Here is a 233,655-nt window from a genome sequence, read left to right as displayed (position 1 = left end):
GTTAACATCATTTTTTTACTAGAGGTTTTTTTAGTAATATGCTGAGTATCCTATTTTAATTCACAGTATTTTATTGCAATATTCATCATATATGTATTTGTATAAAATGACTAGTAAAATATGCAATCTACAAACATATGGTTTACTCTATACAAGCTCATACAAAAACACTCAAAGGTGATATATTATTGGCCGGTACTGTAGGTATCGCCATGAGAGTTGAGGATGATTACACACACAGCTACACACTCTTCCATATTAGTGCGACAGAGAGACAGGTAGCGAGCCCTAGTAGGGCTCTGCAAAGCCTTTGTAGGGGCTCCGCGAGAACAAACAAAAAAAAAACCAGCTCTTTATGGATGGTCCACAGTTCAATGGTGACGAACGATTTTTTTTTATTTGGGGCTCCGTAAGATATTTCTCCTTTCAAAAGGGTTCCGTCTCTAAAAAAGTTTGAGAACCGCTGGATTAGACACTGAATGTTGAATTGACCGTGAGCAAATAAACCATTATACTGGACTTATATTGACCGGGATATAGACCGTGATTACCTTTTCAATTGTTTAAAGAAGGAAAGGAAAAGAAGGGAAGAAAAGGTAATCACGGTCTATATCCCGGTCAATATAAGTCTAGTGAAACTAACCGTGAATTATTCAAAACTCTCATTATACTGGACTTACATTATTTTGTCCGTCACCTATGAATTGACCATTTTGGATGTGTTTGTGTTCTGTTTTTTTTTTTTGTACATATACATTATTTTTTTATCAATTGAGCATGACTATTTTATATTTTCACAGTATATGTAACTTTTTATTTATAAGATAAATATTTCTATTGACCTTATTTTTATATTTGTTGGTGCGATGCGGTGTGATAGGTATGGGACCAGACGTTAGTCATACCAATTGTTTTGCATCTGTTGTTTAGATATAATTTTATTATAGGCGTTTTCTGAGGTTATTAAGTTTGTATGTGCAATTTTTAAAAAGATGTGCAAAGTTGAGAAAAAGTGGAAAAATGTCATTTTTACAAAATCCCTGTCCCCATTAAAATCAATTTTGTAAATTATTTGTGTAGTGTACAACAGGCTAAAATAATATGTATTTCCAGTCACGTTACCCAAAGAAAAAACTTAATAAACTAGTGCGGTGCGCTTTGGCTAGTAGCAACCGCGTGCGAACCAATTTATTTTCAATTTAGTATTGCGTCAGGTTACAATGACAACAAAAACTTAGTAATGACTACCACGTTTAATTTCGCCGCTAGGGGCGCTAGTGTAGAAGGTCTTTCAAAATGTCAAATGCATAGAAGTTTTGGGGGTTTAAAGATTTTTTATAGGGAATTTTCACTCCTTATTCATAATTGTGGTAAATCTTTGTCCATCTTTGATTAATTATGGTAAACAATAGAAGCTCAATAAATGTTAGTGGTTTAAAAAAATGCCAACTAAGGTTTAAAAAACTAAAATATATGCAAAATTAAACAGGTTGAAAAAATGGCACATTTAGACGTTAAAATACTTTTGTGTATATTAGAACGTATTGATTTTATAAAAAAAAGCATAGAAGAATTTTGAGATATGTTTTTCTGGACCTACATCAAGTTTCTCATTGCATAAAAATAATTAAACAAAAATCGACCTTGTTTTGCTAGTAGTACGGTTCACTACGGCTCTAAATTTCTGGTAGTAATTATTGAGTTTTGGTTGTCACATGACGATATGCGAAAAAAGACCCACTAATTGTATTCTTTAACAAAAAATGGGTGCCATGTCAAATGACATTTTTCCCTTTTAAGTAAGTACTCGTCGGTCACTCGAAAGCGTATTTCAACAGTCTGAAAATATAGACTCATTTGGCCATATTAGTAAAATTATCATTACATTATTTTTAGGTTTTAGTAAAGAAACAAAAGAGATGCAGAATCTTTGCAAAAAATAACCAAGTGACTGCGGCTTAGTATTTCTAGTTCAATATTTTAGACTGTTATGGAAATATAAAATATGTTTTAGATTAAAAAATTGTATCCAAGAAAGGCCTCGAAAATCTAGTATATGTTACGTTGTGATCTTCCGATCTAATCAGTTACTAATGTAGCGCACTATATAGGTATGTAAATATACACTACATCAACATGGTGTAACAAATGCTTGTGCTTAAAAAAATAAAAAGATATATTCCAATTTATTTCGTGGTTTTATTACATTTGCAAATTAAAGGCTTATCAATTTTCGACTATTCAATAGGATGAAGGTTCCGTTCGCTTCAACACATCCACTGCCCTTTGAGCTACGCGCTACGAGTGTAGCCGATAACGTGGGAAAAATCCTTATGTAGCGAAAAGGGCATACGAACATTGAACCCGCCTAGCGAGTTTACTCTATCTCAGTATATAAGAAGTTACTCTATATGCTCGTAGCTCGCACGCGAATGTAAACTGGTATAAAATTCAATAATAAGAGGCCTCACACGCGAGCGTTTTTTCAACGCGCGTTACGGTGCTCTTACACGGGCGATAAAAGTTGCCGGAAATTCGGGGTAATTTTGACGTCACGGCCATTTCAAGCAATTCGAATATTGGCGCCATTCTCGGGAAACTAGGCAATATCTACGTTCATACACGAGAAATTCAGTAGAGCAACAACTCTGACTGCGATCGCGCCTTTCCCCCCCTTGCGCCCAGACCACACCGCATATAAAGAAAGACCTTTATACAATAAGAATAGAGATGAAATCGGTATGTTTTTACAAGCTTTTTTTTTTAAACTTGCAATGTACCTATGTAAGTATGTAAAATGTTTGTAAGGGTCAAATCTTGCAAGTTAAATTTGACCCACTTCCCGGTTTCCGAAGAAGCTGAAAATTTGCGTACATATGTAAGTCGTGTGACAATGCAATATTATGGTACCATCGAGCTGATCTGATGATGGAGACAGGAGGTGGCCATAGGAACTCTGTAATAAAACAACGCAACCTAATTGTGTTTGGGGTTTTTAGAATTGTCTCGATGAGTATTAGTTGCGTGTGGAAAAAAAGTACAGTCAGCGAGAAAAGCTTGTACCAAAAATGAAATTTTTGCCAAAAACTTATTTAAGATCAATATATTGATACTGATACGTAATTTTATTAGTTACCTACCTACATCGTTTTGTCTTATAATTTATAAACGATATCGATGAATCATCTCTCTAACGTCAGTTTTCTGCGAACTAGCGGCCTCGGTGATATAAGGCAGTAAGTAAGTAAGTGCTCAGAGAGAACCTTGCTGTTGGTAAAACCCTCCAAAATGTTTACGTTTTTGTTGAGTCAATATATTCGTTTTGATTTTTTTGGTATGTTAAGAGAGCCAGACCAACCAAGAGACGAGTAAAAAATAAAGAATATCATTGATATAGGTATAGGTATATAGATGATCTTCTTTCTAAATATTACTAATATGGAGAATGTTTCTACTTATTTAAGCTGCGTCTGCGTTCACGAGGCCGGCGGTAAACTAATTGTCTATTAATTTCAATGGTTTTTAAGTTGGCAATTACGCGCAAAACCCCTTCCAAAGCACATGTAAGGAACTGTGGAAACCAATGTGGTCTCATCTATATAGTCTGCATCTTCTCAAATGTTTTTTTCGCCAAAGACCCTAATCTGTTAAACAAAAGCCTTTGTTCCTTTTGTGAGTGCGCGTGACCATTGTGTATCAGCGAGTGGCATGCGCTCACCAACAATGGGAACAAAGGCTTTTGTTTAACAGATTAGGGTCTTTGGCGAAAAAATCATTTGAGAAGATGCAAACTATACCTACCCCTCTCTCTACCGCTATACGCGACAACATTTCCATCTCCACCAATGAGATGGTTGTAGTCCTCAACTGTGCGTTTCTCCAGAAACTTCCTGCCTCGCACATATATACTGTGGAATGAACTGTCGCCCGCGGTATTTACCTAATATAAAAAAAATATACACGCTCTTTTAATTTACACGCTCTCTGGTGTTGCAGGTGTCCCTGGGCGGCGGTAATCGCTTACCATCAAGCGATTAGTCTGCTCGTTTTCCTCCTATATCATCAAAAAAAATATACCTGGGATATGTTGCCATTATAATTAGAATAAGCCGTAAAAATACTAACAATTAACTCATTCATAAGTACTTATATGAATAAACCAATTTTATTGTAATGTGTCACATTATCACTATCAGGATGAACTTGACCTAACGGTTCTCCTAATTTTACGATAACTGCTAAGTAAATATGGGTATATCTTAACAATTAGGCAATTAAGTATTTTACAAAAACGTGTATAATATCTTGAAAACATTTTAGGTAATCTCCAAACAACCAAAAGTGCAGCAATCAGTATGAATTAAGTTAATTATTTATTTCAATTTAAATAACTTGTTTATAGTTCAATATGTATTGCGCGACCTCGACCCATATTCGGAAGAATTACGAAATAAACAAGATAAATAAACATTAGTAGGTAGGTATACTTCTATGGGTACCTATTTCATGTGCTTATTATGGTTTTATTTATGTCGATATATCGTAAGTTTGACTTGGCTGCAGGTGGAGACTGCCATTTTTAATTTCCTGTTTTCTGCAGTAAGTATTACATAAAAACCATTTCTATTTATCCATCATACGTTATCTGTGCTTGCAAAATATCATGTTTACGTTAAATGTCTACACTGTTCATACAAAATATTAACTACTCCTCACAGAAGGGCTAAAGCGCCATGATTTTGTGAAGAACATAAATCTTATTAAATAAGCAGGTCAGTGCTGTTTCCCATATCTTGTGAAGCAATATCGCCTCGAACTAACCAGAATAGCCCTTGATATCTGTAATATTGTATGGTTGACACATGACGATTTTTTTTACATTTTTAACGGATACCTACCAACTTACCTACGTATAGGCAACTATACGTAATATATCATACAAAAATTATGACTACTCCAAGATACAAATTGTGACTAGGTCATGTGGGGTAAGAGAAGCATAGTTTATTTTGCCCGGGACAAGAGAAACGTATGAGGATTCCCTACAAGTGTGTCTTGCCCCAAAGTTTCTCTTACCCCATCTAAACTTATAAAATACTGGTCCTACTTCGGAGTTCACACTTATATTGGTTTGTGCTCAGAAACCATGGCAATAAAAGTCCAGTACGGTTCGCAACGCAAGGCATGCGCGGATCTTATCACTACACCTCAACTATGACCCGAGCCATTCTACGAAAGACACTGCCAAAGACGCGCGTTAACATACCCATGTGTGTAAAATAACTTGCAGATTTGGAGAAAATATGTGTTACAAGTAATTAAGTTTGGAAACTGTGATATTGTGTTGTATTGTAAATATGAAGTTGATGATAGTGCTATTTGTGTATTGCGTGAGTTGTCTCGTGAGCGCGCAGGATGGTAAGTTTTGGCGGCTTTTTGCCAATTGTTTAAATATTAGATTTTAGTCATACCTATATACTGTGTGTTAGTATTTACCTAGTATGAAAACTAAAAGATCTTATAACCACTTATATAAAAGGTCAACGTTTGGTAATATTGTATGGTAAGATTTGTTAACTGTCCCGCGATACTCTGAAGTATTAAAAATATATTTATATTGGCTCACTTACATAATTTCGAGCGAAATTCGACCAAAATAATTTGAGTGACAATCTTTATGATAATTTGATAATGAAAGTAAGTAAGTAAAGTAGGTAAAGTATAGTTTAAGAGTTTTTTTAACTTAAATTCAAATAAATTAAGGAAGTAGAGCTCATGATACACGTGAAACGTAAAATATTGAACTCTACCATTCCAAGCCCCGATATGACCAACTTAGAATATAATTAGAACATATTTACCTACGACTCTCGAATTACCAAACACTATATTTAGTTAGTCGGTAACCCTAACTATTAATTTATTCGTAAGGAAGAGAAACTAACACCTGTGACTTTAACCATAATCACCAAGACTTTACTCTTAGGACGATGGTCACCAATAATAAGTTTGTACTTAATAAAATACATTAAGTATATATAAACATTATCATGATTGGCGGTTTTATCTCTGCCAGGTCATCGGGTCGTTGGTTCAGATCCGTAAGCTGATCGATTAGGGGCGCTAAGTTTGAGGCCTAACCTGAGCTAGACTTACTGACCTAATTTTGTTTGCTTGCTTTTTGCCAAAATACGTTTCTGATATATAACCTGTTCGAATTGCTTCGTGTTAAAATAATAACAGGCTGAAATTAGTAAATAAGTAATAAAACGGTGAGTGACTTAACTTTTAAATAAAGAAATTAATTAATATTAGAAAAGTAAAGTACTTTTTTTAAACGATAGTTAAACCTTCATGGAACAAAACAGCTGGAGAACTTGGACCTATATCGAACTCGATTCCCACCAGCTTGCTTTTTTATCAAGATAAATTAGAAACTTGTAGGTGGTGGCCACAGAAACATCTTTGACGTTGGCAAATATACCTTCTTATCCGATAAAAATATAAAAATATACTTCGGCATAACGGTATGCCTTCTGAATTTGTGCCGTCGGAAAATTGAGAATATTCATCGTGAAAAAATTTCAGAAACTTCTCAAACTCCGCAACTTGCACACCTGCTGATAGTATATAGAGGTCCCGCCACATTACATAAGCTGCTTACGTAGATCAGGGGCTCTTAGGATTTTGAGCAATAAGTAATACATACATAGTTAGCTTAATCAGGTTCTAAGAGAGGAAAATGTTATTACATGAGATAACTCAGTCACATAGGTTCCTGCTTAATATACAAAACAAAAATACAATGATTCATCTGAAGGACATATTACATAATGTGTTTATTTAAAGATCCACTCCTTCAATGCTAGTCACGATCCGGTCAACAAAAAACATATGTGTCCTTTATCACCTACCGGGCTCGGCCAAGGCTCGGCAGACGGCTCAAACTATGCTCAAAGACTTAATAAACTCCCTATTAAGGGGCCTAGACAAGATGTCAAGCGTACATCTATACACCTGACACACTGTTAAAAGACTACAAACGTGAAAAGAAAAGAAAACATGTACCGGGATGACACTAGATGCTACGAAAAGTCACGTGACTATTTCCATAAGTATATTATTTAAGTTTCGATAGGCCCCTAGATATACCTGTAGAACAGGGGTTCCCAAACTTTTTTTAGGCACGCCCCCCTGCTGCCTAAAATAAAATTCCCACGCCCCCCTTCCTACCTAAATGTTCTAGATTTCAAAATCAAACAGTGAACGGGCGCGAAAACCCCTGCTGTAGAAGATCATCTTCGTTCACTCTGGTTTGTCGAATCAGGAGCGGTATTCGACATGCGTTAAGTGACGTTACGTGTTGAATGGAAGAAATCGTGTGTTGTCGAATAGGTAAATTTGACATTAGCAATCCACAGTTAGGTGACAACGAAACCAAACCGAACCACGACGAGTTCAGAGCCATTTTAAACCGTATAGTAGTAAGAAAACAAAGTTGATTTTTGTTGAATAATTTTTTCAATGAATGAGTTTTGGTTGTACCAAATGATACTTTCCACGGTTGATGAACAAATGATTCATTCCACTATTGAACTGATGTTGAAGACGAAACTGACAGTTGTGCATCTCGAATAGGGCCCCAGGCCCCAAGACAAGAGAGACGTTTAAGTAGACGAGTGGACAATAACATTGTTTGGTACAGAGACGTTTACATGAGTGCATGGACATTGGTACTGTCCTTAAATACTATATGTAGACATGTTAAAGTGGCCGATTGACCCGCACCCATAGTAACTTAAGACGATCGGATCAGCGTCTAAGCTCCTGAGAACGCCAACGTTCAGCTAAGCTGCACTAGGCTAAATAATCGTAAGTGAAGAAATTAATCTAGTACTATGTGCTCTTTTTAGTAAACAAGGTAAATGGGGGCACTTTTTTTTTTTTTTACACTGATTAAATGATGTCATTATGTAATGTTTCATATAAATTCCATATTAGCAAATCGTTTTTACAGTTCTAAAAACCGGACAAGTGCGAGTCGGACTCGCCCACCGAGGGTCCCGTACTTTGTAGTATTTGATGTTATAGCGGCAACAGAAATACATCATCTGTGAAAATGTCAACTGTCCAGCTATCACGGTTCATGAGATACAGCCTGGTGACAGACGGACAGAGGAGTCTTAATAATAGGGTCCCTTTGGGTGCGGAACCCTAAAAGAAACTCATTTGACTAGTAGGAGAATAAACTATTAGCGTAAATGCTCTACCTACTTTTGTATGTGCATCTTCCTATAGTAATAAAGAAATGGCAAAGCTTCAAACTCCAAAATATCCTGCCAAGAGTTAACATAAGGGCAAATGCTGACGAAGAAATAACACAGTTGGGTGTAATTCAGAGCATCGGGCCATTAAAAATCATAAAGCATCATAATGTGTATGTACATGCAATTTATTTACTTCGTGTTAATACTAAAACTACGTAGGTAGCTTCCGAGTAATAAATAGCCAACACAAAGTGGTTTTTAATGTTTTTATTACTGATGCTTCAATTGTAAGAACATATTAAACTCTTTTTATTGTTGAACTTGGACCACACGGATCTGTGCCGGGAGGCCGGGACGCCCATATACCTACTGCGTGTACTTGTTTATAATATCTTAAACAGCAAATTTAAACGAGACGTACGTCGTACGTGCACAATGAAACGATCTTTCTCTAAACACATATTAGGTTACATGGCGGGATTAAGTTGGAACTGTTGGAAGGAAACAGTATAGAGTCTTTACATATGTTCAATATATGTAACGACTCTACACTTGCTCTACACATTTTAAATATTTCCTTAATCATTATCTACCTACTTGCTTCCAAGAATTAACAACTTTTTGCTCCATTAAGTATATATGAGTACGAAGAATCTCTCTTAAGTCATCGCTTAAGTTTTTTGCCCTTGTCCCAATATAAGAGGAAAATAAATACTATGCTTAACGTATAAGGAAAGAGGGTATAATAAGATAGAGCGGTACTGTCATAGTAAATTTTGTAACCACTGTAAATTCATTGCCATCTATCGACATACTTTAAAACTAAAAATGAAGATTTATAAAAATACGTTAAAATGTATTTAAATATGGATAAATGATTTTTTTATTTTCATTAATTTTTTTTATATGATTTTGACCCATGTTCTTTCACTGATATGCGTTAAAATTATAAATAACAAACGAAACCGTCAACGTCCTCTATACGAGAGTAGGCCAAAACTAGTGGCGCCATCTGATCGAGAATCAAATTTTAGTGATTTTCGAGGCACGTTTTTTCCTGAGACTGTATCCATCTATTACGGAGTTATATCTATCTTTGGTATAGGTATACCTTTTAACTATAGGTACCTTGTAAGGTCTATAAGTACATACCTATAGATATAGTTACTGCTTCACTTTATGTTCTTTGAATGTACTCAGGTAAAAACCCAGTTTTGTTCGTAACAGTCGTTTTGGAACAGCGTTTGGGCCCATCAGAAAGTTTTATGTTACATGCATGCATTTTACGAATGTAGGGAAACACAATGTATTCATAAAGTTCATGTTTTGAATAGCCAAAATGTTACATTAGCATACCTATATAATTATATGTACACCGGTTGTTATGATACTTTGTATACTGGTTCTAAATACCCTAATGCTAACGTTTCGTCTTTGTCCAATGGCTAAGGACACCCTGTATACGAAAGGCGGAGGTACTTAATCATACAAATAAACAATAATCTGAGGACGCAAAAATATATTTAAAAAAGAAAATTAAACGACAAAATAAACAAAATAAAAGTTCAACTCGCTTAGTCGCGTTCAAGCAATAACCCTCGGAAAAACTGTCTGTGTATATAGTTACCAACGGAATAGGTATGCGTTTGTTTATCTACCTACACCAAATGTCAGGCGTTATATTTTTTGCAACCCTTCTCGGTACTCGACTCTAAATGTCAGTCATATGTCAGTATACCAGTAGCAGCTTAAAGATGGATGAAATACATGATTAACATCAACCATAAACCTACAAATAACATTTTAACAGACAGCGTCGTTTCTATAGTTGATGATAAGTTCAATCATTGTTGTAACATGTTAAGTCTGCATACAGACATTACAGACTGATACCTACACGGTGTCGCTTTCAGTATACTTAGATCAAATGAAAGTTAAAGATGTCCTTTAGGGCTACCAAATTGACCCCCTTTGATTTTAGCGAAAATAAAGTTTCAAAGAAATTATTCACAAACTCCATATATTATCGTAAACCTCAGAACAGTTCCTATATGGGTCAAAACCGGAAGCTTTTATCATCAATATCATCATATATGACTGGCCTACGTTTGATCTATCTACGTTTTAGATTATCATTGTTGACATTTTATAATTATTAATTTAGCATGCCAAATTACTGACGATCATAATATATATAAAGTCATATTAGATTAGTGTAAGAATAATTGAAACTGTAATTTATCATTATGAAATAAACTAAACTAATCAATACTAAACGCAAACAAACCGTGTAATTATGTAGCCCTCATATAACGGGAATATTTTGTTGCGTGGTCTGTACTGGTAGGTGGGTCAAACACATTTTAGAAAAAGGTCACTTCAGTGAACAATACAATAAAAGTTAACGACTGGTTCACAGATATCCCGTTTTTGTTATTCGAGTTTCAAGTACTGAAAAAAATGTATCCCGCCTGTACAGGCGCCGCTTAAAAAATAGCTTTAGATTCCCTTAAATTTGCGATGCCTACAGGAAAGGCGCGAACGAGTTTGCTATAAAATGTGTATGACCCAGGTACCATACCATAAGACCATAACTGTTAGAATACCTGTGACCCGGACCTAAATGAATCGTTGACACAAATCATTAATTAAGTAAAATGTTTATAAATGATCTAAGACAAGGTCTACAAGTGTCATTACATGCGGTTATTTCACTGTTCATTGCTTACTATTTGCATCACAAGTGGACATCATATTATTCAAATCACACACGTGACAGTGATGGAAATAGGAATGACTTGGCTCCTATTAGTCATATTCTAATAAATAAAAACAGTTAGCTACGTAGAAATAGCGTATTTAGGTACGAGTAGTCTAAAAAATGTTAGACTACTCGTAAATACACTCACTATTTCTCGGATACGGCGGATAAATCATAATAAGGTAGTACAGAGGGAAGGGAGAGCGTGGTACTCCGAAATATACCTAAGACCCTAAAAATAGTGAAGGTAGTCTAAAACATGTTACCTACACGTAGTATGTGAGTAGGCACTTAGACGAAGAAAAATTTTGAATATATAAAAGTCATTCATTTTGATCATCATTGAAAAGGATTTCAAAGTCTAGGCATTCTTCCAATTGGAACTTCGAGTTATAAACGCACACGTCCATCGAGTTTAGTGGTTTGTTTACGCGAACGCCAGGAGTTGAGTTTTCTACCTTTTTATGCAATTTTAAAGATAAGGCTTTATATAGCTTCGATGAGCCATTACGCAAACGTGAAGAAGAATTCGTTACATAGCTACGTAAACATAAATAACAATACTCATAGAGCTTATTTTTAGCTGTCTGTAAACGAAAGCGCGAAAATTCCGTTATAAGCTTTGTTATCTTGCTACACAAACATGAAAAAAAGTCCTCCATTAACTTTTCGTAGGTGGTAAGGGTCGCATGAAGCATTGGTATCTCATTACGCAAGGACTTGTCGAACTTGTCACCAATCTCTTTATAAAAACGTAAACAGTCGGCAAAGAGCTTACTCATTTTTTTACGCAAGTCTAACGAAGAGATTGCTGCATCGTGGCGTATATGCAAAGAGTAGTATACGTAAACCTCATCCGTGTCTTTATGCAAGTTCATGTGGAGCTGGGTGTATGTTTCTTTCTGTGCACTTGAGGAAGAGTATATATATGCTTTCGCTGTATCTTTGCCATTACGTTTTGGGTACCCGGATGAAGCTGATTTCATATTGTACATAATTGTGGAAGGGTACATGCAGCCATTATTTGCCATCACTTTACCCGTGCAGGCAGAGATTGCATAGGAAGTAGATATATTTCGGCATATAATACCTACGGAAGGGTGTGGAGCTTTAGTTATCTCTTTACTCCTACGTGGAACCAAGGATTCGAGGGAAGACCATGTATTTTTTCGAAGATGTGTCGAAGATCCTGTACAAAGTATTGGTGTCTCTTTTCCCATGCGTAGAGCAGAGGATACGTAGGAAGTAGATGTATTTTTGAGTATACCTGTAGATGGGTTCACGTGAGGCTTAGCTGTCTCCTTGTCTGTGTTCGGGGTAGGCGCATAAGGATTTAATGCGTCTCCGCGCATATATGTCGAACATTCGGTATGAGCTTTACCCGTGTGAACAGCCGAGGATCCGCTGGAATAAGTATTTTTGGGTATATGGAAGGATTTAAATGAGTCTTAGCTGTTTCCTTGCGCGTGCTTGGAGTGGAGTTCGTATACGTAGGTGTGACGTTACGCATAGTTTTGGAAGAATGCTTTTTAGAAGTTTTGGCTTTTGCTGCCTCGGTGAGTCTTCTTTCTTCTTCCTCCTCGTCCATCATAAGAGCCACAAGCGCTAGCAATTTGACTTTATACAGAAAGTCTGAGTATGCCATCTTGCAAATAGTATTTATCACATATCTGAGTTGCTCTTGCGTCTTATTTGAAAATACGACACATCATTATTGCTATACCCAATTTAAATTACACTACAGAAATACGTATATTCGTGATGTATTGTTTACGTCTTAGAGGATATAACCAAACGGAGACGCCTTGTCTGTAATTTTTTGTACAAAACAGTCTGCCGATTTTTGCGGGGGAGGGGAACGTCAAATTTATACATATATAGAGAGAGAAAATTTATTTAACATCACAAAACATTATTAAACATAAAATATGTACTTAGTAGTTTACATACTAATGTACCTAACTAGGTACATTACTTCTTAACTAAATTAATTGACATTGGCATTAAAGACAGCGTGACAGTCTCGACAGCATAATGTTGCAGTAACTGCAACGATGGTTTTCAGTCGCATCCTATAAAAAAAAAAAAAAACTAAGTACCTATTACATAATAAAAAGGAATAAAGAAAAAAGTATTAAGTGATAAAAGAAAAAAAGAAACATTAAGTATTAAGAACATTAAATGAGAAAAAGAAAGATAAAGAATAGGTATATGGAAGGTGTATGAAATGAGTGTGCATTGTGTTGTTGAGTGTCAGACTTTCTACACGAGCACTGCAGCCTGTGGGTTAGGTACACCCAGCGTTCCGTAGCCATGTCAGATAAACGTCAGTCCATTGTGTATGACCATTGGCCGCCTATTTTCGACAGAGGGGAATTGGAGGGGAACGCCTGTTAATGGCTACTCCGTTGGGTTATCCTCTAAGGTTTACGTTCAATTGATGCCAATGTCAGTCAACATAGTGATTTTCATTTGTCATTTACTATTTTACTTTGAGGTCTTACTCTCTAGGGAATATTACGCGAAACTCTGCGTAGGAAGCGCCACTACCACAATCTGAGGGTCTATCACGAAACAAGAAAATCGAAATTTCGTTATCTAACATCTCTGTCACTTGCATATTCGAGCGATAAAGAGGCAGATAGCGAAATTTTGGATTCGCGTTTCCTGGTAGGTCCTGTGTAAACAAACCGCCTTGATGCATCAATGTCATATTTTATTATCTCTGAAAACTTGTCAAAAACCTGTTAAAGGTACAGTATGTATAAGTTACTCTATGGTTTACTAAAAAGGCTAGTGCTGCACTCTGGTGGCAGAACATTGCAGTAATATCCCCTATTATTATAATCTGATCTGATTAGGTAGGTATATTGTTTGCTGTTAAATCTTCAAATGCTCAACACAATTTTAATAAAAGAGACGTTCGTTTTCATAGGGCGTTTTCACCAGAATGTAACTGTATCTTCTTCTTTTTCCTCGCGTTATTTCGGCATTTTGCCACGGATCATGGGAGCCTGGGGTCCGCTTGACAACTAATCCCAAGTATTGACGTAGGCACTAGTTTTTACGAAAGCGACTGTTATCTGACCTTCCAACCCGGAGGGGAAACTAGGCCTTATCAGGCCTCCTTCACTCGCTCAAAGCCACGCGCTATATGCCTACCGCTCGGCGTATCGTCGACGATATAATCGACAGAGGGCCGCCGAACGCCCGCCTGAGCGCTCGCACCACACGTTTCCCGCGCTTACGCTTCGAAATGCCGAAACCACGTAATTATTGTGCAGTAGATGGGTGTAAAAGTCAAAAAACAAAAGAAAATTTGTCGTTTTTTTAGGGTTCCTTACCCAAAGGGTAAAAACGGCACCCTATTACCAAAGATAGATATAACTCCGTAATAGATGGATACAGTCTAAGGAAAAAACGTGCCTCGAAAATCAAGAAAATTTGATTCTCGTTCAGAGGGCGCTACTAGTTTTGGCCTACAGTCGTATAGATGGCGTTGACGGTTTCGTTTGTTGTTATTTAACAATTTTAACGCATATCAGTGAAAGAACATGGGTCAAAATAATAAAAATAATTAATGCAAATAAAAAAGATCATTTATCTATATTTAAATACATTCTATCGTATTTTTATAAATCTTCATTTTTAGTTTTAAAGTGTGTCGACAGATGGCAGTGAATTTACTGGGGTTACAAAATTTACTATGACAATACCGCTCTAGTATAAGTTACTCTATGCTATTACTAAGACTCCGCTGCCGCTGTCCGTCTGTCACCAGGCTGTATCTCATGAACCGTGATAGCTAGACAGTTGAAATTTTCACAGATGATGTATTTCTGTTGCCGCTATAACAACAAATACTAAAAAGTACGGAACCCTCGGTGGGCGAGTCCGACTCGCACTTGGCCGGTTTTTTCATTTCCGAGAGACGAAGAAAGGTGAGTAGTATTTTAAATCTATCTTTATGAATTTTGTCACTATTTATTTCTTTGAACATAAGTAGATAAATCGTAAATTAAGGAGTTTTTTGAGTCAGGTATTATGAGTGTTGTTTTTAAATATTTGATTGACTAATATAAAATATGGTTGATTCGCAACATTCGTTTTATTACAATAATAACATAAGTAACAGTACAACCCTAGCGCATTCTTACGATGACGCGTTGGCACGTGGCTCGCACGGCGAGCAAGGCAGTCTCGACTCTTTGTGCGCATACTTATGGTACATTTCTTCTCGTCCTGAGCAGCAGGTATTATTATTAAGATTTTGTAGGCTATTATAGAGTAGGTATTTTCGCTTTTGTATGGGAATGATGTATCTGTTACGTAGTAACTATTTATTAATCTGTGGCCTTATTGCGATAGGCCGGTTTCCTCACGATGTTTTCCACGGTAAATATCAAATGATATTTCGTACATAAGTTCCCAAAAACTCATTGGTACGAGCGGGGTTTGAACCCGCGACCTCTAGATTGAAAGCCGCACGCTCTTACCATACTCTTACCGCTTAACCGCTAGGCCGACAGCTCTTTTTTCAGAATGTAGCTGTATGAAAGTAGGTATTTTTAAAGAGAATTAAGAAGACAGAGTGGTCACTCCATAAATCTAGTGTCGAGTAGCAGTACTGATAGTTCCACTACTTGACGCTAGATGTAGACTAAGAAAATAATAGTCTTTTTGGTAACAAAACCGATGTATGGAGTGAGCACTCTATGACTTCTTAATTCTCTTTGATATTGTATAACTATGTAGTTCAGTCGAGTTCATAAATATGTATAAATTTTTTCACCTTAATACATTGCAGAAGAAAAAAATACATATTTATGAACTCGACTGTATAGTTGGTATAGCAAAACCAAAGAGAATATAAAACTACGTAGAGTCAGATATAGAGACTTGGTAGAATAAAGTAGGTACGTATCAAAACTGTTGTCAAATCGTGTTGTGGCTGACTGCATGGCTGTCATCTTAGTGAAAACAGCAATAATTTTATGGTACCCATGTAGATAAGTACACTAAACATATACAGGCAGGTTTCCAAATTGCAAATTAGTCGCATTACTTATAATACTTATTTTTTGCCTGGTTCGTTCGTTATTCGAAGGCAGCCATTTGTTTGGTGGCAGCTGGATTGTGCAACGGTAATGTAAGCACACCCTCCGAAGACCAGAGGACAACACGGCCAGGATCGCATTCACGTGGAGGCCGCACGGGAGCAGGCGACGGGGCCGGCCGGCACACACGTGGCAGCTCACCGTCAACGCCGAGCTGCGGGCAGCCGGACCACGCCGGACTGAGTTGAGGGACGCGAAGCGCGAGGCACAGGACAGGAGCAGATGGCGAAGTCTCACAAAGGCCCTCTGTACCAATGGGGTACCATACGACAACAATGCTTAGCAACCTAGTGAGGCAGCCGTAAAACGCCAACTACTTCAGCTCTTCAATTCGCGGCTGAAATATTTTACCGCAACTTTATGCGTCTTTTGGTCTTAGTGTTGATAAGTCTATGCTTATCAATCATCATTACATCATTTGCCGAGAGCACTTGTTGACAGGATTCGCAATAAGTACTAAGCTAGAAATAGAGTCGTAGGTGTGTAGATTATCTAATCTAAGTGCAATATGGACTTTGTCGTATGACGGTACTACGTCATAGGCATAAATCTTGCCCCTTGTTTTGTTTGCACGTTTCATAAATAGGAAAATGGCGGTTAGAGTCCTTTTAAGCTAACTTTGCACCGCCTTGAATATAAAACAAAGTGAGGTAATATCATTATTAACGTCATAAAATTTTACATTAATAATGCCATTGTCACACTTTGCCATTGCAAATGCCATGCAAAGTTAGCTTGGTCCGACTGTAGCAATTCTTGCCGTCTCGCGAACATACAGACGCGGATCCAAGAATTTGCATTCATTTTCCAAATTTCCAAAAAAAGTTAGGTCCTGAACCTAGTTGCTGTATGACGTGTATGACACATGGGGAGCAAATGGAGCAATTGTTATTGCCCCTATTGATTATACTTCAGTTTTTATTTATAATACATGTTACAGCAAGTACTAGGTATCCATATCCACATTATGTGTAAACATTTGGTTGACATTTATTTTATGGTTCACAGAATACGCAGACGGCGACGATGTGACAGAAGCATGCTGTACACACGGGTCGGACTCGGCGCTGTCTCTGTCATCAGCCCGAGAGTGTGGAGGCCTAGGGCTCCCAGACTACATAGTGCCGGAGCAGGAAGCCACGTGCAGTGCTAGCGTGGCGAGCTGCTGCCAAGATCATTTTAAGTAGGACTTTAATTTTACCTACGGTAGCCTAAAGGGGCATTCCACAAGAATGTCGCTTACGTAACGCCTTTGCCTTGTATGGCTGCTACCTCAATCATCCATTCACAGCTAATAAAGTGTCTATACGCCGTTCTTTTGCGGTTAGAAAGAACTACGCATAACTTGGAATTGACATGGAGATGATGGAGAGATTTCACCTCATTCCCATCAATATTATTTTTATCTAGTCGCTCTAGGTTTTATTAGACTACCTACATGATTAAGATACAACATAACTTTTTTTCTACTTTCAGACAAAAGGATGATTGTACTGCAGGCGTAAAGTATGCCGCTAGTAAACGATGTAGTGTACCAAGCACAGACATCGGAAAGGTAATTATGTTTTCGTGACTTTGGGATTCGTCCATTAAAAGTTGGCCCGTATGTTCACATATTCCCACATACACAAAATTTGCTTAACACAGCCTGTAATTATACGTCTTATTGTAATCTTTCAGACATGCTGCGAGGAGTGCAAATTCGGTGCGCTAACAGGAGAGTCCCAGGGGGTGGAGGCATGTGGGAGCCCTCCTACCGCAGCCGTCTCCCCTGCCTCATACTTGAGGAAGACCTCTTATTATACGTGCTGTGTTGTAAGTTTCATTCCCATTTACTGAATAATAAAAACGTCCATGTAACTCAAGGTGAGACATTTAGGAAACCGTCAGCAGCAGACGTCCTTTCTGCGTCTAACCTGAGATTCCTGAGAGAAACCACTTTCTTTACGTGCTGTAGAACCAGGGTTCTGGATAATGGAAATGTCTAAATTTTGTCTAGTATACAGTGTACAGTAGTACACCTGCATAAAAATTAGTGCAGTTGCTGGTTGCTGAGCAAACTTTGGGGTAGGTACAGGCGATTAAATACGAAAGTAGAATTAACTAAGAATTTAAAATATTTCAGGAAGCGGCAACAAAGCCGACGACAACCGAAGCTCCGCCAACGACTACCACAGAGGCAGTCAGGCGTTGCGGGCCTGGGTCCTGCAAACCAGACCAGGACTGCGACGATAGCGAGGGCGTTATCCGATGCCTGTGCCGCAGCGGCTTTAGGAAACATAAGGATGGCTCTTGCAAAGGTTGTTTGTTGTAGTTATTATCATCATCAATCTTACTTAACATTGGCTTTTCCTGTAGGACCCGTTCGGCTTTCCTTCTTCAGACACTTGATTATTCTTAGCTGATCGTTGCTGCTTTTTGAGCTTTCTTAACCGGGTACGCTTGATGATTCAAGGCTAACAACCCAAGTAAAAGCAATTACTTAGAGTAACTTTTGTACCTATGCCTATCCTAGCTGTGAAGCTTGTACTTGTTTGATGTGGAAGTTTGCTGAGTCAAGGAAGCTAGCTATCTGGTTCATGGTGTCTGGTCAATGGTTCAGCCTATTCACTCTCCAGCTAAGAAGATGATAGATTCTATTTGCGCCTAAATCGCTCTATAGCATTTCCAAGCATTAGCAAATCCTAAATTGCTGTCCTTCCAGGGTCTATATTACATATAAATCATATAATATAATAGCAATAAAGATGTTATTAGTTATGAGTTGTGAGAAGAGAGAGAAATCACGTGACAGAATTAGATCTCCAACTTGCTCAACTTTTCTACACCAACATCTCACATTTGTCTTTGTAGATATCAACGAGTGCGCCGAATCAGCAGACAACCTCTGCACCCAAGAGGACCACGTGTGCCACAACACCCCGGGCTCCTACAAATGCGTGCCACTCAAGAAGCGAGAGGTGCCTGGCTGCCCGCCGGGGTTCAAGAAGAATGTCATCAACCAGGTGTGCGATGGTAAGTGCATAAAACTGCTACGCAATAGTGTTCTAAAACTGTGTGGCATCCGATCGTCACACAGAACCTTAATAATAAATGTAAATGTTGGCTGCAGTGATCCGGTCTTCAAGCAAAGATCGGATCACTGATTGGTCGAGCTAGCGCGAGTGAGGCATTCCGTTCAATCCGCTCGGAGTGAACGATGGCAGTAAATTGTAGTACGCTAGCATATCAATATACTACTTATACTCAAGAACATGCATAGGTATTCGTATATCCTAATAGGATCCCATACGACCATAACTGCACTAAACTTTTTTAGTAGAGTTCAGCATACTCGTAGGTAAACATACCAATTGAAAATGTAACTGATTTTAACCATAAAAGAAAAGTCATCCTTAGGGTTTCGCAATGTTGTCACAGCTAGGCCTTACCAGATTTTGCCTGTGAGATTAAAACATATTGTAGCTGAGGCCTAAGGCTGAAATCTTTTAATATGAATGCAGTTCTATACTCGACTTTTTAAGTCTCATACAGGCGTCAGATATTTTGGTGTTTATTTTACCTTGCCTGCATCTTCCTTTCCAGACATAAACGAATGCCAGCTTCCCCGCCCGCCCTGCCCGAAGTACCTCTGCGAGAACACCATTGGGGGCTTCAAGTGTAACGGCATACCTGGGACCCCGGCCGTCGAAGGTGCTACCGAGGCTGCCCCCGTAGAGCCCCCTGCAGGCCGGAACGACATATGCCCTAAGGGGTTCAGAGCTGGTGCTAATGATGAGTGTGTTGGTGAGTTTCAATTGTTTCAGTCAACCGTCAACCAGTCAAAACAATAGACAACGGAATAGGTACATACATGTAAGTAGAAGTACTATGATCCGTAAAGTGAAGGTAAATTCCTTATTAGTGATCCATTATACATCTTCTTCAGCGTAACGCGTTCCCCGTTTCATCCTAAGAGTAAGTTTTACGAAATCTTTTAATAATAATAATAATAAGCCCGCAGGGCAGCTTGTGGCGAGCTGTTGGGGAGTGACGACCCCACGGACCCGAGTGCTCCAGAGAGTCGGTCAGGGTCTCCGTCTCCGGCTTGTCTTCGTCGGTCGGAGTGGACCCCAAGGGGACCCGCAGGACTCTCAGCTCTGGCTTGCCTTCATTGGCCGTCCAGAGGGGAGTCGTAAGAGCTGTATGCTCCAGGGGTGGAAGTGAAAGATGCATAAGACGCGAGTTGGCACATTGGCTGTTAACATCAGTCACTGTTCTACCCAGTGACTGATGCAGGGCTCGGAACCGGTATTTTTTAAAAACCCTGAAATAGCCCAATATTTTGAATTTTTTAATGCTCATTACGTAGGACTGAATCATGTATTTAGGAAACAATTTTGCATTATTAAAACGTCCCATTAAAAATGAAATTATAAACAAAAGAACGAAAAAGAACGTAATAATACCGGTATTTTTGTATGGAGCAAATACCGGTTTCCGACCCCTGGACTGATGTTAACAGTCGACACCCCTGAGCCGCTCACACCGGTGTTGCTCCTGGTCGTCTTCACGACGGCAGTTTCAGAGGCCCATTTAGTCAGCGGCGAGTCACCACCTGCCTCGATAACGTGTGTTAGCATTGTTATGGCAGGTGTCCGGACTTCTTTACAATAGCCCAGTCTCATTCTCCACCCAAACTTCAATCCATAGACCGGTATACTGTTCACTTTTTCTACAATAGTCCCAATGCCTGCTGCGACCGGTTCATGGGTGTTGCACCTGTGAACGGGTTCCAGCAGGCGTTCTACATGACATTAAAGCTCTCTAAGGGGACTCTACGTGTTGGATCTATATCCCCACGCAAGCCTATCAAAAGACCGGGATTTATAGGCCCGTGAAATCCGAGAAGATACAAATAATAATAATTCATTTATTGCAAGTAAATTACACTCATAATGTGGTTAGTAAAACTTAATTCTAAATTATTCTAAATTATGTATTAGTATTTCTTAAACCTAGGGATACATCTATATCTATAAACTATTTTTGTTGTCAGCTGAGTACGGCATATGCACGCATGTACGGCATTTTAACATCTGCCCATCCAACTAAGAGGAGATACTAGACATTTATCGGGCTATCTCACGATGGATCCCTTCACAAAAAAGGGACTGGAAAATATCAAATGATTAAAATTATTTAATGTGACGTTCTCAATCAAAAGGTACCACTTTGTCGCTTACCATAAAGGCGAAATTTGCTTGTATATTTATACGAAAAACCTGTCAGAGCGTCCTTATGGCAAGCGACAATGTAGTACCTTTTGATTGAGAACGTCAGAAATACCTACACAATGTTTTAAGAAAGTTATTAGTAGGTACGAGTTCAAAATCGCGACCTTCACTTTGAAAGTCGCAAACCTGACTGCTGGGCTTTTAACGGTTGGTCAAATAGTCCATATTACTAAGCTTAGAAACATACGAGTATTAAGTCGAAAAATTCACTGTCCTACCCAAGACAGTGTTTTTTTTACTTTTAATTTGTTTCTGAGCTTAATAGCGTTTCTGCTTGATAGATACAAAATTAGTACATATTATATTTTTTTCAGACATTGACGAATGCGAAGAGCACCTCGACGACTGCCAGCGGCTGTCACAGCACTGCATCAACACCCACGGTGCTTTCTTCTGCCAAGACCACGTTTCCAAGCGATGCTCTCCTGGCTTCAAGGTCAACAGTGCTACTGGTATCTGCGAAGGTAATTCTAGAGGTTTTTGTTGTATTAACAGGACTTTTTTGTTGTATTAGAAACTTATGGTCACTGGTTCGGTGGGAGGAAAGAGAAGGGGCCGCAGTCCAACGCGATGATGATTCGACCAGGTTAGGTTAGTCGTAAATCGCTATCCATCAAAGTCCATGATGCCTTAGAAGTCGCAAGGGATCGAAAAGCCTGGAAATCTGCCATGCGGAATCATGTGGTCCATGTAGGAGGTCACGATCCTCAGCACTGAGGAGAACGAAGCAAGGAGGAGGAACAGGATTTTTAGTAAGGTTTGAATTCTGCTGTGGCAACGACAACAGAAAAGGGTGTGTTGCATAACGCCTACTTTCATCAGCATTATGTAGGTATATGCTAAAAGCATCAGCATCGATCATCAGTTCAATCATGGTAAAAGTCGTACCTACAGCATCAAATTGGATGAGAAGACAGCAACATTTATTTTAATACGTTGAGGCTATGGCTATCTCTACGCAGTATAAGGTATTAACCGGAACCTGTTTTGCCGTGATGCGACTAGCTAAAGCAGGCTAAAGAAAGCTAACAGTTTCGTAGTTTTAACGTCATAGAGAAATAAAGACGCACATTTCTTTTGTTTCTAGATATTAACGAGTGCGAAGAAGGTTCAGAGCTGTGCAAGAGGAACCAAGTTTGCGTCAACCTCCCGGGGGCTTACGACTGCAAATCCAAAATTAGCACGTTACCTAAGTAAGTTCACAATACCTACAAATACACATTGTGCCAGTTGCAGAAAGTAGCAACCGTTCTCGGATTTTTCTAGAAAGAAATACTGGAATTAAGATAATTTTCCATTTCCCTAAAGGAACTTCCAGGATTATTTTATTGTGGACTGTTTAGAAATTTCGGAATATTTCCTTTAGTTGAACACAAAGGTGATTCGTAAACCGGACTGCTAGTTTTAGCATAAAATAATGACAGCCTTTTAAAATTTCAGGTTGGCATCGAAAACTTGCCAAGAGGGAACCAGGATGCGCGTTGGTAGCAACAAATGCGATGGTAATGCTATAAAACTGTTCTGTCTCATTCGTTTTTTTTTTTCACGTTGTGGACGCGGCATCTTTTAGAGACTTTCTAACATATACCTACTTAATAAAAACCTACCTTTCAGACATAGATGAATGCCGAGAGGGCACTCATCTCTGCGACCAGTTCCAGAACTGCATCAACACATTCGGCGGGCACGAGTGCCGCTGTAAGAACGGGTTTGAGCTGGACTCTACGTCAGGATCCTGCGAAGGTAATACACTGTTTAAGCCAAGTATTGAAGTATTGATTTTACATTACGTGTTGTCATGTACTGCGCAACACAGGAACTTGTGATAGTTTAGTTTAGTTTAGCTTATTTATCACATTTATACAATTTTCACACAGGTAAAATATACGTACATTTCAGCTTGTACTACTTGTCGTATAATGATCGTTTTTTTTAAATAATAATAACAAGAATTAGAATTGAACATAAGTATAAATGAAGTTACAATTAGTATTAACAAAACAATGCAAATAGAAATAAATTAAAAACGCTAAAATGTCACAATAGTAAAAAATAAAAATATAGAACAATGTCAATACAAGAACACGAGAAAACAATGTAAATGATGTCAATATTTAAAAAATAAATACTAAGTCTAAAATATAATGAAATAATAAAAAGGATTATTAAATAAGTCTAGTACTGTATAGTACGCATCAATGTCAAATAACTTTATAACCAATTAATTAATCAAATTTCAATAAAAAAAAAATGTTCAATATTTATTTAATTATTTGTATATATTCTTTTACGGAGTAAAGTTCCTTTTCCGACAAAAGGTTCTTCAGTCTGCGTCTAAACGTTTCTTCGTTAGTCTCATTTTTCAAGTCGGCAGGTAGGTGTATTCATAGTATGTCGGCCCTATGACTCGTGCGTTTTTTGCTTGCAGTACTGTGCGACGCGGCACTGTCCGGAGTTTACCCGTACTACGTAGGCACTTGCCTATTACTTCCACTCGCCTATACTGTCCTAGGTTTCTTCGTGTATACATAATTACCCCGAAAAGATACTGAGAGTAGTGGGTCATTATTTGGTGTTCGGAAAACAAGGTTTTGCAGGACTGTCTCTGTTTAAGACCGAGCATGGTCCGCAACGCCTGTTTTTGCATACGTAACACTCTCTCAGCATCAGTTGAGTTGCCCCACAGAATCACACCATAAGTCATAAGCGAGTGGAAATGGGAGAAGTAAGCCTGCCTCAGAGCATCACGGGAAATCAACGGCTTTAGTTTACGTAGTGCGAACACTGCACTACCAAGCCTGTCGCACAACGAGTCCACATGGTGTTTCCAATTTAAAGTAGGGTCGAGCGTGAAACCTAGGAACCTACACTTGTCGCTCATCGGTATTGGGCACTGAATACTCACGCCCGAGACGCACCTGCCAGAGAACAGCATTACGTTTGATTTGTTCATGTCGAGTATCAAACCGTTTGCCGTAAACCACGTCTGCAGCTGGCCGCATATTATATTGATTTTTTGGTTTAATTCATCATACGTGCGTGTCTTAACTACAACTGTCGTATCGTCAGCAAACAGAGTGATTTCTCCTTCTTTTATGGTGGATGGTAGGTCGTTTATAAACGCAAGGAAAAGAGTGTTTCCCAATGCTGATCCCTGCGGAATCCCAACGGTTACACTGCCTCTCTCCGACCGCATTCTTCTTCCACCGGTCATTACCTCTACTGTCTGAGTTCGGTTTCCTAAGAAAGATTTTAACAACTCATATCCCCTTCCCTGCAGTCCATAGCATGCTACCTTTTTCATTAAAAGATCGTGGTTGATCACGTCAAAGTCAAATAATTTCAATTTTGAATGTTCTCCCTGTTAAAAAAGGCCATGCGGGTTGGTAAGCCCTCCAACGCGCATGGCCCGTTTTAGTAAACTTCAGGTGACTGTAATAGCGCAGTCCTTTATTCCATTTCGCCATATGCTCTTTCCAGATGTGGACGAATGTGCCATGAAGCTGGACAACTGCGGTCCCGGCCTCCATTGTCTCAACGTGCTGGGGTCGTTCACCTGCACGCGTCGAGCCCCTACTTCTTCTACCACAACCACTCCCGCACCCACTTCTAATGACTACGAGTACTATTACACTGAGTAAGTTATTTTTAATTTACTCCTTCTGATTTAGTTAAGTAGTCCGTTATCCTACCCAAGTGTAACTTGACTCAGTCAGGTATTGTTTCGAGCTCAACTGCAAACTGCAAGAAGAACTTTGTTTTCTTAGCTACTTCTAGACTAATACTTTCGCGAACATAGAAAATTTGAGTTTACTTGTCTCTATCTGATCTGTCTCTATCGCATGAATTATGTCTGATACATAATTAGATAGACCTTCAAATTTCGTGATTCGTTGTAGCTCTCCTCAAATTTCGTAATCCGCTGTAGCTGTTATTTAACTTAAAAGGTTTAACCAGTGTTTCTTCTCAGAATTAGAAGTAAAAAATTAGTGTACAATAACTTACATGAAACTTTTGAGTTTGAGTTTTGAGTTTTGTGTTTTGAAACTCACACATAGTTTACGTTTATAATCAGCAGTGATGAAGAACCAACCAACGACACGCGAAATCAAGGGCCAGGAGGTGCCAACAAACCAGCTCCTAAACCTAATCCTCCTTCGCCTCCTCCTAAACCTACTACCACTTCTACCACTACTACTACAACTCCTAAGCCTACTACTACAACTCCTAAGCCTACTACTACTCCTAAACCTACTACTACACCAAGGCCACCTCCACCCAGACCATACCGACCACCCCCTACCCAATACGATCCTTTCGGCAGACCGAATACTAGACCATACACCAACAGACCACCCAGACCAAACCCAACAAACCCTACTCCACCAGAAACCACACCTAACCGGGAAAGCCCTAGAAGACCTGAAAACAGACTTCCTACTACGAACATTCCTCCTCCAACGACTCCAGAGATAGTTGAAAAAGAGAAGAATCCAGACGGAGGAGTTGAGTTGGACACATCAGAGCTTCCTACAAACAAATGGACAAACGTCATTGGGAAGGATAAAGATAATGAACCGGATGATTTTGATCCGAATGAGCTGCATTGTTTGAACGGGTATGAGAAGAATGCAGCGGGTGATTGCGTTGGTGAGTGAATTCGTTTTGGTTAGATAGTTAATATTAAATGTAAAAAGTCGATTGAGTTAAGTAACTCAAAATCTTAATTTTTAAATTTGTTTGAGGTTTGTATGAATATTTTCTTACAAATATTTGAGAGTTTTGCGATGTGGGTGGTTGCGCTGCCATAAAATTAAAAAGATAATTTGAAACCTTGTTTAAGTGTACAACAAAACCAGTCTGATTCTCCGTCTTGAATTAGCTACAAACTAATTTGTCACCCGTCGGCATACCTATTACCTATCTTTTTAATGCTAGCTAGCTATAAGAATACTTGCAAAATATCCTTTTTAGGGTGCCATGTGTTTCCATAATTTAATTTTGCGCAATGAACAATTTCTGCTTACTGAAGGCAACGAAAGTTTGTCTTTGTTTCATGATGGATGTTGAACTAACACTTTTTTGTGTTTTGTAGATATCGACGAATGCGCCGGCCGCCACATTTGCAGTGCACTAGAAACCTGCAAGAACGAGCCTGGACGGTACCGCTGCGAGTGTATAACGGGCTTTAGGAGAGACCCATCGGGGTACTGTGCGGTGGCACCCACCATTCCCACCACGTCCTCGACTACTACTACAACTACCACAGGTAAGCAAGGCCGGATTTAGGGGGCGGAGGGAGGCTCAGGCTCCACTAAGTGTAAGTCCCTTCATGAAACATTTTAGGGTCCGTACATTGGATTCAAGTTTCTTCTAAATCAACTCTGGTACCACTAAGCCACTGCGGGTAAGGAAAAGTAAGAGCTACGTCCGCACTGAACACAAGCACAAGTCAGGATTGTGTAAGTGTATTTACACTCCTGAGAAACTGAACGGTACCGCTATGAGTGTATAAAAGGCTTTAGAAGGGATCCGTCGGGCTGCGATGCTGTGGCACCCACCATCCCTAATACGTCTTCCACTACTTTTAGGTACATCTACTGCAACTTCCACAGGCAAAGTGGAAAAGACTGTAAGGTTTGTACTCCGTTATAGTTTTAGATTACCAAACAACTCTTTAGACATCGGTCAGCCCAGTCTCTCTTTAATTTGACCGCAGTCCTTAATTAATTTTTACTCTTTCTTTGATGTTCCAGACGCCCCTCGGCCGTACATCCCACCACAATCCCGGCCGCAGCCCCGACCTCAATCACCACAACCCCGACCGCAGCCATCACCTCAACCACGGCCACAATCACCACAACCCCGACCGCAACCATCACCTCAACCACGGCCGCAATCAATTCCGCAGCCGCAACCGCAGCGCCCGCCGCAGACACCGCACTTCTGCGAGATGGGATACATCTACGACTCCAGGCAGGGACAGTGTGTTGGTAAGGATTTTTAGTGTCTGGTATCGTTTAACCAGCCTTAGGGCTTCTTCTTTGATCCGAGAGGGGAGAAACCTAGGTCATCGCAGACGCAGAGATATCTGAATACACGGGACAGATTTCAGATACGATGTCTGTGGTCAAGGATTGCCGCAAAAGTCAATTTATTTAGCAATCGGGTTCAGATGACAAAATGTGGCTTTCCGTCAGAGAAGGGTCCTTGTCCTTGTGCTTCATCTGCAATAAGGACGTTTTTATAAGAATATCAGATGGTAACGTCCTTAAATATTGCACTTGAAGCATAAGGAAGGACCCTTTGATAGAAAGCACAGGAATATTATTTTGTGTCAAGCTTTTATAAAAATATAATTTATTATTAGCCTTAGGTATATAATTAATTTTATTATAACAAATAGAAATTACATTAATGATTGTAAATTAAACTTATGCTAACACAAAATAGAACTTAAAACTAAAAACTAAATATAAAAGACTTCCCCCAAATCACCCCCTTCCGGCATGGTCGCTATTTATAAATATGACTTTCTAGATATCGACGAGTGCGCTACGAATCGGCACACTTGCGTGGCGAACGAGCGCTGCGTGAATGTGGACGGCGGCTTCGAGTGTGAAAAGGCACCGATATATGGTAATAATTTTGGTTTTGGTCCTTTATTTATCCCAATTCAAAAACAGGCGGTCTGCATTTAATACAGAAAAATACAACATTGTATAAGTATGAAGGCTAGTACAAATACTCACTTGCTGAAAACTTGTCATTTCATTTGTATTTGAGATGGATTTTATTGGGATCTTGAACTTTTTGAATTTGTTGATCTATCTTTGATGAGTTGAAGTTGCGTCTGTAAAGTATAATTTTTACAACTTGTGAACACACTAATTGTAAGTACCTATACCAATCTTCATTTCAATTAGTTATTTATTTTTTCAGTTCCACCAGCACAAACCCCACCCAGGCCCCGTCCCAACTCCCGGGACCCTCACGTGATCACAGTAGGCGCCCAGTATGGCACTCGCGGACCTCGCTACCGTCGTCCAACATATTCACGTGTGCGCGAAGTCGACGCAGTGATGACGTCGTGTCAGAAGGGCTACCGGCTGACCTCGGACAAGATGTGCTTGGGTGAGTATCTCACGTGGTTTAGGGCAACTCACCCAGCGTCCCAATCTCTGGGAGTCTCTCGTCATAACAGTGGGCGGCAATTAGTACGCCACCAACAGATAGAATGGTAACAAGAATATTTCCCAAATGTTAAAAGCCAAACTGCTGTAATTCATCTTTAAGAGTAAAGACACTCAAAACAGCCAATCGCGCAGCATGCAAATCATTTTGATGCCTTCAAAAATGTGATACAAGTAAAAAATAATGCATGTGTAACTTGAATACTTAGCTGCTTAATATTATGTCTTTTGCTGAGATCGTTCTCAACACATTTTTTTTTTCTTAACATGATTTAATCTGCTGTCAGATATCGACGAATGCGCCGTGAACCAGTCAGAGTGCGGTCCTGAGCAGCGCTGTGAGAACTTCTTTGGCGGACATTCTTGCCAGTGCCCAGCTGGCCACCAGCTGGTCGGTGCTAAAGATTGCGAGGACATCGACGAGTGTCAATACGGAAACGTAAGTATACACTATAAGCCAGGCAGGTCACGGGCTTGGATTAGCTAGAGTACGGTTGTCTGCAGCGCTGCGTATACACTTTACATGCTACCTTTAATGCTAGTGTACCCCTGGAGACTATCTGCGCTAAAGATTTCCAGGGCACAGATTTCGACGAATACATTGGTCTCGCAAATTACAGAGAGTCAAATGAATTAAATGATGGTACCTATTTTGGATTTGACCTAATGCTTACCTTTCAGTTTCATAATACACGAAGTGTTTTAATGTGCATGGTTTACAAATAATAGGATATTGCTAACAATATTTCACATTTTCTTACAGCCCTGTTCATACTCGTCGAAATGCGTCAACACCGTTGGTTCGTTCCGCTGCGAGTGCAATGAAGGCTTCCGAAATGCACGCTCTAATGACAAAGTAAGTATATTTTGAAAAAACAGCGCTCAAGTTACATATTGCGATATCAACTGCAAAAATAACTATATAATACTTCTTTTATTGCTCTTGCCTCCAGTAAGTAACTCTTCCCAAATGAGCTATTCGGAAAGTAGATGTCGTACCGATTTCACACTGCCAACGTGCTCAAAAATACTCATTCACTAAAATAAACCGTTCAACTATCCGCGACTATTTTATGTGGTTAATTCGCCACGCATATAGGTATAATGTTTGTAAACATTTTATCAGGTATGCATGGATGTAGACGAGTGCACGGAGACTCCAGGAATCTGCCAGCAGGGCTGCGCTAACGCGTGGGGCTCCTACCGCTGCTACTGCCACCAGGGATACAGGATGCAGGAGGATGGCAAGTAAGTATAAGGTAGGGTTAACATGGGGGTGGAGAAGTAATGGGGTAGTTGACATTTTTTTAATGGTATCAGTCGATCAGGTTTGTTTTGAGGATCAAATGTCTGTATGGGACCCATTGTCTTAATCACAAATGATGGTCAAAGTCTGGCACCCACACTTTACTGACGAAACGCAAATGGCAACACATCGTGACGTCACTGTGTCACTTTGCTTAGAAGCCGCTTTGCTTAGAAGCCGTTTCGATGCATGTAAGTACAGGACGGAATGGAATCTTCTTTTGACAGGAGTCAGTCTAATTAAAAATGCCATAAAAATAAAGACAAGGATGGGTAGCCGGATGGCGGACTTAAGGGCAAGCTTTACCTTTTAACGTGCGCTGGGCATTTTGTTATCCTTCTATATATTTCCAGGACGTGCGTGGACGTGGACGAGTGTGCAGAATTCGCCGCGTCCGCCTCAAGTCGTAACCGCGCGCGTCTGTGCGGCGGCGAGTGCGTCAATGAACCTGGCAGCTATCGTTGTTCATGTCCCAATGGTTATCGGCTATCAGAAGATCAGCATAGTTGTATCGGTAAGTTCCAGGGCTTGCATAGTTAGCGATAAGTGCGTGGAATTCGCGCCCGCCTTCATCATCATCAATGAATCTCTGGCTCATACTCATGCATTGCTATTTTTTTCTGAATCGTAAGATTAGAGAGTTATATGTAACTTTAGATTAAAAAGTTAAGGATACTGGAACCTGATGGTACGTCCAAAAGGGAAACTAATATCGATGACAATGCTCTGATTATTCTTCTTTTACAATTAATTCCGTGTGGTAGGTGAGAGAGAATATACTTCAGGTTCTATAGAATGCGTAAGTCGTAAGTCTGATATTATTGCAGATATTGACGAGTGCGAGACTGGCGAAGCTTCGTGTGCTCGGTCTTCGGATCCTAGTCAGGTGTGCCAAAACACGCGGGGAAGCTACCATTGTCACACCATCAGCTGCCCTGCAGGATACCAGCTGGAGGCTAAGCAGTAAGTATTTTCTTTCATACATGTTTAGGGCGACTAACAAGGAAAGGTTCGGCTGTCCGGCTCATATCTGATTTATTTTTATATATGTTATAGAGTAGTCTCTAATATAACAGACACGTATTTTTTTATAAAACGATGAGAAGTATGAAACTTTAGTGTTTTTTTTTGTAAAATACTTATGAGTTTGAGCTGAAATAACAAAACACGTGTCCATTATTTTTTCTCCAACATATAATCAAACCAGTAATTAACTAGCAATTTGCTTGACTAAAATTCTTTACAGAATTTCTGGTTTTATCACTTTTCAGTAGGTACTTTAGAGGACAATTTCTAGGTTGAGTTTGGGCAGTTAAAAAAATACGTATTTTTAGACTACTCTATAGCATATATAAAATTAAATCAGATCGGAGCCGGACAGTTGGGTACCTTTCCTTGTAAGATTCTCAGGTAGTTTAGACAAGTGAATCACGCTTCGATTGGGCGAACGAACTCGCAAATTTATATAACGCGTTCCCTACAAATGAAAGCCATATACAAGGTGTAACAAAAATAGTGGTGATCCGTTTAAGCGAGGGCGAATTTCGGTATCGTGTTCTAATTAGGAAAACATAGAAGAACCACTAGTTTTGTTACGCATCGTCATCATTATTTATTTATAAGCCTGTGTCAGTCCGTCAGTCCACTGCTGGACATACAATCTCTCCCATGGCATATACCACTAAGCTTGGTGCATATCATCGTCTATGGTACCAGTCACATACTGTACTAGTAATGCGTTAAATTCAATCTAGCAGTTGCCTAACGCGCGTTACCCTCAATCACGTGAAAAGCTTTAAGGATGGCTCACGCTAGAACGATCCGGGTCCGGGCCGAGCCGGGCGCTTCGGTTTTCTATAGAAACATCACGTGATCACCGATCACTTGTCATAGAAAACGAAGTGTCGGAAGCCTCGGCCCGGGCCCGGACTGTTCTAGCGCGAGTCATCCTTTAATAGGGGATATTACTGCAATGTTCTACCACCAGAGTGCAGCACAACTTTTTAGTAAACCATAGAGTAACTTATACATACTGTACCATACTGTACCTTTAACAGGTTTTTGACAAGTTTTCATAGATAATAAAATTTGAAATTGATGTATCAAGGCGGTTTGTTTACATAGGACCTACCGGAAAACGCGAATCCGAAATTTCGCTATTTATCGCTCGAATTTGCAAATGTGACAGAGATGTTAGATAACAAAATTTCGATTTTCTTGTTTCCCGATAGACCCTCAGATTGTGGTAGCGGCGCCCCCTACGCAGTTTCGCGTAATTCCCTACTGCAAACCACAACTCAACATTTAACTTCAATCAATCAATGTCAATACTTCAATCAATCAATGTCAATGTTTTAGTCGGTGCACGCGCATCCAGCGGACTTGCGCGATGTCAGACTGGGACTGCGTGCACCAGCCGAGCAGTTACAGCTACAACTTCATCACCTTCGTAGCGAATATCTACCTTCCACTTGGTCGGGTAAGTTCCTAACTACCTACTACACTGGCTCGGTTACCCAATTTGGACTGCGCCACAAGAAGCCCCACCATATCTGGCGACCAGAGCACCACCACCAGTTTGGCACCACCTAGTATTTCTACATGTTTTTCGTATTCTGATGAAAGGTCTGATTACAAGAATATATATAATATATTTTTTTATATTACTAATAATTATAATATGACATTAAATATGGCTATAATATCTACTTAAAAATTAAATTAATATGAAATAAAACTATATTAAAACTAAATTAAAGCTAAATATAAAAATAAAAAAACAGGCCAAGTGCGAGTCGGACTCGCGCACCGAGGGTTCCGTACTTTTTAGTATTTAGAATAGAATAGAATAGAAATAATTTATTCGTTGTTGTTGTTGTTGTTTATTTATTTGTTGTTATAGCGGCAACAGAAATACATCATCTGTGAAAAATTCAACTGTCTAGCTATCACTGTTCATGGGATACAGCCTGGTGACAGACAGACGGACAGCGGAGTCTTAGTAATAGGGTCCCGTTTTTACCCTTTGGCTACGGAACCCTAAATACTATAGAAAAAGAAAAATGTATACCGAAGTTATAAAAAGAACACCCCGTCCAAAACCTCCGCCTGCGGGTTCGACCCCATAACGCTGGCTGCGTTACCTCTGTATTTGCAGCGATATATATATATATATACTTTGTAAATACTTATTTTGTAAATAGTAGGTAGCGATTATCGTTTTAATTTTTCGAGTATTAATCCTGCGCCTAACAACCATCTCTTTTTAGCCCAGTGGTTGACTGGTAGAGAATGCCTTATGGCATTAAGTCCGCCATTTGTACTTATAATTTTATGTGCAATAAAGTTTAAATAATAAAAAATATATATATATATATATACATACATTTATTATGTATGTTTACTATGTGTAATGTAAAACAGTATATACTTTATATAAAGTGATTCTTTTCGCTTTCATCACTACATAGTATAAAACAAAGTCGCTTTCCGCTGTCTGTCCGTCCGTTTGTCCCTATGTATGCTTAGATCTTTAAAACTACGCAAGGGATTTTGATGCGGTTTTTTTAAATAGAGAGAGTAATTTAAGAGGAAGGTTTATATGTATAATTTGTAAAGGTTTTGTGTAAATTAGTTGAAGTACCCGTGCGAAGCCGCGGCGGGTCGCTAGTAAAGTATATATTGATTATTTTATTTTATTTTCTTTATTGGAGAAACAACAGAAGTAAGTACTTACAATAATAGCAAATGATAATAAGATACAGTTCAAAACATATGCACCTACCTCCTAAAACGCTCTCACTAAGAACTATACATAATATAGGTAAGGTACTTAATGCTACAGTAAACTTAACTCTACACCATAAACTAAACACCATCCTTATGTCGGTGTATCGCAACATTAGTTGTCATATGTTTAGGCACTGGCTTTCCGTGCACCAAAACGGGAACAAAAAATAGTGTAATACTATTTTAATTGTTTAACTTTTATTTTAAGTGTTTTGTTTTTAGTTAAGTATTCCTTTTGGCATTGTAACTTTTAAATTGTAGGTTGATATGGGTGTACAACTGTACGTGTTGCCTGAAATAAAACTTTATTTATTTATTTATTTTTATTTTAACTAAGCTTAACGCACACTAGAGAAACAAGCTACACAAGGAAGTTAAGTTGTCTCAGCTAGGATTTCAAGGACTTGCTTTTGGAAACGTACTTTGTTTGTGTTGAAAATGTCTACGGCCGTGAATAGTTTATTATATGTATTGCAAAGGCGGCGCAGAGGTGCGCGGATCCCAGCGTTAGTTGAGCAATTCGGGACGGCGAACAAGGCGTTAGAGCGGGCGGTACTGCGTGAGGGGACCCTAAAGCGGATTTTGTCAAGCAGCTCCGAGCAGTCGTACCTGTCACGGCAGATGTTGTGAAGAACCATCATATCAGAGAACACATGCGTCTTGAGTCAAGAGAGGATAGCTTATAATATTTCAATAAATTGCAGTAGGACATACGTTTGCCGGTTAGGCGTCTATGTGTAGCCCGCAAAAACTTTTTTTGGACTATTTCAATTGCATTCGAGTACTTGGAATAAAATGGGTTCCACACAATTGATGCATATGATTGATGCATTATGGTGTATTTTCAGGTGGACCTGTTTACAATGCACGGGCCAGCGTGGGCGGATTCCTTCATGAGTTTCGAGATGCGGCTGGTGGACGTGCAGGCGGCGCCGGGAGTCACACCGGCTAGTCTGGCCTGTTTCGAGTGAGTATGAGTATCTCCGGGGGCCAAGCGAAAGGACGGAGGGACGGATCGATGGCTTCCACGCGATCCTCAGAGCTCGAATACCATCCTCTGCACGTTGGCCGACCGGTGGGATTCACCGTGGCTGAAGCACTGGGTGCAGCTACATGCCCCATTATGTAAAATTCTGTTATAATATTATGTTTGTACTAACCCTAGATTTAAGTTAGTATGTATGTACAGATTTGTACTCTAGGGTCTCGAAAAGGAGCAAGAATTAAACACAGAGTTCTTAAAGAAACTGACGTATGTTTATTCTAGCCAAATATCTCCACACAATCTTCAACTTAAAAAAACAAATAGATTTACACTACTAAAATCTACGTCAGACAAACGTTCGCTAGTTTCACGATAGGAACAGCGCCATCTGCCATGACATTGGGTAAACAACTATGTTTAGCGTTTTATACAATGTATGTTACCAAAGATAGATGTAACTACGTAATAGATGTTTACAGTCTAAGGAAAAAACGTGCCTCGAAAATCAAGAAAATTTGATTCTCGTTCAGAGGGCGCCACTAGTTTTGGCCCACTGTCGTATAGATGGCGTTGACTGTTTCGTTTGTTATTTAACAATTTTAACGCATATCAGTAAAAGAACATGGGTCAAAATCATAAAAATAATTAATGCATTTAAAAAAAATCATTTATCCATATTTAAATACATTTTATCGTATTTTTATAAATCTTAATTTTTAGTTTTAAAGTGTCTCGGCACAGATGGCAGTGAATTTACTGGGGTTACGAAATTTACTATGACAGTACCGCTCTAGTATGTTACTCTATGATGTTACTAACACATTATGGACTTTTGTTCGAAATAAATTATTATTGATTGATTGATTGAAAGTCATCATCATTTTTCTAGCGTTGCCGCGGCTCATGGGAGCCTGGGATTCGCTTAGAAACTAATCCTAAGAATTGGCGTAACGTGTTTTTAGGGTTCCGTACCCAAAGGGTAAAAACGGGACCCTATTACCCCGCTGTCTGCCTATCTGTCCGTCTGTCTGTCACCAGGCTGCAGGGCGGGTCGCTAGTATAGATAATATAGTTTTCAGTTAGGACTTGCGAAGTCATGGTATTGAAACCCACTGCGTTTTACCACAGAACAAGTAATAGTATTAATATACAGAACGGCCACGCACCGCCCCGCCTCGATGCGAATTACCCACGAATTACCTCGCCCCGCGACTGCATGCAGATTGACGACCGTTTGCCGACCGCTCAGAAGTAACTTACTTACACAATGACTCATGACGCGTGTACAGACGTGCCGTTCACACATAGACACGTAAATGATTTTTGATATATGGCGTATCCGCCCTGTGGTTTTACTTTTTCGTTTGCTTGTGTAAGGCTTAGAACGCACTGCGATTAATTTCTTGCGGTTTCAATCTTTTAAGTGCGTGCGCTTATGCCGTACGTTACACTTTTTACGGTCCTGAAACCGCAAAAAAATAATCGCAATGCGTTCTCAGCCTAAGTTGTGTATCGTGTCTTCATTAATTTTCCGGCCAACTTAAATATATACCTCCTATATGTTACAGCACGCGGCCCACCGGCAACATGTGCGTGGTGTCCCTCCTGTGCGCGCTGGAAGGGCCGCAGGTGGCCGAGCTGGAGCTGACGATGTCGCTGTACCAGCGCCGGCAGTTCGCGGGCAGCGCCGTGGCGAGGCTCGTCGTCATCGTGTCGCAGTACGAGTACTAACATGCTGCTAAATTTAGCAACTTTTAAAACCCCAAATATGCCAAATAGCATCTTTTGTAGCAATTTGTGGAGTCCCAAAATTGCTTAATGGCAACTTTTTAGCAAAATTTTTAAAACCACTTTTGTTAGTGTACCACGGCACAAAAGATCCCTATGGGTCGAAGTGTATCCGTAAGGGCCCCCGAAACTATAAGATAAGATAGTGTACCACGGACGGTCTCGGTGCGAAAGTAACAATGTACCTAATTGTAGGGTAATTCCAGGATAGATGCCCCAGTAGGATTGTAGGATAGATGCCTCGATTTTAATTTCTATTAGTAGCAGGACTGTGGAACTAAAACTCCACTAAGTACATAATGGCAAGGGCTCCCCCTACAAGCCTCAGGGCTGCTGTTAACATGAGCGCGAGCGCACGCGTTTCGTCAGTGAGTGCCAAAACACTCCGCGGCTAGGCTTCGAATCGCGTCAATAGTTATGTGTGCAACAAGAGAGGAAAGTTGGTTTTTCTTGCGAGTTTTTATTTGGAGTCCCGAGAAAGCGAAAGATTCTATAATTGAATCACGAGCGAAGCGAGTGATTCTAAGCTATAATCTTGAGCGTAGCGAGGGACTCAAAAACACGAGATGTAAAATAACTGCTCTCGTGTTGCACACATAATTTTTCACCTCAGTAGTGAGAACATATTAAAGGTTAAAATGTATTTCGAATTACACAGAATAATTCAGAGAAACAAAAAAAATGTAATCAAAGTATGAAGTGGCAGTTCATGGCCTTCACTAAATTCAAAAGCTACTTTGTTTCACTCCCTGGAGTGAGGAAAGGTGCTGAGGTGAAAAATAATAGGTATTCATAAGTATTTGTTTTCGAATAACTTTTGACTCGCTTATCAGTGATTTTGGGTGCACTGAAGCTTAACCCTTTACTAGACTAAGGGATATATATTTTCCACATACGACACTTATTCATACATGTGTTCTATTTTCGATGAGTAACACTGACATTCGATTGTCATTTTTGAAATGTCAGCCTGGTAAAGGGTTAAGCTGCATGGATAGATATACATATTTTATTCTGATTTTATTATTACTATATTTCTTATTGAAAAAGGCACCTCGGTATCCTCTGCAAAAAGTATAGTTACCCCGATTTTTAGGGGGTTTTGATCGGTATAGATGCCCCCAGAAGCATCCCTAGGGGCATCTATCCCGAACTGTAAATATAAGAAACAGGGGTGTTGTCCCGCGTAGCATCGCCTAGTCTAAGAAAACATACAAGCAGCCTTTGAGAAAATGAAAAAGGAAGAAAAATAAGTCAATGACATAACCAGAACATTTGGAATACCGTCTAGAACACGACGACGACGTTTTCAAAATAATGAATGTAAAAAACTGATAACTTTTAATTTAGCTTGTTTGATGAAGAGTCATCTATCCATCACGGTAGGCATCTATCCCATTTTTAAGAGGTCAACAAAAATACGATTTATATAAAATCTGTGCGACTTATACAAAAACATGTACCTACAGTAAAATAATAGGTTAAGGACCATAGTTATCATAGGTATAGGACACATTGCTATAAAATGGTGAATTATTTCAAAAAGTGGGGCATCTATCCTGGAATAACCCTATAATGCTACAATATGCCTTATTCAACCACCTTGCAATTGATGAAATTATACTCGAAACATATTAGTATTGTTTACCTATCTGCCTTCATTGCGCCCATCAGGGTTTCATGTTATTTGTTTAAATTTTCTAAATGGCTAGATTTTAGTAAATTCTGGAGCCTCATTTTCACTAAATGGCAACTTTTTTCCATACATACACCCAAAAAGCATCAAGAGGGCTGAACAAACAAACATAGGTAGGTAGCTCTAAAGAACCTAAATTACCTACTCTTTTAGCAATTAAGAAATGTATGTTTTATTCTATTTATTTTTACAATTGACTAAAAAATTTTTGTAAATAAAATAAAATTATCTATATACAACGTATGTTATTTCCCATAATGACCTAAATTAGTTATGCCTTCACACATTTGTATTCACTCGTTTGTCATTATAAGTATGCCTATTTTTACCGACATAATCGGAGTCGGAATTACCGCAGTCGGAATGAAACCCCGAGCACTCCGAGCAGCACGACGGTGCACATGGTGTCCCGCCGGTAAGCACTTTTGGAACCTCAAATTTGCCTAATAGGTAGCAACTTTTGGAGCCTCAAATTTGCTAAACGGCAACTTTTGGAGCAACTTTCCTTCATACTTATTTACACCCAAAGAGCATTCTAGCAATTAAGTAGGTAGAGTGCTTTTTTTGTAGGGTTTTTCATGAGGGGTAAGACAAAAAATGTCCGTATGCCGAAGCATTACGGGCGACTTTTCATCTTACCCCGCATGAAAATCCCGTTCAATCGCCTAAACGCATTTCACATGCGTTGTCTCCGAATCATATTAGGAGTAACTTGGAGGGATCGAGTAACAAACGAAGCTGTTCTTTCTAAAACCAATTGCTACAGCATAACGGCTATGCTGAAACAGAGACGACTCCGTTGGCTGGGACACGTTCATAGAATGGACCCTGACAGACTGCCACGTGAAGTCATGCTCGGACAGATTGCCGAAGCTAAGAGACCGGTTGGTCGCCCCGTTCTCCGCTTCAAGGATTCATGTAAGCGCGACATGAATGGCTTCAGCATTCCAACTAACCGTTGGGAGGAACGCGCGGAGATGAGACCCGAGTGGCGTCGTAACCTGCGGGAAGGCATGGCAAAGCACGACGAGATCTGGTTGGATCACCTTAACCAGAAACGAATTCGCAGAGCTGCTGGACCACCCCAGGAGTCAAGACACATCTGTGATCGGTGCGGCAAGAAATGCCGATCAGCCATTGGTCTTTACAGTCACCGCAGTCGATGTAGACTGTAGACATCTCCTCAAATACCTCTAGTCGCTGCAACTATCATCTGTAAAGATGCTGTGGCCAATGATGATGATGAAGACAAAAAATGTCCGTATGCCGAAGCATTACGGGCGACTTTTCATCTTACCCCGCATGAAAATCCCGTTCAATCTTATCCCAACGCGCCCTATACAACATGTGTTGATGAACGACATGAAGTGCCTGCCAATGAAATAAAACAAATAAGAATCACGGTTTTATTTAATTAAATAAATAAAAAAACAGATAAACAACTTAAATTACAATGTTTTTTTTATATCTAAGAAGAGCAGCTGAATCACCTGATGGTAAGCGATTACCGTCGCCCATGGACACCCCAAACACCAGAGGGGTTACAACGGCGTTGCCGGCCTTTAAGATGTGGGAGTACGTTCTTTTCACGGTACTGTTACTCTGTTATATAAGTAGCTAAAGTTTTTATAGTTTATCATTCACGTAGATTCACGAGTGCACAATCGATTCACTTACTCGCGCTCCTGTTGACCTGGCCGTATATCTGAGGGAGAGCGTGCTTAAAGTACGGCAGCGACTCGCGAACCTTGTCGTACAACGTGTGGAAAAAGCTACTGAGGTTTTACTAATTTGAACTTTTAGAGCATTGTAATAGAGTAGATTCTTGGGTCTACTGCTTCACTTCCTCACACTCCTGTTGACCTTGCCGTATATCTGGGGGAAGGCCTGCTTACAGTACGGCAGCGACTCGCGAACCTTGTCGTACAACGTGTGATCGAACATGCGGCGGAACTCCTCCTCAGTCGTGTACGTGTCGGCGTATAGCATCTGGAAACCCTTCTCTTGGGTCACGAAGCTTTCTACGCTCCGGGTTGCTGAAACCTGCAAGCAAAAACAGTATGATTAAAAACGTAAATCTTCAAAGCTTTTGCACAGAAATGGGCACTCGTAAGGTTAATGTAGGGGGTAAGAGAAACATAGTTTATTTTTCTCGGGGCAAAAGAAACGATTCACTACAAGTATTTCTCTTGCCCCAATGTTTCTCTCACCCCGTCTAACCTTATGTACCTAGTACCTAGTGTGCGGAAGCGGAATTATACAAATCTCCTCTAAGCAAACGCTCTTTATTATTGATTCGCAAGTTTCCGGGTGAGAGATTCTCAAGGGATTCTACCTCTACAAAGGCAAAGTAAATACTGTCAATACGGCCAACTTTGCTATGATAGAGGGTAAATATTGTCACATATCAAAAGCAAAACGAGACTAGTAAACCGGAACTATAAGTAAGTATAATAAGCCAAACATGTTAAATATCTTAGAACTGTGATGTGACTATCGTGCTTAGACTGATTTGCCATGGACATGATTTGGATAGGTACAGTCAAGGACGTAAAAATACAAAAATGGTACTGTATCGTTCGATATACACCTACTACTCTAGGTATTAATTTCATTTACTAATAAAATAAATAATAAAACTAAAACTAACTACAATTGTAATAACTAAAGCTAAAAATTAAAAATACCTATCAAAATTTTGTGCCCTTGGTAGGGTGCCCATCACGCAGGCAGCGTTCCCGCGCTGGATTGCTATGGCCAATCTTTGCGCGAGAAAGCCGCCTGCGCGAGGGTCACCTGTGGCCTCCCTTAGGCGTTTGCTGAGCGCCTTGTGGAGCCCCCGTGCCCCTCTACCCCACGGGCCTAGTGTCTCGAGTCTCGACGCCAAATGCTACAAACTCGTAGTGTGCGCCGAGACAAAACTACTTTATGTATTTACTACTCTATGTCGTTTAAATCACGTTAAAAATTTGAATAAAGGCAAAAAAATATTGATTTTGGAGTGCAGTTTTATTTAGTGGTACCTAATTGTAAAATATTTTATCTGGACTACAGCTACAGTCCTCTAGCGTATCCATCTGTCAACTTTACTTCCAGTTCCGCCTCCAGGGGAGAGGGAGATAAATTAGGGGTGAATTAGCCGCTTACTGGCACAGACCGAATTCCACGAAGGCGAAGCCGCGGGCACAGCTAGTAAAGAATATTTACTTACTTAAGCGATTAATTGTTAGTTAATTATTTTAGTTTTTAGTTTAGTTGGTAGTTTTTAGCATTAAGTACTTATGTTGCTACACCCTTCCAGGGTACATGTTCACATAAAATGGTGTAAATACTTAATATGTTGTCCATGTGTGAAATGAAATGATTTTTCAACGAGTAAATTTATCCTTCACGCCAAACATGGATTTTTAAGGTAAATATCACTTGTAAATATTACGGCTTACAGTTTCGAATCCAGGAGCAGTAGGCACGCCGTAGACTCCAATGTCGACGAACATCTGCCAGTCGCCCGTCACCTTCAGCTGCCCAGGGTTGTTGGGAACTATGAAGGGACACAGCCACATAGGGTATACCTGCGAAAGTGAATATAGGCTTTGCGACTGGGCCGTTACGTCCAATCCATCCGTCAGGGAACTCTTGCTCCAAATGATTTCGCACACTTAGAGCAAACTGTGCTGGTGCACCATCTTGCCGGAAATGGGGATTCTCAAAATTTTGCTCCGGCACTTCTTGTAGCAAAATCGTCAACACGTTTCTCAAGAATTATTTTATTTAATATTTTATTGTAAAATCGAAATCTTGCATAAAATCTCATTTTCTTTGACAAGTGACAAGTACTAATCAAAACACGTTTACATCATAAACGGTGGCAGGTGATTGATAACCAAAGAGGAAAATGTTCATTTGAAATAATTTAACCTTTTCTTTGTTTATCATTATGTTAGGATAACCATGTGAAGCCTAAAAAAACGGGATAAATTAAAAAAAATAAACAAATTACTTTTGATTATTTTTAAAGTATGAGACTTAATTGAGGGGCTTAGTTTAGGGAAGATGTATGTAAACCATTGATTTTGTATTACCAATTTAAAGTCATCCTGTATATATATAACTCCGTATAAGATAAATAAAGTCTAAGGAAAAATCGTGCCTCGGAAATAAATAAAAAATTGATTCTCGCACAGATGGCGCTACCACCAATACCAACCTTTGGCCTATTCTCGTTTAGATGGCGTTGACGGTTTCGTTTGTCATTTAACAATTTTAACACATATCAGTGAAAGAACATGGGTCAAAATCATATAAAAATAATAAATGCAATTAAAAAAATAATTTATCCAAATATGAATATTGTTGATATTTTTATTTTTTAGTTTTAATCTTGTGTCGGCAGTAAATTTACTGTGACTACAAAATTTACTATGACAGTACTCCTCTATTCTATATATTCTCTTTGATAGAACGGAATGTACCCTGAGCTCTGGGATAATGCAGGTCAGGCAGAGCCATCATTTTAGTAATATTAATAGATACACGTTAATGCTTTATTTTCGACTTATCACGTTCTCAAACATACCTTAGAATATTTCCAGTGCTAAGTTTCAATTTCAATAGTTTTATCAAATAAACAGAAAATGTATAATGCAATCCAGAGTCACTAAGCATGTTTTGATAAATAAATAAATATTATATAGAGACATTCTTACACAAATTGACTGAGTCCCACGGTAAGCTCAAGAAGGCTTATGTTGTGGGTAATCAGACAACGATATATGTGTGACGTTTTCAACCAAAAGGTACCACATTGTCGCTTGTTGATAAGGTTGATTTCTAATTGAAGCTATATGGAAATAGCGCCTTACTGACAAGCCACAATAAGTACCCTTTTGGTTGAAAATGGCACATGTAATTTACAAATACTTAAATACATAGAAAAACATCCATGACTCAGGACCAAATATCTGTGTTCATAAACTGAAATAAATGTCATATACGAAGGAAAAAGTGACCGGATAGCCGAGCGGTTCAGGCACCTGTCCGGTAAACGGGGTACGCTGGTTCGACTCCAGCTCTGGACACTGGAGGCTTTGGTCATTTTTTCCTTCGTATATGACATTTATTTCAGTTTATAGTTTAAATAGTAGTGTGTCTACTTGAAAAACCACAAATTAAAATATTTTCATAGAAAATAATACACAAATTAAAATATTTTCATAGAAAATAATTTAATTTGTTCTTATAGAGTATCTGTGTTCATCACTGAAATAAATGCCCTTACCGGGATTTGAACCCAGGACCATCGGCTTCACAGGCAGGGTCACTACACTACCCACTAGTCTAGACCGGTTGTCAAATTGATAAATGTATAAATTGACACTTCTGTACGATTCCCACCGACGGCTGGAGTCGGGCCGCGCTGGAGCCCATTATGCCTATTCCGGAGCCGTCCGCGTCCGCGAGGAGCCAACCGGCTTGCCACCGTACAAATGTGAAATGCGCTCCGATTCCGCCCGCGCGTGGGAGTAGTACTTTCAGGTGGCATTAGCCAGCCGAACAGCAGGGGGTGGTTACTGATGGAGATGATGCAAGGTGGACTCACCCTAAACTTGTCATGGAACAGCAGTACAGCCTTCTCCAAAGTCTCTATGGGCACCAGCATGTCCTGGATGACATGAGCCTTGTCATAAAGCCTGCCAACTGCCTCGGGCTGCGTCAGCTTAAGTAGAGACACCTCAGGAGGCATTAGCCAGCCGAACAGCAGGCGAAAGAGAGGGTGATTGCCAAAGGAGATGATGTCCTGGGAACAAACAGGGTTTTAGCTTATAAGCACGTTTTCTAATCTTACAGTCGGCTTGATCAATATGGGAAGATGGCATGGGTTTGTACCCAGGCCCCAATTTCACCACCGTGACAGGTGCGACAATTGTCGAAATCACTATTACTGACGTCACATGCCTCCATAGGCAACGGTAACCGCTTACCATCGAACGGGCTGTGTGCTTGTTTGCCACCAACATTTTAATAAAATAAAAAAACATTATATCGCCAATAAATAAGTACTTATTTTGCGATGCTAATTACAATTGTCACAAGAAACACGACAATTGTCGCAAAATTCCGACACAACTTATTTCCTGTCAAGAATTACCGAAAATTCTTATAAATCTTGTGACAATTGTCATCATCATCGTCATAAACGTACCTGTTTTTTGCCGATATAATAAAGTTTTTTTAAATATTACAATGTTGGTGGCAAACAGGAATACAGCCCGCCCGATGGTAAGCGGTAACCGTAGCCCATGGATGCCTTTGACGTCAGCAACATTGATGTTTTACAATTGTCGCACCTGTCACCGTGGTGAAATTGGGGCCAGATATTTACCAGTAAATATTTTAGTACCTTCGTTTCTTTTCGCTGCCGTATCGGTCACGAATAGTTAAACGATAATTAACTGCCCTTATTGAGCTATCACTACCTTAGAGGTATTTATTTATTTATTATTTATTTAAACTTTATTGCACAGTAAAAGTTGTACAAAAGGCGAACTTAATGCCTGAAGGCATTCTCTACCAGTTAACCTTTGGGCCAAACAGAGATCAAATATAGATAGGTGCGGGAAATGTTTACACTAGGTATAAGAGAAATTGAATACTAAATACAAATATTTATGCCAAATAACATAGTACTAATTCTAAACATAGGTACATATACATATATACAATATACACATGCAATACATATATACATATATAATATATATATAAACCTGCTTTCAGATTATTATGAGTATTAGTCACGAGACTTTTCTAGAAGGTGCCTACGTAACTTGCTCTTAAACGCAGCTTTGGTCTGTGCTAGGTATCTATGTCAATACTTTAACACAGTATATTAGTGATTGATTGTGGTGATTACTCTATCCCCGCAATGATCATAAACACCCAAATTTACATCAGTAATTAGTTAGAACTAGTGTTGCCATACCTACGCCAGGATTTCCCCTGACATATCAGGGTTTTTGGTCCTGTTGCACGAATTTGGGGGACTTGGCGAGGGTCCCCCGGAATCCTCAGCAGGGTTTTTTAGAAACCTCAACTACCACTAGAAGCTAAATGTTTAAATAGATAGATAGATAACAACTTTATTGCAAAACAATATCATGACAAAAAATAATAATGATAATAAGGAACCTATATAAATAATAGAAATACAATTTAGATCTAACACACTTAACTAATTATGATACTGGAATGAAACTATCAGGATTTATTTTGTCACTACACAATCGAAGCGAAATTTTTTATTTTTTCATATGGCAACCCTAATTAGAACACACCTGTAACTTACTTTTAATTCCCAGAAGAGACTCCTAGTGTGTCTATGGTAGTAGTGCCTGAGCGGGATGTATTCGACGACTGGCTGCTTTCTCCCTCTCTCGTAGTTCTCTAAGTGATTCTCCACCTGCTTGTAGAACCACTCCGAATACCATCTGCCAATGGGATTGTACTGGAAGAACCAACAAAAAAGGAAGTAAGTTAAACGTCCTACCCCCTTAGAGTTTTCAGATTGTTCGATCCGATGTCGGATGACCTTTGGAAACACAACAGGGGCATTCCACGAGAATGTCCCTTACGAAATGCTTTTGCCTCGTATGGCAGCTAATTCAATAAAATCCGTAAAACTCGAGAATATACTGCCCATTTGTTAGCAGTCATGAAGTGATGTTGGGTCTGGTAATAACCAGACCCAATATCATTTTCTCAGCCTTTTCAGAACTATTAGAAGAACGGCGTTTTGTAAGGGACATTCTCGCGGAATGCATCAACAACAGCTGCTAGAAAATGAATATGTCAAAACGATCTTATTCTTCAAACTTAACAAGCCTCAATAAGTAAATTTATGTTTAATTGGCATTAATTCTTGATTATAAATTTAATAATATAAGTACACAGCCAATTGAGGCTTAGTGCATTAATGAATAACGCCACTTGTGTACAAGTGAACTTGGAACAGAGTCCGTCTAAGTTTATTATTTAATTATGATCTAGAGGACTCTTTACCTTGCCATCACCTCCTATTTCGTCCACCATGTCTCCTGTCATCAGAACTCCTTTGTCTTTGCTGTATAACAGGGCTTCTACGAACTGGTGTGGCTGTTTCTTGAGGGACTCCTCTTGGAAACGCTTTGAGAGCTCTGGCAGACTGGTGTACGGCTGATATTCTAACCGGATATATCTGAAACAATTGAAGATCCGTTACAGAAGAAAAAAATAAGTACCTAAATAAAAAGTGTGTCGTAAGGTGCGTCCAGATCTGGCAAATATGTTTGTCCGAATTCAGTAAACGAATGCACCGCTATTAGCGTGCCATTTGCGAACTATTGTAAACAGTTATGCTTCTGTGGGTAATAGGACAGGTAGTACGCAAGCGGTTTGCAAATTAACTGATAGCGTGTATTGTGGTGCTTTAAAATTCGGTAGATCTAGACGGAATATAGCTTACTTCTTAGCAGGGTAGACTTTGATGACAGCTGAGGCCAGGAATCCAAGAGTGCCGTATGACCAGGGAACTGCGTAGAACAGGTCTGCATTCTCGTCCTGAAAAAATATTAGGTACTTATTCATTCATACTTATCTCAAAAATACTGTCAACATAACTTCATTGTATCCTATCTCGCCATTGTATACCTCTTAGATTTAGATTTAGATACGAGGAACAAATCCTGTCTCTTTTTACTTTTTATCTTAAATAGTAACCACATAAGTATTTAAAAATCTTTAATAGCGGTAAGTCTAATTGACAAAGCTTCGAAGCACGTAGCGGAGGATGCACGCGATCAAACACAAAGATGATAAAAAATCATTTGTTATGCTAACAGAGTTTTTCTCACCCTTACCTAACTTACCCTACTACAAGAGATCACCGACCCATCAGCCAACACCAGTTCACACTGCAGGCATATGTGCTGGAATAGCCTATGCACTTGTGAGGAGGTTTCCACGCCTGCTCTTGTGATCAGACCTCCGACAGTCAGCTGGTGCACTTATACCCTTACCTTACTACAAGTGACCACCGACCCATCAGCCAACACCAGTTCATACTGCAGGCATATGTGCTGGAATAGCCCATGTACGTGTGAAGAGGTTTCCACCCCCGTGCCCATGACAAGGCCTCCGACGGTCAGCTGGTCGAGTTCGGGAACCACGGGCAGGGACAGGCCCAGGGCGTCGAGGGTACTGGACAGTTGACCCATGGTTACCATGGGCTCGCAGCGGACTGTCTGTAATGCGATTTCATTTGTTGGTTATGATCATTAAACGTTTTAGAATCCTTGGATTTGGACATTGATGTTTGTGAAGGTCTTCTTCTAGAGACTGACTAAAGGACATGGTTTGCCAGGTGGGTCGCGCTGATGTACACAGACGGGTGCTGTGTAAGTGCGGACTCCGGCCAGCCACGCTTTAATTTAAACGGGTTCTTAACATGTTCTTCATCCATGAGGTTCACATTGATGTTTGCGACTCACGGATGAGTCATCCTTTAATTTCAGAGTGTTTCTTACCATGTTCTTCTGATCCACTTCGAGCACATCCACGAGGTTCACATTGATGTTTGTGAAGGTCTTCTTGTAGAGGCTCTGACGGAATGACATGGTCTGCCAGGTGGGTCGCGCAGTGCATAGACGGGTGCTGCGGTCTCCGGCCAACCACGCTTTTATCTAACACCAGAAAACATTTCGGTAGGTAACATTGGACGATTCATTCAGGACGATAGGCCATGGAACTCATATGGTATGATGGTTAACACCCAAGGGCTCGCATGCTGAGATACCTTAGCTTTGGTTCTATAAAACTACAGTCAGCGGTATCACAAGTTCGCGGCTGACTTTTAATTAGATAAGTGAGGATAATTCCAGGATTTACTTATTCTTTCATAAGTGGGAAAATCAAAAGTTGCCTAAGTATTAAAACATTTCACATTTTCACCTCAATGCTGTAGTAATTTTGCAATCAGCATTAGTATAATAATCTAAAAAAGAAGTTCTGGCAATATCTACGGTACTTACTATTTATGCAAGTTTTTCGTTTTGGTTTATACCTAATATTATTTCATTCTTATGTTACTCATTGCTCATTGTACATAGTTGCCACTACAATTTATTACTCGTATGTTGTATGCTTATTGTATGTAACAATGCTTTCATCTAGAACTTATACCTGTCTCTGAATGTCCTTAACCTTCCTCTCGTGCATCTTCGGCGCGCTGTTCATCTTGAACACCACATGGTTCCTCACGCTGGACCAGACCTTCCACGCGAAGGACATGGGCATGAGCACGAAGAACGCCAGTAGCCATCTGTATTCCACCAGGATGTACTCGAGGAGGGTCTCAGTCTCTATTGCTGTCATGGTAGCTCTGTAATGTAATAGGAAAATACTCATCAATTTCAGTTAATTTACCTAGTAATAGAGGAGCCAAAGGAATAATTAAGTCTTTCAAAGAAATGAGAATAATTAAACACTTTACATTTTACCAGAAGGAGTTTTAGCGTATTGCCGGTTGTGATAACACCAAAAGGGGCCTAGCCAACATGAAAATCGTTGACAGAATACGCCAATCGAAACTTGAGTCCCCGGCAAGCTCGGCCGAATTTCACCTTCTGATACAAACGGAGTTTCGTTCTCATTTTAAAACTACGTGTTGGATTGTAACGAAACTTTGCATATAACAATGACATGATGAGGTATATCTAGGTCTGTAATTAGTTTATATAGCTCTAGTTTATAAAACACGCGCGCTAGCGACCCGCCTCGGCTTCGCACGGGTGCAATGCTGATGTAAATACATATAAACCTTCCTCTTGAATCACTATTATCTATTAAAAAAAACCGCATCAAAATCCGTTGCGTAAGTAGTTTTAAAGATCTAAGCAGACATAGGGACAGACATACATCCTGCCCCAAGCAGAAATCAAGTAACTCGGTTTTGACAAATTTTTAACGAGAGCAAAAAAACGTAATTCCTTAGTTTTGATAGAAAATCTGTCTAAAATGTAAAATATTTTTATAAGGCCGGCAACGCACTTACAACCCCTCTGGTGTTGCGGGTGTCCATCCATGTCCATGTGTAATCGCTTACCATCAGGTGATCCGTCTGCTCGTTTGCTTCCTATTTCATAAAAAAAAAACCATTAAACTAAGGGTGATCAAATACAGTTTATTTTTTTACAATTTTGTACATAAAACTTTGTACAGGCAAAAATTGTTTTCTGCGTAGTTTACTGGACCCAAATAAGTAACATTCTACGCAAATTCAAGTATCTCGAGTTTAGCTTTGAAATAGAGCAAGCACTTTAGCTTCTTAAATACTTCACATATTTGGGTCTCCGCTCAATAACTTTTCCAATTTTCATGCCACCCTGAAGAAAATGGTATCAAATGAAAGCTAATAATATAACCTACCGAAAATCGTATATTTTTTCTCTCTTGTCTGTTAGTTATAAAAATCCCCGTTAGACAATAATCACTTAAAAAAATTATAGTAGCTTTTGTATTAAAAATTCCTTTTCTTTAAAAATACTGCCATCTCTTCCTTCCACCTTCTGACACATGTTCATTGCTACCAATTTCATCGATTATATTTAAGCAGACATAGGGACAGACATACATCCAGACAGCAGGAAGCGACTTTGTTTTATACTATGTAGTGAAACGAAATAGAGAAAAGCAATTTTTGTATGAAAAACTTAAATTCGCTGTATTTTTTTAGGTACTATGGTATCTGAAGTTACATAAACTAATTACAGACCTAGATACACCTTATCTTATTGTAAGTAAAGTTTCAGAGTTCGATCCACGGGAAAAGGTAGCTTCACTTTTGGTGACGGACCCCTTTTGGAAAGCAAAATATTTGACTGTCCCAAATTAAAAAAATTCGTTCGTCACTGTGAACCAGGTTTTTTTTCTTAGTGTAAGGCCTGAGTGGACGATCGAGTTGGGCGTGCAGCGGGGCGGGGCGTGCAGCGTACATGTTAAACAAATGCAAACGTATAGGAGCGGCCTTAGTGCACGCTGCTCAAATCACTTGTGAGCCCGACGCCACGCTGCACGCCCCGCCGAACGCTCCGCTTCGAGCGTCCACTCAGGCCTTACCGTTATTATTACAAGTATTCTCGCGGAGCCCCCACAGAGGCTGCGATCGCTGCGGAGCTTACTTTGAGAAAGGCTGCACTCAGCACTACACCATATATATACCTAAAACTACTGTTGCCTCGCTTGAAGAAGTAAACAATACTTACTGCAAAACCGGCTATAAAATTACAACAAATAAAATAACTACTACATTTTGAAAACCTTACACTATTTTATATGGCATGGCATTACACAGAAACGAAATAATAAAATAAAATAAAATAAAAATAAATAAAGTTTTATTTCAGGCAACACGTACAGTTGTACACCCATATCAACATACAATTTAAAGTTACAATGCCAAAAGGAATACTTAACTAAAAACAAAACACTTAAAATAAAAGTTAAACAATTAAAATAGTATTACACTATTTTTTGTTCCCGTTTTGGTGCACGGAAAGCCAGTGCCTAAACATATGACCACTAATGTTGCGATACACCGACATAAGGATGGTGTTTTGCGAGCGGCGCATCCCCTCCCAAAAAGAAGCAATACGCGCGCGTACCACTGCGAAGAAGTCAGGGATTCTGGCTTCCGCGAACATGGTGGAGGCACTGCAGGAACGCGAAAGCCCCATCAGTGTCCGGAATATATTATTATACTGCACACGGATGGCGCTGTACGTTTTCCTGCTGTACCTAACCCACAGTTGACAAGTGTAGAAAGAGAGACAATATGCATTAAATAATGTACATTTGACCCCCCTGCTACACCCGGCAAACCTACGGGCTATCATGTTGCCACGGACAGCCAGAGCTCTTCTCTCTCGTTCCATGTCACTGTCGTCTCTCATGTCATCCGTCAGTATATGGCCAAGATATTTGAACCGCTGCACAATACGCAGCTTCTCTCCATTCAGTTTCACTTCCGGTATGTTATCCGGACCTCTTCCTGCCTTAAAAATCATCAGTTCTGTCTTGGCTACATTGTAAATCAGCCCGTGAGAATTTACATAATTTTCACAAACTGAAACCAGCTTTCTCAGACCCTTAATGGAGGGGCTGAGCAGCACCATGTCGTCAGCGTAGCTGAGACTGTTAATACAGACGTCACCCACGTGACAACCGACTCCAGTGCTCCTCAGCCTCCCCATCAACTCATTGACGTAAAGGTTAAAGAGGTCCGGAGAAGTGAGTCCACCCTGGCGTACCCCGCATTCTAATATATAACTATTAGATGTCGTGTCGCCCCATTTCACACAGTTGGAGTTGGTTTCCGTACCAGTACTCGAAGACGCGTACCAGGTCCTCAGGTACTCCCGAGCCACGCATTTTACCCCACAGAATTTCATAATTCACAAGGTCAAATGCACGGCTAAGGTCGAGAAAGCATGCGTATAATAATATTACATACATACATAGAATAGACATAAAATGTATTTTAAGTAAACTTACCTATTCCTTCTTCTTACAGTTTCTACTTACAGTCACAACTCAGGGGCCGGCGTGGGCGTGCCTATCAGTCCATAGCTACCGGCACACTGATAGACAAATCAATGATTATCATAATCACGCATACAATCATACGTTAGAAGCCAGTATTATGGACCCTACTTCTATCACATTATAGTATATTTTCATACTTGATCATGTTAATTTGTCTTATTAAGAGGACGTAGTCGATTTTGCAGCAAAAATTTAAAATTGATAGATTTAGTCGTTGAAATTATACACGTTTTGTTACGTAATATCTAAATAACAAGTATTAGTTTCTATTAGCACGTCTTCTCATCTTGCCTTTTAATAATGAGGTTGCGAGCGTACGTCACCGGTAATATATGAAAAGAAGGGACAGTTTTTAAAAAATCATCAGAAATTTATGGTGGTAAATTATACAAATTGATGTATAAGAATAGTTTCAGCAAATGTTGTAGATTGTTTAAGTATCAAAATTACGTTGAAATTAAGTCGATTTTCAGAGAAATTGTCACTTGTTTTGAAGTAATTTCTGGAGAAAATTGATTTCGGCTAACTTTCATTTACACTACTTCAGTCATAATAATAAAAATGTAGTCTGATAAACGTCAAGTACAGGATATGTGTAATACAAAATTACCATGTTTAGCAGTCCAAACATTACGCAATTTACAAATAAGAGCGACAAAATCAGTGCTTTACGCGCGTTTACCTAAACGTCCATCAGAAAAGCAAACATTACTAATTTAGTGAGTCTCTTTTCATAAAATTAATCTGATAAAAGGTAAAATAAGAAGACGTGCTAATAGAAACCAGTACTTGTTATTTCAATTAGGTAACAAAAGGTGTACAATTTCACCGACTAAATCTATCAATTTTACATTTTTGCGACTAAAATCGACACCGGCCTCTTATTTTAGAGGCTATTTTGAACTTTAAACTAAATATGAGTAGCGTTCGTATAATCTTGTTATCCTTATCATAATCATGATTTATTTATCTTAATCCTAACGTCATGTTGATGATTTTTTGTATTTTTTTAAATAATGAATAAATCTATGAATAATGGAACAAGAACGCATGAAAAATATACTAATGGTCTGGCTCTGTGAGCCGTAGGTAGACCTCGCGTTAAGCTTAGAAAATGTAAAAGTGAAAAATACTTGGTTGAGTCGTTATTACAGTGAACTCACAATGGTCTTAAGCGCCATAGTGTAGGTATATAGGTACCTATTTAAAGGCACAACTGAAATCTTGTAATATATTACTTAATCTCTCACATCTCTGTAAAAAACCGGCCAAGTGCGAGTCGGACTCGCGCACGAAGGGTTCCGTACCATTACGCAAAAAACTGTGAAAATGTCAACTGTCTAGCTATCACGGTTCATGAGATACAGCCTGGTGACAGACGGTCAGACGGACAGACAGACAGCGGAGTCTTAGTAATAGCATAGAGTAACTTATACTAGAGCGGTACTGTCATAGTAAATTTTGTAACCCTAGTAAATTCACTGCCATCTGTCGACACACTTTAAAACTAAAAATGAAGATTTATAAAAATACGATAGAATGTATTTAAATATAGATAAATGATTTTTTTTATTTGAATTAATTATTTTTATGATTTTGACCCATGTTCTTTCACTGATATGCGTTAAAATTGTTAAATAACAAACGAAACCGTCAACGCCATCTATACGACTGTAGGCCAGAACTAGTAGCGCCCTCTGAACGAGAATCAAATTTTCTTGATTTTCGAGGCACGTTTTTTCCTTAGACTGTATCCATCTATTACGGAGTTATATCTATCTTTGGTAATAGGGTCCCATTTTTACCCTTTGGGTACGGAACCCTAAAAATCAACTTTACGTGATGATTTCAAAGAATAACGAGAACCGAGCTGGTGAAATTGATAAAAAGTTATAATTGCGATCTGCGACTTTGGGGCCCAATTTGACTCGCGAAGTGATGAAAGGTAACGTGGCTACTAAGGTAGTCACGTCAGTCTGGCTAGGGCCAGAAGTAGTTATCAATGTAAGGTCCTAGATGGCGTTGTTAACTATATATGGTATTGTATGACGCTTACCATTATAGTGACATCTCGAATGATTTATTCGAAACTAACATTAGTAAACAATAGCTTCTCCGCTTCTGACAGTAGTAACCTTACTACAGTTATTTACACAATTTAACATTTTGTTTACCTCAACATAATTATAATTAAATCTTATAAATTAAGTATTAAACGAATAGTAATTTATACAGGGTGACTAAAAAATAAGTGAATTTCCGTTTTGTCAGGGAGGTTTTGGGATTATACTGAGCAACTTTTACTATGGGACCAAGCCCGAAATCGCGAAAAAATATTTGGCTGTTTCATACATTTTGGCTGATCCATTTTATATGGGAGGGTAAATTTTTTTTTCGCGATTTCGTAGTCTGTCCAATAGTAAAAGTTGCTCAGTATTATCCCAAAATTTCCCGGGCAACGGGAATGCACTTATTTTTTAGCCATCCTGTATAATATTAACAAACTGAAGATATATATCATCACAGTTTGATTTTTATTATTAGTTCACATAACTTCTTGTAGCGATAGTGGACATAGTGGTACAATTTAGTGTAAATTGAGTGTAAAGATAAAAAAGTTAGGTTATGTTCGTGGTTCTACAAAAAAATTCACGATAACTTTTTTTAGTGACTTGGTGCAATGTCAAATAACAAAGTAGCCGTTGTGACCGGTGCTAATAAAGGCCTCGGCTTTGCTTTAGTGAAAGAATTATGTGAACAATCCCACGGTACAGTGTATTTGACGTCCAGAGACTTAACCAAAGGGCTAGAGGCGTGCAAAGTATTAGAAAATATCGACCTAAAACCTGCCTACCACCAATTGGACGTAACCGATAATAATAGTGTTAAGCAGTTCATTAAATACATTCAAAGGAATCATGGGAAAATAGACCTTCTTATAAACAACGCAGGAATACTTTTTCAAAATGACTGTATAGAACCAAAGAGTTATCAAGCAGAGCAGACTTTGTTCGTGAATTTCTTTTCTTTGGTTAATTTTACTGAAGATATTCTACCGCTAATTAGCAATGGTGGAGTTATAGTGAATGTTTCTAGTTCATCAGGACATTTGAGCAGGATTGCTTCTGAGGAATTGAGAAGGAAAATTAAAAGGGAGGACTTAAGTCTGGACGAATTGAGAAAGTTGATGAATGAATATGTGGACGCAGTCAAAGAAGGAAGGGAAGAGGCTGATGGGTGGGGTAACTCCCCGTATGTCGTATCTAAAGTTGGTGTAAACGCTTACACGTTTATTTTGCATCGCAGATTAGTTGACAGAGGTAAGCAGAAATTACGAGTAATCAACAATTCTTACTTTAAAAAAAACACTTTGTATGTGTGTGGGTTTATGGGTTACTGAAATCTTGGCTTCAAAACTAGGTCGAGCTCATTTTCATTCCCTCCTCAACATACAAAAGGACTTCCGGTTCGAGCGCCATCTTGATAGTTAGCATCGTGATTAATTACTTTGTTTTTTGCTTATTAATATTGTTTAAAGTGTAATATCGATAGCTTATTATACAGTAAACTAATGTGGTAGTGTGCAGTGAATGGAGAATTAATTTTGAAGCGCGTTTAACCACCATCTTGGAGTCAACGGCCGGTAGTCCACGTGCTTCTTGTAAAGTCTAGCTATCGATTTACAAGAGCTAACAAATCACCGTACACTGTCTTGTACAACCGTACAATTTTTGTCGTTTGTAAACCTCTCAATACCTTGATACTGGCGAAATAGTCCCACTGGGCTGAAGCCATAATTTTAAAAGAAGAAGAAGAAGAAGAACATACAAAAAAAAAAAATTTTTTTTCAAAGATAAATTTTCGTTATTTTTATACAGTCAGGGATTTGAATTCATAAGCCATTTCGGGTCCAAGCTGTGGGTAAATTAATTGTTCAAGAATTTCACTATTAAAAGTCCAACGTAGACCCAAAATTAAGTCCGTGACCGTATACACGGCAGCCTAGCATCTACGCCACCTACCTATTTTATTTAAATTAAGTACATTCTATTCTATATCATCGAATGCGGCTCCACTGGCTGGAAACATCTTTCATATTTCGTAAAATGATGCGATTTTTCTTGCATGCGCGGATGCATACAAGCACATGGTCGCCTAATGGTATTTGTTTACCGTTGCGCATGGACACCTACAACTGAGCTTCCATACGCATTGCTGACCCTGTCACATACCCTGATATTTTGAACTACACTATTCCAGGGATATCAGTGAACTGCGTGCACCCAGGCTACGTGCAATCCGACATGACGCACGGCGCCGGCAACATTGCTCCCGCGGACGCCGCTAAAGTCCCCGCGGGCCTGGCGCTGCGGCCTCCTGGCAGCGGTCTGTACGTGTGGCATAATGGCAGCGCCGTGGCGTGGGATGGCAGGGATCCTAGGGAGGTTATAGATGGGAAAATACCCTAATTTTGCTGTAATATCGAATTTTACAAAATGCACCAACATATTTCTCTACACATCTTTTGTTATAACGTAACCATGAAGATCTTGAAAAATACATTTCTAGTAAATACGCGATTTTTAATTTGCTTCAATGACTGTGTAAACAGTGTAGGTACCAGGTTAGCAGGCAGGTAGGTAGTAGGCAGGCTAGGTTCCAGGGAGTTCTAGGTTGGTCTAGCTTGTCATTGGATACCTATATTACATTTCATTCTCTACCTTATCGTAATGACGATAATGATAGATACTCGTAGATACAACGTAGCATAATGGTAGTCTGTCTAAGCAAACTTTGCACCGACTTGGAACAGGACAAAATGAGAGAGCGTCATTATAAACGTCGTATTTTCATATAATTTGGCATTAACGATGACATTGCCACACTTTGTCGTTGCAAATGCCATACAAGCTTGGTCCGACTGGTGCCGTGGATGGCCTATACACCAGGCAGTTATAAAAAATATTTTTCATAGTTTCGCAAAACAGACAACCAGGGTCGTGTTGCATATTGCATAATAAACTACAACTAATATTACAAGCGGAACTCCTTTTCTAATTCAGCTTATTAGAAAAGGTGTTCCGCTTGTATAGTTGGTTTATTATGAAACCCGGTCCAGGGATCGGATATCGTTACCTAAAAACACAACTGAGCCCTACATTTCAAGTACAAAATAATTCGGAATATTATATGGTTATTTCGATGTTTTTGCAATAAACAAGTTCCGATCCCTGCAGACAACATACCATATACTTACTATACTCTGCAACATACCCCTCGGTGGCTCAACTCCACTTACAGGATTCAGGTAGTGCCGCCGTTCCGGCAGCTTCTGATAGTCGTCGCGTCAAAGTCCTATTAATAACGCCTTCGAGTTGATGAGAAATTGTCTTTGAAAATTATAATAATTATGATGTGTATTATGGATGACTATTTTTATGTTCTCTTACGAGCAATGAAAATACATTTTTCTAGGTATTTAAGGTTTGATTTGCTTATTTTTTAGTCACATACGAGTAGTTTCCATTTTACGGGTAGAGTTGGACCAAGATAACTCTGCAGCGATTTCAATAGTCCAGACTGTGCAAGTGTTATTTAAAACTACCAAGTAGTTTGACGTTAAGAAAACCTCTGGCACAGGCTGGGCTATCACAATCGTTGCAGAGTTATCTTTATCTTACTCTACCGCTTTACATTACAAAAGAATTTCATTGCTTGTAAGTTTCGGGAAATGTAAAATGTGTATTCTAATGAAAGGTGTATTCATTGAAAGAATTAATGAATCCTCGTTCGTTTTAATGTTATTCTCATGGAGTGTGGCCCAATAAGGTACAAATGGAACAGCGAGTAATCTGCATTTCATTTTAATATAGAAAATATAATCTGTCATAACAGGGATACGATTTCAGTAAATATATAGCATATAACGAATATCGGGCGCGAAAAAGAAATATGATAAAATAAAACGGGGGCCCGCGAAAGAAAAATCGTCATCAAATAAAACAAATATGTTAATTTATTTTACAAATTCCTTCGTTATCATATTTCTCTCGTTAAAATATCCTCTCTTAATACAAAGATTTATCGTTCACATCACCAACGGAAAAGGAATAATATAGAAAATCGCGGAGATTGCACGTTACTTGGCGTCGATGCACTCGGCGGGGTGCTGGGAGGGCTTGGCGGGGGAGAAGCCCGGCGGGAGGGGGATGTTGCCGAGGGGCGGCGCCGCGAAGCCGCCCCAGCCGAGCTTGCCCCAGCCGGGGGGCAGCTTGGTCTGCGGGGCGACGGCGAGCGAGTTGAAGCGCGCCCACAGCTCCTGCTGATGGCTGCTGGCCGGCGGCGGCGGCGGCGGCGGCGGCTTGCCGAAGTTCACCGACGTCGACATGATGGCCGGGTCCATCTGGGTCCAGTCGGAATATGACGCGCTGGTGTTGTTGAAACCTGGAACGACGACAAACCGGTTTACAATATTTCCTTCGGCCCTCGGGCTCGCTGAAAACACTTGGAGGGAGGTTTTTAACCGCGGTTGCTCGCCTAGAGAGAGTAGAGAGCGAACCTCTCGAACTCTTCGGGCTACCCTACCCTACCCTACCCTAGGCGGAGCTTGGCCTTCGGCCTTCGCAGGCCTTGACGCTTTGCGATCGCACCTTACCCTATGGCTCGCTTTGGTAGAACGCTTGAAACTCGCACTAAATTATCGAGACACGGGAATTCCTTCATATAGTTTTTAAAATGTTTTATATTCAGTATTTTAATAAATAAAAAAGTATAAACGATAATTGAGGAGTGTCTTTTCAAAAGGGCTTATTTTTGTAAGCTTTCATAAAGAATGAAATAAGCATAAACCTTTTCAAGAAGTAACTCCTCAATTTCTTCTGTTGAGTTACGGTAATAGAAGTTTCCCGAGAGTAGTATCAGGTGAATCATCATACCATTCATACCTGTATGCATGGGATGCTGGGGCTGCGCGTGCTGATGCTGGTGCTGGTGCTGATGCTGGTGCTGATGCTGGTGAGCCGGCAGCGCGAAGCCGGGCGGTGGCAGGCGCGAGCGCCGCACCAGCTCCATGTTGTCGCTGCAACAACCACATTATTAGACCAATCAGAGGTCGCGAAGCGTCAGTCAGTAACAAGTTTTTGACAAAATCTTAGTTTCTGATTAAAGCTTTTATCGGTGACTGTACTTTTCCTTCAACAGGCATCTTTCGTCGTAGATTGTTATGGCACTCACCCGCTTGTGTTCTGCATCATTTCCGTCTCCATCATCTCGGCCAGAGCCTTCTGCGTCTCCTTGAAGGGATCGAAGTCGAGGTCGTCGTCGCCGTCGCCGGCCGCGCGCGGGGCCTCGCCTCCCATCCTCATATTGTTCATTCTGATAACGAAAAATATACGAAGTTAAATAAATATTGTTTTTGCCCAGAGAACAAAGTTCTTTGACTGAGAAGCGAGTCGGCTCCTGGGGCAGAAAGGTTACAGTCAAATAAAACCCTCATCAAGGGCCCCCAAAGAAACCCTTCAGCGATCAATAGTTGTTGAGATTCTTGGGTAAGTATTTATACAGCAATCGACATGTTTTAGATGTATGATGAAGTCTTTAAATCATCCTGGGAGTAGTTTTCAGAACTTTAGACAGGGAATTTCTAACAAATGTATCTATTTGTAAATGTTATGTTCTACATAGGGATTATAAGATGGCACAGCCCAGTGGTGACAAAGTTCAAAATGACTGCCATTATTTATTTTTTCAATTTCTACAAGTTACTAGATATTTGTACGATGAGTAGTTACCTCTGCTTGTGCTCGTGCTCGAGCGCCATCTGTCGGGGATGGTCGGGAGCGCGGGCCAGCAGCAGCCGCATCTGCTGCGCCTTGTGGAAGTCCGTGAAGAACTTGTCCATGTTCTCCGCCAGGTAGCGCCCTTCGCTCTGCTGACACAAACAAAGGTTTTAGAGTCCTGAAGCCGGATAGCTGTCTTAATGATTTAATAATATGCAACTTTGACCACAGAACAACACCGTGTCCTAAAAAATAAAAATAAACCTATAAAAAATAGCTTTGATGATTTTTTATAATGTGTACCTATAAGTTATTACGGTTGTTGTAAGAGCGGGACGTCTCAACACAGACCCTGTAAGTCTAAAGAGAGGCCCCAGCAAAGGTACATTATAATGTTTGTATATAGATAATCGTTTTTTTTTTGTACTACGGTCAACTGCCCCGCAAAAGATGGGCGGTTTGTGCCAATAAAAAACTTATCTAAAATCTTAAATATTCTCCCAATAATAAAATGACATAGAAACAACACTCACCGAAGACGGCGGAGCTTCGAAACCGTTGGGCACGGGGCCCGCATGTGGATTGTGCATTACATAGTGCATGTTATTCTGCAAGCTGTTCTGCAAGCTATTCTGCATACTGTTCTGTAGACTATTCTGGAGGCTATTCTGCATGTTCTGAAGGCTATTCTGCATGGTGTTCTGAAGGCTATTCTGCATAGTGTTCTGAAGGCTATTCTGCATGGTGTTCTGAAGGCTATTCTGCATGTTTTGAAGGCTATTCTGCATGGTGTTTTGCATACTGTTCTGGAGGCTATTATGCATGTTGTTTTGCATGGAATTTTGCATGGTATTTTGCATATTGTTTTGCATGTTGTTCTGCATGTTATTTTGTAGTGGCGATGCGTGTTCAACGCGCATGCCGAATGGAAGCATATTGGGATTTGGATGATAATTAGCACCTGAAATAAAACAACTGATTAAAAACCAGACTAATTTCAAATGTAGGAAACATACTGCCATACAAAATGATATGTGCTCTTTAATAGCACAATCTTTTTTTTTGCTATCTATTTTATAGTCATGATTAGCACATAAGGTTAGATGGGGTAAGAGAAACACAGGGACAAGATAAACACTTGTAGGGAATCCTCATACAGTTTTCTTGCCCTAAGCAAAATAAACTATGTTTCTCTTAGCCCACCTGACCTTATATTGTTTTTATTGGATGTAAATAATAAGGTTTTATTTTCTTACTTTTACTACCACAGCAGAATTCTCAATAGATTGGCAAAAATCTCATAAATTTCACAGGACTAATTTGATAATTTATAAATATTATTTTAAAAGTGAGAAAATCTTTAGAGAAGACCTGAAATTTTATTGCAATATTGTATAAAATTTCTAACGTAAATTTCTAATTTTATCAGTGTGTTGCAGAACCCGATTGTAAATGTGGTTTAATATGTGTTCATAATATGTTTAAATGTGTTTGTTGCAGATTTATTAAAATAACAAACTTGTTAAAATGAAGTACTAATAAGTAAGAGAAAAAAAACCAATCTTATTGCAAGGCATGAAAACTAAACTTACAGTATCAATATCTTCTGTCTCTGCATAAGTAAGTGAATGTAGAAATTTAAATTAGAGTATCTTAGATTCTACAATGGTGGTGGTTTTAAAGGTTACAGTATTTAAGCAAAGCATTGTAAGTAGTCACTCGGATTCTTTCCCCAAAATGTCTCCCAAAGGCGGAACGGACTTAAAGAGCTATATAGCAAAGCAACAATCTTGAGAATTTGTGTGTGTGTGTAAAGAGATTCTCATTAAAAATAATTATACCCGTTTTTTTTATTGCAATTATGATGTCTAACTTAAACTAACATTTAAAACATCTTACTTACCTAATAATTCACTATTGGAGTCGAGCCCTATATTCCCTTGCATATAATGTTTGGGCTCCATATGTTGTCTCGCTAGCATCTCATTCTGTCGCATCAGCATCTCACTCCGGCTACGTTCCCTGAGCAACAGCTCCTTTTCCATCAGACCTTGGCTAATTTGACTATGCCTATCATTACCTATATAACTCATAGTATCTCTATCTATAAGCCCATATCCGTTTAGATGATTCTTCATTGGGTTTATCATATGGTTATCAACTAAGCCCGCGAGCATTTCTCTGTGTTTATGCAGCATTATTTCGTTATTGACATCGTTTAGTAAGTTGTGTGTGTCGTCTTCTAATAAGCTGTGATCGCTGTTGTGGAGTAGATCGTGGTTTTCTAAAAGGCTGTGTCTGTCTGATTCTAGCTCGTCTAAGTCATTATTGATATAGTTTTGTGTGTCGTTTTCGAAAACAGAGCTCTGTGTGATGCTTGGTTTAGGTTCCTCTTCTGGTTCGCTTTCTTGAACTTGAATGCTATGTTTTTTGTTTTTCGCTTCGGATTTGCTCTTCTTGGGTTGGCTGTTTGTGCTGTCTTTGTGGGTCCGGTTCGTTTTGGAGTCGCTGTGGTCTTTGCTTTTCGTTTGAGCGGGTTGCATTTGTGTGGGACTGGAAGATTCTGATGTGCCGTTTTCTTGTGACTTTACTGAAATTTTAAGTTTATTATTAGCTAGTGCCGTCATGGCGATTTTTTTTTGCCTTAACCCTAAAGTTGGCAAATAAAAAAGAAATCGGTCATTGTAGCTTCGAGAACAATTGTTTTTCACAAAAATTGCTGTACATCCTATAATCCATATTTAATTACGATTAGAATTTTTCTAACCTCAAAAGTAGTGGTAATTGACTTTTCTTCCGAAATGCTAGGGTTCCTATGAAATGAAATGAAAGCATTTATTTCAGATACAAATAATCCATATTATGTTAGTAACATAACCTAATATTGCGGCACAATAATATGTAAACGACAATATAATTCAGGGCATAGTTACTCAGATTTAATTTTGGAGGAAAAAAGTTAGCACTACTTTTGGGGTTATAAAATTTCTAATCTGAAAAAAAAAAAAACGGGGTATATGCCAAGTTTAGGGTTCAGCAACTTCAATAGTTTTACATATTAATAATTTAATTACTTCGGGTAATTCCCGTTTTCTCAATAGAATTTACAGTTTTTCTTCGTATTTGTATTTTAATTGTATTTCTTACAGCTTTACCTGCAACAAATTACCCCTTTGACTATAAGTATAAAAGAAAAAATCCTAAGCACGAAACAAAAAGGAAATATTTTCCATTAAAATATAAACATTTTTTTCTATCTATTTATATACCAAAGTATGGCATTGACATCATTGGCACCTAGGGAACAAGCCCAACGGCTGCTAAAAATTCTGCTGGGCGTTGTAAGTTTTTTAAATACAACTTTGGTGGCAAAAAAGCTATTTTGTATAATTTCCTATTTTGTCTTTGTGCTCACGAATAAATTATTATTATATTCTATACGGCCCGCCAGATGGAAAGCGGTCACCGCAGGACCCCACAGCCTCAGAGAGGTCCTCAGAAGTGAAGAGGTTTGGTTAGGTGAAGGGTGAGGTGTGAGGGGGAGGAGTGAGGACTGGGAGTGGTTTAGTGAAGGATACCAATAATAAGGCTAGTTGGACATTGGTCGGTTGTCACCTTTAACCCTTAAATGCATGATTAAATTAATTAATGTAATATAATTAATTAATTAAGCGTATTATAATTAATTATGCATCATTATTGCTTTGTATACATTTGGCAACAATATGCATTTAAGGGTTAATCAACGCATTTAGATCGCGTACTCAGTCTAGAGATGAAACCCTACCCTATTAAGACTATCGTCAAATATATTGGCGCAACTGCGCAGCGACGCCATTATTCATAGCGCTGACTGGACGCTGATGCTCAAAAGATGCTAACTAGTGTGGGGTGATCCTAATAACCCCTGGTTCCAATAACCCCTACTTACCCTGAGCTTGTGGTCTGGGACTGGACCGTTTGCCGACGGGACTGTCTGAAGGCGGAGATGAACCGAGACTGGGCCACGCCTCCTTGCCGTTTCCATTCACTCCATTACTATTGCTTGCTTCTATACCATTGCTACCGTTTACTGATTCTTTCTTTGATCTGAAAGTAAATAACATGTATTAAATTTGACTCTGAAAAGTAATCATTAATCTATCAACAACACTTCTGTTAACCCCTCAAATCGTACCGTCACGATATCGCGTGGGCAGTAAAGCTCTGGTTTCCTAGGAAAGCGGTGCCGTCATATAGCGGTCGTAATATTAAGGACGCAAAAAGACGGCCGTCTTTACGGTGACGACACGTGGAAAGTTCCACGGCTGTATAACACGCCGTCGGCCACAATCTTTTATTCAAAACATGGTACAGAAGGTGCATTTGAAATTTCGTCGTCCTCGCTGCTCCAGTTGGAGTTGGAACTCATTTTGCACGTCGGTCGGGTCAAAAAAAAAACCCAATACTTACCTATAGGTAATATAATTATAGAAATGGCTTCACCGCTATCAAATAAAACGTTCACGAACCTATCGACACCGTCAAGACGGCCGTCATGCAAATGGCGGCACCGCTTTTTGACATAACGGTGTCAATCACCGCCCTCTAAGAAACCGCGTGATTGGGTTTACATAGACGTTCTAGTGACGTCATTCACCGCTGTATTACGGCCGCTACATGACGGCACCGCTTTCCTAGGAAACCAAAGCTTTAGGAAACCAGAGCTTTAAGTTACCTCTGCCTACTAATGTCGCAATTTTATACAATATGTATGGAAAATTAGAACAAAATGCCTGGAAGCTTTGACATTTCAAAGTTGAGGGGTTAAACAAGCTTTAAGTATTATAAGTAATAAGTTTCGTAGAAAGAAGTAGCGTATAATAAAAGTAAATTGCAACAGTACTCACTTAGACGAACTGACTACGTTTATATTCGACGATGTGACCACTGTTGTCGGTATAAAGTTCGACGGATTACCTGCGGATAACATTTTATTTATTAAAACACTTTATTTTTTAATAAATTTGTAATAAATCTAGTAAGCAAAATGTGCGTAAAATAGACTAGTCAGTTTTGTTTGTATTTAAGTAATAACTGAAATTAGAGACAATGTAACGATATGAAATGAGACTTATTCGGTTCTTACCTTCTTTTGAACTACTCTTTTCTGCATTCGTACTAGAGTTACCTATGGCAAAAAAAGGGCAGTATTATAGTACAATTGGCTATAGCATACATTTTCTTTTTACTGAGCTTTGAATAATACCAGCATCCATCCTATCCCAATCAAATGAAAACCATTGGAAAACCCCATTCAATAGGGAATATTACGCGAAACTCTCTCTCTTCTCTTACCACAATCTGAGGGTCTATCGCGAAACAAGAAAAACGAAATTTCGTTATCTAACATCTCTATCACTCCTGCATATTCGAGCGATAAAGAGGCAGATAGCGAAATTTCGGATTCGCGTTTCCCGGTTGGTCCTCTGTAAACAAACCGACTTGATGCATCAATGTCATATTTTATTATCTCTGAAAACTTGTCAAAAAACTGTTAAAGGCACAGTATGTGTAAATCGAACCCGCGTCTTCAGCTAACGCGGCTAACGTCCTGTCCGCGCAGCATGGTTCCCCTATCACTAAGTCCGTCACTTTCGCACTCACATACTTGTTAGAACGTGACAGGCATGGTGATAAGCGTACCGTGCTACGACGCCTGACCATCAAACCCGGCCACGGCGGTACCCGTTACAAATTATCTGGTGTATGCTATCTTTGAAAGGCGAGGCGCCTTTGACCAACTCTAAGAGCGAACAGTGTGTGCTTGCATTTCCTATACGAATCCTTTACTGGATTACGGTATAGCGAGAGAGATGGTGCTGCCATTTATCCAACTAGGGAACAAATCAAATTATTTTGTTTTTTTTTGTAAAAAAAAATTGTTAAGATTATCCTAGTCGAACCTGCGCTATGCTTCTCGTCGGGCTTGTTTCCTTGTTGGAGCAGTTGGTTGTGCAGTTTACGCTCATACACCTGATGCAAGCCGGCGTGCATCTCCTCCTTGGTGAACGACGCCTTAGGATCACCTGGAAATTATAAGAATATTTAATTGTAATTATTACTAACATGCTTGGTTATCTCGAACCACGGAGTAGGATGGAGATGGCAAGTGGGCGTTCCCGTCTATCCGACAGTTAGTAGCGACCGACTCACTTTATGCACAGACTATGCTCAGTTGTTGTGTAAACTTCATGCTCGAATGACATTCACGTCGTACGTACGCTCGTCTAACAAAAATTGATAATTAAATTTAAAATGCCGTATTGTGCAGTATTAAGCTGCAGAAATCACAGCGGTTTAAAAAATCTTTCACGTGGAGGTATTTCCTATCACCGGTGGTTATTTATTTAAATATAATCCGATAAATACGAAAAATCTGTTTCTATTGCATTATTTACGAATGTTCGTTAAGTAAATCTATATTTTATCAGTTAGAACTTAGAGTTCACAATCCTTTGTCACTATTCTTTACGTTTATCTGGAATATTCGCTATCCTAAATGTCAAATAACTTCGCTACTCAGATGCTGCGCAATGTCGATATTTATATCGATAAAGTTAAAGTTACGATATTTCAAGTTTGATGTTTGGTAGTTCGGTAATAAATTATTATTTTAGACACGTTTCTAATTATTATTTGGGATAATCAATGTCTTAGTAAATATGGCAGCTCTGGTCATCAAGCACTAAGTTAAGTCGGGGTCATTTCATGGCAACCTTTCAAACCTTCGTATTCCTTTACATACGTTTTTGTTTTTTACACCCATCATATTTTCATCGTTAATATAATTAGACTAGGTACTTAATGCACTTATGCGTACAATGCATGCAATGTGCCATGAATAAACGTTTTATATTTTCTATTTCTTTATTATTAATTATTGTAGGTTACCACAAGATGCCGATATTAAAAATAAATGGGTCAATGCTACTGGGCAAGAAAATTAGTTTCCGCAAAAATATAGCACCATTTGCTAGGAGCATTTCTTAGAGAAAGATTTCTGGGGATAAAATTGCCATTGCCATCTAGCGTCCACACGCCTAAAACTTAGTTACTAATTTAGTAATTATTAGTGACATTCGGGCTCACTTAATTAATAAAAAGTGTTCCGTACCACGCAAACTAGCGTGAAATATTGGAATTTTGCCGCCCCCCTTCCTGATTTGATAGGTCACAATCTTACAATCAAATCAAGTGGGATCGATGAGCCAGTTTCATGTATGCTTTCACACCATACAATTAATTTGACAATTTAATCAGGTTGTCCCGTCTAGATTGGCCTTAAATGCTGCTACAAGTAAATATTGTTAAAGACGAATACTTACCTATGTAAGTAATTGCAGATTTGTGATCACAAAATAACAGCAATACCGAGTTAATAGACCTTTAAAGAACTATGATTTTATCTGTTTGACTTTAAGATATATTTAATGTTCACATTAACAACCTAGTTGGTCAATTAATAAGAAACAAATTTCTAGTTAGATATTTGTTGTACTGTACTACATATTATTTTTCATACAATCACGATTATCACTACCTATATTATAATCATAAATAAAGTATCATCTAAATGTGTTAAAACATACGGTAATGAAATATCAATACCTAACTGAACACACAAATATCGATAAAACACTCCGATTACACTGTCCCCTCCCTATATCGTCGAATGGAAAGAAGTTCCAACGGTTAGCTACTCGCAGGCGTGTAGAGGTCTCGAAAACACCAGTGTAACGTGACCGTGAGATCCGTAACAAACCATGCGTAATTAGACCTTACTTATACTGGTTTTTTAGCCCTTTTCTCGCCTGTTAAGTAAGTGATTTTAAAATTATATAAAATAACGCCATCTGGTGTTGAGTAGTTGTATTAGGTGAACGTTGAGCGAGCTTTTGTGAGATGAATGAGATAATGAAAGAGTCGTATGTCATATAGCTTTGACATTAAAATTTAAACCGTCACTCATGTAGCCTACAGTTGATATTCGTTCGAAAAATGTCCACCGGTAATAACTTTTTGGTATGGAAAGTTGCTACGAATCAGAGCAATTTTGTAAGTGTGTGACGTATTTTAACGAGGCTATGAATGTGTGAGTTTAGCGACACTGGTTTTCATACTAAATAGGAGTCATTTCACATCCACTAGTTTATTAATTCGTGTCTCGAACTAACACCAGCACAGCAGCTTATCAGTAGCATTATCAGAACTAGATATAGCTGTACGTACTATCCGGAGCGTTGACGGACTTGACGGTGAACCACTTGCGAAAAAATTTTGCCTAGCTACTTGCAACGGGCTAACTCCGCCCCTCTCATACAGATAACCAATTGATGCATAATTATAAGATTCCTTATCTTAGTTTGCAGGTGTCGGACACTAAAAAGCCGGAAGAACGATTTTTTCTAAGACTATATACACCTCTTCTACATATTTCATCTAAGGAATCTGCATCGTTTAAAAGGTCGGTAACGCTCATGAGGCTTTAAGAGAGGTAAGGGCACTGTGGCTACGGGCAACACCGCCCTCAAGTCCATTAAGAAGAAAAAAAAAAACGGTACTATGAACGTCATCTCGCTTTGTGTGGTAGGGCACAGCACAGCGGATGTTATTCCAGATCTAGAGCAGAGCCCAACTGGGGACTGGTCCTCCACCTTACAGAAAACCGCAGCCAAATAACACTAGACCCTACTCATAGTGTTGTGTTCCTGCCGGTGAGTAAGGTTGCCAGAGCTCAACGAGGGAGAGGAGTGTTAGGGTCGGCAACGCGCACGTAACTCCTCTGGAGATGCTGGCGTACATAGGCTACGGAGACTGCTTAACATCAGGCGGACCGTATGCTTGTTTGCCACCAACGTAGTATAAAAAAATAAGACATCCATTTGATTGCAAGCGGTATCACTACGATAACCGCTTAAAATCATGCAGACAATACACTTTTTAGTAACCGACCTCGTTTTAATAAATAGTTTCATAGATTGGAATATAATGTTATGAGTTATGATACACACTGCAAAAGTCGGTTTTGAGGTGAATTCAACTGCGAATAATTACGCAGGCTCCGTGTATAATTACGTAAAACAGGTTCGGCTTTCTCTCGGGCCCTAGTTTTGCCTAGACACCTCTCTCAGTCACTGGACTAGTTATGCCCAACGTTAGGTCAAGAGACGTAAATTATATGGTGACTTGACATTATAACGACTTCATTGGAACAAAAGCGACTGATTCACAGGGATCTGGACGGTGATTAGCTTTTGTATTGTTTACGACCTCCCGATATAAATATCGGGATAATACCGGGAGCTTGAAAATAATACAAAAGGTCCATATCCCGGACGATAAAATTCTAGCAAAAGCGACTGCACTAAATGCGAGGTTTATTGTGCGATTGCGCGCGTTGACACACATAAAATAAACACACTGTTACACACTGTGACGGTTCAGCGCTTACCTAACAGGTATCTCTAAAAAGGACAAGTTTGCCTTTGTATTTTTTATTTGTTGCTACTGCTGTTACTGCTAAAACTATTAACGTAATTAAAATAATTCAGGGAGGCCACACCGGAACATGACGCCGCGAATAATACGCAGTAACGTGTCTAATACGTTGCGTTTTCGTCATACACTGCTAGGTACACGGTGCGTTATCATTTTCGAGCAGCGGTGCGGCCAATCTTTACTTGTTTGTCTGGCTCAAAATACGGAACAAGCTTTTTCATTTCTCATTCTCTGAAAGAAGGCCATTGTTGTTGTAAAAGGTGTGCAGAAAATAATACGTGTCTGCACTAGAGCGTTTTACGTTCGAAGTACGACTTTTTTAATTTTTTTAGGATAAGCAATTGAAATTTTAGTTTAAATGGATTTGTTATACAATTTCCATTCTGATATTTGACTCTTCATTCCATAAATAACGATACTTTTGCCTAAATTGTTAATTGAAAGTACCCTCAAGAAATACTATAAAAATGTATACTTAGTCATGTTTTAAAAAAAACACATTCATTTTACTTTCCTCGTATTCGAAATGAAAAGTAGAGTGTTTAACTCGGGTGAAAGGCATCATTTCAGCCTCGGATTATTGGCGCTCTCACGCAGAAATGAGTGCCTAAAAGGCCTACCTTGGTTAACAATACTCGGTGCGATAATAACAATGTACCTAATTGTGTAATGAAACGATTAATATTGTTTAGCTATCTACCTACATTGCTGCACCCATCAGGGTTTCATGTGTCATTTGTGTACCTACCTATACTCTCAAGTACTCGTAAAACCTGTAATGTACATGTGAAATGCAATAAATAAATACAATACAATACAATACAATCTACTATTTCAAACTCTCGGGCTCCCGATACTACGATCCATAAGAATGAATCGACGCTGAGCTACGTACCTAGCTCGTGCAGGTACATGCAGTCGGGCTTGGGGCAGGGCTGGTTCTTCATGAAGTTGGCGCAGTACTTGGTGGTGCCGAGCGAGCCCTTGAGGACCCGTCCGTCGAGGGCGACGTTGTTGACGCCCTGGATGGCGCGCAGGGCGTCCGCCGACGACACGTACGTCACGTACGCGGACGCGGACGGACCCTACCGACCAAACAGTATAAACTTAGGACAGATCCAATATAATCAAATATAGACAACCTGAAACCTTAAAAATTATTAATTTCTTCATTCTAAAAAAACTTTTTAATTAGATATAAAATTAAATGAGAATAAATCAGAGTTGCTTCAAACGTCCTAATTGGAAATCGTCGGCAAATTAGAACAATCGAACTGACATTTTACTATTAGAGATACAAACATGGTTTGAATTGTCAGGAAACAAATCATATAATAATTTTTGATCCTGAGTTATGGATGTTATATATGTATTTATCTATATGAATATGTTACATAGTACAAACTTTGCTCAGTTCGGGACTAGGTCAATCTGTGTAAGATTGTAATACCATTCGGAAGTCTACGAATTTACAATTTTATAGACCTCAACTGACAAATTTACTATTATTAGGTATATCCATACAGTGCCCGCACCAAGACAATGCTCAATAACCTACTCTAAGAACGAAAATAAATAAGGAATAAAACACTTATTGGGTTGCTTACCTGTGAACCTGCATACGTTGTACTTTGGTTTATAACTACTTTGTGTATTTTGCCATATTTGCCAAAGTACTCCTGTCTTTTTAGGATCTGAAATCAAACAAAAAACATATTTAACCTTTTAGCTGATTTGTAGTATCTGTTCTCTTTATTTCTCAAACCCTAAGTGTGTAATATAAAAGCTGAAATTATTCAGGTACTACATATCACTAACTGTATTACCAATATTTAATCTTAGTTTGTTCGACATGACATAATCTGATGGATACAACATTTTGGCCAAAATACTACTCAAAAGACTTGTTCACATTCCTTTAAAGACAGTATGAAATAGACCAAGGTTCTCCAAACTACGGCACCCAGCCCTCGATCCTGCCAATTCGGTATGCGAAAATCCAAATTGCATACAAAACCCGAAGAATTCGACTCGAAAAAAGGGAAGCCCTCATCGCGGATATAGAGGGTTCAGAATGTCGTTTTGGGAACTCATACCTCGGGATCCGCGAGCCGCACGGGCAGCCCCACGACGAACACGAGGTTGTTCTGCACGACGCGAACATTCGCGAGCGCTCGCCGCGACTCCAGGGTCTTGTTCCGCCGCTTCTGCTCCCGCGCCTTCTTCTCCGTCTTTATTGCTGCTACCTACAAGTAAAAACAAACTAATTTAGTGACGAAATACAAAGAATATAATGGTAAGGTCAAAGAATGGCTTTCATTAAATACATTATAAGTAAGAGTGACACTTGCGCCATGAATCCTTAACGGCCGGAACTTTATTTTTAAGAGTAAGTAAGTGCAGTTTTAAGGTACTTTACGTACAGCTACCTGCAAAAGTACACTTTGTCAAGCTTGTATTTCCGTCTTCTATGAAATAAATAAAAAAAGTAGAGTATCCCATCCAATGTAGTAATTAAAAGCCGGTTTGTTTCTGACTGACATTTTATTGACATATTATCTTATATGTGCCAGTACAGTAATAACATCAAACCTCTTTACAATCGTAGCACTATCGCATGTCTTTCTAGCTGTAGATTATATTGGACATGAGAAAAATTAAAAACTAAATTTCACCCTATACAAAAAGCTACACTCCGTCACACCGTTGGGGACAAAAAACAAGACAACGAAAAGAATTTTGACCCACATACGTGGACGTCTCAAATTGTTCTACATCACAGACTCCTTTAACAAATTTAATCGATCGATCAAACACATTAAGTAACGAATTTTGAATGCGAGTTTGCGCACGCAGCAACACGTGAAGCAGTACGATCTGTGACACAATGCCTCGCCCGAAGCATCGTGGCTGCGCTTGCGTTTGCGTCGGGCGAGGCACGTCTTCGCAGCGCGTCAATTTCCTCGCGAGGCATTTCATCCTGTGTGATACCCGGATAATAAGTGATAGTGATAACATTACCTGTTCTTGACTGAGCGGGGTGAAATCTGCCGGGTTCTCCGGATAGGCCTTCCGACAGGCCGGACAGAGGCCATTCTCGCCTTCTCGAATTCGATTCCAGCAAAACCGGCATATCTGTAACAATACTCTTTGATAAACCCTAATTAGGACTAAGTACTTATGACTAGGTACGAAGCAACGTCGTATTTTTAAATGGTTAAATTGGCAGCTTAGGTACAAATAAAAATATGCATTTTTAATATTTTTATGTTTGTTTAACCTTGTAACAAAAACCATTTTAACTGACGGAAAGCCCTAAGGTACAGGGAATCATATAATATCAGCAGGAAACTTTTAAGGAAGCATCCCTAGGCCATAAAAGTCAAGACTTGTGAATGTGTAATTTTTACAAACTACATTGTAAAGTTTACACAAACCAGATAATGAAACGTCAAAGTCAAAGTTGTGTATCTAAAAAAATAAAGCACCGCAAAAACAAAAATGTTCACTTGACATCCTTCTTCAAAACAGATTAAAGCTTAATAAAGTGTTTATTAACAGCAGAAAAACCCTGTTAAAATAGGTTTCGCCTACACATCAAATCAAGTGTCTCGATATGACGCATCGGGGTCAGTCCTTTTATGTCCATACAAATATTACAAGTATGCGAGAGAGTCACACGCGAACTGTTAGAAGTGATAAGAAACGTTTTATTTTTTTCTTTTGTTGCGGTGCAAATATTATCGCTGTGAGCTGCGGAGTGGACAGACATACTAAGATTACTAAGAATACCTAGAGAGGTACAGTTCATCATCATCTTCCTCGCGTTATCCCGGCATTTTGCCACGGGTCATGTGAGCCTGGGGTCCGCTTGGCAACTAATCCCAAAAATTGGCGTAAGCACTAATAGTTTTTACGAAAGCGACTGCCATCTGACCTTTCAAAGAGGGTAAACTAGGCCTTATTGGGATTAGTCCGGTTTCCTCACGATGTTTTCCTTCACCGAAAAGCGACTGGTAAATGGGGCATTTCACGTCAAGCGGGCAGCAAAAAAATTGTCAGGTTCTGGATTTTGTTCATAGTTGGATTAATTGGACCTATATGTGAATTAAAAAATTTGGCATCATTACTTTTTTAATACATTGCTTCGTTAAAAATTTATACGCATTTGAAAAAACTACAAAATTTGAGGAACAGATTTTTTAAAAATTATTATTGCAATTCTTTCAGTGGATTTAATTATAACTAAATAGTGATTATTTGAGAGTTTTAATTAGTATTAGGCTCGCTTAGCTACGTCTACTGCTGTCTGTTCGTTAATAAACGACCAGTTCGTAACGTTAATTTACCTAGTGCAATAACTTTTACGATGTGTGTATAATGTTGTACGCATGAAAGCAACTATAAAGTAAGAAATACAACTCTCGGTTCAGTAGCTTACTAGTGTTAGCGGTTTTTAGGGTTCCGTACCCAAAGGGACCCGGACGGGACCCTATTACTAAGACTCCGCTGTCCGTCTGTCTGTCACCAGGCTGTATCTCATGAACCGTGATAGCTAGACAGCTGAAAATTTCCCAGATGATGTATTTCTGTTGCCGCTACAACAACAAATACTAAAAAGTACGGAACCCTCGGTGGGCGAGTCCGACTTGCACATGGCCGGTATTATTTGACGTTCGCCCCTCCGTATTACGAGGAGTGGTGGCAACACTAGCGCGCCGCGCTTGGGCTTGGCAGATTAATTATATGATGCGCTGTGACTCTCTGACCGATTTTTGCTAAAACTACTAGTATGAAGTTTTAAAAACTAAAGAGTATAGGGGAAACAAAATTATCTACCGGTAATTACTTAATCAAATATATCACTCGCATTAGTTTCATTTAATGTCCCGTCACCAGTTATGGTAGTTAATATAGAAAAGAGTAGGACAGAACTTACTTGGTATCCACATGTGCACGGGTAGAAGTGGAGATCGTCCACCTCCAATGGCTCCATGCATAGTGGACATTCCACCTGTAAATAACACATGTATATTAATAAACCTGTAAAGAACAAATGTCTATGCCACCTCTGCCTGTGGTCGCGTGCTAATGGTCCTAGAAAGAGGATGTATTGGCTATGGAATAATATTAACATCAATAGATTGCTCTGATAATTAGCTTAAGACACAGAATAAATAATAGTACTAGGTACAGAAGATTCACTCTCTAACAAAACGCATCTATTACGACAGATATGACCGCTAGGTGGCGCATGCGCGAACAGGCGTCCGTTCCGTAGCGGTGCGCGGCAACTACTATGGTTAGACACCAAAATGGTGTGGGCCGCATATACTTGTAGCGACAACCGCGCCAGCTAGCGGACGCCCTTATCCTTGTTCCTCAAAAATTTTAGTTCGAATTTAAAACCTACTAAACTCTAAATTCTCTAAAAGCTCAATTTCCCTTCTAGCCGAAGGTCACCTCACCAGTCCCAAGGTTTCATTACCTGTTCTTCTCCGCTCTGATTCAACACTGACATCCTAGACCCGCTAGCCGAAAGTTCCGTGTCTCCTGCCGAAGAAAGGAACGTTCGCTCACTGGATAAACTGGATAAACGCAGCCTGCAATCAGAAAAAAAAACATAAATGTGTGTATAGAAAGTAGCGTTATTTTGTATCGGAAGCCAGAGGATTTTGGTTTAAGACACAAGGAAACGGGTTGGGTCACTGAACCAATGAAAACTGTAGTACTTAATATATTGAAGTTGTAATTTAATTGGTCTTGGAGCCTACCGTATACTTCGAAAATTGAAATTAATACATCTAGTCAATTCATATAAGCAAAGATGAAGGAGCTTTTTATTATTGACAATTATGGCTTGTTTTTCGAAATATCGAAATTTAACTAATTGAGACATTTACAGTTTTTGTACTGTGATTAGAAATTTTTTTAGGGTTTAGGAACAAAAATGTTACCTTTGTTGTCTGGTTCAGTTATTGTTATTGTATATGATATGAACATTTTTTTTAGTGTTTAGAAGCCAATAATTTTTACATATTGAATTTAAAAGTAATCAAATTTAAAAAAAAAGCAAGATTTAAAATCACCATTATGCGTAATAAAAATTTAATGTTTTGAGCAAAAAAATAACCCAACTTTAGATAAAAACCTAGATACAATATTATTCAATTCAAATTTTCATTTCCAACTAGAATCCGAATAATTACGTAACACTATTTCTAACTAGCATAATTATCAGGTAAAGTTTCGTAACTGTATCTATTACTATTGATCAGATACGCCGGCTACGTCATTACACGTCACATTTGAAGAGCCACTCACTTTACTCACTAGTGTAGAAAGTAAAACATTGATAATGCTGTGTATTATACACTATACAGTGCGAGATACGTTATGTAAGTATTAGAAAGGCGATAGATATGTGTTACAAAGGTCAGTAATGTTGTATTTACATAAAGAGTTACATATACAACTGCCAAAATTTTGTATGTTGTAATATTTACATTATACTGACAGTGGAATAAATATAAAAACTATTAAAAAAATGGATTGTTTTCTTTCATTTTCATTACAATGATATATTTTATATGTATAGACTAGGTATAGACAGAAAACCACAAAATTAAGAACTCTACACCAGTTTGGCACTGACATATTCACTAATATGCGAGTACGAGCGAGATGCAAAGAAAGTAAGTTACGCAGGCGTTAGCGAATATGTCAGTTTGACACTGCTAAGGCAGTCATAATAACTCATGGTAACGCTACTGGACTAGTTACATTAATCTGTGGTATTTAACTTTGTTTGTTTCTCGGTTTAAGTGATTTATAATCTTAGAGAAATAAATATATTTGAACTGAACTGATATTTTCTATAAAAAGGGACCTTAATTGTCGATGGCGCTTACGCCATTATTAACTATGCTCCGATATAAATACAATGCCGCGCGACGCTGTGCGGCGTAAGCGCCATCGACAATAAGGTCCCTTTTCTTAGAAAATGCCCCATATACAATCCGTAAATCCTAAATCACGTTTAATAATTTTCATATCTGCTAAAATGAGATAAGCTGTTTAGACCGCAGATGACCTAAATATAAACATAAGTACATAGATTCAAAAAACATTTGCATCCTTATCACCACATGGTTACAAAGTAAATAAATATATCTAATCATTCAAGCCATGATTGAACCACCTAATATGCACACCATGGTTCTCACCACATTTAATATGGACAAGACAGTTACTTTGTGCTACTTTTTCCCGTACATTAGCTATGGGAAACCTCGCTCCGCATCGCTATCTGCCGACTTTAGGTATTTACTGAGATATAAATTGATAAGGAACACAACATTGAATTAAGTGATAATGTTACTTTGGTAATAAATCATTGTTTTCACCAGTTCAATAGCACGTTGTTCTTATATATTATTAATACTTATATAGAACTTTGATTCAATGAAATAAGAACTAATTTGAAATAGCAATTTGGAGTGTTCTTTTGAACTAGGTATGCAGAAGTTCAAACAGTAAAAAGATAATTGCAATCACTGTAATGTTTATTTTTCATGTAAGGAAATGCTGTGTTTTGCCAGTGAATTTATATGATTAAGTATTGTAAAGTGGTTGTAGTCATTAGTCTGTTCTGTTTGTGGATAGTTCTTCTATTTCCTTAAGTGTGTTTACTTAGACAGACAGACGGACGGACAGACGGACAGCGGAGTCTTAGTAATAGGGTCCCGTTTTTACCCTTTGGGTACGGAACCCTAAAAAACTAAATAAACAGTTAGGTATGTTATCACATTAAAATTGTGTCTAGGATGTAGATGTTTCGCGGTAATCACTAGGTAATTTCGTCATTAGCCAATAGGAATCTCGTTTCGTTTTTGTGATTCGTCTATCGAGCACTTTAGCCTATGACGGACAGCGACAAGAAGTGAAAAGTTTGTTTTATTTGGACTTTAGTATAGTAATGCGGGCACCTATATTCTTGTTCAAATACTAAGTTTCGTTTTTTTTTAAATAAAAATTACTAAAGTATAATTGTTGATGTTTTTTATGGGCCTACTCTCGATATTCGCATCCGCGTCCGCGGATGTCAAAAAATCGGCATCCGCAACATCCCTGATGTGGACACGCCGTTCCGGTGAGTGAGTGAGATAGTACTATGTATATAGCACTGTCCCGCTGGCACACCGGAGCGTCGTACGGATCCGCAAACAATGTGAATACCCCCTTTTTGAGTACTAACTGTAAGATGAGTTAGTTATGCTGTTATCGAACTATTATTTCTTCTAGTTTTATTCCTTTAATTAGATATGGCTTAACTATGTCAAATTCAATTTTACTCAAATTATGTACACTATAAAAACCAAACATATGAGTTAGTATATAAAAAAAAAAATTATATAAAAATACACTCGCAAACAATGAAAAGGGTCAATGCTTGTGTGTAGTTTACATTTGTATTGAATTGTTTTTTATGTAGCGCTCTATACATACTTTAATAGAGTATAAATATAATCCTATACAGAAAACCACAATATTTATGAAATGTCAAACTGGTTGTGGTAAAATTTATAAACATGACATTTACCTTTGAATATTATAAAAACAGATGTTATATCAATTAACTGAAACATCTGTGTATGGTTTATATACTTTTGTAAAGATATGGACATAACAAGCAATCCAATCCAAGAAATGAGGAAATTTGTATATTACTTACTAAAATTTAACAGAAATCTATGACAGTCATAAAATATTGTGACATGTTTTGAAATGTTATGATTAGGTGACACATAAATTTAAAGTCCAATGTTTACACAAATTGTGAAATAAACTTGAAAATTACAACTATATTTCTAATAATTTTATTTTGACCTATGGAAAAAACTTTCGATTTAATATTGCGATGAACATACATGACAAGCAATATGAAATGATGTTAATTTTGATGTATATTGTATAATTTAGATGTCTAATGGTACTTCATCATGTTTTTTCTTCCTACATTTAACCTTTTGGACGCCAATGACCGATATATACGCACCGTAGGTTCAACGCCACAGACCAATTAATCGGTCATAGACCACAGAGCAACATAGACCTACATGCATATGCATAAAGTTCAATTTAAGTTTTGACGCTTTGGTGACATGGCGTCTGGATGACAGCTTTTGTCTTTGACACGGCGTCGAAAAGTTTAACAAATTCACTGCCCAGAACCCGATAGGTATTGGAAATGGCACTGAGTGTTAAACTCTAACATAGATTTTCTGAAATAGCAATTGAAGCATTAATATATATAACAGAACAGACTTCTGTAATCAATTATTTGAATAATGTCAACAGGAGCTTCTGGGCAGGGGCAACTTCACACATAATCCTAACTATACATGTGACCTTTTTTTAGGGTTACGTACCCAAAGGGTAAAAACGGGACCCTATTACTAAATTTAATTCAATTCAAGTAATTTATTTCAGAATAAAAATAAAATAAAAAATTTACTAAAAAAAGACTCCACTGTCCATCTGTCTGTCTGCCTGTCACCAGGCTGTGTCTCATGAACCGTGATAGCTAGACAGTTAAAATTTTGATGACGATGTATTTCTGTTGCAGCTATAACAACAAATGCTAAAAATAGACTCAAATAAATATTTGCCCTCATACACCAAATGTGATTTTTTCGTCGTTTTTTGCGTAACGGTACGGAACCCTTCGTGCGCGAGTCCGACTCGCACTTGGCCGGTTTTTAACTCTTCCTCTATACTAAGAGAATACAGACCTCTGTCTTGTATAATGGAATAAAGAAATGCAAGAGTACGAGCAAGATACCTCATGTAAAATAGGCGCTAGTTATTGAGTTGCAGAAACCAGGAAACCTGCCCGTAGTACAATACAACAATACAATATGAGAAAGATATCCAATAAACAGTTTTACTGTTACAGAGTTTTACATTTAAATTTCAGTGGCTTTCAAGTTAAACTATGTTTAAAGTCTGTGTATCTTATAAGAAACATAATAGAAATTTTGAGCTTGATTGTTTGCCATAAATCTAAGGTAAAAAGGGAGATTATAAAAAAAAGCAGAGCAAGGTCAATGATGTTATAAAACGCGTAGCCAATTTGAAGTGGGAATGGGCTGGTCATATAGCACGAAAGACCGATTTGTGGAGCAAACGACTACTCGAGTGGCGACCATGGGGGGAAGAACGTCCTCAAAGTAGACCCCAGATGCGTTGGGACGACGACATCAAGAAGACTGCGGGGAAACAGTGGCTCCAAGTCGCACAGAACCGCGACGAATGGCGCAAAATTAAGGAGGCCTACACCCAAAGGGTAGAAAAAGGCTAAAGAGAGAGAGAGAGAGTGAGTGATTGATATGGTCAATTGGTGACAGAACGACTTTTCTTATGGGACCAATATGAAAATGACAAATGAGGTACTCTTTTACATGGGGGTATACACATGTTAATGGCATAGCCAATTTTATTTTGTGATTTTGTAGTGAAATGAGACCATGGAAATAATTATTCAGTATTCATCATTTTATTTTTATTGGGAATCACATTAGTATTAGAGTTTTGAATGATTCACGGTTAGTTTCACTAGACTTATATTGACCGGGATATAGACCGTGATTACCTTTTGTATTATTTGTGAGCTCCCGATATTTCGACGCAGTTACATGCATCATGTTCACGGGTGACTGAAGATAGCGGGTGGGTGTCAAAGTTGTGTAGACAGCGCTCTGTCTACCCTCATTCTTGCGCGTCGGCTGCGTTCACTTTCAACGTTACCAACGGTCGCATTCACACTTGTTGGTCCGGTCGCGTTCACACTCGTTGGTCTGTCCAAACACACTACACTCACGGTGTCACTACGCGAATATACTCCGAATCAAACACGCGTAGTGACACCGTGAGTGTAGTGTGTTTGGACAGACCAACGAGTGTGAACGCGACCGGACCAACAAGTGTGAATGCGACCGTTGGTAATGTTGAAAGTGAACGCAGCCGACGCGCAAGAATGAGGGTAGACAGAGCGCTGTCTACACAACTTTGACACCCACCCGCTATCTTCAGTCACCCGTGAACATGATGCTTGTAACTGCGTCGAAATATCGGGAGCTCACAAATAATACAAAAGGTAATCACGGTCTATATCCCGGTCAATATAAGTCACATTAGTATTATCAAAGAGGAAATAATATGTTACTATCCACATGGTAAAACAGGTTTCAATCCAATTTTTCGAAATTATGTTTTGTTTATATTTGTTCTTCATATAAAGGTGAGGTGAGTAATACATCAATAAACACTTGTTTAATAACTCACTTAAGGAAATCTTGACTATGAATGTAAATACCTACAAGGAAATGAGTGTACCTGACTTGAATGAAGATGTTACTGTGCAGATCATTCAAGCAAATCTAAACATTTAAAATACACTATGGATTTTCTATAAAAAATTTAGGTATGTTATGAAAAACAAAAGACTGATGATACATTATTCAGTGAATATTATATCTTCTTTGGCCAATAGTACAAATTGTTTATGTGGGTTTTAATCTGAAACTTTGGAAAGAGAAGTATGTTAATTAACTGTAAAATGTTTCTAAGCAGGTTTTGTAGTCTAAATCATGCTCAAGAACTAAAAGACAGGAAATAAGGCAAAATATTACCATTCACAAGTAAACTATTGTCTTCTCCTTACTACAAACAACAGGATATTGGAACAATGAACTATTCTGCCACATAACAAAATAAAAACAACACATATTCACTCAAAATAAGTGAAAGTGGTTTTATAAAGTCAATAATTTTGTGTGTTATCATATGGTAGTCACATGGAATTGGGGACATGTAAACAGACCTGAGAATCCTAAGATTATGTGGAAGTCTAGTGAGAATTGCAACAATGACTCAACCCAGCTTTGACAACTACACTATTTGACATTTTACTAAGGAAAAAACAATTCAAGCTACTCCTTTTGTAAGCGTCTGTTAACCCTCTTTGCCTGTTAGAACACCATAAAATATTCAAGATGTAACTGTAAAACCACGGGAAAACAGTTAACTAGTCGCAAAATCTACCCTCGTAACTAGATGATACGTCCGTCAGCTGCCATTCAAAAGAATATGTGGCAAAAGTCAAACTTTCATTTCGTACAAGGATGCACTAAAAATACATTATAAACACTTTAAAAGCACCCCGTTACACGTTAGACGCCCTAGGACTTTATTTTTGACACTCGTTCTCTATATTAGAGAAAAAATCAAAATCGATGTTTACCTTACGTCTTCTCTCAATGCAAATCTGATTCTATTCTTTAGCAGAATTGAGACTGCTAACCCTTCCGCAACAGTTGAAGATGAATCCTTTCCAATGGACCTACAAAGCGGTTCACGATTCAATTTAACATAAAATGCAAAGCTGAAATAAATACAACTGTCCTAAAGATGTTTTCTGCGAGTTACTATACATTTGTTTTATGAAATGGCCTAATCTTTTACAAGATTCCGTTCTGTGTTTCCATAAACAACTTCATAATACTTTTTAATTTAGAAGTATGAGTATTTTTCCCTTTCTTCAAGGATACACTATATTTACTTTCTCTAATGTAATAATCAAATGCAAATATAAAGCGTTACAAATACAGCAGCATAATACATTGCAGTTTGTTACAAGAAAACATTATAAAAAACGTTTAATAGTGTGAATTTGTAATTATTTTCTTGTTTTTAAACAGTGTGTTACTGCCCTAATACGCTTGATGTTGCCAACATGAAGATCATTGTCTATGGCTAAAACCGAGTCTACACGCGTCATAGGTATGACGCAATGAGTTTTTGCTTCGTGTAGCGGTAGCTTTATTTCGGGTCAACTCAACGCTATAGAATACTTAAGTTGGCATTACTATTTTCCGTACAATTTTTGCATAGTTTGTCAAAGGACTGTCTCATTTCAAACAGACAGAGAAAATCATACTATCTTTGTCTTACACTAGTACTAGCCCAACCCAAAAGTAAAGAATGAGTATAGTTGTTTTTGTTCTCAGTTACTGACAATTTGGTTTGACGAACTATATTATCTTAATTAGTGATTGTATTGTGTTATTCCACCCCACCAGCCAGACATTCCTTGTTCTGAGCTGAGCACCAGACCACCAGCCCTGCACCACTGGATTTGGTGGTTAGTGGACTTCTTCCGTGAAGTGTGATGTTGCTGTGTCTTCTAATAATTTTGTTAAAATGTATATATGATTTGTACTGCATTTTGGGTACTTTACGAATTTTACAGTAGGGTAAATTTACCTTTTATCGGCACTCGGCAAGTTTCATACTTTGAGTTTTGACGTATAGAATACATTACATTTTGAATCATCTTTGGATAATGTAGAGGTAAACTACCGTGTCGGGACTCCAATAGTAGGCACCTTCAACCTATTTTTAGGTAGCAGTTAGAGACCTTCCTAGAAATAGTTGCCAATGACTTGACGAGTCAATCGCTGGGTAGTTTACCCTGTTTATCGATAATGCCTCTAAATGCTATCATTGTTATTTTATTAAGAATATTAGGAATAAAACATGTGTATACAAGCATATCATATATTTTTTTATAATAATTAAGAATAAATTCTTACATCATGAGTTATAAAATAAATACATTTATTGCCTTAAATTAAGTCCAAAAGTACTCTGTACAATTATTGTTAGCGATGTACAAACGAGAATGATACGTAAAAATATCTCAAAAAACAAAATTAAATAAAAAGTCCTATCATGAAGTCAGTAAGGTTCCATAATTCTGCGACAAATCTACGAACAACTTAACAAATTGTGTCTGAATCACAACCAATAGTTTGCATCTTAATTTCATCTCTTATTACTATTACACAAACTATGTTATATCATTGCTCTTCGCTTAACCTAAAACAAGAACCATTGTACCTTATATTTATAATTACAATTAAATTAACACTATCTAGTTACTAGCGGGTGTTTATTACTGGACTGTTGTGCAGTTTTTCATAAAATTGCCACGCCTCATTAACGTGTGGATACCGTCCCCCTAGCAAGCATACGCAACTTCATAGTTTATGTAGGCAAGATAATAATTTAAAAAGAGATCCCACATTAGCGTCTCCTAAGCTTTGGCGTCTAGTCAACTCTATGGCTGCGCACTGACACCATTTTACATAGCGCTGACTAGACGACGACGCTCAAAAGACGCTAGTGTGGGGGATCTCAAAGCGTCATCTCCTGATTTATCAATTATTTGTCTATTTATCTCTATAACATTTGTCTCTTTTTATTAACAGTCTGAAATTGTATTCGAGATGTGATCAAGCAGGTAATCATCAATGTGCGAGTGTTAATACAATAGCACCTATACGGAAATAGTAGTATTCTGCAAATAAAACTGTGGAGTTATTGCACAGACGGCAAAATACCGTCGCCCGGCATTATTATGAGAATAAACTTTTTCATTTGTAAAATACAAGGTCTTGATTTATGCCGTAGTTATAAAGTAATATGTGTTTAATATACTCTGCCCTTTTCAAATATTTACATTTTTAGTATGCTATTTTGACAATCACTTAAAAATAATCAAACCAATATCTGACCACCAAGAATCTCGTTTCATAAAAGCTTACTGTAACACAAATCAAAGAGTTTCTTAACTCTTATTGAAAAGAGAAAGACAACTGCTTTTATGAAATGGGTCACAGAAGTATTTTCACTGTCAAAATAGCAAACTAAAGGTAATATCGGAAGTAGACATCTGCACGAATCATATCCTCAAGAGTACCTACACAAGTTTAGTAGGATAATGATATGGTCTTGAAATTAGGTTAAAGGCGTTCACCATTGAAACGATGCCGTCAATAGGTATGTTTACCCTACTAACTGACTATTAGCACAGACAAATAAACTTACAGACATGCTAAGTTGAAGATTCAATAGAAGTCTCACTATATGAAACCCTAACAGCGCCATCTAGTGAAACTTATTTTCTACACAAGTATTTCTAAGGCTGTAAACGTTTATTTGTTCAGTTGTGTATGTTTACTGTAATTTAATAAAAAACGCGCGTAATAACAAACAAAGCTCATATCTTCGTATGGATTAACTACTGAGGTATAAGATTAGTGACAGATTGGCTAGCAAATTTACTTTTTCAAGAAAATACCCTTATTTGAGATCCGCACGCAGCTCCGGTGAGTAATATTATTAGTTTTGCTGACTGTACATAGTACTGTCTCGCTGACACACCGGAATTGATCCGGATCAAATTTATATTCAAAATTCATAATTCTAAATGCAAATAATTGACACACTATTAGTCACGTAAGATTGAGAGTGCCAAGTAATGATGCAGGAATAGGGAATATTACGCGAAACTCTTGAGTAGGGGGCGCCACTACCACAATCTGAGGGTCTAATCGCGAAACAAGAAAATGGAAATTTCGATATCTAACATCTCTGTCACTCTCGCATATTCGAGCGATAAAGAGGCAGATAGTGAAGTTTCGGATTCGCGTTTCCCGGTAGGTCCTTTGTAAACAAACCGCCTTGATGCATCAAATTCATATTTTATTATCTCTGAAAACTTGTAAAAAAACTGTTAAAGACACAGTATGCATAAGTTACTCTATGGTTTACTAAGAGGCCAGTGCTGCACTCTGGTAGCAGAACATTGCAGTAATACCCCCTATTCTGGTACCTTACAACAATTTGGTAGACACGGTCACGGTATTATGCGTATGCGTGCTAAAGAGACACGTACGGCGCGCTCGCCTGGGGAACAGATTGCTCATCATCAAGGCAATACGATCGAAGGCCACTGTGACAACACAATGTGCAACTATTCTAGCATACCAATATGCCCTAACACTAAGCTGTACCTCGAAAAAATACTCGCACGGATTTAGAAATAAATTAAGGAAAAAATATCACGAAAATTAAATTCATGTGGCAAATAATATGGCATCAGATTTTAAGTACTTTATTAAAAGTAAAGTAAGACAACGCTTGCGTTGCGTTGCAAGCTTAGATTTAAATGGAGTGTAAACGTACTCCTTATTGCGTTTGTACGATTCTATATAGGTATTGGAAGACAGAAAAAACATCGCTCAGATCAAATGAAATGAAAGCTCATTTCGTTGGGAAAGCCAGCGTTTGCTATTTGCGTCCTCTTTTGTGTTACTAGGAAAAAGCACGACAGCATGTATGAGCTCGCACGGAATCAGCTGCAAAAGTTGCTGAGCGAGTGAAGTGTTCAAAATGATCTAAACACGTTTACTTGGAATTTTCTAAGGTGATTTTTTCTCAAAATCCCTGTTTAAACAAAAGGTATTGTTTCCTTTATCTAGTGGTTACCTCCGCTACTACTAATAACCCCGTCATAAGTGAGCGGGAACAAGCCCGTTAAAAAGCAATTTTACCATCCTATTTATATGGTTCAAATTCATGAAACAGCCCACTCAGAGATAACGTTTTGTTATCTCCAAAAAATGTTATCTTATCTGTATGCCGGCGACTAATTGTTCACCGAATGAGCTGTTACATAAATTGAACCTTAATACAAGATATCACGATGGTTAATTTTTAAACGACATTGTTGCCCGAGGCTCTGCATAAAAGAAACCAAGGCAAAGATTAGGGCCAGAGCCGAAAAAATCATCTCAGAAAATTTGTACTATAAACAATGTCACGTACATCTTTGAACACTTCACCCCAAGGAGGATATAACCAACGGAGACGCCACGTCTGTAATTTGCTGTACAAAAAAGTCTGCCAATTTTTGCGGGGGAGGGGAACGTCAAATGTATACGTAACGTCAAAATAGCCATGTCAGATAAATGTCAGTCCATACATTGTGTATGACCATTGGCCGACTATTTTCGACAGAGGGGAACGCCTGTTAATGGCTACTCCATTTGATTATATCCTCCTAGCTTCACCCGCCCGTAGAGATATTTCTGCAGCCTACTGGACCATCTTTCCCGACGGCAATGATAATACGCATTGTAAAGTACGGTCATACTTTAACGACTAAGAAGCAATGCGACTCCTACTAATATTGTAACTTGTCTACTCGTTACGAACAAAAATACATTGAGCTGCTTGTTCACAAAAGGCGTGAAACATTTTCGAGTCAAAGAAAATAGAACCTTATAATTTAGACATTTGAGTTGAGGATCAGTGAAAAAATTTAACGTCAATCTCCCATTAATTATTTAAAGTTACTGGCCGATATAGCCAAAATAAAATAATAAAAATCTAATTACACTAATCTAGAACTAAAATGGACAAAACATACCGTTACTAAGAGTGTACTTCTGTATTTATTAAAAGTAACCAAAATGTGAAATCGATCCGTAGCCCGATTGACGAGGGAGCAGGACCCAACAATAATTCCATCCGCGAATTTACGCAGAATGATCGAGTATAGCAGGCACGCAGATAGGGGCAATTCGACTAACCCCAGAATTGAATTTATTCTGAAATTAATCTTATTGAGCCAGAAATATCAAATAATCCTATCGTATTTAAGGATTATCCGCCATTTCTTCTACGAGTGTATACTTTACGTTATCATGCTGTAAACTATCATGGACGGATGATTCTGTCGGGCTCTCCGTACAGTCCAGTTCATAAATATGTATACAATTATGCACTTTATTCCAATAAGTAAAAAAAAAATGTATACACATTTATGAATGACTGTACAAAAATCTCGTCGACAAGTAAAGTTACATTTCAACACGGGGTCGGCCCGGGCTCCATTTAATTTCAAAATTGACTAGATATCTGTGTGCATAGGAATCGTATATAAAATAGCTAAGTAAAGGAACCAATGCGCTGTCAACCCGGCATGTGTGCTAAACAATCTACCACTAAGTTATTGCCATCAGCAAAACGATTCTAAAAACTGTACTTTTAAATTATTTAGATAAAGAGTACACATTAACACGCCTAGTTTTGTACAATTTGTACAAACATACGACACCGTAAACACGCTCAGTCAAGAAACCTAAACGACGTCTAAGTGAAATACTATATTAATAAAACAAAATCGTCGGTCTCATAACGAATCTCACAATCATACGAACGAAAATCACTAACAAAATATTTTGATCTTTCTTCACTGGTGTATAATGTAACGTTAAGTACTTGACGGTCGGGCCCCGGGCCCCGGGGGTATCACACGAGGTATAGGGCCGGTCATCACTTGTTCGGCGCGTACGGGTAGCCCGCGTGCGGCTGAGCCGCTCGGGAGCCCGTCGCGTACAGCTGCTGCTGGAAGTTGTGGAACTGCGCCGCGTAGTTGGGGTCCGCCGTCGACGGGACCGCGAACGACTGCCCCTTGAAGCCCGGCCCGGGGCCGCCCATGGAGGGGGGGAGGGGTTGCGCGCTGCCCATCCTCACGTTGCCGGGCATGCCGCCCTTGACGCCTCGGAAGTTGGGGCCGCACATGGGGTTGGGGCCGCCGGGGTTGCCGAAGGGGTCCTGGGGCATCTTGGGCGGGGAGTTGAACCCGGCGGGGTAGTGCGGCATGCGCAACATGCCCCCCGGCCCGGGCGCGCGCATGACGCCACGCATGCCGCCGTCCATGTCCACGCCGCGCGGGAAGTACGCCACGCCTTTACTGCTGTCCATCTGCATGGGGTTGGTGACTCGCTGCAGGAACTCCAGGCTCGGGGGGCCTCGCGGGCCCGAGTTGCACGCCATCTGAGGCCTGGTGGGTAAATACTGTATCGTGTTGGGCGCGCTCGCCTTCACCTGTACGTTCGCGCCGTTGAACGGGGGCATTTTGCCGCCCCCCATCCGGGGCCCCATCATGGAGGCGTCGGGACCCATGGGCCCCATGGGCCCGCCCATGGGGCCGCCGCCCATCTTGGGGCTGAGGTTCATGTCGGGCGGGAAGTCGCCGCCCATCATGCCCTCCATGGGGCCGACCATGCCGGGGCCGCCCATGTTGTCCATGTGGCAACCTAGAAAAACAGTCGTCAATATTAAATAAAGCGAGAGCGAAGTGTACCACAGCTTTTAAGAAGATGGCACGTCGTCAAATGTTATGTTAAAAAAAGCTAATACGGCAGAAATCACTCGAAATATAAACTCTTTACAGATATTTTCAAACAAAATTTTGTATTTTGTAATTTACGATAACATCAATTTTTACTCTGCTACTTTTAACAATCCAAAATCCTCACCTAAATCATTCATCATCATATGCGGATGTCCGTGCGGATGCATAGAATGGTGATGCTGCATATGATGAGGGCCGGATCCGAAAGGCCCCATCCCGCTCCCGTTGGGCCCCATGGGGCCGCCGGGGCCTGGGCCTCCTCCGCCCACGGTGTTGGTGAGTTGTTGTGACATCTGCGCGAGCGAGGAGATGGGGTCGAAGGAGGAGGTGGAGGTCATGGGGCCGTTGGGGCCCTGGTTGGGGTTGATGGGGATGTTGTCCGGCCTGTTCATGCTGCAGGGGCCAGGGAAGGGGCCCGGGAGGCTCGTGCTGGGGCCGCCCGGTAACGACGACTGTTCAACAAAATTAATCATTATCACCACAATCAAATATCCTCAAGACATAAGCAGGCACATTACCTATTATTATTTACTAATATCTGGGAGACCAAACTTTGCTCGGAAAACATATAAAAATTCAGAAATGCGCGTTTTCCCAGAGATAAGACCTGGTTAGATCTATTTTTCGCCCCTGAAAATATAGCAAATTTCATCGAAATCGTTAGGGCCGTTTCAGATTTCCCCGAAATACAAGAATAGCTCGTTTAAAGGTATAAGATGGCAGATATAAGTAACAGTAGGCTTCGTAGCTTGGAAAAATCTCTTCGTAGCATTCTCTTTTAATAACTTGTCAGATGGAAGTAGTCGTAAAGTACACCAAAGGATCTTGATCCTTACGATACGACTTACGACATGCCCTTAGCCAAGCCGGTGTCAAGTAGCGGTACTGATAATTCCACTACTTGACGTTAGATGTCGACTACGAAATAACTAGCGTTTTGGTAAGAAAACTGATGTATGGAGTTACCACTCTTTACTTATATTTCTCTATCAAACATCAAACATTTATTCAGCAAATAGGCCACAGGGGCACTTTTACATGTCAATTTTTACAAACAATAAAATTAATCCAAAATTACAAAAAACAATTACATAAATATAAATGTTAAATTACACAAGAAAAAAAAAAATAATAAAAACTAAACAAATAACACAAGTACTAAAATTGTTTAGAGATGTAAAAGTCTCTAGGTGTCAGAGATAAAATGTATATAACAATAAAAAAGATCATCAAATTATCCAGAGATGTAAAGGGTCTCCAAGACTTGAATTGTTATATAATTAATAAAAAGAAGATATTAAATCAGACAAACAGACAAGAACCGAATGAAGTGCCTCACGTTAATGCCACTCAAAAGTAGTTACATAGGTAAAATGAAGCCCGTGTAAACTTAAACAGACCGGTCTCCACAAACAGCACCCGTTCACGAGTATGACGCGTATCTCAGCCATCGTATGCTACATAGCAGCTGCTTTTAGAAAAGGAGGCCTATGAATAGCCCCTAACTGAGGCCGCATCAATAGACGATTACAACTTACGTCATTATTTCCTGTCATAGAGTCATCAACGCCCCCCGGCGCGCTGTTGACCACGCTGCAGCTGCTCTTCGCGCAGGAGCCGGAAGAGGGCGGCGCGTACGGGCCCTGGCTGAGCCCGTCGCGCTGAGGGGTCTTGGAGGGGTCCTGCGACCGGTTTGAGGACGGGCTTGGTCTGGATTTCTCATCTGATGAAGAGAATTCATTATGTTAAAAGAATTTTAGATTTTAAGGACCACAATTTATCACGACATATACATAATACGTGTATTTTCCTCTTTCGCGTGACAGAAATATAAGGGTAATAGAAACATTGGGGCAAGAGAAGCACTTGTAGCTAATCCTCATACTGTTTCTCTTGCCCCAAATAGAATGAAAAGCCCCATAGTTACTCTTACCCCACAGGACTTCATTTTATTTCTATAGTGCGATAAATGCGAGCAAAACAGAGGTAAAAAAGGGTTCATATAGAAATAAATGCATAAAAGTTGTTAATATTTTTTCCTTTTTTCTTCAAGTTACGTGTAAGTCTTCTTTTTTATACGTCATTAAATTTTTATCAGAGTAAATACATTACCTTGTCCACATTTGTTTCCTTGCGACGTCGGTGTCTGAGGGTTGTTGAACCCTGGACTCTGTTCTAACGAAAACCTTCCCGCCCGCTGTTCCGAGAGTGACGAGTGAGGTTCTGGCGTGCCGGGCATCATCCTTAAAAAAAAACAATAATAGTAAAAAAAAAACAAAAGTAACAATAAGAATACTCCTTAACACATTCGCAGACACGAATGCGCATTCGCGTAGTTTTAAGGGTTCCGTAGCCAAAGGGTAAAAACGGGACCCTATTACTAAGACTCCGCTGTCTGTCTGTCCGTCTGTCACCAGGCTGTATCTCATGAACCGTGATAGCTAGACAGTTGCAATTTTCACAGATGATGTATTTCTGTTGCCGCTATAACAACAAATACTAAACACAGAATAAAATTAATATTTAAGTGGGGCTCCCATACAACAATTAAACGTGATATTTTGCCGTTTTTTGCGTAATGGCACGGAACCCTTCGTGCGCGAGTCTGACTCGCACTTGGCCGGTTTTTTTGTTTCCTTTGGCTTATGACACATGACATCACTAACCGTCCGCGAACGTGTTAAGTTGTCCAATACCTCTGTGTCCATCTCAAATGAAGATTTGAAAAAGTGGGTTAACGAAAAATAGTATGAGCGTTGCTAACTGGCGCGCATGCGTGCGACCGATTTTACCTACAATGGCACCCGCCCAAGTTTCATGGACGCTATTCGCTCCGTGTATGACTGTGGCGCCGCCAGTTGGTGTGGGATATATTGCATATTTGACGGGAAGCTACCAATTAGTATGACGATGTCCTCCCACGAAAGTTCACATTTCTACCACGTCGTTGCGTGCGTTGGCGACGTTTGTATTTCCCTCACCACCAACTTTGCACGTGGGTATCGCACCGCACACGCCGTTTTATACAAAATGTATGATAATTGATGTCTAATACCCCTGTGACTTAGAGATTTAGACAATTATAAAAGCTGGGACTCGAGGGATTGAGAAACTTACCCAGCGGGTGATTTCTGATTCGAATTAGACTGCGGCGTCTGCCCGCCGCTATTCGAAGGCGGCCCGTTGTCTTTTAATGAAGTATTAGGCTGCTTCTGTATCGTCAGCTCTTGACCTGTAATAATAACAATTATACTCCCTTTTCCATGCAAGCAACACATATAAGGCTACATGTCCATTGGAGCGGAGCGGGGAGCGAGATAAAAATCCACTAATAGAATTTCAAAAATATGTGATATTCTTTGCACTATTCGTAAATTTTTACCTAACACCGCCCCGCAGCCTCGCTCCGCTTCAGTGAACAGGCAGCCTGACAGGGTGATAGACGAATTAGCCATAGAGTAATGAAAGTAACACATGTTAGCACATTTTCACCAACCACCACCATATGAAAACAAGGTGATTTAACGAAACAACACACAAAACACATAGAAACGACTTAATAGTTTTGGCTATAAAATGGCTATGATAAACCAAGTTAAAGCGTTGGAGAAAAAAGAAAACATTTAAAGCGTAACGGAAATGAAAGGCCGCCATCAGAAATAATGAGATTAAAATAAGGCCCAACTTAAAAATGAGTATTTACATTATTGTACGTTTTAAGAATGAAACGCAAAAAGCCGCTAAATCCAATTTAGAAGCAACTTATTAAAATTGCGTATATATTCCTCACAGTATTTATTTAGAACTACTCTACAAGATTAAGTCTTAGGGTATTACCAACTGTCGAATTTCTGTCTAATGTGTATTTGCGTCTCACATTTTGCTTAGTGAGAGAGTGAGACGCAATGCAAATAGGACAGATGGAATAACAACCTGAGATACTTTGTAAGAGTTCAAGATTAGATAATTTTATGCAAGGAATTATGAGACTAAACTTTTTTGGTGTAATATTTGAAGATAATTCTGTGTCCCCGGCAAGCTCGGTTATCTATACAAACGTAGTTACGCTCTCATTTTAAAACGACTACAATGGGATAAGGTATATCTAGGTCTGTAATTAGTTTATGTAGCTTCAGGTACAGTAGTAAAAAAAATACAGCGAATTTAAGTTTTTCATACAAAAGTTTTTTTTGCTCTATTTCGTTTGTTTTATATACTAGAGCTATATAAACTAATTACAGACCTAGATATGCGTCATGTCATTGTATGTGCAAAGTTTCATTTCAATCGAACGCGTAGTTTTAAAATGAAAACGAAAGTCCGTTTGTATGGGAAGGTGAAATTCGGCCGAGCTTGCCGTGGACTCTTTAAATTGGCAAGTTTTGACATGTAAGCAATTATTTCTGTGTGCGGCAAAGCTAAAATGTTACCTTCGAACTGGTTGAGATAAGATATTTGCTGCGGCGACGGAACGGGCATCAGACTAGGCTCCTTGCCGTGCGAGCCCACACCCGCCTGTTGGTTCTTCTGCTGCTGAGCGGCCAAGCATTGCAGCGTTCGCACAAACACGCCATCGTCCAACTTTTCTAGTATCTCTTTTGACGTTTGGCCGGGTTAATGTCACACGTTGGGATTTCAAGCGTCAAGCGTTTGCGGGGGGGGAGGGGGGAAAACAAAAAAATACGCATTACAACTACGGAAAACAACTAAAAAACTTTGCAAATAAAAATTCGTCGTGGTTGGGAAAATGTCTAACAGATAAAAAGCATGCGTCGTCTATGGCTCGTCCAAACATGCGTCTGCTAGACTTACCTACAGTATAGCAGCGTATAAAAGAGAATGAATTCAAAGTGCATATAAAAGGCGAGTTTACTCTTACTTTGATGTTTATTTCACTCGATTATTTAGTACAATGAAAGAGCCTTAAAGGTATACAGTGAAACAGACACCACGTATCAAGATATTGCTGTAAGAAGTTAAAAAATAAAAGAAACTGAACTCACAAAATGATCAACTGTTTTATTACCGATCACCATTATTGTAATTTATGTTTCACGAAACGACCAAAGGATCTGCATATGTACATCTATTATTTGATCCGAGGTGTCTGTTATCTTACTTTATACTCGGTCGACATTGAGCGTGTAGGAAGAGACAAAATTAAAATAAAGTAATATGATGTCGCCGGCGATTCCACATCGACTCCACAACCTGTTGCGGCAAAGCTGCATAGATGCAGCCTAGGCTAACTTTGCACCGATTTGAACAGGGCAAAGTGAGAGAGTGGCATTATGAACGTCATATATTAATAGAAATTTGACGTTAACGATGATTTGTCACACTTTGTCATTGCAAATGCTATGCAGAGTTAACTTGATTCGACTATCTATAATTGGCATGATGACAAATTTTGAAATCTCTTTTAATATTGTAGGTGTGTACCTACATGTTGTATTGGTTCCGAAAAACACAATATTTCAGCTATGCTCATAAGTTTTAACATAAATAATTGCATTTTTTATAGCTAGTTTAAACCTCGCGCGAAAACGTACATGAGTACTTCACACACGAATATATTACTTTACATGCTTACAGTTACGAATTTTCCCTTAAACCTTTCACACGGTTGCAATTTAAGATGAATTATTTAGATACATGTAAATTTTGAGTGAAAAAAAAAATCGGGCGCCGGTTTTACTTTTTAATTTTTAGGGTTCCGTACCCAAAGGGTAAAAACGGGACCCTATTACTAAGACTCCACTGTCCGTCTGTCTGTCACCAGGCTGTATCTCATGAACCGTAATGATGTATTTCTGTTGCCGCTATAACAACAAATACTAAAAAGTACGGAACCCTCGGTGGGAGAGTCCGACTCGCACTTGGTCGGTTTTATTTAAAATCATATTAACATATATGTTTCTTTGAAGCCATTATTTTCAATGATTCTTTGTCGCTGTCATCATGCCAATTTCAGGTCCTCAATGTGTAGTTTTTAAATTAGTAATTCTCGCGGGAAATTGCGGTGTTGGTATCGCCTTTTCGCTTCAAATATAATGACGGTCCGTAAACCTTACTGCAACAGAATAAGGTCTACTAACGACCGATAACCGTCTCTCCCTACACGCCAACGTAAGCCGGTTGTAACATAAGCCTTATAGCTAGGTGCGCAGGGTTGAGATTGAACTGACCTGGCGCGTCCTGCTTGGCTTGGGGCTTGCAGTGCGCGGGGCTGTTGAGCCCGGAGCCGGCGCGGGACGCCTCCGCCGACATCGGCATCTGCACTGAACCGTGCCCGGGGGACTGGGTGGCTGTGGGGGGGACAGGTACACCGATGTACAACTATAGCTTGCAGTGGGGGGATGTCCCTAGTCTCTATGGCCATTAGAATAGGGTATTTGACTACTAGTCAAATCAGTTTCTTTTTTCGAACTGTCAAAACGAATTCGCTACTATGAAATTTATATGAAATACTAGCATGTGACGTCACAAAAAAATTGTGTCTAAAAATAACATACATACATAAAAACATTGCCAGTTTTAAGAAAAACTGTGACATACATAACATTAATACTAGAAATAAGCATAAGCTTGAAGTACCCTTCACTCGGCTCCATAAAATTAAAAAATCATTCATAGGTAACTGTGTAAGATTTTATAATAAACTTCCAAATATCATCACTGAATTATCTGTTAATATATTGAAAAAATATGTAAAACGTAAACTTATCTCCAAAGCCTATTATAGCACACAAGACTATATGAATGATGAAACACCGTGGGATTGTGATTGAAAATAATTAATTATTTATTATTGTGTTAATAATGATGAAATTGATAATTCAATGAATACCTATATTAGGTAATCCGTATTTTTGACATTTAGATTTTTATTCTAGAAAGTTGCTAGACTAGTATTTTTTATACAATTTTGGTGTTTGACGATCCTTTTGTGAATTCTTATTATTAAGTTTGACATACCTATATATAATAATTCAATGTTTTTAAGAATAATAATAACTGCATCAATAAATTGCTCTGATATTTAGATTAAGGTAATATTTAAAACTTGACAATTTAAAAATGCTTGTTGCTAGGCCTATTTGAATAAAGATTATATTGACTTTGACTTTAACTGCTGTCTACGTTTCTCTATTAACCTTCTGGTGCTTTATTTCATGCATGGTGTAAAATCATTTATTTCTCAACTGACTCCACAAGACAGGCCTAGCCTAGTGTGGAGATCATAGGTTAATAAATCAATGTATAATTTTTTGGTAAATAAACAATTTTTTTTTTTTTTTTTTACCACTCGCTTGCCTAATTAGACATTAGGGCAGACCTCGATAAAAAAGCGAGCTGAATGAGTTCCGGCCTATCTGATACTGACTGTGTCCCTGCAGACATGCCGGTGGAGATATCTACATATAATAATGTAAAACATATGTAACATACGCTTCGGGTAAAAGGGAGTGAAGAAAGGTACGTCGTAACCGGCTAAATCACTTGATTGATGAGCTTGATAAATAAAAAGAGGGATTTAAAAAAAAACAATTTGGTCGACAGATATAGATAAGATATCAGGTATAGACCAGTGGCGATCAGCGAGTAGGTAATCTGCTTTGACTGTTTTTCGACGATAAAATTTGGGCAGCATTTACAAGATATCTCTACGATGAATACATCGTTTACGCTGTATAGTCTGCATCTTCTCAAATTATTTTTTCGCCAAAGACCCTAATCTGTTAAACAAAAGCCTTTGTTCCTTTTATGCGTGCGCGTGCCCATTGTTTGTAAGCGCGTGACCATTGTGTATGAGCGAGTGGAATGCGCTCACCAACAATGGGCACGCGCACGCACAAAAAGAACAAAGGCTTTTGTTTAACAGATTAGGGTCTTTGGCGAAAAAATCATTTGAGAAGATGCAGACTATACCTTAGTGAGCAAGGTCGCGGACAGAGATATCTTGTAAACGCCTCTTAAAGTTTAACAATATTGTAGAGTTACCTATAGGCACTGAGGCGGAGCGGTGTAGCGGGGAGGCGCCGTAGGGCGGCGGCGGCAAGCAGCCGCCTCGCTCCGAGCACGGCGACTTCACTTGCGTGCCTGCAATATCACATATTATATTTAAAAAAACCGACCATGTGCGAGTCGGCGGCACGAAGGGTTCCGTACCAGTACGAAAAAAAAACAGCAAAAAAATCACGTTTGTTGTATGGAAGCCCCACTTAAATATTTATTTTATTCTGTTTCTAGTATTTGTTGTTATAGCGGCAACAAAAATACATTATCTGTGAAAATTTCAACAGTCTAGCTATCATGGTTCATGAGATACAGCCTGGTGACAGACAGACAGTGGAGTCTTAGTAATATACTACTACGACTTAAAGGACTTTTTTAATGATAATGTTACAGACACCTAAGTAATTTATTAAAACAATGACATACTTATTTAAATTACTATGACATACATACTTACCTAAATTTATAACAAAACAATTTTATAATATGAATATTGTACAATAATTTATTAATTAATGATCTCATGTGTAATTAGAATAATTGTTTTATGATCTGATATTTTTTTAGATAAATTAATAATTAAACGCGTGGGGGCTAAAGGTCAAACCCTCTTGCAGTGGGCTGCCTGTGACCAGTGGGACAAAGGTGGTTATGACAAATACGTAATAAGTTTATTAATACTTACTCAAGTCAGTGTCCATGGATTTGGGGTCGTCGAAGAACTGGTGGTGTATCTTCTGCCAGTCGATGTCGCCGGTGGTGGCGGGGCTCTTGGGGCTGCGCAGCCCGGCCTTGTGCAGCCCCCCGGGCCCGCCGGGACCTCCGGGCCCGCCGGGGTCGCCTGGACCCATCTGCAGAAAACCATATATCATTAGCAAATCCCTATAACTCTGTTTGTTACCTCTTCACGCTTAAACCGCTGAACGGATTTAGACGAAAATTGGCACAGAGATAGTCCTGAGACTCCTGAGAAAAGACATACGATACATTTGTGACATTCAATCAAAAGGGTACTTATTGTCGGTTGTCAATAAGGCGCTATTTCCATATAGCTTCAATTGAAAATCAACCCTATTGACAAGCGACAATGTGGTTCCTTTTGGTTGAAAATGTCACATTTTTTTATTTATTTATTGAGAAACAAACAGTCTTAAAATAAAGATAAGCAACTTAGCTAATAGCTACAAATTGATTTTTTATAGACCTATAGTTTCCTAATTCACATATCGAAGTACAATTAAAAAGTAATGATAAATAGTGCAAACTTACTTAGTTTATTTTATTACGGACGTCATCTCTTACGGGGTTGAAAAGGGGAGTGGAATTTACTAAGGAACAGGGATATTCATATAACTAATTCTACGCCAATAAAATCGGCGGCAGAAGCTAGCGATATTGTTGAAAATATAACTGCAGAAGCGATCTTTTATCTGATAGGGTCAAAAGTTCGGTGCGAGTGAAGCGAGTGATGAATGCTATGTATGCTTACAAAAGCATTCTATTACTGTTTCATTCTAATCTAGCATACAGCTGGTAATCATTTGGTTTGTAAATTATATAAATAATTATGTCGAAATGCCATGGCATTATTCAGCAAAAAGAGTGCAGTGACACTCAGCTACAAAAATGTGAATGATTTAGGGACACTTTATACTGGCACTGTAGATTAAATTATTAGTATACTCACGTTTCTCCTGCCGTATTCTTCGCACTGTGGTCCATTTGGCATCCCGTGGTGCTCAGGGCCGCAGTCTCCGTGTCCCATCATCATTCCGTCCATCATTATACCACCTAAAATAATATTATCATTAATAAATCTCGTCAGAAATTCTGGTATAATTCACGGAACAGAACAGAAGGAAAATTTTTCTTTCTAGACTCAATTTTATAACTGTTCGGATCGGTAGGCGAAAGGAGTCCAAAAAATTGAGTGAAATAGCTCACTCGTCTTTGCATTATGTAATAGTTAGTGCTTACCGTTCATGGCGTTCATGTTAGGACCCGGCATCATTCTGGGCCCCATGTGAGGTCCGCCCATCATACACGGCTTAGGGCCGCCCATTCCGCCCATGGGATTAGGCATGCGCTACAAACAAGAGATGAGTATCTTTATGTGTAGAAAATAGTGAACCCATAGGATAAAAGGGTTAAAGCCGTTAAAGGGTTGATTAATACTTTAACCATGCAATTAAAACTGCACGAGGCCATGCGCTTGGCGAGGAACAGAACCCTATGGAGGAACCTGGTCTTCAGCAGAAGGACATGATGTCACGATCCTCAGTATTGAGGGACCGACTGAAGAAGAAGAATACTTTAACATAACTGAAATGGAAGTCATATACTTTGAAAATATATTAAGCCCTTGGCTACTGGACCAAGGCCAGATTCTAACCGGCGCCATCAGTATAGACTGCCATCAAAATCAAAAAAAATCAAAATTGTTTTATTTCATTCAAAAACTTTACAAATATTATAGTGGCTGGTGTCTCCTTTTAAGTTATTTACAAAATAACCTGTGCTAGGAGGCACCGCTCTTCCATATCCAAATTACAATTATTTAGTATTATACTATTCTTAAAGCTATGTTTCTTTATTAATTGTGTGTGTGTGTGTGTGTGTGTGTGTGTGTGTGTGTGTGTGTGTGTGTGTGTGTGTGTGTGTGTGTGTGTGTGTGTGTGTGTGTGTGTGTGTGTGTGTGCGTGTGTGTGTGTGTGTGGCTAGGCTAGGCTAGGCTACATATCCTAGTAAGTCTTCCACCTGATCGTAGTTTTTATCTTCCAACCAATTTGTTATTTTATTTTTTACATCATATTGTAGCTTTGGGTATATATCTAGTGATTTATTTAAAGTATTATATAGGTGCGATGAACGCTTATTATACTGTCTACTAGCAAAAGTGGTGTTGGTTTTAGGTAGGTGCATAGCAATATCTTTCCTCCGTCTTGTCAAAATGTTGCAATCAAAAGTAGTTGTTTTGTGCTTTCTTAGAACAGAGGTTAGTATATATAATTTTCTGACAGTAAGCAACTTACACAATTGATATAACTTGTCAGTTGAGAACCACATCTTCTTAAAGTACATAATTTTGAGAAGACTACGCTGAGCTCTCTCTACGTCTATAAAGCGAGTCTTGGCAGCACCACCCCAAACAGGCAAACAATAGGTTAACACGGGCTGAACCAACGATGTGTAGATCTCTTTTAAAATGTCTCTACTGTGGCCATGGGAATCCGGGACAGCTCTTGGCACCGCATGTCTTAAATTTTTAAAAATCCAATTAAGCTTTCGTAGTCGTAATATAACATATTCGAGATGTTGGTACCAAGAGAGTCCCCGATCCACAAAGACACCCAGATATTTGGTGCTATCAACTTTTAGTATGGTGGGACAGGTTCGCTGGGAGCAGTTTAGTACATTGTTGCAGCAGCTATGTATTTTAATGTCGAAACTATTAACAGGTTGTGTATTACTGTATATACTGTGACATATATAATTTGTTTTGGTGGTATTTAACGTAAGAATATTGTTCTTAAGCCATTCATTAATAGTTACAAGTCCAGTCTCCGCGAATTTCTGAACATCTTCCCATGAAGCACCAGTGAAGACGATGGCGGTGTCGTCAGCATACGAAAATATATCTGCGTGGGGGATCTTTAAGTCGCACAAGTCGTTAATATAAATTAGGAATAGCGTTGGGCCAAGCACAGAGCCTTGAGGTACTCCGTACGTCACGTCCTCATATTCACTGGTACAACTGCTGTCACCCAGTTTCACCCTCTGTTTCCTATCTGTTAAGTAGTCCCGGAGAAGGCCATAATACGTTACAATACAAGACTGCCAAAATAAAATAAAAAGTGTGTGCGTGTAATCTTTACGCGCGATTGAAGTAAAACTTCTTTGACGTTTATCGCTATGTTGGCACTTTGACGTGTGTCCTATGGTGCGTGTGTCATTACTGACCGTTACTTCCGTCAGAAAAAAATCTGAGTTACCCTCTAGCCGCGCCTAAAGAAGTTTTACTTCAAAAACCTTCCGTTCGACTTTTTCGGAGTTGGGTAATAGATTTTATAACATTTTAAACTAACAGATTTTCAAAAAAAAACAGCGTTACTACTATTATCAAACAAGAGAATCAAAGATAGGTAATAAATAACCATAATAGCTGACCTACTATTATCAAACAAGAGAATCAAAGATAGGTAATAAATAACCATAATAGCTGACCTCGAGTTATGTTACATCGTCACGGTCTAGTTAAGGTGTAACACGCGTTTGTCCGCTATTCGTCACATTACAATATCGCCGCTATACTTACTCAACCTCGTATCTGCAACACTTATTTGATGACAAAAACACCCGTATTCCGAATGAAAGAAAAGCGACATTTCCATCAAATGATTGTTGCAGATATGAGGTTGAGTAAGTATAGCGACGATATGTAACCAAATAGTTTTCATGATGAACATGTGAATTAAAACCTTATTTGAAACCAGAGAGAATTGATTGTAATAAAGAGGTAGTCTAAGAAAAAAAACAAGACAAGTGCGAGTCGGACTCGCCCACCGAGGATTCCGTTATTTAATTTTTAGTATTTGTTGTTATGGCGGCAACCGAAATACATCTGTGAAAATTTCTGTCTAGCTATCACGGTTCATGAGATACACAGCCTGGTGACAGACAGACAGACGGACAGTGTCTTTGCTTTAAAGCAGATTAGTCAATTTTGTCATTTTGCTAAGCACCAGGCATGATGGTTGCTAGATTTAGAAACAAGTTGAAGTAATTTTAATTTGACTTACCCCCATAGGGCCGCCGCAACCTCTGCCCATGTGCATATCACTGCACATGCCGCCCTTCATATCTGGCCCTCCGCACGGCCCCCTGATCCCTTTCATCCCACACATCGGCCCCATCGGCCCGTTCGGCCCCATCCCCGGCATCATAGGCCCGTTCGGCCCCATCATGCCATTCGGCCCCATGTTGCCGTGGGACATCATGCCCGGCCCCATGCCCATCATGGGGCCGTTGGGGCCCATGGGACCCATGCCCATAGGGCCAGACATGGTGCAGGAGGGGCCGGAGTTGGACATGTTGGACATGGTAGACATGGGTCCGTTGGGTCCGGAGCCCATGGGGCCGTTGGGGCCCATGGACATGGGTGGGAAGGGTATGTTCATGTTGGCACTGGAGTTGGGCGGGTTGATGTCCGGGGAGGACTGGGAGGGGTCCCCGGGCTGGTTGGAGTTAGGGGGGTTCTCGGGGAAGAGGATCTGGTGCATCTTCCGGATGGTGGCCAGCTGTTCCTCGCGGTGCGCGCGCTGCTGCGGTGTTAGGTTCTCGTCTGGAATTTTAACACCTGTAATAGACAGATAGCATTGTAGATTTTGCATGATATTCATACAAGAATTAAGAAGAGGAGTCTGCGCTTTTATTGTCTGTCATAGTGGCCTTTACTCTCTAACAAATACGTAAGCGAGAGATGCGAGAGTGCAAGTGCAAAAAAAAATGCAACCATTATGGTCGTACAAGTTACAGAAGGGTTAAAAATTTAAAATGTGAAAAAGTGGTTGTAACCAATTAAGAATTATCTAGTATCTGTCTGAACTGGTAGTTGTCAACAATTTTTGTTTAATTGTTACGTAAATAAATACGTACCCTTAGGCCCGCCCTGGCAATCAGCCTGCGAGGAGGGAGTGTCGGCCTGGCTGGACGGGGGCTCAGCCGGCTCGGCGCACGCGCCTGGTCCGTTTGACATGCCGTTCGACATTACGGAGGGGTTTTTCTGAAATAACGAACATTATTTGTAGCTTTCTAACTATACATTGCATCATTCTAGTCCGAGAGAGCAGCATTAAATCTAAATAAAATATAAATGGACAAGTGAATGCTTTAAAACCTTGTAGTATTCATGAAAAGGTATCAGTCACTTCGCATCGTCTGTTAAGTCTTCCAAGATTTAAACTTGTGTGTATTTTGTTTCCTGAATCGAGCACTGAGGGAGTCAAAAAACTAAAGTTAAATACATTTTAATTCCCCGGCAAAAAAGCGCGACGAAATACATATGTAGTACTTATTGACAATCGATAAATTCTTCATACTAAATGGGTAATGAAAGTGTAATTTAAAACTGAAGAATTTAAAACGTGGAATCAAACGATCGTCCACAAACGGCGTTTATTTAATGCTAACAAGAGGGCAGTAAGAGAAGGGACCGTTTAATACATTTACATTTAGTTTATTTACACCTGCAGCCCCATTTCATGGCGACCTTGCCAGTTATGCACAATATCCGCCCTTTCCTATAAAATAAAATAAGTTGTGTGATACTCACGGTGTCCCAGGGAATTTCACCATCAGCACCGAGGCCGTCCATGACACCGCAGGACGGGGTGCCCCCTGGAAACCCATCCATTGGTCCCATCTGCCCCATCTGACCCATTTGGCCCTGAAAAGAAACATCGTTTTAATCCCACTTACGTAAATATTGTTGTTACGGAGCCCTGGAAGTAATAATTGATTATACTCCCAAGAGAAAAGTATCTTTTTAAATCGTGTTAAAAAAAATGCGTACAGTGGAGGTTTTTTTAAATGAAAATACTTACACACTTTTATTAACTCTTAAAAGTAAATCTTGACTATTTCTACATGTGTTAACGTTCTCACACTATTTTCAATTGTGGCCGTATGCTAAATAAACTCGCGGTAGAAATTAACAAATTCGTGTAACATTCATTTTAATTTTGTAGGTGTCATATTTACATTCCTTGCGCTTACCTTCATCATCATCATCTGATTCCCAGGCCCGCCCATCCTCGCCGGGCCGCCCATCATGTTGGGCCCCATGTGCCCCATGCCCATCGGCCCCATAGGCCCGCCGGGGCCCATCATGTGCCCCATCTGGTTGGGGCCGCCCGGGCCCATCATGTTGGGGCCGCCGCGCATGCCACCGCGGGTCTTGGCCATGGCGAGGTTGTTCAGCCATTGCGCCGGGCTCTGCTTGTTGAACTGGCCCATTTTCAGTGGGTGTTTCTGTAAATATACAAATTATTTAAGAATACGTGTTAATAATATATACAGGCTATACAGCAGTAATAATATAAATATATTGATAAACAAATAAATAACCTCATTGATGACCCGTGGGCGGAGATCGAAGAAGTCAGGAGTCGGAGAGAAAAACCAGCGTATATATCATCTATTGGTAAAGTGGACGAGTACATCTTTCTTATAACTATCCTAAACCTATTGATTAAACCCTATTGGCCTTCTCTTGAACTAGGTACCCTGGTGGGTGCGTAAAGTAGATAAGACAGCGAGGGTTCGATACAGAATAGAGGGTGTCCCATAGATGGCACTGTTAACACTATTAATTTTTTTTTATAAATTACTATCTACATAGTTTTCACACTAATACTTTCACATTTTTAGGATATTGAAAACCCACAGTGACTGGATTTTCAATATCCTAAAAATGTTTGTGTCCAAATTGAAACTATGAGTATTCGAAAATACGATGAATGCTAAAGAATCATTCTTCGTACAATACAATACAAATACGTTTTATTGCACACCTCAATACAGAAACAATACAAAGAATACAAAAAAAAAACAGAGGTAAACAACAGGCGGTCTTATCGCTAAAAAGCGATCTGTTCATGACAACTTTTAAGCAGCGGAAATTAATAAACTGATATTTATTTATTAAGCTGTAAAGTTGTCACAATTACTTTAAAGCAATAGTTGTTGTATGTGAGCAAAACCTAATCATTAATAAACATAATGCGTGTAAATTATCTATACATAATAATTAACATTTTCCATATGAAAAGCCCAATGTGGAACAAAAACGTTTTGCATACAAAACCTGTATTGTCATCATATAATGTGCAGAGTATTTACAAATCGTACGACCTTGACAGATTCAAGGGCATATTACAAATCATCATTAATTTTACCAGCGTTTAAGATTCAAGGTCATATTAAATCCGGAATTCAGAGGTAATTTTTTAGGGTTCCGTACCCAAAGGGTAAAAACGGGACCCTATTACTAAGACTCCGCTGTCCGTCTGTCTGTCTGTCATCAGGCTGTATCTCATGAACCATGATAGCTAGACAGTTGAAATTTTCACAGATGATGTATTTCTGTTGTAGCTATAACAACAAATACTAAAAAGTACGAAACCCTCGGTGGGCGAGTCCGACTCGCACTTGGCCGGTTTTTTTATACACTTATTGCTGTATTCAACCTATCTCTTTAAAGAAGAAAAGATCTCATGTATAAATAAATATTTGAGGACATTCTTACACAATTGACTAAGCTCCATAGCCCAAGAAGGCTTTTGTTGTGGGTACTCAGACAAAAATATCTGTTCTCATCACACAAAAATAAATGGCCTTTCTGACCCAGGACCGTCGGATTCATACCTACAGTACCTATAGTGTAGCTGCAGATAATATCCAAAGACGGTACCTGTGTATATACAGGGCGGCTAAAAAATAAGTGCACTCCCGTTGCCAGGGATGTTTTGAGATTATACGGAGCAACTTTTACTATGGGACCAACCACGAAATCGCCAAAAAATAATTTACCCTCCCATAGAAAATGGACTAGCCAAAATGTATGAAATAGCCAATTTTTTTCGCTGTTTCATACTATTTGGCTGGTCCATTTTCTATGGGAGGGTAAATTAGGACTTGGTCCAACAGTAAAAGTTGCTCAGTATAATCCCAAAACCTCCCTGGCAACGGGTATGCACTTATTTTTAGCAACCGTGTATATTACATAAGTGCATCTTCTGTTGCACACTTGAGTAAACGTCTAAAGCGTTGCAAATGCATTATCTGCGCCACGACCAAGGCTGTGTCGCTAACCCACTTCTCAGTTATCACAGATTACTGAGATTACTGTTCTACATGGCGGTAAAACTGTAAAACGGTTATCGACAGATTTAATAGGGAGTATTACTGCAATGTTCTGCCGCCAGAGTGCAGCACTAGTGCATATACTAAACCGTAGAGTAACTTATACATATATACGAATAGTGACGCCCTCTACGCAGAGTTTTGCGTAATATTCCCTATTCACGAAGGTTTATTTGCTACCCAAGAAACGACCTTGAAGTTTTCAATTTACAATTGAACTTTGATTGCCCTTGTTGATCTGATGCCGAGTCGGTGTAAGTTATGTACTTCTAACATTTCTGAACATTAGCTAGTTTACTAAGATTAAATATATACACGGTGGCTAAAAAATAAGTGGATTCCCGTTGCCAGGGAGGTTTTGGGATTATACTGAGCAACTTTTACTATATCACCAACTCCGAATTCGCGAAAAAAAATTTCGCTGGTCCATTTTCTATGGGAGGGTTATTTTTTTTCGCGATTTCGTGGTTGGTCCCATAGTAAAAGTTGCTCAGTATAATCCCAAAACCTCCCTAGCAACGGGAATGCACTTCTTTTTTAGCCACCTGTATAATATGGTATGCAGAATGGTGGGTTAATTTTGGAAGCATACATTTTGCATTCAGATTTTGCATTTTGGAGTTGAAACTCTAGGTCCATGGGGTCCCAGCGCGCATAAGTTGTTTGCAGAAATCGCGAAGCGTCTGGTTGACGTAACTGGTAACCGAAGAGCTGGCGGCTTTCTCGCACAACGTATCAGCATTGCGATACAGCGGGGAAATGCCGCCAGCATCCTTGGTACAATGCCTCAAGGGCCTATTTTAGATTTAAGCTAGTTATTAATTTCGTTTACGTAGTACTAATTCAGATTGAAACTGCATTGCGAATCATGTTTAGTTTTCTTATCTATTTTTAAATAATAAATTTAAATTTGTCGTCACACAAGACGTCCTTACGAAATTGGACGCATATTCTGCAGTCATATAATAGTAGACGATGAAGTTTCCTTGACGATAATTTCATCACCCTTATTAAGTTATTACCATTTGATAAGGTTTTATTAAACGACAATCGTACTTACTCACTTCAAGATATTTTAAGGTTACATGCAGTTATGCCAGCGATAATAGACTCTATTGTAATAAGATAACGTTGCTAATCCCACTAACCTCAAGATATTTCTTAGTGCCCGGCTGAGCGCAGTGGTAGGAGATGATGGAGTGATGCTGCCCGGAGATCACAGACTCGGCTCCCTTGTTGGCCATTATCGTCGAGAACACGAAGATTTGGCTCTGCTGCTGGCGTTAATAAGTTGCGTTAGTAAGGTAGTTATCATTTGAAGGTTAATTATTCACACAGGAGTTTTCGAGGACATAAATATACATACTTTTAGGACGCATCACTCTTATTAAGAAACCTTTTAAACTCTTACAAGGGACAAAAATGAACGTTTCAAATGATGGTGTCACTATCTAACGCAGCAGTTCTCAGTTCAATCCATTTTGTTCGGCGCTTAGATATATGGTCAAAATAAGTCAAATTTCGTTCGATAGGTTACGAATACCAGCTGTGGAACACCTGCCTCCAGGGGAAAGGAAAAGTGGGCAGCATGGAAAGCTCTTAACAGACTTAGGACGGGAGTTGGTCGGTCAAAAGATAATCTTCTGATACACATAAGACAGTGTTCTCTGTGGTCAACGATGTGCACTGAGGAAGATCTCCTGGGGGCCACACCCCGAGGGCTAGAAGTGGCAAAGCATTGACAGACAAAAATTTTGTTTTAAGAAGTTTGATCCCTTTACACGAACAAGAAGAAGTTCGATAGCTGGCGCTACTATTTTTAATTGTCCATGCTAATAACTGAAGATAGGTGAACCTTATAATTATGTATCTTCGCAATAAGGGTTAAAATTGTAAATGAACATGGTACTCTACCTCCATACTCCCGGCCTGCTTGCTGATGACATTCGACGGCAGCGTCTGCGCTTCACTGGACATGCCCATGGACACCCCGGGGCCCATGGGCCCGCCGCCGCCCATGCGGCACGAGCCCATGTCCGGCCCGTTCGGGTTGCGGCAGTTTTGGTTGCCGTCCTGTTCAAGTAAAGTAGATTTACGAGGTTCTTGGTATTTGAAAGTAAGTAAGTATTGAAAGTAATTAATTTAAAAACATCATTTTTTTGAAAAATAATGGGACCTTCTCTTAACACAAAGCGTATATTTGAAAACGTGGGGAAAAACAGCATGTAGCGAAAAGCGTCTACGAACAGAGATTCCGCCTAGCGAATCGCTGGCAATGAGCTGGCCGGGTAGTGAAAGTGTGGAACAGTTTGCCCGAATTCGTAATCAATTCGTAATCAGACTCGACAAACATTTTACGAATGGACAAACCACAAGTGCAGGACATTATTTTAAGCTGCCTGTGCATTCGTATATAATATAATATAATAATGAATGTGTTAAAATATTGCCAAGCCTGACTTACAATACGTGTCTTACAAAAGTTCTCTCACTGTGATTTTGCTTAGACTGGCCATATAAACACGAAGAGACAATACTAAGTTACCACAGATCCCCAAAAAAATAGGATGAAAGAGAATTGCATTGTAAGAAAAAATTTGGTGACATACCTGCATGTTGCCAGACGATCCTCGCAACCCGGTCTGCGGGTCTAAAATATCGTTGGAGTCTGATGACAGCCGCTCGGACTTGAGAGACCCCGGCCCGGGCATGTCGCACGACGGAGACTTTGTTGGATCACCTATGGAAATTGACATGTGTTAGTTTTTTCATGAAGTAAACAAAAAAATGCACAGAAAAGTAAGCCTTATTCTTTTGTACAGGGGTGGGGACTCAAACCTGCCTTCCACGCTTTCGACTCTTCCGTTTCTTTGTTGGGGGCCGGCTTTTATCTAGCTTCCAGGCGGATTCTGTGCGCGGGGCATAGTTTGAAAACCCCTGCCAGTAGTACACAATTTCTGTACCGTTGCTAAGTATTGATAACATCAACCTCAAGGTTTCCAGAGTGGAGAACCTTGTTTAATCTTCTCTAGCTGCGTTCATCCTTTCTATTGCTTACTTTATCTTTTTAAATGCAACATATTAGGTGCTAGGGATTCTTACCAGGACCCCACCAGAGTCCTCTTGTGAGTGGGGTTCCATTTTGACCCTGTGTGACCTTCTCTAAAGGTACTGATTACTATTTAAACACTCACCATCGTTGTCCATGAGACCGTCGATCTCAGTCTTGATCCCATCGACCCCTAAGTCCCCACCAGAGTCCTCCTGTGAGTGGGGCTCCATTTTGACCCTGTGTGCCGGCTCGTCGGGCTCCTTCTTCAGCGCCGCCGGGGTCGGCAGCGACGCTGATGGCGGGCGGGAGCCGTGGCCTGTTGAAAAAGACAATTTTAGTGGGGAGTTCACAGTTCAGTGCCATTTAAGAACGTTAATTGATTCTTCTTTCTTTAAGGGTTATTGTGGTCGAAAGTAAATTCCAGAACTCTTGAGCGACGGCCCACTATGGCCCATACATCAGGCGGTTGGCGGTCCATTTGTCAAAGAAACACAAGAAATATACAAATCGCTCTTAAACTATCGTGAGACATATTTCAAAATATTTATCAGTACGGTTTTCGTGCCTGAGGATGGATTCCCAAAGAATCCGAAACATGTCGCCAAAAGCGACTAAAAATAATAGTGAGTAAAAACCGTACTGATAAATATTTTGAAATATACAAATCTCTATTCTGTGTGCATGTATGCTTTATAAAATAACCACTTTTCTTTCAAAAACAATGGCTTGGTCCATGGTAAATGGACTCCTATCGTAATGTTAAAACAGATCATTCCTCCTCCTCACCTTAGCGTTTTACCGGTCGCATCCTAAAGAAGCAAGGAGTTCGCTTTGACAACCAATAAGGGTTAGCGCAGGCTCTAATTTTTACGTAAGCGACTGCCATTCGACATTCCGACCTGCTTTATTGAAATTAATCCGTTTCCCGGCGATGTTTAACAAGTGGTAAATATAAAAATGTTATTTCGGACGAACTCATTCGTACGAGCGGTCGCCGGTGATTGAATTAAGTCAATTAAGATAAGTCATTGCTCATCTCTAAGAACTAACCCCCCCCCCCCCCCCCCCCCCCCCAAGCGTGTTAAAGTGTCAGTAATATGTTGGAATTATACCGTGTTTGTATTCTTAGGACAAAATGTAATAAATAGATATAAACAGCGTTCTTATGCATAATAAAATAAAAATCAAGTCAGCAAAGGCCATTTACGAAAATTTTCTTCTGAAAAGGTCTTTGAAAAGTCTTAAACATGTCGTCCTAAGTGGTCGATGTCAAGATATGAAGTTCGTTTTGTTAGCGTTCTTTCTTCTTTACGTGTCTTTTTATTGAAAAATATTGAAAAACGCTTTGAAAAATTAATTTATATTAAATATTAAAGCAAAATAATGTAAAAGATCGTATATGATTTATAATTGTAACATATTTGCTGTGACTTATTTTTCAAATGATTTTCAATAAAAAGATACGTCAAGATCGCTTACCTTCTTTCTAATCCTAAAAACGAACTACTTATAGGTAAAGCTGCCTGCCTGAACCATTTGCTAGGAAACACTGTTAAAATTGCAAAACTTGTTTCATTGAATTCCTGTTGATGTTAATAATGAAATCGAACTCATCATTATTTATAACGCTTTCTCGGTAAAAAAAACATACAATACTGGTATATTTAGTCAGTAATATTGCTATAAATGGTTAAATACTGTAACACCTGAGGTGTTCAAGTGGAAAAATATGTTTCGACATTATTATGATGATTTAAAATTTTGTAATCTTTACTTCAATCAAAACTGGAAAGGTAATTATGACTGATATGTGATGAAGAGCATCACAAAAAAAAACGTGTTTTAACAACACTTTTTTAATTTTAATTTAGAACTATCAGCAGATTTTTTTTTACGCTGGGCTTATTAGCAATAAAGATATTGAGTATTAAATTTCTCAAACAACGCCTTCGGATGTTGTATATGACCTCTTTCACACAAGTTCGAATATTAAAAAAATACAAACCTGCCGAATCGGCCCTTACAACCCTGCGTTAGTTTTAAAATAAATACACGCACTGATTCCACTCCAATAAACCATATTTAACTAAATAAAATATTTATATTAGATTCAGTCTCGTATTCTGTACACAATCCAGAATTGATTACACGCATGGACGATAACTTATGCTTTCACCATCGCATTTCTATTGTTCTTTTTATTCAATACGATCGTACAAATGTATGTTATCTTGTGAAGTATTTGTTTTAAGATGCATTAGAAGGCCTGAGGTAAAGAAAGGTCATACGAATTAATTAGTAGTTTCTTGGATGAAAACATGATTTTTTTCCCCTCTCAGCACGCAACTGAAGAGTACAGTCGTGAGATATATCAGAGCGGCCAAGGTATTCAAAAATATCAGAACAAAGCCTCTATAGCAAGACGTTAAATTTGTTCACTGTTCAGATCAGACATAGAAGTTTTTGTGGCAAAAACGAGTGTTTGAGAAAATGAAACATCGATAAATCTGTTATCGATAAGTAATAGATTAATATTTAAAAGATGTATAACTTCTACTTGCTGTAGGTAAGTTACCGAGAAATTTCAAGAATGCAAATCAATTACAAAGCGGTATAATTTCTTTATTACATATATTTAGTACTTAAAAATTGAAACGCAAACATGTAGTATACCGTGCCAAAAGAATAGAAAACTACCAGTATATCAAAAGAGAAGAAGATATCGAACGTGTTGTGTATCGCGATAACTAGCTTCTTATAACATGTAATAAATATATATAACGTTAAGGTAACATCGATAACGGACAGTATGTCGATATTTCATTTTGTCAATCACTTTATTTTGCCACAAAAACTTCTATGTCTGGTTCAGATACTTCAGATGTTTTTGAACAACTTGGCCGATTCGATATATCTGATGGCGATTGTACGTACTATTGTATTGTAAGTTTGACATACAAACATATTTTTTTATATACCACGACGGTGGCAAACAAGCATACGGCCCGCCTGATGGTAAGCAGTCACCGTAGCCTATGGACGCCTGCAACACAAGAGATATTACATGCGCGTTGCCGACCCTTGAGATACGGTTCATGAGATGTCAGCCTGGTGACATATTATTGTAGAATAGTAATTTTATCAAGTTCCTGGACAGAAACGCATGTTCAGAGAATATTCAAGCCATTTTATCCACTGACCTACAGAGGTCTCGAGACCTGTCATCTTTTATTTTTTTAGTGAGGTTTGTAGTAGCGACATCTAACGCCAAGCCGCAAAATTTCAAACGGAATTTTAAACGGGGTCTCGATAGCTACCGGGATAAGAGTTGGGCCAAGGTAACTCTAAAAAAACCGGCCAAGTGCGAGTCGGACTCGCGCACGAAGGGTTCCATTACGGAAAGAAAACAGCAAAAAAATCACGTTTGTTGTATGGGAGCCCCATTTAAATATTTATATTATTCTGTTTTTAGTATTTGTTGTTATAGCGGCAACAGTAATACATCATCTGTGAAAATTTCAACTGTCTAGCTATGACGGTTCATGAGATACAGCCTGGTGACAGACAGACGGACACACGGACAGACAGACGGACAGCGGAGTCTTAGTAACAGGGTCCCGTTTTTACCCTTTGGGTACGGAACCCTAAAAACGGACATTGTATAACTGGCTATTAGACAATATTTTTACAATATTAGAGAATATTTTGACTTCCACACTGGCTAATGACATTTTATTTATTATTATTATTCTCTTTATTTATTCTTTTTCTTATGTTAGGTTTTTTATAATATGCATATAAAAGTAAAATATAAAAACAATTACAAAACAATACAAAATACATATAAACAAATTATAAAAAACCTAACCTAGGGTGCCGCCAGCAGCGGGGCAGGGCCCAAGCTGCCGGTGGTCAGGGCCGCAGAGAAAGGAACCGGCGGACTATCCGCGCCGTGTCCAAGATCACCGCCTTCTGCATCTGACCCTTGATCCAACCACCTAGCGAGAGTCTCTCAAGGTGTTGGTCGAGACTCTTCGCTATGAGACCATTCGCTGAAACGACTATCGGGACAATGATCGTCGAATCAACATCCCACATGGCGGTTATCCGCGGTTATTATTATTATTATTATTATCATTTTATTTTTACTGTTGTTGACTGATTATCAGATTGCACGAAATGTAAATAGATTTTGTAAGATTTAAGATGTACATATTTTGCATGCTATAAATACGGCTAAATGTGTGATACTTGTAATTATAATAAGAACTTTTGTTAACCACATTTAATGCAAATAAATAATTTACTTTACATGGCTTTTTTTTATCTGGTTTTTATTGAGGCTTTGGACACTCTAGGTGAACATGTCAGCCTCATGGGTGCTTTCAATGTTCCCTACTCAAGGGAGAGGTCAATAAAGTGGTAAACACTGATTGCTTTGTCCGATATAGGCTCTGCAAGCAACGACACATCATTGAGGCGCATTGCTGGCGCAAGGGATGATCGATGAAGGGATGATTTCTACGATGAACATTTAAGCGCTCTGTATTTGTATATGTATGTTTTAAAAGGAGATCAAAACTGAAGTGTTTTTGCCAATAGATAAATGAAGCGTTTTTACAGGACGAAAATGTAATATCAGTACTCACCAGGCTCAGCAGAATCGCTGGGCTCGTCCTTGAGGCGGGCTCCGCCGCCCTTCTCCTTCTCCTTAATCATACCCCTGCGTGCCTTCGCCAACTTGACTGTACAGAAAAACGGACAAAATTAATTTTAGGTTGCGACACCGAAGGTGGGTTGTAATGTATGAATCTACATAAGGGACGTCACATTGTCACATTGCTCTGCACGCAAATGTCACGCACGCGGTGTGCAGGTCCTTATGAGAATGTATACATTACAACGCGTACCTAAGCGTCTAGTGTAGATTTGAAAGACTAATGTTCAATTAAAATTAGTGAATACATTAAATAGGTACTAGGAAAATAATAAAAAAATAAGGTGGCGGGAAGAGTTGACAAACCAAACAACTAGGGGTCACAAAACCGTGTGTATTTTAGAAAACCGGTTTTTCGGTTTTTGTGAATAAATTATTTATGATTATGTGAAATAGCTAAACCGGGTTTCCGGTTTTTTCGGTGATTTCGAGTTTATGTATATCTCATTTGTAAAATAATCAAGTATTTTTGTTTGGATCCATTCTACCTGCCTTCCACAACATTCTATTTACTTTATTTATCTTTACCAAGACCATCAACCATCAATTACCATTAATAAAGTTTTTAACTAATACGGAATACATAAGCAAAATATTACATGACAACGTTGTTGACATAGTCCTCCTTCTGGAAACGCACACTGCTGATGATACAAGAGGTAAAATATCGGGATTGATTTGGTAGCGGCCATATACCAGCATAAACGATATGGAACTACGACATACGCCCAGTCTTCTCTTACTACCCTGGTCAACATGATTTCAAATAACATCAATTCCAACATTTCCAACAACATCGCCACCACGACTATTAAAATCGGCGAAACGAGTATAATCAACATATATGTATAAGCGTCCACGTAATAGCTGCTGGCCACACTCCACCCCTTCCCTACCTGGAGCACTCATCCTTTTACATTGGAGACTTCAATAGCCACCATACCAGCTGGGGATAAAGGAAATCTGATGCCAACGGGGAGACGATCATGGACTGGGCTGGGGAGATAGGAACAACACTTTATTAGCCGTTTCTAACAAAGGCAAAGGAACATTCAAATCAGCTCGATGGAGAAGTGACCACAACCCCGGCCTAGTCTTCACAACAAGGGCAATGGACGGTACCCCAGTGGCCGCCGAGCGGTACATGCTAGAGGATTTCCCACACTCTCAACACTGCCAAGTGTTAGTTGTCATAGGTCTGAAAATATCGATGGTTGAGTCGTATCCTGCCTAACACCACCTCCAGGAAATTTGCTTATACGCTGATGACCTGGCCCTTGTGACACAAGAAAACAGCTTGGAAGTGGGACAAAATACCCTTTTTCTGCCGGTGGCGTTTGTGCCCCAGCAATTCCAAAACCGAGGAGTCCTGCTTTCAACTGTGCAACAAACTGACTAACAAATAGCTAAGTGTAAAAAAAAAAAAAACTGTCACTGCCACAATCATCTGTCAAGATGCTGTGGCCAATGATGATGTCTTGACAGACATACCTACTTGTAATTTTAGCTTGTAACACAAGCATTATGATCAAACAGTTTATGCCATGAGGATCTTCATAATTATGATATGAGGTTCGGGTTATATTCTGACTTTTAAATAATGGTATTTAACATGAATTCAATCTTTGACATTGTAATTTCATCAGATAATTTGCTTGTAAATTTCATCATTCACATTATGAAGTTGAATGGACCCCATACCACAGTGAACATGTTAAAGGATTTAACTCCAGGTTCAGTCATACTGGCAATCAAAGTATTTTTTATATTAATTAGTGATAAGCAAGTTACTTGCGTTTAGTAGCACATGTATAAACTCGCACTTAACATGTGTAAATTGAGCCTTAAGTAAAATCAAGTCATGTGTTGTTTATTTACCTTTTGATGCAACACTAAGATGTATTATATCAATGACTATTGATATTATGTCAAAAGTAATTACATGTAAAGTGAAATGCAGTTGATGCTCATGCTCATATTGTGATAAGGCCGATATCTACTGCTGATTACGTGTTGTTTACCGTTCTCAAGTTGTCTTGAACACAACATAGAAATGTATAAATCAGTTTTTACTTTGCCCCTTACAAAAAATTGGATACATTTTAATTATAGGTGAGGGTTAATTATAGGGTTAGTGTACGATAGTAAAAAATTTAGCTATAATTTTATGTCAATGAAGACTTTCATAAAAAAGTATTTTACTATAAATATAAAACTTGCGGTAGCAATATGCTCAGTAAAACAGATTTTAGGGGTTATGTTGTCTATATTCTGTCAATGAATAGGTTCTCATAGTTTCCCGATCATGTTTCAAAGCATATCATTTACAAACAGCATATTCTTATATTTTATGATGTGCTATGATGTTGGATTGTCACAAAAGGAAGGAGGAAAGTTATGTTGAAAATAATCAGCATCTTTCATGTAGGTACATGTTCAGGATAGATTTGTCCTTCTACGAGTTGAATGTGGGTTTGTTTGGCTCTGAGAGCACTCCCAAGGAGATGTCAAGGTAGAATCTGATGGTTGTGAATGAGTAAACAGCGTCAAAACGCGTTTGTATACATACGTTACGAAGACGCCTTTCGTCACGGTGCCGTTATTGGCACATGGCCCGCCAATCCACGGAACGGCACTTCATTACGAGAATTTCATTATGCACCAAACGATCCAGAGATTATTATAAATAGAGATATGTAAAAACCTTGACGGATGGAACGACGCTGACCGCCGTGCTACGACCCGCGCCGTATCAACACAACCACCTCTGATTTTATCCAGATATTCAATTAAAACGGGAATACACCGCAATATCCCATAAAAATTCCTCGTTTAAACTCCATACATAAACAATGAGATCGGGTGTAGACTGTCGCAAGCACACCAAACGCACGTTTATTATGGCCGATTTATTGCCTGAGGTACGCCGTCTCGACGAATCGACACCTCCGGAGAAAGCGTTTAACATTATTTTATATCATTCGTGTGATCTAATTAAGGTATAACGACGGGTATGCAGCAAGAAACAAAAAATCAGGATCGCTGACATTTTTGTTTATGGTACATCGAGTCGACGAGATCCAGAATCCACAAATAGCGAATAAACGTACACGATTACCGCCTCCCGACGGATTCACTAGCACTTGATAACACCAAACACTGCGTTTCTTCTCATTTATGAAAGTTTCATTGTTAAAATATACCTGATTTTTAATTTCTTTCTATCAGCATTTAACACAAATCACCACGCACACACAACATAACACATATATATGCACACATGGATACTTGAGACAATTTTCCTTCACAAAACAACAAAAAATGTTCAAGATTGCTAGCGATTCACAAATGTTTGGCGCTAGTGTCGTGTAGACCAAGAAAAAGATTGTAAAGCTAGATACTCACTTGACTTGAATAACGGAATGTAAGCTTTTGTAATATTTTTTTTGTAGTATCTGTCAGAATGCGCTTTTGTTAATAAAAGGGTGTTCAGAAATCAAATTAATATTATTATTTAACTAACTGTACGATTTTTTTGTAAATATGGTGGTAAAATATTTTATAATACGTGAATAAAGTAAAATACTATTATACATATATTACGAGTGTGTTATATATATAATATCATTTAAAAAGTTTTACCACGCAATTGAATTTTAAACAGATTCTAATAAAGAAACAAACAAATGAAACAAAAAATAACGATTCTTGTGTAAATTCTCAACTTTTAATATTTAAATATTTTTTATGTAATAACCAGAAAAATTATACTCATCCGTTTCTATTGAGTGCTAGTACTAGCGTAAGACAAAGACAGTATGATTCTCTCAGTATATGTTTGAAATGAGACAGTCTTGGGCCAAAGTTTACTATCAAACGCCAAACGGTATGGAGATGTTGAATATTGTCGCCTCGCACCAATATCTAAAAAAATTAATAGGTACCTACGCTATAATATTGACTGTGACTCACCAATCTTGTGATAATAAATAAGGCTATATACACATTATCTTTAGAAATACATTTTAAATGTTTGACATCATTAATTTAAATTTGATTATGGGAACACTATGTGCTGTCATTAATATTGTATCCTTTTTTAACAAGAGATTGTCTTGGGAGCCTAGCTGAGACAACAATAGTAAGCCGCATGGCCTGTTTTAACTGCGCATATTTAAATTTATGTGACATATCACCGTGAATATTGTAATATTTTAAATTATTCGATATCCATCCAAGGATTATCCAAGGCAAAGCACTTATTGCGTTTTTTTACATAACGCCAGTATCTCCGATATTGCCATATAAGAATTAATCATGTTCCTTCTACTTCTACGTTATCTATGATCGACGTAGCATATTGTCTATGATGTACGGTGAAGGGAGGAGGGACGGACAGATATCGTTTCGTTGACGCCTAAAATAATTATTTCATGGTGTTTTGTGATAAAATCCATATATGCGGAATACATTTAGTGAATTTATTAAATACTTCGATTGTGTTCGTGTGTAAAGGTGTAATTGGGTGGCTTATTCGTTAATCTCCACTGATTACATTCCGACCGCTCCCTCGCGCAAAGTACGTCAGACGTTAAGTATTTTTCGTACTGTTTGTACTACTTGCGATAGTAGGCCGTAATAGTAAAAGCTGTTGGAAAGTGCATTTGTACGGGAAATTGTCGGTGTAAAAAACTATCTCACGTTCCATTTATCTGAAAGCGCTATGAGTTGATCGTTTAAGTTTGTGAGATATTGTCGTTTGTGGCCATTTTTCGGTGAGTATTCCTGCATTTGTATTTACATTTTGAAACCCTGTAGTAGCGTACGAAGCGCTAGAACACGTTGGGCTGGCTGTTTTGCGCTTAGAGTAACATTTTCAACGCTAAGCCGTACTACAATACGTATCAATGAACCGCTATAGTATAGGACTACCTACTACGTGATACTCAAGTCACGTTTTCTGAATAAGTGGATAGATTTTCTATAGCATCAGGTTTTCGCGCATTTTTCCTCAGTATGCTCGTGTAACACGGCAATTTGATGAAGTATTCATTCAGAAATTAGTGTAAATTGTTAAGTATGTGGTGTGTCAGTAGTTTTAAATAGTGTAGTAGTGTCTACTTTTAATTTTGCGTCCTATTGATTCTTTAGAAGACTGTGTTGCTAAAACTAACTGTAATACCGGTATATGACTATGTATGCAGCCTATGCAATAGTTGCCTTCAATCATTGATCATTTATAAAAAAACTAACTTAAATGCCAAGATCTTGAGATTGAGATAATCATTCAATCTTAAGTCATGTGTATCATGTGTATGACAAAGTATTATTATTTTATACTTGTTTCTATCTACTATATTTGATGCTATCAAGTTAGTATTTGAGTAATTTATTTAATGGCCAACTCTAATTAGAATTCATATGAAAGAATATTAATTTGTTTAATGGAAACCACTTATACTTTTGCCCTTGTTTGTCTGTAAAATAAGAATGTTTAATTTAAGCAAAAAATATATACTTAGTAAAATATTTCGATAAAAATGCTAACCTGATAATCTAGTTTTTACTCCATTCCACACTTAAAATAAATTATGGATTTAAATAAATGGTTTATCATAAAATATAATAACTTAATGGAAAATTTGTAGAAAGCCTTGTTGATCTAATTAATTGTCAGTTCAGTTCAGTTCAGTTCATTTATTTTGTCCGTCCATGATTGCGGTTTAGTGTCATCTGAAAATAACAAAACATCATTAACTTAAATGTACTTAACTGCTTAAAAACTTTTCAAAAATTCGTTAAATACACCACTTATTTGGTTGATAATGCTTTGTGTGATAACTTCCCGCAGTGGGACACGGAAATTTAATAACTGACAGAAATAATTCCAACAAGACTAAAATTATTTAAGATACATGAAGGGACAATGGGTTGCTGGCAAGATAAGAGATACAGCTAGAAACCTGCCCTATTAGCCGGGTCCACACATAGCGAGCTTACGCGCGAGGCAATTTCCTCGCGCACAAAACGGCCAGTGTACACGTGCCTCGGCTGAGGAGGCGCGAGCGAGGCACGTCTAAAATTTTTGATACAACACGCGCGCCTCGGCCGAGTCACGTCTACACTGGCCGTTTTGTGCGCGAGGAAATTGCCTCGCGCGTATGCTCGCTATGTGTGGACCCGGCTATTGAGGCGAGGTGAGGTGAGGTGTGAAACAACAATGAACATCACAGTTATTCAGGGATAGGCTCAGTACTTCTGATTATGCTAGGAATCTTAACATGTCTCAAACCTACACAAAACCCTATGAATTTGTATACACAATGTGTTATTGATTTGCATGCAACCTCAAGAGCCCCTATTCATAAATGCCAACACAATTGTTCATTTACCTTGTATAGAATAAACAACAATGTAGATGCCTCGGTATTTTGGTGCTGCAAGTACCTGTTTGCAATTGTGTGGAGACTATTTGACAAAGCTAATGGGCATATCTCATTGACTGACATTTGGCATTGAATTTTCACAGAAAAGGAAAGGCAAGTACAGGCTTACAAATAAGATATATTTCAATAAATAAATAAGATCTATCTATATTTCATGTAATCATAAACAAAAAACCGGATAAGTGCGAGTCGGACTCGCGCACTGAGGGTTCCGTACATTTTAGTATTTGTTGTTATTGTGGTAACAGAAATACATCATCAGTGAAAATTTCAACTGTCTAGCTATCACAGTTCATGAGATACAGCCTGGTGGCAGACAGGCGGACAGAGAGGAGTAGTAATAGGGTCTTGTTTTTACCCTTTGGGTACGGAACCCTAAAAAGAACTAACCATGGTGACAATGGGACCAACACTGATGAGTCAAATATGTCATTACAAGCCAAATTGGTTTGTTCAATGAGAAATCTGGGTACACACTTTAAAACATCCTAAAATTTCCAAAGTATAAAGAACCCCCCACTGCTTCTTGAAGTCAGGTCACAGGATGACAATTGACAGAGAGCTCTTACACGCAAAATAATCGTGGAAAAAGTAATGTTGTATCTGAAAATTGTAGACAGAATTAAAAGATATCCCTTTTCCAACAATTATGCAGCATCCATATTTCTCCAGGCGATGTGTTTCACTGTTTACTTACCAAGCTTTGATTCCAACATTTACACATCCAGTGTAACTCAAGAACTATATCCGTATGCATAATCAGAGACAGTGGCGTAACTACACCAAGGTGCATGGCAAATTTTTCAAAAGTTGGGCAAAAGGGGTCTGTGCTCACGGCATCTCGGTCGAATTGGGGTCCCTCGGGCCAGGGGCCCCTGGCATTTTACCCTCTTTGCCACCCTATCGTTACGCCACTGATCGGAGATCGCATTATACTGGTTGGTCTCAGTGTTGGACTCTTTTACAACATTGGAGTGACATCCCAGCTAATTGCCTTTGCAATTAACCTGGTTATAGTGATTATCATATTCATAGTCGCTGTGAACGCAACGATCATTGTTTTTAAGACAAACAATAGGTATTTTGACATTTCTTTTAATGTAAGAGCTACAATTTCTTGAGACGTTACTCGCTTTTACTTTTTTACAGGCTTGTAAAATTCTGTTTATCAGATTAGCCGGCTTGCATGGTCACGTTTATGTCCGGGTTATCAAATTTCGTTATTCGTTTCCTCGTATCTAACTGTATCTGTAAATCTTTACGTAAGTGCTGGCGGGCGTTTGACTCTAGAAAACCAAATACAAGGCATTTTCAGTTACTCTGTAGGACAGTAGGGAGGGCAATAGAGAGTTCTCTCTCCAGGCGGGTGTTAGGCCTGGGGGCCGAAGCACAGAATAAGTAATAGATCATACAGAACGGCCACGCACCGCCCCGCCCTAACTCGAATTACCTCGCCCCGCGACAGCAGATTGACGGCCGTTTGCCGGCCGCTCAGTACTATTTTTAAGAAACTTACTCACACTATACCTAACGCATTACGCGTGTACATATGTGCAGTTCACACATAGAAATGCAAGTGATTTTTGCTGTATAGCGTGTCCGCCCTCTGACCGAAGTCCAATAAGAGTTGGTTAGGAGTTGTATTTATAGTAACTGATATTGGGAACTCTGTAAGCGCGATGTTGGAAACGCTAACGCCATCTGTTAGAATATTGTGATACGACATTGACAGAGATTCTACAAGTCAATTTTACGGAAATAAGGCACTTGCTTGACTGGCAGTGAAAAGCGAGTAGGGAAGAGCGATTTTTTTCGCAGGCGTGTATTATCACTCGGAAAGCAGCAGGCAGCAATAAACTGTAATAGTTAGAAGAAGACAAGTAGTCTATATCGTCGATATAATAATAAGACGATAGGTAGTCGATAAATAATCGCGGTAGGTCAGACAGGGATATCTTCGCCGTACTATCACCTGCTATAGCCTAATTATCCTTGGGTTGCAGGTCTATTGATGAGGTACCGCTTTGCATCAGACGGGCCGTATGTTTGTTTGCCACCTACTTGGTATAAACTAAATAGCAAGTTCGAATCGTACTCCAACAATTTATTTAATTTCATTACCATTGTCATGTCTTGTTTCAGGTACATTTGTGGGTCAATCTTCAAACAGTGATGGCGTTAAGTCGACAGAGACACTAGGGATATGATAGCAGCGCAATGGACGGCGTAAAGAAAATACACTCGGGGACGTTGTACCGGTGAGTACTTGATGTATTCAATTAACAGCAATTACTTTACCATTGTTATACCTTATATCACTGTAATAAGGTTTACGAATAGAAAAACAATGATATTTATTAACTATGAGTATAATAGACGAGGAACTTGTTCCGATTAATCCCTGCCGCTTCTTTCCGCCATCGCTCTAAGATGCGATAACATTTCCATCTTCACCACTTACCGGACCTTTCGCAATACCGGTATTAATACCGGTATTGGCGACTTCAATACCGGGATCCCGGGATTTTATGAAAAAAATATTAACTAAGGCGTTCACACTCGTTGGTCTGTTCAAGTATACTACACTCACAGTGTCACTACGCGGTCTATTTCCCCGGTCAATATAAGTCTTATATTTTCTAGAGGTTTGTAAGAGGTAGCTAAGTTTTATGAATGAATTTATACATTTTAATATTAAATTTATGTTTTATGTTAAACTTGGACCTACAAAAAAGGTCAATTGTTTATGACGATTTGCATCACGCGTGCTACAACTTTTTAAAATTCGCGGCATGCCCATGACAAACGTACCAAGCAAAGACTTAGAGGCTTTTCGATGTAACATGTCAAGTACTTGGTACGACAAGGTCCCATCTGACTGCGAACGTCTTAGCGAGATGGGACTTTAAGAGAGGCTATGATAAATCTTTGCGCGGTTTACAGCGGCTTATCTTAAGAGCGTCTCAGTCAAGATGTCTATATGAAAGTTACACGTGGCGGAGCTAGGGTTGGCCGGTCGAAATATTTTACAGATGGCCCCAGCATAGGTTTTACCTGACAGGTGTTTTAGATGGATTTACTTTAAGGCCAAAGCTAAGACTCCAGATTAAGTTTCTCACCAAGTCGTTATTTGTAGTGATAATGATAGATGGAAAATTCTCAGTTGTATACTTCGAGTACCCCCTCCCACCCCTATGTAAGAAAATATAAGAAAAGGCTGACCCCCTCCACCCTATATTACGTAAGAATCTACAGGAAAAATGAATACACGTTTGGTTTGTTTTAAAAAAATAAGATAATGTTCGACCCCATCTCTCCCCCCCTAAATCGTCTTACGTAATAAATTAATGGCGGCCCTATGCCTCCCGTTGACGACAAACGCTGTAAAGGGTTGTAAACGTCGGGTTGTATTATAAATTCATTATACAGAATATAATCCGTTTACTTACAGTTTTATTTTACAACCCTAGCATAGCGTACATTACAGGTGTATAGAGTGTGACCCTGAATGGCTGTCAATCAAACGTATGGCACAACATACAAAACGAAGATGGATCACTTTTGATCTTACACTCGCTGATGGGTAAGCCATGTCGAATTTTTAGGCCGTATTCGACAAGTTTTAATGACGTGACGTGACATCCCATTCTTCACCAATTCGAATGGTAAAATTCGAGAGACGATCGGCGATATCGCTACTAAAAGGGTCAAAACACATTTTGGAAAAGGTCAGTTCTGTGGACAAAATAAAAGAGTTAACAACCCGGGCACATAAAAAGTGCGGCGTAAAAAATAACTTTTTGATAATTTTAACTTTGCGAACAGATTACCACACACACAGATTACTACAGATTATTTTGCGAAGTCTATAACTACAGGAACGACACGAACGAGTACAGCGTACAATAAAATGTGTATGACTCAAAAAAGCCAGCGATGTCACGATCATACTAAACAAATCACGAATCGCAGCACTTATGTCGTGTATTGTTATTTGTTATTGTTAGCAAACATTGTAAGTATGTCGTGGTGTATGCCGCTACAATTTTCTTGACTATATTTTTATCCAAGATAAATCACATTTTTTTATTTTCTGAAGAGTACTTTCAGTGTCTTCCTTTTCTATTCAAACTAATAAAAAAAAAAAGATAAAAGACATTTATTCGTGACGATCACAACACAAGTACGAACATGTACAGACAACAACAGCAAAATGTGAGAAACAATAGAGCAATTCTTGTTAGGAAACAGTTCAAACATATAATTTCAAGTATAAACACTGTTAATAAAAATTATAAACTGAAATAGACTGAAATTGACCGCGCGGCCGAGTGGACTAGGCATCTGACGCGAATGCAGAGGACGCTGGTTCGATTGCAGTTGCAGCCCCATGCACTGGAGTCCTTCGTCACTTTTCCTTTCGTATATGACATCAATTTCAGTTTAGAACAATTATTCTTACTATCAATTCAGTTCTGTCCATCAATATATGGCCTATTAACTCGTATTAAATGACTATTTGGATTATTTCAATGGACAATTATCGTGATTCGTCCAATAATTCCATTTCAATCACGATCAAAGTCCACGAGGTACAAACGAAATTATTTCGACTGTACACATCAATCTATCTGTATGATGGTCGTAGTTGTCTACGTGACAGCATGATAATGACAATGCCTGTCTCTTTCAATCGTGCGGTTTCAAAAAGTGACACTCATTTTATCACGCCAACTATCATATTTATTTATTTATTAAAAAAAAATAGGTGTACAGCATATAACAGTATGAAATATACAAAGTCACTGCATATGCCTGTTGGTGAAGCCACGCGTATCAAGCGTTTAAAAATGATATAAGCTTTGCTTTTATGTCCCAATCTGTTTGCTTTTGTAGTAAAATGACAGTTGTATTAGGTAGATTGGCTGTAATTTTTAGTATCTGGCATATATAAAACCAGTTTACACTTGGTGAAAAGAGAATAATGTTTTTAGTAAATCAATTTGTAGCTATCCAGCATGGTAACGCGGCAAGTGTGATGGGCACCTTTGCATCCGGTACAGCTCGCGGAGGTCTTTTAGAATAAGATGTTTTATGGAGCATATGTACTCGTAGTTTATTTAGATAAATTTAAGTTGTTGTTGCGTGTGTAAATTTTCCTAAGGGGTCATCATTAATTTAATCACACGTTTAGGGGGGGAGGGGAGGGGAGGGGGTCAACAAAATGTGACATGTTGTGACAAGGGGGAGGGGGAAGTCACAAACTTTGTGACGTCACTAACTTATTTAAATGATTTTATTCGCTGTACTGGCAGTACATGCAGTTAAATAACAAATTTTTAAAACGATAATAGTTTTTTATTCGTTTAATTTACTTTCCTAATCAGTTTTGGGTTAAAAAATTACTAATATTTCGATTTGCCAATTTCGTTGAAAAAATGTGACGTCACACCAGGGGGGAGGGGTTTGCCAAATGTGACCAAATGTGACAAGGAGAGGGGAGGGGTCAAAAACCTAGAAATTCGTGTGACGTGATTAATAGATGCCCCCCCTCCCCCTTGTCACACACATGTCACATTTTTTCATTACGCAATGTGAAATGTGAAGCTACATCTTCATAAATAAACGTTAGTCTTTTAACGCCAAATCCTAGCACCGTACCTCATTTAAAGGTAGAGCCAGACTCGCAATACTCGCATTGATGCCTATATTCTCTAGACTTATATTGACCGGGACTTATATTCTCATTGCCAATATACAGAATGTATAGTGAAAACCCTTGAATATGCCAGTAAGTTACGTTACGACTTTATGAAACTACAGCATCTATGTTCTCAAGCAAGAAGGTCCTGAAAGTCATGAACAATATAATCAATATACTTACGCTATTACGACAATAGACTATTCTATCGATTCCAAGACCAGAACGTACTAAGTGCCATGAGCAACGCAACTGTGAGATACCTTTACGAAAATAAGTCCCGGCATTTCCTTTTACATACATGTACAGAAGGTCCTAAAGGCCACGAACATTGTACTGAGATACGTCATAACGTTATTAAGTCGGCATTTCAATAGACGCCAAAACATTCAGAGCTCTCGTCAAAAGTTGCTCGTAGCGAACTATCTCGGCGCTGTAGTGTATAGTTAGTTAGTTAGTTAGAGCTATAATGGTGGTTTAGTTATCCGACGTAGTTAGTTTTATTTAAACAACTAGTTCTATAGCGGGTTTTGATTTGACGAAGTCGGAGAGAATAATGGGGAATAAGGTAGCTTAATATTTTACGCATTGATGCAGTGGTTCCTATTTTCCTTTTTATGTAACCCTAACCCAAATAACCCTGTATATGTAGTACAATCGGGGACATGGGCGGTGAACCACCTTAAGGGCAAAAATCATTTAAACGTCTTGCAGGCGGTCAGGCGATAGCATAAAAGTGATGACCAATAGCATGGCACTTAAAAATGTAGGTGATGAAGAAAAAAGTTTAGCGCAGGTAAAGGTTATTGCCGTCCATTGTCTTTGTGTCGGAACTAAGATAATGAATCCAAAACGCATCCTCATTGGTTATCTTTATAGGGAGGCGAAGCTTAGCCTAAACAACAACTAACAAACTGTCCTTACTACCTATTGTTTGTCTCATTATCAGCTTTTACCCTTTTAATTATATTAAGATAAACCGCCAATTGGAATTTTACCACGCGTCAATGCTCGTATTCAATTGATATTTAAGAGGAATAAACGGTCAAGATGAAGACATCAATCATTCTGTTAAAACACCATTATTTAAATTTCTACGCGAAATGACTCGTTTTTGCGCATTGTATTAAGCGTATTTTAACTGGATCGAGCACGCACTGACAAATGTTTTTTACGGTAGATAAGGTACCTTTTGTGCATGAGAGTTTAGTCCTCATACTCATCATGATCACTCCAGAGTCGGTTGAGTTATACGATTTCCTTACGTTGCTTACCGTCACTAAAAAGCCATTCATTAATATTTTTAACAATGTTGGTGGCTGCAATAGTGCCCTGGCTTCTCCATTGTCGGACGAGGCCAGAGCACTGTTTAAGCTAGTAAATATAGGCCTTAGTAATCGTAAGTGAGTGTGATTGTATGATGACTATATGGAGCGACATAATCGCTAAGCGATAAAGCTCTTTAATAAAGATAAAAAAAAAAAAAGCCATTCATTAAATGAAATGGTTATTTCAAACAAAAGTTCCGAAAAACTCATTAGTACGAGTTAGGATTCGAACCCATCGTGTATTGAAATTCAGACTCAGCACGATAATGCGAGTTAAAGGATAAGAGATAGGTTGTGAATTTCACCTTTAAGTAGCCGATGCGTAACCTCATGCCAGTTACACGCTTGATGTTAATAGGAGCTACTCAGATTGCTAATCTTTTGTATATCTTTATAACCCAGCTACTATATGTTGACAAATACAATAACGGCTCATATAGCCAGTGTCCTATTTCCATGCTGTGTTCTAACACTGGCCGCTCTGCGCCAATCAACAGAGTAATCGACCCGGCCTGTAGTAGGTATTATTTGTGGACCGTATGTCTGGAATAAGGTTTAAGAAAGGTCAACTTTGTTGTCGATGTCAACTTTCATGTTTGCATTCTGTTGTGACCAGGGGTCGGAAACCGGTATTTGCTCCATACAAAAATACCGGTATTATTACGTTCTTTTTCGTTCTTTTGTTTATAATTTCATTTTTAATGGGACGTTTTAATAATGCAAAATTGTTTCCTAAATACATGATTCAGTCCTACGTAATGAGCATAAAATAATTCAAAATATTGGGCTATTTCGGGGTTTTTAAAAAATACCGGTTCCGAGCCCTGGTTGTGACAAAATAGGCTAATACACAACACAAGAGCCACAAGAGGTCAAAATAAAGTGACGCGGATTTTATGATTTTTAGAAAGATTGAAACAGACAAAATTTTTAGAATAAAATAAATAAATAAATAAAATCACTTTAATTCTGACAAAAGTCCATAGAACAATAAAGTTTTAGTTGGTACTTGCTCCATGCCATGGATTCCCATTTTGTTTTAGCCAAGGGCAACGGTCAGGTCTTTGGGTCTCTTGCTTTCTTTTGAGCGGGTCAAAGCCAAGAGCTCTTTCTTACCTTTGACCCGGCCAAATTAATAATAAATTCGTTATGGATGATAAATGTTAAGTGCTAAGTGGTAAATGATGATAAATGTTAAGTCTGCCCAAAGGATGGTTGTTGATTGCGTCGATTCCCATCCGGTTTTCTTGTTAAGCTTAGTACAGAACCAATACGGAGTTTGCAATTGTCTCTAAAAACATAACGTCTCAAACATCTTTGTTTGGCTTCACCCAAACATCGTATCAAAACAACATTATAAATAATAAATTAAATCTACATCCGACCACAATAAGAAATAACGAAACGTCTCGCACTCGCACAAAAGGAATAAGATAGACGTAATTAAATACTCAGGTATCGCCAATAACATCGACGATTTGTCTTCGTAAGTGCCACTCTCGGCCGTAGCTCGGCGTGACACACGGACAGATCGGTAAGGCTGCTGACGAGTATCGAGTACCGCAAACATTGAAGATGTTTACTCCTATTTCATTTCTATCGCTCTCGCAATGCTCTCGCATTATTCGATAGAGATATTTAAAAAAAATCTTTTTTCGGTTAAACTCTCTTGTTATACATACCTATATGTAGGATTGGTTCTGGTTGAGATTATATTACTGCTTGCTATATGATGACTTGAAAAAGAAGGTACTAAAGAAAGATTAAATGCGGTTTAAATTACTTTAATTCTTTTTTTAATGAAAAGCAAATTGACGCGTGAAAGATAAGCAAATGTTTTCAAACTAAGTTCCAGTTTTCATAAAAGATTATCCATTCCATTAGCCGTAAAAGATCCCAAGGGATTGAGAACCTCTTTTTTTGAAGTAAAATACAAAGCCACATCAAAAAAAAAGAAGAGTGTTACAAAATTACTGTGACTACTGACTAACGCATACCGAAACAACCACATAATTAGACCAAATTATCCACTAATTAATAGGGAATTAAAATGACGAAGCCGCGTGTTACTAATACCGTGGCGAAGCTGACATTTTTTCTCAAAATAGTTTGTGAGGTCGAAGCACTAAACAAACTACACACAAGTTTGGGAACAAATCAAATTATTATTATTATTATTTTTTGATTTGTGTTTTTTAAGTAGTCACACTACTATATATAAATTAAAAACTGTAATAGATGTCATATATTAAACCACATTGGCCTTCACCACTGGAGGGCTTCGTCACTTTTTCTTTAATATATGACATCTATTACAGTTTTTAAACTACACACAGTTTAGATGTAAATTAAAACATTGGCTAATACAGAGAGCATTTTACAACATTAAGGAATATTTTGAATATATGATGGCGATAATAATGTTTATTTATGTCGCGGAATTAGTTATTTTAGATAATAACTTAACGAACTATTAGTTCTAGGTAAGGTAGTACCTAACTAATTAGTTTAAGACATTTTTTGCATGTTGCTAGCATAGTTAGTAGAGAGGAGATGTAAGTAAACATTGCACGCCCATGTCGGGTAACTGTTGGGACAATGTTCTTGTATAAATGTCATCTTCTGTACACAGTTTGTCAATAAAGTGTTTCTATTCTATTCTATTCTACAAACTGCAATTTTCTAAAGAATTTGATGAGTCTGTAAACAAGCAATCCCATTGCATTCGAGTTCTATTAGCAGTTAATACTTGGAGCTCCAAATATTTTTAAAGTTGCCACAATTAAATGGCAATGTGTATCGCTCAAGTTTCGCGCTGTCCCGAAACCCAAGGGTTTCATTTTTATTCAAAGGTCATTCTCGCGAGATTTCATTGGGTAAACAGCAATATTCCTTGTTTCCAAGCTCATTCAGAGTCTGTAACTTTAAAAAAGTTCCTTAATCACTTTTGCGACATTTTAAGGGCATAATTTACGGGTTTCTTTGGAGATTCTTTACAATTGTTTATTGTTTCTTATTATGCTGGTTAGGTGTTTGTTAAAATGTATTTCGTTTATACGATATATCAGTTAGTGTAGGGTAGAACATATATAAATCCATACAAATATTATAAATGCAAAAGTCTGTCTGTCTGTCTGTCTGTGTGTTACCTCTTCATGCTTAAACCGCTGAACCGATTCAGTTGAAATTTGACATAGAGATAGATTGAGTCCCGGGGAAGAACATAGAATAGTTTTTATTCCCGGAAATCATCCCTTAAAGAGGGTGAAAATTATCTCACTTCCACCCAGAAAGTGAGATAATTGATGCATCGCCTGACAATGATATAACTATTATAACACGGTGGGTGTGTTTACCGTAAACAATAAACTTATTCTTATTCTTCTTATGCTCAAATTGAATTGCCTTTACATTTTATCAAGGCGTTAGAAGTTAGAATTGTCTCTCAAATAGGTATATAAGGAAGTTGGTACAGGGAATCATTCACACACGAAGTCGCGGGCAAAAGCTAGTACGTTATATGTACGGTCGAGGTCACAAACATCTTTACAAGCCGACATTCCAATAGTCATATGTTTTGCAAGGGGCCAAAGTTTTTGTTTAACCTGTCGTGCTAATATTCAAGCACGAAATATATATAAATATATATTGATATTCAGGTTTCAAGGCACAAGGGTTAAGCAAATTTTGCCACCGAATGAACACACAAAATTTTTTACCACACTAACACAAGGAAAATACTAGCTGTAAAATATCAAACAAAATCGATAGATAGATAGATCCATAATAGGCCTGCTCTGGTAAGCGGAAAGTGGCCCATAGCTGTTGGACGGCGCCATAGTCGTCGTACCTACCCAATTCTTGGCTAAGAAATTCTTGTAGTGATTACTACACAGTTAAAAGTTTATCGCTTGTAAAAGTAATAATATAGCGCCAATACCAATACCAGCAGAACTGCAGATAAGCCGAATATGTATGTTTAATATTTTATATCAAACACTCGAACGTACATGATATGTAAACAAATAATATATGTAACAGATAAGGTAAACGACCCAATTAATGTCACTTAAGTACTGTACTTTAGGAACTGTTCGGGGTACTTCATTGGCTCCCGTTTTTGGAGAAAGTACCTGAGTTTTTGGAGTTGTACCTTTAAATATTAAGGTTGAAGGGGTCAATCATAAGAGGGAGCCGACATGTATATACTTTACTTAATATTAGTCCTCTACATACTATGCCTGACTAACAATTTTATTTCTGCAATGGCTCGCAAATGATGATGATGACCAACCAGAGAGAAATATGTGTAAAAATGCTAATAGCTGTCCATTGTCAAATATCGTGTGTCCCATAGGCGCCATGGCGGGCCCACTCCTATACACACAGCTAATACGTGGCTCCCCATGGCTCCGCCAATTTGAAAGTTTCCTATAACTGAATTAACAAAGAAATCCATTTAATCATCGAACCTGCTCACAAAATTTTACAACAATCAGTAGAGAAATGCGACCTGCAGAGGAAAAAAGCCGGACAGATATTGAAAGCATTTCCGTCCAAGCTGACATATGTAGAGGCTTCGAGCTTGCTAAGTTAAATAAGTAATTGCCATATTGCACCGTTGCATCGATTCACGTAACAATTAAGTGAATCAAGGGCATGCCATGCAAATTGATGTGTAAGCGTTCCAAGAATCCGATTAGTTACAGTTGTGTGTACAGCTTTACTATACCTGTGTATTAGACCACAAGGTGAGCTAGAAAATTCAGGCCAGGCGGTTATGATAAAAACTTGGTGCATAAGTTGACAGGCAGGTTGAGGACATTAGCATTAGAATGACATTACATACTTTTAAGTAATGGCATTACTATTGACAAGTCTCCGTTCGTTCGTGTTTTCTCGTTGTGTGTGTGTGTTCTTTGTTCGTTGTTTCATTTTCATTTTTCTTTCTATAATGTAGAGTTCTCTCATCTTTTAAAGTTCGTGTATTTGCATCTCTATCGTTCGAATGAAATATGCAAGAGCGATAGAGATTATCGCGGTAGGCCCTCTGGAAGTCTGGACCGCAATGGAGTTTGTAAGGCGACTGATTTGGCCAACAAACTAAAACCTAGTCTGACTAGAGCATATAAAAAAATTATCCCATGGAAATTGTGCCGCCAGCGAATCAACTGTACAGCGCGCATGTTGACAACATGACAACATCAAATATTGTATTGCCGCGGAGGAGGTTTGACATAAGCTAGAGATATTCGTACCTACAGATGTGCCCGTCAGATCTGCCAGGCAGACAAATTTGCTAAGGCATTCCGGGAATTACGCACAGACGTGTCTGCCGAGGATCTGTCCGCAGAAACATTTGTACTTAATACCAAATATTCGCAGATTTATCCTCCACATATCTGTCTGGACTGGACTAAATATGAGCCTTACTCACTTCTACGTTAGTAAATGAACACATTTTTGTGCATATAAAATGCACAGAAATGAGGAACTTCCGCTAATAACGCTACAACTAAAAAACATTCACATCGGTTATTGACTTTCCCGATCAATGAGAAAATTTAGGACTCATTCGTGTTAATTTACAATCGAGGTCGCTCCATTCATAGCCGGCCGATACTACTACAATGGCAACATGTTTTAGTTGTGTTTAAGTATGCTGTTCGATAGTTTGAGCGGTGTAGAGAATGTTACAGCGTGATTTCGAATGTCTGCTTCAAGTTAGTGGTTGCACTACAACAGTTGCAGTGAGCAAGGAAAGCAGTTGGAAAACTTTATATATTTTAGCTCTTAAAATGATGATAGAATTATTACCTACCAGCTTCTGCCCGCGACTTCGTCTGCGTGGGATGATTTCATTATTAAGGTTATCTTAAATATCCCCTTAATCAGGCCTCATACTATCTCAGCTGTTCAGCCGTTTAAGCATGAAGATGTAACAGTCAGACAGAGTTACTTTCGAATTTATACTATTATTAGTAGGGATATCTCAGTTCAGGGAATTTACAATTCCCTGATATTTTTTAATTCCTATTGTTATAACATGTAAACTGTTGTAATCTATTTTTATCCTGTAATGCTAAATATTAAAGTAAGGCAACCGATCGCGCCGTCCATCCTAACTGATTTTGATTTGGGTAGAGAACTTTAGGCGTTTATAATACTTATGGGTATTCAATTCAAGAAAGCCTTATCCTTAATTCCCTCAGGTATTCCTAATTTCCTTCGAGTATAATGTATACTTCTACAGGGAAATACGTTTTAGCAAGGTATGTACCTATGTATTTTATTGTTGGCTAACCCGTTATAGATCTGATTTTAGTCTTAAATTAAAATAAGAAATCATTGATTTAGTTTTAAGTTACTGGACTAACCGGAATTTGGCATGGGTATCGTATCGGCACACAGAGGCATATAGAATATTTACTAATATCAAAAAACGTAGTAAAGGAATAAGCAATTCTTTCTATCAATAATCTATTAATTGCTCGATATTTAATTTAAGCTAAATACCTCGAAAAAGATTTGTCAATCTAGCCTATACTAGTTGCCTTTGCTGTTGAACTGGCTAGTGGTGAGAAAAAAAAAACCGGACAAGTGTGAGACGGACTCGCCCACTTAGGGTTCCGTACTTTTTAGTATTTCTTGTAACACAAATACATCATCTGTGAACATTTCAACTGTCTAGCTATCACGGTTCATGAGATACAGCCTGGTGATACAGACAGACGGAGAGCGGAGTCTTAGTAATAGGGTCCTGTTTTTACCCTTTGGGTACGGAACCCTACATATATGATAATGTTGTTGTGTGCATGACCTAACTCTGGTGCTGATACCTATGAATAGAATAGAATGAGATTTTATTCGTAAGCACAAACAAACAAGACATTACATAATACAAAAGAAAACATAAAATAAGATTAAAGTGCCACGAAATGGCCTCATCTCAGCATGTTGCTATGCAATTGGATATTGGACAATTGGCCCATTTTACATAAATTTTGTCTTACCAATTTGTCCAATAACTATTACAACCATTCTTACCTACATTACAAGTTTCATTGTACCACTAATTCAGATATAATTGACTCATCCTATTGTTACGCTACAATGCGATGTGTTCGTCTAAAGGTCACCTAAGGCCTTATGTGCTTTATCTAACGTTTGCTTTGTCACCGGATGTGCAGGTTACAACGTTGCGATTCAATATGTCACATTAGCATAGTGGATGTAGTAAATATTCAAACCTTCGCCTGGGACTCCAGTAAGTAGTGAAAAATTTGCATGTTTAGGATTTCATTAGAAGACTGACAATCTAAATATTATTCTTACATTTTATTTAGGTACCTATTTGTATATGAAAACTGTTAACTGTGTCACCTTACTTATTGGCATTAACAAAGATATATGTAACTCCGTATAAGAAAAGTCTAAGGAAAAATCGTGCCTCGGAAACTCGGAATATCAAGAAAAAGTTATACTCGAATGGATGGCGCTACACCTTTGGCCTATACTCGGGAAGATCGCGTTGGCGACACCGTTTGATATTTAAAATTTTTAACACATATCAGTGAAAGAACATTGACCCAATGTCATATGGCGTCCTAAAAAAAATCATTAAAAAAATCATTTATCCTTATTTTTTTTATATTTTTATACATTTTCATTTTTAGTTTTAACCCTGTGTCGATAGATGGCATGGCAGTAGATTTACTGTGACTACAAAATTTACTATGACAATAACCCTCTATAACTCTATACTGTCTATTCTCTTTGGTATTAATAACTTCGAAACATAAAATTGCTCTTGCCTTATCGCTCTCATCTCATAGTTAGGCACGGACATACTGTATAAGCATTAATGCATTTTAGACATATTTTTATTTATAACTGACTGACAACGATTGCAAATTTTAGCGTGAAAATATGCGGGTTTTATTAGTTCTAGGAGTATGTTTTTAAACAATGTACAATTGTATCATATTACAGTGAAAACAGTTCTTTTGTTAACCATAGGATACAAAAAAACTACAGGTTTTAATAACAGCTCTTGCAAACTTAACAAAGGCTGATATCTATGTCAAAAGTTCCAATTTAATGATAATCTAGAATAATCCAGATAAGTGCGGAGGAACGACCTAAAGTCTGACTGTTGATAGACGTGTCTGGGGGACTTACTCCATTGCTAAGGCAAAACGTTATTGGAAGTATAACGGCGTAAGTCATCTTTATGGGCTGTGTGATAAGTTTATTTTGAAACGCGCCGCGCCCACACTTCTTGCTAGCCAAACATTTGAAATGTCATTATGATACCTATGAGTATTTAATGAACCTTATTTAGCTGGGGTTTATCTGGTTTTTGCGTGGGAGCTTTTCCACTGGGGACTGTAGTGGTCATGACATTCACCTCAAGTTTGACCTTATTCGCCTAATACATATGGGCAAAGTTGTGCGAAAATATAGCCAAAGTTATGTAAAAGAAGCTTGTAGTGTTACTCGTAGTTGTGATCATAATCATAACTTAAGAAACTTAAGAAGAGTAGAGGCTCTTGTTGATGTCGGTGGAGTAATCGCCAATCCTTTCTTTCATATGCTAGTCTTTTGAATTACCTCATACGACGCATTCTTTTTCACTTGGCTGGGATATGTAATTCTAGGCTTTCGTCTGCTTCTCGACTTTTCAATCCTGCCTTCCACAAGATTTCAGAAAAAGCTGTCGTGCGCTATCAGGTGTCCTAACATTTTGTCTTCCATTCTCCCAGTATTGTTTCCAAACAAGAACAGGGCCTGGAGAGACTAGTTGTGAAACTTGACCGTAACTCGTAACAAACAGACGAAGTTACCTCCCAAGAAGATAGCAAGCAAGACCTCATATGCTTTATTTATGGTAGAGATAAAAGTTTATTTACACTGCGGATATCAAAGCGTTACTCCGTTAGGAGTATAATGGCAGTACGTTTACGTTATTCTATACTTTCAATCACGTCATTGTTAATGTTTTGACTTTTATCGCAGCGGCAATTTTTATGTGTACCTTTATTAATGCTCTATTTACACCTTATTACTTACTAGTTTCTGCCCGTCTTCGTAAAATGATGATTTTGGCGATAAAAAACTATCCCAGCCCCTTCACAGGGACGCAAGCTATCTTCATACTAAATTTCATATGAATTGGTTCAGCTGTTTAAGCGGATAGGGGTAACATACAAACATATAGAATTACCTTAAATGTTACTTTGGTTGCTTTGGTTTAAAAACGAAAAAAAAAAAAACATTGTGTTCGCTCCTGTCGACTCCTGTGTATGTCGGTATAAGAAGGTAGGTATACCTATTTGAACTTGCTAGAATAGGAACAATTGCTTTGATCATGATCTGAAATACCGTCGAGCATAAAAGCGATTGTGCCAGCTAGTCTAGCTGGCTGGATCATACCATTTGTGTTCAACGTTCTACTCTCAAATCGCAATGCATTTTAGATAACGAGTATGAATTCTAGATGAGAAACACTCAGATTATAAGCGAAACTGCTACGATTTTAAACGGCCATCAATTCATTATGCTCGGTCTTTAATAGTTTGAGACAGAATCGATAACTATACAGTTCAAACATTTATCGACCAACTAAAACGATTTTATTATCAGCATCAATTGAGTTTGTCAATCGCAATGAAACCGGGTCTAGCCTGCAAATTAAGACAGACGTATCTAAATCGGTGAATCATTTATGTGAATAAAAGGGATGGCACCGTGTAGTGGCATTGCGTTTACTTTGTTGGAAACATTGTTGGTACGTATTTTTTAATCCTATAGGATTACAAAAGCCGCTCAGCTGGCTTTGTTGGATGTTTCAATGAGGTTATGTATCCACGATGAGGTATCGATGGCTCGATACAGAACCAAATAGTGTTAAAACTCACAATCACAAATCACAAGGAACCCAACAAAAGTTTTTAGAATAGTATATCTTCCACTTGATTAGCAAATATAAATTCTGTATCTGGATCTCAAAAACACGGAACTGAAATTAGAGAGTGCGATCGAAGTTATTCATTTTAAAGCTCTCATTTTGGCGGCGTGTTCTTTATCCTCATGATGTATTTTGGTACCTTATCACTTTTATAAAGTTACCGACATGGCTTTCGGATGGACGGCTTTTGTTACGCTACTGGCTTACTGCGGTATCGAGTTACTTTCGTGGCTATTATTTACTTCCCTAACTTACGTCAAGGTCTTCAGCTCTTACAAACACTTTTCCTCCCTGTATTGTTCGATTTTGCGGGTGACCGACCCCAGGACGGCTATTACTAAAAGCGTAATTCGAAGAAAATATATCCAGCCAGCCCTATCGCTCTTGATATACGAGTGACAGGGACGGAAATTGACAATTTTCTAATTCCTCCCAGGTGGTACTGCCCTGGTGTCGGTGCACTATTGGATCGAAAACCTTAAAAATTCCGTTCGTATTCGCGTCGTAGAGTAAGTATTTCTTTAAGCGGGCTTACTAAATATCACACTAGATGCCGCTATACCGAGCGCGGCGATTTCTACATTGCATTGCACTATCAATCGATATTTTTATTGGGATTTATTTGTGACTGGTGGTTTCTTTTCATAATCCTATTAAATGATTTATCGAAGTGCCCAGCATCAGATTTACCTTCCGGTAAAAATTGATCCTTAAGTCCCGTAAGTCCAGGTCGATGTCAGAGTCTGAGGATAACAAAACGCAACAAATTAAAAACCTCCTTCCGTATTCGGAAGTTTATTGTAATTCTGAAAAATCTTTTTTTTTTTTTTTTAAAAGGCTGATAAACCTATTTCCCCAACATTTACCCTCACAAAGATAATTATATCTAAACGATGTGCATTTACGTGAAATATGGAGGCGAAGTCTTTTCAAAAGATCCTGGTGTCTATTTCCAATCGGTTGGCGAGTATATCGCTCACGAAGACCAATATAAAAGCATTCTCCGATTACGTACTTGTAATGCGAGCTGTACACACTGCGAGAGCCTTACGACGAGTGTGTACAGCCGGCATATAGGTGCATCTGTGCAACAGTAAGTAACTAGGAATAGGAAAGTTACTACCGATACCGTATTGCACAGTGTTGCTCCACAAAAGTGTACATGCGGTGTGGATGCACCTTAAATGCAAATGACCATACATTCATCACGTCGCTCTCGAAAGAAACTTTCGAAGTACTTACTGACGATATTCCACGAAAGGATATTGCTTAGTATATACAATATTCCTTAAGGATCTCAAGGCATCATTTCACTGGTTTGTCTATGAACTACAGGTCAACGCTCGCTCAGCCGATCAGAATATAGAGGATCTGCTTTTCACGCTGCCGAACAAAAATACACGGCCCAACTTTTCTTTTGCTTAAATACACTGTTCGCGTTTGTATGAATTGAAAAGGCTATATAAATTAGACTGTGCCACCGCCATTTAAAATTTAAAGTGTAAAGTTTTCTGGAATTTCGGCTTGAATTTAAATTCGCGGTTTGAAACATCTTTGAAATTGTGCTTTTAGATTTATTAAACAAAGTATAATGCATATTTATATTCAATTTCTTCGTTAATAAATTGAAATTTTAAGAATGAATTTTATAATGTGTTTTTCGTTTAGCATTATTGCTATAATTTACAAAATTTTATTTCCTCAAGAATATATATTAATATTTCATCTTTTTAATTGTAAAAGAAAATAGCGTCAAATGGCAGAAAACCTTAATACACACTGCATAGAGTGGCGGAAGTATCTGTCTATGGTTTCATTTCGATATAACCCGATCGCGGGAGAAAGAGGAGGTTGAGTAACTGTAATAGTGTGCATGACATCCATAACGGATAAAAATAATAAATAATTGACAGAAAATATGTCTGCAACTTTGCAGAGTAATTGCCACCACTTCATAGAAAATGAGATGATATGTTGGTACTTAGTCTAATTAGTAAGGCTCGGAAACCGCCCTCGTTTTGAAAACATAACCATAATTTAGGACCCATGAGTCGAATCGAAAATGTTCCTATACAGTCTACGGACGTCATTGGGGGCCCCAATTAAATACGCTCCAATTTGGGGCATATTTAATCGTTGATATTGGTATAAGGAACTGTCTGTTGTACGGAACAAGGTTATGTTTTCAAAATGGCGGGCGTTTTTTCGAGCCTTGGTAATTAGAAACAACCGTCTAGAGATTTTCTTACAGTCGCCGCTATCTGCCTCATAAGTTTACCTGTCTCTTCTTCTTTTCTTGTTACCCCCTGCTGGGGTGTAGGGCTCGAATCTTGTTTTTCCATTGACTCCCAGATACCGAAACCTTGATAGAGTTTACCTGTACTCCCAGATAATACAGAACCGGTTAAATCAAAGATAAAACACGTCTGTTGTATCTCTATCTATACCATGTTTTATTTAACATATAAATGATTCATTGATTCCACAGTAGCGGCCCAAATTAGGAATAGACAAAAAGGACACATTGCCAAGATTTTAGCCTGATAAGTTTTAGATACTATTTATAGATTATCGATTTAGGTATACAGCCACTAATCGTCCATGATTAATGAAGCCTCGCTTGAAGAACAATAGGGAAAAAACGGACTATATGGTACTTACAATAAGCTTACTATATTTAGTTTGGCTTCTACAAAAGGGGTCCCTAATTGGACTGTTTTTTTTTTGTAATGTGTAGTCCGACTTCGTTACTGCAGTAAAATATATTTGGCAACATTACCATAAACGTTAATCTTCCAAATATGGTGCTATTTGGTGTTGCCAAATATATGGTAAGCTGATTTTTGTAGGGTTTATTAACACGTTCCGTCTCCGGGTGCCCCCAATGTGGGGTCATGTCATGAAGCTGTTTTTCAGGAGTCCGTGCCTCCACTATGAGTTCACAACTCACAACTTCAGTAAAAGCACACTTAGACGTGTGACTTTGTCATATAATTTAATAGTGAACATGTATTTTAAATATTACTTTAATCAACCCGTAGTTGTCCAGTTCAACGTACCTAAGATCGAATATCTGAAAATTGCTTTTTTAGCGTTTCGAAGTCTCTACTCCCTTTTGTATATATAAATGCTTACTAATAGCCCCAGTTCAAGGCAGGTTATTGTGACTACATTTTAAATTAGACATGGCATCAAAGAAAACATAAACACGTTCGTTTCCTCACCGAGGGGTGGCAGTGACAAATTTTCATGACCGCTTGCTGCGACCCTGACATACATCTTTCGCTTCAAACACTTTCATACTAACGTTTAACGCAAATTCGTACATACAGGGTAGATCATTTTGACATGATTTTTCAATTAATTTCAAGTTTTTCAGTGAAGCTTTCAAGTTTAAGCCTGGTTAGGTTAATTATTATATTATTGTTTCATACACTAGCAGCTGAAAGCTGATGCGTTTATATGACTGCACTTGTTTTAAACTCTTAGTGTTCATTTTGTTAGTTGTTTCAAGTGTTTGTCAAGTCTGTTTTTAAAAGTGTTCACTGAAGGAGCACATATCACTGCTTCGGGTAATTTATTCCACTCGCGTACTACGCGGTTTGATAGAGAGTGCTTCCTAGGATTGCTTGTGCTGGGAACTAGTTAGATATCCTGGGAATTTTCAAAGAAATCAACAGTCAGTTGAGCATTCTCCACAAATCGACAATCATTGTGCCTATTTTGCGTTTAATACAGGGTAGCGCTACCCTAACCTCCTTAGTGCTCCTAAATTGTAAGAATTTAGGAGGGAATTAAATCATCTCGGGTCAGAGGTGTAGGGTTAGAGCCGGCGTAGCTTTGTCGCGTATTTACTTGAAAATAGTTGTATTGTATAACTAGCCTTATGAACCGATTTTGCATGTACAACCGGCCTTAAAGTTTATTGTTTATTATGGTTCATTATTTTTGTATGTGGGTATTTTTGCACATTGTAGTTTTTCTTCAGTCACCCGTTGACCACGAACGCTGTAAAGGGTTCGAAACGTCGGGATGTAGTATAAATTCAATATACGCGATATAATTCGTTTTCATAGTTTCATTTCATGAGTAACTAGTAACTATCGCGGTAACCGAAGACAATAATTATTATATTAGTCATAAAAATCAAAATGGCACACCTAACTCTAATAACCTAAATTTTAATACCTGTCTAAAGCCCCTCTCAGCATTATCTAGCTACTAAAGCTAGCCTAGTTTCCAAAGCACTGAAGCCTCCTCCAGACAGAAAATTATTTGCACTTACTCCGGCAAAACGAATTCCCGTCCATATTACCTTTTCCCATATTAGTTTAGGTGGTATTCAGCTTTTAATCGAGTTTGATCAGTTTGCGTTTCGTAGACTGGGAGTGGAAAGTTAACGATTTTTAACCGTATTGATTTAATTTTTAAAGAGTTGAGAGATCATGAGAAATGTACATGTATTAACTACTAATCCATTGGAAAAGTCACAGCAAAGCATTGCAACCTGATGTTGGCCTTCCAACGCGTCGAAGACTTTTTGCACAGCCCCGCGCGCTAAGTGCTACCTGGCAAAAAGAGACCACATGGACAAATATAAAAACGGCATATTCACTCATTCCATTCTTCATCATTTATCACAAAGCATCACCACTACGGCTAGCCTCAACGTGCTCCAACCAAAGCATATTGGGGTAATACGCATTTGTACAGTGTAATTTCCGACCCATTTCGTAACTTGTCACAGTGACAATAGTATGAGGTGTCTACTGTCTCTAGCGACTTTCATATTGATTGTCACTGTGACAAGGTACGAAATGGGTAGGAAATTATTTGACTACTTCTTCGTAGATAATTTCTTCATTAAACATGATTACACAGGTCTCCACCACAAAAAATGTTTCTTTTATCAATATGGTAAGGAATTAATTCTGTCTGGTACAATAAAAAAAGGAAGACGAACGTAACCAACGTTTTTTGCGAATACATTTAGACCTAACCCATCTAATGTGTAGGATAAAAATAAACGTTTAAATATATTTGAAATAGCCTGGATCGGATATTATGGTATGCCGGTGGGCTCTGGATGAATCAGAGTGGAATGTCCGGATTTAGAGTTCAGAACGGTAGGACAACGGGGACAGGGTATTAAAACACTTATTTTGCTATATTTATCCCTGCTAATATTCTAAATGCGAAAGTATCTCTGCCTGTCTGGTTACCTCTTCACGCTTAAACCGATTTGGATGAAATTTGGTATGGAAATAGTTAAAGGCCCGGGATATAGGTTAGTTTTTATCAATCATCATCATCATCATTTCACTAAATCGCGGTCAGGTCAGAAGCTAGTAGGTGTATTAGTTTAATATGGTATCTGTCTGTCTGTGGCATCGTAGTTATGAACCGATTTGATTGCGGTTTTTTTAATCGAAAATTTTGTCTGTTAAGAATTTTTCTTGGATAGAAAGCACAGATAAAATATTTATTGTCGTGTTAAATTTAGATTTTTGTAAATAGCAATTACCGAAAAAGCTGTATAAAACGACAGTGTTGTGAATTAATAGATGAATGAATGATTATTATTAGCTCTTACCACTTACAAATGATTTGATGACTAAATGTCGTGATTAGAATATTTAGAATTAAAATTTGATGTCAAATGTAAATTGAATTGGTTTCCAGGTTGTTACCGGTTCGAATAAAATTCGTTAAGACAAAGATCAAATCTGCCGCAACTCACGTAGGATTAAAATCTAAACATGACTTCATTACGGTATCAAACCGCAATGCAAATAACCAACGATAATCTCGAGACATTGACAACTTTCAACAGAATCACGTAGTCGATAAAAATTGCGAGAACCTCACTTATTCAAAGATTTCACAAGGAAATGCACTGATAAGATAACGGTCCATCGATATTAAATCGATTTGTCATCCGATACTGCCATTGTCCTTTATTTTGAATTATTACGCGAGCGTTGACGAGTAGAATTACTAGTTGAGCCACTGCAAAGTGATCTCTAGATGCATAACAACTATGCGTTATCTTAGAGCGCTTTTACGTTGGTTATTTTAACATACCAGAGGCCCCCGTTTCTCAAAAGCTTGTAACTAGTAATACAAGTGGAAGTCCCTTTCTAACAAAAGCTGTCAAAAAGTGACATCCGCTTGTATTACAAGTACCAAGCTTTTGAGAAACGGGCCCCAGGGCTGTACCCGGTAAGCAAATATAATGCTTGGACATTTACATTCTATCTGCATTTAAATTTTCATTGAATTCTGTACCTTGTTCTTATACAAAAAGTCACATAATTGAACGAGTTTTCGCCTTTCAGTTAACACTGCTATTATGACGCCAGATAACACTCCGTATAAAATCTTTGTTGGAGTTTTGTATCCTTTTCAATATTTGTAAAGAGCGCTGGACTTCTTATTAGGCCGGTTGCACACTACTTTTGCGGTAATACAAAATCAATACGAATTTTTAAAGCGATAAACGGTGGACTTTGGGCGACTATAGATGTTAAATGACTTCAAAAAGTTGCATTCAAACAAGCGAGAAATAGCAAGAGAGGAAGTTCCTATCAAGAATAGTACATTACTGCAGAGGCCGAGAAAGAAGGGCTTGCCGGTCGAATAGGTATAGACTATAATAACGAACATAACAATATTTCTAGTACCATCATATTACCCTCAACCAATATTATCTTCATCTCCAGTAAATAAATGATATTGCCATGAAGCCAGGGAGTTAAAGTACAGTCAGTAGTAGATGCCTTCACAGACTAAGTGGTCAAAAAGGCTCGCGTCATGCTTCTATTGTTAAGATCTTGTGGGCTTTCTGTGCTCTTTGTTCGCGTAGATTAATTCCGCTGACTGTACATAATACTGTAATCAAAATTTCTGTACTTATTTAGAAAATAATCATAGGGCTTCTAAATATGAAGAGTATTTAAGCCCTAAGAACAAATTAAATTACTTTCTAATGAAAATATTTTAATTTGTGTTTTTTACAAGTATAGTCACACTACTATTTAAACGATAAACCAGCCGAGCGGTTGAGGCATCTGTCGCGTAAACGGAGGACACTGGTTCGTTTCCAGCCCCGGGCACTGGACGCCTTGGTCGTTTTTTCCTTTGCATATGATATTTATTTCGTTTATAGTATTAAGAGACCTTTAGTGGTACTTTGTGTTATATACAGTGTGGAAATAATGAATGGGCCCTGGAGGGAAAGTACCTTAAAACCTTATGTTAGCTCATTTTGCTTATTAGCATATTGCCTGTGTTATTTTTACTCACCGGCCGATTCTAAATTAAAAATTATCAGACCCTCATATCCCAATTAAAAAACATGTCTGGCCACAGAAACGCGATGACTTGAAGTGAGACAGACAGTAGAGACTGGGCTGCACTTTAAATCCAACTGCAGGCGAAATGTGGGTCACTTTGAGTACAAGTTTACCATTACTCTAACCGCAGACATCAGACATCATATTTCTCTTGGATAGATCCAAGAGAAATATGATGTCTGATGTCTGCGGCCTGGAGTGAGGACTGAAATTGTTTTAAAAATTATTTATGGAACAAGGGATAAATTAAATTTCTTATGTTCCTTAAAGTTAAAGATACTGGGACCTAATTTCTGGTTACTTCTGGTTCTTGTGGTTGGTTAATTTCTGGTACTTAAATGGAGCTGGGCGGGACATGTTGCCAGGCAGAGTGATGGCAGGTGTGCTAAAATATTAACGGAATGGTGACCGCTTTCAGATGAAAAGAGTGCCTGGCGTCCGTTGGCTGACGACGGTTGGTGGACGACATTCGGAAGATTGCGGGTCACTTCTGGCTGAGATTGGCTCAGGACCGGGATAAGTGGCGTACTCGAAGAGAGGCGTACTCGATACTCAGCAGTTGGCTATACGAGGCTGAAATGATGATGATGATGATGATGAATTTCTGGTTGTGAGATATAGCGGCCAAAACTGGTACCGATAGTAGGTAGTTTTGGCATGTAAATAAAAATTGTGTCCATTTGCTTCATTATCAACCATGTTCTTAACTTTCAGGAATAGAAAATACTTTGTCAGATATAAACTGAAATAGATGTCATATAAGTATTAAATATAAAAAACCTGCCAAGTGCGAGTCGGACTCGCGCACGAAGGGTTCCGTACCATTACGCATAAAACGGCAAAAAAATCATGTTTGTTGTATGGGAGCCCCACTTAAATATTTATTTTATTCTGTTTTTAGTATTTGTTGTTATAGCGGCAACAGAAATACACCATCTGTGAAATTTTCAACTGTCTAGCTATCACGGTTCATGAGATACAGCCTGGTGACAGACAGACGGACAGCGGAGTCTTAGGGTCCCGTTTTTACCCTTTGGGTACGGAACCCTAAAAACGTGACCAAACCCTCCTGTGGCCGAGGCCGGAATCGAACCGGCGTCTTTCCCAGACCACTACTGTGACCGCGTGATCTCGGAGCGCATCGTATTTTCTTAGCAATTAGTACTTAGATATGTAATGTTTGATGTTAAAACAAAATCTTAAATAAATCTTAGGCACTGACCTGCTAGTCTTCAAACAATTTGAGCAATTTCTTCCTTACGCTCAAAAATAATGTCACAATTACATGTTAAGTGCATATGTAAAATTGCAAACGGCAATTATCTAACACCATACTTACAGTAGGATGTATCTCTAAGAACAAATTAAATTATTTTCTATGAAAATATTTTTAATTTGTGGTTTATTTCAGTTTATAGGATGTATCTCCAAAGAAAACATTCGTCACTTAGAACCTTTGTATACTAAAGTTGTTCTGCTCCAAATGTCTTTATTAAGAGCAATTTACGAACAGTCATTAACATCACTAAATATAGCGTTTTATAATTGTGCTAATGGATTTAAGAGAGCAGATGAGAATTTCACCGATGGTCTTGATGATTTTTGCAAGCTTTATTAAACTTGTAATGTTATGATACTCTGAGCTCAAGTCTTGGCAAGATATGGCTTGGTCCTATTGCACGATTAAGTTAGAATTTGGCATACTGACGTAATGGCAATACCGCATGTAATGTTATGATACTTATGCCTGATGATGAAGACCGTAAGTTACCAAAGGAAGGCTATATGAACTTTGTACTATAAATCAACGTAAAACAAAGAATCGTCTTGACGAGAGTAGTCAAAGCGATGCCACTAGACGTGGCAAAATTGTCCTTTTTCAATCAATTTAAAGTGCTGCCAGTCACAGTCCCGCAGACCAACCGCAATCATCGAAAATATAAAAATTCGTTGTAGCCTCTCTGTCACTTCTCTTGATAACGAATTTTCGATTTTCGAGTGCCATTAGAATGCCACACCAAGTTAGACCCAGGTAACAGTTAAGTAACAAGTCGCCAACTTAAATGGCATAACGGCAGCTTCAATCGTTCCCATGCTTAAGTTTTCCAACCACTGCACGCTTGATTATAAAGCTAGTTGGTGTTCTTTGATTAATTAACTTTCAATATACTTAATTTTGTTTCGTGACAATATTTTGCCAAGATAGTTTCCATTAGATATGACTTGATTGTTTGACACGAATCCACAGCGCAGTTAACATTTATCGAGCAACTGTGGAGCAACAGTAAGTAACTAGCTAAGTTACCTAATGTTACCGTGTTACAGAAAAGTTAACTGCGGTGTGGATAAGGCTTAAGGATTGGCGATTGTCGTCTTGACTAGGTACGCAATCCGCCTGTAAAAGTTTCTATAGTACATGATGATCCGAAGTGAATAAAGATTGTGACTTACAGCTTACCCCGTAATAAACGAATTCTTTTGATATTCACAATGCATAACTTGTTTCCATTTTCCCGATCCGAAACTTTGTTAAACGTCCGCTTAATCGGTTTAGTGCCGTTCGTGTAAAAATGGCACAGTAAAAACAAACTTTTCCCCTCTGTATTATATTTTAGGATAAGCTCTGCGAGTTAGGTACGCTGAAGGTCGAAAACGTGTTCAAAATTATGATCTAGAATCTACAAAAGATCTTCATTCGTGATCTTGAAATTTTTCACAAATAGTTGCTATGTATTTCTACATAATGCTCATAATCGAAGTCTTGAATTCGAACCCTGGGCTTGTAAATTGTACCAGAGTTTCTTGTACAGTCTTCACTGAAGGGAAACATTGTAGGAAACCGGACTAATCCCAACAAGGTTTAGTTTATCCTTTAGGTGGAAGGTCATTTTGGCCAGCCTTAACAAGTTTTTGTTGGAAATTTGTAAAGCAAATAAAGTTAAACAAACTTGTTGCGATATTAATCATATGATGCTATAACAGAGTCTAAACAAATAAAAATCTAGTTAGATGCTTTCTTGAAATATCTTAATATAACTTAATTAGATTTTATCTGTCATAAAAACGTCACAGGTCCACCTCGCTTCTTCGTCTTCTTCGGCTAATATACGAGATGCCAGTATGTCAATGATCTTAAACAAATGAAACCCAATTCGCAACGGATTTCAACTGAAAGTCCCAAGTTTTTTTTTTTTTTTTTTATGTGATGTTCAGCAAACGAGCAGACGAGCCGCCTGATGGGAAGCAGTCATCGTCGCCCATGGACGTAAGCAACATCACAGGAGCCACTTAAGCATTGCCGACCCTTGTGAACCCTAAATACCCGCTTCTTGAAGAATCCCATGTCGTAGCACAAAGGAAATACCTCAGGAGGCAACTCATTCCACATTCTGCACGTTCTGGGAAGAAACGAGCGGGATGCCCGCTTATTCATGGTGTGCCATGTGTCTAAGAAGTGAGGATGAGCTTTGCTCCTTTGGCGGGAGGTGCGGTGATAGAAACGAGACGATGGCACCAGATCAAAAAGTTCTTCGGAACAAGTTCTCCAAAGTCCCAAGTTATATCGGAATTGTATAAAACATTGAGTGGGCCTCTACCTGCTTTTGTTTTTGCCGATAAATTATAAACGGAATTCAATTACGGAATCCCCGTCGGTCCCCGCAAACCGTAAATACCTATATAACTTTTGCTGCTTTTAATTGTTGCATTGCCTATACCATATACCTACTGAAAATAACAAAAAAACCTTTGACATTTATTGTCGCTTCTTTTCAAAATACAGACCTGAAATAAAAAATAAATATCTGACATTACTTTATTTGCAGAATCACGAAATTTTACGTGCTTTGTTATGTCTATGTTATTATATTAACTGCTAGCCACTCTACACTATACAGTTCGCAGCAGTGTTAGCTGTGTTATTAGACTTGAATATAACTATACAAGTCCTTTCGCCTTTAGCGGGAGTATGCACTCTTCGCTTTTTTTATAATTCAAAATGTACAAGAGCAATTCCTCCATGTAAAAACGAAAACATTGCATTATTTTGATTATGGAACTCATCACATCACTCCTTGCGTAAAGTTCGCGTGTGAAGTGTGAACTAACTGACAAGCGCTGAAGATGCAATCGTGGCAAGTTTCGTGAATGGAAATGCGGAGAATCTAAGTGGAATTTGAAATACTTGCAACGAGATTCTCGGTAAAATGAGCGTTAGATTATACTCTTCAAGTATTTACATTCACATCCCTGTATTACACTGCATAATACTGATCATTAGTTTACAATATATAGCGTGTTGAGATAGAAATGAAATGAACTTCCAAGGAAATGAATTTCCGTATGAGACGTTCCAAGCTTTTGTCAGCGACTTCGTCTTTTATACAAAGTTCTGCTGCATGATTCTGGCAAAAAAGGTTTATGTCTTCCTATGTCCTTTTATGTGATTTAAATGAACCTGAGACGATCAATTGTCCCACGTGATTGCTAATCACGACTTAGTGACCGTTTACAAACACGATAAAAGTGATTGACGATAGTGTTGTTGACACATGTTGAATTTTATAACTAAATGTAGTTACTCGTAAATATAAAATTAAAAAATTTCGCGTTTTGAACACATATTAAATCACATTTACAATCGGGGGGTGTCGGGTCGGGGGGTAACTTTAAATACTTTTCGTCGGGTTGTAACACAAATCTCTGTTTTAACATTTTGCTGGGACGTCAGTAATATGTACTCGTAAATAGATAGAAAATGAGCAATTTATCAAAATAAATGGGAAACTTTAAAAATATATGTTAATAATAATAAAAAATACAAGACCTCAGTTTCCAAATTTAATTATAATTTTTTAACTTCCAAAAAGGAGGATAAAATAATAGATATTGTATGGCAACATTATACATAAACGCAATATTTCACCGACAAAATCGAAATTTTCTTTTTTTCCATACATCGAAACGGCTTCTAAGCAATAGCGACGTTACATGGTAACGTCACGATACTCACGATGTATTGCCATTTTGTTAGAAGCGTTTCGTCAGTAAGGTGCGGAATTGCGGATGCCAGACTTTGGCCATCATTTATTTTGTGACTTTTGTATTCCTTTAAGATAAGACAATGGGTCCCATACAGACATTTGATCCTCAAAACAAACCTAATCGACTGATACCATTCAATCGATCAATCAATAATTAGATATAGACGAACAAAAATATATATAAAATTTTTTTTTTTTTTAATAAAATTCCTCCTGCAGTTAAAACGTAACAGACTCATAGAAAAAAGTTTCTTTTGCAGTTAATATATTAGATTCTTGCTATAATATTAGATCCCTAGACCCAGATATTACCGCAAAAGCAATCATTTTTCTACATTGCACGATTTCCTTAAAAAGCGACTTACTAACTATCTGAAACTCAACGGCATAAGGAAATGCTTTTTCTTACCACGATTGCTCTTTTCAGTGGAAGCCTCTTGGAAACCCTTTCACGTTGCTCGGCCCCGTCCTGACAAATCAATACAACACAGGCCTTCCATAAAAAGAATTCTATCCATTTAGCGTCACATTTCGTATTTTTAGCTGAAATACCCTAATGGAGATCTCGAATTTGCAAACCGGTGTTGCTTATTCGTGCAAAAAGCGAAAACGCTCACGTGAAATATAGGTGACCCTCGTGTATTGCAATTTAATTTAAATTAGGTTAGGTCTCGGGGTCACGTGTACTCCATTGTTATTAGTGTTTTGTTCCCCCAAACGACGAGGGTTATAGCTCTTACTAACTCCTATCACCCGTATGATCCAAATTGAATCTTCAGTCATACGGAACATGGATGAGTTTTGTACAAACCTAGCGGAATGTGTGCGGATATTGTCGGTTGTTTACGTGTTCCAGTTTTCGATTAATTTACACGTTTTTTTGGTCGATCCGGTTACCGGTTTGTTAACGGAGTTGACGTTTTTAGGGTTCCGTAACCAATGGGTAAAAACGGGATCCTATTACTAAGACTCCGCTGTCCGTCTGTCTGTCCACCAGGCTGTATCTCATGAAAACCGTGATTCTACAGAAGATGTATTTCTGTTGCCGTTATAACAACAAATACTAAAAACAGAATAAAATAAATATTTAAGTGGGGCTCCTATACAAAAAACGTGATTTTTTTGCCGTGTTTTGCGTAATGGTACGGAACCCCTCGTGCGCGAGTCCGACTCGCACTTGGCCGTTTTTTTTTATTTTGGCTATTAGTCAAAAACGTGGACTACAAAACTTATCAACTGTATTGTGAAAATTATTCTAGAAAGCTTTATTCGATTTTAATTAAATCCAAAATTATTGAGCAGTGGCTAATATTCTTTTTCGTGGACAAGCCTATTGCTGTAATGGTTTTAGGTCTAGTCCAAAGAGGAGGGCAGACTTACCCTATTACCTTTTACCTTGTAGGTTTTCACACACGCATACTATTACTACTTATTAAACGATGACTACAATCGATCTACAGGCCACGTTCAATCAAATTGAATCGCTGTTTCCGTTTGGATGACCCTTAGGAAGTTAGAAGTTTCATCTCTGCAATATTAGCCGCCAATCTCCTATTCTCTGAACCGGTATAGTTTTGGTAATATGTAGCTTCAGCTATAGGTATAATTACGCAAAAAGTTTTCAACCATGCGTTTCTGCAAACCAAAATGTCGACCGAGATCATATTACCGTCTCTTACACTCCTGCTACGACCATGCAAGTGTGAATGAGAAGTTTTATGACCCCGCTCGTCAGTTTTGTTTGCGGATAGTATAGGTAGAGCGAGCCATACACCATCAGATAATGACATTACCTGTAAGTAAGGCTGCGGTCTGCTTGCACATGCCGTCCGCGACTGCCGGCCGCTCACGACACGACCGATGACATCCAAATGCTATGTTCGTAAATGTATGTGCGTGGTCTGGCTCGTCCGCCAGCCGTGACGTCCAGTTATCGCGGACCAACGTCACCCGTCGCGGACCGAGCCCGGCATTCAATCATAGAAACACGGCGTCTATTATAGATAATAGAAACAATGACCAAAGGAAAACTAAGCTACTTTTGAGTTTAGTGCAGCGGGTGGGTCAAACAGATCAGGCACCCGCGGCGGCCGTCGCTCGTCATGACGTCACGGTACGCTGTCCGTCGCGGGTGGCGTTTGAAGCAGACCGTAACCCAAGTAATAACCTCACTATTGACAGAGTTGTGATAGCTCCTTAGTACATATAATGACGGGCTTTGATTCAAATGAATAGCTTTTACACAATTTCAGAGCGGAAATCATTCACGTAATAGCCACTTACTGCCAATTGTTGATGCCTTGAACTACAACCGGTAGACATAAAATCATCGGTTATTGATTGATATTATTTTTAAATTGAAAGCCCGTCATGTCAGCGTCCGCGTCCTAGGCTCGTTAAACGTAATTTATCCATTCAATTACGTACATAATTGATATTAATTAAACGTGTGTTAATATGGGGACTGCTTACGAGTACCTAAATTGTTATTTTGTTGTTATGGGTATTTTGCTTAATTATTAAACTTGTCAGAGGATGTACTTTGCTAATTGCAATTATTTCGTTAGGTGTATTAAGTTACCTAATTAATAGCCACACTTGTAAGTGGACGAGGCAGAGTCTGTCTAAATTAAGCATGCGGGGAGATACCTACCGCCATAAACGTCACAAACATAATAGAATTTGATGATTGTAGTGGTGTTGGTAAAGGCAGTTTAATTTTACACATCGACTTAAGTATCTAAGACTTAATTTGTTGCTTGTCATTTTATCAAAATGATCAATTATCATCAAGGGCCGGTCAAAATTTTTATCCTTGAACCCTTATACAAATCCGATGATACGTGAATTACATTACATATACTCGTAGTCCTTATCGTTACCAATACGATGGACCAAACGAGTTTGTTTGTTCCTAACAATCTGCCCGATCATAACTCACATTTGCATACAGTTTGCGGCCTCAGAGTAAACCCGAGGGATGTCCTACATACGCTTGCATGAGCTGCATGTTTATGTAAAGCCGCGGGCTAGTAGTATCTATTGGTGTGAAACTATTAAGAAGATCTGTATAAATATATACAGATACGGGCTGCGGCTGAAATAGGTCAGAAAGTAATTGAAGATTAAAATAAGTCGTTAGCATCCATTTCAGGTTGAAGATGATCCATATCATTTTAATCATATAGCAGGACATTTCTTTTTGCCAAAGTTCAACCGATGAAGAAGAAATATTATACCTTATCATTCGAATCACCATTTCAGTCAAGAGAACGACTGAATAGAGAGATTTACCTACCTTTTGTGCAATACCATATATAGATGGAGATAGATGGAATGGAAACCATTTCATTTAGGGAAATACATTCGAACAGTGATACTTATAAGATGTGTTAATTGTTACAGGAACGGGCCGGTGGAGGGCGCGTACGGTCCGCAGCACAGTCCCGTGTCGCGCTCGGACGCGTCCACGGAGGACGCGGAGCTGTCCGCCGCGCTCGCGCACCAGCACCACCTCGCCATGCAGGTCAGACAACCTATTACCATTTCTTAGTTTTCAGTTAGTAGGTCCACACAGAACGAGCCGCCTCGCGAAGAAATTGCCGCGCGAAGCAGCTCGGTAGCTAGAGACGTGCCTCGTCCGAGGCAAGTCTACGCAGACCGAGTTGCTTTGTGCGGCAATTTCCTCGCGAGGCGGCTCGTTCTAATGCTGTATGCTGCGTAGAGCGTCGAATTTCAACATAATACCTGCGGATAAGCTCTATGCCGCATTTTTCAAAATGAAACCTAGGCCTTATGTGACATTTTATAAAATGAGAACCTATAATCCCTATATCGATAACTCAGCGGACCTATAGCATAGTAAATACCGTCCGCCATAGGCAGTATACATTGGCCATAAAATGGAAATAAAACAGTAACGGCGCAAGGGAAGGTTTCACTTGGCGGAATGACGTTGACATCTCTTACGAGATTGGATTGCATCGTCTGCAGTCTCGGAACGTTGGGTTACATAAAGCTGATTAATTAGCTTGCGCGATTATAAATAAAAAAAGGGAAGAGTAAAGAGAAAATAAGAAGGTATTGAATGACATTAGCTAATCAAGATAGTGTGCTTCAAGACTGATTGGATAATACTTAAATAATTAGCTAGCTGTTATATATCAAATTGCGAAATGATTTTCGTGTTTTCCGCCAATGGAGAGTAGTTTATAATAGATCATGCAGGATATCTAGAACTGTGTCGTATGCATAATGATTAGACCGCAGTTTATCTTCTGATCCTTGTAGTGGTGTTCTTAGGCCTCAAGAAACTTGATATTGCCAGGCTGTAAAGTGGCGCTGTTACCCCTACCGGCCCCTTGAATTAAATTCTCATACATTCGACTTCGAAACAATCACGCTTTTTTCAGAGATCGGTCTTAGCGTAATTACACCACCTGATTGACATTGGTATTAATTTGGAGTACATTTAATTGCTACACCTTACATCCTCCCTATTGACACGTGAATCCCTATGACGTGTGGTAACAAAGAGGGAACTGATGAAACTATTCATCAGCGTCGAACTAGTTTCGGTAACTCAGTGTGTTAAGATTATAGCGATAGGATTGGGATTCTAGAAGGTAGTTATTTCTAATCTTTAATTTATTCGTAGTTTATTCAATTTTTATTTCGTTACACACGTGCTTCAATGAGAACAAAAATGGACTCCGATAGCGAGTCTCTGTAGATTACGTATCCGTATTCGTATTGCAGACCTTACTTACCACATTGTCTTAGATTTCCAAACCTCAATGGCCTGCTCTATCTAACAACAGAAGCGTGCGGCGTTATCCCGCAGCGCCAACAATATCGCCCGTTCGGTCAGATGCTTCAATGAGAACGGCTTTAGAATTTGGCCGAGACATTCATAGAAACCGATTCACATTTACTTGCTTAGTTTTAGTTAGATAATTATATTGGTATTATTAAGGAGAAGTACTTATAAAGAATCCGCTTCGGTATATATATGGCTGTACCGTAGTATTTTAAATGAAAACACCGAAATATCTTGGTCACTGAGACCTTGTTGCGTAACTTGCAACCAATCACACAGCAAAATAAGCTAATCAGTTAGTTTTATCAGGTGGACTTGGATTGAGTTACCAATTTGATGAAGAAAAATCTATCAATCTTGACCAGATCGTCTGCACACGTGGTGTGGAGCCTTTTATTGCGTCCATGACCGTTTTCCCTATCGGCCATCGGTTCTATGAGCAATGTGCCCCGCCCCCGGCACGTAAATCTAGCAACTATTTAAGCTACATTTTTTCATTATCATAATTTAGTGTCCCACTGCTGGGCAAAGGCCCCCCCTCGTTTCCTCCACTCGACCCTGTTGTTTGTATGTTTCGGGTAGAATGCGTCCAAGTCGTCCCGCCATCTATTCTCGGTGTTTGCCTGCACCTCGACCTGCACTATCTATATCTATGGTGTTCCGTGGGTCCCACTCAGTAATCAATTTGGCCTCCCTCTCTGGGAGCATGAAGCTGACATGTCCAGCTCAGTCCCACTGTATCTTAGCGAGCTGCATAGCTCAGAAAATTGCCAGACTTAAGAAGGTACTAATTTTACACGCTTCGACTGCCAAAGTATAATTTAATTAATTTATTAATCTTCTTTTTTCCTTGACTTTACGCTAACTAGCTCTTTCTTATAGTGCTTTTTACGTAATTAGAAAAACGATACCTAAAACTGAAGTCTCCCCTTTATTAGGCAGCATTAAAATCACTGTCTTAAAATTACTAGCTGCCTCGTATTTATTTACTGTTATCTAAATAAGCGCTGCACGCTGGTGGCCTAGCGGTAAGAGCGTGCGACTTTCAATCCGGAGGTCGCGGGTACAAACCCCGACTCGTACCAATGAGTTTTTCGGAACTTATGTACGAATACGAAATATCATTTGATATTTACCAGTTGCTTTTCGGTGAAGGAAAACATCATGAGGAAACCGGACTAGTTTCCCCTCTGGGTTGAAAGTCAGATTGCAGTCGCTGTCGTAAAAACTAGTAAAAAGTTGGTATTTTTTTGCTGTTCTGTAAGTGTCCGAGTATAAGTAATGCGATCTCTTCAAAACATCCGTTCTCTTATTTGATTATAGTTGTAATTCGATACTGCGCGTATAGCTTAACTAACTATGCCCACGAATCCACTCGTGTGTGTATCGGTCTGTGCTGATTAAACCTCCCTTTCCACTTGACCCTTTTGGACTTACGAGTATACTATTACTATACTTGGCTGTTATGTTGTATTGTAATCTATTTCTCCTGCAAATTGTTATTAAATTTTCACACTCCAATAGTGATTCCCTCATCAAACCATACAAGTCAAAGACAAAAGTAATTTCGGGCATTTGATTTACCTAGCTGAAAATCATATCAAAATCTGCCGTTATTAGGAACTCCGTGACTTACGAGTATCAACTAGTTAGATATAAAATGTATACTTCTGTAAATCTTCAACTGTCTTTATTCAAAATACGTAACATATCTTGACGGCCATCACTAAAATTTCGCAATACAGTTGCAATCACTCGTAATAGCTGCATCCTCAACAGGCTTTCTTTTCGCAATACTGCAATTCCACAGTAAAAGTAGAAAAGGTATGCCACTCATACGTACTTAATGCTTTTTTGCGGAGCGACTGGCTTCTTCACTCTCACGATTTTCCCTTCTAATGAGTGAAATGAGTAAACTAAGTGTTATTTGCGTTAGTTTACATGCATATGTTATGCAATCGGTTAGTATAACGTAACACAGCCTGGGGCACTGGAGGCCTTGGTCACTTTTACCAAAGATAGATATAACTCCGTTATAGATGGATACAGTCTAAGGAAAAAACGTGCCTCGAAAATTAAGAAAATTTGATTCTCGTTCAGAGGGCGCTACTAGTTTTGGCCTACAGTCGTATAGATGGCGTTGACTGTTTCGTTTGTTATTTAACAATTTTAACGCATATCAGTGAAAGAACATGGGTCAAAATCATAAAAATAATTAATGCAAATAAAAAAAATCATTTATCTATATTTAAATACATTCTATCGTATTTTTATAAATCTTCATTTTTAGTTTTAAAGTGTGTCGACAGATGGCAGTGAATTTACTGGGGTTACAAAATTTACTATGACAGTAACGCTCTAGTATCAGTTACTCTATGCTTTTACTTAGTATATGACATTTATTTCAGTATAACGTAAATTAGGTAGGTAGGTATATTAATAAGTACCTACTATGTTTGTGGTCATTTTAATGAGTTGATATAACTTTGGAGCGCGTACAGCGTGAAATCGTTTTAACATTATATTCGCAAATTTAGATGTTGCACATGTAGGTATACCGCTGACTTCCGTCGAATGAAATGCTTTCTAGACTCAAACACAACACATAAACGTAGACGATAAAAGTGTCTAATTATTTAAAAGTTAGACTTACTTATCAGCATCACTATGGCGTTTCTAACATTTTATTTGTAATTTCAAACGTGAATGAAATGCAATAACTCTTTATCGCACACCTCTAACAACAAAAAAATACTGATATAGACAATCGCAGTATACTTTTAAATACAATGAAGACAAACCTTTAGACACCAGTCTGTGAGAGGGCTTCGTGGAGTATCGCTAAGTCAAATAAGTTGAAAAAAAAAAGCCTACCAAGTCTACCACCTACCAACAGTTTAGTCAATACTTACCATACTATTGTATTGTCATTTCCAGGCCGGCGATTACCAGGGCGTCGGCGCGGGCGTCGATCCCGACTACGGCCAGTACGTGTCCTCCTCGGGCGCGCACTACAACCACATGGGACACCTGACCATGGCACCCTCGCAGAAATATCCACATGTAAGTATAGTGCAGTGCTATGAGCCCTAGCGGCCGGTTAAGCTATTCTATGGTAGCTTACAACACACAACAGTAAAGTAGGGTCTACGTAACGAAATCTTTATTAACAATCCAATTTGTCATTTTCTTCCTCTACATGTGCCTATTAAAAAACTTTTGCTTATGAAACTTAGCTAATTATTAAACATTTTTTTTTTCACAGGTGATGGATTCAGTATCCGTATCCGGTGGCGGTACGTACGGCGCGACGGGCGGCCATTACGGAACGTACGGTCATTACGGAGCCACGGCATATCCGGCTCAACCGGCTTATATGGTCGAGCCACCGCCCAACGTCCCGCAGTACATAGGCCAGGCGAGTGTGGACTTTATTGTGTTACCGTTAGGGTATACTACATAATGTGATCACTACGGAGCTACGGCGTACCCATCTCCAATTCTCCACCAGTATACATGGTCGAGCCACCGCTGAAATAGAGTATATTTCACTATGGAAGTTACGGCTAACCGGCGTATATGATAGAGCCACCGACGGACGTTTCGCAGTACATAGGCCAGACGAGTGTGGACTTTAGTTTATTAGTGTTAGAGTGGGTTTCACTATGGCGCGTATCCAGCTCAACCAGCGTATATGGTCGAGCCACCGCCTGACGTCCCGCAGTACATAGGCCAGTCAAGTGTGCACCTTAGTGTGTTAGAGTATGATTCACTATGGAACGTGAAAGTCACCACAGATGCAAGTTGTATCATACAATCCGCTAAAAAGCTTACTATAGCCGTTAACCTTATAGTATTTAAGACTCGGGCTAAGCCTTACTGCGAACACTATTAGTAGTTATTAATTTTTAGAATAGTTGCTGGCCTTGTGCAATTTGTAAAGTTGCTTAATAATTTTACACAATGGTATTTTAAAACATATTTTTATTTAATTCTTGTTTGTTTACAGGAATATGTAGAAGGTGGCGGTAGTGCGTCTCCACGAAGCGCCTCGCCCGGTGCTTTGCCCCCTCAACACAATTTACATTTACAACAAAGGTACGTAAAGTCTAATTTCGATCAAAATAGTTAGAAAAGTTTAATCATTCGTTTCATACTCGTACATCTAATCTTGAAGCATTGATACTACCCTCACAGTATTACAACAGAATAAGTAATACTTTTTTGTATAATCGGTAACTTTATTTAGGATCGGCCTTAGAAAATAAGAATTCTAAAACTATTTTTATTTATATTGTATTTATTATGTCAGGTAAAACACATGAAAAAAAAAAAACGACTTTAAAAAAAGCGAATAGGTAGGTATCCACAAAATTCCAACATTTCGTTTGCAGGTACGACTCAGCGTCGCTAGAACAAATCGGCCGCCATTATTGTGTGACGTCACCCCGCGGCGAGTACGCGGCCGACACGTACGGCTACCAGCACTACCCCACCGCTTACGACCCGAACCCGCACCAGCCCCCGCAGTTCAAAGTGAGCCTTGTATCATACGCGTTAGAGTTGACTGTCTATTGTCTGTGTTGGACCGACTTGGCCGGCGACCGGCGCTTACAGTAGTAGTTTAAATTGAGCCTTATTAAAATGTGTAGAGTTATTTTTCCATTGTCACCGCAAGTGTCCATACAACAGAAAACCCATGACACTTGAGCACCATTACCTAACCTAATAAATACCTGCAGTTAGTATTATAGTAAGTTACATTCGATACTATAATACAGTTGTATGTTTTTACAGGATTCACAGAATGGATTAAGTTTAGGCAGTGCAGGTGGTCAATCAATGTATGGAGATGAAGAGGAATTACAGAAACAAATGGCCAACATGGCCTTAGGTAAGCTGAAGCTTTGTTGGCCACTCATTTGTAACAAAAATAAAACAAGTACTGCACGAAGTAACTATGGCAATTCAAAACGTTTATGTAAATTATTATACATAATTGCCCGAAACGTAAAATTTGTTGGAGAGGCCAACGCTGCCCAATGGGCGAAAAGTTTAGACATTGTATTATAATAAATAATTAACCGACTCTGTAAATGCCATACAAATAAATAAATAAATGTAAAATATTGATGGCCTAACATAAAACTATCATGAAAAAAAAATTATGATGCCATCCATTAAAACAAGATGTTTCAAAAACTTGCTCATCATAAAACATATTGTAGTAGAAGACGGTTATAGCCACAGTCTCTACAAAAGCTTTGTTGGTCTTAAATTAATTTAATTTAAAAGCAAATGCAGGTAATCTTTTATTTACGACAGAGAAAATATTAATGAGATGACATAAGTTTCAGTAAATAACATGTTCAGAAATTCTTGTTATATGTTTGGCGTAAGGCGTAATATAAAATAGATAAGAGGGCCAAACGCGCAAAGCTTAACGCAGATGGCGCTGCAATAAAAAAAAAACGTTTAATTAGATATGCGAAATCCAAAGAAACTTAAACCACAGACACTTTTTGGATTTCTAACTGTTGGAACCATTTGTGGGGTTTCAACCCCATTGTGATGTCAATTTCTCATAACATAATTGTCTAACATTTCCAGTACATGGCGGTGTCGGTCGCGAAGACGGCGGCGGTCTGCAATGGCGGGATCCCAACCTTCCAGAAGTCATCGGCTTCCTAAACTCGCCCTCGGACGTCGTGAAAGCTAACGCGGCAGCGTACCTCCAACATCTCACGTATATGGACGACCCTAATAAACAGAAAACTAGAAGTTTAGGTGAGCTATCCGATGTCAACGACGTTCAAACTTGCATATACGCCACAGAGTTTCATTTACATGGCGACCCTAACAAGTGCACAAGGAGTTTAAATAATGCACCTTATTGAGATACTTTAAGGTTTAATTCAGCCTGGAGTCTTACCTTATAAAGCTGACCTAGTAGATAATGCAATGAGTTTTATATTTTAGTTTTAAGGTTAAGATTAGGTTGTATTCCGCTCGATGTAGCTTCAGAATGCCGTTCACTTACATATCGACCTTAAAATGTACAAGAGTAGAAGTTTGATTAACGCAGGGGTGTGTCTTATTTGCGAAAATATGAACGATTTAAATTAGCCTAGCTACTCTTTAACTAAGAAATCTAGTGTGTTGTGAAATGAGGTGTTTAATCAACTAAAGATCTAAATATAATGTCTAGCCAATAACTAATTATTTTTTTCCTACTTTCCAGGCGGAATCCCACCATTAGTCCGGCTAGTGTCCCACGAAAACCCCGAAGTGTGTCGCAATGCGTGCGGCGCCCTTAGAAACTTGTCCTACGGCCGGCAAAATGACGAGAACAAACGAGCTATAAGGGACGCAGGCGGCATTCCTGCGCTCATGGCGTTGTTATGTCGAGCTGCTGATATGGAGGTATGTTAACACTTCATCAATACCTTCATTAGTTTGACTAGTGTCCCATGAGAACCTAGAAGTTTGTCACCTGCGGCGCTATAAGAAACTTATCCTATGGCCGGCAAAATGACGAGAATAAGCGAGCTAAAGGGACGCTATAAGGGGCTTTATTATGTCGAGCTGCTGATATAGATACGCTACGACTTCATTTATCTATCTATAAGTTTTTCTAGTATTCCACTACGGCGTGGCGTACGGCGTGGCGTGCGGCGTCTAAACTAACTTAACCTAGGTACTTTAGAAGCGGCAATGTTATCCACTTTAGTAATTCACTTTAGCATTTGGTTTTTAGGGTTCCGTACCCAAAGGGTAAAAACGGGACCCTATTACTAAGACTCCGCTATCCGTCTGTCCGTCTGTCTGTCACCAGGCTGTATCTCATGAACCGTGATAGCTAGACAGTTGAAATTTTCACAGATGATGTATTTCTGTTGCCGCTACAACAACAAATACTAAAAAGTACGGAACCCTCGGTGGGCGAGTCCGACTCGCACTTGTCCGGTTTTTATTCTGGCAGTGCAGGTGCTTTTCAGAGATTAATTTAATTGAGGAAGCTAAAAAAAATATAGCCTAGGATATGTGCTGATCTAAAGAGATTCTCGATAGTATTCGTATTATAATAATTCCAATTTATTCCTACGTTTACAAATGTGATTTGCTTGCAGGTAAAAGAATTGGTGACCGGTGTAATATGGAACATGTCGTCGTGCGAAGATCTCAAGCAATCGATCATAGATGACGCGGCTCAAGTCATTGTCAACAAAGTTATCATTCCTCACTCTGGCTGGCATCCAACCAACCCCGGTGACACCTACTGGTCCACGGGTAAGATTATTTTCCACTTTTTTCTTACATTTTATGATAGAAATGATATGAAAGTATCTCCTTGGGGCCTTAGGTTACAACTCTTTGGAGGTGAGACGTAACCTTAGCTTATTGATGTTTGCGTGTCGGACCCTGCGCGGTGATTCAGACTGCCCAGAACTGGTGAGTCGACTCGTGCGACTACATGTACCGGACATCCCCAGGATAGCCCTCAGACCGCGGCGACGCGATCTGTTGGCTTTGCCGGAGAGACGCACCGTGTCGCGCCTCAACTCTCCGCTGCTCCGTGCCCTCACACAGTTGAATGCTCTCTTGGCATCAGCACCCGAGTGCGACCTGTTTGCGTGGCGATGGGCGTCTGTGAGAAATGAATGCCTGAGATTCTGTGAGGTGATGGATGCGAGGCCTACATCCGTAAAAGTTTAGTAGTAGTAGTAGTAAATCACTTTATTGTACAAAACAAAAATTGATAACATGAAATTCATATAAATTTAGGTACAAAGGCGAGCTTATCCCTATAAGGGATTTCTTCCAGCTAACCTTAGACTTAGTCTTAGCTAAGTTTAATTAGTAATAGTTATTTGTAATTGTGTTATTTGTAAATATTTGTTTGTACCTGATTGTTATTTTTAATAACCTGTTTGTTTAATGTTAATTTTAAGTTTCATGGCGCAATGGATTTCTGTAAAGTCATGTAACATATTTTCAAATAAAAAAAAAAAATAAAAAAAAAATTAATAGTGGTTTTGGTCTAATACCGAATATTAAGCCAAACTCTCGGCCTCAATGCCGAATATTGTAACGTAGTGTCGTGTTGAGATACCATAGGTGTCTTAGCGTCTTGATATTTTATTTATTAAAGAGGAATTTACATCATTTGCCGCAATGCACATATAACTCATCATCGTCCGTCGAACCGTCGTCGGCCAGGTGGCAGGTGGTCCTCCACGTCCCCGCTTCGTCGTCGGAATATCGAGCGCTACCGCTACCTCTAGTGAGATGTAATATTTGTTTGTGGACGCAGTGTTCCGGAACGCGTCGGGCGTGCTGCGCAACGCGTCGTCGGCGGGCGAGTACGCGCGGCGCCGGCTGCGCTGCCTGGGCGGGCTGGCCGAGGCGCTGCTGCACGCCGTGCGCGCCGCCGTGCAGTGCAACGCCATCGGCACCAAGATCGTCGAGAACTGCGTCTGCGTGCTGAGGAACCTGTCCTACAGGTACGGTACGAGTACGCGCGGCGCCGGCTGCGCTGCCTGGGCGGGCTGGCCGAGGCGCTGCTGCACGCCGTGCGCGCCGCCGTGCAGTGCAACGCCATCGGCACCAAGATCGTCGAGAACTGCGTCTGCGTGCTGAGGAACCTGTCCTACAGGTACGGTACGAGTACGCGCGGCGCCGGCTGCGCTGCCTGGGCGGGCTGGCCGAGGCGCTGCTGCACGCCGTGCGCGCCGCCGTGCAGTGCAACGCCATCGGCACCAAGATCGTCGAGAACTGCGTCTGCGTGCTGAGGAACCTGTCCTACAGGTACGGTACGAGTACGCGCGGCGCCGGCTGCGCTGCCTGGGCGGGCTGGCCGAGGCGCTGCTGCACGCCGTGCGCGCCGCCGTGCAGTGCAACGCCATCGGCACCAAGATCGTCGAGAACTGCGTCTGCGTGCTGAGGAACCTGTCCTACAGGTACGGTACGAGTACGCGCGGCGCCGGCTGCGCTGCCTGGGCGGGCTGGCCGAGGCGCTGCTGCACGCCGTGCGCGCCGCCGTGCAGTGCAACGCCATCGGCACCAAGATCGTCGAGAACTGCGTCTGCGTGCTGAGGAACCTGTCCTACAGGTACGGTACGAGTACGCGCGGCGCCGGCTGCGCTGCCTGGGCGGGCTGGCCGAGGCGCTGCTGCACGCCGTGCGCGCCGCCGTGCAGTGCAACGCCATCGGCACCAAGATCGTCGAGAACTGCGTCTGCGTGCTGAGGAACCTGTCCTACAGGTACGGTACGAGTACGCGCGGCGCCGGCTGCGCTGCCTGGGCGGGCTGGCCGAGGCGCTGCTGCACGCCGTGCGCGCCGCCGTGCAGTGCAACGCCATCGGCACCAAGATCGTCGAGAACTGCGTCTGCGTGCTGAGGAACCTGTCCTACAGGTACGGTACGAGTACGCGCGGCGCCGGCTGCGCTGCCTGGGCGGGCTGGCCGAGGCGCTGCTGCACGCCGTGCGCGCCGCCGTGCAGTGCAACGCCATCGGCACCAAGATCGTCGAGAACTGCGTCTGCGTGCTGAGGAACCTGTCCTACAGGTACGGTACGAGTACGCGCGGCGCCGGCTGCGCTGCCTGGGCGGGCTGGCCGAGGCGCTGCTGCACGCCGTGCGCGCCGCCGTGCAGTGCAACGCCATCGGCACCAAGATCGTCGAGAACTGCGTCTGCGTGCTGAGGAACCTGTCCTACAGGTACGGTACGAGTACGCGCGGCGCCGGCTGCGCTGCCTGGGCGGGCTGGCCGAGGCGCTGCTGCACGCCGTGCGCGCCGCCGTGCAGTGCAACGCCATCGGCACCAAGATCGTCGAGAACTGCGTCTGCGTGCTGAGGAACCTGTCCTACAGGTACGGTACGAGTACGCGCGGCGCCGGCTGCGCTGCCTGGGCGGGCTGGCCGAGGCGCTGCTGCACGCCGTGCGCGCCGCCGTGCAGTGCAACGCCATCGGCACCAAGATCGTCGAGAACTGCGTCTGCGTGCTGAGGAACCTGTCCTACAGGTACGGTACGAGTACGCGCGGCGCCGGCTGCGCTGCCTGGGCGGGCTGGCCGAGGCGCTGCTGCACGCCGTGCGCGCCGCCGTGCAGTGCAACGCCATCGGCACCAAGATCGTCGAGAACTGCGTCTGCGTGCTGAGGAACCTGTCCTACAGGTACGGTACGAGTACGCGCGGCGCCGGCTGCGCTGCCTGGGCGGGCTGGCCGAGGCGCTGCTGCACGCCGTGCGCGCCGCCGTGCAGTGCAACGCCATCGGCACCAAGATCGTCGAGAACTGCGTCTGCGTGCTGAGGAACCTGTCCTACAGGTACGATGTTCATGTATCCCGGGAGTAGAGAATAGGTAACCAGTACCGGCTACGTTTCCATAACGTCCTTTAGTTCGCTCTCTTCTACAGGTAGGACAGTGGTAGCACTGTCAAAAGGTGGGCTGAAGTGGATGTTTTTCAACGACTGATAGTCACCAGGTGTATGAGTTGTAATTTGAGTTTAGTAAAACCTACGTATTTCGATACGTTATCGTGTATTGTTTCTATACAATGAATATTCGAGGTTCTCTGCTCGCTTATCAAATAGTTTCATGCGTAGAATCGTTTATGACGTCGACACCATAAAAATGAATTCAACGCAGATGAAACATATTGTTTTACTTTTTCATGTTATTCTTAGATCTCTCAAATATACGCTATATTAAAAAAAATTGTTGATAAACTATTATTTTCTTACAGATGTCAAGAAATAGAAGATCCCCTATATGACACTAGAGCACCACCTACCCAATCCTCTGGCCAAGCGAGGATACAAGCTAGCGCTTCCAAAGGTAAAATGTTAATATAATTTTCTTTCATTTTGTTACTTTCAGTTTGTTCTTGACCAGAATCTGACCTGAACGACAGCAGTCAAGGCTATCAGCACCATTGCTTTCTGGACATATATTATTAGAAGGAACATTACAATTCACTGAATTTTAATAAAACAAAATAGTAAAAAAGAAAAAAATATCCTGGTCACGGCACCACATTCTAATAGTTTTCTCTTTAAAGTTTCATTTGAAGAGAAGTTATTTTTTTATATCGTTTTTATTAATAAAAATATATAAGGTCTGTTTCAATTTACGTTATTTTAACAACTGTCCTCCAGGAGAGAACCTAGGCTGTTTCGGCGGCAGTAAAAAGAAGAAGGAAGGCTCATCGTCGTCCAACTCCACCAGCCCGCTCGGCAAGGGCGACCCCGACCACCACTCCCTGGGCGACACCGGCTCCAGCACCCAGCTCGGGTACAGTGTACCCAAGGGCACTGAAATGCTCTGGTCACCTGAGGTAAGCCACTGTCCAACTCCACCAGCCCGCTCGGCAAGGGCGACCCCGACAAGTTTCTCAGAATAATCCCAAAACCTTCCTGGCAACGGAAAGCACTTATTTTTTAGCCACCGTATATATACCACATGAATCATGATTTTGAACTTTGTTTCAGAGTGATAGGGTTCAATTTTGCATAATTGGACATCCTTATACCTTATAAACGGTTAACCGTCTGTTCCTACTAGGTGGTGCCCCTATACATGGCGCTGCTCCAAACGTGTTCCAACCCGGAGACGCTGGAGGCGGCTGCCGGCGCGCTGCAGAACCTCGCGGCCTGCTACTGGCAGCCTTCTATTGACATTCGGGCAGCTGTGAGGAAAGAGAAGGGTGAGTTTACTATAACAATTACTTCTAGTTCATTTTGAAGACAAACACAAATTAAAACTAAAAATGGGACTAATTGAATCAGTGTGGTCAATCACTAACTTTCGTTTCTTATTGTTATACCCCGTTATCTTGTCGCACTGACGTTGGTTGTGGATAAAGTGGCGTTCAAATGTTTGGGAGCAACTGAGCTACTAGCTCGGTCAAATGTTTTTGGCCTGACCTGACTATTGACCAAACTTCTATATTTACCCTTTCATATTTAATAATTCTCTGTCTACTTGAGAAAAAACAAAATATTAATATAAACCGGAAAATCTTCTCAGGTCTACCTATACTAGTTGAACTGCTTCGAATGGAAGTGGACCGTGTCGTATGCGCCGTCGCCACCGCTCTCCGGAATTTGGCCATCGACCAACGCAATAAGGAGCTTATCGGGAAATACGCCATGCGGGACCTCGTACAGAAATTACCTAGCGGGAACCAACAACATGACCAGGTATAGATGCTAACTGTCACTGACATAAAAATGTTAGACAAGTTGAAACTTGCAGACTAAAATTATTAAGTATACAATTTTCTAAATCATTGTTATTTTTGGTCTTGCAAATCTTCTTCAATCGATGAGAATTATTAAGATAAAGGCCAAATCATACCGCGTGTGTATTTAATACAGCATGGCTCTGGCTGCTGGCTTAATACAGTAAACCGTTTTTAAAGCTGCTTGCATTCTATAAAAATACGACACGCAAACGATGTACTACGCAGAGAGCCGAAGTCATACTGCATTACACGATTCATAAACTATCTCAAAGTGCCACTTGTGTACTTTATGTATATGTCGGCGGCAGATCGTATAATCGGGCATATCGAGATATTCCTAGGCATATCATGAAACGCCGCCCTTTCACGATCTGACTAAGAATAACCCGGGCATATCACGATCTGCCTAATAAAAGAGGCGGCAGATCGATCATACCAATTGCATTCTTTGATATTCCTAGCTTCATACCGGGCGCATCGTAAAATAACATGAAACGCCGGCATTTCGTGATCTGACTAGCGACAACTAGCCATATCGTGCAATCTTCAAGGGTTTCAAGTGGAAAGATAAATATCAATTATAAATTAGAATTATATTGTATTAAGCGACTATGTAGACTAAGTATCCAATAAGATACAGTTTTAACCTCTAACAAATTTCACAGCAGGGCACATCGGACGACACGATCGCGGCCGTCCTGGCCACATTAAACGAAGTGATCAAGAAGAGCGGCGAGTTCAGCCGTTCGTTATTAGAAGCCGGCGGCGTCGAGCGCCTCCTCAACCTCACCAAGCAGCGCCATCGGCATACGCCGAGAGTGCTCAAGTTTGCAGGTAACTTACCACTGATTACTTTATATATGACCAAAAATGAGGCCCATGAAAACCACGGTTCCTTTCTCGAATATAGTTGTGAAGAACACAATGCAACTAGGGCCAGGAGACCGAGTGATGCTTGCGCCGACTTGGGCCGTGTCGCATAATAAACTATATTTTACTTATTTTTTTTTTTTTTTAGGAAACAAACAGTCACATACAGATAAGTTTAAACTTGCAGATATACAATAAGACCTATAGTTCCATTAATTATAACATACTGATATTGATAACAAGTAGAAACAGGGCTTGTTCGGCACTGCCTATAAATAGGAAGATACACAGAAGTAACAATTGGATACACAACTAATAAAGTACCTAAGTATCAAACATGCTTACAAACATACATACGTTACATAAGACTATAGAACAATTAATTTTTTTTTTTTAAAGCAAAGTTAAGTTATTAGAAAAGGATTTCCGCTCGTAATATTAGTTGTAGTTTATTATGCAACACGGCCTCGGTTTCCTGTTTCGGTCGCCGAGAGAGCAAGTCGCCGGCGACTAGCGGCCAGTGCGTAACGGAGTATGTGTACATTGTCCAGGGCAAGTGCTGCAGACGATGTGGTCGCACGCGGAGCTGCGCGAGGTGTACCGCAAGCACGGCTGGCGCGAGGCCGACTTCCTCACGCCCGCGCGCGCCGCGCAGCCGCGCACCGCCTCCACCACCTCCGGTACGTCTACTCACTCGCTACTCACGTCTCTAATATTCAAACCGGGGTTCAACCGACCCGCAATCTTTACACAGACTGATCAACCCCGGCGCTCCGCGGTGGTTTATTATGAAACTTTCCATACAATAAAATTTTGCTAACTTTTTAACGATGACAAACAGGGTCCGTTGACCGTCTGTCACCGTTAAAGCGTTCACAAAATTTTATTATATCATAGAGTAACTTATATTATATGTAAGTTTCATGTTTGACTGCTGAGTGATGTTGATCAGTCTGCTAAATGTGGTCGGTGCAACTGGCCCTTCCTATTGAAAGGGGTAAGCTAAATCTGAAAACTATGTTTCGTTAAAATCCAAGTGTATCAGCAAATTAATTCTAAATTTAAATATTACGTTCGTTTTTTGGCTAGAAAAATTCGACCCCTGGAATTTGAGAGATCGGTAAGCTTTGCTATCGAGTATTTTGTATGACAGTTATATTTTTATATCACAAATACTGAAATAACAATCGATTGCCCGCAATCTACTTCTCGATCACCTATTTACGATTGGACAAATTGAGAAGTAGATTCATATTAAATCACATTTAGAAACGGGTCTATCGCGAATTTAAATCCGGGCGTTTACAAAATAGAGTGTAGTTGCGGAAGTGTGTACATTGGCCAAACCAAACGAAGTGTGCAAGAGAGAGTGAAAGAACACATAGCGGCAGTAAAAAATCGCCAAGTAAACAAGTCCGCGATCGCCGAACATCTACTTACATGCGGCGCAAATCACTGGATTGAGCTTCATAAACCAAAAGTTGTCTCCACTGAACGCCATTATTATCCTCGAGTTGTGCGAGAAGCGATTGAAATCAAGAAGCACCCCAGAAATTTTAATAGGGAAGATGGTTTTAACTTATCGGCAACTTGGGGACCAGTGATCCAGAAGTTAAAGCCGAGGGATCTATCTTCGGATGTGTGCGCGGATGTTGTGAGTGTTGTGTGTCGGACTATTGACAATAATTAACTTTTATGTGTAGTGGGTGGTTTGAAAATGTGATGTCTACCTCGAACTTTAAATGCACTTTTCGTGGGGTAGTCACACAAATCTCTGTTTTGACATTTTGCTGGGACGTCAGTTAGCCGCGACCACGACCAGTGAAACCTGTGTCGAAACGTCGGTAAATAAAGGTAACAAAATAAATTCGCGATAGACCCGTTTCTAAATGTGATTTAATATGTGTTTAAACCGCGAAAGTTTTAAATGTTATATTGAGAAGTAGATTGCCTAATCGAACTGTAACTATGATATCTAGAATTGTCAAGGAGAGCTAAGTTTCTACGATATAAGAATAACAACAAAGCGGGTCAGCACTTGCAGTCAAAGAAACGCAAATGGGGATGAATATCATGCTTAAGTACGTAAAAATCATGCTTAGCATTAGCTAACAAATAACAACGATTGTGTCTTGTATATTAGCATTTGTATGTACTTGTACAGTATATATTCTTATGGATGCTTAACTGCCTTGTGTATATTGTCTATCATCTTACGTCTGTCTTTTTCATCACACTTATTCATCATACGTATTTTTTTCGCGCCTAAAAAAATACCCTAAGTACTGAGTACTAGCAATCATAAGTACTTGATCAAACTTTTATGTAGATATAAAATGGAGGATTGTTCGGGCTTGTTTTTGAGTTAAAACGTACCTTAACAATAATTAAGACAAGTGGCGACATCAGAACTTTACAATCTGTACGATCAGCGGCGATGAAACTAGTAGCGATGGATTATTTTTTCGCGCGTACGCTACGTGTAGATCACTTGTAAAACCAGCAAAAGTTTTTAGGCTTTGAACATTTATAAGATATGCATGTATTAATCGCTGGCTGCTAACATGCCCGATACATTTTCTGAGAGAAAAAAATCGCTCTCGAATAAAAAAACTTGTCCATCGCTACTAGCAGATCGCTATCGGTTAGACACCTTCCTGTCGCGCTCTTACACTACTTATAATCCACCATTTCACCTCCGCTCACTCGCTAACCTCACTATAGGTGGCGGCACGCCGGTGGGCGGCGCGCCGCACTCGCCCAGCAACGCCAACAGCACGCTCAGCCGGCCCATGGCCAGCACCGGCGGCACGCGCTACGAGGACCGCACCATACGGAGGCACAGAGAGGTAACACTGTCACCTCCGCTCACTCGCTAACCTCACTATAGGTGGCGGCACGCCGGTGGGCGGCGCGCCGCACTCGCCCAGCAACGCCAACAGCACGCTCAGCCGGCCCATGGCCAGCACCGGCGGCACGCGCTACGAGGACCGCACCATACGGAGGCACAGAGAGGTAACACTGTCACCTCCGCTCACTCGCTAACCTCACTATAGGTGGCGGCACGCCGGTGGGCGGCGCGCCGCACTCGCCCAGCAACGCCAACAGCACGCTCAGCCGGCCCATGGCCAGCACCGGCGGCACGCGCTACGAGGACCGCACCATACGGAGGCACAGAGAGGTAACACTGTCACCTCCGCTCACTCGCTAACCTCACTATAGGTGGCGGCACGCCGGTGGGCGGCGCGCCGCACTCGCCCAGCAACGCCAACAGCACGCTCAGCCGGCCCATGGCCAGCACCGGCGGCACGCGCTACGAGGACCGCACCATACGGAGGCACAGAGAGGTAACACTGTCACCTCCGCTCACTCGCTAACCTCACTATAGGTGGCGGCACGCCGGTGGGCGGCGCGCCGCACTCGCCCAGCAACGCCAACAGCACGCTCAGCCGGCCCATGGCCAGCACCGGCGGCACGCGCTACGAGGACCGCACCATACGGAGGCACAGAGAGGTAACACTGTCACCTCCGCTCACTCGCTAACCTCACTATAGGTGGCGGCACGCCGGTGGGCGGCGCGCCGCACTCGCCCAGCAACGCCAACAGCACGCTCAGCCGGCCCATGGCCAGCACCGGCGGCACGCGCTACGAGGACCGCACCATACGGAGGCACAGAGAGGTAACACTGTCACCTCCGCTCACTCGCTAACCTCACTATAGGTGGCGGCACGCCGGTGGGCGGCGCGCCGCACTCGCCCAGCAACGCCAACAGCACGCTCAGCCGGCCCATGGCCAGCACCGGCGGCACGCGCTACGAGGACCGCACCATACGGAGGCACAGAGAGGTAACACTGTCACCTCCGCTCACTCGCTAACCTCACTATAGGTGGCGGCACGCCGGTGGGCGGCGCGCCGCACTCGCCCAGCAACGCCAACAGCACGCTCAGCCGGCCCATGGCCAGCACCGGCGGCACGCGCTACGAGGACCGCACCATACGGAGGCACAGAGAGGTAACACTGTCACCTCCGCTCACTCGCTAACCTCACTATAGGTGGCGGCACGCCGGTGGGCGGCGCGCCGCACTCGCCCAGCAACGCCAACAGCACGCTCAGCCGGCCCATGGCCAGCACCGGCGGCACGCGCTACGAGGACCGCACCATACGGAGGCACAGAGAGGTAACACTGTCACCTCCGCTCACTCGCTAACCTCACTATAGGTGGCGGCACGCCGGTGGGCGGCGCGCCGCACTCGCCCAGCAACGCCAACAGCACGCTCAGCCGGCCCATGGCCAGCACCGGCGGCACGCGCTACGAGGACCGCACCATACGGAGGCACAGAGAGGTAACACTGTCACCTCCGCTCACTCGCTAACCTCACTATAGGTGGCGGCACGCCGGTGGGCGGCGCGCCGCACTCGCCCAGCAACGCCAACAGCACGCTCAGCCGGCCCATGGCCAGCACCGGCGGCACGCGCTACGAGGACCGCACCATACGGAGGCACAGAGAGGTAACACTGTCACCTCCGCTCACTCGCTAACCTCACTATAGGTGGCGGCACGCCGGTGGGCGGCGCGCCGCACTCGCCCAGCAACGCCAACAGCACGCTCAGCCGGCCCATGGCCAGCACCGGCGGCACGCGCTACGAGGACCGCACCATACGGAGGCACAGAGAGGTAACACTGTCACCTCCGCTCACTCGCTAACCTCACTATAGGTGGCGGCACGCCGGTGGGCGGCGCGCCGCACTCGCCCAGCAACGCCAACAGCACGCTCAGCCGGCCCATGGCCAGCACCGGCGGCACGCGCTACGAGGACCGCACCATACGGAGGCACAGAGAGGTAACACTGTCACCTCCGCTCACTCGCTAACCTCACTATAGGTGGCGGCACGCCGGTGGGCGGCGCGCCGCACTCGCCCAGCAACGCCAACAGCACGCTCAGCCGGCCCATGGCCAGCACCGGCGGCACGCGCTACGAGGACCGCACCATACGGAGGCACAGAGAGGTAACACTGTCACCTCCGCTCACTCGCTAACCTCACTATAGGTGGCGGCACGCCGGTGGGCGGCGCGCCGCACTCGCCCAGCAACGCCAACAGCACGCTCAGCCGGCCCATGGCCAGCACCGGCGGCACGCGCTACGAGGACCGCACCATACGGAGGCACAGAGAGGTAACACTGTCACCTCCGCTCACTCGCTAACCTCACTATAGGTGGCGGCACGCCGGTGGGCGGCGCGCCGCACTCGCCCAGCAACGCCAACAGCACGCTCAGCCGGCCCATGGCCAGCACCGGCGGCACGCGCTACGAGGACCGCACCATACGGAGGCACAGAGAGGTAACACTGTCACCTCCGCTCACTCGCTAACCTCACTATAGGTGGCGGCACGCCGGTGGGCGGCGCGCCGCACTCGCCCAGCAACGCCAACAGCACGCTCAGCCGGCCCATGGCCAGCACCGGCGGCACGCGCTACGAGGACCGCACCATACGGAGGCACAGAGAGGTAACACTGTCACCTCCGCTCACTCGCTAACCTCACTATAGGTGGCGGCACGCCGGTGGGCGGCGCGCCGCACTCGCCCAGCAACGCCAACAGCACGCTCAGCCGGCCCATGGCCAGCACCGGCGGCACGCGCTACGAGGACCGCACCATACGGAGGCACAGAGAGGTAACACTGTCACCTCCGCTCACTCGCTAACCTCACTATAGGTGGCGGCACGCCGGTGGGCGGCGCGCCGCACTCGCCCAGCAACGCCAACAGCACGCTCAGCCGGCCCATGGCCAGCACCGGCGGCACGCGCTACGAGGACCGCACCATACGGAGGCACAGAGAGGTAACACTGTCACCTCCGCTCACTCGCTAACCTCACTATAGGTGGCGGCACGCCGGTGGGCGGCGCGCCGCACTCGCCCAGCAACGCCAACAGCACGCTCAGCCGGCCCATGGCCAGCACCGGCGGCACGCGCTACGAGGACCGCACCATACGGAGGCACAGAGAGGTAACACTGTCACCTCCGCTCACTCGCTAACCTCACTATAGGTGGCGGCACGCCGGTGGGCGGCGCGCCGCACTCGCCCAGCAACGCCAACAGCACGCTCAGCCGGCCCATGGCCAGCACCGGCGGCACGCGCTACGAGGACCGCACCATACGGAGGCACAGAGAGGTAACACTGTCACCTCCGCTCACTCGCTAACCTCACTATAGGTGGCGGCACGCCGGTGGGCGGCGCGCCGCACTCGCCCAGCAACGCCAACAGCACGCTCAGCCGGCCCATGGCCAGCACCGGCGGCACGCGCTACGAGGACCGCACCATACGGAGGCACAGAGAGGTAACACTGTCACCTCCGCTCACTCGCTAACCTCACTATAGGTGGCGGCACGCCGGTGGGCGGCGCGCCGCACTCGCCCAGCAACGCCAACAGCACGCTCAGCCGGCCCATGGCCAGCACCGGCGGCACGCGCTACGAGGACCGCACCATACGGAGGCACAGAGAGGTAACACTGTCACCTCCGCTCACTCGCTAACCTCACTATAGGTGGCGGCACGCCGGTGGGCGGCGCGCCGCACTCGCCCAGCAACGCCAACAGCACGCTCAGCCGGCCCATGGCCAGCACCGGCGGCACGCGCTACGAGGACCGCACCATACGGAGGCACAGAGAGGTAACACTGTCACCTCCGCTCACTCGCTAACCTCACTATAGGTGGCGGCACGCCGGTGGGCGGCGCGCCGCACTCGCCCAGCAACGCCAACAGCACGCTCAGCCGGCCCATGGCCAGCACCGGCGGCACGCGCTACGAGGACCGCACCATACGGAGGCACAGAGAGGTAACACTGTCACCTCCGCTCACTCGCTAACCTCACTATAGGTGGCGGCACGCCGGTGGGCGGCGCGCCGCACTCGCCCAGCAACGCCAACAGCACGCTCAGCCGGCCCATGGCCAGCACCGGCGGCACGCGCTACGAGGACCGCACCATACGGAGGCACAGAGAGGTAACACTGTCACCTCCGCTCACTCGCTAACCTCACTATAGGTGGCGGCACGCCGGTGGGCGGCGCGCCGCACTCGCCCAGCAACGCCAACAGCACGCTCAGCCGGCCCATGGCCAGCACCGGCGGCACGCGCTACGAGGACCGCACCATACGGAGGCACAGAGAGGTAACACTGTCACCTCCGCTCACTCGCTAACCTCACTATAGGTGGCGGCACGCCGGTGGGCGGCGCGCCGCACTCGCCCAGCAACGCCAACAGCACGCTCAGCCGGCCCATGGCCAGCACCGGCGGCACGCGCTACGAGGACCGCACCATACGGAGGCACAGAGAGGTAACACTGTCACCTCCGCTCACTCGCTAACCTCACTATAGGTGGCGGCACGCCGGTGGGCGGCGCGCCGCACTCGCCCAGCAACGCCAACAGCACGCTCAGCCGGCCCATGGCCAGCACCGGCGGCACGCGCTACGAGGACCGCACCATACGGAGGCACAGAGAGGTAACACTGTCACCTCCGCTCACTAGGGTTGTCAACATTCAGGCCATTATCTTATCTGTGGGCGTATACGCAAAGGGACGTCAAGTTGTGACAACCCTAATAATTGCTCGGACAGCAATGCTGAGCCGAACCGAGCCGAGAATGCCCGAAAGGAGGAGTTTTGCACCCCTGTCAGGGCTAAGAATAGGGGACTTTTTGTCGATACCTATTCCCAATCAGGTAAGGTGGTCATTGCCCTAAAAATTAGGCGAGCCAATGGTAATCGAGCTCTAGGTAACTATTGTTTCTAGCTTCCAGCAGCTTTGAAGTAAATTTTAAGATTTGTCATTTATTTGCATTATGTTTCAATAATGACTGATATTGTAAAAATCTGTGTATTGAACTGAAATATAGTAAAATTTTCTTTTAAGCGGCGGGTAGCAGCTACGCACGCTTTGTTTTATATGCAAAATGGGTTGTGGTTCTATTGTGAATATGTTAATGCACTTGTGGAATTTGTAAGATTTGCGTATATCGTGCGTTTGATCATATGCAAGATTCTCATCGTTAACTATATTAAGTCATGTTCGACATTACATACTAATCTGCACTGACGACGCTACTGAACAATCATAGTCATAACTCATAAACTCATTAAAAGTGTAGGTAATTACATATATTTTGCTATGTTAATTATGCTATGTGTATATTCAATTAGTAATTCGTATCACAATAGTCGCAGAATATCCAGGCAGAATGTAATATTTAGTTATTTATCTCGAAGCCAACAAAATATACGTAATATCAGTAAAAATAAGTCATTAACCTTTTGGACGCCAATGATCGATATATACGCACCGTAGGTTTAACGCCAAGGACCGATTAATCGGTCATAGACCACAGAGCAACATAGACCTACATGCATGTGCATAAAGTTCAATTTCAGTTTTGACGCTTTAGTGACGTGGCGTCTGGATGACTGCTTTTGTGTTTGACACGGCGTCGAAAAGGTTAATTTAACACCAATGTACCTTTTTGTGTCAAAATAAACGGACTGCCTTTTAATGTAATTTTGTTCGGTGTTATTAGTCTTGATTTTTTTTTATGTTCATGACATTATAATATACTAAACTTATGTTAATGTGCGTGTTGCCCTTCAGGTCTTCCTTGTAATAATTATAAAATCTTTGAAGCCTATTCCTCGTTTTATCACAAGGTGCATCCACATCGCAGTTAGCTATTGTGGAGCAACACTGCAACACGGTAACATTAGGGTCTCAACAGTGTGGCATAGTCTTGCTCCACAAAAGTCAACAGCGGTGTGGAACGCTTTACTTTAGGGTAGAGCGTATAGACGCATCCACAACCTCAGTACTAACAGAACCATTACTTCCAGAACGATGACGCCCCAACGATGGACGTGAACAACTACCAAGACGGTCTCGGCATGGGCAACCCCAACGGCCGGCCCATGAACCTCCAAGGCGTCCAAGCTTCGATGCCCATGCCACCCAGCAGTCGCTAGTGCGCTCAAGATAGATCGTGGGGGTAACTCTAAAATCAACCTTAATGTGGGGTGGTAAAGTTTAAAGTGTGGCGGTTAGTGTAATGGGGAGTCGAGTAGAGAGTATCACAGACAAATTAATTATGATAGACGCTTGGGTTACCCCAACGGTCGGCCCATGAACCTCCAAGGCGTGCAGGCTTCCATGCCCATGCCGCCCAGCAGTCGATCGTTGGGGTAACTTGCTTTCACACTCTAAATTGAGCCTTCGTGCATGGTGGTAAAGTATAAAATGTAGCGGTTAGTGTAAAGGGGAGTCGGACATTTGCGGTGTTTGGGAGTTATAAAAACTTAACGGGCAACCCCAACGGCTGGCCCATGAACCTCCAAAGCGTGCAGGCGACCATGCCCATACCGTTTAGCAGTCGTTAGTGCGCTCAACTCGGATCGAATTATAATAGACGCTTGAATGGGCAACCCCAACGGCCGGCTGATGAAACGCCTAGACGTGCAGGTGCACACTAAAATCAACGTTAATGTGAGCGCGGTAAAGTTTAATGTGTGGCGCTAAATTAAAGTTGCAAGAAGGGTCCTACTGGTGGGGCTGAAAATTATAATAAGACAAATTATAATAAACGCTTGAAGTGAGGCATTTATTGAAATAATAGTAACTCTTCGTCGGTAACTGTTACGTTACTGTTAAAACTGCTGAAATAAAACTTGCTGTAACCACGATATTATTTATCTGAGTATGTTTTACACACATAACAATTTTTACTACTAACAAGGATAAAATACCATTGTATCACAAATCTTTATATTAAGTATTTGTTTTCGAGGATGCCTATCCTTACGAAGAAGTACCGATACTCCATGTAGAGACCATGCTTGTGGAGGGTCTGCCACCTCGTGACCTGAATAGAAAACTTTAATAATTAACGCCATTAGCAGGTGCTGCCCCCTACAGTTCACGCACGCTCTATTGCGCGTAGTAGGGTCTGCCATCTAGTGGCTTAAATCTAAAAATAAAGACATGACATTATGCTTCGCACCAATGAATACCTAACTTCTGTGTTGCCCCCTACACACACACACATCCACGCACCCACACACACATTCATGCACTCTTCCTATAAGGAACAAACCCACTTCTGATGTCGGCGTTGGATAAACGATCACATAGATTAATGATACTCGATGAATGCCATAGCTAAACGATACAATTGATAAAAATACAAATAATAGGAATGTAGTGAGGTTGACTGCGACACTTTCCAATTCAAATCTGACTGACGGTTCCTCTCAGGATGCCAGCCCCTTTCGAGCTGTCATCAGAATCAGCCAAGAACCAATCCAAAAGCAGCTGTTCGGGTCATTCAAATAAAAGCCACTGTATCGCAGCCAAATACACAAGCATAGACAATTTCAATACTTGACATTCCATCAAACGCAGCCCTCATAAATTCATAATAGACGGTCTGCGACATGTTGATAAACATGTTAGTATCTATGTTCGAATTCTGAACTCAACTGTACTTCTATGGTCGACTCTCGACTCCCCCTTGCACAAGTTACAATTTCTGTTCTCGCCAATATCTAACAGTATTCAAACGTAAACGATAAGTATAAATGTAGTGCCATTTTATAAAAATACAAACTTTGTTGCAGCGGTTTATTCAAGTTATTCTCACGATCTTGAAAGAATTGTAATTTATATTACATATGAGAGTATCTTGCACAAGCATTTATTGTAATTATTATAAATGCATTGAATATTATGTAGTGTTTCGCCTCTATGACCGTTTTGTTCTGTGTTTTTTTTAATCAGCGAACGTGCAATGACGCATGGTTTTACGATTATTCAATAAAATGAACCGTTGGTGTCTTTTCTAAACTATTATACCAACGTACGTTATCGAAATCATAATTCATTTTATTGATATACGTAAAATCATTTAAATCATGGAACTGTCAGAAAATATGAATATATGTAAATTACGTTTTAAAAGTCGCTTAAAGACAAACAGGTAGTATTAGGCACTGTTTTATTTGCGATAACAACTTAGAATAATAATGCCTAGAAATAAATGATGGCAACCGTAGTGAAGTTATTATTACTATGTATGACCAGGTTTTCATACATTGTACAGTCGTCATTAGACATATCGGAACGGCCAACGTGTTCAAAAATATTTGAACATGGCCTTTAAGAGCCAACAGGAGTGGTCATTTCTCCATACAAACGTACTCGACTGTTTCCTCCCTGGTTTTTGAAGCTAGAGGAATGATTTTTTCAACACAGATTAATATTGTCAATATCTGTGTCGGTGTGTTTTGCTTTTTTTGACATTTTTGTTTTTTAAGGCGCTAGAGCCCTTCAAACATGGCCAAAAATGGCCTCACTGACTATGCCGCAATGAGAGGCGTGGTATTCAAAACTGGTATCAATTAGCCAAAAAATCAAAACAGTCCGACACAGACAATTTCATAATCATTTAGATTTCCAAATTTGGTTACGATTGCTTAAGTTTTGGAGGAGGAAACAGTCGAGTACGAAACCTCGATTTTTGAGATTTTTACGCAGGATTTTTCGCCTAAGCTGCAGTTGTCCTTATCGCACTAATTTTAGGGGCGGGGTCAAGTTTCTAAATACGTACACGGACAGAAAAGTGATGGGCAATAGTCGACATTGAAAGTCGATAATCTAGTGATGTGATAAGTTATCGATAAACCATAACAAAGTCGCGATTTGCCTCTTAGTAGGCAAAGTAAGTAAAGTGAGTATGCACTTTGGCCTCAGGGGATATCGTTTAACACTATAGGTATTTATTATTCCTTGGTTCATACAAAGCTGAGCTGACGCACTAGCTACGAGATTAAGTCCTGGCTACCCCCCAAAAAGGGAGGGGAAAAGTCGGCTTCTGCGGTCCAGTTTGCCTCTATTTCTACCTATCTCTTGATATGAGATCAAATTTGGTATAAATTTTGTGTAAATTAGGGACGAATAATTTATTTTAGAAATAATAGTTTCACATTTTCATACACAAATCTGAATATACGAACGAAAAATTAAAACTATATATAATTTTTGGTCACAGATTTGCTCTTTAGAAGCAAATTGTGGTGATTTGCACTAAAAATTAATTACACAATTTAGTTTATTCATTCTTTATTTAGAAAAGTATCAGTTCTAAGTACGTATTATTATATTGCTTTATATTTTACAATTTTCACTATTATTCAAAAATTTATTTTAAACAAAGTATTAATTTTATTAAAACTTTTGTGACGTGATCTGATGAAAGGGGCTCCACGAGGCGAAATACTTTTTACGCCAATTATTTTCTTTTTTTTTAATTTACAACAAAGACGAAAGTTCGAAAAAAATGTGGTTACTTAATAATTGCCTAACTTGTTGAAAAAATTACTTTACATAATATCAATTTATAACCGTAGTATATTCCATGATATGTTTTAAATACAACATATTATTTCCTAATTTTTAAAAGAATATTTAATACCTTTAAAATAATATCTGTCTGTCTGTCTGTCAATCTGCCTGTCCGTCTGTCACCAGGCTGTATCTCGTGAACCGTGATAGCTAAAAAGTTGCAATATTTACGGATGATGTATTTCTGTTGCCGCTATAACAACAAATACTAAAAACAGAATAAAATATTTTTTTAAGTGGGGCTCCAAACAACAAACGGGATTTTTTGCCGTTTTTTGCGTAATGGTACGGAACCGACTCGCACTTGGCCGTTTTTTGTTAATAGCTTTGAACTTTTTTTATGTGGGAATAAACGCTTCGAGTACATTTTTCTAGACATCATTCTGAATCCAATGAGGTATCATACGTATTTTTAGGAGTTAGTATCTCTATTAGTGGCAGCCGTACAAGCCCAATTTCAAAGAAAAACCGCAAATCGATGTACAGGTTAGCCGTTTGGCACACGCATACTAAGAGGTCAAAACAAAATTTTTGACCCGCAGTTTCTAAAAAAAATCCCTTAGGAGGGGTATGCTGAAACATTTTTTTTGTATGAAAAAAAAAAAACATATTTTTTTTTCCAAAAACCTATCGTGTGTGGTATCATACGAAAGGGCTTTTTGAGGCGATTCTAAAATTATACCACATCATTACATTTTAGCCATTTTTTTGTAAATTAAAACAAATAGAATTTCAAAACACACCAAGTTTGGGGTCAAGTTAAAAGGTTAAGTAGAACTGTGTCACTTTGTATTGAAAAAAAAAAAAAAAACTAAATAAATTTTTAATTGCTTTTTTGGGGTTACATATGAGGATATCACGTATCATTTGTACAAAAAAAATCAGCCATATCGTATCTGGAGGAGCCCAAACTTGGTATGTTTTGAAAATTCTTTTTCTTTCAATTTAAGAAAAAACCGGCCAAGTGCGAATCGGAATCGGGCGCCGAGGGTTCCGTACATTACACAATTTAAACAATGTATTTTTATGTGAAACGTGAGTGAAAGGTAAATTGCGGTTTACGATTTATAACGTATTAAAAAAAAACTACTAACTAGATCTCGTTCAAACCAGTTCTCGGTAAAAGTTGGCAAGGTAATGTACATCATATATTTTTTCAGTTTTATCATTCTCTTATTTTAGAAGTTAGAGGGGGGGTTACACATTTTACCACTTTGGAAGTGTCTCTCGGTCTCGCGCAAACTATTCAGTTTAGAAAAAAAATATATGAGAAACCTCAATATCATTTTTGAAGACCTATCCATAGATACCACACACGTATGGGTTTGATGAAAAAAAAAATTTTTGGGTTTCAGTTCTAAGTATGGGGAACCCCTAAAATTTTTTTTTTCCTATTTTTGAGTGAAAATCTTAATGCGGTTCACAGAATACATCTACTTACCAAGTTTCAACAGTTCTTATAGTTTCGGAAAGAAGTGGCTGTGACATACGGACGGACGACAGACAGACAGACAAGACGAATCCATAAGGGTTCCGTTTTTTGCCATTTGGCTACGGAACCCTAAAAATGGCTAAAATGCAATGATGTGGTATATTTTCAGAATCGCTTCAAAAAGCCCTTTCGTATGATAGATGAGAAGTATACGATAGGTTTAAAAAAAAGTTTTTTTTTATACAAAAAAAGGTTTCAGCACTCCCCTCCTAAGGGATTTTTTTTTAGGAACTGCGGGTCAAAATTTTTGTTTTGACTAGTATATACGTGTACCAAACGGCTAACCTGTACATCGATTTGCGGTTTTTTTATGCGAACAGCTTACACTATTTTTTTCACCACCTTGAACCTTTTGTAGACTAGACTATTGTCCCAAAATATTGGGCGACGACCGGTCGTCTGGCCTAGGAGGTAGTGACCCTGCCTGTGAAGCCGATGGTCCTGGGTTCGATGATATGATATGATGAGCACAGATATTTGTTCCTGAGTCATGGGTGTTTTCTATTTGTATTTAAGTATTTATACCTATATATTATGTATATCGTTGTCTGAGTACCCATAACACAAGCCTCCTTGGGCTTACCGTGGGACTTAGTCAATCTGTGTAAGAATGTCCTATAATTATATATATTGATTTAATATTTATTATTATTTATTTATTTATTGGGTTTCATATTTATTCCGATCAGAATTAGGAGCTCTTCAATTTATACCTATTTTTATCAAAATCTGACACATAAATAAAAAAACGGACCATCAATAAAACTGTATAATTAATTACATCAAAGTAAGAAATATCACATGTCACATGTTTCTTTATTATGATAATTTTATCTAACCTGAGGCTTTCTTTTTTTCTATTCAACGGAGCCGGAGAGCGGCAAATTTGTTTTTCAAGACGCTTGCTCGAAAAGATCTTATTTCATGCAGGTGTACTGAAGGGAAAAGACCTATATTTTTCCCGAGGGAGTTATAGCTTTCTTTTTTAATTAGGTATGTCACTAATTCATACGAACCAAGTAAGTTATAAGTAAAATACTTTGTTTAAAATCAAGGTATAAGGGAGTTTTACTTTTAAAATACTCACGACTATAATTTAATATTTTTGTTTATCATATTTAAAAATATTTAATTGGATTAATTTAACAGCCGTTATCTTGTATGTTTTTATACAACAATGTTTTCTTGTATGTCCATGTTGTGTTATGTTTTTTTACTATTCTGTAACTCGAAATGTTAATTAGATTGCAGGTTGTAGAAGGATATTGAATTTAGTTACTAAAAACGCGAGCGGCGTGAGGCCGGCGAGGAGCGCAAATAACGTGCGCGTCGGTGTGCGTGCACCACACACACTGGGATAGTCCCTCGGTACGCGGTACCGCCCCCGTCAGCGCGACGACGATATTCTCTTTCAAATCTCAAAATTGAGTTTGGTCTCGGCTCCTGTTGGCTCTTAACGTCTTGATAATAGATGTGCTCAGATATTTGGGAACAGCTTGGCCGCTCATCGGAGCGGATCCAAACACGGAGCGGAACAAAGCAAAAAATCGGGAGGCCGAAGGCCGACCCCAGCGTAGGGCCGAAGGCCCGGAACCTTCACCCCGACTCCGCGTGCAACCTCCAGTAATTTAAAGTGAGGCCGAAGGGCGAGTTGCGGGAGTGTAGTGATTCCAAGCGTTCTACCAAATGAAATGTAGCCACGGTAGACAGCTTCTGCGGTATAAAAACGTTCTGAAGCGCCATTTTAAAGCTTGCTACATCCCCGCTGTGAGTTGGATGGATCAGATATATCGATATCTCATGGTGAATGTACCTCGCTCAGAATGTGATGGTCTTATTTAGACTTCACTTTTTAACAGGATGCTATGGGACTAGGTTTCTAGCCGTTATTATTCTAAGCACATAATTCACGATGGCCTAAGTAAGATAGCGCCGTTTTTTATGAGATCATGTCAATTCCCCATGTATATAGTCGTGCCATTGGATGTTGTGTAAACTCAGGGTTTTCATGTAGCTGTTGTGTTTTTTCTATTGGGGCCGTGAACGGACTAGAGATAAGTCCTTTCAACCGTTAGGTAAGATTTATTTTAAAGGCGGATATTAATATACAAATACGTATTTAATATTGGAATATGAATTGCTATTCCTACTTTGTGTTGTTTTTGGAGAAAATATTTTTTCCTAGTATGACAAAACTTGGCAGCTGTAAGGGTAAAATAACCTCGTTTATGCAGCTTCAAAACATTAAATATTAGACAAAATTGTAATCCACATTTCAATATTAAACGCGTATTAAAAACTACATAAATGAATATAATATACATAACATGAACGTATTATGAAAATTATACAACAAACATTCAATTATTACCATAGATAAATAAATACTAATAAGCGGAAAGTACTGCAAAAGATTGTCATTGCTAGCGCTTGACAAAAGCGTAATACATAATGTCGTACAGCGCCATCTGCTGTCAAATTTGCGACAACAATACTTTACGAGTTTTAGTATTCTTTTGTCTGTTTTAACCAAAATCGGTCATGTCCACCTTAGTCCTTACAACACCGAATAGTGACTATAAATAGGTTTTTTGTAATATTTTGTATCCATTCCACAACCTAAGAGTAATTGTAATATAGGTGTCTATTGTCCTATGATATACTTAAGGATTATCCGTCTTAACGTAGCGATATAGGCGTACGATGTTGTGTAAGCTTCGAAATAAATTGGTAGCCTGATTTTAACCGAAGAATTGTAACAAGGCTTAACTGTTATAGAAAAACTTTATTTATACTCTGGGCCTCGTCAATTTTAAACCTAACTAAAAATGTTTCAAATGCTAAGTCAAAAATGTTAACAATTGAGTCACATAAAAATGTATTGAATGATATCAGAGCCATCTAGTGAAGCTAATCAGATGCCACCTCTTACTGCTACTTGCGTCGAAAGTTTAGTCTTACTCGTATCTGTTTCCCGAAGGTAAAGTTGCCTAAAGTTTTTCTATAACATTAAGTTGTGGCAAGTTTAGTTCAAATAGTATTAATTCGCTGCGGAACATTCTGGCTCTCTTACTGTTATTATAAGATTTAAAAACAATCTTTCGTATTCTATTATTCAGAGTAGAATCAGAATGCTACCAGCGACAAACAATCCGAAGCTCTCCATTATTATGACAATTATAGTAAAATAACATAAAATGCAATTTATTTTGATATTAAGAGATAATTTTAATGTGCTCGAAGCATTCGTAACTCGTAAGAACCACCCCACCCTAGCGTCTCCCGAGCGTCTGCGTCTAATCAACTCTATGGCTGCTGCTCGACGCAACGTTGGCGCAACTGCGCAGCGACACCATTTTCCATAGCGCTGACTAGACGACGACGCTCAAAAGACGACGCTAGTGTGGGGTGGCCCAGAGGCGAGCTTCTCTTAGTTATTTCGAGAGAAAATGCTTTAAAACTTTCGGTTGACTTCCCTCCGTCTATGGTGTTAGTTTTATCTATATAGCATTTAACTATTTATTTTTCATTAATAATTAAACTAGGATTATTTTAGTTAATCATAGGCCATAAATTTAAGAGATTTTTGTGAGAACTTTTTTCTTTTTCTATAAAAAAATCACATATTTGCACAATAATGCATTTCTACGTCTCCTGAGACAACCACATGACTGACTGGTACAAAACTACCCTCATCCAGTGCATTATATGTTTTAAGTACCCATGTATGTAAGTGTTTTTGTATATTTTTATTATAAATGTAAGTGAATGTACAACGTTTCTTTTTCATCATTACAATACACTTGCCAGGGCAACATAGCTTCTATGAAGCTTGAATTATGATCATTTCTACTTTTTATACTTTCTTTCTAACTAGATGTAAGGATAAATATTTAATCGACAAGATACTTCATTAAATTTTGATGGTATTTAGTTTTAAGGGCATTGTCCAATTTTACATTATTTAAATAGTGCCCTAACTTTTTATAACTTATATCAAAACGTATGTCACTAATCTATATTTGACATAATGGCGGCATGGTCAAATCGCAACGTAATTTTAAGTTATCTCGGACAGCTTCCATTGTAGATATCATTGAAGATGATTTATAATTTTAATGGAATAATGTATACTTGGAATAAACCACCCTAAGTAGGGCTTGTTGTATAGATCACTTATATTTTTTTAACTAGGTTTCCCAGCTGTAGAAGATTAGTTCTTGTTATCACTTTCACTTTGCAGAAGATCTCTATAAGTTTATATAGTATTTTTAGGTCATTGTAGTTTCACCTTTAGAACTTTGCAAGCGGATTTATGAGGGCAAATATTGTCTTATCCTAACCGTTTTGACTTTACCGCATCAAGAAATGTCCGTGCGCATAGATTCTAATGGAGTTCTATCTAGTGTTACACCACGAAGAAAATATATTAAAATGTCTATGGTCAACCATAGATATAGAGTTGTTGGAACAGTAATACTCGATTATTTATATTTTATTTAAAAAATTATATTGAAAATTATTTAAAGAGTGCAGTCTTCGTTTGTCGTTGCGACGTAGCTGATAGTGAATGATAGTTTCTCTTATGTCATGTTGTACGTAGATTTTAATAGAAAATATTTGTCTTATATAAAGATACATTATGATTGAAAATAATTATTATATTATACACAATTCACAGAGAATTAAATGAATGATTTTTTTATGTTTTTGTTTTTTTCTTTTTTGTTTCCTTTTGTTTCCTTATTTTACTCGTATGATATCGATTGAATAAGCCATTTATAGAAGGCCTATAGTATAAGTTACTACCACAAAATTGTGGATATTTGTATGGCTGCAATTACAATTATATTTCATACAATTTGTTTGGTAAATAATCGAATAAAAGGATTTGCGAACCACTAAACAAGACTCATATAAGGAATTAAGATTTGGAAATCTTTACCATACATTTAATTATCACAAATTTTAGTATTTTTTCGTTATATTTACTTTCTTTTTAATTTTTGACTGTGTATCGGTAATTGGGTACTAGAAAAAATGTTGTAGCTATTAATTAATAGTATTATTAGTACGAAGTTTTGTATCTGTTGAAGCGTATTCAAAAATTGAATATTTGGAACAAACCGACCACATTCGGTGTATATACTTTAAGTAAAAAAATCCTAACTGTATGAATGCTCACATTTTCTATTTATCTGTAGTATTTGAGTAATCAGTTGAATTTATAGGTGTAATAGTTTTAAAGAGTTATATGGTAAGGTACGTAGGCGACGACGCACGTTTTTATTGGTGATATAATTCTTTTTTACTAATGATATTTAACGAACACTATATGTAATTGTTGCGGCGTGTTCTCATGTTACTTACTCCACGACAGTATTATCCAGTAATCCCATGTACCAACGTTGCTAATACACTTAACTACATTTAAATTAGTTGTTTCATTTAGTAATTTTTAAATTTATTATTATTAGTTACAATAATAACTATTTATTTCATTTACCGTTAACCAATACCGGTATTATTACGTTCCATTTCGTTCTTTGGTTTATTATTTCATTTTTAATGGGACAATCTAATAATACGAAGTTGTTACCTAAATAATACATGATTCAGTCCTAAGTAAAGAGCATAAAATAATTGAAAAATTATGGGGCTATTTCGGGGTTACCAAGCCTTGCCATTAACCTCTTGTCTGTCTGTGTATGATAAGGATCCGTGCGTGGCAATTTAAATCTATTGTTTTAATATCAAGGTCACTTTTCAATGATCAAATTTGACAGGCGGCATACGAGGGGTTAAAATCGTTTAATTCCTTAAGAGCCCATCAACGTGCTCACTAGCGCCACTGCTAAATAATTGTGATTATTAAAATTTAACAATAGATATTTAAAAAAGGGGGCCGCTACGTACGTACGTTTTAAGTTATTCTACAAACATGTAAGTTATGTAACGAGTTTTTTTTGGTTATTTGAGATTATACCTTTTATTATTATTTTATATTAGTTATATTACATTAACTGGTAGATATTGCTTTTGGCATTACGTCCGCCTTTTTGTACGATAAGTTTTCCTTTTGTGCAATAAAATTTTAAATTAAATAAATTTTCCTATTCCTTTCTTATACAAATACATAAGTCAAAATGACAGATAAAAATCTAACGATTCTAGCTAATTCAGGCCAGTAACGCGTTTATGAATAGTTTATGAATAACGCCGTATGTATCAAAGAGTAAGTATAGTTTGTCAAAGGACTGTCTCATTTCAAACAGTGGCGTAGCTAGGCGTGGGCGAAGTGGGCCGTCGCCCGCGTCCTCGCGCCCCTAGGGGGGCCTCGCACAAGGCCCCTTCGGGCACAGTGAAAGAAAAGGGCCTCGCTGATGCGATTTCGCCCACGGCTAGATTAGTTTATGCTACGCCATTGATTTCAAACAATACATAGACAGTGATAATCGTACTATCTTTGTCTTACACTAGTACTAGCACCCAAAAAGAAAGGTTGAGTATAGTTTTTTTTTGTTCTTATTTACCGACAATTTGGTTTGTTGACCAAATGCCTCTTTTAAATATTTTGAATAAGTTACAAATGCCAAATTAAGTTAGCGGTTAAGAGGAAAGGGGACGGCCGCTTCTCCATACAAACGTAGTCGCCATTTTCCTCTCTGAATATTGACATTATGGAAAATATTTTTCATACAGATTTCATACACATTTTTAAATGCTTCTAACTTTTATAATAATTAAAAATTCGAAAAAAATCAGACGTAGGGGCATAGCTGTAGCAAAATGCACAAAATGTGGCACAAATTGTGTCAAAATATTTTCAATAATAATGTCCAGCGAGGAAAATGGGGGACTACGTTTGTACGAAAAGACGATTTCGCGCGGGTCCTCTACTTTCCGTCTTAACGTTATTCTGAGTAATATTCAATCGATACAAAAATACCGCCCGAACAGGGACTTGAACCCTGGACCCTTGGATTAAAAGTCCAATGCTCTACCGACTGAGCTATCCGGGCATGTTGAATCGTGTCCAAATTCTTTATTGCCTTCCACCATAAAATACGTAAGCGGGCTAACGATTGCATCACGAATACGTAATATAAAAGCAATTGGGTCGTTTCAGCGCCGATAAGAATAGCTTGAAGGATAATTTATGCTCAACCGTAAAAAAAAAATCGCCCACCGAGGGTTCCGTACTTTTTAGTATTTGTTGTTATAGCGGCAACAGAAATACATCTGTGAAAATTTCAACTGTCTAGCTATCACGGTTCATGAGATACAGCCTGGTGACAGACAGACGGACAGTGGAGTCTTAGTGATAGGGTCCCGTTTTTACCCTTTGGGTACGGAACCCTAAAAACCTGTTTTATTCGAATTTCAAACTTATGTCACCGTTACATTTGCGTTACATAAGAGATTGTAAAGATGTGTCTAGTTAGTATAATGAGAATATCACGCCTTAGGGAATGTAATGTTTTGTTACATTGTAAAGTTAATGCATATAGGCAGTCGGTAACACCTTAGTCCAATAACCTAAGTAGACCAGTCAATGGAGGTCAAAATGAGATAACGATTAACTCAAGTTTATGACTGGACTTATCGTGATTTAAATTATTTCTCGAAGAATTTTATTTACTCATATATCTATCCTATCCTATAAGTCCAATAACCTATCTGTTTTTAGGGAAGGTATAGGTGCATATTCCCATCGGGTGAAGCATGAAGTGAAATGTCTTAAGCTAATTTTACACCGACTTCAATATAAAGCGACACTTCCCGTCGTCATAAAATTCATATTTTCATAGAAATTTAGCATTGATGATGGCACGGCTACACTTTGTCATTGTAAATGCAACGCAGAGTTAGCTTGGTCCAACTCTAAATGGCTTAAAATGTTGCATATACTTACGACGTTTTCATAGATTACGAAAATCTCTAAGTCCAAAAAATGGATGGGGGTTTTAAGGGTATCATTTATTATTGACTGGACTATAACCCACGGTTTTATGGGGGTCTGGCATGGGGCATTACTGCCACTCGTGTTGAGTTACTATAATGATCGGTAAGTAGATACAGCTGGTAACAACGACGGTTTATGGTAGACACTAAAACGTATGATTCACTACTAAGTGGTTAATGATTTAATTACATATTAAAGATGCGGCGAATCTCATAGCTTGTTTTTTTTATAATTAAACTTTTTTTTTTATATTAAATGACTAGGTTTATCCGGAGAATAAGTAATAGATGTTAATTTAACAGGTAAAGTTAAACCTAGAAATAAAATAAAACACACAAACTATAAAATATACTTACCTACAAAAACGAACGCAATTAAACTAGTTAAAGTAAACCCCTGGCAATATTATAATAGCCAGAGATAAAACCTATGAACCTACACAAGTATCTACATTCGCTGGCGTTACACAATACAAGCGGTCACATTTTACATAAAAAATGCAAAGCGTGATGTAAAGCTGAGTTTTGGTGTATTATTTGGAGTCCTTAGACTTAAGAGGAATGTATCATGATCGGTAAGTAGGTAGATACAGCTGGTAACAAGTGTAACAACGGAACCTCCTGGCTATGCTAAAGTGAATGATTCACTACTGTGGTTAATGATTTAATTACATATATATTAAAGACGCGGCGAATCCACTATTCGCATGTTTTTTAAATTTAAATACCCCGTCAATAATAGTGTCGTCCGAGATAAAACCACGTGAAAACCACAGATCTAGATATTCTAGATCCAGAATGATGCTTATGCTTAAAAAAATTGAAGTGTGCAAAAGGGAAGCCATATATTACCTACCTGTGTGAAGTATTCATGTGTGGGAAAGAGACGGGCAACAAATTCAAAAACGTGACCACTCTTGAGTCTTCATAGCGGCCGTTGACGGCCGCTTTAAGACGAAAGTAGAGGACCCGCGTGAAATCGCCTTTTCATACAAACGTAGTCCTCATTGTCCTCTCTGGAACATAGGTAATAATTTTTGTGGAGAACGTTTTTTTCAGGGGCGTAACTAGAGGTTGTGGCGCCTGGGGCAGTCACCAAATTTGCGCCCCCTGACGACTGACAAAAGTTTCCCTGCTGCTGCCTTTTGCCCATTTTAGCGCCCCCTCTTGGATGGCGCCCGGGGCACTTGCCCCCCCCCCCCCCAGCCCCCCCTAGCTACGCCACTGTTTTTTTTTGCTCTAGGTATTCGGTGCGACCGAGGTTTGAACTCATGATTTTTGACCACCAGCACATGCGAAAGATTACATTCAAGTACCTACCTAATTAAGTATGTATTTCGAATTTGAATATCGAGAAAATATGCTTATTTAGCTACTAAGAAGTAAAATGTGTTGTATATTTTTCGTGCAAACAATACTCATCTCAAATCAACACTTCTTATGCGCACCAAATAAAACTACTTAAGTACTTCATGTACTTAAGTAGTTTCGTAGTGCATTTTATTCAAGAATAAAATGAACTACGTAAAACACCAGGCGCTGTTACCTGGGACCTGTAATAGTTAAGTATAAGTATAAATGCGAGGCATTGTATGTATTTTAATTAAGTCGACAGTTTTTACGCCTAAATAATATCAAGAATGTTTTTCATCCTTTCCCATTTTAAGCACGCTTGACGTCTTAAACGTCGTGCAACTTAAGTTAGCCGAAAAACTAATAGATGCAACGATATTTTCACCCCAAGTGAAGCGGGCTTAACGAACACAGTCGACATAATGCCAATCAGCAAGCGATCACACAGAATAGTTACCTATTCGTTAGAACTTTTAAAGATGTCTGATTGTTAATAAATAGTTCAAGTTCCTTATTTGCAATCATGTTGTACAATAGGTATTTAATAAGCGAGATGTTCAATAAGCGTAAGTTAATATTTATTGATAGAAATAACAAAACTAAATTAAAACTAATCACTAAATAAAACCTAAATATATCTAGAAAATGTGGCCCCTTTGGCATGCTGCCGATAAATAAGAGTTGTTCATAAGTTTATAACATTCGAACACCTTTATTATCTATCTTTGTAGGTATTGTTGGTAGGTACAACGCAGCGAATTTTATCGCCGCTAATCTATGGGAACACTTCCTCAGGGTTAAACCTGTTATTACAATTTTGATAAATAATTACTTAAATAAACCATGGGGTTTCGTCAGGCTAAAGTCTTTTAAATCGCTTCTTCTCTATGTGTCACTTTTTTTTATATGTTCCCCGGGATTTCATTTTATGGAAATCGCAAAGAATAGAAAACTTCCGTCTGTGTCCGCTTCGAATTTAATCGCGATTTTAGAAATGTTATTCCTTCAAGCCGGACACAATAGTCCCACACTGTTCTAACACTATCAACTGCGCCAAAAGTCCTTAGGAGCCATTTTAAGCATTTTGTTATTTTTTGCGGCGATAAATAACAGCTAGGAGGCGAGTTGAGCGGTTGAATTAATTTCCCGAACAATCTTAGCTGGCGCGCATTTCCTATATTCATCTTTCGCTTTTAACACTTGCTTGGAATAAAAGAAATTTATTTTTGTGGAATTAATTTACCGTTATGTTTGGATAATGCAAATAGGAATGTCTGATGGAATAATTACAAAAAAATGCTTACGTTGAGTCTTCGAGACAGAAAGATCTGCATATTATAGAGAACCTAAGGTAGAAGAGAGTAAAAAATATCGTCTTGATGTCTGTTTAATTTGATCAATTAGATGGGACTGCCAAATTGAATTCTACCAACGAAATGTATAGAATGTGCTCAGTATACATACGTACCTCAAATAGCATTTATGTATAAATTATTACCTAAGTATGTGAAGTCGATGTTATTCAGTCAACTGCGATCGTCAGATTTTTTCATACAGGGACCATAGGATAACCTTAACCCATTAGCGCCTACAAGTAACACCCACTTTTGGGAACCCACCATTTTTCTAATGCTGTTAAAATGGAATCAAACGCTTTAACCCAGGTGCAATGGGCGCTAATGGGTTAAGTGGACCTACCCCGTAACCCTACTTTTGGTTACCTTTTTTTGCCGAAATAAGAAGGGGTGACGTTTAACCTTCCATATGTGTGGTGGTTAAAAACCGGGGATTCAATCAAATGCAAAAAGATGACTTTAAAATATCACTATGGTTAATTACGAGTTACACTTCGGCAGTGAAGGTGTTAAAACAGGATCCTTGTCATTATTATACACAGGCAAGAGGTTAACAAGGTTAAAAGATTACCCTTTTATTTATTACGTACCTATAGTAACTATAGTTGTTCAAGCAAATCTTGGCAGTAGAAAAGGCGGCAAATTTTAAAAATGTAAGCGCGAAGGGAAGAAGAAGGGGAAGGGAAGGTGTAGGGGTATCATCCCATAGAAAATTTGATTTCACGACTTTTTCCACTGACAAGATTTGCTTGGCCAACTTTTCGTACTATCTTTTTATGCAAAAGGACTGTAATAACTAAGTAAATTGAATAACAGTGCCTCGACTGCCAACAATATCGCCAAAGTAAATCATTGCCCCAACATTAACCAAGTCCAATTCATATTATATTGTAATTTCATAGTTACGGACTTAATAGACAACTAATTTAGTCCCTCGGGCCTGTAGGAAGGACATAAATATGGCCGGGGCATGTTTATGGCACTACAAGTAAAGTAGCAACTATCGCCCTTGAGGGCTTCCTCGATAAACTATATATTATATTTATTAAGTACAGTGAAGTGAAAAAATATGGGTGTAGACAACTTACTCAAAAATATGTCCCATAGTTCTTAATTCGCTGACATAAGAGCTATGGGACACATTTTTGAGTAGATTTATGCACCTATATTTTTACACCTGACTGTACTAATAGTATAGTACAGTTCTTTAAATTGAGATAGTTCGCTGGTCAAGGATCTTACATTAAAACTGGACTTTGCTACTTCATAGTTCTACTACGCCTACTGATGTACCACCGAAAAGTTTCTAAAATTGCGAAATTTCCACGTGGAAAACTTTCGGAAATTTCTCATATTTTTGTACGGGGATTTAAATTTTCCATTTCCAAAATGATTTCTTTGTTTACTGTGATATTTTCCCGATATTTCCGAAAGCCTTTCCAACTTTTCGAATACTTTCCGCAACTTTCACATCAGTACCCCTAGTGTAAATTTCATTCGACGTGACGTGACGTACCTACACTTTTCTCTTAAGTGTCTTTATATGGGATTTTGAGTTTCCAAAAGGTCCCGCTTGGCGCGCTGTTCAAAATCCCATAAAAAAATAACGCAAACGCGAAGGCTCGTCACGCTATCGAATGAAGTTAGAGGTTCTGTAACCACACCTCAGTAAACTTAGTGTAAAAAAAGAAAATTAAATACTTAGTCGGGCAATTTTCATTGGCTAATTTTCAATCAATCAATCAACTACATTGTATCAAGTATCAATGATGTAGTAATGACTGTATTAACTGTGCTGCCCGCATATTTATACCAACGTTTCTTTCAGTCATTACCGACAGGTTATCTTACAAAATTATCGTTTTTAGGGTTCCGTACCCAAAGGGTAAAAACGGGACCCTATTACTAAGACTCCGCTGTCCGTCTGTCTGTCTGTCCGTCTGTCTGTCTGTCACCAGGCTGTAATAGTAAAAAAAAAAACAAAAGTAACAATAAGAATACTCCTTAACACATTCGCAGACACGAATGCGCATTCGCGTAGTTGTAAGGGTTCCGTACCCAAAGGGTAAAAACGGGACCCTATTACTAAGACTCCGCTGTCCGTCCGTCCGTCTGTCTCCAGGCTGTATCTCATGAACCGTAATAGTTAGACAGTTGAAATTTTCACAGATGATGTGTTTCTGTTGCAGCTATAGCAACAAATAATAAAAAGTACGGAACCCTCGGTGCGCGAGTCCGACTCGCACTTGGCCGGTTTTTTTTTGTTTATTGATAAACCAAAATAGACGCCCGGACAGGGACTTGAACCCTGGACCCTTGGATTAAAAGTCCAATGCTCTACCGACTGAGCTATCCGGGCTCTTGCATAAAGTGGTAAAATTGTATACAAAATCATAAAGATGTTTTTATATGTGCGTCACAAATTGTGCGCACGACACGACTCACACGACACAATAGAAGAGGATTGGACTGTTTTACAACATGCATGAAATAAAGCACTATAAGATTATTAGAGAAACGTAGGCATCAGTTATTTTTAGACACAATTTCCATTTAAAACCCCGTATAAAACAATAAAGAGTAGGTAATTCGATCGTGACGTCACATGCGTGCGTTTTATATAAATTCCATAGTAGCAAATCGTTTTGACCGTTCGAACCATAGACATAGTATTTATATAGTCTCAATGCATAGTATAATACAAGTAGTTACACACACACACACACACACACACACACACACACACACACACACACACACACACACACACACACACACACACACACACACACACACACACACACACACACACACACACACACACACACACACACACACGCACACGCACACGTACACGCACACACACACTGGTACCGATGTTTAAACAAATTAACCTGTATTTAATTTGGGTAGTTAATATAAGTAATAAGGGATTCAAATACTAATACATCATAATAATGCTATTAACACAACAAAAAAGAGGAGAGGCATCATATCTCAGCTACTTATCCTGTTGCTGACTGTACTTAAAGTGCATTCACAGTATTCACACTGGCACCACAACGTGGCATTTTTGACACACATTATACTTTGGCTATCAAAAATAATCGCCCGGACAGGGACTTGAACCCTGGACCCTTGGATTAAAAGTCCAATGCTCTACCGACTGAGCTATCCGGGCTCTTGTATGTTAAGCAAAACAATTACGTATATACAAAAATTATCATTTATATAATGCTCCAATTGAATAAAAGTGCAAAAATATACGATTTTGATTCTTATTCACAAAACAATAAGTTCTATAACGCGAGAGAGACTCATAACAAATCTAAAATTTGATTACAAAATTCAGGCCTTGAAGCAAAACCTTATTGTACAAAACACTTGTTTTCACACAATTTTACTGTGTAATAAGCTGGTAAAATATAAACAATACATTTGGTTATGCTGTCGTAAAATGGCTGGATTTAATTATACTTAACATGAAATAAAACTATGAAAACGGATTATATCGCGTATATTGAATTTATAATAAATTCAATATACGCGATATAATCCGTTTTCATAGTTTTATTTCATGAGTAACTATCGCGGTAACCGAAGACAATATTATATACTTAACATTTTTAATATTTACATTATCATTTGTTAATCATTCGGTAGATACTACCTACTGTATTAAATTCGACCTAATTTTGGGCAATTACTTATTTGTGCTAATAGTAGTATTCTTGAGCTATTAGAAAGGGTTTATCGCCGTAAATCAATAATCAATAGGGTTAACAATTAGAAATTAAATTCCAAACCAATATCATTCACAGTGTACCTAGTATATATAGTAACATAAGTTTTGTTGTGCTTCCTATTTATGGTGCTAAAAATAAAAATTCAAGTTACTTATTTTTAAATGTTGGTGAGTTTGAGGAACAGCCTCCCGGTATATATTATACCTGTCCGTGTCGTACACAGAAACGGCTAAATGAAATGTGTGAGTATTCGTAGATATCATTTAATAGTTTTCTCGTTAGAATGTACGGCTTTAAGATAACACGCGTGTACTCGTAAGCTTACAAGACTGACCCTAATTGAAAAGAACCAAGTAACTGTAGAGGGCTTACGCTTTGTACTTTAGGATTGTGGCCATAACATATCAGTTACAATGCCTTGACTCTAAACCTTACCTTAATTTACTTGTTTAATGTTTCATTTATTTATTATTTATTTTTGGTAAACCTAATTCAAATTTTCTGTAGAACTAGGGGGCGATTTTTTAATTTCGATCGCTCGAAGTCGTCACTCGAAATCGAAAATCGGAGGAAGACGGCGAAATGCTAATTTTTCAAATACGAGCGTATTGACCACTCGTTTTCAATTCTAATAGTAGAATTTAAATGCCTATTATAGTAGTGGAGATATTATTGACCGAAATACACGAAATCAACACTATAAATAGCTTATTTGAGAATGTTGGTTACTTATGCTATTAAAACAGCTATGATTTGGCCGTCTGTGATAGCAGATGGCAGGTCATTTATGAAAGCGAGAAATAGGGTATTTCCCAGAGCGGAACCTTAAGGAATTCCCACCGTCACGTTGCCAGTCCCTGATCGCATTCTTTTCCCTCCCGCCATCACTTCTACTGTCTGTGTTCGGTTTTCTAAAAATGATTTCATTAGACTACCTTGCAACCCATAACGTGAGAGCTTTGTTATTATTTTTATTATTTATTAATTTTGACATTGTATGATTTGTTATTTGAATAATTTGATATGACTAAGATATTGTGATAGATCTATATACCATTGCATATTGACTCCTCCTAAACATAAGAATACTTATAAATTGTACTTGAATTATTTTTCTTTGTATCCGACGATCGCTATAGGACAAGTAATTGCTTTATTGTATTCTCTTACATTAACAACGAATATTGTATTGCGAAATAAATAAACTAAACTAAACTAAACTAAACTATGGTCAATAATATCTGTTTAAAACGTTTCACAACGAATACCTAGTTCCATGTTTTATTTAAAATTATAATGTTACTAATAATGCACTCAAAGTACTGCTTACAGTACGCCTGTAAAAGCAAAGCCTAAGCATAAAACCGGGGATAATTTAATTGATAAACTGCCTTAATTACTACACAGATAATCAATTAATTTTATTACACTAGAGTTGCTAATTCATGGTTAATTCGCTTCAAACTCGTGACTTGTTTAATGGTGATCAGTGATTTCAGTAAACCTAAGTATAAACTCGTGTAACCTAGGGTGAAGGAATGTTAATAATTAATTAATTATATTTTATACTGGCGCCTGTCCGGGACGTCGTCCGAGTAAAAGTCTTGTGTTGTGTTCCTGCCGGTGATTAAGGTTGCCAGAGCTCAACGAGGGTGCGGAGTGTTAGCGTTGGCAACGCGCATGTAACTCCTCTGGTGTTGCAGGCGTACATAGGCTACGGAGACTGCTTAACATCAGGCGGGCCGTATGCTTGTTTGCCACCGACGTAGTATAAAAAAAGTCTTAAAATTGTCCCCCGTCGTCTTCACCGTAAGAGTGTTTTCACATTGTCCGATCCGATATCGGATGTCGGAAGGAAGTAAAATGTCAGATATTATTTATTTATTTATGTAGGATCCTACATCCGATATCGAATCGGACAATGTGAAAGCGCTCTTAGTGCTCTCATACAAACTATATCCCCAACCACATTCCACCCCCTTAATTTTTTTAATTTTAAATTGTTATTTTTTTGTATGAGAGCACTAAGGGCGAAGACGATGGGATGGGAACAGTTTTAAGAGAAAAGTGCAAATAGAATGAAACTATAAAACTATTTAAAATATTATTATATTATTTATTTTAATAGTTTGTAGGGTTCCGTACCCAAAGGGTAAATACGGAACCCTATTACTAAGACTCCACTGTTCGTCTGTCTGTCACCAGGCTATATCTCATGAACCGCACAAGCTAGACAGTTGAAAATTTCACAGATGACGTATTTCTGTTGCCGCTATAACAACAAATACTAAAAAGTACGGAACCCTCGGTGGGCGAATCCGACTCGCACTTGGCCGGTTTTTTTAGTGTTCCTATTTACCTTTTTTTGCTACGGAACACACGTTTAGCGACGGGATGCGCCTGCGTCAAACACCTCTGCGTTATAGAGGATCTATTATCGACTAATGACCGGCTCCGACTGCAGAACTAGCTCAGCACAGTATACATAGTAGAAATCGATGAAAACTCAGTTAACCATTCGAAAAGGATAACCATTAGAGCAGTAGTAGAGGAGGCACTTATAACAGCAATAAACATCCACTGCTAATATACCTATATATATTCGTGAGTCTAGTCAAGCAAGTCGAAATTACAGTTAATTATTTTGTGATTCCAAACTACGACCATATTAACCATATATATATTAATTTAATGGGATTGTTTACCGAAATTTTAAGTAATTCAAGGTTATTTTCCAGCCAATTTAAGATTATGTAACATTGTTTCCAATATTTCAAAAAAGCTAGATCATTCAGCGATAAAACTGACTAAAATAAAGTGAGCTGATGACCAAATAATACTGTATAATATATTATATATCTCTAGACTAAATCCGTTAAATAATTGACTGAAAATGCTCTTAAAGATTTTTGATGAAAGTTTACATAAATACATAACTTGAAGGTCTATATAGTCACACGTAGAGTCATTGGCACATTATTTTAAATAGTTAGGTCCCTATGTGATTACTCAATGGTACATCAATGTTAAATAAATCAATAATTAATGCCTCAAGGGCCTATTTTAGATTTAAGCTAGTTATTAATTTCGTTTACGTAGTACCACTGTATATATCCTATAATTAATTAAAATTTGGATTCGGATTTAAATTGATGTTTCCGACTCGGCCGTACTGATTTTAACGCGTCCTCTGTGCACTAACACATAAGTCGTAAGTCTTGTGATTAATTCCTTTGCAAAATAACTGTGGGTATAAATACGGTCATATATCTGCGTATAATGGGGAAGAGCTTATGAAACTTGTTATTATGGCGGCAATCCGCACTGGTTTGCGGTTAGTGCTTTATATGTTACATTTATGCAGATTTTAGTGGTTACGGGGATTTTAATGATAACTGGCGCTAAATCTAACTCACTTGATATTGTGGTCCAATGCTTATTTTTCATAATAATATAATATGAAAAGAATATGTTAGAGAATCGGTAAGCTGAGCGATTTATAGATTCATAAATCCGGCTCGTACAACAACGGAACTTTTACAGAAATCTGAATTAATTTTGATATACAATTTGGTTCACCTATAGCGTACCTACACCTACCTACATAACCTAGACTGCCCAACTCTCATAAGTACCTAATTAACCTACTATTTATCCGTCCAGGAAGTTTCCCTTTGAGTTCTGACGTGATATCTCATATATGTACCGTATTTGGAGAGCAAAAGTAACGCGTTATACGCAGACAAAGTCACGGGAATAATCTAGTTAAGAATATTTCCAGAATTTATACCATAGCCTCGATTACAGGTAAATTACCAGGCAGCTAGCCCCGCCTTGCGCCGCGCATTAGCAACGATTAGCCTGGATTTAACACTCGACCTATGATTTTGCTCACTAATTTCACTTTAAATATAACTCTGACGTTTGTTGGTCATTACTTGCATGTTAATGAATGTATAATACTTGATTGTATAAAACCTTCTAGGTAATAACACACGTAAATATGTGACTGTTGTATTTTTTATAACCCATATAAGGTCATGTGGAGTAAGAAAACCATAGTTTATTTTACTCGGGGCAAGAGAAACAGTATGAGGATTCCCTACAAGTGTTACTCTTTCCCCAATGTTTCTCTTACCCCATCTATCCTTACCAAAATGATCGATTGGCCAATTTAATAACCAATCATCCTGTTTTTGTGCCAATTTTGCACTAAAATGCCAGATCGAACGGACAAATTCGTACAATCAAACTGTCACTTTGGGATCAGGGATATAAAAACGGGATGTGGCTGTGAGAATTAGTACCTACTCGTAGTCAGAAGTTGTATTGAGAGTCATACAAATCTAGCTGCCGGCATACGATCGAAGTAAGGTACTATCGCCGACAGTAACGCTTTAACAATTTCTCAACTGAATCGTTTGCACCCAAAATTTTTAGGCGTCACGCCTCCTTTTATGATGACCAATTAGGATCGTGCAATAAGTATATAGCGACGATATTGCTTTAGGTTCAGGCATGACCAGTCCAAACATCTGTTGACCATCGTTGTCGGTCTATCTATTCAGTTGCATTTTAAACGGCCTCGTGTTAACAACGCTTTCCTAAACTAAAAGTGGCAACTACAAATTGTGAAATGAACAAAAATTTAAGTGAAATGGAGAGGAGCAGAATACACTACTACTATAATAAGTACACACTCTCATTTTAAAACGGCATTTTTTTTTTTTACAATGATCAATGCATTTATATACATAATAGATATATACAGTGGCCCTACTAAGCTAAATTAATAACTAGCTTAATAATAAAATAGGCCCTTGAGGCATTGCACTGTATTGTGTATTGTGGCATTTCCTTGTTGTATCGCAATTCGCAATGCTGAAACGTTATGCGAGGAAACCTCTCTTCGGTCACATTTTGAAATAGATATGAACATACTAGTTTTCATTGCTATAGTCTATTTTTTTATTCCGTAGACTAAAATGACATTTCATGTGTTGCTAGTTTTTTACGTCTTATAAATATAAATGCCATTTTAGTCTACGGAAAAAAATAGACTAGAAATTCTACTTGCTCTATTTTCTTTGTATGTATAACATTGCCAAGTTTCATGTAATTTAAGCATATCGTTTTCAAAATGAGAGCGCTGCTAGACCGCGGGCCAGGAACAGACTACCATGACCAACCGCCTCCCGGGCGATAACTCATATAGTGGTTAACAGCTATGTATGATGAACCCTCGTGAACGTCAGCTGCCACTCCCTTGGTGGGTTAAGGAATGGCAGCAAATAAAGTCTATAAAAAAAATTAGTCATCGCCTCCCGCTTGACTTTGTCAGATACTATTGTTAATATCGATGTGGAAAGCTACAACTGGTCACATGAACATGTAAAAAAGAAAATTATTTTCAGTCATCGGCGTTATCGCCTCTCGTTTGATACTTTGTCAGATGGTAGTAAACTACCATCTAAAGATGCTATTGTTAATAAAACAAATCGTCAGCCGGTTGTATCGCGGTGGAAAGACCGCGTTACGCGTTTCGGTGGCTGCCATTCCTCAACCCATCAACGGAGCGGCAGCTGACGTTCACAAGGGTTCATCATACATAGCCGTTAACCGCTATACGAGTTTTCGACCGGGAGGCGATGACTGACGAAATTTGCGCCTGGCTCGCGGTCCGTTCGATTGTATGGCGGTGACTAGATTCGCGTGACTCTTGATAGTTTCGGCGGTTTTGCGGCCGACTCCCTGACACTGCGGGGTTGCGTAAGGCATCGCAGCCATAATGTGATTTGTAGTGTTTCGTTTGAAAATATATTTTTACAATATGTATGCTAGTTTTAAGGTATTTGTTTATGGGCACTAGTTGGCTGAAATAAAGATTTTCTTTCATTTAATACATACATGTACAACACCAAATGAAGGGTACACGGAAAGAACATGTCTAGTCACTTAAGTAACATGCTGAGTAATCGCGGTTTTAAAATTTGGAACCATGTCAAAATGTATGGTAATTCCGTGACCAGGTTTTTTTTAAAGAAAAAAAAAAGTTGTGTTACATATATTATACAGTGGTAGCAAAAGATATAACCAAACAATATAACAAAACGCTATCTGTCTCTTTATATAGCTAATAAGAGTGATAGAGAAACAGAAAGAGTTTAGTTTTGGGTGGCTGATAAAATTCAATCATTAGACGGATCATATCGAGGACAAGTTCAAAACCTTCCTACTTTTTTTGTTACCCTGAAAAAAAAAACACTTTTTTTTTCAATTTTAATAAATAAGACGGCTTTAACTTCATTAAACTATAACTTTGAAAAACAAAAAAGTAAACCTTGTCTTGACCTTGTTAAGTAAAACTCCCGACATATCAATGTTTTACAAACGTGAACCAAATCCTTACACAAACCCTGTTTACTTATTTAAAACTAAGTTCATTACATACCTCTCATGATCATTGTCAACAGCATTTTCAACCGTAACTCTAAAGGCATAGGATTGAATTTAGTTTCCCAGGTTTTAAGAACAATTGTACGCATTGTCCGTCAGTGGGTCCGCTCTCAAGTTAAATTGAGTTCCTGTTATCACCTTATCTCAGAAGGGTTCGTCCAGGGGACAGATTTATTTACTTTCCGGGAGAAACTTCCTTATTACGGCGTGGAACTTGTGCGGACAGTACTAAAAGGTTCGGTCGAGAAAGGGCGTATGTTTATTGTAGAAAAAGGCACATACGTCGTTGTAAAAGAGATGTATAGGATTGACCTAGAACTTGGTATAGCTGCCGCAGTCAGATGGTATCGGGAAAAAACCGGCCAAGTGCGAGTCGGACTCGCGTTCCAAGGGTTCCGTACATGTACAATTTTTAACAATGTACCTATTTTTTATGTGAAACGTGAGATGTTTTTAAAAAATCCGTAGGAGTCGGATCAAAAACTAAGTAAGTCCGACTCACGCTTGACTGCACATTTCTAATAGGTTTTCCTGTGATCTATAGGTATTTTGTATATTTGGCGGGGGCGGTAATTTTTTGGCTATTTTCTTAATTAACTTCTAAACTATTTATTTTAAAATTACAAAAAAAGTACATTTGAGACTCTCATAACGAGCTCTTTCATTTGATATGTATAGTTTTAAAAACTTTATTTTTTCTCATTTATGTAATTTTAAAACTCATTGGTTTACGTTACATGTCCGTCTGTGGGTCACAAACTTACATATGTGTACCAAATTTCAAATTAATTGGTCTAGTAGTTTCGGAGAAAATATAGGCTGTGACAGACGGACAGACAGACAGATACACGAGTGATCCTTATAGGGTTCCGTTTTTTCCTTTTGAGGTACAGAACCCTAAAAAAGTGGGAATAAGAAATAAGAAGGATGAAATGAAAACAATGGGTTACCTATTATTGTTGGTATTAAATAATACTCGTACTACATAAAAGTTATAAATTGTATTATATTATATTACATATTGTGCTGTTGCCTGAGTTATATTTTCCATGTAGGTGTGTAAATATTTTGCCGTAGAACTGCGACACTCAAATAATAATCACACCAGCCCCTATCAATAAGTCCGTCACTTTCGCACTCACATACTTGTTAGAACGTGACAGGCATGGTGATAAGCGTACCGTGCTACGACTGAATGAAGATACTGGACTTACTTTTGGACCATAGTCGGGAGCTTTTGCGCTTTAATTGGGTGAATTGAAGTGAATTCGTGGTTGGGTGGTTTTAGGCGTTTTTTTAGTCTAAGTGTCCTCACTGTTATTCTTATTCTATTTTCTACGAGTAGAGTTCATAATAAGTTCATTTCTGAGGTAAAAGTTTGGATGTTAACCGTAATGGTGTATCTTTATCTAGTTACAGCTAAGTGAGTTGAACGAATCTGGATTATGTTAAGCGTCGAGTAATAGAGACAGTATGGCTCGGAGCAACTACTTTTTAACTTTATATGGTGGTGCATTTACGGGTTAAGTTTTTAAACACTTTTACTTCAATACAAATTTCGATGTCTAGGGAATATTCATTTGGTTGAAAAGAATCTAAATAATAATTTGTTTTTAGTATAGTTCTGGTAGTGTGTTCAATAAAATATACAAAAAGATCAAATTACAAAATTATTTATGCGTACCTTTGGTAGAGTCGGACCAAACTAACTCCACATGGTATTTCATATTTGCAATGACAAAGTGCGGCTATGTCATCATTATTGTCAAATTTCAATGAAAATGTGACGTATATAATGACACTACCTCACTTTATTCTATTCAAGTCGGTGCAAAGTTATAGTTAGTCAAGCAAATCTTGTCAGTAAAAAAGGCGCGAAATACAAATTTTCTATGAAACATCCCTTCGCGCCTACATTTCTTAAATTTGCCGCCTTTTTCTACTGACAAGATTTGTCTGACCAACTAGAGTTTAGGCAGACGTTGTTCTTTCTTGTAATATATATTACTTATATCATACAGCGGTACTGTCATAGTAAATTTTGTAACCCCAGTAAATTCACTGCCATCTGTCGACACACTTTAAAACTAAAAATGAAGATTTATAAAAATACGATAAAATGTCTTTAAATATGGATAGATGATTTTATTTATTTGCATTAATTAATTTTATGATTTTGACCCATGTTCTTTCACTGATATGCGTTAAAATTGTTAAATAACAAACGAAACCGTCAACGCCATCTATACGACAGTAGGCCAAAGCTAGTAGCGCCCTCTGAACGAGAATCAAATTTTCTTGATTTTCGAGGCACGTTTTTTCCTTAGACTGTATCCATAATATATATCTTTACCGTATCCATATTTATTGACTTCACATATTTTACTAAGATGTATTACATTCCTACTTTGTGTTTCTACCAAGTCAACGTATTTTATCCATAACATCCCCAAATCTCATTAACAACTTCCAAAGACAATTATTAACTGTGAACGCTCAAAATGCAGCCTCCAAGGAACTCCGGCAAGCTCGGTTCTCCATACAAACGTAGTTCCGCTCTGATTTTAAAACGACTAGCTAGATTGCTCTGAAACTGTACTTACAATTAGATAAGGTATATCTATCTCTGTAATTAGTTTATGTAGCTTCAGATACCATAGTTAAAAAAATACAGCGAATTAAGTCTTCATACAAAACTTGTTTTTGCTCTATTTCGTTTGTTTTATAAACTGGAGCTATATAAACTAATTTCAGACTTAAATATACCTCATATACATGTCATTGTATGTGCAAAGTTTCAGTACAATCCAACACGTAGTTTTAAAATGAGAGCGGAACTACGTTTGTATGGGAAGGTGCAATTCGGCCGAGCTAGCCGGGGACTCTTAAGAGCACGAATTGAATTTCAAATTCAGAACACAAGATGTGTACGTTCGGCGCTCGGTAGAAAACTTGGGATTTGAATGTGGAACCAACTTCTATCATGGCGGACAGAAGAGTCGGTGGGGTGCTTTGCGGTAATGTGGGAAATGATAAAATTTTACCGTTTTACATTTCTATTAAAATAAGTTATTGTGAATTTATTGTTTGTGTTCATTCATCCCTTATAGGGTACCTACTTACACGTACATGACTTTGCGGCGTGAATGCGCGCAAAATGTAATAATTGCAGTTTATTTAGTAGGTAATTTTTTTAAGTTACCTATATATAATACTAGCTTTTGCCCGCGACTTCGTCTGCGTGGAATTAGTAATTTGGGTACCTTAATTCTTAAACAAATCTGCTTTTTAATACATCCTTTTTTCACCCCCAAATTGGTCCACACTATACATTTCCACCCCATTTTTTACACCCTTAAGGGATGATGTCGGGGATAAAATTATTCTATATCCATTCCCACAGCTCAAACTATCCCCATACCAAGTTTCATCTAAATCGGTTCAGCGGTTATTGATTTCCCATACAAATTTCCACCCCCCTTTTCACCCCCTTCAGGGGTGAGTTCTGAGATAAAAAGTATTCTATGTCCTTCCTTGGGACTCAAACTATCTGTATACCAAATTTCAACTAAATCGGTTCAGCGGTTTAAGCATGAAGAAGTAACACACAGACAGACAGACAGACAGACTTTCGCATTTATAATATTAGTATGGATGAGGATAGGTCTGGCTCTAGCCAGACCTTAAAAATTTCAAAAAGAATGCTCTTTAAACATAGGAGGATCAAAATGGGAATATACACGGTGGTTAAAAATAACTGCATTCATACCCATAGTAATAGTTGCTGAGTATAATCCCAAAACCTCCCTAGTAAAGGGAATGCACTTTTTTCTGCCAACCCTGTACTTTATTGCATGTAATTTTTTGAAAGGTCGCTGTTTGGATAATTATAGAGAGTAAATTTTGTTATATCTGACCATATTCTGAGGGGCGAATATCAATGTCAATGTTTTTCATGGAACAGTAATTTTTTTTCGCTATTTCGTTGTTGGCTCCACAGTAAAAGTTGTTCAGTATGACCTACATATTTACCCCAGAGAGTATGGTTAGACATAATAAAATCACCCTGGGATGAAGATACAATGGGAATACTTTATCCCAGAACCACGTGTGGCATTCAAATCAGACACCATCACGGGAGTGAGCCGGCGACAATTTGGCGGGAATTAGAAAAGTAGGTCAGACGACGGATACGTTTGTGCAAACTTCAAACTTGGAATAGCACATACCTATGCGCGCCATTAGCGCTTAGTAGAGATTCTTGTCATCGAGGGTCACTAGATTTAAGTTTAAATGCCTGGTACATTTGGTGTTATTAGGGTTCCGTACCCAAAGGGTAAAAACGGGACCCTATTACTAAGACTCCGCTGTCCGTCTGTCCGTCTGTCACCAGGCTGTATCTCATGAACCGTGATAGCTAGACAGTTGAAATTGTCACATTGTATATTTCTGTTGCCGCTATAACAACAAATACTAAAAACAGAATAAAATGAATATTTAAGGGGGGCTCCCATACAATAAACGTGATTTTTTTGCCGTTTTTGCGTAATGGTACGGAACCCTTCGTGCGCGAGTCCGACTCGCACTTGGCCGGTTTTATAATCTTGTTAGTTAATATTAAAAACCAATCCGACTCATATTGTAAATGTGGATAAAGATAAAGATAGTTTTTTATTCAAGTAGGCATATTACAATGCGTTTATGAACGTCAAATAAAGCTACGCCGGCTCTAACCCTACACCTCTGCCCCGAGAAGATTTAAATCCCCCCTCAATTGGAGGAGGGTATCCCAATATGGGACCGGAAACAAACTCGGCGGGACACATCTTTTCAAAACAATGCATCTTATAATTAACAAGCATTACGAGTAAATAAGAAAGAAAAAACAATTTAAATTACCTACTATAGAATTCATGCAATTACATACAGTAGGTACTTTTCTTTATTGAAATAGATTTAAAAATATAACTGAAACTGGATTTAATGGAAACTGCGTGTAATTCATCATGTGTAAACGGCACAACGGATTTCGGTAAAACGGATTTCGGTAATGTGCATATTGCTCTCCTGAAGTTGCAATCGTCCATAGGCTATGTTATCCGCCAACTTTCCGGCTGGCGGTATGCTTGTTTGCGACCAACGTGGTCTGTAATACTTAATTCTGGTATATGTATTAAATTGACATAGTATGTGTGGGAATTTTGGGGTCAACTGTAAGCCCGCAAGAGTTTTTCACAAATAAAATAAATAAAATGAAAACATCAACTATTACATTTCCGATCTCCAAGTATAAGATCAAAGAAACACAAATTCATTATCGCTGAACTGAAGACTAAACAAAAGGGACCTGCATCAGACACAAGCAAGCCCCAACGAAACTTAAATATACAATCTGTTTCTTTCACTCGATCCTGTCACGGGCGAGAGTGGAAGAGACAGCACTAATGATGTCTTCGCGAAGTCAGGCCGTGTTCATATCGCTTACAAGGTGCAGGCGAATCAAACGTTACAAGAAACCAATATATCAAAAAGGTCGTTTTTATCAAGAATTCGACATTTCCTGCAGTAATGCAGTCGGCAGCATGACTGCAGATTTATTCAAATGTCAAATATCATGGCGACACCGTCGATTTCGACATTTGCGGCAGCAATGCAGTGATGGGCAGTAATGTCGTGCTGCAATACTGCTGCAGTAACACTGGTGCAGTCTGAATCCGAACCGTACCCTTATGGTGAAACTGGATACCCGTACCGCTCGACTCACTCAATGCTCGGTTTCTTTAACTGCCGACAGATATATCGGACCAGCCAATGTGCTCACAAATATCTGAACACACACTCTAACGCCTTGACAATAGAGGCGTGTTCAGATACTTGTGAGCACCTTGGCCGCTCCGCTATATCTGATGGCGACTGTAGGTGTAGGTGTAAATGGAGTTGTGCTTAAGTAAAACAACCGTCTCGAGTCGGGGCACAAAAGTGGGAGAAAAGATAACAACTTGTTTTTTTTTGGCACCAGAGGGCCTACCGCGAACCACGTTCGACGTGTTGCCTCTCTGTCGCACTACTATATTCGTACGTAAGTGTGACAGGGAGGCAACACGTCGAACGTGGTTCGCGGTAGGCCCTCTGAATTCATTATTCTATTTATTGTCATGCTATAAGTATGAAAATGTTGCCAATTTCATGTGATCTGCCGCATGACATATTTTAAAATTTGTGTATATTCTTAAACTAAAGAGAGGTATGGGCACTGTGAATGTCATCTCGCTTTGTGTGGTAGGGCACAGCACAGCGGATGTCATTCCAGATCTAGAGCAGAGCCCAACTGAGGAAGTACCTCCACCTTACAGAAAACCGCAGCCAAATATCACTAGAAACCCAAATTAACCCAAGATCTGCAAACTCAATAATTTAACTGTACATTTATTTATTTTTTATAAAGCGCAACTAGCATTTGCATAATTGCGGTGCATACCCGCTAGCGTAAGCCGGGACAGTCTCGCGAAGCTTACTTAACCTATAAAAGTTGTAACAAAAGCTATTACCTGAGACGCTCAGTTAACAGCCTGGTTGAGCAGCTTCCTTAAAATATTATAGTTATAGCTATTATTTCGACATTTAACTATAGGTAGTTATAAGGTACCTATGTATAGGTTGGGAAGATGAATATTTGTAGTCCATGCTAAATGATTTAAACTTAGGTATTGCAAAAAAATTGTCGTACAACTGGGGAAATAATAAATATTAGCGTTTAATTTAAAATTATTTGCTTACTAAATTGAGAAATAATTTGAATTTGAATTATTTTATTAAATGTTCATTTTTATTTCGTGATTTTAGAGTAGAGCACGTGTCGCTTAACTTCATAGCAAAAGCCGTTTAATATGACTTACATACATATAAACTACGCAACCAGTGGCTAAACTTCAGACTTTATATGTGCCATTTTCAACTAAAAAGGTACTTATTGTCGCTTGTCAGTAAGAAAGTCTTGTAGAAATCAACGTTATCGACAAGCGACAATGTGGTACCTTTTGGTTGAAAACGTCACATATATCAAAACAACGACAAAGTATTCCTTCGCCGAATATCTCACAACGGCACATGAACATATTAGATAGGGAGACTTATGGAAATTAGAGTTAGACCAAGAAATGTCGGCAACGATTTTGATAGTACACGCAGTGCAAGGGTTATTTTAAAAGAAAGTAATTTAATTTGTTCTTAGAGTGTCAAACTTCTATGAAATTATGGCGTATAAATAACACTTGCACTGCGTGTGATATCAAAATCGTTGCAGACTTATCTTGGTCTAACTCTATATAATTATTGCGCATTCATAAACGCTAATTATAATGTGTTCATAAAACACATAGGTACAACCACAGAACTGTGGGTACAACAACAAAGACTGGGTGGATAAGAAGAAGAATTTATCATAATATATTATAATATATGTATAATACCAAAGATAGATATAACTCCGTAATAGATGGATACAGTCTAAGGAAAAAACGTGCCTCGAAAATCAAGAAAATTTGATTCTCGTTCAGAGGGCGCTACTAGTTTTGGCCTACAGTCGTATAGATGGCGTTGACGGTTTCGTTTGTTATTTAACAATTTTAACGCATATCAGTGAAAGAACATGGGTCAAAATCATAAAAATAATTAATGCAAATAAAAAAAAAACATTTATCTATATTTAAATACGTTCTATCGTATTTTTATAAATCTTCATTTTTAGTTTTAAAGTGTGTCGACAGATGGCAGTGAATTTACTGGGGTTACAAAATTTACTATGACAGTACCGCTCTAGTATAAGTTACTCTATGATAATACGCATTAGAGTAACCAAAAGTGTGACCATACATCACAATATGTACATTGTATGTGTACAGTAGGCACTCAAGTTTAGCAAGTTTAGGGTGACAAGGCTGTCCGCAGCAGCTGCTAACTTGCAGACGGCGCCCTAGGATTATCCGCGGGCACGTTTGAATTATGCTCACACTACTGTACCACTAAATTGTATGCATTTTACCATTGTGTTTTGTCTCCAGGATAAATTAAGGATGTTCACAAACGTTGGCGCCGAAATCCTTTTGCTCTTTATATAAACTTTAGATTCTTTTTTAGGGTCCCGTACCCAAAGGCTAAAAACGGGACCCTATTATTAAGGCTCCTCGGTCCGTCTGTCTGTCACCAAGCTATCTCATGAACCGTGATACCGTGATAGCTAGACAGTTGCTAGACAGTTTAAATTTTCACAGAAGCTGTAACAACAAATACTAAAAACACTAGATAATGCTACGGAACCCTTCGTGCGCGAGTCTGTCTTGCACTAGGCAGGTTTTATAATTAATTTAAGTATTAATTTCACTTTTACCTAAAAAAAAGTCAATTATTAGCAAAAACCTCTAGCGCGAGTTTCAGAAAACAGTACACACACACACACAGTTGCATTTTGTGTGTCAGTATTTAAAATACGAACCGGGCTATAACAGCGAAATACACTTTATGAAGTTCGTTCATGACTTGATTAATAAATTGAGTAAAAAATATAGATTAAAAAAAAAACAACTTTGGGAACAAATCAAATTATTTTATTAAATATTTTGATTCGTGTTTTTTAAGTAGTCACACTACTATATATAAATTATAAACTGTAATAGATGTCATATATTAAATTAAAGAAAAAGTGACGAAGCCCTCCAGTGGTGAAGGCCGGATTCGAACCGGCGTCTTTAGCTATCGCGGCTAACGCCATGAACCCCTAGGCCACCCCGCCACAAACCCCTAGCTGGACTAGGGGTTCATGGCGTTAGCCGCGATAGCTAAAGACGCCGGTTCGAATCCGGCCTTCACTATTGGGGCTTCGTCACTTTTTCTTTAATATATGACATCTATTACAGTTTATAAAAAAAATAATTGAAAATTAAATTAGGCTTTATATGTTTCTGTTTTATGTTAGCTGGTTGTATTATTTATTACTAAGCTTTACTAATTTTTAATTTCCTTATTCTACTTTTAATTGTTCTGTTCAACATGGTTGCAATAGCCGCTTATGTATACCTTTAAGTAAATCGTATGATTTGCCTCACGGGACAGGCTTTGCCTAGTGTCAGTATAAATTGTAAATGCTCTAATTTTTTTTGGAAATAAACTATTTGTATTTGTAAATACTCGGTAAGGACCAACGTAGAAAAAAGCAAGGACTCTCGTCTTTGGCCCTTCAGGCGACTCCCCACGAAAAAAAAACGCTTACACTCCCAGTGATTGCACGTTATGCAAACAATAAAAATATCATTAGAGTGATGTAGAAGATCGGAAGATCAGCGCTGGAAGTCACCAGCAACATGCTGAGATGAGGCCATTTCGTGGCACTTTAATCTTATTTTATGTTTTCTTTTGTATTATGTAGTCTTGAACAAGTTTGGGAACAAATCAAATTATTTTATTAAATATTTTGATTTGTGTTTTTTAAAGTAGTCACACTACTATATATAAATTAAAAACTGTAATAGATGTCATATATTAAAGAAAAAGTGACGAAGCCCTCCAGTGGTGAAGGCCGGATTCGAACCGGCGTCTTTAGCTATCGCGGCTAACGCCATGAACCCCTAGGCCACCCCGCCACGGCGGTGCCCGTCCGAATTTCTCGACTATATGCCATCTTAGTAAGACTAGGCGTCTTTGACCAGCTCTAAGGGCAAGCAGTGCGCGCTTCTTGCACCTCCTAAACGAACTCCTTACGGATTTACGTTGTAGCGAGAGAGACTGGTGCTGCCATCTATGAACAAGTTTGGGAACAAATCAAATTATTTTATTAAATATTTTGATTTGTGTTTTTTAAAGTAGTCACACTACTATATATAAATTAAAAACTGTAATAGATGTCATATATTAAAGAAAAAGTGACGAAGCCCTCCAGTGGTGAAGGCCGGATTCGAACCGGCGTCTTTAGCTATCGCGGCTAACGCCATGAACCCCTAGGCCACCCCGCCACGGCGGTGCCCGTCCGAATTTCTCGACTATATGCCATCTTAGTAAGACTAGGCGTCTTTGACCAGCTCTAAGGGCAAGCAGTGCGCGCTTGCACCTCCTAAACGAACTCCTTACGGATTTACGTTGTAGCGCAAGCGCGCACTGCTTGCCCTTAGAGCTGGTCAAAGACGCCTAGTCTTACTAAGATGGCATATAGTCGAGAAATTCGGACGGGCACCGCCGTGGCGGGGTGGCCTAGGGGTTCATGGCGTTAGCCGCGATAGCTAAAGACGCCGGTTCGAATCCGGCCTTCACCACTGGAGGGCTTCGTCACTTTTTCTTTAATATATGACATCTATTACAGTTTTTAATTTATATATAGTAGTGTGACTACTTTAAAAAACACAAATCAAAATATTTAATAAAATAATTTGATTTGTTCCCAAACTTGTTCATAGATGGCAGCACCAGTCTCTCTCGCTACAACGTAAATCCGTAAGGAGTTCGTTTAGGAGGTGCAAGCGCGCACTGCTTGCCCTTAGAGCTGGTCAAAGACGCCTAGTCTTACTAAGATGGCATATAGTCGAGAAATTCGGACGGGCACCGCCGTGGCGGGGTGGCCTAGGGGTTCATGGCGTTAGCCGCGATAGCTAAAGACGCCGGTTCGAATCCGGCCTTCACCACTGGAGGGCTTCGTCACTTTTTCTTTAATATATGACATCTATTACAGTTTTTATGTAGTCTTGTTTGTTTTTGCTTACGAATTAAATCTCATTCTATTCTATTCTATTCTATTCTACTCTATTCTAGAAAGCTTCGTGTCCGATTCAGCAACATCTATCGACGTATTCATTAAACTTTGATGAATGAAGTTATAGCTTGGCCAACCAATTTGTCATTAGAAAAAGGCTCGAAAAAAAACTATGGCATTTACGCCTACATTTTTCAAATTTATTCCAGTCCCCAGTCTAGTCACATACGCGAACAAGTAAGTAGGTACGAGTAGGTATTTATTTATTTTAATTATTTACTATTTACACAGCATTACAGTTTTATAACTATTACACTGTGAAACGTTACAGTATGTAGCATTTTGGAATACATATTGACAATGATACGACTGCGCAGGCGCGGCACAGATGTTGCCGATTTCTCGACGTGTCCCATAATGACAATAACTCACAAGGGTTGGCAGTAATGTGAAAAATGCACTATTAGATTTATTTGTGACCATCAAGCATTCTTCAACACTGGGTCACTATTTCTCTTTTCGCTAATACTGTATAAGTCCGACTAATTTGAGGTCCGAAGTCCTAGGGGCACTTTCCACGTTTTTGATTATTTGTTCTAATTGTTTGTTTTCTAACCTAATTTTCATGTAGGATAGCCGCAGTTTTAAGTTCAGTAACATGAGCATGATTGGCATGAAGGGTAACGTCGTTAAGTATTTTACTAGAGGTATCATAATGGGAACAATGGCCAATTCGAACAATGATCTAGATATCAACTAGATATCCACTAGATATGAAACAGATACGATAACGAGATATATTTAAGAAAGTCATGTCAAATTTGACATTTCCGCGATTCCGAATTTCTTGTTGAATGATCTCTTTAAGATTTGCTTAAGATATTACTTAGACATCCAATGGATATCTAATGGATAACCCAAAACGTCACAATAATTATAGCGTGAACTGCAAAAGATAACTAGTTGAGAACTTAACTTTAACGTATATATTAGATCTCGTATTGTTCTCGTATCTAGTAATTATCACGTTGTTTGAATTGACCGGTATGTATATTTTAATAACAAAACTTCCGTATGTATATTGCAGGTTGCTTGTGTATTACAAGGTCTCCGGGGCAAGTTTAATTAGGCAAGTGTCGACCCTAACAGTGCGTACAAATTACCATTCAGGGCCTGGATCGCTTGCGCAAGGATCAACAGGTGTGGCGTTATGTGTGTGTATGTGTGTGTACATAAACTAACACTAGATAGGGTCTAGCTTAATGCTAGGATAATTGGAAGAACCTTATCTCAAGGTTCGTAGGTACACGTTTTTGCCTATTTGAAATCTATCTGTTTGATGCCGTGACTAAATGTGGGCGAGTGGCTTGAAAGACTAAACTTTTGTACCAAAGATTACTTTTGTACTCCGTAATAGATGGATACAGTCTAAGGAAAAAACGTGCCTCGAAAATCACGAAAATTTGATTCTCGATCAGATGGCGCCACTAGTTTTGGCCTACTCTCGTATAGAGGGCGTTGACTGTTTCGTTTGTTATTTATAATTTTAACGCATACCAGTGAAAGAACATGGGTCAAAATCATATAAAAATTATTAATGCAAATAAAAAAAACATTTATCCATATTTAAATACATTTTAACGTATTTTTATAAATCTTCATTTTTAGTTTTAAAGTATGTCGATAGATGGCAGTGAATTTAAAGTGGTTACAAAATTTACTATGACAGTACCGCTCTAATTTGAAATACTTTTTTTTGCACAAAATTCAAAAAAGTAAGCTCAAGTCAGCTTGATTGTATGGCCACTAAAGTTATGTACAGAGGTCAATCGGGAACTGGGAAGTACGTTTTCAGGATTTATTTAAAGGATTTGATTACAATGAGACATTAAACGAAATAAAACCTTTTTTAAATAAAAATAAAGAACAGTATTGTGCACTTGCGGTATATAAAATTAAAACCGGCCAAGAGCATGTCGGGCCATGCTCAGTGTAGAGTTCCGTAGTTACCTGTGCGTCATAACAGACTGCCACAAACAGGGGATATTTATGGGTATTCTGTATTGTAACAAGCAAAAGGCTTTACGTTAGCGGCACTTTTACTAAGAAGGGAAGACTTTTGCAAAAACTCAAAAATGATTTAACCGATCATATTCGCTATAGTTTTCCTTGAAAGTATTCACTAAGCTTTACTTGCATGATTTTCTCATATTTTTTGGACCCACGGTGGACGCAATTTTTTTTTCTTTCGAAGCGATTTTTCCCAAAAGATTTCCACAACTAAAATGGAGCTAGGTCGGATTACACTAATTTAGTAAGTACCAAATGGAGTTATTAAGACGATTTCCAATTTGCTGGGAATTAATTCCCGGAAAAAATCTAATTTGACTGGGCTGTAACTGCATTTGTTTCGTTCGATTTTTTATAAGAAATCCAAATATATATTTTTTACCTCAGCAGCTCGAACAAGCCTACTTTCTTCACTCCCTGGAATGAGGAAAGTCGCACTTTCCTGACTCCAGGGAGTGAAACAAAGTAGCTTTTTAATTTAGTGAAGGCCATGAACTGCCACTTCATACTTTTATTACTTTTTTTTGTCTGTATTATTCTGTTATTCGAAATATATTTTAACCTTTAATATATTCTCACTACCGAGGTGAAAAATTATGTGTATTGGGAGGCTAAAAACAAGATTTTTATCAGAAAAATAGCGCACTTTTTTGTACAAGATACCTACAGTCATACGAGTATCTTCAATATATGATATTTGCAATCGCACGTGACTTTATAACTCCTTGATTTATTATATATGACTAGCGACCCGCCCCGGCTTCGCACGAATCAAAACCTTAACATTTTATACACCTAATTTCCTCAAGAATAACTATTGATAATTTGATAAGTGAAAACCTCATGAAAATCCGTACAGTAGTTTTTGAGTTTATCGCGAACATACATACATACAGGCAGACGCGGCGGGGTACTCTGTTTTATAAGGTGTAGTGATGTATAACCCTTGGTATATGACACCTTGGAATTTGGAATTGTGCTACTCCGTTAGTGATTTCTAGGCGAATGAAACATAAATCCTAGCTCAGAGTTGAGCACTGTGAACCTAAGATAGCAATCGCGTAGGCATGCTCACTATACTCAGCATTTATACATTCTAACTGTGCAATACAATACAGAAATTCCTTACTGTGCACCATAGGGAGAGAAATATTACTGTAGTAAATAGGTAACGCTGCGTCTTACGTAAGCGAACAACTCGCGAACGCGAAGCGAAGCGGCGCGGCGGGCCCACGGCGTTCGCGGTCGCAACGAGATCGCCCACGTACGACACTTCTATATATAGGTATCAAAGGATTGATTCACCCCGCGCCGCATCGCTTCGCGTTCTCGTGATATGTGTGTGAATGAATAAATAAAAAGTACAAAATTTGCCCGCGAAAAGCTAGTGAGCGAAACGCGCGAAACGTCACGTGACGTCACGCGTACGACGGGTTAGTTCACAAGCAAACGTCAGTTGGATCGTCCAACGTGTGACGTCATCGCGCTCTGTCGAATTCGCGCCAAAAATTATGAGCGTTTTAACCGCTCAAAAATTTTCAATATTTTGAATATATTTTAATAAAAAAAAGTATTTTTATTTTTTCCGGTGTTCAAACGATATAAATTATGATTACAAAAATTAAAAAAATTCATGCATGAAGCTAATTGTTACATAGAGACGAGACATTTTTGTTAAGCTGTTAGAGAAAGGTTGATAGAGTTAGACCAAGAAAAGTCTGCAACGATTTTGATAGCATACGCAGTGTAAGTGTTAAGTATACGTCATATTTTCATAGAAGTTTGACGTTTAAAATAACGCACAGCGAATGCTATCAAAATCGTTGCAGACTTTACTTGGTCTAACTTTAGTTTTGTCGCGTAGTTTGATCTGTTGATACTGATTGTACTAGTTCGGTGGTTATACGTACTTTTTTTAACTAGGCCCTCATTTCTTACAGCTTTTAACTAGATGTCGCTACATTACTCGCCAATCAAACGCCAGTCTACCGTTTCGCAACATAAATGATAATAAGACTTAATAAATTGTCGCTGAATAGTCGGACATTCCTAGGAAAAGTTAACGAATCAAAAAGTGAAGTGGTTAGGGATGATTCCGAAAAATGTATTAGGTAACACTTAATTTTGTAAGTTACTTATTCATATAACGCTTTAAACTCTCGCGTTTTGTACACATAATTAATGTCATTATCGGGTCTAACGCGATTAATATTTATTATTTTACCTTTTTTCCATCGCGTATTTAATCGCGTTAGACCTGGTAATGACATTAATTACTTATTTATATTTGAAGTTAGCTATATGTGACTGAGTAAACACCGGTAGTTTATGGGCGACTGAAACTCCCAGAAGTGTCGCTTGCTTATATGGCGGTTTGTTGTGTTAATCTGAAGGGTGTTTGACATTTCGGGCGTGTATTTAATGCAATTACAGCGTAAAAGTGACACTCGGATGGCAGCTGTAGCCTTACCACGACTGCCTTATCTTAACTTACATATTCACTAAGGTCTGCGTAACTTACTTTCTATACGTCTCGCTCACACTAATATACCAGTACGAGCGAGGTGCATTGAAAGTAAGTTACGCAGACGTTACCGAATATGTCAGTGTCAAACTCGTGGTAGCCGTAGGTACCTACTGTAGCAGCATCACTCTCACAACGTTACGTTGTGGTGGACGATGAAATATTTGATAACGCAAAGTGAATTATTTGAAAAATATTGGAATTACCCCAAAGCCCTTCATAGCGGTAATTATGGTCCAGTAAGGGCACGGATGCCTTCGGTTCGGAATTAAGTTCTCATTAGAGTTGTCGCTGCGGACAGCATAATGGCGCCTTTTACTGTAACCCGCTCTATATGGCGGCTATTATATAGGTCTACCGCTTAACTGACGCGGTTGGTAAGTTATATTTTAGGTGAATATATCCGTCTCGGTAACGGAAGTGGCTCCTAAAATTAGTGCGATAAGGACAACGCCAGGTTAGGCAAAAAATCTCAAAAAACGAGGTTTCGTACTCGACTGTTTCCTCCTGCAAAACATAACCAAATGTAACGAAATTTTGAGATTTAAATGGTAATGAAATTATCTGTGTCGGACTGTTACTTTTTAGGCTAATTGATGTCAGTTTGAATAACATGCTTCTCTTTACAGCCTAGTAAATTAGGCCGTTTTAGCGAATATTTGAAGTGCTCCAGCGCCTTAAAAAACAAAAATATCAAATAAATTAATAACAATAATCTGTGTTGAAAAAAATCATTGCTCTAGCTTCAAAAACTACGGAGGAAACAGTGGAGTACGTTTGTATGGAAAACAACAACAGGATATGTTCGTCATGAAAAGAGATATAACAAATGTTAACACCTGATAGACTAAGTACTCCCTAATATGCATACTTACTTAGGTTAATGGCGCAGCGACCCAAAATGAGTTTTGGCCTCCGACACGAGTGTACGCCAGTCGTCTCGATCCTGTGCCATCTCCCGCCAGTTATCGGCATGGAGATCGCTCAAGTCTACTCCAACAGCATCGCCCCAGCGATACCTGGGACGTCCGGTCGGCCTCCTCCCCACCTGGCGTCCCAAGTAACATAATGCCCTTTTAACGCCGCGTTCCTCCTCCATTCTCAAAACGTGGCCGAACTAGCGGAGACGGTGAGCTTTTGTCTCGCCTATAATGTTGGGCGCAGCCACAATATCTTCAATCTCGACGTTTTGTCGGAGTCTAAAACTGCCATCTTCTCTTCTCACAGGGCCCAGATCTTTCTAAGTATTCTCCTCTCTGCCACCAGGAGCTTGTTTTCTTCTTTAAGTGTTAGCGTCCAAGTCTCGCATCCGTACATGAGTATATATACGCAGTTTTGTGTTTTTACTCAGGAGCTTGGACACTAACACTTTATGAAGGGCGGCACTACATCGTAAGGCGTTCTGAATCCGGATGTCAATTTCCTCCTCCCGAGTATTGGTGTCGGTGACAGTGCAGCCTAAGTATCTAAATTTGGCCACCCCTTTATATGCAGTATCTCCAACATGAAGATCTTCTCTTTTGACGCATAATATTCTCTAATATCAACTAATATGCATACAGCCATGAAAAATAAAAGTTGTCATGCAAATGTGCGTTAAGATATTAATTTAATATACAGACTGATGACCACTCAATAAATTTAAAAACAAACTGTACTCTTTCCTTGTTCACAAATGTAACTACAGTGTGAAGGAGTTTTTATAATTTGTTAGTAACAGTCCACGTTAATGACTTAATGGCTTTATAACTATATAACCAATATATATTATATAAATAAACTATAGTTATCATCAGGAAATAGTACTATATGACCTCCAATAAGGCCCAGTTTCCCGTGTTACAATTATATTAACAGTTAACGCACAAGTGACGTATATGGTAATTAACCGCACGATATGACTGACCGGAGATTAGCGGCCTGATGTCTCGATAATGCCCAATCCTGTTTCAATATCTATAGCTTAACTATGGTTAGTCCATGGTTATATCTATATCTATAGCTTAAAACTGTTCTTAACAACGGGCATGGCTTAGGTTTCCTCACAACAGAACCATATTATCATAGATAAATTTTTGTCTTTCCGAATAGTTTGAAGACCGGCCTGGCCTAGGACAGTGACGTCAGTGACCCTGCCTATGAAGCCGATGGTCCTGGGTTTGAATCTCGGTAAGGGCATTTATTTGTCTGATGAGCACAGATATTTGTTCCTGAGTCATGGATGTTTTCTATGTATGTATTTATGTATTTGGATATTATATATATCGTTGTGTGAGTACCCACAACACAAGCCTTCTTGAGCTTACCGTGCTTAGTCAATTTGTGTAAGAATGTCCCTATAATAATTAAAAAAATTAAAATTAAAAAAATAAGTAAGCTCTTTCTTTATGCTATTAATAATGGCATTATTCATAAAGTTTGGGCAAATCTAACAAACCGTTTATAAGCGTTTGTCCCTATCTATTTTGACATTTCTATTTGTTAGAAAGAGATAAAATTTGACAGAGGTTTGTACAAGGTTACTACGTTTTATGAATGAGGGGTATAAGTCTCCTCTGCCCGTCCATTTGTCTGTCTGTATGTCAGCGGGCGTGTCCCAAGAACCGAAATAGTTTTTTTTTGTAGCTTTTCTCTTGCCTCTAAGTATATTTATAACAAAAAATTAAAAACTAAACCTTGAAAAATTGTTAGGTGTTTTTGTCAATAGTTTCCAAGAGAATTTAAATAGTTGTCTCATAAATAAGGAATCTAGTTGAAACCTTGAAACTGGGAAAATCGCTAGCATTTCCGAGATGTCCGCCAAAGATCTGGGATGCTGGGTACAGTTTTCCCAAGAGTCTGGGGCGACCTAGTCCGGCTGGAGCCTAATTCTACTAGATATAAAAACAACCCGTGATATGGTGTTCTAGTTTCTATAGTTATTCGTTAATGAGTAGGTATAATGAAAAGTTTCAATAATCAATAAATAACTAGGGAGGGTAATTTCATCTCCCACAGAATTCTTGATGTCGTCTATTATAAACACACCATACTCGTAATCAGCTCATACGGAAGAGCTACGCATAAAAAGCCGGTTGTTAATGTCAAAGATATATGTTTGACTCATATGCTTCGAATACCTCGCACCCCGGATAGCCTGGAGATAATTATAATGACGGGTAAAGACAGGAGACCTCAGGGCCCTCCTCCTGCTAGATGGTGTGCCCAAATTACTGCCTACTACGGATGCCTAGAGTGGTGGCCAAGGACACTAAAGAGCACATGCAGGGATGCCCTTAAAAAATACAAGCAACGGCATGCATGGCTGGCATTACTGGCGCGTTTAGAACGACGCCAACAGCGGCGATGGAGGTACTACTAGACCTCCCGCCGCTACACCTGCCATTACGGGGTCAAGGGAATCCTGGCAAAGATGGGGCACGCTGACAACACCGATTGTCGTATGTGTGGCGAAGAGGAAGAGACAATAGAACACCTTATGTGTGAATGTCACGCCCTCGCCAGACAAAGAATGCAGGACTTTGGAACGGGCTATCTGGAACCAAAGGAATTTAAAACGCTACCCATGAGATCCATCATCAGGCATATGGAGATGGTGGGAAAAGCCCTTGAGTAGCGGATGGATCATTCCTAGGGGGTAACTGCACAAAAGATCCCTATGGGTTGAAGTGTATCCGCAAGGGCCCCCGAAACCATAAGGTAAGATAAGATAAGACAGGAGACCTCAGGGCCCTCCTCCTGCTAGATGGTGTGCCCAAATTACTGCACAATCTATGCAATTAAAACTGCACAAGGCCATGCCCTTGGCGAGAAGAGAAGCCTACAGAAGAACCTGGTTTTCAACAGAAGGACATAATGTTACTGGAGAGGACGGGAACCAACCTTCGACACTTGATGACCGCCGATTCCAATTTTGAGTTTCTTCTTTCGGCACAAACAAAACTTTATTGAGTTCACAATTCACAGGACGGCACTGATGTTCTTGGAGTACTTTTTCACATGATTTTTAGTTTAGTTAGATGATTGCCAATTTTAGGCTGGGGCGCGGTAATAGGTTTTATGTGGACGTAAGGATAGTGGGGGAATAGGAAAGTATGCCAGGTATAAAATATATAATAGGTGCGTTCGAGTGTTGTGTATGAGATAATAAAATATACTTAAAATTAATTATAAATGTATGAAATATATTTACAATGGCGTGGCCAGTCACGATATCAGCGTTGAGAAACCGACTGAAGAAGAAGTTAACAGACGAGCAAATATAAATTACGATCATATACCCAAGCTTAGGTCAAGAACCATGTCGTCAATGTCAAATTTAGCTTTTTTCATAATGCATACAAAAAGGCTGTAGGTCATAGTGTTGACGATGTCACTAGCTGTCAGTAAACAAGGTGGAATGGCGCCTTGATTTTTGGCATACTTTCAACTGAATTTCGAGGTTTAGATTCCAATCATTTTGGATTTTATGCAAAGTTAATATAAACAATAATTCTGTATCATATACTAGAAAAGTAACGAAAACTTCTGTAAGGAAAACTAGAAATACACAATACCTAATATAATTATGATTGCTAGGACTATGTAGGTAAGGTATAAGTAGTAAAGTTAAAGAATTTTATTTCCGTGCCATTTCGTAGAGTGACAATCAATATAATAATATGAAAGTCGCTAGGGACCTTACACTATTGTCAGTGTGACAAGGTACGAAATGTTCTAGATGATTTAAACGATTTTAACTATTATTTTCTCACGACGATTGGCAGCTTTATTTAAATATCATATCTAATTCCAATTTATCGCTAGTTAAGCGGATCATTAAGGAATTTACTAACAGGTTAAACTTAAACCTTCACACTGCCACATAATTATTTTCCAGATTCCTTAAAATATCAAATATTTGCTTAAGTCAATGCATTAAGATTGTTATTCGAACAACTGGTCAATCGATTCGAAAGACAATCAAAAATATTAACATAATAATCTAAGCCGTTTTAGACACCAATTGCTATTCAGAATTACTATCATTACATCCCATTTCACTCAAGCGGCATACCCCAAACGAAACCTTATAGCAATTCAATACGGTTTTAAATTACTTAAACATATTTCTCAGTTAGGAGAATTTGAAAATTACCTCATCTATTGTTATCATTTTGACGTTTACTAGAAACAAAACACGATAGCGTCAACGTATTGAGTTACACAATGTTATTAAGGATATTGTGTTTGAAACAAACTTAGTTTTGCGGTTGTGAAAAGCGCTACTGTTATGTGAGATATTATGGAGGTGTGATAGTTCCAGTTTTAGCCGAGTTCAAGAATAAGTTTGCAACATATGGCTAGATGCAATTTTGAATCAGCAAGTCTGGGAATAAGTAAATTAGGGTCTAATTTAGTCGGGTCTAGTGCTTGTTTCCATAGGACTTGGCTGTGGCAGTATGTAGTATTTAGAATATTCAGATAGTAATTTCTTTTAAAGCAATGTCACTGTTGATCGGTTACACATCATATTTATGATCTTTATTAAATTAAATTGAAATAAGAATACAATCAATAATAATATGTTTATATTTTTCTAAATCTTAATTATATTTTCTGACATGTTTCCCATAGGACAATAGAATTTGTATTTTAATTTTAATTAATTTAAATTTTATTCTTAATTTTTTATTTTAAATTTTTCACTGCTTTTATGAGCCATGTTGCTTGAAATAAACTATTAATAATAATAATATTTATGATCTACTAGCTTTTGCCTGCGACTTCGTCTGCGTGGACCCAGCTAGAGTAAGAATAGCGCCTGGAGAAAATCTTATAGCAATTATTCAATTTGAGCATATTATGCACACAAATTAGCAGACACTTCATTAATTATCTCAATTCCACCCCGCTTTTTACTTTCTTAAGGGATGATTTTCGGGATAAAAACTATCATATGTCCTTCTCAGGGACTCAACCTATCTCTATGCTAAATGTCATCTAAATCGATTCAGCGGTTTAAGCGTGAAGAGTCTGTGTGTTCCCACAGACAGACGGACAGACAGACAGACAGACTCGCATTTATAATATTAGTATGGATTACAAGTTAATATGTTTTAGAATTTTTATAATTTTAATTGACTGTCATGACATTCTATTTTGTATGTTGTATATTTTATTGACATTGTTTAATATTATACCCGATTTTTTTTGTTTCCTAGCGTGTAAGTATATTTGAAATTAGAATTTGTTTTGACATTTTTATGCGCATGTTTTTATAAGTATTTATGTTGAGGTTAGTTTTATGTTCCTACTCATATCTGTACTCCTAGCATGTAAGTGAATTGGTTTTAAACTGTAAACTTACATTGTTTCCAATAAATAAATAAAGAGGCTTGAAATAACATGAAATTAGTATTCGAATAGACCTCCTAGCAAAGTGCTAATGCTAATCGTTTATAGAATACGCCAATCAGCCGCTCTCATACAATCCAAGTTACGCCCTCATTTTTAAACGACATGCTTGTTGTACCTACATAAGACTGCATGAACATTTAAAGCCCAATATATATGATCATTGTCAAGAGGGCGCTGTTATCCTCGTGTACAGGGTGACAGTTCAGTATAGTATGAAAAAACCGGCCAAGTGCGAGTCGGACTCGCGCACGAAGGGTTCCGTACCATTACGAAAAAAAAACAGCAAAAAAATCACGTTTACTGTATGGGAGCCCCATTTAAATATTTATTTTATTCTGTTTTTAGTATTTGTTATTATAGCAGCAACAGAAATACATCATCTGTGAAAATTTTAACTGTCTAGCTTTCACGGTTCATGAGATACAGCCTGGTGACAGACAGACGGACAGACGGACGGACAGACGGACAGCGGAGTCTTAGTAATAGGGTCCCGTTTCTACCCTTTGGGTACGGAACCCTAAAAAACTATGAGAGAGAGAAATCTGTTCTTAGGAACCATGGCGTCGATTTTAGATTTAATAATAATGACATTCAAACTTTTTTTAAACTCTCATACATAACCGGGAATCGAACCTGGTCAATATTCTTTATGTAATCGCGTGTAGTATTTGTTTGTTATCCTAAAATTTGAATAAAAAATTTGAAAAAATTGAATGCCATCATCATGTTCCTCGCGTTGTCCCGGCATTTTGCCTCGGCTCATGGAAGCCTGGGGTCCGCTTGGCAACCAATCCCAAAAATTGACGTGGGCACTAGCTTTTACGAAAGCGACTGCCATCTGACCTTCCAACACAGAGGGGAAACTATGCCTTATTGGGATTAGTCTGGTTTCCTCACGATGTTTTCCTTCACCGAAAAGCGATCGAGGTACGAAGCCGGGGTTTGAACCCGCGACCTCCAGATTGCAAGTTGCACGCTCTTACCTCTAGGCCACCAGCGCTTTGTAAAAAAAACCCAGCCGTTATTATTAAATCTAAAATCGAAGTCATGGTTCCTAACAACAGATGTCGCTACCTCTCATAGTTTCTGACTTTTCCCTACTGACTCATTTGGATTGATCATTCTGTATTCCGGGTCATTAATCGGAAAATAAAGCGAGTAAAATATTTGTATGTAAAACTTAACTTCAATTGTATGATTTACACAATCTAATCAGGGTCTAAAATGCCAGTTATAGATCTAAGTACCTAATATCAATATAAAATCACAGCTTTAATTATTTATTTGACAATCCCGTTAACTCTTGGACATAGACATCCAATTGTTCTCTACCAGAAATGAAATTGTAATTGCCTTCTGATACGAAATGCGTAATCGGGCCTAAATCATGCACTGGCAACATTGCCCTACGGGTCCCTTTACCTTCTTACCCACGCCATTCAAAAAGCAACCTTATTAATAACCTTTAAGATTCACTTTTGATTAATTACTCCGTTATTTATGGCTAATCTAGCAACGAATTATGCGACTACTTATTGGGACAAAACTTTAATAAGATATATTACACATTAACATATAATCTAAAACTTTATTACCAAGTCTTAAGGCTTATTATTGAATAACTGAGCTTATAAAGTTTAAGTATTTCGTGGTTTTATTAAAGGTATTTCGCCTACACCGACCTTTAATCGTGATCGATGAAAAGGTCGTAAGTGAAATGTACTTTCAAGGCAGATACGCCCTTTTTGAAGATAGTTTTGTGAATTATAGGTTTTAATGCAGTTACGACGAGAATTAGTTAATTTAATCGCTCATTGGCGCGGTAATTTGATTTTGCGTTTAACACTGATATGAAAGTATCAAATTAAAGTGCGAATGGCGCACCCACCCCGTTCTATGACTTACAGGCGTAAGATTATAGATGTGATTAAAACTTATAATTAGGTATCAATTTATCATTTATACAAGAGGGGCTCGAAGCGCGAATAACTCGACCAACTTGAACGACGTACTGTTCCTATAAGGTGGTATGAAGTTAAGTTAATTTAGTCCTTTGTTTAAAGGGGCCCACCCATTACCAGTCCGCCAGTCAGTTAGAACAAAAATTTGACAGTTCCGAACAACTGACAGGCCGGTATCGTCCGGCGGACTGGTAATGGGTGGACCCTTAACAAAAGGTCCTTACACCCAAAGCGGATAATAGACTTCATAATATGATAATACAAAACAAATGATAAATTTATTTATAGATACATTTAGCTTTCCAGGTGATGATTATAAAATATAAGTACTTACTTAGATTAAATTAAAAAAAAAACCTATTAAAACTATGCGTAAGGATGGATACCCGCAATAAAGGCGTTCTAAAATTGAATTGATTGAGTGAATTGTTCTAGTATATAAATGAAATAAATATGGAAGTATTTCTGTGGTTCTTATGTAGGTATGAGTAGGTAATGAGGTATAATCTATCTATAGTTATATACCTAATACCATTGTTATTTGAGTTTATTAGGCCCAACTCTGGGAACGTGATCTCAAAGCGCCGCCTATCTGCCAATATCGGCCACTCTTAACACAACATTAGAATCATTTCAGACCATAGATCACTTGTCCTCTAGATGGAGCAAGGAGGATTGGCGTTCATCACGCATTATATACTGGTCCCAGCTTCCCGTCGTATAAAAAAATGCGCACTATGAAGGAGTTATAGGTAGGTACGTGTAAATGCATTTTTTTCAGGTATTCTTATACACAGTTCTGGGTAAAACGTTTAAATAATCAAACATCATTTGATATAAACGTCTCTACTGCGATATAATTTATTTTTTTATCCGACGTTTCAGCTTTTTGTTTTTTTTTAAAATAAATTCTTCTGCAAGCAATACTAATTTTTTTTTAATCAAAGGAAAAATGGAAGACTCGCACTAACGAGCTTTTGGAACACCGGTATAATCGCTATTAATCACTATCCATCCACTACATTTTTTTGGTATTAAGTCTTAAAAAAGGCCCAGTTCTAGCTATATTAACTCTCAAAAAAGTCCCAGTTCAGTATTCAGAATTAATGGTCAAAAGCTAGTTCTTTATATAACTATCTATGGGAGGCAGTCTGTCCAAATGCCACCCCTATCCGACACCAAATCTCCATTCGCACAGCTACCGCGCCACAGACTATCCAACCTTTAAAGGTAACGCCAGATAAGCACTCAGTTTAGCCATAGATTATAGACGTTTTAAAAAGGCCCGCCGCCCTTTATCGAGATTTGAAATGAGCGTTTTGTGTCATTCCTTATGCGGAGATCGATTTAATAAGGCTAGGAATATATTATCTTTATCTTTTGAAGTAGCGTGGAAGATGGGATCACGCATTCGTTATGGTCACGCCGAATGCGTTCCGGCAATATCTTGCATGGCAATGTGCACGTTGCAGAACATTCGCAAAATTTCCGCAGTTTGTGGAAACTTTCATGAGAATTCTCAGTACAAGTTTCCACTTAGAAAGTATCCGTTCAGGCGGCCTGTGACGATCGCTTGCGCTTCGCCATCGAATCGCTTGACAGTGACAGTTGCGTTTCGTTAGCTACCATAGATAGCAGTTATAGACATGAAACCGAGCGACCAGGGGTAAGAGAAAGACATAAACACGTATTGACAGGTTAATGTAGGTATGGCAGCATAATCCTTTTTCTCTTTAACTTATAAATTTCGGTATTTCGCCATCGCCTTCTACCTATGCTGCCATAACCCGACCATGAAAAAAAAACCCGGTCGGTGATAAGGACAAAGCATGGCACTATTTTCTCTTTCCTCTTATAGGAATCGCAATAAGACTATCTTTCTCTATCAAAGAGTGTCAGGCCCTTGTTCGCTACGTAGCGTTAGGGATGGCATGTTGTCTACAGGGCCAGGCTGGCTAGCATGAGTTGAGTTCTCGCGCGCGAGTCCATACTTGAAGTCGCGCTAGATGTATGGAGTCGCGCGCGAGAACTCAACTCATTCTAGCTGGTCTGATTATTATTGCTCAATTTTCTTAACTGTTGACGACTGTTTCATTTAATATTTACGTTACTCGTTTCATATGCCGTAGAAATTGAAAGTAACTGTAAGAAAGTTTGGCAATAAACGTGCAGACTAGACCAAGACAAGTCTGTAACGATTTCGATAGCACACGCGGTGCGAGTGTTATTTTAAACAACAAACTTCTATGAAATTATGACGTATAAGTATAAATCACACTTGTAGTAAGGGTTACTCTCCGCAGACGAAAACAACGATATTATCTCAGTCGGCTTATTTATTGCAACACTTAACTAGGTACTATTTACAGATACTCGTACGTAAAGGGGCCCACTGACTATCAGTCCGCCGGACGATATCGGCCTGTCAGTGGTTCGGTACTGTCAAATTTTTGTTCTAACCGACAGGCCGATATCGTCCGGCGTACTGATAGTCAGTGAGCCCCTTTACGAAACTAATGCGACCCCAGCAGGCGTTTCGACAGAGACACCGCACCGTTATCACAGTAGTTCGCAGGATTAATATTGGAAGGTGTTCAATAGCTTGAATGCAGCCAACCAAGTACTAGTCCGCCCCTAGCATTTGACATCGATAGGTTTTTTTTTTGAACCTGACGGGCTCTATTGCACCTAGGGCAATTAGAGCGGTAGGACTGTGTGGGGGGGGGGGGATGGTAGCCTGGGGAAAATCCAGGACCCTTCCGCATCACACGAGATGGTTTTGCTACGCTGGAATACTCCTAAAAAGTTTAGCAAGTGACATCGATAGGTAATTTGCATCTCGGAGGTCATGATTCTACGTCGACACATCGTTAGCGTGTTCTATTTCGGAGGCGGCGCCATCTCTTGGCGAGTTTGGGCACCACACACTTGCATTGCGTGTGCTATCAAAATCGTTGCAACTCTCTTGGTCTAATCTAACTCTATCAGACATAGATATCTGTTATTTGGATGTTCATCTCAAATGTCATGTTATACTAGAATGTCGTTTTAAAATGAGAGCATAACTTTAAAGTGTTTGAACTATAAGGCAAATACGGTGTAAAAGATGCGACCTGTGTGACAAGTAAAATAAGACCCCTGAATTTTTATACAAGCTTTTTCAACTTGCAATGGTATACATATAATATGGTTGAGTGAGAATGCAATAAGAGTGTTATCGTACCATCGAGCTTATCTCATGATGGTCACAGGAGTTAGCCATAGGAGCTCTGTGAGAAAACTACTCAACCTAATTGTGTTTGGGTTTGTTTTGGAATTGTCTTGGTGTATGTTACTTGTTGAAAGAAAAATACAGTCAGCGATAAAAATTTGTAGAAATTAAAAAGTGGCAACACTGTAGTGTCGTCCCGTTTTTCTTAGATTGATTTGAAAGGGACGACACTATACAGTGTTGCCACTTTTTAATTTCTACTCTTTTTTGTCAGACTGTACTTACCTAAAGTAAAACGGATGTTTATGAAATCGCGCGTTAGATAATTCAATGTAAACAATATCACAAATGTAATTATTAGAAATGAATCGAAACCCACGCCAGCTAATTACAGTTGCAATTTAATGCTGACAGTAATTACTAATTACAGGGTGCCTTAGGTCAGTAATCGATAATGGCGACCCATTAGTATTGGATATCAAGCTAAGCGTCATATACAACACTAATTATATCAAATTAATATAATCAATAGTTATTTGTTATACAAGGGTGCAAAGTTGTATTTTACCCGCGAGTGTTTTAATACACGAGAAGTAAAATACATTTGCACCCGTGTGTAACAGAAAACTTTTCCCCTCACTATAGCGAGGAAAGTGCAACATCCACAGGCGTTAGATCATCTTCATCAACTGAAATCACTCATTTTTTACGATACTATAACAAAAAACTGGAAATTCTGTACTTTTACGTGAGAAGTTTTTAAGTAAAATTTTTGTTGACAATGTTGACATTTCTGACGTATGAAATGTCAATGATGCGTTTTGAAATTGCATCGACTTAACTTGTGCGTTCAGAATTATATTTACCATAATTATTAAAAAACAAACGTTTATTATTATTAACGCCAAGTCTGCCTATTTATATAATAAAATAAATAAAGAATTAGACATTCACTCAAAGTCACACCGAGATTGCAAAACACTCCTTACTGCGTGGCTAAAAACAAAATCATACGAAGAAACGGAAAAACTACTAATATCAGAATACTAAAAAAAAAATAGGCAAACGGACAGAACACACACACACACACACACACACACACACACACACACACACACACACACACACACACACACACACACACACACACACACACACACACACACACACACGTTTTTCATGCATTTATAGTTATTATTATAAATTATTTAAGTTACAATATCATAAGTTTGTTAAAATTTAGTGTAAGTTAAATGGTCATTTTTGTTGTTTTAGTTTTAGAAATTAATCTTTAGATTTTAAATTTTTATTTGTACAAATGGTTTGCTTTAACCTAGGGAAGAGCGGTGCCTCCCGACACAGGCAATTTTTTGCTTACCGGGCGGCTCCATCACCTAAATCATGGCAATTTGTGTTTAAAACAAATAAAGATTTTTGTATTTTGTATTTTTTTGTATTTGTATTATGGAATTTTAAGGTTTACGACTTAAAATCATTAAATAAAGCTAAATCTGGTTTTATATTAGATTCTCAAATCATTTATTTAATGATAATTAATATCGAACGAACCATTATTATGAGCGTTTTACGTTTTGTTTCTGTCAAGCTACTTAAACACGCTCCATCCAAGGTCTCTTTCTATGATGTGTTTGTAAATTTATATTGTGTGTAATTGCAGCTGCACAAATAAATCATTTATCTATCTATCTTTTTATCTATCTAATCATGTCTTAATCGTAATATTGTCTTCGGTTACCACGATAGTTACTCATGAAGCAAAACTATGAAAACGGATTATATCGCGTATATTGAAATTATAATACATCCCGACGTTTCGAACCCTTTACAGCGTTCGTGGTCAACAGGTGACTGAGGAAAAGCTACAAAGTGCAAAGTGCAGTTGTTGTTTTATTTCATGTGTTAATCGATCAAATGAGACTCCTGTATTTCCAAAATTACGACGTCTCAGTTACTTTTCTATCCGTGCCATATTTGTGTTTTGTACAATAAAGAGTTTATACATACATACATACTTTTCTAGCTGTAAACTCTCTAGCAAACCGTCGTTTGACAATCCGTTCTTGAATAGATCCAATGCGTGTCATATGTTTCACTGTATTCATCGATCAAAAGTGACTATCTCACATCAATAAGGTGCATTGAGGTAACTTCGAAAGCGGGGTGTTCGAGCCGATATAGAGTATGTTTACTTTGTTGTTAAAATTACTTCAAAGATGTCGCTATTCCCGACGCAAACTAGATAACAGTAGTATTACTTAGAACCTATATAAGACGATATCAAGCCCAAATGGCAGCAAGCAGTCCCATGATCATGGGACTGCGACCAGCCACCGCCTGTGACGAAAGTCAGAAAAAACCACCCCAGCGTCGTAAACGCAGACGCTTGTGGAAGACGAGAGTCACGAGAGTAGGAAGACGATGTCATATTTCGGAATAAATGATTGGTAACGTAGCAACTTGTTCCATCACGGGGTGATTTTGAAAATGGCAAATATTTATTTAACTAGCACTTTCTGCTGTAGCAATAGAATAGGCAAGATGCGTTTGTGCCTTGCAATAGCGCAAGTGCTGCTTTCAAAGTTATTCCCAATCCTTACGTCTTTTTTTTTTAAAATTTCGTCGTGTCGATTATTTACTTGCCTCATAGCTTACCCATACTGTACTGTTTGGTTACTAGTAAAGCGAACGGCCCTTTCATCTCCGTATCTCAGCATCTCAGGACATTACTCTGCACCTTCCTTAATAGATGCAATCGGTGACGTAAGCTGGACTGTGTTAATTTGTTCCGCTGATATTACGACACGTGGGTTCGATTCCTGTCGATGGTAGATGGATGTGGGGTTAGATACGTGACTGTTGTGACTATTTGCCCCGAATCGGCATTCACTAGCAAAGCAGGACGCGACGAAACAATAGGAAAATCCCTGTAGTCTTTACTACCTACTGCCAGATACTACTACTTTGTACACAACTGTACTATTTCAGTGTTTTTTATTTTTGCTTATATATGTAGTTCTTTTATAAAGTTTAAGTTTTAATAGTGAGTGAAACCGTACTGATCTAAATATTTTGAAATATGTCTCACGATAGTTTAATTTCGATTGTAGTTCTTTTATGTTTGAGCTGAGAAATAGGTACATATAATTAGTAGCAAGACTTGTCTAACGTAGTTTTACTAAAGGAGAAGGAGAATAGTGTATAATCATTTAGGTTCAATTTATTGTTTTTTTTCCTGATCTATTTAGTTCTAACTACTGTTCAGGAATTAAGTTTTCAATTATTTAGAGGTATCCGCTCGGATTTGTTGATTCAGTTACTGTAATTATTAATCATTGCCATAATATTATTATATACCTAATTTAATATTTACGGTCACTAATGTTATATGTAATTCAAATGTATATGGACATGGTCTGAAGTAAAGTAAATTCATTCATTCATAATCGTGATCATATGAGCCAATAACGACTACTAAGGACTTTTCTTGCGCTTCCTTCAACCAACTGGTTCCTGCGATATTCTCAATTGACGGTCAACGCTACCCTTGATACCCTTCCCATGTTGAATTTTGCTTGTGGTCGCTCACTACAGTTCTCGCATCTGCAATAAAATACATCTAATCCAGGCAATGCAGGTATCAGATTACAGTAAATATACTTGTTTATTTAACGATAGTGCCTCCTGACCTGTGGCGCAAGCGCGAAATGTGAAATGTCTTCTTGCAATGATAGTGCAAAGTGGTTTTATTACCCGTAAAGAGATCCTTCACGGTGTTTCGTCATGATATAAAACTATCTATATACATAGATCAGACATAGAAGAGATTGCTCTTTGGAAGACCGCCTGTTGTCTGTCTTTATCTGTAACGGTGGAGAATAACCCGGTTTTGGTCGTCCCACAGACAAGCATTCTAGTTTCAAGTTATTTGCTAAAATGTTATTTTCTTCGGTTTTTACAGATTAAAAGCCAGTAAGTAAAATCCATTTCCTGCCTTATTTTCACATTTATTTATTCTTAATATAATTAAAACAAAAAATCTATTGGGATTCGGGATGGTCGATGCTACGAAAAGTCACGTGGCTATTTCCATTCATTGTTTCAGTTTCGATTGTCGTTTTCTATTGTCATATTGGCTAGGCCCCCTGGTCAGCGTGAAACAATTTCATTTATCTATAGAAAACAACTTTATGCTTAAAACCAAGACACAGATCTAACCTTAAACGTATAAGCGTATCATTTGCCAACATTCCAGGCGCACACGCAGTAGGCGTACAGTCGCCGCCGTTTCAAATGCCGACTCGTTTACCTAACCTCTCACCTATGTGAAGGGAACTGTACCAGAGTAGGCTTATGAAGAGTAGTCTTTCTTTCGGGTCTTCCTCGCAATCCCTAATAACTTTTGTCCTAGATTCACTTGCCCTAATCGTTTTGTCCTAATGAGTATTAGCCCTAAATGCTCAAAAAACTTCAGGAATCCAACACATAGGCTGGATTAATTTGAATAGGGTGAATCAATTGTTTTTTGTTTTTATTCTGTCTCGTCAGCCAGCCTTCAATTGTAGCATAATTTGTTAGGAGGAATGCTACATAACGTTCCACTTATATGCTAAGCAGATGACTCATTATGGCAGAGGCTAAAAACTGCCACAAAAATGTATGTTTCGTTATTTTAGATACCATAAACCGGGTACCAGGGTTTTAAGAGTGACCCTGGAGACCGACTGTGAGCTGTAGACCGAAATTGATTCACGCAACATCAATAACGTAAATTTTCCTAAACGTTCCGAGATAGGCTACTGTCATTGTCTCTATACTCTAGGTGTACCAAAGTATCAATAATGTAAATATAGAGGCATTGAGACATAGACATAGGCTTGGATTTAAATAAGACTGAGATAATATCTTATGCTATTAAATTGCGTAAACCAAGACATTTAGATAACTCATTGGTTGTGTGACTAACGAAGAAGGGAAAGGAAAATTTAAACCTTTATTCTGTAATTTACATTGCACTCATTAAATTACCAAATAAATAAATAAAATTCTTTATTTAAGACCATCGGGGATCATTGGGTTAGTAATTACCTTAAATTTAAATAATCTTATCTAAGTGTTAGAACTATAAACATAACTATCCTTAATAACTATAACTATACTATAACTATATATATATATTTATTTATTTATTACTGCGTGCGTGTATCA

General features: G+C 39.2%; 6 protein-coding genes and 3 non-coding genes across 17 annotated transcripts; 3 read left to right on the top strand and 6 right to left on the bottom strand.

Moving 5' to 3' along the window:
* The first annotated feature begins 5,265 nt into the window (after positions 1–5,265).
* On the top strand, positions 5,266–38,281 carry LOC134751388 (fibrillin-2-like). Of its 2 annotated transcripts, none has more exons than XM_063686756.1 (25): positions 5,266–5,418; positions 17,154–17,328; positions 17,622–17,700; positions 17,826–17,960; positions 18,271–18,445; positions 18,999–19,160; positions 19,731–19,931; positions 21,736–21,885; positions 22,509–22,614; positions 22,862–22,923; positions 23,036–23,164; positions 24,902–25,058; positions 25,500–26,071; positions 26,517–26,690; positions 27,178–27,414; positions 27,962–28,060; positions 28,364–28,555; positions 28,902–29,053; positions 29,378–29,470; positions 29,741–29,862; positions 30,274–30,434; positions 30,748–30,883; positions 32,279–32,399; positions 34,558–34,676; positions 36,263–38,281. In XM_063686756.1, the coding sequence occupies exons 1-25, from the start codon at positions 5,358–5,360 to the stop codon at positions 36,423–36,425; spliced, it is 3,933 nt and encodes a 1,310-aa protein (XP_063542826.1). In that variant the 5' UTR covers positions 5,266–5,357; the 3' UTR covers positions 36,426–38,281. The 2 variants fall into 2 exon arrangements, with proteins under 2 accessions (XP_063542826.1, XP_063542825.1); XM_063686755.1 differs by having other exon boundaries at positions 25,497–26,071; positions 36,263–38,280.
* A 1,542-nt stretch (positions 38,282–39,823) lies between these two features.
* Positions 39,824–48,610, bottom strand: LOC134751488 (delta(24)-sterol reductase-like). 2 transcript variants are annotated; one of them, XM_063686907.1, is made up of 10 exons: positions 48,394–48,610; positions 47,739–47,894; positions 47,232–47,456; positions 46,679–46,773; positions 46,237–46,411; positions 45,524–45,682; positions 43,778–43,975; positions 41,622–41,750; positions 40,096–40,221; positions 39,824–39,925 (listed from the first exon to the last, which is right to left on the bottom strand). In XM_063686907.1, the coding sequence occupies exons 1-10, from the start codon at positions 48,583–48,585 to the stop codon at positions 39,848–39,850; spliced, it is 1,533 nt and encodes a 510-aa protein (XP_063542977.1). In that variant the 5' UTR covers positions 48,586–48,610; the 3' UTR covers positions 39,824–39,847. The 2 variants fall into 2 exon arrangements, with proteins under 2 accessions (XP_063542977.1, XP_063542976.1); XM_063686906.1 differs by lacking the exon at positions 39,824–39,925 and having other exon boundaries at positions 39,997–40,221.
* Positions 48,611–54,361: 5,751 nt separating this feature from the next.
* LOC134751615 (carbonyl reductase [NADPH] 1-like) lies at positions 54,362–56,330 on the top strand. The gene is made up of 2 exons (XM_063687093.1): positions 54,362–55,133; positions 56,074–56,330. Exons 1-2 carry the CDS (start codon positions 54,494–54,496, stop codon positions 56,280–56,282), a joined length of 849 nt encoding a protein of 282 aa, XP_063543163.1. The 5' UTR covers positions 54,362–54,493; the 3' UTR covers positions 56,283–56,330.
* Positions 56,331–57,592: 1,262 nt separating this feature from the next.
* Positions 57,593–81,675, bottom strand: LOC134751395 (putative uncharacterized protein DDB_G0289263). Of its 2 annotated transcripts, XM_063686778.1 has the most exons (18): positions 81,436–81,675; positions 74,620–74,734; positions 74,071–74,145; positions 72,153–72,266; positions 71,228–71,377; positions 70,739–70,825; positions 70,027–70,216; positions 65,537–65,659; positions 64,720–64,761; positions 64,481–64,550; positions 63,523–63,680; positions 62,666–62,746; positions 61,495–62,181; positions 60,125–60,552; positions 59,604–59,740; positions 59,047–59,187; positions 58,758–58,891; positions 57,593–58,257 (listed from the first exon to the last, which is right to left on the bottom strand). In XM_063686778.1, the coding sequence occupies exons 2-18, from the start codon at positions 74,650–74,652 to the stop codon at positions 57,953–57,955; spliced, it is 2,955 nt and encodes a 984-aa protein (XP_063542848.1). In that variant the 5' UTR covers positions 74,653–74,734; positions 81,436–81,675; the 3' UTR covers positions 57,593–57,952. The 2 variants fall into 2 exon arrangements, with proteins under 2 accessions (XP_063542848.1, XP_063542849.1); XM_063686779.1 differs by lacking the exon at positions 62,666–62,746 and having other exon boundaries at positions 81,436–81,672.
* A 1,062-nt stretch (positions 81,676–82,737) lies between these two features.
* LOC134751386 (collagen alpha-1(I) chain-like) lies at positions 82,738–116,306 on the bottom strand. Of its 6 annotated transcripts, none has more exons than XM_063686749.1 (21): positions 116,156–116,306; positions 112,885–112,980; positions 108,378–108,551; positions 107,793–107,923; positions 107,098–107,256; positions 106,332–106,460; positions 103,036–103,290; positions 102,593–102,706; positions 101,917–102,043; positions 101,061–101,617; positions 98,239–98,347; positions 97,949–98,052; positions 96,947–97,112; positions 96,247–96,345; positions 94,431–94,550; positions 92,673–92,837; positions 91,360–91,474; positions 90,355–90,485; positions 89,781–89,965; positions 88,367–88,694; positions 82,738–88,144 (listed from the first exon to the last, which is right to left on the bottom strand). In XM_063686749.1, exons 2-21 carry the CDS (start codon positions 112,952–112,954, stop codon positions 87,378–87,380), a joined length of 4,005 nt encoding a protein of 1,334 aa, XP_063542819.1. In that variant the 5' UTR covers positions 112,955–112,980; positions 116,156–116,306; the 3' UTR covers positions 82,738–87,377. The 6 variants fall into 6 exon arrangements, with proteins under 6 accessions (XP_063542819.1, XP_063542822.1, XP_063542818.1 ...); XM_063686752.1 differs by having other exon boundaries at positions 101,061–101,602; positions 116,063–116,293; XM_063686748.1 differs by having other exon boundaries at positions 116,063–116,291.
* A 1,014-nt stretch (positions 116,307–117,320) lies between these two features.
* LOC134751452 (catenin delta-2) lies at positions 117,321–185,359 on the top strand. Its single transcript, XM_063686860.1, has 20 exons — positions 117,321–117,727; positions 121,541–121,656; positions 152,200–152,320; positions 156,551–156,676; positions 156,879–157,031; positions 157,623–157,711; positions 158,008–158,149; positions 158,411–158,507; positions 159,224–159,400; positions 159,855–160,036; positions 160,744–160,903; positions 161,928–162,117; positions 164,362–164,453; positions 164,774–164,952; positions 165,180–165,321; positions 165,645–165,817; positions 166,527–166,695; positions 167,283–167,411; positions 169,456–169,580; positions 175,604–185,359. Exons 2-20 carry the CDS (start codon positions 121,616–121,618, stop codon positions 175,730–175,732), a joined length of 2,616 nt encoding a protein of 871 aa, XP_063542930.1. The 5' UTR covers positions 117,321–117,727; positions 121,541–121,615; the 3' UTR covers positions 175,733–185,359.
* A 2,244-nt stretch (positions 185,360–187,603) lies between these two features.
* On the bottom strand, positions 187,604–187,676 carry Trnak-uuu (transfer RNA lysine (anticodon UUU)). Its single transcript has one exon. It is a non-coding gene; the product is annotated as a tRNA-Lys (tRNA).
* A 5,937-nt stretch (positions 187,677–193,613) lies between these two features.
* Positions 193,614–193,686, bottom strand: Trnak-uuu (transfer RNA lysine (anticodon UUU)). The gene has a single exon. It is a non-coding gene; the product is annotated as a tRNA-Lys (tRNA).
* Positions 193,687–194,435: 749 nt separating this feature from the next.
* Positions 194,436–194,508, bottom strand: Trnak-uuu (transfer RNA lysine (anticodon UUU)). Its single transcript has one exon. It is a non-coding gene; the product is annotated as a tRNA-Lys (tRNA).
* Between the last annotated feature and the right edge of the window lie 39,147 nt (positions 194,509–233,655).

The sequence above is a fragment of the Cydia strobilella genome, chromosome 22, assembly GCF_947568885.1.
Source record: "Cydia strobilella chromosome 22, ilCydStro3.1, whole genome shotgun sequence".
Lineage (NCBI taxonomy): Eukaryota > Metazoa > Arthropoda > Insecta > Lepidoptera > Tortricidae > Cydia > Cydia strobilella.
The sequence above is the reverse complement of the archived record's forward strand: the minus strand, read 5'-3'. Positions and strand labels throughout refer to the sequence as shown.

What these genes read in the sequence shown, in the direction of transcription:
- LOC134751388 (XM_063686755.1), top strand. Translation starts at nt 5,358, where the DNA reads ATGAAGTTGATGATAGTGCTATTTGTGTATTGCGTGAGTTGTCTCGTG. An exon ending in AGGATGCAGGAGGATGGCAA is followed by an intron (nt 29,863 to 30,273) that starts GTAAGTATAAGG and finishes ATATATTTCCAG; the next exon opens with GACGTGCGTGGACGTGGACG. An exon ending in AGATCAGCATAGTTGTATCG is followed by an intron (nt 30,435 to 30,747) that starts GTAAGTTCCAGG and finishes ATATTATTGCAG; the next exon opens with ATATTGACGAGTGCGAGACT.
- LOC134751488 (XM_063686907.1), bottom strand. Translation starts at nt 48,585, where the DNA reads ATGACAGCAATAGAGACTGAGACCCTCCTCGAGTACATCCTGGTGGAA. An exon ending in GTCTCTTCTGGGAATTAAAA is followed by an intron (nt 43,976 to 45,523) that starts GTAAGTTACAGG and finishes GTTTGTTCCCAG; the next exon opens with GACATCATCTCCTTTGGCAA. An exon ending in TGTTCCATGACAAGTTTAGG is followed by an intron (nt 41,751 to 43,777) that starts GTGAGTCCACCT and finishes TCACTTTCGCAG; the next exon opens with GTATACCCTATGTGGCTGTG.
- LOC134751615 (XM_063687093.1), top strand. Translation starts at nt 54,494, where the DNA reads ATGTCAAATAACAAAGTAGCCGTTGTGACCGGTGCTAATAAAGGCCTC. An exon ending in TCGCAGATTAGTTGACAGAG is followed by an intron (nt 55,134 to 56,073) that starts GTAAGCAGAAAT and finishes ACACTATTCCAG; the next exon opens with GGATATCAGTGAACTGCGTG.
- LOC134751395 (XM_063686778.1), bottom strand. Translation starts at nt 74,652, where the DNA reads ATGTCAGTGTTGAATCAGAGCGGAGAAGAACAG. An exon ending in CAACGTATGCAGGTTCACAG is followed by an intron (nt 70,217 to 70,738) that starts GTAAGCAACCCA and finishes TTTGGTCGGTAG; the next exon opens with GGTCCGTCCGCGTCCGCGTA. An exon ending in AAAGAGTAGTTCAAAAGAAG is followed by an intron (nt 64,551 to 64,719) that starts GTAAGAACCGAA and finishes TGTTATCCGCAG; the next exon opens with GTAATCCGTCGAACTTTATA.
- LOC134751386 (XM_063686749.1), bottom strand. Translation starts at nt 112,954, where the DNA reads ATGATTAAGGAGAAGGAGAAGGGCGGCGGAGCCCGCCTCAAGGACGAG. An exon ending in TAACATGAACGCCATGAACG is followed by an intron (nt 98,053 to 98,238) that starts GTAAGCACTAAC and finishes ATATTATTTTAG; the next exon opens with GTGGTATAATGATGGACGGA. An exon ending in ATCCATGGACACTGACTTGA is followed by an intron (nt 96,346 to 96,946) that starts GTAAGTATTAAT and finishes GTGATATTGCAG; the next exon opens with GCACGCAAGTGAAGTCGCCG.
- LOC134751452 (XM_063686860.1), top strand. Translation starts at nt 121,616, where the DNA reads ATGGACGGCGTAAAGAAAATACACTCGGGGACGTTGTACCG. An exon ending in AATTTACATTTACAACAAAG is followed by an intron (nt 157,712 to 158,007) that starts GTACGTAAAGTC and finishes TTTCGTTTGCAG; the next exon opens with GTACGACTCAGCGTCGCTAG. An exon ending in GGAACCAACAACATGACCAG is followed by an intron (nt 165,818 to 166,526) that starts GTATAGATGCTA and finishes CAAATTTCACAG; the next exon opens with CAGGGCACATCGGACGACAC.